The sequence below is a fragment of the Rana temporaria genome, chromosome 13, assembly GCF_905171775.1.
Source record: "Rana temporaria chromosome 13, aRanTem1.1, whole genome shotgun sequence".
Lineage (NCBI taxonomy): Eukaryota > Metazoa > Chordata > Amphibia > Anura > Ranidae > Rana > Rana temporaria.
Window position 1 is genome coordinate 76,522,652 of NC_053501.1, and position 237,832 is coordinate 76,760,483.

Below are 237,832 nucleotides of genomic sequence, written 5' to 3' on the forward strand. Positions count from 1 at the left end.
TCTTCCTCACTCGCGTCTGACAGACGATAGTAGAGGAGAGCCGATCGGCGGCTCTCCTGACAGGGGGGGTTCGCGCTGATTGTTTATCAGCGCAGCCCCCCCTCGGATCGCCACACTGGACCACCAGGGAAGCCCACCCTGGACCACCAGGGTGGGCAAAAAAAAAAAAAAAAAAAGCATTCAAAAAAAGAAAAAAAGAGGCCAATCAGTGCCCACAAATGGGCACTGACTGGCAACCTGGCAAAATCAGTGCTGCCCCACAGTGTCCATCAGTGCCACCCCAGTGTCCATCAGTGCCACCCCACAGTGCCCATCCGTGCCCAGTGCCCACCTATCAGTGCCACCCATAAGTGACGCCCATAAGTGCCCATCTGTGCCGCCTATGAGTGCCGCCCATGAGTGTCCATCAGTGCCGCCTATGTGTGCCCATCAGTGTCGCATACCAGCGCCGCCAATCAGTGCCCGTCAGTACTACCTCATCGATGTCCATCAGTGCCATCTCATCGGTGCCCATTAGTGCCGCCATATCAGTGCCCGTAATTGAAAGAGAAAACTTATTTACAAAAAAAATAACAGAAAAAAATAAAAACGCAATTTTTTCCCCCAAATTTTCAGCATTTTTTTAGTTGTTGCGCAAAAAAAAAAAAAAAAAAAAAAAAAAAAAAAAAAAAAAAATCGCAGAGGTGATCAAATACAACCAAAAGAAAGCTCTATTTGTGGGGGAAAAAAGAACGCCAATTTTGTTTGGGTACAGTGTAGCATGACCGCGCAATTGCCATTCAAAGCGCGACAGTGCTGAAAGCTGAAAATTGGCTTGGGCGGGAAGCTGCGTAAGTGCCTGGTATGGAAGTGGTTAAAGAGGTCATGGTGGTCTGGCAAGTAGGCCTGTCACTCACTGGCTGACATATGTGAAGTCTTTTCCATTGGTGACGAGGCACAGATTGAAGTCGAATTACAATCAATATATGGACTTTTTTTTTAATGAAATATTCACTTCATGTCTATTTATGCACTTTTATTTGAATTGTACATGCATTAAATTAACATTATGCACTTTAGTACTGTACAATTTGCACTTTTTTTTTTATGCGCTGCATATGATCAATTAGCTCTTTGCACTTTATTATTTTTGTAGGTAAAGCAGATTAGAATCATAGCGCCCCCATATTCACACATTCTACTAGTTCAAGACAGCACTTAACTTTTCAGGGGAGCAGATTACACCATTTATTTAAATTATTCCATAGCGCAAGGTTCTTTTTCTTTTATGTTAACCAGGAAGGGCGCCATTGGGGTTACTGGCTCCAAGGGAGCATATACGATCATACTGAGAGTGTCGCATCAGGATAAAGGCGGATTCTATGGATGTTTATTTACAAGAAGGCACTATTGTGAATACAGACAATGTGCCACGTGAATTTTCTTCTGTGCAAAGAGGTTATGCAAATAGACACAAGGCAAAGTGACGCATCCTCTTCAATGCGACACACTACGATGTAAGGTAACAGCGTGTATATTGTATATCATTGAAGATCGTGATGTCACTTCCGGTGCCTGTCTGTCCTGACGCATATTATCACAGTCACGTGACTTCATCAGGAGACCGTGCAAAGCTTGCCTCTCGTGGTGTATAGATTTTAACCACTTAAGGACCCCTTCACGCCGATATACGTCGGCAGAATGGCACATCAACGTATATGTACGTTGTCCTTTAAGCCCAGCCGTGGGGATCGCAGGCGAGCGCCTGCGGCACGCTCCCGCGGTCCGAAACTCCATGACCCGATCGCCGCTGGAGTCCCGCAATTGGTCCCCGGAGCTGAAGAACGGGGAGAGCCGCGTGTAGACACGACTTCACTGTGGCGGCAGCATCGATCGTGCAATTCCTTTTATAGGGGGACACAATTGATGACGTCACACCTACAGCCACACCCCCCTACAGTTGTACACACACTTCAGGTCACACATAACCCCATCAGCGCCCCCTTGTGGTTAACTCCCAAACTGCAACTGTCATTTCCACAGTAAACAATGCATTTTTTGCTGTGAAAATGACAATGGTCCCAAAAATGTGTCAAAATTTCCCGAAGTGTCCGCCATAAGGTCGCAGTCACAAAAAAAAAAAAAAAATAACAAATAAAAAAAAAATCGCTGATCGCCGCCATTAGTAGTAAAACAAATAAAAAAATTAATAAAAATTAAATAAAACTATCCCCTATTTTGTAAACGCTATAAATTTTGCGCAAACCAACCGATTATTGCGATTTTTTTAACCAAAAATAGGTAGAAGAATACGTATCGGCCTAAACTGAGGAAAAACAAAAAATTTTTATATATTTTTGGGGGATATTCATTATAGCAAAAAGTAAAAAAAAAATTATTTTTTTCAAAATTGTCGCTCTATTTTTGTTTATAGCGCAAAAAATAAAAACCGCAGAGGTGATCAAATACCACCAAAAGAAAGCTCTATTTGTGGGGGAAAAAAGGACGCCAATTTTGTTTGGTAGCCACGTCACACGACGCAATTGTCAGTTAAAGCGACGCAGTGCCGAATCGCAAAAAGGGGCAAGGTCCTTTAGCTGCATTTTGGTCCAGGTCTTAAGTGGTTAATCTACTCTGAGATGCGAGTACCTGAAGCCGTTTTTAAATAATAAAGTGTTCAAATCATACTACACTATCTGGACTCCCCCTTTCTTCTTTCCTAGACACCTCACATACACTAACCAGGAGAGGGATGCCATTGCCTTAACTGGCTCCAAGGGAGCAGATACACACTGTCATAAAGAGTCTGTCACATCAGGATAAAGACGATTCTCTGGATGTTGATTTATGAGAAGGCACTATTGTGAATACCCACGATCTTCAATGATAAATATACACACGATGTCACCTTACATCGTAGTGTGTCGCACAGAAGAGGAGAAGTCACTTTGCACTGTGTCTTTGCACAGAAGACAATTTACGAGGCACATTGCGTTTACTTGCACGTACAGAAGAGGACAAGTCACTTTATATCTTTAACACAGCTGCCTTCTCTTGGTCATCTGTAACCACCTTCCTTTCCTTATCCTTTATAAAACCTATGCGTTCCATCCTTGCCTTTTTACTATGAATATATTTTTAAAATTTCTTGGGATTATTCTTACACCTCACATTCCTTGTATTGTTTGAATGCTAGCACTGACCCCTCCGCTTTGGACTTTTTAATGGCCATTTTGTTTGTCTTTTATATGATGTTTTACATTTTGGTTCAGCCACCCAAGTTTTACCTTTGTTCTTCTATATTTATTACCCATTGGAATGAACTCTGCGATACATTTAATATACAATTATAAAAAAAAAAAAAAAAGCTTGTAAAACAATTGACACGGTATGTTCATTCTGGTCATCTAAATTAATGAATATGCACATTTGGATTAAAAAAAAATAAATAAAATAAAATAAAATAAAAAAGGGGGGGAGGAGGAGTAATTATACTAAAGATGCACCCAATAGACAGACATTTGTGTCAAAACCAAAAATGCAGGATCCACTTGGCCAAAAAACAAAAATTACAGTTTAATATATATATAATTGTATTATATTTGACTTCTTAACCACTTCCTTACTGGGCACTTAAACCCCCTTCCTGCCCAGAGGACTTTTTGCGATTCGGCACTGCGTCGCTTTAACTGACAATTGCGCGGTCGTGCGACGTGGCTCCCAAACAAAATTTACGTCCTTTTTTTCCCACAAATAGAGCTTTCTTTTGGTGGTATTTGATCACCTCTGCGGTTTTTATTTTTTGCGCTATAAACAAAAATAGAGCGACAATTTTGAAAAAAAAATGTAATTGTTGCTGTAATAAATGGCTCAATTTTGAAAAAAAAAAAACATTTTTTATCCTCAGTCTAGGCCGATACGTATTCTACATATTTTTAGTAAAAAAAAAAAAAAAAATCGCAATAAGCGACTGGTTTGCGCAAAAGTTATAGCGCCTACAAAATAAGGGACAGAATTATTATTTTTTTATTATTATTTTTTTTACTAGTTATGGCGGCGATCTGCGACATTTATTGCGACTGCGACATTATGGCGGACACATCGGACACATTTTTGGCACCATTCACATTTATACTGCAATCAGTGCTATAAATATGCACTAATTACTGTATAAATGTGACTGGCAGGGAAGGGGTTAACACTAGGGGGTGAGGAAGGGGTTAAATGTGTGTTCCCTAATTAGTGTTCTAACTGTGGGGGAAGGGGGGTGACTGGGGGGGTGACCGATCTGTGTCTCTATGTACAAGAGACACAGATCCGTCTCCTCTCTCCCCTGACAGCACCGCTGTCTGCGAGAGCCGGGAATGAGAGATGATCTCATATGTAAACATATGAGATCATCTCTCATTGGCCGCACAGATCGCCTAGGAAACGGCCGCTCCGATTAGCTGTTCACGGCGATCTGTGACTGGCTGTGTCCAAGGGACACGGCCAGTACAGAAGTTCCCCGCCGCGCGCTCGGGAGCGCACGGGGGGAACGCGGAAATGAGCTGCCGTCAATTGACGGCGGCTCAGAGATTTAGAACCACCCTGCGGCCGTCAATAGTCGTACGGCCGTAGGGAAGTGGTTAATTATCATGAATTTAAATAGATTTGAATTTATTGTCGGCCACTGGCACTTTTAGCACAAGAAAAATGCATTACATTAAAATTCTAGGTAGGTCTTCACGCTGGCCCGTTGCGCTTCAATTGTGGTGTTAAAAGTCTTGCTTGTTGCATTTTTGGGCAGAAAAAACAAAAAACAAACAAACACACACAGCGCCAAAAACGCACCCTCCCATTGAAAATGCAGCAAGAATGCATCAATAATTCACCAGTGCTACATTTTTGATGCATTTGAGTCACATGACCTATGAAAAACACACCACATGGTAAAAGTGCAGTAAAATCACGTGCGTTTTTCGGCAGCTTTTTCTCTTATCGACAAAATGCCGATAACACCATTTTCAGCCAATATGTTCCGGTCAATCTCTAAAATGATACCTCTACATTTACCACCACTTCATATAAATGAAATTAAAAACCAGTGTTCCAGATTTAGTATCATTGATTAGCACCTCCTTAGGAAGCATGCAAGTGGAACATATCTTAACCACTTCCATACAGGGCATTTTCACCCCCTTCCTGCCCACACCAATTTTTAGTTTTCAGCGCTGTTGCACTTTGAATGACAATTGCGCGGTCATGCAACACTGTACCAAATTATTATTATACAGGATTTATATAGCGCCAACAGTTTGCGCAGCGCTTTACATCAGGGAAGACAGTACAGTCACAATACAATTCAATAGAGAAGGGATAAGAGGGCCCTGCTCGTTAGAGCTTACAGTCTAGAAGATGAAATCTTTATGTTTTTTTCCCCTCACAAATAGAGCTTTCGTTTTGTGGTATTTGATCATCTCTGCGGTTTTTATTTTTTGCGCTATAAACAAAAGAAGAGCGACAATTTTGAAGAAAAAAAAAAAAAAAAACACAATTTTTTTAACTTTTTGATTTAACCCTTTTGCGCCGAGCGTATGCATATATGCGTCCTCGGTTTCGGGGGTTATACAGGGATGATGACCGCAGCTGCAGGCATCATCCCGGTACCGTTGTTTAGAGCCGGCGATTGGCTATCCAGGCATAACAACCGATGCGGCTAAAAGCTGCTCGGTTGTTATGCCGGAGGAGCGGGAGGGGACATCCCGCCGCTCTGACCGGGCCTCCCGTCCCACCGGGAGACCCGATCCTCGATCCGGCACCTCCGGTGTCCAGGCACAGAGTGAAACGAAGCCGTAAACGGCTTTGATTCAGTCTCCGCAATGTAAACACGGAAGCGTCGTCATGACATCACTTCCGAGTTTCTCGGCTGCCAATGGCGTTGGATTTAAAAAAGTACACAGTATTCAGAATCACCGTTTTCGGTGATCTGAATACTTTGAAGTGCAAAGGAGGGATTGGGGGTCTTTTAGACCCCCGATCCCTCCATAAAGAGTACCTGTCACCACCTATTACTGTCACAAGGGATCAAAATGTAAAGAAAAAAAAAAACGCAATTTTAATATTATAAAAAAAAAAAAAAGAATTTTTATTTATTTTAACGCGCCTCTCTCCCCCCCCCCCCCCCCCCCCCCCCCCGCGCGAGCTCGCGCAACAAAGAAAACGCATACGGAAGTCGCGCCCGCATATGAAAACTGTGTTCAAATCACACATGTGAGGTATCGCCGCGATCGTCAGAGCGAGAGCAATAATTCTATTGCTAGACCTCCTCTGTAACTCTAACCTGGTAACCATAAAAAAAAAGTTTAAATCGTCGCCTATGGAGATTTTTAGGTACCTTAGTTTGTCACCATTCCACGAGTGCGTGCAATTATAAAGCGTGACATGTTTGGTATCTATTTACTCGGCGTAACATTATCTTTCACATTACACAAAAAAATTGGGCTAACTTGACTTTTTCATTTTTTTTTTTTAATTCATGAAAGTTAATTTTTCCCAAAAAGTTGCGTTTAAAACACCGCCACACAAATACCGTCCGACAAAATATTGCAACAATCGCCATTTTATTCTCTGAGAGATATAGATTATATATATATATATATATATATATATATATATATAATGTTTAGGGGTTCCAAGTAATTTTCTAGCAAAAACAAAAAATATGGATCTTACAGTAGGTGAACCCGATTTTGTGTCAATCTCGCTCTCTTTCTCAGCGAGATTGAGCACCTACGAGCCCCATCGCGGGAGCCAGCGCCGAGCTGGCTTGCCGCGATGGATACAGAGCCGTCATAGAAGCGACGGGAGATCCGACTTGGATTCCCGCCAATTCTACACGTGTGCGGCGTTTGTTATGAATCCTGAAGGGGAAGTCCCCGCCGGATTTTAAATAAAAATCCGGCATGGGTCCCCCCTCAGGAGCATACCGGGCCCTTAGGTCTGTTATGGGTTGTAAGGAGAGCCCCCCTACGCCGGAAAAAAACGGCGTAGGGGGTCCCCCTACAATCCATACCAGACCCGTATCCAAAGCACGCTACCCGGCCAGCCAGGAAGGGAGTGGGGACGAGCGAGCGCCCCCCCCCCTCCTGAGCCGTACCAGGCTGCATGCCCTCAACATGGGGGGGTTGGGTGCTCTGGGGCAGGGGGGCGCACTGCGGCCCCCCCCACCTCAGAGCACCCTGTCCCCATGTTGATGAGGACAGGGCCCCTTCCCGACAACCCTGGCCGTTGGTTGTCGGGGTATGCGGGCGGGAGGCTTATCGGAATCTGGGAGCCCCCTTTAATAAGGGGGCCCCCAGATACCGGCCCCCCACCCTAAGTGAATGAGTATGGGGTACATCGTACCCCTACCCATTCACCTGCAAGAAAAGTGGTAAAAACACAAATAAACCACACAGTGTATTAAAATATTTTATTTTTCTGCTCCGGAGGCCGCCCCCTGTCTTCTTTATTAGCTCTTTTACCAGGGGGGGCTTCTTCTTTGACGTCTTCGGGTGGGTGGGGGCCGCCGTCTGGTTCTCTTCCACCGCCGGGGGGGGTGGCTTTTAAAAAAGCCCCCACCCCCCCGGCGGGTTTCCTCCGGCGTCTTCGGCAGGGCTCTTCTTCTTCCGCTATCCCGACGGGTCTTCTCAACTCTCCGGGGTTCTCCTTCTGTCTTCGCCGCTCTCCGTTGTTGACTCGGCGCACCCCGGTTCTTCGTCTCGCTGTCCGGTGTCTTCTTCCGTGATGTACGTCTTCTCCTTCCGTGCTGTGATGAGTTCTTCTTCCGTGCTGTGACGTCATGTTCTTCACTTCTCTCCTTCTCCCGATGTTGCCACGCCGGTCCTCCTCGCTGAAATGACGGATGCGCGCCTTGCATCGGACCTATATAGGCCTCACAGTCCCATCATGCTCTGTACCTACCCATGTGATACCTACCACGTGGTAGGTATCACATGGGTAGGTACAGAGCATGATGGGACTGTGAGGCCTATATAGGTCCGATGCAAGGCGCGCATCCGTCATTTCAGCGAGGAGGACCGGTGTGGCAACATCGGGAGAAGGAGAGAAGTGAAGAACATGACGTCACAGCACGGAAGAAGAACTCATCACAGCACGGAAGGAGAAGACGTACATCACGGAAGAAGACACCGGACAGCGAAACGAAGAACCGGGGTGCGCCGAGTCAACAACGGAGAGCGGCGAAGACAGAAGGAGAACCCCGGAGAGTTGAGAAGACCCGTCGGGATAGCGGAAGAAGAAGAGCCCCGCCGAAGATGCCGGAGGAAACCCGCCGGGGGGGTGGGGGCTTTTTTAAAAGCCACCCCCCCCCGGCGGTGGAAGAGAACCAGACGGCGGCCCCCACCCACCCGAAGACGTCAAAGAAGAAGCCCCCCCTGGTAAAAGAGCTAATAAAGAAGACAGGGGGCGGCCTCCGGAGCAGAAAAATAAAATATTTTAATACACTGTGTGGTTTATTTGTGTTTTTACCACTTTTCTTGCAGGTGAATGGGTAGGGGTACGATGTACCCCATACTCATTCACTTAGGGTGGGGGGCCGGTATCTGGGGGCCCCCTTATTAAAGGGGGCTCCCAGATTCCGATAAGCCTCCCGCCCGCATACCCCGACAACCAACGGCCAGGGTTGTCGGGAAGGGGCCCTGTCCTCATCAACATGGGGACAGGGTGCTCTGAGGTGGGGGGGGCCGCAGTGCGCCCCCCTGCCCCAGAGCACCCAACCCCCCCATGTTGAGGGCATGCAGCCTGGTACGGCTCAGGAGGGGGGGGGGGCGCTCGCTCGTCCCCACTCCCTTCCTGGCTGGCCGGGTAGCGTGCTTTGGATACGGGTCTGGTATGGATTGTAGGGGGACCCCCTACGCCGTTTTTTTCGGCGTAGGGGGGCTCTCCTTACAACCCATAACAGACCTAAGGGCCCGGTATGCTCCTGAGGGGGGGACCCATGCCGGATTTTTATTTAAAATCCGGCGGGGACTTCCCCCTCAGGATTCATAACAAACGCCGTACACGTGTAGAATTGGCGGGAATCCAAGTCGGATCTCCCGTCGCTTCTATGACGCGCTTGCTGGGATGTGCTGTCACTATTCCAGTGAGTGTGAGATGTCGGCGAGATCTCGGCACCCTGTCGCCGAGTATCAGCGCGACGCTGTCGTGCTAAAAGCACAATATCACAAACACCTACTGTAACTTGTAAACACCAAATGTCAGAAATAGGCTTAGGCATGAAAGGGTTAATAAATATCACAATAAAAAAAATAAAAAATAAAAATTCCTCAGTTTAGACCGATACATATTCTTCTACGCATTTTTGTTAAAAAAAATAAATAAAAAAAATAATCGCAATAAGCGTATATCGATTGGTTTTCGCAAAAATTATAGCGTCTACAAAATATGGGATAGATTTATGGCGGCGATCTGCAATTTTTATTGTGACCGTGACATTGCAGGGGACATATCGGACACTTGAGAAGTTTTTGGGACCATTCACATTTATACAGTGATTAGTGCTATAAAACTGCACTGATTACGGTATAAATGTGACTGGCACTAGAGGGCGCTGAAGGGGTTAATATGTTCCCTGGGAGTGATTCTTACTGTAGGGAGGAGGGGACTCACAAGGGGAGGAGACCGATGTGTGTTCCTCTGTACTGGGAACACACATCGGTCTCCTCACCTCTGACAGGAGGTGGATCTGTGTGTTTACACACACAGATCTACACTCCTGCCATGATCGCCGGCAATCGCGGGTGCCCGGCGGACATTGCGGCCACCGGGAACGTGCACCAGGTCACGAGCGGTGCCGCAGGCTCTAGATGGCCGGGAAGAAAAGAGGGAGGGTTCCTGCCGGCGTCATATTATTATTAGAGGTTGTTCACGCTGGTTTTTTTTTTCTTTTTATAAAAATCCACAGCTACAAATTCTGTAGCTGCTGACTTTTAATAAAAGAACGCTTACCGGTCCAGGGATCCAGCACTGTCCTCATCTGGGCTAGTTCACTAGTTTTTGAATACCCGTCACCAGCATCATAATTGTGGGCAGCTACTTTACAGCCAGCTGCCCACTGGGCATGTGTGAGCCGTTCTGCGCTTTGTGAATGGCCTGCAATCCTCTGGGACCTGTAAAGTATCCCAGAAAGTTGCAGGAGGAAGGGGGAGAGGAGGACTTGCACTTGAATCATTCTAGGCTAACTGAGCAGTGGGACCGGGTACCTGTCAAAGCTAGTTACACGCTCCCCCAAAAAAAAATTGAATGCCAAATGTGGCTGGGGGAGGAGGACTTAAAGGGGTTGTAAAGGTTCGTTTTTTATTTTCTAAATAGGTTACTTTAAGCTAGTGCATAGTTGGTTCACTTACATTTTCCTTCAATTTCCCTTCTAAATGTTTTTTTTTTCCTTTGTCTGAATTTCTCACTTCCTGTTCCTCCTCAGTAAGCTGTTCTAAATTACTTTCGACCACTCAGTTGATGGTGGAAAGCTTACTGAGGAGAAACAGGAAGTGAGAAATTTAAACAAAGAAAAAAAACATTTAGAAGGGAAATGGAAGAAAAAGGTAAGTGAACCAACAATGCACTAGCTTAAAGGAACCAATTTAGAAAATAAAAGAGAACCTTTACAACCCCTTTAAAGCAGAACTTCCCCTTTTGAGTGGAGTTCTGTTTTAAGCCATAGATATCCAAGGTCTGGTGTTTGCTTTGCTACTAAAATGCATAGTGTCATTATGCCAGGTCACAATTATTCCAAAGCCCTCAAATATTTTTGGATGGCTACAAATCTGACAAGGGTATTACATTTTTTTTTTTAACTACAACTGCTAGCCCATCATGTTCAGCCCAAGAACCCCAAAAGTATCAGTACACGATATGTGGGTATTGTAGCTCTTGCAATAGGATGTCAAAATATGCATGCAGCTATAATAAATAAGGGACTGCAAAAACCTGACCTACATGGGAGGCGTGCGTGAAAAAGCCTTTACATTCCTAAAATATTACATCCAGACTAGTTTGCCAATGAAAATAAAAAAGGCACCAACTGTAGCTTTAAATGACTCCCCAAAAAGATACAGCAAGTGAGTTGCAAAGTGCACCGAAAGTGAACTTGGAAATGCAGTCTCTGTAAATCTGAGGGGAAGATCTGAAATGAGGGGGCTCCCAGATTCCAATAAGCCCCCCGTCCGCAGACCAACGGCCAGGGTTGTCAGGAAGAGGCCCTTGTCCTCATCAACATGGGGACAAGGTGCTTTGGGGTGGCGGGCGCAGGGCCCCCCTGCCCCCACCCCTCCGATGTTGAGGGCATGCGGCCTGGTATGGTTCAGGAGGGTGGGCGCTCGCTCGTCCCCACCTCCTTACCTGATCGTCCGGGCTGCATGCTCAGATAAGGGTTTGGTATGGATTTTGGGGGACCCCCACATCGTTTTTTGGGTAGGGGTTCCCCTTAAAACCCATACCAGACCGAAGGGCCTGGTATGCTCTTAGAGGGGGAACCCATGTCTTTTTTTTTACTTTGGGGTGGAGTTCCCCTTCAAGATCATCAGAGCACAAGTCGCATACCAAATTCTGATCAGGCAAGACGGCGATCCAACTTTGATCCGACTTCAGTGATATTCAATGGCCTTAAGTAGGATTAAAGTTGGACCAAAGTAGTACAGGGAGCATTTTTAAAAGTCGGACCAGTTAAGACGGCTCTCATAGGTAAACATTGATTTTCACAGGTCATGCGACATGAGCTCCCAATGTCGGTCCGTTTGTCGTACCAGTGTGAACCCGGCCTAAAGGGTGTGCATCCCGTTATGTGCAGCTAGCCACTTCAGCTAAAATGTTTTTCTGCTGTGCCTACAGAATTCATACTACTACTACACTCCCACAATGCATCATGTTATATAATTAGAGAAAGAGCAGAGGAATGACAGGATCTGCCTGTTCACAGAACACAATGCATTGTGGGAGTGCAGTAATAGCAGCTCTGTGAATGGTAGAGAGCAGTGTAACTTCTCACTGGTAGTCAGTCATGTTAACATCTACAACACTGAAGACAGACACTTAGGGCAACAACTGGTGGCTCCCAAGAGGTACAGCAGATTTTTAGCAGAAGCAGCAATCTGCAAGTAATGGAATACATGCAATTATACTTAAAACAGAAGTTCACCTTTCTCAAGATGTTACGCTCATATTTAGGGTGGAGCATCCACCACCTCACCCGCTGATCCTCCCCCTCCCTGTGACAGTGGGCAGGGGACTTTCTCCACGCACCAGCTGTCACAATTTGAATACCGCACAGCCGTGCGGGGCTCTCTCCACAGAGTTACGTTATTCAATCACAGAGTTCTGTGAATGAATAAACTACCGCCGACAGCTTGTAGTTCTCAATGAACTGAGAGGGTGCTGGTAAGGGGTCTTGTAGTCCACTGTAATTCCTGGACCTTAGCAACTGCCTGCATCGGAGGTACAGGCCGACAGCTATACTGACAGTCTGCAAGAGCCTGGCATTACATCCGCGATCTTCTTCTAAGAAAACAAAATAAATGCAAAAAATAAATAAAACATTTTATTTAAAAAAGGCGAACTTAAAGCGGGGGTTCACCCAAAAAAAAATAAAAAAAAAATTAATATTACATCTAGCAGAGCCAGCATAGTAAGGGCATTTACTTACTAATTTTCGGCTGTTTTTTTTTTTCTCCGTACATACCTTTATATTCTGTTTTTGTCCAGGGCTTCCGAGTTCCGATGACTGCGGGACTGGGCGTTCCTATCCTTCCGTTCGATGATTGACAGATTGTGAAACAGGTGACCTGTCACACAACGCGCGTCACCAGATTTCCAGGAATAGGCGAGCTGCGAGTCAGCACCATACGGCACCTGCGCCCGCCGTGTAGAGCCGACTGCCCAGGCGCCGTATAGTGCCGACTCGCAGCTCGGCTATTTCCGGAAATCTGGTGACACGCGTTGTGCGACAGGTCACCTGTTTCACAAGCCGTCAATCATCGAACGGAAGGATAGGAACGCCCAGTCCCACAGTCAGCGGAACCCTGAGGCAGGGATAGGAACGCCCAGTCCCGGAGTCATCAGAACGCGGAAGCCCTGGACCAAATCAGAATATAAAAAGGTAAGTACGGAGAAAAAAAAAAAAAAAAACTGCCGAAAGTATATGCCCTTACTATGCTGGCTCTAATGTTAAACATTTGTTTTTAGGGTGAACCTCCACTTTAACCTTTACTTGGATTTGTCTACATTTACCTTACTACCCAATATTGTAAACTGCTTGAGGTAAGGGAATGTGAATGTACAAAATACGTAAGGCACCATGTAATTTGTCTGGGCTATATAAATAATAATAATAATAATAATAATAATAATAATAATAATATAGCAACACCAGTTTATAAAAAAATCCAGTAAAAGTTATTCTATTTTTTGGGTGTCACAGGAGGACGGACCCATAGTGGGCATGTCTTTGTAGCCTACACTTGGGTATCCCTTGGGGTTTAGTGATAAAAGGCATTACCACCCAACAAAGGTTATAGTAAATGTTGTTAGTGATAGGTGCAAGTTCTATAACCAATAGCTGACTATTCTTGGACATGTCATCCCAATCCACAGCTGTAATATGAGACAACATTGATTACCATGGGTACCACACTAATACCATGGGTACCACACTAATACCATGGGTACCACACTAATACCATGGGTACCACACTAATACATCCATCAGCCTCATTAACTCTTTCTCTGCCCTTTGCATTAATGAAATCTCTGGTTAATAAACAGTTTCTATGTCACAAATAGGGTTGCCACCTCATCCCATTAAACAGAACACATTAAAAACACAGGTTCTGGGGCTAATGTCAGTCACAGAACATGTGTAATGAAGGGATGAAGCGGTGACCATAATCACATATGGCGCTGTCAGTTCTAGATGGGCTCCTAACCAACTCCTAGAGGAGGAAACACACACACAGGAACACTACTACTCAATCACCAGCGGTATTACCTGGGGATACAACTGTGACTGGAGCCGTCTATCTCCCAGGTGGCAAACAAGTTCATGGGCACTGGCCTGTTCAGTGCCCCGGGGAAACTCAGCCTTCCCTTATCTGCCATGGCGCCCTCCTCCTTCTGCCAATGAGCAGAATTGATATTCGTCTGCCGAGGAGCCGAGGACACAGACATGGACCTCTGGTCACATTTCTCTCCAATCTCTGGACTCCCTGCCCTCCTTCTGCGCGCTCTCGCCGACCCAGTGAGCGCGCCCCGGCGATTCTGCAGCTTTGGCTTTGAATAACAAATGCTTTATTAGCAAAACCCCTTTCACTCCGCACAGTGTACTGATCACACGATAAACCCCCCTCCACCACATCACGGGAGCGCGTGCCTGACTCCAATGTTGCCTGCCCATTCGCCAGCCGGCTGGCCTATCACCGAGCTCCTGCTTGATTCGCCGTTATTATTATACGAGCGTGCAGAGCTGAGAGAAACAGCCGGCCGGATGTGACATTGGAGCGCGAGATGAGGACGTTGTTGTGGTGCATTGTGGAATTAATGATTTATGAGAAGTCTATGCGACTGTAGATCGGGTTGTTAGACGCTAAAGACCTTCATATCGTATCACCTGATGTCCAAGGCATTATCATCGCATTAAAGTGGAGTTTCACCCAAAAGGAGACTTCCGCTTTAATCGCTCCTCGCCCCCTTACATGCTACATTTGGCATGTAATATTTTTTTTGGGGGGGGGAGTGGGGGCTTCGTTAGGAGTGGGATGCCCTGTCCTACTTCCACCTACGAGCCGCCTAGGAGACTCCTCCTCTGTCCCTAGGCGGCTCGTCCCTTTCCCAAGTGGTCTCCTGGGACACGTGACAGGTCCCAGAAGATCGCCTGTCCATTCCGGGAGCACAGCGCGACTCGCACATGCGTAGTGTGTCACGGCCGGGTGCCCATAATAGCAATGGAGAAGAGGAGCGATGCTCTGGGTGGCAGCATCGCTGGACCGTAGAACAGGTAAGTGTCTGTTTATTAAAAGTCAGCAGATACACTTTTTGTAGCTGCTGACTTTTAATAAACCAAAAAAGTCTGGAACTCCACTTCCCGCCCGCCCGACGGGTTTTTACGGCCACAATGTGGCTCTTAATTGCCGGGAGGCTGTCTATATACGGCCTCCAGCCACTGGGGGGCACGCGCACACGCCCGCCTCGTCAGTCAGGTGCAGATGCGCGTGCCTGGTGGCCGCGGTGTGTAAACACAGAGATCCACGTCCTGTCAGGGAGAGGAGACCGATGGTGTGTCCCTTGTACATAGGGACAACCATTGGTCAGTCCCCTCCCCCCACAGTAAGAATCACCTAGCAGGGCACACATTAACCCCTTCCCTGCCCCCTATGCCTCGTACACACGGGCAAACATGTACGATGAAAACGGTCCGCCGGACCGTTTTCAGCGGACATGCCCGCCCGGAGATTTCTGTACACCATCATACAGAAATGAGAGACAATCCGCGCGGACAGACAGCGCGGTGATGTGTTCGCGCCGTGACGATGATGGCGGCGATGTGCGCGACGCTGAAAGGTCAATGCTTCCACGCATGCGTCAAAGTCATTCCACGCATGCGAGGGATGGCGGCCGCTTGGACATGTACGGTAAGTCTGTACAGACGACCGAACATGTCCGACGGACAGGATTCCAGCGGGCATGTTTCTAAGCAAGTTTAGAAACATTTGTCCGCTCAAAAACGGTCTGGCGGGCAAATGTACGCTGGAATCCTGTCCGATCGGCCGTACACACGACCGAACATGTCTGCTGAAACTGGTCCGCGGACCAGTTTCAGCAGACATGTTCGGTCGTGTGTACGGGGCCTTAGTGTTAACACCTTCACTGCCAGTCACATTTACACAGTAATCAGTGCATATTTATAGCACTGTTCGCTGTATAAATGTGAATGGTCCCCAAAAGTGTGTCCGCCTTAAAGGGGAGGTTCACCCTAAAAACGACTTTCCCTTATTACACTGCCCCCCCACATTACAATACGATTATGCCTATTACTTTTTTTTTGATGCTGTACATACCTTCGTTCAGCTATTCACCCGTGGCTTCCGAGTTGCGAGTCCCGCGCGAGTGGGCGTTCCTAACATGGTGGTGATTGACGTTTTGACAAAAAACGAGCTCCCCCCGTCGCGTAAGCCGCGTCACGATTGGCGAGAGGAGCCGAACGGCGAGTCGGCGCTATACTGCGCCTGCGTATCGCCGTTCGGCTCCTTTCGCCAATCGTGACGCGGCTTACATGACGAGGGGGAAGCTCGTTTTTTGTCAAAACGTCAATCACCACCATGTTAGAAACGCCCACTCCCGCGGGACTCGCAACCCAGAAGCCACGGGTGAATAGCTGTACCAAGGTATGTACAGCATCAAAAAAAAAGTAATAGGCATAATCGTATTGTAATGTGGGGGGGCAGTGTAATAAGGGAAAGTCGTGTTTTGGGTGAACCACCCCTTTAATATCGCAGTCCTGACAAAAATCACCACCATTATTATTAAAAAAAATGTCATAATTCTATCCCCTATTTTGTAGATAGAACGTTTGCACAAACCAATCACTTATTGCGATTTTTATTTTTACCAAAAATATGTAGAAGAATACGTATCGGACTAAACTGAGAAAATATATATATATATATATTTTTTTTATTGGATATTTATTATAGCAAAAAGTAAAAAATGGTGTTTTTTTTTTTTCAAAATTGTCGCTTTATTTTTGTTTATATCACAAAAAATAAAAACCGCAGAGATGATCAAACACCACCAAAAGAAAGCTCTATTTGTGGGGAAAAAAGGACGCCAATTTTGTTTGGGAGCCACGTCGCATGACCGCGCAATTGTCATTTAAAGCGTGACAGTGCTGAAAGCTGAAATTTCGCCTGGGCAGGAAGGGGGTATATGTGCCCAGTAAGCAAGTGGTTAAAGAGGAAGTAAACCCTGATAGGTGTTACTTCCTCTTTGTTTCCCTGCAAAGGTAAAGCATAATGGGCTACTATGCATTGCATAGTAGCCTATTATGTGTCACTTACCTTAAACCAAAGCCTGCAATGTCACCGCTGTCCCCTGTTTCACGAAGCGTCTATCTTCCTTCCGGGTATGGCGGCTCCGGCACTGTGGCCACGATGACGTCACTCCCGCGCATGCAGTTTACAACCACTTTAAAGCGGAGGTCCGCCCACCGCTGCAAAATTTAACCACTTAAGCCCCGGACCATATTGCTGGTCAAAGACCATGCCACTTTTTGCGATTCGGCACTGCGTCGCTTTAACTGACAATTGCGCGGTCGTGCAAGGTGGCTCCCAAACAAAATTGGCGTCCTTTTTTTCCCACAAATAGAGCTTTTTTTTGGTGGTATTTGATCACCTCTGCGGTTTTTATTTTTTGCGATATAAACAAAAATAAAGCGACAATTTTGAAAAAAATGAATATTTTTTATTTCTTGCTATAATAAATATCCCCCAAAAATTAGGCCAATACGTATTCTTCTACATATTTTTCGCAAAAAAATCGCAATAAGCGTTTATTGATTGGTTTGCGCAAAAGTTATAGCGTTTACAAAATAGGAGGTAGTTTTATGGCATTTTTATTAATATATTTTTTTTACTAGTAATGGAGGCGATCAGCGATTTTTATCGGTACTGCGACATTATGGCGGACACTTTTGACACATTTTTGGGACCATTGGCATTTTTATAGCGATCAGTTCTCTAAGAATGCATTGATTACTATAACAATGCCACTGGCAGGGAAGGGGTTAACACTAGGGGGCGAGGAAGGGGTTAAGTATGTTCCCTGGGTGTGTTCTAACTGAAGGGGGGGTGGACTGACTTGGGGAAATGACTGATCGCTGTTCATACATTGTATGAACAGACAATCAGGCATTTCTCCCCCTGATAGGACCGGGAGCTGTGTGTTTACACACACAGCTCCCGGTTCTCCCTCTGTAACGAACAATCGCGGGTGCCGGCGGTGATCGCGACCGCCGGGCACGTGCACGCCCCTATTGGCTGCTCGGCGAGATGACGTAGATCTACGTGATCTCGCCCAGCAGAGCCGACCTGCCGCCGTATAACTGCGGTGGCTGATTGGCAAGCGGTTAAAAGCCAGCAGCTACAATTACTGCAGCTGCTGGCTTTTAACCACTTCGGTCCCTGGAAGATTTTACCCTCTTCCTGACCAGAGCACTTTTTACAATTTGGCACGGTGACGCTTTAACTGACAATTGCGCGCTCGTTGGACACTGTACCCAAATGAAGTTTGCGTCCTTTTTTTCCCCACAAATAGAGCTTTCCTTTGGTGATATTTGATCACCTCTGCGGTTTTTATTTTTTGCACTATAAACAAAAAAAGAGTGACAATTTTGAATAAAAACTAAGTTTTTTACTTTTTGTTATAATATATATCCCCCCCATTTAAAAAAATAAATGAATTCTTCATCAGTTTTAGGCCAATATATATTCTACATATTTTTGGTAAAAAAAAAAAAAAATCACAAAAAGCGTATATTTATTGGTTTGTGCTAAAGTTATAGCGTCTGCAAACTATGGGAAAGATTTATGGCATTTTTTTTTCTACTAGTAATGGCGGTGATCTGCTATGGTGCTGGAGCCCTTTCTGCGCACGATTAGGGGAAATAGGAAGATTAAGGGGATTTGTATTGGATCAACAGAACATAAGATCTCAGCTTACGCAGATGATCTACTGTTGTACCTCTCTTCTCCTCTTTGACGGAACTGATGTTAGAAATAGACAGGTTTGGCCTTCTATCTAATTTTCAAAGAAATATTGAGAAATCAGTGTTGATGCCGAGCCATGTGCCTCTGAGGATGAGGACCACCTTGCAACAATCTTTCCCCTTTGTTTGGCACCTTGATTCTATATTGTATTTAGGGATTTATATCTCTTCAGATACAAAGCGCCTATATGATCTAAACTATGGACCCTTGATGGTATCCATAATAAAAGACCTGCAAAAGTGGAGAAGTGACATGGTTTGGCAGGGTAAATGCGAATTTGTGTAATTCCCAGACTTATTTACGTTTTACCGTACCCATAACATTCCCACAGATATTCTTTAAACAAATACGAATGGCTTTTATGACCTTTGTGTGGAGAGATAAACATCCCAGGTTGGCACACAAGATTTTAAGGAGACCAAAACCCGAGGGTGGGACACCCGGATATAGCGTTTTATTACAGAGCCATGGCCCTGGTTCGTATAATGAACTGGTGCCATGACTCTGCTAGTAAAATTTGGGTGCTCTTGGAGAAAACTTTAGCAGGTAGGACCTTGGCCATAGCCCCCTGGATTCTGGTTTCTTATAGGGGGTTGTCAGAATATGCATCACCATTGACGAAGACAATACTATCCATTTGGGATAGAATGAACAGTACGGTAAGGTTTACCCCCCAATATCCCCTTTAACATCATTGGAATGGTTTCCCTGGGGGAAGAGAAAGTGGGTTTAGATTGCTGGAGAATGGACAGGAAGGGTAATTGCGCTGGCGTGGCCCCACAGGGTAAATTGCTTCTATTGGTGGATTTGGTTCGAATACTGGGGGAAGTACCAATGGCTGTATGAAAATACCGTCAACTGACAGATTTGTTTAATAAGTGGAAGCTTATTAGCAGATCAGGCCAGCGAACCTGCTTACTACGTTTGAGGAATGGTGTATTAACTTATCAGAGCCGGGTCATATGTTGTCTCGAATGTATAGGCAGGTTCTGAGCGCCCAAAATATGACAACTCGAGAATGGCAAAGAGAACTGGGCTATAATTTTACATCAGAGCAAATGAAAAGGCTCATAGGAGCGACACATCATACTTCAATAAGTTCCCATATACAGAAGATGTATTATGCCCCGTACACACGATCGGAATTTCCGATGGAAAAATACTTTTCCATCGAAAATTCTGAACGTGTATAAGCCCCATCTGAGTTTTTTACCATTGGATATTCCGAAGAATTCTATCAGAGTTTAGATAGAGAACATGTTCTCTTTTACTCCGATGGAATCCCGTCGGAATTCAGATGTGAGTTTGGCTGGGCAAAAGCCGATCGTTTGTACAGGGCATTACAAGTTCCTGACAAGATGGCATCGTACACCGGCTAGATTGGCTCAGATATATCCATCGGCGGATGCTGGAGGGGATTTAACTAAAGGGGTTCATTTCTGCATTTATAGTGGCATTGTGCAAAGATTAATGTTTTTTGGGAGGAGATAACCCATTGGATTAAGAAAATGACACTTAGGCCCCGTACAGACGACCGAACATGTCTGCTGAAACTGGTCCGCGGACCAGTTTCAGCAGACATGTTCGGTCGTGTGTAGGCCCGAGCGGGCAGGATTCCAGCAAACATTTGCCCGCCGGGCCTTTTCCCAGCGGGCAAATATTTCCGGACTTGTTTTAAAACAGCCCGCTGGAATCCTGTCCCCTCGGACATGTTCGGTCGTCTGTACAGACCTACCGAACATGTCCGAGCGCCCGCCATCCCTCGCATGCGTCGAATGACTTCGACGCATGCATGGAAGCATTTAACTGGCAGGGCCGCCCACGTCGCCGCGTCATCGTCGCGGCGACGGCGCGGACACGCCCCGCGTATTGTTTACGCGCGGATTTTTGTATGATGGTGAGTACAGCCACCATACAGAAATCCCCGGGCTTACATGTACGGTGAAAACGGTCCGGCGGACCGGTTTCATCGTACATGTATGCTCGTCTGTACGCGACATTAGACCTATAGAATTCTCTCCATTACATTTTCTTTTTCATGGGATGCCATTATCTGCTAGGTTTTATAAGAGAAGCGTTACTCCCCATTTGCTTAATGCAGACAAAATATTGATACCTAGATTTTGGAAACAGTCTGGATGTCCCACTATTATGGATTGGAAAAGGGAGGTAGAAAAAATAATGGAAGCAGAGAGATGGATACATAAGGTTAAAGACCAACAGAATACATTTAAAGATACATGGGCATGGTGGCTGTATTGCTCCTCAGAAATAGGGGTGGATTAAAATCTTTTGCGGGCAATGCTGCGTTATGAATCGGAAAGTCTGTGGGATGCATCTGGTGAGGGGGAATTGGGAGAAGGTGGGGGTTTTTTTTTGTGTGTTTTTTTTTTTTGTCTCCTTTTTTCCTCCTCTGGGAGGCACAGTGGAGAGATGATTGATGTCATTAAAGGTAGAGGATAAGTTATAATAGTAAATTAGACATGGGATGGGCAACACGCAATGGAATAACATAAAGAAGGGTAGATTGAAATGAAAGGTGGAGAGGTATAAACATAAAACACACGTATTAGGGCGCTGCAAAGCCCCCTTCTTAATTATATGTTGAATAATGTTTTGCACAAATTGACTTTTGTTTATGGGTGGGTAAGTGGGTGGGCTTTTTCCTTTCTCACTTCTGAAGAGGACATGATCAAGGATCAGGTGTGTTTTCTCAGGGTTGGGGGTTTAGTGTGGTGTATGAAAATGAAAGGATTTATATAGATATTTTGTGCTATGTGTATTTGTATGTGTATGTGTATGTTGGAATTTGTCCTAATAAAGAAAAAGTGATTATAAAAAAAAAAAGAACAGCTCTCGGGCGCCCTACCCAAAAGTGACTCCCGTCACAGTACAGTAAATCCTTGGATTGTGAGCATAATTTGTTCCAGAAACATGATTGTAATCCAAAGCATTTGTATATCAAAGCACATTTCCCCATAGGAAATAATGGAAACTCAAATGATTTGTTCCACAATAATTTATTCATAGGTCCTTCAGTTTATAGTCCATATAAAAATATTATAGAAATGTGACCAGGTTGTGTAACCATAAAATGTCCATCCACAAGGGATTTAAAAGCAAAATTAACCACTTAAGCCCCGGACCTTTAGGCAGCTAAATGCCCAGGCCAGGTTTTGCGATTCGGCACTGCGTCGCTTTAACAGACAATTGCGCGGTCGTGCGACGTGGCTCCCAAACAAAATTGGCGTCCTTTTTTCCCCACAAATAGAGCTTTCTTTTGGTGGTATTTGATCACCTCTGCGGTTTTTATTTTTTGTGCTATAAACAAAAATAGAGCGACAATTTTGAAAAAAATGCAATATTTTTTACTTTTTGCTATAATTAATCTCCCCCAAAAACATATATAAAAAAAAAATTTCCCTCAGTTTAGGCCGATACGTATTCTTCTACCTATTTTTGGTAAAAAAAATCGCAATAAGCGTTTATCGATTGCTTTGCGCACAATTTATAGCGTTTACAAAATAGGGGATAGTTTTATTGCATTTTTATAATTTTTTTTTTTACTACTATTGGCGGCGATCAGCGATTTTTTTTCGTGACTGCGACATTATGGCGGACACTTCGGACAATTTTGACACATTTTTGGGACCATTGTCATTTTCACAGCAAAAAATGCATTTAAATTGCATTGTTTATTGTGAAAATGACAGTTGCAGTTTGGGAGTTAACCACAGGGGGCGCTGTAGGAGTTAGGGTTCACCTAGTGTGTGTTTACAACTGTAGGGGGGTGTGGCTGTAGGACTGACGTCATCGATCGAGTCTCCCTTATAAAAAGGATCACTCGATCGATACGCCGCCACAGTGAAGCACGGGCAAGCCGTGTTTACATACGGCTCTCCCCGTTCTTCAGCTCCGGGGAGCGATCGCGACGGAGCAGCTATAAACGAATAGCCGCGCCGTCGTCCCGGATCGCTCCCCGAGGGAATCCGCACGCAGCGGAGGGGGTCCCGATCGGACCCCCCCAACCGCTAGAAGGCAAGGACGTATATATACGTCCTTCTGCCTGTACGTGCCATTCTGTGGATGTAAATAGTTGTGCGGCGGGCGTTAAGGGGTTAAGCAGGAGCTACAGAGTATAAAAGAGAAGAGAGGCGCCTCTAAGTGTAGCAATATGTTGCTAAATGTTGTACCTTCATTAAATGTAACCATATTGCTACACTTAGAGGCTCCTCTCTTCTCTTTTATACTCAGTTGTGACATGACACTACTCTTATATCAAGACATCGCTTGTATATCGAGGCAACATTTATTAAAACATTTTGCTTGTCTTGCAAAACGCTCTCTAACCAAAGTTTTACTGTATGTATTTTACATAGGAGGTGTTGTGCTGTTCATCTATATCAGTGGTTCTCAACCTGGGGGTCGGGACCCCTTTGGGGGTCAAATGAGGATTTGCCAGGGGTCCCCAAAACCTGGGCTGTTTCTGAAGCCTGCGGCCACCCCCTCAGCCCCTTCAGTTCACGGCATAGCTGGGGGGCAGGGACTAGAGGTCAGCTGACTGGTGAGGAATGTGAAGTGGAAGGGGCTGGAGGAGACCCTATCTGCTGATTTCAGCATAGGTGTCACTGCTACAAGACACCACAAAGTCGGTGACACAGTGAGTAACACTACCTGTGATTAGAGTTGCCCTTAAAAGTCCCCACTACAGTTCTCAGATCAGCAGATGACCTTGATCAAGAGCACCTAAGTTGGCTGATCCCAACTCCCCGCCAGCACTGCCACTGATCCCAACTCCCCACCTGGGAGTAAGAGAAGGAATAAAAATAGAGACTACATGGAAGGGAGAGGAAAAGAGGGGGAGGAACAAAGAAAAAGGGAGAGAAAGAATAAGAGAAAGAACAAGAAAAAGAGAGAGTGGTACATCCTAAAATGTACTATAAGGGGTTCTAATACTGAGTGGAAGGGACTCAGGGAGTGCTAAATGTCCGTGGGTTAGGTCTTGTCTTGGTTTCCCGACAACCCACTATAGGAAAATAATTTTACCGTTAGGGGTCCCCAAAACTTGGGACATTTATCAAGGGGTCACGGCACTAGACAGGTTGAGAACCACTGATCTATATGCTTAATGTACATTATTGGCTGAGAAGATGTGCTCCGTCTTTAGATGCAAATTACATTTAATAAGATTTTACTTATATGTGCCTATTTACTCAGTTTTTAATAAACAGGTTTAGGCATCAGCAATCATACGGACACCCTGTCTACTTGCTACTTGTGTGTCCAACCAATCACCCATGTTTTTCCTGCTTTTGATGAAGGCCAAAACGCGTCGGATTTTTGGATGATGTTACTGCTGTAATGCTTCAATAAATATTATGAGAAGCCGTTGAGTTGCCAGCCAGTACTTTCTATGGATTATTTGTGAGCTTAACCACTTGCGCCTGGTCAATAACAAATTGATGTCCGGGAAGTGGTTCTGTTATCCTGACTGGGCATCATATAACGTCCAGCAGGATAACATGGGGGGGGCGCATCGATCGCGAGTGCAGCGCGTCAGTCTGACACGCGGCATTGCCGATCGTGATAAGGATCCTCTGTCAGAGGCTTCTTACCATGTGATCAGCTGTGGCCAATCACAGCTAATCATCGTGTGAACCAGGAAGTGCTGGTAAACGGCATTCCTCGGTTTGCGCTGACAAGGAGAGCCGATCAGCGGCTATGTAATTACAGGTCTGATGTGTAAACTAGACTTCGTCCTGTCTCTTTGAATTACAGGTTCGAAATCCGGCCTGATCAATTTTAGACCTATAACACAATAATACGACACTATATATATATATATATATATATATATATATATATATATATATATATAAAGAGGTTAGCTCGGTAGCGGGGGGGGTGTGACCCCCTGGATGGGTTCACTACACACGGAACGATATAGAGAAACAGCCGAAGACGGTTGAAAACAAAGAATTTGGTTTATTCTTCCATCTTGCTGGAAACAAGTGCAAGCATCCAAACAGCATAAACAAAATCAAACATAAAATAAACCCTGGCTACTTGGGGCGTCTACCTTCACCACACAGGAACCTATCTATGGAGTCTGGCACAGCCTACTGCTGGGCCGACACTGCTGGTCCTACAGCAGAAAAACAAATAGTCTTTTTGATTTTTATCACACAGAAAAATCAACAGCACCTCACCTCTTCAGAAGTATTTCTGTTTACTGCTCTCCTTCACTCAAAAAGCCTCAGGATGAAGCAATCAGTAGTAATCCTCTGGATTACTTATAGAGGCCTTAATTGCCTCATTCTGAACAGCTGAAGTTTTTCAACGCCCTTAAATCTTTCTGGCTGCTTCTGCAGCCGACACCTGATAATAATTGGTATATTGTCTAAACAAGGCAGAAATGTATCTCCCGTCTGTGACAACACCCACACATTTACCTGACTTCCTGTCACATACCCCCCCCCCCCTCTTGTTTCAACCCTAGGGTTGGGCCACAGGTTGCCAGGCAGGCATGTACTCGGGACAACCCATCTATTTATTCTCCTATTGGTCTCTTTGTTCTGTGCCATCCTCTTTAATGGGGCATGATCCGTCACCAGTTCAAACTGTCTGAAGAATATTTTTGGACAGACTCACAAGTTGTCCTAGGATACATAAACAACGAAGCTCGAAGATTCCATGCCTTTGTCGCCAACAGAGTTCAGAAAATTCGAGAAATTACAAATCCGGAACATTGGCATCAAATTGATACAAAGCATAACCTGGCAGATCATGCTTCAAGAGGTCTGAATGTAACAGAATTGAAAAATTCAAATTGGTTCACCGGTCTAGAGTTCCTTTGGGTAAAGGAGATCATATACAATGAAGGTTACACAGAATTGTCTGGGTGATCCAGAAGTAAAGGTTGTACAAACATTGAGCACTGCTGCCAAGTGTCAAGATGACATACTTGAAAGACTAGCCAGATGTTCAAAATGGAATACAGTCATAAACGTAGGAGACTCAAAACTTAACAAAAAGGGAAAACGTCTCACTACTCCACTCAGGTTGGAACGTCCTATACAGAAGTTAGTTGTTCTAATTGAGAGTGATAAAAGACACTTGGAAGTTGAGAACCTGATGGAAAATTCCCTAAATTCATGTTCACATCCTACTATAGAGAACAAAATGTATAGGTAATTTTGGTGGGAGTGTAGCTGGCCAGCTAGAATCTGTCCTAGGTCGCTAATATAACCTACATGTATATACAGCTAAACCCGCTAATAACCTAAATGTAGTGCATATGTTTATATGTGAGAGACAAAAGCAGAGTTATTCACTGTGATTTTATGCTTGGATGTCATATAACAGTTGTATGTTGTGTTCACAGAAGCAAAAGAAAAAATTGGCCTTTAAGAATCATTTATTTATATGACAGTAAAGGTAAGCTAGAAGTAGAATTCATACCAGAAAGTATAGAGTTAAGCTTTTGTGACTCATTAGGAGCATTGACTAATCACAGCCAGTTTCACACTTAGCAAGAGTCTTGACCTATCACAGCCAGCTTTGCATCCTTTCTGTCTGGGAAGTTCCCCAGCACATGGGCTGGAAAATTCATTCCACCACAGACAGAGAACAGAACAGACACACAGAATCAGAGTTCAGTTCATGGAAGCAAGGGGCCAAATAGTTCCATCAAACTAATTCACAAACTAAATCAACCTCGCCTAACCAAACCAAGTTGCAAACCACAGAGTTATACCTTTCAGAGAAATTAGAGAATGCTTTAATAACTTACAGAGAGAGTATAAATACTGAAGAAAGAAATACATTCACCATCTTATGTTAAATGACAAGATTGAATATTTGAACCGCCATTTTCTGTTATACTTTATTAATCACGTGTTTTTGTACGTGGACGGTCTGCTGCAAAGCAGCAGTGTTATGTATGAAGTTAATAAAGAAGTTATTTTAAGCATTTGGTGTGCTCTTTAAACCTACTGCTTCCATAGAACGGCGCTAGAGGAATTTCAGAGTAATAGACAGTCTTGTTGGACTGAAAAGTCAGAGATATCACAATTCTTCTAATGCCACATCGCATGAGGCACTTTATAGTGCTTCGCCTGCCACAGGAAGCACAATGTCCTCATTCAGGTGAAAAGCCGAAACCACCTTCGGCAGAAAGGAAGGCTGCAGGCGTAGCACCGCTTTATCCTTATGGAGGATCAAGTAGGGGGACTTGCAGGGCAAGGCCACCAACTAAGAAACTCTCCTGACTGATGTAATGGCCACCAGAAAGGCAACCTCCTGAGAGTGTGTCAAAAGAGGAATCTCTGATGTTCTTAAAAGGAGGTTTCTGAAATACCGAGAGCACCAGATTCAAATCCCATGGAGGTAGTGGTGGTCGGACCCCTTGTACAAACGTACTCACCAGTGAGTGAGTCGCCAAGGGTCGTTGAACGAAAACAGCCAAAGCTGAAATCTTCCCCTTAATGGTGCTTAATTCATGCCTAAGCCTATTTATGACATTTGGTGTATACAAGTTAAAATCCGTATTTTTGGCTAGAAAACTACTTAGAACCCCCAAACATTATATATATTTTTTTAGCAGAGAATCTAGAGAATAAAATGGCGATTGTTGCAATATTTTATGTCACACGGTATTTGTGCGGCGGTGTTTTAAACGCAATATTTTGGGAAAAATTAACTTTCATGAATAAAAAAAAAATGAAAAAGTAAAGTTAGCTCAATTTTTTTGCATAATGTGAAAGATGATGTTACACCGAGTAAATAGATACCAAGCATGTCACGCTTTATAATTGCACGCACTCGTAGAATGGCGACAAACTACGGTACCTAAAAATCTCCATAGGCGACGCTTTAAACTTTTTTTACGGTTACCAGGTTAGAGTTACAGAGGAGGTCTAGTGCTAGAATTATTGCTCTCGCTCTGACGATCGCGGCGATACCTCACATGTGTGATTTGAACACCGTTTTCATATGCGGGCGCGACTTCCATATGCGTTTTCTTTGTTGCGCAAGCTCGCGGGGAGGGGGGCACTTTAAAAAAAATATATATATTTTTTCTTATTTATTTGTATAATATTAAATTGTGTTTTTTTTCTTTACATTTTGTTTACTTTTATTGCTGTCACAAGGAATGTAAACATCCCTTGTGACAGTAATAGGTGGTGACAGGTACTCTTTATGGAGGGATCGGGGGTCTAAAAGACCCCCGATCCCTCCTTTGCACTTCAAAGTATTCAGATCGCCGAAAACGCAGAGAAACCCGGAAGTGATGTCATGACGTTGCTTCCGTGTTTTCAATGCGGAGACTGAATCAAAGCCGTTTACGGCTTAGTTTCAGTCTACGCCTGGACACAGAAGTCGCCGGACGGAGGATCGGGTCTCCCGGTGGGAGGCCCGGTCAGAGTGGAGAGAGGCGGCGGGAGGGGGGGTGTCCCCTCCCGCTCCTCCGGCATAACAACCGAGCGGCTTTTAGCCGCATCGGTTGTTATGTCTGGATAGCCGATCGCCGGCTCTAAACAACGGTACCGCGATGATGCCTGATACCATCATCCCGGTATAATCCCCAAAAGCCGAGGACGCATATATGCGTTCGCTCGGCGTGAAAGGGTTAAGGCAAGTTTTTGATCCACTCCACGTTGCAGAAACAGCAGGATCCTGGAAACCGAATATGCTCGTGGGCGCAACCCCATCTCCCCACACAGAGATGTAGGCCTTCCACGTGCGATGATAGATCTTCCGAGAAGATGACTTCCTTGCCCTCAGCATGGCAGAAATTACTGAGTCTGACAGGCCTCGGTCCCTCAGAACCTGGCTATCAACAGCCATGCCGTTAAAGCCAGCGACTGTAAAGCAGGATGAAGTATAGTACTTTTGCATCGGCAGTCGCCAAGGTGCATCCGCCACAAAGCACACTAGGTCAACGTACCAGGGACGCCAAGGCCAATCTGGGGCAATTAGAATCACCAGAATCCCCTCAGTCTCCACTCTGCAGAGCAGACGAGGAAGAAGTTTCAGAGGGGGAAAAGCATAAATTAGCCAATACTGACCCCACAGGGCCACTAACACATCTGTCTGCTTCAGCCCAGGGATCTTTTGACCTGGCCACAAACCTCAATACCTTCCGATTGAGCCGAGAAGCCAGGAGATCCACATCTGGCGTGCCCCACTTCAGGCAAAGGAGACGAAACACGTCCGGGTGTAACGACCATTCTCCTTAGTCCAGCATCTGGCGACTTGCCAGTTTTCTACGCCTGGGATGTATACGGCCGAAAGAGCCGGGACGCTCCGCTCTGCCCACCGCAGGATGTGAGCGACCTTCCATGCTGCAGCCGAGCTTCTTGTTCCTCCTTGATGGTTGACATACGCCACCCGCCGTGTTGTTGTCCGACTGGATCCTGACTGGACGCCCTTGTAGCCTCTGTGACCATGCCTGATCGCCTGAAGTTCCAGTACACTGATCGGCAGGCGGGATTCTTCCTGTGTCCAGCGTCCTTGTGTCGACTGAACACCCTAAACTCCCCCCAACCAGTCCGGCTGGCGTCCGTCGTGATCACCGTCCAGTGAGAGGGAAGGAACGAAGTTCTGACTAGTTGGCTCACCCGGATTTGACAATCCAGGGACCACGGAGACTTGTCCCACTTGGACAGGATTTCCTTCTGCAAGGCTCGAGTGTGGAATTGAGCATACGGTACTGCCTTGAAGGAGGCTACCATGAGACCCAGGACTCGCATGCAAAAGCGCAGTGACGACCTTCTGCGGGATGCCAACAGCTTCACCGCCGTCTGAAGAGTCTGCAATTTTTCCAACGGGAGAAAAACTCTTGCCTCTGAGGTGTCCAGAATCAAGCCCAGGTACTCTAGACGCTGAGTCGGCACCAATACCGACTTCTGGAGATTCAGTACCCAACCAAATTCTTGAAGGGTCTGACTGGCAATCGCCACATCCTCCTCTAATTCTGAGTCTGAAGCAGCTCTCAGAAGGAGGTCGTCCAGATAGCCCACTATAGCGATTCCTTGCTGTCTCAGCAAGGCCAGCTGAGCACCTTGGTGAAAACCCTTGGTGCCAATGCCAGGCCAAAAGGGAGAGCCACAAATTGATAGTAGTCATCCCCAACTGCAAAACGCAGGAATCTTTGATGCCCAACATATATGGGGACATGCAAGTTTGCGTCCTTGATGTTCAAGGACGGCAGAAAATCCCCCGGATGGAGTGCAGCGACCACAGAGCGAATTGATTCCATCCTGAACCTTTGCATTTTTACAAAGGAGTTGAGGGCCTTGAGGTCCAGGATTGGACGAACCCCGTCCTTCTTTGGGACTCCAAACAGATTGGAGTAGAAACCCTGAAACCTTTCCAGCAGTGGCACTGGTACTATTACCCCGCGTCTCAGCAGGTCCTGTACCAATAGGGCGCCCCGTCGAGCTGGAAGAACATGAAGGTTTGAGGGAAAAAATCTGTTTGGTGGACAAGAAAGAAATTCTATCTTGTACCCTGGTGAAACCACTTCGCAAACCCACTGGTTGGAAAGCAGGGAGGTCCACCGAGCTGCAAACTCGTGAAGGCGACCCCCCACCCGAGAGTCGGGCGGGGGAAAATCTTCATGCAGTCACAGATTTGTTTCGCAGGCTTGTTTGACTTGCGAACCCAGTGATGCTTCTGTCCCTCAGTCGGCCTGGGAACGCTTACCTGCGGGCCCAGATTGGCGAAAAAAACTGTTCTGAGCGGAAAAGGAGGGCCCTGACCTACAGCGTGGCTCCTTACCCTGTCTGGATTGTGGGAGCAGCGTGCTCTTACTCCCAGCGGCATTCTTAGTAATGTCATCCAGCGAGGCTCCAAATAGCCTCTCACCCTTGAAGGGCAAATCCGCCACAGCTTTCTTGGAAGTCTGGTCCGCGGACCAACACTTAAGCCAAATCAGTTGACGTAGTACCACAGTAGATACTGATGCTCTGGAAAGCAAGGGAACTGTATCCAAGGCTGCATCGCAGACATACTTAAGGCCATGCACCAACTGGTCGGCCAGTTCCACACAGACCGGGAAGCCTGTTGCTTCTCCAACTCACGGTGCAGCAATTTTGCTCATTCTGTAAGAGTCTGTGACACCAGGGCCGCGGCCAATACTGGTCTCAAGGCTGACCCCAGCATGGTGAACATGGACCGGGTCACAGCTTCAGACCTCCTATCTGTAGGGTCCTTAAAAGCAGGGGTCCCCTCTACCGGAATTGTGGTGAACTTGTTTAACCTGGATACCGGGGGGTCCATCACCGGAGGAGATGCCCATTCTTTGTTAATAAACTTATCAAAATAAGATACATAAGGAAACATCTTAGTAGTGCGGGTCCTGTTCCGCATATTCTGACACTTCAGAAGAGGGGTCCTGTGTCACAGCCAGGCCGAGTCTAAGTCAGAACTTTCCCCAGAGGATGGTGGGGGGAAGGGGCGTATTTTACCCCCCTTTCGCCCCCACACACCACTTCCACCCTGGCAACAAATTACTCCAGGACTGCCGACAGAGCGTCCACAGGCACCAGTTGCTACCATCGGAATGTCTGGGAAAGAAAGCCAGCTCCTGACGCCAAGCCGACCCACACACCTGACAGCCACTTAGGGACTAGGTCAAGGTACAAAAAATGCCCACCCTCCTAGCTGCACAGACTGAGGGGTATTCCCAGAGGACTCACCACCCTGAACCAGGCACTGCTCAGCGCTGCAGTCCGCTCTAACACATGCTTAGTGTGTGTCTGAGGTGTCTCTCAAGGAGATCTGCCGTTCACGCCATTCAGTAGTGAAAAGGAATCGCTAGAGGCCAAACCATGTGAAAAAACCCCAAGAAGATGGCCGCCAGTTACCCCAGGAAAACAGAGCGCGGCTACAAGAAAATGGCCGACTGCTGTATAGGCCATAAAAACAGCGCAGCTACAAGAAAATGGGTGCCACTATATTAGCAATAGGAAACAGCGCAGCCACAAGAAAATGGCACAGACGCTTCCAAAATGGCGCCGAACGATCCTGAGGTAAAAAATAAAAGGCCAAACAACACTGGGCACACAAACAGAGACCCCCAAAAAGGCAGACCACCTACAGTCCCCAGCCAGGAACCGGAGCCCCCCCTCAGGTACCCCCCGGTGAGATACACAGCAGGCCCAGTCCAGCCTGGGGAGGAGGGATGGACGGTGAGAGAGGAAAGGGAGGACTAGAGACCCTCTAACGTCCACCCCAGGAAAGCCCAGCTGTTCTATCCTGCCAAGACAGGAGGAACTGTACTTATCCGTCCCTGCAAGGACTGCTGGACGCGTTCCTGACAGACCCAAACCGAGCAGTACAGAGTGGCTGCCAGCCACCGCCCACTGTGAGTGGACAGCAGTAGCCCAGTCATATGTGGGCCCCCGGAGCATATAGCTCACCAGCCACCCCTGGAGCAAAACGGGGTATGTCGTGGCTGACCCAGCGCGTAGCTGGGGCCTGCTCATGCTCGATGGCCGGACTGGGGAGACTACAAGGATCTATATTATCCAGCCTGTCACCCAGCTGACAGTTGATAGTAGATCCCAGGATCCAATAGTAAAAAGAAATAACAAAAAAATAAAAGTAAAAAGTTCTCCAGGACCATGGGCCCTTAGGGAGCCAGGTCCTTCTACACTAGGCAGAAAAAAACTGAGCTGATGTGTGCAGAGTGAGGGGTTATGACCAGAGGGACTGCCCCCTGGGCAGGGCTGTTCAGCTTTGGTATCGTTACATGTTTCTAAGTATCTAACATGTCTGCCTAGTCTTCTCCTAATAGATGAAACATAACCCAAATGTCAAGATTTAAGGAAACTGTGTCCGTCCATGGACAAAAGAGAAATAAGACAAATCTATAGCCGGCGAAATCTAGCACCTATACAGCTTAGATGAGAAATTTCCAGTTAGAAGGTTAAAGTGGTTGTAAACCCACTTTTTTTACTTTTGCCTACAGGTAAGCCTATAATAAGGCTTACCTGTAGGTATAAAGAATATCTCCTAAACCTGTACGGTTTAGGAGATATTCCCCTCGCAATGCGCCGCTGATTGCAGTGGCGCATGCGCAGGGGGATCCTCGGCTGAAGGACCGGCCCTGCCGACCCATGCCGGATTGAAATCTCCCGCGCGCATGCGCGGGAGTGACGTCATCGCCGCTCCAGCCAATCACAGCGCTGGAGCGGCGATACCCGGAAGACACGCTCGGCTCGGCGTGGACCAGGTAAGTTCCCTACCTCGTTCCGAGGTAAGTATTTCATAATGAGCTAATATGCGGTGCATACTAGCTCATTATGGCTTTTGCCTTGCAGGGTTAAAAAAAATGTATATGCGGGTTTACAACCGCTTTAACTGAAGAAATCAGATATACTAGTTGTCAAACCTTACAGGTCCAGAGAAGGGTTAAATGTGGGTAGCTGATAGGGGGTTCTACAAGCATCTCAGTGTGTCTAACCGCAATCAAACCTGATGATGCAACTAATACATGAAAAAAACAGGCTGCATTAGAGGTTTAAAACCAAAATCCAGACCTTGAATATAAGATCTGAAGGAAGAGTACGTACACCAAAAATCCCCATCCAACCTGAGTTAGAGCAACTGCAGGAACAAGATATTTCAAGCTAGGCGGAGATCTACACTAAAATATGTGGTGCTTTAACCAACAGAGGTTTTACCAAGTGAATGAATGAATTCAAAATATTTTGTACCTTCTACATGTTGGTCATGCTGTGTAAAATAAATGATTCAATCCCATTTTAATTCCAGTTTGTAACATTCAGAATGAGAAAATGTCAATGGAGATGAATGCCTATGAGAATATAGTTATTTCTGAAAGGATATCCTTTCACAACACATATTAAAGATTTTTCATATATCCCATTTAATGGGTTGATAAAAACGCAAGCACAATGACTGTTTTCAGAGGATGATAACCACTTGCCGACCGGGCCATAGCCGAATGACAGCTACAGTGTGTTCAGATAACTCTGGGAGGGCGTACTATGTCATTGGCCCTTTACCGTGTGATCGTCTCTGTCAAAATGACGAAACGATCAGTTGTAAACAAGCCAACCCAGGCCTTCTTCAGCTCTTCCCTTCTCTGTACCGATCGGTACAGTAGGAGAGAAGAGGGGAGAGATCGGGTGCAGAAGAGGGGAGAGATGAGGGCTGGATCTGTAGTGCCCACAGCATTAATCTCTGCCCATTCCTGCACTCATTCCCAAACATGCTCACCACCCATCCCTATTCATATTTACCCATCCCCATTCATGGCTCATTTATGCCCCATTCATGTCACATCAGTTCTCATCCATGCTACTACAGTGCCTCATAAAAGTGTAATAGGTAGTCAAATTAGATTAGAAATGTATGCCCCTAGAACACCTGATGGGTGCTTCCAGCATGTTAGGGCTCTGTACTGTATGTGGCTTGGCTGTGTAAAAGTCCCACACATGTGGTATCGCTATACTCAGGAGGAATAGTAGAATGTATTTTGGGGTGTAATTTGTGGTATACATACGTGGTGTGTGAGGAAAAAAAACAGTTAATATGACAATAAAAAAAAAAAAAAGGAAGACGATAAAAAAAAAAACTTTATTTTGCAAAGGATTGAAGAAAACTAAAAAAAAAACTCACCATGCCTCTTACTAAATACATTGACATGTCTAGTTTCCAAAAAGGGGTCATTTGGGGGGTATTTGTACTTTCCTGGCTTGTTAGTGTCTCAACAAATGATAGGCCGCCAGTACATCGCCATAGCTTGTAGATTAACTTTCAAAACGAATAATATACACTTAATTTGGGTTATTTTTACATTTTATTATTTGTTAAATTTTTTATTTTACAAGGCATTTCCCTGTTCTGCCTAGTGACATGACAGGGATCTTCTTTTTCCCATCATCGGGAACAGTGATCTCTCATTTCAGTGGTAGCGCAATTCCCCCTACACTTAGAACATGCTGAGGGAACACACTTAACCACTTGATCGCCCCCTAATGTTTAACCCCTTCCCTGACAGTGACATTTATACAGTAATCAGTGGCTATTTTTAGCTCTGATTGGTCAATGGTCCCAAAATAGTGTCAAAAGTGTATGATCTGTCCGCCGCGATGTCTCAGTCTTGATAAAAACTGCAGATCACTGCCATTTCCAATTAAAAAAATAAATTTATGATAAAAATGCCAAAAATCTATCCCCTATTTTGTAGACTCTATAAAACTTTTGCGCAAACCAATCAATATACACTTATTGCCATTTTTACCACAAATATGTAAAAGTATACATATCGGCCTAAACTGAGGAAGAAAACATTTTTAGTTTTTTTTGGGGACATTTATTATAGCAAAAAAGTAAAATGTTGCCTTTTTTTTTTTAATTGTCGTATTTTTTGTTTATAGCACAAAATAAAATAAAAAACGCAGGGGTGATTAAATACCACCAAAAGAAAGCTCTATTTGTGAGAAGAAAAAAAAAAAGGATGTCAATTTTGTTTGGGTACATCGTTCCACGACTTGCGCAATTGTCAGTTAAAGCGACGTAGTGTCGTATAGAAAAAAATGCTCTGGTCTCTAAAGGGGTAAAATCTCCTGGGGCCGAAGTGTTTAAATACCACCAAAAGAAAGCTCTATTTGTGTGAAAAAAAGGACACATTTCATATGGGTACAGTGTTATATGACTAATTGTCATTCTAAATGTGAGCACTGAAATCTGGTTAAAAAGAGGGTTTAAAGCGGGGGTTCACCCATCAATTTAACAGTTTGAAAAAGCAGTTACATTCCTGGCATGCCGGGAATGCTTACTGTCACATTGGTTGTGCTCTCAACCAAACTGTCAAACCATCCAATGGCTGGTGTCATAACTGATCACATGTGCAGCATCATGGCAGTTGAAGATTAAACAGAGGCCAAGACGCGCCTTAGCAACTCCTCTTCGCTTAGAAACGCCCATTCCCCGCAGGATTCCCCGCTCGGAGCCGGAAAACAAGGGCTCATATAACGATAAGTACAAGAAAAAAAAAAAAAAAAACAGTATACTGCAGATGTTAGCAGTATGCTACAGCTAATGTCAAAAAGTGGATTTTTGGGTGAACCTCTGCTTTAAGTGCCCAGTGGGCAAGTGGTTAAAGCGACACTAAACAATATCCTTTTTTTCAATACCTGTAACCATTTTTTTCACAAAATTTTCCAACAGTGTTTTTCAGCCTTATTGCAATGTTCTCCAAGCTCCCAAACCTCTCCTTTCCCCAGTCACTTGTGTTTGTTAGGAATGTACAGTGCACATTAGTTGTGGTCATGTGTACTGTGTTCTACTGTATGTACACTACAGATCCCATAGTTCATAGTAAATATCAGGAGTAAGGAGAGGGTAGCTATGTTCCTACACACAGTGGGACCGTGAAGAACGGATATAGCCACCCTCTGATAAGAAATCAGATCACAGCAATAGAAACAAAGGGAATTTAAAGCATTAGAAGGTACATTTTGAGGTAGAAAATACCATTTTCTTCTTCATACTTACCTGTAAAATCCTTTTCTTTGAGTACATCATGGGACACAGTCAGGCTAAATATTTATTACCTGCTGGTTTATACTCCATCACCAGGTGAATGGACACTGGTAGACCAAAAGTCTTTAGACAGGAAGTGATTAACTATATGACCCTTCCCCATACAGGAAGCACTTGTTTTCTAGCAAGCACTGAATCCTCAAAAAAGAGGGGAGGGGTCTCTGTGTCCCATGATGTACTCAAAGAAAAGGATTTTACAGGTAAGTATGACAAGGAAAAAAATCATATTTTCTTTTTCATACATCATGGGACAGGACACAGTCAGGCTAATTAATATTCATTACCTGCTGGGACATCCCAGTGCAATAGCCTTGAGAGGAGGGAGACACCCTGCCAAACAATAGCCATCAGAACTTATACGCCAGCCCGCAGAACACTGCGGCCGAAATCCTCGGCTGATCAAACAACCACTTGATAAAAAATTTTGAACGTATGCACTAAAGACCAGGTAGCAGCCTTACAAATCTGAGCCACAGATACCCGATGGCAAAAAGCCCAGGAGGTTCCTACACCCATGGTAGAATGAGCTCTCATCCTAAAGGGAGGAGCTTTACGTTTCAGACTATAGGCCTGAATTGACAGACCCAATTGGCAATGAAAGCCCTGGAAGCTGCCTGTCCCTTCTTGGGTCCTTTTGGTAAAAAAAAAAAGTCTGATCCTCAGATCTCTGCAAATCTAGACAAATAAACCTTGACTGCCTGGACAACGTCAAAAAGAATACAGTCCTCTCTCTTCCGCTGAACGAGGCCGAGAGGAAAAAAGGCAAAATAATGTCCCGATTTAAATAAAAAGGCCGACACCACTTTTGGCAAAAAGGATGGAACAGGTCGTAACACAACCCTGTCGTGGTGAAGGATCAAGTACGGTTCCCTGCATGAAAGAGCCACCAACTTCGACACGCTTCTAGCCGAGGTGATATCCATCAGGAAGGCTAGCTTGCGTAACAGCAAGTCTAATGGAATTTCCTTGATAGGTTCAAATGGTTGCTTTTGTAACACAGACAGCACCAAGTTTAAGTCCTAAGGACACATAGGTGACCTAATGGGGGGAAACAAACGAGTTGCCCCCTGCATAAATGTTCGGATCAGTGAATGGGAGGCTAAAGACCTTTGGAAGAATACTGATGGGGCCGAAACTTGACCTCCGATTGTACTTAAAGCCAATTTGTAGAGAATTCTCCCAATCATGCATTTCCGTGGATGCCATCTTTTGGCTTCACACCAAGCAACATAAATCTTCCAGACTTTATGATAGATCTTCCCAGTGACAGCATTTCTAGCATTCACTAGGGTAGACACCACTGGTCTCGAGATGCCACAGTCTTTCAACACCCTGGCTTCAAATAGCCATGCCGTCAAATTTAGACTGTAAATTGGGGTGGAATATAGGACTTTGAGACATTAAATCGAGGCGACGTGGAAGCATTCATTGCCTGGGCCAGGCTGGTGCCACCAGAATGAATAAAACCCCTCTCTTCAAATCTTGCGCAACAAATGTGGAAGGAGAGGGATCGGAGGGAAAACATAAACCAGGGCGTATTGGCTACATGGAACTACCTATCTGCTTCGATTGCCAGAGGATCTCTTGTTCAAGACACAAACTGCTGTAGCTTGTTGAACCTGTATGTCAGTAGGTTGACCTCTGGTCATCCCAACCGTTGGCAAATTTCCTGGAACACCCCTGGGTGTAGGGACCACTCCCACGGGCAGATCTGCTGGCAGCTGAGATAATTTGCCTTCAAGTACTCAACTCCCAGGATATGGACTGCCGATATGACTGCTACATGTCCCTCTGCCCAGGCTAGAATGTGGTTCACCTCCTTCAGAGCTCAACGACTCCTGGTACTGCCTTGGTGATTAATATAGGCCACTGCAGTGGCATTGTCGGGCTGAACCCTGATAGGGCAGTCCTGAAAGCGGATGTGCCATGGGAAAAACATATTAAAAGCCAGCAGCTACAAATACTGCAGCTGCTGACTTTTAATATTAGGACACTTACCTGTCCTGGAGTCCAGCGCCAATCGCAGCAGAGGACGAGCGATCGCACATTGGATAATCTCCTGTTCTAAGCCAACAAGATGTCTTGTTGTAGAGGCCTGGAATGGAACTGGGCATAGGGCACTGCTTTGAAAGAGGATACCATCCTCCCTACCTAGAAGACTCAGAGTCGAATTGAGGGTTGTCTGGTGCCCCTTATCTGACACAACTGATTCTTTAGTGCACAGATCCTTACAAGTGGCAATAATACTCTTCCTTGAACCGTATCTAGGATCAGACCTAAATACTTTAGACTTTGAGCTGGTTTAAAAGCTGACTTTTCAGTATTTATGATCCAGCCTAAGCTTTTCAAATACTGTACTGTGCATGGTATGTTCTGTTCTAGAGCCTGTAATGGAGTGATCTCTGAGCAGGAGGTCATCCAAATAACCAAGCACCAGGATCCCTTGGGCCCTTAAAAGACCAAGTACTGGTGATAGGACCTTTATGAACACCCGGGGAGCTGTAGTAAGCCTGAAGGGTAGAGCTACAAACAGAAAATGGCATTCCTCTACTGCAAATCGCAGTAAGCTCTGATGAGGCCAAGATAGGTACGCATTAATATGCATCCTTTATATCGATGGAGGCTAAAAAGTCTCCCATCTGGAGCGAGGCTACAACTGAGCGGACAAACTGCATCCGAAAAGACTGGATTAGTAGATAATGGTTCAGGGATCTTAGGTCCAAAAATGGGCCTTGTGACCCAGTTTGGGTTTTAAACCGTAAAACAGCTTTCGGATACAGGAACCTGTACAAATCACTCCTTGATGCACTAGATTATGTAGTGCCTGAAACAATACATTTTTTGGAGGATCCAAGGGAATGCTGGACCCTAAAAACCTCTGTGGGGGAACCCCCCGCAACTCCAGCTTGTAACTGCGGAATATAATTGAGGTGACCCACTCGTCCTGAATTATTGTTCACCAAATGTCCGTAAAGTTTAGCAGCCTTCCCCCCCACTCGATGGATTGGGGCATCTCCTCAAAAGGAGGGCTTGGTGCTGGGTTTAAAAGAATTTCAGACCCAGGACTTTTCTGGCCCTGCGGCTTGCCCTTTGGCCCTAGTGCCCTGTTGGCGGCAGAACCGCCCTGACGCTGAGACCTTTAAAGAAGCAGTCCCTGAGGTTTTAAACGAGGGACGTCTGGTGCTTTTCTTCACAGGAAGTAGAGAACTCTTCCCTCTGGAAATCCTTTGGATATATTCATCCAAAATGATCACCAATAAAACGTTTCCCATGAAAAGGGAAACCTGACAATAACTTTTCACAAGGAAGCTCGGCTGACCAGTTCTTAAGCCACAAAAGTCTGTGCATATGTACAGACAAGAGAGCCAAACGAGAAACCTGCTGTATTGAATCCTTTTTAAGGTGTCAACAGCAAAACACAGCGGTCGAGGGATAGTCGTGCTCATAAATTTACATACTCTGGCAGAATTTGATTTCCTGGCTATTTTTCAGAGAATATGAATGATACACAAACTTTTTTCACTCATTGTTAGTATTTGGCTAAAGCCATTTATTATCAATCAACTGTGTTCACTCTTTTAAAACATAATGGCAACAAACTACCCAAATCACCCTGATAAAAAGTTTACATACCCCAGTCCTCAATACCGTGTATTGCCCCCTTTAACATCAATGACAGCTTGAAGTGTTTTGTGGTATTTGTGGATGAGGCTCTTTACCGTCTCAGATGGTAAAGCTGCCCATTCCTCCTGGCAAAAAGCCTCCAGTTCCTGTAAATTCGTGGGCTGTCTTGCATGAACTGCACGTTTGAGATCTCCCCAGAGTGGCTCAATGATATTGAGGTCAGGATACTAAGATGGCCACTCCAGAACCTTCACTTTATTCTGCTGTAGCCAATGACAGGTCGACTTGGCCTTCTGTTTTGGATCATTGTCATGTTGGAATGTCCAAGTACGTCCCACGCGCAGCTTCCTGGCTGATGAATGCAAATGTTCCTTCAGTATTTTTTGATGACATACCGCATTCATCTTGCCAATTTTGACCAAATTTCCTCTCTCTTTGTAGCGCACACATCCCCAAGACATCAGCGATCCACCTCTGTGTTTCACAGTAGGAATGGTGTACCTTTCATCATAGGGCTTATTGACTCCTCTCCAAATGTAGCGTTTATGGTTGTGGCCAAGAAGCACAATTTTGGTCTCATCACTCCAAATGACTTTGTGCCACAAAAGGTTTGAGGCTTGTCTGTGCCGTTTGGTGTATTGTAAGCAGAATACTTTGTGGCATTTGCATAGTAATGGCTTTCTTCTGGCGACTCGACCATGCAGCCCATCTTTCTTCAAGTGCATCTTGATACAGCCACACCACATGTTTTCAGAGTCCTGTGATTCACCCAAAGTTATTTGTGGGTTTTTCTTTGCATCCCAAACAATTTTGCTGGCAGTTGTGGCTGAAATTTTAGTTGGTCTACCCAGGGCCATCTTAATGGCATCATGGGCCCCTGGGCAAAGTAATGCTATGGGGCCCCTATAAGCCCCAATTTATGCACCTACTTTACAGCGTGTCACTTGTGTCAGCCTGTCACTTCCCACTGTCACCTGCCTCCAGATTCAGCATGTCACTTGCCTCCAGATTCAGCGTGTCACTTGCCACTGTCACCTGCCTCCAAAATCAGTGTGTCACTTGCCACTGTCACCTGCCTCCAGATTCAGCATGTCACTTGCCTCCAGATTCAGCGTGTCACTTGCCACCTGCCTCCAGATTCAGCGTGTCACTTGCCACTGGCCTCCAGATTCAGCATGTCACTTGCCTCCAGATTCAGCGTGTCACTTGCCACTGTCACCTGCCTCCAGATTCAGCATGTCACTTGTGTCCAGATTCAGCGTGTCACTTGCCACTGTCACCTGCCCCCAGATTCAGCGTGTCACCTGCCACCAGATTCAGCGTGTCACTTGCCACTGTCACCTGCCACCAGATTCAGCATGTCACTTGCCATCGTCACCTGTCTTCAGATTCAGCATATCAATTGGCACCTGTCCCCTGCCACAAGATTCAGCGTGTCACTTGCCACCCGTCCCTTGCAACCAGATTCAGTGTGTCACTTGCCACCCGTCCCCTGCCACCATATTCAGTGTGTCACTTTCCATCCATCCCCGGTCTGAGAGGCAGAGGAGGGGGGGGGGGCTAAGAGGCAGAGGAGGGGGGGTCTGAGAGGCAGAGGAGGGGGGGGTCTGAGAGGCAGAGGAGAGGGGGGTCTGAGAGGCAGAGGGAGGTCTGAGAGGCAGAGGAGGGGGGGGTCTGAGAGGCAGAGGAGGGGGGGGGTCTGAGAGGCAGAGGAGGGGGGGTCTGAGAGGCAGAGGAGGGGGGGGGTCTGAGAGGCAGAGGAGGGGGGGGGTCTGAGAGGCAGAGGAGGGGGGGTCTGAGAGGCAGAGGAGAGGGGGGTCTGAGAGGCAGAGGAGAGGGGGGTCTGAGAGGCAGAGGAGGGGGGGTCTGAGAGGCAGAGGAGGGGGGGTCTGAGAGGCAGAGGAGAGGGGGTCTGAGAGGCAGAGGAGAGGGGGTCTGAGAGGCAGAGGAGACAGGGTCTGAGAGGCAGAGGAGAGGGGGTCCGAGAGGCAGAGGAGAGGGGGTCTGAGAGGCAGAGAAGGGGGGGGGCTGAGAGGCAGAGGAGGGGGGGCTGAGAGGCAGGGGGGGCTGAGAGGCAGAGTAGAGGGGTCTGAGAGGCAGAGGAGGGGGGCGGAGACAGACAACATAGCACTGTCCCTTCCTGCAGTCCCTCCTCTGCCCCTCTACTCACCCCAGTGTGCTGGCATGTATGTACAGGATGCCAGGTACCTAATGGCCAGCAGTGACAGCGTTGAATCTCCCTCTAGATCCGGGGGGGTGCTCGCTGCTCTGCTCCTTCCAGTGGCTCCTTGGCAGCCTCCGCCTCCCGCATGTTCCTTTCTTCCAGGCTCCCAGCCAGCCTGTCCTCCGGCCCGGGAGCAGAGGAGGTGGAGGAATCCAAGTTCTGGTAGCGGAACGCACCGGCGGGGGGTGGGGTTTGTGTGCAATCGCTCTTCGCTCCTATTCATCTCTTCGGTGGTCAGGGAGGGGGTGGACATGTTCTCCCTCCTTGGCTTTTACAACTCCCCTCCTCGCTGGCCACCTTACCCGAGTCCCAATGTCTGCATCATATCAGCACAGAGAGCGGCGGATTAAACAATTATCAGAGCTAAGAGTCGAAGCCGCGCGGGAGGGAGTCAGGCGCTGCTTGAAATGTCTGGCCCTGATTGGGCCCCAGGCGAATGTGGGGCCCCCAGGCTGTGTCCAGGGGTGCCCGCTCAGTAAGACGGCCCTGGGTCTACCCGACCATGGTTTGTTTCAACAGAACTCCTAATTTTCCACTTCTTGATTAGAGTTTCAACACTGCTGATTGACAGTCTCAATTCCTTAGATATCTTTATATCCCTTTCCTGTTTTATGCAGTTCAACTACCTTTTCCCACAGATCCTTTGACAATTCTTTTGCTTTCTCTATGACTCAGAATCCAGAAACATCAGTGCAACACTGGATGAAAGATGCAAGGGTCTGTCAGAAGTCCAGAAACTCATTGACCTTTTTTATATATATATTTATTTTTATATATTTATAATTTATTGTTGTCTTATTTTTTAATTAAAAAACGTGATTTTTTTCCAAAAAAAACGTGATTTTTTTCCAAAAAAAACGTGATTTTTTTCCAAAAAAAACGTGATTTTTTTCCAAAAAAAACGTGATTTTTTTCCAAAAAAAACGTGATTTTTTTCCAAAAAAAACGTGATTTTTTTCCAAAAAAAACGTGATTTTTTTCCAAAAAAAACGTGATTTTTTTCCAAAAAAAACGTGATTTTTTTCCAAAAAAAACGTGATTTTTTTCCAAAAAAAACGTGATTTTTTTCCAAAAAAAACGTGATTTTTTTCCAAAAAAAACGTGATTTTTTTCCAAAAAAAACGTGATTTTTTTCCAAAAAAAACGTGATTTTTTTCCAAAAAAACGTGACTTTTTTCCAAAAAAAACGTGATTTTTTTTCCAAAAAAAACGTGATTTTTTTCCAAAAAAAATGTGATTTTTTTCCAAAAAAAACGTGATTTTTTTCCAAAAAAAACGTGATGGATCCTCCTTCCTGCCCTACATCCTCTTGTGTTGGGTTTCTTAGTTGGGGGTGCTGGGTTTGTTCTCTGGTCCAATAGGTTTGTGGTTGTTGTGGTCTCCATTCTTGTTCTCTGTATTGTTGTGGTGGGTACTGTTGAGGCCTCCCCCTGGGATGTGGGTAACCTCTCCCTCTCCTCTGCGACCCTCCTCCCCTCCCTAAAAAATCACTTTTTTTTTGGAAAAAAATCACTTTGGAAAAAAATCACGTTTTTTTTTGGAAAAAAATCACGTTTTTTTTGGAAAAAAATCACGTTTTTTTTGGAAAAAAATCACGTTTTTTCCAAAAAAACGTGATTTTTTTCCAAAAAAAACGGGATTTTTTTCCAAAAAAAACGGGATTTTTTTCCAAAAAAAACGGGATTTTTTTCCAAAAAAAACGGGATTTTTTTCCAAAAAAAACGGGATTTTTTTCCAAAAAAAACGCGATTTTTTTCCAAAAAAAAACGCGATTTTTTTCCAAAAAAAACGCGATTTTTTTCCAAAAAAAAAACGCGATTTTTTTCCAAAAAAAACTCGATTTTTTTCCAAAAAAAACGCGATTTTTTTCCAAAAAAAACGTGATTTTTTTCCAAAAAAACGCGATTTTTTTCCAAAAAAACGCGATTTTTTTCCAAAAAAAAACGCGATTTTTTTCCAAAAAAACGTGATTTTTTTCCAAAAAAAAACGTGATTTTTTTCCAAAAAAAACGTGATTTTTTTCCAAAAAAAACGTGATTTTTTTTCCAAAAAAAACGTGATTTTTTTCCAAAAAAAATGTGATTTTTTTCCAAAGTGATTTTTTTCCAAAAAAAAAGTGATTTTTTTCCAAAAAAAAGTGCACTTGTAAGATTGCAGATGCAGCTTCTTTCAGGCGCTTTTTTTTTAACGCTAAGACCACTATCACACTGCGGTGTTTTTCAGGCGCTTTAGTGTGAAAGCACTCGAGCTTTCACATTGGGATTGCAGATGCAGCTTCTTTCAGGCGTTTTACAGGCGCTTTTTTTAACGCTAAAGCGCTTGAAAAATGCCCCAGTGTGAAAGGGCCCTTAGTTAGGATGAAAGCCTCTGTGACTGAGAAGCAGACATCAACTGCTTTTGTCCAGATTGCTCGAAAGCAGACTTATCTGCTGGGCACTCTACTGAATCCTGAGCTTTAAGCTCATCCCCATCCTCAACCCATTCCTGCTCCAAACTAGGAGGCTCCAGGGAAGGGAATCTGTCACGCTTCCTGCCACCCTGCTGGATGGAGGCAATCATGCCAGCAATCCTGTGCATTAACCCGGCTAAGGACAGTTCATCCTTAGCGATAAGCCTCGTACATACAGGCAAGAATCTCATCAGGGACAAAAAGTCATTTGTCCCCCCATGCAGCTGGGGCCCCTGGGCAGTGCCCAGGTGTGCCCTCATTGAGACAGCCCTGAGCAGCATACTCTTACCCCCTGTGGCATATTTAATAAAGTCATCCAGGGATGCTCCAAAAAGTCTGTCGCCCTTAAAGGGCAAATCCATCAGGGCCTTCTTGGAAGATTGGTCCGCAGACCAACACTTTAGCCAGAGCAGATGGTGCAACACCACCGCATAGCTTAAGGCTAGCAGAGGAATAGTGTCCAAGGCTGATTCGCAGACAAATTTTAGGCCCTGTACCAACTGGTCGGCTAGCGCTACCTCGTCCGTAATGCAAGGCTTTCTTCCTGGTGTGGAGAAAGCCTCTTGAGGGGGGAGGGGGCGAGCAGGAGTGTCAGGGCACCCACTAACACACAGCTCCTTTCTCTATCTGCAAAGTAGAGTGTCCTGACTTGCCTGCTCGCCCCTCCCCCCTCAAGAGGCTTTCTCCACACCAGGGAGAAAGCCTTGCAGGAAGTGAGCATTTCTCAGAAGAAATAAGGATATTTAAAAGCAAAATCGAAGGATGAGGTAAGTGAAGGAGGACTTCACTAAGGTAAAGGAAGCTATTTAGGGAAAAAAATGATTTCCTTTACAACCCCTTTAACCCATTGTGCAGCATCTTTGCCCATTCAGTGATGGTCTGAGACACCAGGGCCCCAACTATCGTTTGGCGCACAGCCGAGCCCACCATCGTGTATAGGTTGCGGGAGACCGCCTCAGGTTTGTCTGCAGGGTCCTTGAAAGCAGGAGACTCTTCTACCGGAATCGTGGTTACCTTGTTTAGTCTGGACACAGGAGGGTCCACTATCGGAGGAGAGGTCCATTTTTTCAGGAAAAACTCCCCAAGAGGGTAAAACACCGCCAATTTTTTTTTAGGGACAGAGAAAACCTTCTGTGGTTTGACCCATTCCTTATATAAAAGTTTGTCTAAAATAAGGCACACAAGGAAACCCTCCTCCCCTCCCTTTTTTAGGGAGGGGAGGAGGGTCGCAGAGGAGAGGGAGAGGTTACCCACATCCCAGGGGGAGGCCTCAACAGTACCCACCACAACAATACAGAGAACAAGAATGGAGACCACAACAACCACAAACCTATTGGACCAGAGAACAAACCCAGCACCCCCAACTAAGAAACCCAACACAAGAGGATGTAGGGCAGGAAGGAGGATCCAGGAAAAGAAGTCGACACCAGTAGCAGATGGGATCTTCAATCTGAGCAAAGTGGAATTGACGCACAAAGAGTTAAATATTTTGAATATGGGGCTCAAATGTGGTAAGAAAAAACCGATAAATAAGTTTGACGTGTACATAGATGTACATAAATATATTAGGAAACTAAATATAAAAAAATATTTTGTGGGCTTAAACACACAGAGAGCACCCATTAATAACCATCAAGGAGTGATTAATAGTGGCTTAAAAAACAAATCTCTGTTTAACCCACCGAACAACCCCAACCATCAAATTGAGGTATTTAAAGGATTAGTTCTGCGAGATCTGAATCAATTGAAGCCCAAAAAGAATGTGAGTGCTCAACACATAAATGATGGTATTAAACTGTTAGAGAAAAGGAAAGATATAGTAGTGAGATCTGCTGACAAAAGGAGGAGGAGTCGTGATACTATCCAAAGAGTATTATCAAAATCAGATTGAGGACATGCTATCAGACCAAAACACATACGGTTTGTTAGAACATGATCCAACACAATCATATAGAAACCAATTAGAAATATTAATACAAATTGGCTCATCTTCAGGAGTATTGTCGACGAAAGAAAAAATGTATCTATTACCAGCGAGTAGCAAAATACCGACGATCTACACCCTGCCAAAGATACATAAGGACCCGGTTAATCCACCAGCACGCCCAATTGTGAACAGCATAGACTCTATATCGTCCAGAATGGGCCAATATCTTGACAAATTTTTGCAGAAGAGTGTGAAATCGACAAGATCCTATTTGAAAGATACAAAGGATTTTCTAAATTGTTTGCACAACGTCACTTTAATTGAAAATCAGCAAGTGCTATTAGTAACAGCAGATGTGTCCTCACTATATTCCATAATTCAACATGATGATGCCACTTTAGCCCTCAATTGGGCTCTAAGTCAAAGGGATGATCTTCCACATAATCAAAAAGTCTTTATAGGCCACGCATTAAATTTTTGTTTATCACATAATTATTTTTGGTTTGGGAACAAATTCTACACTCAAAAACGCGGTGTCGCAATGGGAGCAAAGTTCGCCCCGAGCATTGCGAATTTGTTCATGGCCGAGTGGGAAGATAAATCCATTTTTAAAGAAAGAAAAGCCGAGTTAATTTTTTATAAACGTTTTATCGACGATCTGTTTTTTATTTGGGCGGGAACAGAAGAATCTTTAAATATGTTTTTAAGTATTTTAAATAATAATAACAACAACATCAGGCTTACATCGGAATGGCATCATGACACAATCAATTTTTTAGATGTAACTATTTATCGGAAAAATAACAAATTGGAAACTATGGTCTATTTTAAACAAACGGACAGAAACAGTTACCTGCCAACAACCAGTGGACACCACCCAAGATGGTTAAAAAACATCCCAAAGGGGCAGATAATGCGGGTCAGACGGAACTGCTCAGAAACCAACAACTTCCTCAACCAATCAAGAATCCTCACAGAAAGATTTAAAGCTAAGGGATATAACCCTCATTTTTTAGACACAATCGTGGAGGAGGTGGGAATGATACCGAGAAATAAATGTCTAGAAGAAAAGAATGTTGGAAATATACAGGAAGTTCAAGAGTCAAATCCCAATGAATGGGGATTTATTTCCCAATTCCACAGTCAATATAAAGAGGTGGAATCCATTTTCACGAAGCATTGGCACATTCTGTCGTTAGATAAGAAAATAGGACCTGTAATACCACAGAAACCCCAATTTATTTATAGAAAGGCATCTGCATATGGTGACACCATAGTGAAGAAAATCTTAGATCTCCCAGAAAAACCTCAAAGTTTTTGGAATAAGAACGTTTTTTTTTCGTGCAGAAAATGCAAGCCTTGCAAAGAGGTGAGAAAATTACAGAGGAATTTAGATCATTTCACATCACCGTCGAACCAGCAAGATTTTGAAATAAAACATTTTATCACCTGCAATAGTACTCATGTGGTATATGCATTAAGGTGCCCATGCGGTTTACTCTACATTGGTCGCACAAAAAGGAAACTAAAAATTAGGATAGGGGAACACATAAAGAACATCTACCTGGGAAATGTGGATCATAATGTATCCCTCCATTTCAAAATCAAACATAATCAAGACCCATCGGGCCTGGAATTCTGGGGCATTGAACAAGTGGAAGCACATTGGAGGGGCTCCCACAGAGTACGCGAGTTGTCCAAGAGAGAAACTCATTGGATTTTCCTGACTGACGTCTTGGTGCCTAAAGGACTCAATGTGGAACTCGATATCAATTGTTTCATCAGTGACACCTAACAATGACCATCTGAACCAGGGCCTGAATGCCAGCCTAAGTAATAGGATGAAAGTGGTTACACAATATAAATGCCATCAAGAAAAGATTAGTGTAAATATTATCCACACCCATCTAACAAATAACGAAATATGACCACTATTGTACAAGGGTGGGTGTTCAATCATCAACCAGAAATGGCCCCTGGGGGGTAAAGAAAACCAAGCCCATCATACTATTATGGGAGACAATACACGGTGGAGTGATACCAAACACATGGGATAATAGGTCTCTTCCCCCAGCAACGTATGTGATCAGGGTTGGGATGTGGTTTTTGATATTTGCACAACACACCTTATCTAATCTGCATAAATATATCTGTGTATAATGCATAGAATAATTTTAGCCATGTCTCTGTGACGACATAGGAATATGTATTTATATATTTATATTTCTATTTATATTTTTTTCTACATTTCTATATAATGTGTTTTTTAATCTGTGCTGTAATAATGTTTATATATTTTTATAGTAAGATTTTTTTATATTCTTATTTTAATATGAATGGATTTTATAGTTATCCATAGGTGTGTAGTTAGGGTAGTTTTATACACGTGTGATGTGTACATATATTTATTTATGTATGTACACATAGTGTCTTAAATCTATTTATATTTAACACCCGATTCTTATACATTTTCTGTTTTTTCCTAATGGACTTTGGCTCTGCTGAGTATGTAAGAACCAATGTCTATGAATGAGCTAGTCAGCCACTCATGTATAGTCCCATTAAAATTGCAGCACATTGTGTTGTGACACAAAGGGTATATTGATCCTATTGTAGCACAATGTACGGGCTACAATGTGTGTTTATTAATAGTATACTAGTATAAGAAGTAACACTTCAGAACACTGGGCTATATACATATTTCACAGCTTTCACAGGTACAGAGCCCAAATATGAAATAAATAGTGCATGTATGGCCGCACGCGGAAACCCATCTGACAGCCCTATGGTGGCAACAGTGTATGTCAGCGAGCGGAGTACAACAACAAAACAAGCCCGAGTGACCTCCTCCTCTCCGGGGGGCGTGACTTAGCGCGGCGCTCGGAGTGAGGATTAAGTGATGCATGGATGGAGGGCCACTCCCATCTATAGTATCGTCACAGGTGGGCGTGTAGCACCACACAATATAACTCCGGCGGGTGCAGAGGAATAGCACGCTCTTGGAAAAAGTCCGAACGGACGAAACGTCAGAGCGTTGCTATCCAGCACCCGACCGGAAGTGACGTATGCGTTCCACTGTGGGAGAAACCAGGAAGTGACAGCCACAGGAAAGCCTATAGAACGGTCTTCAGGGGTCTACACCTAACAGTGAGAAATGCTAAAGAAACCTTTATATGCCTGATTTAATGTATTTTTTGGTACGCACGTTTTTATGAGGGGACCATTGTATATCTGTTTTTGGGGTAACATTAAATATTCAAAAACGATATTGCACCATATGGTTTTTTCATTTCCTCATACATCTGCGGACACTACACCCGGAAAGTGAATACAATAACGGTGATCAAGATAGGAGAGGGGTATGCAGTTTCCAAACATCTGAAGGTGATACGTGAGGTGATTTATATGGAAATGCGAGTATAAAGAAACCATCTGGTGAGTGTTTCCCCCGAAGGGGACCCCATATCCCCCCACGTGGTGAATGCCTTTTGGTGATTGGAGCACATACCTAAACTACATCTGATCGAGTCATCCCACACAGCTTTTATCTTTTTCCAAACCAGGGGTTTGCAGCGCTGCTGCAGGACTATTTACATGCTCTGTGCGGGCTGTTTTTATTTTTCTGCTTTTAAACACAAGGAAACACCTTCGCAGTGCGGGTCGGCTTACAGAACCCAAAAGGGACCGCAGCCTCTGTTGCTTCCACAGACTCTATTTTTAGAGTATCTCGCACTGCGGTGATCAGATCACCTACCAGAGCCTTTTTGCGTGCTGACCAGGATCCGGAGTCATCCTCACTGTCCGGTCGATCTTGGTCCGCATCCTTAGATACATCAGAGCCAGGGTCACAAGCCGTAGCTGGACCCAGCTCTGCATCAGAGTTGTCCCCAGAAGATGGCGGGGGAGGGGGCTGTTTTTACCCCCCCCCCCCCCCCCGTGTTCCCACTCGCCGCTTCCACCTTGGCAACAAAAGCATCTGGGATTGCCGACATAGCGTCCGATACATCGGGTGCAGGGGCATCAATTGCTAGCTCAGGTGTTTCAGGGGAAACCCTGCTTCGTCTGCTTCTGACCCACGCACCTGACACTCCAAGGCCACCCTCCTAGCTGCGAGAGAGACGAGGGGTTCCCCCCCCAGAGGACTCACCACCATTGAACAGTATAGTACGGCTGCCATACGCTTCCTACTCGAGCTGCCATGCACTTCCTACTCGAGCTGCTTCCTTGTCAGCTGTCTGACCATGTGCTGCTTAAATAATGTGATACGGCGTGGACCGCAAGAAAATGTCACTGAGTGGCAGATAGAGGCCAAACAACGCCACAAGAACATGGCTGCCAAGTGGCAGGTAGAGGCAAAAACACAGCGTGGACCACAGGAAAAATGGCCACCGATTAGCAGATAGAAGCCAAACACAGCGTGGAGCACAGGCAAAATGGCCGCCGACAGCATGGAGGGGAACACACAGGTAAGCACATTTTTCATGGCAGCTCATAGCATTTGTAAGCAGACGTACAGCGCAGTTCCCTCACAGGTGGAGCGCCCCCAGCAGCCAGCCTAGCTCAGGGAGCCCAGGGAGGAAATGGAAGGATGGGACCCACTACTCAACCTCCCCGGGAATGTCCAGCTATGTCCTCCTGCCGAAGCAGGGGGTTACTACTTTCCCTTCCTGCGTGGATTGTGCTGGAAGCATCCCAGATAGACCATCTTCCGCACGGTTACGGAGGTGACTGTCGGCCCGGCAGCTGCGACTCGGCCCTATAGACCGGTCATATGCTTGCCATGGAGCGTGTAGCTCACTGGCCACCCGTAGAGTGACGGGCATGTCGTGGACGACCCAGCGCATAGCTACGGTCGGCACGCGCTCGATAGCCAAAACTGGGGAGACTACAAGGATCTGAGATCCAGCCTGTCACACAGTCGGCGGTTGATCGTAGATCACAGGAACAAAAACAAAAAAATTCTATTTGGAATAGATCTTCAGGCCTATGGGCCCGAAGGGAGCCATGTCTGCTCCTTAGCCAGGCAGAAAAAAAAAACTGATCTGCGAGATGCAGAGAGAGGGGTTATACCCAGAGGAACCGCCTCCCGGGCGGTACTTTGTATACGTTTCTGCCTAGTCACTCCTGAATGAAGGCTAATATCCACTTTGTCAAGATTAAGGCTGTGTCCATCCATGAACCATGTTGCAAACATCCACAGCTAACCCAAAACACCCCCGTATGGTCACCACACAGGTGTCTATTCTTTAGCTAACTTGACTGATTGTAACAATCACTGGGACACCCAAAATTTTTTTAGAGAGGTTTCACTTAGCTGTCCAGGCGCAGGGCCACTTAGAAACCAAGGGCCCAGTCTTCACCCTTCACGGCGAGTTCCCATCCCTTAAGTACCTTCAAGGACTGGGTACCCTTTTCATGTTTAGGGTCCACGCCCTTGGATCTGTACAGCACCCTGCAGGAATGCCTTAGCGCTGTAGTGTCCAGGATTTCACTTTGCAGGGTCCAGCGCCCAGAGGCCGCATTACAGGCAAAACCTTACAGGATCTTGAGTCTTATTTGCGAGGCTCTGGTACCATTTATCCAAGCTTATAAAGCCTGTGTCAAATGCATCCGATTGGTCAATCCCTTGATTCATCTTTGAACCGTTTGTGGGACTAGAGGCCTGGCGCTCAGAGAGCTCAAACAAACCGTGCCATCCACTTTGCAGACACTGGTAAAAAAACGAAGTGCTCCCTGTATGGGAGGGGTTATATATAGAGGATCACTTCCTGTCTAAAAGACCTTTGGTCTACCAAATGTCTATTCACCTGGAGAGGGATAAATATTAGCCCGACTCCATGTCCCATAATGTATGAAAAATAAATGCATGCTTGAATAGATTGGTTGGAAAAGGAAATGTTTTTTTTTTAGTGGAGGCCATTAGCGAGGGCACATTTTGACAGAACTGCCGAGGTTCAGTCATCAAGTATATGCAATGCTCCCTGATTAGGATCCAAGTCCAGTGCCTCACATTCACCATTTCTTGGAGCGATGTATCAATGGAAGCCATGCCAGAAAGGAAGCAGCTGGAAAGTATGCTACAAGTCGCAGCTCTGGTGCACACAAACAAACCTTATTTTCGTCACAAGGATTCCGATTCAAGGAAAGACTATAAAATGTTTACTTGTTTTTTAAATATGTAAGCTCTGTGAGTCCCCTTGGCTTGAATTTCAAATGAATTACTGGAGTTCAGACTTGAAAGTAAACCTCTCAAAAGTGCATTAAGAGAACTGCCGCCGTCGAAAAATGCTGAGGCTTTCAGCTTTAAGTTGGCCATAGATGGATCAAATTTTGTCAGGTTCAGCAGGAACTGGCCAAGATTCGATCCATGTATGGGCGGGCTGTTTGTACTAAAGTCAATCACTGGATCAAATTCCGTACAAACGGCCTGAGTTTTTTCACAATGTGATTATTAACTTAAAGGGTCACTAAAGGAAGAAAATGTTTTTGCTGAAATGACTGTTTATAGGGTATAGAGACATAAAAGTTAACTGATTCCTTTTAAAAATGATTAAAAATAGATAAAAATCAATCATATAATGTGCCTCTAGTTTCACTTTCATTTTTAAACTGGTTTCATGTTTCTGTGAAGTAGAGAGAGACACAGAACAAAATCAAACAAATCCAGGGCAGTGTTTTGTTTTTAAAATTAATCTGATTGGTTCTGAGGAGTTTTAGACACACAGCTTGGACCACAGTGAAAAGCTGCCATGAGATTTTCATAAGGAGCCAGACAAGCAGGAAGTGTGGAGATCAGAGCAGAATTACAGCAACTTCAAAGCAAAAACGAACAATGAGGCCATGTAACCAGGACTGCAGTAAGGTAAAGGAAGCTATTTAGCGAAAAAAATATTTTCCTTTAGTGATCCTTTAAGTCTAGTACACACGGGCCGAATGTCAGGCTTCATCGTCCGGTTCAATAAAGACTGCCCGACATTTGGCCGTGTGTATGGCAGCCGGTCTAACAGAACAACTGTTTGGCCAGCTTCTGTTGGATGAGCATGCTGGGAAATCCAGCAGCCAACCGGCTCGAGCACTGACCGGAGTGTTTTGGCGGGGGGGAGGGGGATGACGTCGACGTCCCCATCAGAACACAATAGAACAGCAGGGGAGATCGCTGTAGTAACATTGGAATTTGAATACAGAGTCCCCTGGTGTGTACCAGTCTTTACCTGGAACAAGCAGATGCACATATTTTTTCAAGACATCCAATATGCAAACAATTGTTCTGGGTCAGCAATTCACTTAAATTACTAAAGAAACAATGAGACCTCATGCAAACAGGACGTTAAAAAAAATAATAAAAAAAAAAAAAAAAAAAAAACACACAACAGGTGTTTGACTTTTTACAGCCTCTAAATGCCCATCTATGTTAGCTTGTGTGTCAACATACATGTTTACAGGGATATTAGAAGGAGATTTTAGAAGTTGTGGGGAAAAAAAACCAAACGCACATCACTTGGGCATTCAAGAGAGAAGCGTTTCAGAAAGAATGTTTGACGTGCCTATTCTATTCTGGCCAATAAAATGAACGAACACCCAAACACTTTGGCAAAACATGTATTTTTTAAAGCCGCTTTTCTCTTTCCAGAAGAGAAGTAATTTAGAGGAGCTAGGCAATTGTGCAGTGTGCATGAGGCCTAAGAATTATAGCATTAAATTATGCTTGCTTTATGTTTGTTTTGAAAAGTGATTCACTAGGCGCTGAATAGAAGTCAGTTCTGGAGATTCCACTTTTAAATACATGTTGGCTACCTGAGTCAACATAATATCTGCCACATATGTTCATACGAATCCTTTATTGAGTTATCTCCTTACAGTTGTGGTTTTTATTTACAACCTGTGAGAACTTATACAGTCAGCCATCTGACCGTACGGCAGAAAAACAAAAAAACTAAAATATTATGCTCATCACAGGTATATCGAAATGCCGCATTGTCCTTCAAGCCAACGATATAAGAAAGTATGTTTATCATACAAAAAATGCCTCTGAATGTTTTTTTCACGTACAAAGATTTAATAACGTAGCGCCCACACAGCCTCTTATCCATACGCTGCAGAGCCTCAGAATCCCTTGTAATACTGTGCACGGAGATCAGGCTTAAGAGTGGGGAGGCAAACAAAAATAATGCAAAAACCACATATCCACAGTGAGGGTAGAGAATTGATGTGGTTTACTTCCTTTAAAAGTCAGTAGGTTTATTTTACAGGTTAATCCAATTTCCAAGTCTATGCTTAACTTTGTTGCTGCTCCAACCCAAGGAGGACAAACTGATGAAGGTTGAAACACAATGGAGCATGCAAGGTCAGAAGCAGAAGGCTGGTGGTCCAGGTTAAATAAGTCCTCTTCTTTTCTTGTAGTCCTCCAGATTTAAAGATCTCCGTGGCGCACCATCCTTGGCAGGGGGTGCCTTTGCAGAAATAGAAAGGGACTTGGATTCTGAAAATCAAATATAATAGGTTTCATAAATACTGTGAAAGTAAAACTACAAGAGTGACAATTTTCACAACATTTAAATGTTGGGGTACCTATAGCCTATCAGATTAGAACGAAGAATGGAAAGAGGCAATTGTGAACTTTTTCATGGTACCGTACATAAGGTTAAACATACACAAAATAAATAAAAATATGAATTTTATTACAACACTGTATTAAAAACACAAACATTTTAAAATGGGCACCAACTTGTGCCCTAAATATTCTGCTCTAGAAAAACCACAGATGGCGTGACCTCAGGACAAACCATTGTCAACTTTAACAAATGCCATCTGTGTATTAAACGCTCAACAAGTTTTGCGGTGAGGACCACCGCTTCTTCAGGAGCTTATTATATGGAATTATAGAGCAGTCATTACATTCAATACTATAATAGATGGTGGAGAGAGAATAACTAATTAGATCAGGGCTTGACAAATTTGCTTAGAATCTAGGAGCCAACTGAAAAAGTTAGGAGCCAGTTTTTTAAATCAGCTGCCCAGCACTGCATGTCTGGGCTGTTGGGAAATAAGAACCCACCCCACCCCGTGCCGGCCACCCAAGCCCCCCCCCCCCCCCTTCACTAGCCATTCTACATTATTTCTCTTATAGGCAGTATCAGTGGGGAATGTGCTAGAGATTTCACCCAGGGCACAGAATTTGTTTGGCGCCCCCCCCCCCATTATGGGACAAGTATAGGCAGGAAAGGGAGAAACTCCCCAGGCCATAGCTGTTGATTCAGCTGTCTGTCCCCTCCCCCATGCTCCTCTGTCTTCCCCCTGTACTCCTTTCCCCCGTGCTCCTCTGGTCCCCCCCCCCCCCTATGCTCAGCCATCCAGGCTTCTCTGGTCCCCCATATGCTCATCCCCCCTCCCATGCTGCTCTGGTCATCCATATGCTCACCCCCCCCATGCTGCTCTGGTCCCCCATTTGCTCACCCCCCCCCCCATGCTGCTCTCGTCCTCCATATGCTCACCCCCCCATGCTGCTCTCGTCCTCCATATGCTCACCCCCCCCATGCTGCTCTCGTCCTCCATATGCTCACCCCCCCCATGCTGCTCTCGTCCTCCATATGCTCACCCCCCCCATGCTGCTCTCGTCCTCCATATGCTCACCCCCCCCATGCTGCTCTCGTCATCCATATGCTCACCCCCCCCATGCTGCTCTCGTCATCCATATGCTCCCCCCCCCCCCCATGCTGCTCTCGTCCTCCATATGCTCACCCCCCCCCCCATGCTGCTCTCGTCCTCCATATGCTCACCCCCCCCATGCTGCTCTCGTCCTCCATATGCTTCCTCCATATGCTTCCCCCCCCCATGCTGCTCTCGTCCTCCATATACTCACCCCCCCATGCTGCTCTCGTCCTCCATATGCTTTCCCCCCCCCATGCTGCTCTCGTCCTCCATATGCTCCCCCCCATGCTGCTCTCGTCCTCCATATGCCCCCCCCCATGCTGCTCTCGTCCTCCATATCCTCCCCCCCCCATGCTGCTCTCGTCCTCCATACCCCCCCCCCCCCATGCTGCTCTCGTCCTCCATATCCCCCCCCCCCCATGCTGCTCTCGTCCTCCATATCCTCCCCCCCCATGCTGCTCTCGTCCTCCATATGCTCACCCACCCCTCCATGCTGCTCTCTTCATCCATATGCTTCCCCCCCCCCATGCTGCTCTGGTCCCCTCTCACCTCTCCCTGGCTTTACTTAGTGAAGCAGCGCGACTGAATGACATGCTCCTCGGGAGTCGGCACTGAAAAGCTCATACGATCCGGAAGGAGGGCTCAGGGCAGCCGCACACAGCTGTGATATAAGCTTCCTCATCACCCGTCCTTCTGCTATTTCCTTCCCCCGCTGTCCATCTAGAACTCTTCGCGGCAGCAGACAGGATGGAGAGCAGGGGAAGGAAATAGCAGAAGAACGGGTGACGAGGAAGCTTATATCACAGCTGTGTGCGGCTGCCCTGAGCCCTCCTTCCGGATCATACGAGCTTCTCAGTGCCGACTCCCGAGGAGCATGTCACTCAGTAGCGCTGCTTCACTAAGCCAGGGAGAGGTGAGCGCTGGGGGGGGGGGGGGGGGACGGACGGACAGAGGAGCGGAGGTGACCAGAGCAGCAGGGGGGGGGGGGGGGGGTTGCGCTGCTTAACTAAGACAGGGAGAGGTGGGGGGGAGGGACAGAGGAGCGGAGGGGACCAGTACATGCCTGCCCAGCTGTCAAACTGGGAAGATGATGTCGGAAGTTGGCAGGCAGCCAGAGCAAGCTGATCATCACAGGACCATCTACCAGAGGGCGCTGATTCGTAAAAAACAACGGTCTGAATTTTGGCTAGCACAGGCTGAAGTCCGAATACCTACAGTGGGCCACGTCGCAGCTGCTGCCGTGTAGCCCAGGTACCAGGACTCAATTTCCAGTCGCCATGGCGACCTGGCGCCTGGGTTTTGTCGAGCCCTGAATTAGATCAACATTTAGATACAGGCTTACAATATACTATGCATATACAGAGAGAGATCCCATGAGTGTAAACCGGACCAATAGGGAGGGTGAGGGTCACTAATGGAGGCACTGACAGGTGTTCTAATGCCACACCACTCTAAACTAAAAAAAATAAAAATACATTTTATTACCACACTGTATTAAAACATTAAAAAATTTCAACCACTTGCCGACCAGCCACCGTCATATAGCTGCAGGTCGGCTCGTTCGCACAAATCGCGGTACTGGTACATCGGCTCCTTAAGGGCCATAGCAGGCGCACACATGTCCGCTGCGTGGTGGGGGACCCAATGCGCGTGGCAGGTGGACGTGGGAAAGAGCCAGAACGGGGATCGTTCTGACGGGAGGAGAGAGATCCGCTGTTCCCCGTGATTAGTAACGGCAATCTCTCTCCTCCTCCAGTCAGTCCCACCCCCCCCAGTTATAAACGCCTACCAGAGGACACATTTAACCCCTTCCCTGACAGTGACATTTACACAGTAATCAATGCATTTTTTATATTACAATCTTTATTAATAAATGTTTCATTTTACACAAAGACAATACAGATATTACAATTTCTAACATAACCCATTACCCACCCATTTCATATTATAATATACAGTCAGGTCCATAAATATTGGGACATTGACACAATTATAATGTTTTTGGCGCTATACACCACCACAATGGATTTGAAATGAAACAAACAAGATGTGCTTTAACTGCAAACTTTCAGCTTTAATTTGAGGGTATTTACTAGGGTTGTCCCAATACCAGTATTGGTATCGGGACCGATACCGAGTATTTGCGGGAGTACTTGTACTCCCGCAAATACCCCCGATACCCAAATAGAATACTTCCCCCGCCGCCGTATATCGTTAAGCACCGTGCGGCGAACATTACAGGCACCTTTAGTTTGAATAGCTGTTTTGCCCGCCGCGCCGTGTATAGACACCCCCCCTTGGATGGATCTGTCCAATCCCGAGCAAGGGGGAGTGTCCTTTACACGGCGTTGCAGGGAAAACAGCTATTGAAACGAAAGCTGCCTGTAATGTTCGCCGCACAATGATTAACGCGGCGGCGGGTGGGGGGGGGGATTTGCGGCATCGGCGTCATGATCAGGTATGTCAGTTTTCTTTAGACCAGAGCAGTTGCAAATATACATTTGTGGCAATCCTAAGCTCACCTTTTACAAGAGTCTTACATTTCATGGATGGCTGTTTGTTATGTTTCCAAGTTGTATTCTCTTACTTTCAGAACAAAATTGTGTCCAAATGTAAGGTCCCCACTAACACAAACCATAGGCAGTGCAAAATCTTCATGATTCCCCTATCATGTGCCGACAGTATGGGGGACATGGCTGCATATGTTTGGGGACATGGCTGCATATACTGTATGGGGGACATGGCTGCATATACTGTGGGGGGGACATGGCTGCATTTATGGGGGGGGGGGGACATGGCTGCATTTATGTGGGGGGGACATGGCTGCATTTATGTGGGGGGGGGACATGGCTGCATTTATGTGGGGGGGGGACATGGCTGCATTTATGTGGGGGGGGGACATGGCTGCATTTATGTGGGGGGGGGACATGGCTGCATTTATGTGGGGGGGGGACATGGCTGCATTTATGTGGGGGGGGACATGGCTGCATTTATGTGGGGGGGGACATGGCTGCATTTATGTGGGGGGGGACATGGCTGCATTTATGTGGGGGGGACATGGCTGCATTTATGTGGGGGGGACATGGCTGCATTTGGGGACACATTTTAAAAAAGTATCGGTATTCGGTATCGGCGAGTACATTAAAAAAAAAGTATCGGTACTTGTACTCGATCCCAAAAAAGTGGTATCGGGACAACCCTAGTATTTACATCCAAATCAGGTGAATGGTGTAGGAATTACAACAGTTTGTATATGTGCCTCCCACTTTTTAAAGGGACCAAAAGTAATGGGACAGATTAACAATCATAAATCAAAAAACTTTCACTTTTTAATACTTGGTTGCAAATCCTTTGCAGTCAATTACAGCCTGAAGTCTGGAACGCATAGACATCACCAAACGCTGGGTTTCATCCCTGGTGATGCTCTGACAGGCCTCTACTGCAACTGTCTTCAGTTCCTGCTTGTTCTTGGGGCATTTTGCCTTCAGTTTTGTCTTCAGCAAGTGAAATGCATGCTCAATCGTATTCAGGTGATCGACTTGGCTATTGCATAACATTCCACTTCTTTCCCTTAAAAAACTTTGGTTGCTTTCGCAGTATGCTTTGGGTCATTGTCCATCTGCACTGTGAGGCGCCGTCCAATGAGTTCTGAAGCATTTGGCTGAATATGAGCAGATAATATTGCCCGAAACACTTCAGAATTCATCCTGCTGCTTGCCAGCAGTTACATCAGCAATAAATACAAGAGAACCAGTTCCATTGGCAGCCATACATGCCCACGCCATGACACTACCACCACCATGCTTCACTGATGAGGTGGTATGCTTTGGATCATGAGCAGTTCCTTTCCTTCTCCATACTCTTCTCTTCCCATCACTCTGGTACAAGTTGATCCTGGTCTCATCTGTTCATAGGATGTTTGGCAAACTAATCTGGCCTTCCTGTTTTTGAGGCTCACCAATGGTTTACATCTTGTGGTGAACCCTCTGTATTCACTCTGGTGGTCTTCTCTCGATTGTTGACTTTGACACACATACACCTACCTCCTGGAGCGTGTTCTTGATCTGGCCAACTTGCTGTGAATGGCGTTTTCTTCAGCAGGGAAAGAATTCTTCGGTCATCCACCATAGTTGTTTTCCGTGGCCTTTTAGTGTTGCTGAGCTCACCGGTGTGTTCTTTCTTTTTAAGGATGTTCCAAACAGTCGATTTGGCCACACCTAATGTTTTTGCCATCTCTCTGATGGGCTTGTTTTGTTTTTTCAGCCCAATGATGGCTCGCTTCACTGATAGTGACAGCTCTTTGGATCTCATATTGAGTTGACTGGAGCAACAGATTCCAAATGCAAATAGCACACTGGAAATGAACTCTGGACCTTTTATCTGCTCCTTGTAAATGGGATAATGAGGCAATAACACACCTGGCCATGGAACAGCTGAGCAGCCAATTGTCCCATTACTTTTGGTCCCTTAAAAAGTGGGAGACACATATACAAACTGTTGTAATTCCTACACCATTCACCTGATTTGGATGTAAATAACCTCAAATTAAAGCTGAAAGTCTGCAGTTAAAGCACATCATGTTTGTTTCAAATCCATTGTGGTGGTGTACAGAGCCAAAAACATTAGAATTGTGTTGATGTCCCAATATTTATGGACCTGACTGTATACGCACACACATCTGTTGTCGTCCGATTACACAAACATACATTACATAATTCTTCTTATATTCTTATATACCAGTACTTTCCTGCTCTCATACTTCCCTATTGCTTAATGTAGTATCTACACAACGCTAAAAAAAAAAAAGGAAAACAGGAAAAAGGGGGGGGGGGGGGGTGAGAGAGAAGGCAAGGGTACAGAGGGGGGGAGTGGGAAATTCCATGACATGTTGATATTAGTGTGGAGGCTCTAAGCTCTACCCATTGCTGCCATGTCCTTAAAGTTTGTTCTTTAAGGCCCGCTTCTGCTTCTATCGTCATCTCCAGAGTATGCATCTGGCCCATTTCGCATATCCATTCTCCAATTGAGAGCATGCCTGTTTTCTTCCAATTCCAGGCTATAACTGTGCGTGCTGCTACCAACATGCATCTTAGAATGCCCCTTTTATAGTTTTTATGGACCCAGGAATCAGACAAAAGAGAAGCCAATATATCTGATTGAATATTTATCCCCGTGATTTTATGATGTATATTGTATATCTTAGTCCAGAATATAAAACACTTCCGGGCAAAAGTACCATATATGAGACATTGTACCTTTTGCCTTGAAATCTCCAACATGTCTCAAAATTGTCACTATTAATTTAATGCACATCTACTGGGCATCTATACCATCTTGTTAAAATTCTGTAATTTCTTTCCCAATATCGACTGGATATTGATAGTTTATGTGCTATTAGGAAAGCCCTTTCCCAGTCCGATCTGAGAATGATCGTTCCCAGTTCTTCCGCCTATCTATATATGTTAGTAGCTCTTCTAACTGTACTGAGGTGGAGCCGGAGCCCTCTAACCTCCTGATATTTTTTGGGAGGAGGTATTGGTATATTTGTGGTTGAACTGGATGGACTTGTGTCTTTTTTCAACCTGACTTACTGTATAATTACAGATAATACATTTGTTGGTCTTTGCCCCTGTATTAGTAACTGCTCAAAGTCTGTAGCCGGTCTAATATCGGATTTTTTATTAATGATTGAGTACATGTTCGAAGTTGTTGATATTGTATCCACATACTCCTGCACTCCAAACCGAGGGGTAAGGATGAGCTCTGGCGTGCTCACATGCTACACATGCAGAGCCCGCCAGGAAGTGTGCACGGTGCTGCGCTAATCACAGCCAGGGAGACATTTCCCGATCTCTGCAACCGAGCATCGGGACAATGTCTCCCTGGCTGTGATTAGCGCAGCACCGTGCACACTTCCTGGCGGGCTCTGCACGTGTAGCATGCGAACACGCCAGAGCTCATCCTTACCGAGGGAGTCTATCGGGGGAATTTTACCCTCAATCAGGATCTGGACCATTCTTGTATCCTCATTTCTATACCATTTTAGAAACGTCGGGGCGTTCAATGCTGGTGGAAACGCATGGTTTCCAAACAAAGGTGTCATTGGCCCAATCTGTGCGGACCAGTTTTTTTTAACATTGCCTCCCATGCCTTGAATGTGGAGGATACCAACTTTGGCATTTCTCTCATGGAGGGTCGTAGATTACGATTTATTCATGGTAGTGATTTTAAGTTTTATGTAGGTGATATCCTCCTCTAGTTTCACCCATTGTTTTGTTTTTGCACTATGAAACTAGTCCACTACTCTCCCCATAAATACCGCCCGCAGGTTTAGTGAAAAGTTTAGGAGTGCTAGACCTTTTTTTTTTCTGGCCCTAACCAGTATGTTCCCTCTGATTTGAGGTGTTTGAGCCCATATAAATGCCTCTATCACTCTTTGGAGTTGAATGTATTACATTAGTTGAACAATATATTGGGATTGTCTGAAATATATATAAAAGTTTCGGAAGTATATCCATTTTTAAAATGTTGATCCTTCCAATCCAGGAGAAAAACGTTCCATCATATTTTTTAAGTGTCTTAATTATTTTTTGTATTGGTAGATAATTCAGTTCTTGAAGTTTCGTTAAGACTTTAGGAATATACGTTCCCATGAACTAAACAGCTACCGTCTGCCATTTAAAGGAGACAATTTTTTTTTTTAAGTTGTCCATATCTTTGCTTAGGAGTGTAATGTTTAAGGCTTCTGTCTTATCATAGTTTGCGTTAAAGTTACTCATCTTACCGAAACGGTTAAACTCTTGGATTAAGTTTGGTATGGATATTGTTGGATTAGTTACCGCATTTATCAGCGTATAACACGCACAGGCGTATAACACGCACCCCAAATTTAAGGGGGAAGTTTCAAGAAAAAAAACTTTCCACAGCCCCCTGCGTATAACACGTAGGCACAGTTTACCCTCTATTTTCAGGGTAAAAATGTGAGTGTTATATGCCAATAAATACAGTATATATAGCAAAAAATCATCTGCATATACAGACATTTTATATTCTATTCCTTTAACTTTTACCCCTTGTATGTCTGGATTTTTTCGTATAGCTGTAGTCAAATGCTCCATCACTAGTACATATAATAATGGGGATAGGGGCATCCCTGTCGTGTTCCGTTCGATATTTTCACAGATTCCGAGAGGTTTCCATTTGTTCGAATTCTAGCTGTTGGATTTTGATAGAGGGCCATTATTTCCCCCTCTAAGCAAATTTCCCTCTTTCGCTGTGTCATTGTGTTTGTTTTTTGTTTGTTGTTTCAATGGGCCTATTCCCCACTGATCTAGGGTTTCTTCTATAAAACTCCATCCCACCCTGTCAAATGCTTTTTCAGCATCTACCGCCAATAGACAGGCTGGGATGGAGTTCCGCTGGGCATATTCCACTAATGTCAAAGTTTTCAATGTATTGTCTCTAGCCTCTCTCCCCCTTACAAACCCTGCTTGATCCAAATGCACATATGTTGGTAAAATTGGAGTGATTCTGTTAGCCATCATCTTGGAATATAATCAAGATCTATGCTGGTTAAATATATCGGGTGATAGCTCCCACATAGCGTATGGTCTTTTTCTGGCTTTGGGATGATTGATATATATGCTTCCATCCCTTGTGGAGCAAAGGTTCAAGAGGCTGAGACCACATTGAAAGTTCTGATCATAATTGGGATCAGCTGCTCCTTGAATGTTCTATAAATACGTGGTGTAAGGCCATCTGGTCCGGAACTTTTGCCCGATACCAGTGAGTCGATTGCCTTTTGCAGCTCTATTATCGAGAATTATTTTTCCAACTCCTCTTTCGGTCGGGCATATTGATGGAATGGCTGTATCCTGTATATATTGTCTTACTTCCTGTCGAAAGATTTCGGGATCCCCTCCTATCTGTTTAGGTATATTATTAAGTTTAGAATACAATGAGTGAAAGGATTTAGAGATTTCTTTGGGATGTTGTGTTATATCTCCTGTTGCGGTTTTCATTTTGATTAAAAGGGTTGCGGATGTCCTTAGAGTCAGTGCTCTAGCTAGGAGTCGACCTGGTTTATTACCATGTTGATAGAACAGTGTGCGACTCTTATCTCTAAGGTGTAAAATTTGTTCATCGAGTAGCCTCTCCGTTTTTCTGTTAATTCTATTAAATTCCCTGGGATTGAATTTTGCTTATGCCTCTTTTCCAGCTTAGGGATTTCTTTTAGTAGGGAAGATATATTACTTTCTCTTGCTTTTTTCAGTCTAGCACCATGCTTTATAAAAAGACCCCGCAAGACACATTTTAGCGCCTCCCATTGAGTCTGTTCTGAAGTACCGTATTTGCCGGGGTATAAGGCGACTGGGCGTATAAGACGACCCCCTAATTTTCCAGCTAAAATTCTTTTGTTTTGGGATATCCTCGCCGTATAAGATGACCCCCTTCCTACTAGTCTGTCTGGAAGCTGTGGGGTAGCCGGAACAACCGCTGACCGGAATCTCACTGTGCCACTGCATGCCTCACTGTGCCACTGCATGCCTCGACAAACCCATACCTTATCCCTGTATGCAGAGTCAGTTAGACTGCGGGCATCCATTATTTTAAAAGCCGCGCCTCCTCCTCGTGCTGTTCCGTGATAGGCGGAACACTCAGTTTCTCAGCAGAGCCTGTGTTCGGTGTTCCGCCTATCACGGATGTCCTCTCGTCCAAGGCCGAGGATGAGAAGACATCCGTGATAGGCAGAACACTGAACAGAGGCTTTGCTGGGAAACTGAGTGTTCCGCCTATTACGGATGTCCTCTCGTCCAAGGCCGAGGATGAGAAGACATCCGTGATAGGCAGAACACTGAACAGAGGCTCTGCTGGGAAACTGAGTGTTCCGCCTATTACGGAACACCACGAGGAGGCGGCGCGGCTTTTGAATAATGGACGCCTGCAGTCTGACTGAGACAGGTATTAGTGTATAAGACGACCCCCGAGTTTTGAGGCAAGTTTTTAAGTACAAAAGGTCATTTTATACGCCGGAAAATACGGTAGTATCTTTTATATGATCTAATACAAAGTTATTGTTAATTTAAATTTCTGCTATACAGACCTCGTCTTTTAACAAATTGTCATTTAATCTCCATAACCATCTAGATATAGCCCCTTTTGGTATGGCCATCTCCAAAAATATTGGAGCATAGTCCGACCGACCTATATCAGCTGAAGATATCGCTGCCATTCCTATTTGATTGGAAAGAAATCAAGTCTATAAGTACCATGTACTTTCGAGTGAAATTAATAATCCCTATCCGGTGGGTGAAGTACCCTCCATATATCTATTAGGTGGAAAGAATCTAGTGTAGTTTTAAATCTACCCGTTTGATTAGTTGCCTGGAAGTATTCGAGAGGCAGTGGTATCCAGGTCCCGACTGAGTACAAAATTGAAATACCCTCCCACTAGAGTCACCTCCTCTGATTTTTTCCATGAGATCTGTCAGCTTCTGTGTACCTATCTTAATCTGATCTTGATTCGGTAGGTATAGATTGATAAGTATATTTCTTTCCAGAAGAAAGAAAAGACAAAGGATTTTTTTTTTTTTTTAGCTTACTACTCTACGTCTAACCCTACACTAATGGACTATTGAGTCTGAACTTTTTAAGTCCTCTATATTGGGACTATGGAGGGACCTCCCTAAATGGGTCCCACCTGCCCAGGTAAATTTTATTACACATAATTACATAGCTCTTAGCCTCCATTCTTACCTCCCCCATCCTCCCTCCAACTATAGGAGGGACCCACAACACTGAAAAAATGGGAAGAGCAGAATAAGCCATACTTAAAAGAAAAGAAAGGGGAGATTAGAACATAAAAAAGGGGGAGGGGGGTGGTCCCGGAAGGGCAAAGAGGCAGGGATAAAAAAAAATAAAAAATAAAATAAATAAAATCGGACACTTGACACTTTTATGGGACCAGTGACATTTATACAGCGATCAGAGCTAAAAATAGCCACTGATTACTGTGTAAATGTCATTGGCAGGGTAGGGGTTAACACTAGGGGGTAATCAAGGAGTTAACCGTGTTCCCTAGGTGTGTTATAACTAGGGGGGGGGGGACTGACTAGGGGAGGAGACCGAATAGTGTTCCTGCTTAGTAGGAGCACACGATCTGTCTCCTCTACCTTGAGAACCGGGATTTGTGTGTTTACACACACACACACACACACACACACACACACACCCCGTTTCTCGCTCTGTCACATGCGGGCACGTGCGCCTGCTAAAGCGCCTTAAAGAGCAAACACGTACAGCTACGATGGCTCGCGCCACAGTATAACTGCGGTGGCTGGTCTGAAAGCGCTTAAAAATGTGTAGTGCTCATGACGAGGAATGACAAAAACGCAAGTGTGTATTGCAGGTCAATGTAATCTAATGCTGGTTTGACTTTGTGCGAGGCATATGTTAGTAGCAGAGGGAAAGCTTACAGGTTACATGTGCCTAGTATTCTTTTCAAAGATCATTCGGGTATAACTTAATTTAATGAGAATTAAAGTGGAGGTTCACCCTATAAAAAAATTCTAACACTACATCCAGCACCGTGCTGCATACAAAATGTCACTGACCTTTATTTTTTCCCGTAGATATTGTTTAGCCGTGGAATTCACCGCGGCTTCCCTACCCGGAAGCCGCGGTGAATTCCACGGCTAAACAATATCTACGGGAAAAAATAAATAAAGGTCAGTGACATTTTATATGCAGCACGGTAATGGATGTAGTGTTAGAATTTTTATTATAGGGTGAACCTCCACTTTAAAGTCATTCTAACAAGATCCTGCCAATCTCATCTTGGCTTGTTCAAAATGTATTGGATTTTCATTATTCCCAATGGTTTTTTTTTTGCAAAACATTACCTGAACTGGGAACTTGGAGGTCAATTTTTACATCAAAGTCATGCACTTTAAACAGGTCCTCTGAGAGGTCACTTGTGGGTTTGATGTTGCCATCTTTATCCTTGTTTTGATTCTATAAAAGGAATAGCATAAGGTAAGGCAAAATTAGAATTCTACTCGTTATCAAGGCAAGTGTTTCTTACATAAGTTTTATAATAGATTTCATAAAAAAGCTGCAAAAAAACAAACACTTTGGAAGCCAAAATATTCAAGTCTTCTGTACAAGTAAAAAAGCAGATTTCACTGTAGGGGTTACTCCACTATAGGGGTAGAATGTTTATGAACAGTTCATATTGATCAGAAATTCAGGAAGATACCATAGGAGCCAGGTAGACCTGAATACATAATCACGATCATGAAGAGGAATAGTGGGATCTCCCATTTCACAAATGAAGTTTAATCTCTACACCAGTCTTGGACAGTAAAACTGTACGAGGTTTCCAAAATGTGCGAGTGATCATTCTAGCAGCAATAATTAAGTGTACAAGTAAGCATTTATTTTTTACATGTCTGCGTTATTCATGTGCAAAAGGAGAAAGACAGGGTAATCCTCTGTCCTGAGGTCATGAAAACAGCTCCAGCCTGTTGGCAATAGGCCAAGGGTCTTCTGTAAAAAGTTTAAGGATGTCTGTGTGCTAGGTTCTTCTCACTCAGTTTGGTCCTGGAAGACACACTGTTGCCCTTTCCTACTCTATTAATGTGGTGGTGGCCAAGAGAAAATGCTCAGTGGAGGGAAGGCATAGGTATCCCTGCCAGATGATATACAAGGCCAGAGATGGAGGATTTGTGGATCCAGAAAGCAGGAAGGGTAGCTTGTTTTAGCTGGAGACTAGTATGCTCACATTCAGATTCTAGGTTTTGGTATATTAGATTTGACACACATTTTCCTTGGCCCACACAGTGGTGGTGTGGGCCAAAGGAAATGTGTGTCAAATTTAATCCCACACTTGGGATGTGAGAATTTGCTGGACAGCGAGTTCCTGTCCATGAAAGAAAATGGGTTTGCACCATTCAAGGCAGCTAAGCTCCATTTGCTGGTTGGTATATGCTACTGTGGTGGCATTGTCAGACTGCACCCTATATGAGTCTCTTTGGAAGGGGAGGGTCCAGTGCTGTAAAGATATCCTGAGGTGTTGTTGGAAAGTTTGGCCACCTCCCATGACCACGTTCCTTGGACTCATGGATTGGAAGACTGCTCGCCAGCCTGACCAATCTTTCCTTCGTTGTGAGGATCTGCCAATTTTAAAATGTTCCCACTGTGAAGCCCTGTACACACGGCCGGGACAGCTTTGGCCCGGGAATCCTGGCCGCGTGTACATGGCTTATGCTCCCTCGGCACTGCCTAGCAGTGTTTTCCATTGGCAAGTGTAGTAAATCTGGTGGGAAAAAAACGCCGGGAATCCCGGCGGGAAAATAGAGAGCAGGTTCTCTATTTTTCCCGCCGGGATTCCTGACAGTTTCCCTGCGAGGGAGCATACACACGCCCGGTTTTCATGGCAAAAAGCTCTCCCAGCATTTTTCTTGCCGGGAAAACCAGTCGTGTGTACGAGGCTTGATGTGATTATCCCCTGAATAAGTAATTGAGGCATCGATAAATGCACGACTATATACGTCCTTAGTTTGAGGACATCTCGGTAACAGCAGCAGCTGTTGCCATGACGAGGTATCCATCTCTTCAGGTGGCGGTCCCGTAAACGATAATGGTGGTCTCTGTGGCTAATTTGCCGCAAGATCACCGTCATCGGTGGCGGGAGAGGGGCCCCCTTCCGCCGCTTACCGGAGCCGGCGGCAGCGGTCGAGGCGATCGGGTCCTTTCTCGTGCTGGGCATGGATACGAGTGAGGGCAAGATGGCCCCTACCCGTATTTTTTTTAAAAAAAAGTGTAAAAGTAAATACAATTTTGTAAAAACTAATGAATAAAAATAAATTAATTATTTTTTAAAGCACTCTGTCGAGCTCAATCGCAGAAGCAAACGCATAAGTGAGTAGCGCCCGCATATGAAAACGGTGTTCAAACCACACATGTGAGGTATCGCCGCGATTGGTAGAGCGAGAGCAATAATTCTAGCCCTAGACCTCCTCTAACTCAAAACATGCAACCTGTAAAATCTTTTAAACGTCGCCTATGGAGATTAAGGGTAAAAGTTTGATGCCATTCCACGAGTGGGCGCAATTTTGAACCGTGACATGTTGGGTATCAATTTACTTAACGTTAATGCGTAACATTATCTTTCACAATAGAAAAAAATTGGGCTAACTTTACTTTAAAAAAAGTGCGCTTTTAACCTCTTGACCACCGCCCCATGTCAAAAAGACGTCCTCCTTTTTAAAGTTGAATATCTCGATAACGGCAGCAGCTGCTGCCACAACCGAGACATTCATCTTTTCAGGGGGCGGTGGTGTACACGATAACGGTGGTCTCCGCGGCGGATTCGCCGCGAGATCGCAGTTATCATTGGCGGGAGAGGGGCCCCCCCCCTCCCGCCGCTCTCCCGCGCCCTCCGCCGCTTACCGGAGCCGTCGGTAGCGGCGGAGGGGATCGGATGTGTCCGGCAGCTGAGCGGGGACGGGACTGAAGGAGAAATCTCCTTCACCCGTCCTCATAGCTCTGCTGGGCGGAAGTGACGTCAAAACGTCAGTCCCGCCCAGCCTCTTAAAGAAACATTCTTTTTTTTGTCATTTGAAAAAATGACATTTTTTTTTTTTTTTTTTTGCATTTAAGTCTAATTATGAGATCTGAGGTCTTTTTGACCCCAGATCTCATATTTAAGAGGACCTGTCATGCTTTTTTCTATTACAAGGGATGTTTACATTCCTTGTAATAGGAATAAAAGTGATCAATTTTTTTTTTTTTTTTTTTTTCAGTGTAAAAAATTATAAAACGAAATAAAAATAAATAAGAAAACCCAAAAAAATTTTTTTAAAGCGCCCCGTCCCGACGAGCTCGCGCGCAGAAGCATACGCGAGTAGCGCCCGCATATGAAAACGGTATTCAAACCACACTAGTGAGGTATCGCCGCGATCGTTAGAGTGAGAGCAATAATTCTAGCCCTAGACCTACTCTGCAACTCAAAAAATGCAACCTGTAGAATTTTTTAAACGTCGCCTATCGAGATTTTTAAGGGTAAAAGTTTGACGCCATGCCACGAGCGGGCGCAATTTTTAAGCGTGACATGTTGGGTATCATTTTACTCGGCGTAACATTATCTTTCACAATATATAAAAAAATTGGGCAAAATGTATTGTCTTATTTTTTAATTCAAAAAAGTGATTTTTATCCAAAAAAAGTGCGCTTGTAAGACCGCTGCGCAAATACGGTGTGACAAAAAGTATTGCAATGACTGCCATTTTATTCCCTAGGATGTCTGCTAAAAAAAAATATATAATGTTTGGGGGTTCTGATTAATTTTCTAGCAAAAAAATTGTGATTTTCACATGAAGGAGAGAAGTGCCAGAATTTACCTGGTGGGCAAGTGGTTAAGACCGCTGCGCAAATACGGTGTGACAAAAAGTATTGCAATGACCACCATTTTATTCACTAGGGTGTTAGAAAAAAAATTATAATGTTTGGGGGGGTTCTACCAAAAAAAAAAAAACTGTGTTTTTAACGTGTAAACACCGAGTCTGAAAAACAGGCCCGGGCTTAAGTGGTTAAAGAGCTCTTAGTGAGATTAGACAAATGACAGACTCTAAAGAGGAATCCCTTTTATAGAGAGCTCTCATGGCAAATCTCACTGCGGGATTTCTGTTGAATCGCAGTAGTCGAGCATTAGCCTTAAAGAAGGGACTTTTTGGAAGAAAGATTTAAAACAATGAAAATGGTACTGCTCAAATGCCCCACCACCCACAAACCAGTTGGGTCAGCATGTGAAAAGATTGGTGCAAAAATCAGCTTGTCGGGCTCTAAAGTAGACTACAAAAAAATGGTGGCTATCTGCACACAGACATCAACAGGAAGTTGCATAAATGAGATGTGTAAAAGATGGCTTCAGCTCCTGTTCTACGATTAAATCCAAAAAGGGCAAAACGCATCTGAGAAGTATTCAAGGTGGAGAACAGGAGCTGAAGCCATCTTTTACCCATCTCCTTTACATTCATGCAACAAGGAGAGACTGTCTTTGTGCAGATGGCCTCTATTTTGTTGAAGTAGAATAGATACAGATACTAAAGGCAAATGGAAGACACTAGAGAACATCTTGGGAGGACGTCAATGTATGCCCTCCCAGAGTTAGAGCCGTGCTGTAACGGTCGTTCGGCTATAGCACGGTCAGCAAGCGGTATAGCGCCAGCACCCAAGAGCCAATTCAAGAATGGGTTTGAGTAAAGACACTGCCGGATGCCTGGACAGGTAGGTGTCCTAAAAGTCAGCAGCTACAGTACTTAACTTTTGGAGGAGGGGCCAGAACATCTCTTTAAATTTAACAGACTGTGCCGTTTATATTGGATTACTCGGAACAAAGCTGTCCCCTGGAGAGGGACAAAAATCACAAACGTAGGTATTCGCGACAGAATAGTCTGCTGAGCATACACTGCATGTCGTAGCAGTGATACCCTCATTTGAGACTCAACTGAATGCTCAACATTTTCCAACGCTTGTCCAGTTTATGCCCTAAAGCCTTTCAAACTGCAAGCTCTTAGCAATGCAGTAATAAATTAAAGTCCATATAGGTATGAGCATTGGCGTGACTGAGCATGTGCTATGGTTCTTAACACGTGACAATGTTGTCATTCTTTAATGGTGAGTGGTGGAGGCCATTTTGGGTCTTCTATTTATGAATTTGATATTTAAATTGTGGTATTATTAACAATTTGAGGGTGAGACTGCTGTTTAGTCCTATTGTGGAACTACTATACACTGTGGATCCTATAGTCCCAGTTTGTTATTTTGTACGGGTAAAAAGCAAGCACGTAAAATGTGAAACTACTGTCAAAGATTAAACGCTGTAATAGTAACTCAAAATATATGCAGACGGAAGACTGAAGAATTAGGCCCCTTGAACACGGGTGTCAATTTACTGATGTTTAATCAGGAAATGTGACGCCCGTGTGCAATAAGCCAAAAACGTTATGTAAAGACCCGAGTAATGAGCAGTATAGGCAAGTAAAAAGGTATGCAAGCCTATAGACAAGTAAAATTCTTCATTGCCAGTACTGTAATATACTCGCATAAACATTACTGTGAGTGAATTACTGCACTCAATTGAAGAATCTTCTAGTTTGATTTTACTGCTCTGTACTCAACACTATTACTGATCTTTACTCGGGGCCATAGACAATAATGCATCTCATTTCAGATCAGTAAAAAAGCATTTTTTGCTCCTGTGTGCAATAGGCCTTAATCTGTTGAAAAATTGCAAAAAGTTCATGCGCAGACAGAGCTACTTACCATGGCCTTGTCTTTTGTCGAATCCAGAAAACCAGCTGTTCCATACTTTGCATTCAGTTGGGCCCTAACAGCTGCCTGGACGGCAGGATCTCTGGACTGTAATAAGTAAACTATACGTTAGAATTTCTTCACACATTTGCAGCGGTTAAAGTACAGAAAATATGCAACATTCAGAGGCAAGCAGCATTTGACTTTGCTGTAAATGGGCAATACACCAAACAGGAAAAAAAATATTTGAAAGCACCATCATCGGCATTCACATGTATAAAGTATTGTGTTATTTATGTTCAAGAGATGGATTTTTTATACATTAATGCCATGTTTGACAAAAGGTTGTGCTATAACAAAAAAAAAAAAAAAAAAATTTTTTACAAGAGCTGCCTAAAAAACCATCACTGCCATTACAGATTTATGGTAAGTCTTCGGTTTCAAAAATCACTTTCCTTCACTACGGTTCTTCTACATAAACCAGCTTGCAATTCAAGGTTATGCAATCAGGTCACCAGTAGCAGGGATGTGCAAGTCTAATTGCCCGACGCCCGGGACATGCAGACCGGGCCCTGGGCATGTGTTTTTTTGTTTACATTTAGCCCTGCTGCGGGCAAGCAGCAGGGTTAGCCAGCAACTCGCACATCTGTATCTATATTTTGGCCTTAAGATGACACGAAGGTGCTGCTGAAGATCCAAACTCTGCACCATCCGAGGCTCCTGTGCTTGCCTGACGCGTTAGTCTGGCCTCTATCTCGATTCCCAAGGGCAAAAAGTCCCAACACACTTTCTGGCGAGCGGGGTGGGCTGGAATCCCGTCCTTAACTCGGCACAACAGTCTCCCACGATGGTGATGACTCCATCTGCTGGCTTCTCCAGGCAAAAACAGCATGGGGCCTCAGCACCTCACTCTAGCCATGCAGCAGAAGACCAGGTGGCTCATCTCCCATCCCTATTTCTGCACTTTGAAGTGATCTTCCCTCACAATCTCAGAGTCCACTATGGCCTCAATCCCTGTCACCTGGACTGATGAAGGGGATTCTCTGACATCTTCCACTCCCTCCCCTCTGCATGACATGGCCAGCAGTTGGGACCCTTACTTCTTATATGGTGTTACCGTTATGCCGATTTTTCCCTGGAGGTAACATTGACATTTGTCTGTCCTGGCTCTCCAATGCCATCTCCCTGATCTTTCTTTCCTCTAGCTCCCCTCCTTTTACCCATCTCCCCATAACCATACCTGCCCCCTTGTCCCTTTCCTTTGCCCCCTAACTTTTTATCCCTTTCTCATCCATCAGTGTGGTCATTATGTTTGCACTCTTGGCTTTGCTGGGGTTGGGTAAAGACGTGGGGAGGGGCTTCCTTCCTCTGCAGTGTATAGCATTTAATGCTGGCTATGCCTGATATTCTAAGACAACCTTCATCCCCTGCCGCTCAGTCCCAGTACAGCCTCTGGGTGCTGCATTCTAGGCAACTACAGTGTGGGTGCTAAACGTTGTACCTTCATTAACTGTAACCATATTGCTACATTTAGAGGCTCCTCTCCTTTTTTTATACTCTGTTGTGACATGACGCTACTTTTATATCAAGACATGGCTTGTATATCAAGGCAAAATGTATTAAAACATTTTGCTTGTCTTGCAAAACGCTCTCAAACCAAGGTATATATATATATATATATATATATATATATATATATATATATATATATATATATATATATATATATATATCACACATATACATACACACTGCTCCTGTCCAATCCAATCAAAAGCAGGACCATCCTACATCCAAAATTAATCTTCTCTCCCTAAAATATATCTGTAATATTCAAATTAGACCATTCCTCATTTTCAGGTTAAAATAATCCCATGAAAGAAATTGTATATTTAAAAACAAACGTTTCCTTCTGTTAAAAAACAAATGTACAGTATACGTACAATAATACGTGGGGAAATCTAGTGGTCAAAAATGGGCAAGATATTCAATGGAAACCCTGTGGTGGCTAGACAGATTTTACGAAGACCATCCACTATATAAGTGAATGGAATAGAGCCATCTTGTAGTGATAATACCAAATGAACTCACATATAGCCAAAATAGGAGTTTTTTTTAAGGATATCATTGTCTTATTTGTGTTAGCAATGGATTGATCCAATCAAATTGGAACATTTTATTATATTTTGGCTATACAGAGTTCATTCTGTATTTTTATATATCACCAGAAGATGGCTCAATACCATTTATATATATTGTATGGTCTTAATAAAAATTGTCTAGGCACCATGGGTTTCCATTGAATGTCTTACCGATTTTTGACCACTAGATGTCCCCACTTATACTTATCCATATGCATAAGCATTAGTTTTAAAATTATTATTTTTCTTTTTTTTTAAAACACACATGGCTTTGGTTATAAAATGTAGAAAATACAGTGGAACCTCGGATGACGAGCGATAGCCGTTCCAGGAGAGTGCTCGCAATCCAAAGTACTCGCATATCAAAGCGAGTATCCTCATTGAAGTCAATGGAAACTAAAATAATTTGTTGCACATTGACTTCAATGGCATGTAATACCGCATGCGGCCAGAGGTAGGGGGGGTGCCGGAGAGCCTCAGAAACGGCTGAAAAGGCCCAAGGACACCTCGGCTGACCTTGGCAAACTTCGGAAATTGAGCATCCGTTTGTCTTTTCCGAGCATTTCCAAACGGCACCGTTCGGCTCCGGCACCCCCCCCCCCCCCCCAACCTCAGGCCAAACGCAGTACTGCACACCACTTTGGCCTGAATCCTGCTCGTTTTGCGAGACAATACTCAAACAGTTAGGATTTTTTTCAAATACAGTGCTCGCATTGCGAAACGCTCGTTAACCGCGTTACTCGCAATCCGAGGTTCCACTGTAAATAATATTTTTTTGAAATTTAGGTCAAAATTTATTTTAATACACTCCATTGGTAAAACGAACCCAAATCAGTGTATATTTAGTCTGTGTGAAAGTTAGAGTCAACAAACTATAGTATATAATATATCTTTGCAAATTGATTTATCCCGATGTACTGACTCCAAGACACACCAAAACAAGGCCACAGTGCTGGATCTCTGTGGCCAATAGTGGATAAAAGATGTCCCAACTGTCCTGCTGTCACAAGCTACAATTGTTAACTGCCACACCAGTTGGTATGAGTAATCAGGAATACTGACTTTACATCCTGTAACCAGAGCAGTGCAGTATTACCATAGTGACACTGTACTACTCTGGGGAGGTGATCAGGATTATTATTCCCCCCGATTGTTTAGAACAGTGATGATTGCTGTAATGCATCTAACAGTGGTGATCATAAAACTTACAGTGAATGGCATCCATTCACTTACAGGGTGTACTATTGTGAGGGCTGTGATTGGCCTTTATGGTACAGATGAACCGTGATCGGCCGTCTGTACCATGTGATCACTGTGACCAATCACGGATAATAGTAGACAATGTTTGAAAATCATCAAGTACAATGGTCATTGCTGTGACTGGCTCAGTGTCCTGTGAACACAGCAGGTAAAAGATTGCGCCGCAATACTACATGGTCTTGTCTGTGTTACAAGTCTATAAACATGAACATATTTGCAAGAAAACACTTACATTAGACACCATAGTTGGTTTACACTGTCTCCTAGTGAAGGGATCCATTTGCTGTTGCTTCATGCTCTGACTTTCAGCCTAGAAGGGAACAACACTTTAGGTAAGGCAAAGTTACAGGACTCATTTTATTACTTTTACTGCCAAGGTGTACAAATGGGTATATCCTCAGATGCATTTCAGAGTCGTTATTACAGTAAACTTGAAACTGGCCAAAGATGAACGTTGCCCAACTGTTAAATCTGGAAACCCAGTCTAAACTCAGTTTGACTTTGGGTAAGTGGTGTTGTAAGTCTTCTAGCTAGAGTGGCTTACATATGTTCTTCTATGCAGAGTTCAGATCTGTATGACCAACAGCACAATTCTATAGCCAACTTAACTAGTATTGGTTGCCATAGTATATACAAAAAAGGTACCAATTATTCACATAGGGGTCATCACATCCCAGCCAAAAATGCCTGCTGTAAATGAATAACTCCTGTCTCTAGATCCCCACAGTGGTGTAATGGCGCTGGCCCACTGGCGTGTGGATGTGAAGCCAGAAGTGGAGACACAGTGGGGTTCCGCTCTCAGTTGCCGCCTGCTTTGTTTAACAGGTGGCGTTTGTATGTGGCTTTGGGCAAAGGTGGTATTCCATCTGTCACAGCAATACCCAGAACTCTGTCCTAGCCACGGTGTCCCCACTTCCGCCTTCACATCCGTGCACGAGAGTCATGACGCTTTCCTTCATTATACTTACCCGTTTGTTGAAGACTCCTGTACTGTGAAGATACCCCCTGGCGGGCTCCATTTGGTCCTAGTGGCCACTGTTGGCGGGTGCCTTGACACCTAAATTGGGGCTCCTCCTTGGCCTTGGTGAGAAACCGTACCCAGAAATAATTGGAACACTGATGTGGTTTCGGTGATATATACAAGGCATTTGGCTTGAATTGTCAGTGCTTTAAACCAAGGCCGTCTTAATAGCATCATGGGCCTCTGGGCAAAGTAATGCTCTGGGGCCCCTACAATGGAGACAGTGCAGGTAAACAGACATCAAGTAGGTAGGAGGCAGACTGAGCTTCCCCTTTTGGGTGGAGCTCCTCGTTAACTACATGAACAATCATTCTGTATAGCAAAGAAACCGTGGGAAAATACTACATACAGATATCCCCCCAGCACTCGGCCCCCTCTACACCCCAGATATCCCTCCAGCACTCTGACCCCTCTACACCCAATTTATCCCCCCCCCCCCAGCACTCCGACCCCTCTACACCCAATATATCCCCCCCCCCAGCACTCCGACCCCTCTACACCCAATATATCCCCCCCCCCCAGCACTGCGACCCCTCTACACCCAATATATCCCCCCCTCCCCCAGCACTCCGACCCCTCTACACCCAATATATCCCCCCTCCCAGCACTGCGACCCCTCTGCACCCAATATATCCCCCCCCCCAGCACTGCGACCCCTCTACACCCAATATATCCCCCCCCCTCCGACCCCTCTACACCCAATATATCCCCCCCCCAGCACTCCGACCCCCCTACACCCAATATATCCCCCCCCCCCCAGCACTCCGACCCCTCTACACCCAATATATCCCCCCCCCCAGCACTCCGACCCCTCTACACCCAATATATCCCCCCCCCAGCACTGCGACCCCTCTACACCCAATATATCCCCCCAGCACTCCGACCCCTCTACACCCAATATATCCCCCCAGCACTCCGACCCCTCTACACCCAATATATCCCCCCCCCCAGCACTCCGACCCCTCTACACCCAATATATCCCCCCCCCCCCCCAGCACTGCGACCCCTCTACACCCAATATATCCCCCCCTCCCAGCACTGCGACCCCTCTGCACCCAATATATCCCCCCCCCCCAGCACTGCGACCCCTCTACACCCAATATATCCCCCCCTCCGACCCCTCTACACCCAATATATCCCCCCCCCCCCCCAGCACTCCGACCCCCCTACACCCAATATACCCCCCCCCCCCCAGCACTCCGACCCCTCTACACCCAATATATCCCCCCCCCCCCAGCACTCCGACCCCTCTACACCCAATATATCCCCCCCCCAGCACTCTGACCCCTCTACACCCAATATATCCCCCCAGCACTGTTACCGTATACCATAAGATACCCCTTGTATTGTGACCCCACTACATCCCTGATACCCCCCTACACTGTGGCCTCTCATTGCTACCCTCTATACACCCCAGATCCCCCTTAGCATTGTTTTCCCCATACACCCTTGATATCCCCCAGCACCATTATTCCATCCATGTAGTACCCCTTTTTCAGTGGAGATACAGAGCATGTAAAAAAAAAAAAAAAAAATTATGAAAAATTTAAATAAAAATGCGTTATTGCAAAAAAAGGTTGAAAAACTCACTGCAAAGCTACTGGCATCGTTATAACGTTATTTTAACATCCAGTGTGCATGAGGCCTGGAAGGCCAAGTTCAGCTTTTGGAACAATCTTCTCCCCACAACCACTATCATAATTTAAAAAAACAGTGCAGTCACATCATCCATAGTACCCTATGAATAAATCAACTACAACTACTGCCAGCCATAGCAGCTGATGGCTTGTACTGAATAAACAGCAAGGGCATTGCACTATTGATTCACTTGATCACAGGTGCAATACTTCCCAAGCACCTGCAGGAAAAAAAAGTGCATATTTTCCTGAAAGGTGAATGTATACTTTAAGCTGGCTGTATACAGATTGTAAATTGTTCAGTCAAGCAGGGATTGGCTGAATTTTGATTAGTGTGTGGGCTCTCCAGAAACATGCTGGACAATTTTTCATTGATCAGCGGCTGCAGCCAATCATCTGACACCACTGAATTCCGACAGGTGCGTCTGCTCTTGCCAGGACACATTGACCTGGCAGGGGTATTCCTTAATCTACTTTGTTTATGGAAGAATCTGTTAAACAGTCTATGGCTTGCTTTAGTACATTGCCCTGATAGAACACTTATTTTAATCACATCTGCTGAATTCTTGCAATATGACTTCAATCTACAACCATTCCAGCATGCTATAAAAAGTGAAGGAGAAACATGAAAAATTCACTCACCACTAAAGCCTTCTCAGATTCCACTATGTTCCATTCTCTGTTTCTCTGATTTATATAACTAAAAAAAAAAAAAAAAAAAAAAACACAATTATTGACAAAAGCATATTACAAAAATCAAACCTCAAATATTACCACCATAAATACCTGATGGCAGAAATATTCTTGGTACGCTGACGGTCCAGAGCTTCAGCTCTCTCCTCCAATTCATTCAGCTGATCTTGAATCTGTTTTGCCCTGTCGGGTTCTCCAGCTTCCTCTGCCATGGCCTACAATAAACATTAGTTAGCATCAGTAACTTTCTCCAAGTATGCAGATGTATCATGGATTTTCATGTTTGAGTCTACTCATTTCCTTACATGCTTATACTTGAGTTTATTTATTGAAGCTAGACTAAAGCTGGCCATTGGGTACAACCAGCCTGTCAGATTTTTCTTGCCCTTCTTGCCAGTGGCTATAGCCACTAGCAATAATTACTGTTCTCCCAGATGGGACAGCTACCTCCACTGGGAGAACAGAAAAGCTCTGTGACGGACTGTGTTGACACAGGTTACAGGAAAAAAAATTGCTCCATCTATGGCCGGCTTAAGGGCTTGTTCACATGTGTGTTGATTATGAAGAACAAAGCAATGCTTATTAACGTGTGGCATTTATGAAACGTTGAAAAGGCCCACGAAAGCATTGCTTTCCTAGTGGGAAGTGCTTAGAGGAGAAGGGAGCTAGAGAAATGATTTACTTTGATATGGGATCTATTACAATAATTGTATAGAATAAAAAGCAGCAGCCATGTAATCACTCATTGCTCTTCTGTTCCCTGGAGGATAGTTTTTACCCATTTAAGGTTATCACCAGCTTGGTAACTTATTTATTACAGTGCTTAGAATAAATTAGTACACCCCTTTTGAAAGTAAGCTTTGAATCAATATCTCAATGAATACAAGAATAATTGTTTTATGGAACAAATGTTTAGCTCATTACAAGTTATTAATATAACTTAGAATACAAAAAAAAAAAATCAGTTTTACTTAAATTAGCTGATGCAAAAAATGAATACACCGCACAACAAAAACTACTACATCTAGTATTTTGTATGACCTCCATGATTTGTAAGGACAGCACCAAGTTTTCTAGGCATGGAATGAATAAGTTGGTGACATATTGCAACATCTATCTTTTTCCATTCTTCAAGAATGACCTCTTTTAGAGCCTGGATGGAGAGCGATTCTCAACTTGTCTTCAGAATTCCCCATAGGCGTTCGATTGGGTTCAGATCAGGAGACACACTTGGCCACTGAATCACTTTCACCCTGTTCTTCAGAAATGCAACAGTGGCCTTAGATGTGTGTTTTAAATCATTGTCATGTTGGAAAAGTGCACAGCGACAAAGGCCATGGGGTGAAGATAGCATCTTCTCTTGCAATATAGAGCAGTACATATGTGACTTCATGATACCATCAATGAAATGCAGCTGCCCGACAAGAGCAGCACTTTATCTTGGTCTCATCAATCCAGAGGACAGAATCCCAGTAGCCATATTTTTCAGCATGGGCCCTGGCAAATTCTAAGCAGGCTTTAGGGGAGGCTTCCTTCATGGACGACACCCATGCACGCCATTCCTCAGTAGTGTATGCCATATTGTGTCACAGGAATCAATCACCCTAGTTTGGCTTTCTACTTCTTTTGCTAACTAGAGTGACCTTGCATGGCGATTTTCTTCAACCCTTCTCATCAGAAGACAGTGTTAACTTCCCTGGATGGTCTGGAGGTCTGAGATGGTTGCAGTTCAATCTTTGTTACATTTTGCATCACTTTTGCTACAGTATTCTGACTGATAAGTAAAGCTTTGCTGATCTTGTAGCCTTCACCTTTCTTGTGTAAAGAAATTTTCTTAGGCCTTGTTAAGTTTTCTCTTCCATGTGGTGCCATTACTGACAGCATGAAATGGCAAGAGGTTTTATTTGTCAAGTAATGCCCTTTATAACTGTCTGCTGGACACCTCTTTAACCACTTAAGGCCCGCTTCTGCACATATATGTTGGCAGAATGGCACGGCTGGGCACAAGCACGTACCTGTACGTCCTCTTTAAGAGCCCAGCCATGGGGTCGCGAGTGCGCCCGGTCCAAAGCTCCGTGACCGCAGGACCTAATCGCCGCCGGTGTCCCGCGATCGGTCACAGGAGCAGAAGAACGGGGAGAGGTGTGTGTAAACACACCTTCCCTGTTCTTCACAGCGGCACCGTCATTGATCGTCTGTTCCCTGATATAGGGAAAGACAACCAATGACGTCACACATCCATCCCGCCCCCCTACAGTTAGAAACAAATATGAGGTCACACTTAACCCCTATAGCGCCCCCTAGTGGTTAACTCCTAAACTGCAATTGTAATTTTCACAGTAATTAATGCATTTGTATAGCACTTTTTGCTGTGAAAACAACAATGGTCCCAAAAATATGTCAAAATTGTCCGATGTGTCCGCCATGTCGCAGTCACGAAAAAAAATGGCTGATCGCTGCCATTAGTAGTAAAAAAAATAAAAATTATAAAAATGCCATAAAACTATCCTCTATTTTGTAAACACTATACATTTTGCACAAACCAACCGATAAACGCTTATTGCAATTTTTTTTTTACCAAAAATAGGTAGAAGAATACGTATCGGCCTAAACTGAGGGGAAAAAAAATGTTTTATATCTTTTTTGGGGATATAGCAAAAAGTTAAAAATATTGCATTTTTTTTTCAAAATTGTCGCTCTATTTTTGTTTATAGCGCAAAAAATAAAAACGCAGAGGTGATCAAATACCACCAAAAGAAAGCTTTATTTGTGGGGAAAAAAACGGACGTAAATTTTGTTTGGGAGCCACGTTGCACGACCGCGCAATTGTCAGTTAAAGCGACGCAGTGCCGAATTGCAAAAAGGGGCAAGGTCCTTAGTGGTTAATGAATAATCAGACTCACCTGTAGTTGAATTCTTGTTATTTAGGATTTTGTTATCTAAAATTTAGCTTTTCTCTTAAGGTGTTCATTGGGGTATATTTATTTTTTCAACATGGTCTTGAATGAATGCTTTAGGAAAAATACTTTTTTGCGTCTGCAAATTAACACATTTTAGTTGTAATCAATGTGCCGTATTTGTGGGAGTATTTTGTAGTATAGTGTTCCATAGAAAAAGTCGATTCTGAAAGCATAGTAAAAAATTTCTGACAAATGTGTTGGGGTGCACTCATTTATGCCAAACACTGTAAATGGCGCAAAAATTGTGTGAACCAATAAATCATGTCAATCAAGTGCCATTACTTGAATAAAAATAAATAAATTAAAACTATAAAATCACCGAAAACTACAGTGAAAGTCCACAAATATAGGAGTTCAACATAAAGGAAAAAAAAAAAAAAAAGGTGTCCATTGTATCTTTCAGACCCAATATGTGACCAGTGCATGCACCATGGCTAAACACACAGCCTCTTACCATAGAGTAAAGCTGCATAGGTCTTGCTTGATGGATCCATTAGCATAGGAACACATGCAGCATACCAATAACCACATGCCAACTGCCGCACGCAGATATACGTCGGGAGAATGGCACGGGCGTACCTGTACGTCCCCTTTAAAAAAGCAGCATTGTGGACGTGCGCGCCGCAAGCTCCCTGACTCCGACTGCGAGTCCCGCGATTGTGTCACGGTGAGGAAGGGGGATATGCTTAAACAAGCATTTCCCCAGACTTCCTAGTGACAGGACACTGATCACCGCTCCCTGTAATTGGAAGCTGTGATCACTGTCGTGTCACACATAGCCCATCCCCCTACAGTTGGAACACATCCCTAGGCACACTCACCCCCTTCAGCGCCACCTAGTGGTTAACCTCATTCACTGCCAGTGCCATTTTCACAGTAATCAGTGTATTTTTATAGCACTGGTCGCTGTAAAAATTACAAAAATTTAATTTTTTTTTATTAAAACAAGACATAAAACTAGCCCCTATTTTGTAGACGCTATAATATTTGCGCAAACCAAACGCTTATTGCGTTTTTTTTTTTTTTCAAAAATATATAGAAGAGTACGTATCAGCCTAAACTGAGGGGGGGGGGGGGGGGAAAACACGTTTTTATATATTTTTGGGGGATATTCATACTATCAAAAATATTTTTTTTTTCAAAATTGCCGCTCTATTTTTGTTTATAGCGCAAAAAATAAAAACTGCAGAGGTGATCAAATACCACCAAAAGAAAGCTATTTGTGGGCTTTAAAATCCATGCATTTTAAATCTTCAAACAAGTTTTATCAAACGCATTCTTTAATACAGAAAATATGGTTGAATGTACATTCATCGCAAAGCGTTACATGCGACACAGAATATAGTCCACTCTGGCACAACTCTGGGTATGAGGGACTGTCAAAGCTGCTATGTGCGGGATTGTAGAAGCCCTGGGGTATAATTTACCTACAGCAGGTCTTCCGTAGTGGCAGGCTTTGTTCTTTCGAGGACCTTAGGACTTTAAAAAAATATTTTCCAGCACAGAGTAAGCCCTAGTACGTTTGATCGGATATGGGGTGATCGGTTGGCAGTCCCGGGCCTTGCTCCTACTAAATTGGTAAAAGAATCTTGGGCCGATTTGCATTTCATTGTATTTTAGAAGTATTCTATATCCTGCTCAATGAGATTTCTTTATTTTCTATGCCTAGCTTATAGACGTACCTACTGTACATGATTGTTCTATGTATGTGCTCTCTATAACTTACCATGTACTATTCTTGCCTGGAATACGTTTGAGGGCAATATTTTCTGGTTGTATCGGTCATGTATACTTGTTTAAAGAGTCACTAAAGGAATTTTTTTTTTTTAGCTAAATAGCTTCCTTTACCTTACTGCAGTCCTGGTTTCATGTCCTCATTGTTCGTTTTTGCTTTCATGTTGCTGTAAATCCTCTCTGTTCTGGACACTTCCTGGTTGCCTGTTTCCTGATAACCACAGTACTGGGAGATTTCCCACGGTGGTCACTAATCATGGAGGTGTGATTACTGTGTGTAAAACGAAACTGGATTGGTGCTGAGGAGTTTTAGACAAAGTATCACTGCTCTCTATTGGCTGACTGCCCTCTAGTGGCTCTCTGTACATCAGAGAACCAGCAAACAACAGCAAAAACGAAACTACACTGCAGGCACATTATATGATTGTTTTTTTTATCTATTTTTAATCATTTTTAAAAGGAATCAGTTAACTATTATGTCTCTATGCCCTGTAAACAGTCATTTCAGCTAAAAAAAGTTTTTCCTTTAGTGACCCTTTAAGTTTAATAAACAAAATTTCTAATTAAAAAAAAAAAAGTGACTGAATGTGGCATGGTTGTTGGTGCCAGACTAGCTGGTCTGAGTATTGTGAAAACTGCTGATCTACGGGGATTTTCACACACACACACACACACACACACACACACGTTGCCTGGTCTGTGTCTCGATTTCAGCTGCAACATTCAAATGGTAGGTTAAGAATTGGCCGTAAACATGAATCCATCCTGCCTTGCATCAACGGTTTTGTAACCTTAACATTTTAACCTCTGCAGTTTTCCACTCAAGACTGGTTGAATTTACATTTCTATGTATAATTGTTGTTACTTATAAATAATCAAACCCCGATTGGTGCTTCTCTAAAAACATAGCCCAGACTTTATTTAGATCAGGGGTCTCAAACTCAAATTACCTGAGGGCCACAAGACAAGTTTTCATATGCCATGGGGGGCCGCATGCAAACTTTCAAACTTCAAAAACAACAGTACTGGTGTCAGCGAACACATTATTAACCCCCAGCACTGGTGTCAGCGAGCACATTATTACCACCAGCACTGGTGTCAGCGAGCACATTATTACCACCAGCACTGGTGTCAGCGAGCGCATTATTACCACCAGCACTGGTGTAAGTCAGGGTTTGACAAATTTGCTTGGAATCTAGGAGCCAGCTAAAAAAGTTAGGAGCCAGAAAACGCACCCCGTCCTGACGAGCTTGTGCGCAGAAGCGAACACATACGCGAGCAGCGCCCGCATATGTAAACGGTGTTCAAACCACACATGTGAGGTATCGCCGCGATTGGTAGAGCGAGAGCAATAATTCTAGCCCTAGACATCCTCTGTAACTTAAAACATGCAACCTGTAGATTTTTTAAACGTCGCCTATGAAAATTTTAAAGGGTAAAAAAGTTTGTCGGCATTCCACAAGCTGGCGCAATTTTGAAGCGTGACATGTTGGGTATGAATTTACTCGGCGTAACATTATCTTTCATAATATTTAAAAAAATGGGGATAACTTTACTGTTGTCTTATTTTTTAATTAAAAAAAGTGTAATTTTTTCCAAAAAAAAGTACGCTTGTAAGACCACTGCGCAAATACGGCGTAACAGAAAGTATTGCAACGATCGCCATTTTATTCTCTAAGGTGTTGGGATAAAAAATATATATAATGTTTGGGGGTTCTAATTAGAGGGAAGAAGATGGCAGTGAAAATAGTGAAAAACAACATTAGAATTGCTGTTTAACTTGTAATGCTCAACTTGTAATACCAACGTCCACCACCGGATGGCGCCAGCTCACATCTGGTGGTAATAACTTGTAATACCAACGGCTCACCACCAGCCAGCTCACAAAAAAAAAAAAAAAAAAAAAAAAAAAAAAAAAAAATTTTTTTTTTTTTTTCCCCCCACTTCTGCCCTGCCTGCGGGCCATTTATAACTGGTCCGCGGGCCGCAAATGGCCCGCGGGCCGGTACTTTGAGACCACTGATTTAGATCATGTGATCCCTTAACTGCACACACCAATTAGATCAATTCTTAATTCAGATACTTAGGAATTTCAAAACAGAGGATTTTTTTTTTTAAATGTACTTATATAGCGCCATCAATTTACACAGCGCTTTCTATATATATTGTACATTTACATCAGACCCTGTCCTTATATGAAAAAGGTCCCCAACTCGCATACACACACATATTAGGGCCAATTTAAACAGGAGCCAATTTGACCTACGAGCATGTCTTTGGAGTGTGGGAAGAAACCATAGGCACAGGGAGAACATGCAAACTTAATGCAGGTAGTGCATGATTGGGATTCAAACTGACAACCCTAATGCTAACAGGCAGGGGTGCTAACCCGTATAGAAAACTAGGCAGATACTTTTGAAGCTTCTGGAATAACTCATGTAGATCTACGACTAAAAAAAAAAAACCTTAAATCAATACGAGTTATGTCCATTGGATTGAGATGGTCTCGGGTGGGCTGGGGCAGGAACTGCACATCCAGGCGTTTTTTTTACCTTAATGCGTTACGGGAAAAAAAACAAAAACAAAAAAAAACAAACAAACACACACCTTCTCCCTTTAGAACCACTTTAAGGCTCCATTCACACCTAGGCGTAGGGCGTACAGGCGTTTTTACAGGCGATTTTTACCGACGTTTTTGTCGCGCGTATATGCGCGTTTGCGAGCGTATGCGCGCGTTTTCGCACAGTGGCGTTCGACGTTTTTGTACTTTGTCTTTTTCCATATTAGCCAATAAGAAAAATGATCATCCCTGACATCACTTGTTGCTCTCCTAGGAATTTTTTATTCCTTTTCCTGGGTGAATATACCTCTTCCGGATTTCAGCAACACAGGCGTCAAAACGCTTGTACAAGCGCGTGTTTACGCGCAATACGCGCGTATCAGGCGTTTTACATTGACTTCAATGTAAAAAAAACCCGCGCATATCGCGCGCTAGGAGCGACAAAAAAGGGTCCGGAACTTTTTGGAGCTACAGGCTACAGGCTACAGGCGTTTAGGCGTTCAGATGTGAACCATCCCCATTGCCTTTCATTACTTTTCGTCCCTCTGGCGTTTGTGCGCGTCGCGCTACAGGCGTAAAAACGCCTAGGTGTGAATGGAGCCTAAAGGTGCAACACGTAACATTTTAAACAAACCTATCCCCACATTCCCCCCCTTTCGCATGACAGCGGTCAGGGGATCAAAATAGCAAGGTGTGGGGGGGCTCCACCCATAAGGCAGCCTCATTCACACAGTCCTGTGAATGAATGACTACAAATCATGTCTGCCATTATACAGCTTGTAGTTCTCAATGAACTGCAAGGGTGCCGGCAAGCTCATTGATCTACCTGCTTTTCAGTAGTCGTCTGCCTTTACGGGAAGACAGCTGTACCGAGAGTCTGCAGGAGGCGGACACCGCACCCACAATTTAATGATCATAGATGCAATTACTCTGCAGGCTCCCAAGAAAATAAAAAATACCTCCAAAAAAAATAAATGTGCATTTACTTCTCCTTTAACCTCCTACAAGTTGACATTCAAGGATTGAATATCTTTTAGAATTCCCTCTGTGTGACTGGATTTTTACCTTATCTTTCATAAGCTGTGTCTTCTTCATGGCATAATTCGATGGAGCTTTTCGGAAGCGTCCCTTCTCTTTAACAATCTACGTTGGGGGAAAAAAAAAAAAAAAGTTAAAGAAAATATTGTAACACATGACAAGAAAGTTCCAGTGAATGGGGAAACCCAAACCTGGCTACACACGTGACATTTCAATCTGCAGTCAACCACTCACTTCCCAGGTCACAGCTACACTGCAGTACGCCATGCATACTGGCATGGTCCCTAGACTATGAAAAGATTAAAGTGGTTGTAAACCCAACCACACATCTTGCACCTATAGGTAAGCCTAGATTAACCAGTTCCCTACCGAGCCATAGTAATATGAGGTCGGCAGGAACAGTCTCTCCCTCCGGGTGGACATCATATGTAGTCCTTTATATAGCGGGCGATAGGCGGCATGCGCCCGCGGCAACGCTCACGACCCGGTGCGTGTGCCCGGCGGCCGCGATGTGCGCCGGGCACCCGCGATTGCTGCCAATCACAGGTGGAGTGTGGATCTGTGTGTGTAAATGCACAGATCCACCTCCTGTCAGCGGCGAGGAGACCAATGTGTGTTCCCAGTACAGAGGAACACAGATGGGTCTCCTCCCCTTGTGAGTCCCCCTACAGTTAGAATCACTCCCAGGGAACGCATTAACCCCTTCAGCGCCCCCTAGTGTTAAACCCTTCCCTGCCAGTCACATTTACACAGTAATAAGTGCAGTTTTATAGCACTAATCGCTGTATAAATGTGAATGGTCCCAAAAACGTGTCAAAAGTGTCCGATATGTCCGCCGCAATGTCACGGTCACAATAAAAAAAATATAGCAGATCGCCGCTATTACTAGTAAAAAAATAAAAATGCCATAAATCTATCACCTATTTTGTAGACGCTTAACTTTTGATCAAAGCAATCAATACATGCTTATTGCAATTTTTTTTTACCAAAAATATGTAGAAGAATATGTATAAACTAAACTTTTTAAAAAAAAATTGATATTTATTAAATCAAAAAGGAAAAAATATGGTGTTTTTTTTTCAAAATTGTCACTCTTCTTTGTTTATAGCGCAAAAAATAAAAACCGCAGAGATGATCAAATACCACCAAACTAAAGCTCTATTTGTGGGGGAAAAACAAAGATTTCATTTGGGTACAGTGTTGCATGACCGCACAATTGTCATTCAAAGTGCAACAGCGCTGAAAACTAAAAATTGGTCTGGGCAGGAAGGGGGTGAAAAATGTCCTGTATGGAAGTGGTTAAGGCTTACCTGTAGGTGCAAGAAATATCTCCTAAACCTGCACAGTTTAGGAGATATTTACTAAAATGACAGGCGCCAATGTCTACAGCGCATGCGCACTGAGAGTACCACTTTTGCTAATGGCATTATTTGGGTTAATGCCTTACTTCCGCGCATGCGCTGGGACCTCATAGCCGCTCCAGCCAATCACAGCACCGAAGCGGCGATAACAGGAAGAAGATGCAAGGGCACATGGCGGCGGGGGTGAGGAGGACTTCGGGGGCTGCGATCTCAGGTAAGTGCCACATAATGAGCTAGTATGCTATGCATACTAGCTCATTATGCTTTTCTCTTCCAGGTTATTTACTTCCTCTTTAAAGCGGGGTTCCAACCACAATTTGCATTTTTTAAATGTATGTCCTTTCATCCTGCGTTTTTATAATATAAATCCGTTCACTTACTATTTTACAATCCGCTGTCGCTCCGCATAGTTATTCAAAAAAGATAGTTTATAAAACGATTGGGGCATTGTGAAGCCCACAAGCACTTACTTCCTGAAAGTCTTGGATGGGGAGTGATAATTGGGTAGCGCACTGCATCCTGGGAAATGATGACACACATTTCCCAGGAGCATTAGAGGGAGATGTCAGAATCCTAGGTGATTCCAAAAGCAGATTTCGTGGAACTGCATAGCAACAGGCATTTCCAGATGAGTAAAAACAAAATGTTTTTTCTCTTTTTTAGGTCTAATGAGCACAATAATGAAAAAAAAAATTGGGATGAAAACTCCACTTTAACAGCCCTCAAGTAACCCATAAAAGACACTGCGTTAAGGACCTCATGTTTTCCGAGTTCTTGGAGCTTGGTATGTATAATATATATAATCTATCGTTACTGTAAACAATGTTTAATACATTGTACATATAGTTTATTATATGGGTAAAAAGTTACCATAAAAATGAAACTCTTCTAGGGCAGGGCTTGACAAATGCTTTGAATCTAGGAGCCAGCTAAAAAAGTTAGGAGACAGTTTTTTTTTTTAACCACTTGCCTACTGGTTACTTTAAGCTCCTTCCTACCCAGGCCAGTTTTCAGCTTTCATCGCTGTCACGCTTTGAATGACAATTACACAGTCACGCAACACTGTACCCATATGAATTTTTTATAATTTTTTTTTTTGCACACAAATAGTTTTCTTTTGGCGCTATTTAATCATCAATGTGGGGTTTCTTTTTTGCAAAAAATAAATATTTTTTCTTATTCACTGATGAGAGGGCATTGATGACACTGCACCGATTAGAGGTCGACTGATATTTGTTTTTCTCTGGCCGATGCCGATATTTAGAAAATCGGGGGGATATACGATAACTATTTTTGCGGCCAATATTTTAGGGCGATTTTTTTATTTTGGCAGGTGGCACTGGCAGGCACTGACAGGTGGCACTGACAGGTAGCACTGCCAGATGACACCAATTGGCACTGGTTAACATTGGCAGGTGGCACTGGTTGGCATTGGCAGATGGCACTGGCAGGCGGCATTGGGAGATGGCACTTGTTGGCATTGGCAGGTTTCACAGCAGATAGTGTAACTGTGAAACTGTCTGAATGCTCTCTGCAGCGCCGTGGTGTGTGAAACTGTATAGAGACAAATTCAGCGTGATGTCGGAGGTGGGCGGGACCCAGCAGCTATCCAGCCAATGATTGGACCATTTGAGAAAGGAGTGGGCTGCATACACCTAGTGGCCCACCCAGATCCCATTGGCAGGTGTTGGAAAGCTAGGTCCCGCTAATTAAAGGGCTTACAATTGACTATTTTGCTGCGTTTCCCACACTGCACGTATGTGAACAGAGTCTAAAGAATATTTACAGCGCCGCCGCCGCCGAACACAGACCCAGCCAGGCCAGCTCTGTGATGCACATGAGGAGATGCCCGCCGTACAGCCCGCCATATGTGCCTGGATAGGAAGATCGGATTCGGCAGGGAGGGCGCATATAGAGGAATTGAGCTTCCTATATCCCTCCATACAGCCGCTGAATTTTTGCAGGAGGGGGTGCAGCTGCCCCCGTTTCTCCTCCTATCCACCTTCTTTTGCTGGCCCCCTCCCAGTTCTAATTTTGGCTCCCCCCAGTGCTCTCCTCCCCCACCACACTCTCCAGCCCCCCCCCCCTCAGTTCTTTCCACCCCTGTTCTCCAGCTCTCCCCATCCTTCTCCAGCCACCATCCCAGTGCTCTCCACTCCCCCCACCCAGTGCTCTCCACCCTTGTTCACTCCCCCCCCCCCCAGTGCTCTCCACTCCTGTTCTTCCCCCCCCCCCCCGCCCCCAGTGCTCTCCAGCTCTCCCCATCACTCCCCAGCCCCCACCCCAGTTGGTCTCCAACCTCCCCCGCCCCCCGTGCTCCACCCCCGTTCTTTTTGGCCCCCCAGTGCTCTTACGCTCCACCCATCCCTCTCCAGCCCACCAGTGCTCTTCGCCCCCCTGTGCTCTCCACCCATTTTTTGGCTCCGCCTCCAGTGCTCTCAAGCTCCCCCCCCCAGTACACTCCACACCCCACCATTGTTCTCTTTACTCCCCCCTTCATTTTGCCCCCACCTATGTGCTCTCCAACCCTGCCAGTGCTCTCTCTGCTCCCCCTCCACTACGCCCCCACCCATGTGCTCTCCAACCCCACCAGTGCTTTTCACCCCTACCCCTGCATTTTGCCCCCACCCATGTGCTCTACAAACCCCACCAGTGCTCTCGGCTCTCCTTAGTGCTCTCCAGCCCCTGTAATTTCCACCCCTGGTGCTCTCAAGCTCCCCCCCCATTGCTCTCCCCCCCCCCCCCAGTGCGATCCACTCCCCCCTGTGCTCTTCACCCCTGTTCTTTCTGCCCCCCAGTGCTTTCAAGATCCCCCCCGTGCTCTTTACCCCCCACACGCTTAGCCCCCTCAGTGCTCTCCAGCCCCTCCCTCTCAACCTCCCGTGCTCTCCACTGTTTTTTGGCTCCCCCCAGCGCTCTCCGCTCCCCACCCCTGTGATCTCCACTCCCCCCTGCTCTTTGCTCCCACCCATGTGCTCTACAACCCTGCCAGGGTTCTCCGCTCCCCCTTCTCTCCAGCTCCCACCCAGTGCTCTCACTTCCCCAGGACCAAAGGACAGGCTGACTGAGAGCAGAAAATTAGGACTGAACGTGCAGGTGGCCCAGGGACCACGCCATCTCACAGCAAACCGATCCTCTGGAAAGAGCACTGTCCTCATCCAAAACGAGAACAGACCCTGCCTGCTGATGGCGATCATGGATATCCTGCTGGCATGGAAAATACTGTACTGAGAATGAACAACACACCTTTCCACAGACAGGGACTGCAGACTGGCACATGGGGCATAGGAGGGGCTGCAATGATGGGCACAGTGAGACTGCATTCACGGCCACAGTGAGGCTGCACTGGTGAGGCTGCATTGAGCTCTTGTATCATGTCTGCAGCCTCTGAGGGAGTCTGGAGAGGAGTCAAGAGTGGGAGCACCAACGGGATGGGGGTCATGGGAGAAGTCAGATGTGTGTGGACTGTGGAGAGGAGACTATATAGGATAAAACCAAAGCCACCGAGCTGGAGCAGACTGACTGAGCCCTGCACGGTGCATCTGAGAGGAGGTCAGTGACAGCACCGCTAGGCCAGTCTGAGGGGGGGTCACTGATGTAAGGAACCCAGGATGACAAGGAGTAAATAGTTGCTAAAAAAAATATCAGTTTTATTGGTACTTTTTTTTTTTACCAATAAAACTGATATTTTTTTTAGCAACTATTTACTCCTTGTTGTCATCCTGGGTTCAGTTCTTATCCACACTATCCCCTTGGTTCATCTCTTTTCTACAATATTTATTTAGGATGTATTTGGAACTACCAGGATGAGTCCATAAAATAGATTCATCTTAAAACTTTTTCCCTTCGCGTATTCTTTCTGCGGAAGGTGGTCCCTCCCCCACGTTCCGAGTTCCTGGGGTCCCCCTTGATGATTGACCACATATATAAATTAAAAAAAAAGAAATCTCTCTCCAAAATGTATGGTTTTCACTTTCATGAACAAGAAAATAAATGACGTTATGATGTTGCGCTGGGGCTGGTATGAAATTTTTTCCAGGGCTGGATTTTATTCCCAGTCCAGTCCCATGTTTACGCAGCAAAAAGCACATTATCCACAGTAACTTTAATGCTGCGTACACACGATCATTTTTCGGCATTAAAAAAAACGTTTTTCGGATTCTGAAAAACGACAACATTTTTTTCGAACATGCTGCATTTTTAACGACGTTTTAAACAATGTCGTTTTTCGGGTTGTAAAAAATGATCGTGTGTGGGCTAAAATGATGTTAAAAACCTGCGCATGCTCAGAAGTTATGAGACGGGATCCCTCGTTCTGGTAAAACTACCATTTATAATGGAGTAAGCACATTCATCACGCTGTAACTGACAGAAAAGCGCGAATCGTCTTTTACTAACAGGAATTCAGATAAAGTAGCCCAATGGTGGCGTCATTTGCATGGAATTTCCCCTTTATAGCGCCGTCGTAGCTAGAGCATTTTTTTAAAACTATGGTGTGTGGGCAACGTCATTTTAATGATGAAGTTGGAAAACCGTAGTTTTTTCTTAATGCCGAAAAATTATTGTGCGTACGCAGCATCAGAACCACCCACAAACTCCCTGAACTGGTGCACGTTACTCCTACAGTCCACCCTGAAACTACAGAGGTTCAAAGGATAATGGGAGATGTAGCATCAGGGCTGGCCAAAAAAGAAAGCAGAAAGTCAGATCACATTGAAATTCAGCTGAAAGGAGTGAAATAACAGACACGGCATATAGCTGTATACAGCCAAGGGAGTCAAGTTGCATACATTCCAACTAGGGTTGCCAACCCATCCCTTTAAAACAGAACACATATTAATTACACAGGTTCTGTGGCTGATTAAGGAGGTAATTAAACTCACTTGGTACCTTATTTGCATTAAATTAGCCTCAGAACCTGTGTAATTAATATGTGTTCTGTTTTAAAGGGATGAGTTGGCAACCCTAATCCCAACAGTGTGCCTGTTAACATACATAATAAACCTATTGTCTTGGGAAGGAAAACCTGAAGATCATAAGTATTCTTAAAATTGTTCCTTCCCATCTACTTGTCATGCCTTTGCTCCGGTTGGGGTATTCTGCAGCTCTGTGTAAGGAAGTGCTTAATGGCTGTGAATTCTGAGCGCCGTAACATCACCCATAAGCCAAGCCATTGCTTGAAATCTCATGCAGCAGATACTGACACAGGGGAGCCAGAAGCATATCCAGTGACTGGATTAGAGTAGATTTAAAAAAATAGATAAGTACACACATTTTTTTATACAGGTTAGGCAGGATATGCAGAAAGGAAAAGCTTTATAAATAATATTTAGGCTTTTTTGCCCCCCCCCACATTAAACCTTAGTATTTGCCAAATTGAAAAAAAATGTGTTCCCACTTACGTCCTCAATGTCCTGGTCATTGAATTTATAATTCATTGCCTCTTTAATTGACAGCTCTTTTTTGTTGACCTCATCCAATGTTGGAAGCTGCATGCCAGCTGAAAACATCTACAAAGTTAAACAAATATTTAGATTCATCAACCTTACAGAGTGTGAAGTTTCTTGAAGAGACTTAAATAAAAGCTCCCTTAGGAGAGAGCCATTACTGAACATGATCAGAGAAACATTTGAGGTTTCTGGGGTATTATCTATAAATGCATACTATAGGAAAAACATTAGTTATGGCTCAATAAAGACCAAACCGATAACCATATGCAAGACATGAATGTATTAAACCAGTGGGTAACTAAACCAATGGACAAGCAAGACTTGGGATAACACACGCTTGATAACGTTTTAATTAAGAAGCCGACAAAGCGGAAAATAGAGAGAGGGCGCTCAAGAGAATTTATTCACAGGGACCATATACTAAAGGACATTTTTGCAATATAGCCCATTAACATCCATTTCACAAGTAATACGTCACAGAAAAGAGATCTATGTGCTTGTTTACACGTTGCTTTGCATTTTGAAGACAGACGCTGCATGCCCTCCTCACCACCTGAGCATGGCAGGAGGTATATCCACTTAAAGAGGAAGTAAACCCTGGTGGGCTTTTGTTCTCTCCTTCCCTGCAAAGTAAAGGCATGATGTGTTCGATAATGTGCTAATATGCGATGCATACTAACACCTGCAAACAAAGCCTGCATTGTCCCCGCTGCAGGCAGCATCCATCTTTGCCCATCTTCCTTACGGGGCTGCAGACTCCGACTCTGTAAATGGCCAGAGACGCGAGACCTCACTCCCATGCAAGCGCGCAGGAGCACCCGGTCACGTTAGCATGAAAAACAAGACACAGGCCGGTCACATCTCCTGAATGGCGCACTTTATGATATATTTACCTATAGGTAAGCCTTATTCTTGGTTTACCTATAGGTACAACTTCCCTATGGAGGTTTACAACCTCTTTAAAGTAGGGGTGTAACGGATCAAAAAACTCACGGATCGGATCGATCCTCGGATCAGGAGTCACGGATCGGATCATTTTCGGATCAGCGCAAAAAAAAAAAAAATGTGTGTGTGTGTGTAATATATATATATATATATATACACACACACATACATTTCACGGGTGGATTAAAGAGGAAGCAGGTGAGGCTGTTTGGGACTTGTTAAAAGTACAATCTTGATGTTTTTACAGCTATATATATATATATATATATATATATATATATATATATATATATATACATACATACATACATATACATATATATATACATATATATATATAATTATATATAGCTGTAAAAACATCAAGATTGTACTTTTAACAAGTCCCAAACAGCCTCACCTGCTTCCTCTTTAATCCACCCCCCCCTCCTCCTCTCACACTAGTGCTTCTCTGCTACTATTCCCTCTCCATGTCGGCTTGCCAGAGCCCAGTGCACAGCGTGACACGCCTCCCCGGGGAGGCGGGGAGGCGTGTCACGCTGGGCTCTGGCAAGCAGACTGGGTGGAGCAAGATCGCTCCGGAGCTAGGCCGAAGCCGGGGACTTTCCTAGGCCTAGGCTCCGGAGCGCTCCGCGGATCGCGGGGTGTGCCGATCCGAACGGGGTGGCCCGTTCGGATCACGGATCGGTGACGATCCGTTACACCCCTACTTTAAAGTGGTTGTAAATTTAGAAGTTTTTCTATGCAGCAGCCCCCCTGATATTTACCTGAGCCCATCTCGATCCATCGATGTTGCAGGAGTGTTTCGGCTGCCTGAGACTCTCCCTCATTGGCTGAGACGGCAGCAGGGCGCCATTGGCTCCCGCTGTCAAAGTTAGAGAGACAATGAGGGGAGAGAAGAGCCATTTAATTCTGGATAAAATGAGAATCGATTTTTTTGCTTAGAATAAAGATCACGATTCTCAAAGTAAAAATCTTCTTTCACATTTACTGAAGCGTATTTGTTCCCAAAAAAATGCTTTTGAAAGACCGCTACGCAAATGCCGTGTGACATTAAATATTGCAATGAGTGCCATTTTATTCTCTAGGGTCTCTGCTTTAAAAAAAAGATAGATAGAGGGATAGAGATTATATAATCTCTATCTATTCTTTTTTAAAGCCGAGACCCTAGAGAATAAAATGGCACTCATTGCAATATTAAAGCGGAAGTAAACCCATCCATAAAACAGTTTATTTTCTGTCATGTGCCGGAAATGTAACATTCCCATTGGTTGTACTCTCAACCAAACTGTCAAACCATCAAATGGCTTGTATCATAACTGATCACATGTGTAGCACCATGGCAGTTGTAGATTAAACAGAGGCAAAGATGTCAGCTTCCTTGGCTGAAAATTATGGGAGGGTTTACTTACACTTTAAATATCACACGGCATTTGCGCAGCGGCCTTTCAAAAGCATTTTTTTTTTAAACAAATACACTTCAATTAAAAAAAAAAAAACAAAAAAAAAAACTCAATCACACACATACACACAATAACTTCTTCTGGGAAGCCCCCTCTCCCGGCCCTCAGAACCATTCACCTATGCCCAAACCTGGCCCTGCTCAAAAAAAAAAAAAGGTTACTTTTCAGAGATAAGATCTCAGCGTTTCCGAGCTCGGAAAATCAATCCAGGGTGACCACAGTTCCACAAACTTCTAGTAGTTTCCCTCAATGCTTGCAGTTATTTCCTCCATTCTCTTTTTGATTGAGTTCAGCAACCTACACCTTAATAGTTGGGGTAACGCTTGTATTCCAATGTCTGGGGATAATTATTTGTGCAGCGGAGATTATATAAAGGAAGCAATCCCCTTGTGACCTCTCGCGTAGACCCTGGATATATCGGGATATATGGGGATTTCTGTAACAAGGGTGTATATTTGAAATACCGATTGCCAGAATTCTTTACTCTGTGGACAATTCCACCAAATATGGATCATTGTGTCTACTTCTCCACATCGCCAGCACACCTCAGGGTACATCTGAAAGATTCTATGTAGCCTCTCTGGACATCTGTACCATCCAATTAAGATCTTTCTTACATTCATCATTCATATCGGATGCCATGCATTTTGGCTGACAGCCTTTTTCGAATGGATCCGATTGAAGTCCATGATTCCTAATAGTACCGTCCAATCTTCCAAGTATGCTCCAAAAGCACATTTAATCCGTGACCATCACCTTGAAGACACTGGTGAAAAAAAACTGATGTGCTTCCTGTAAAGGAGGGGTTATATAAGAGGGGAACTTCCTGTCTTTTGGTGTGCCAGCGTCCATTCACCTATAGGTGGCATATAACCCACATATTAATTAGTATGGCTGCTCTGTGTCCCGTGATGTACGATAAAGAAATATGACTGGCGTTTGATGCCTCAGGTACCAGACATTTAGCCTCCCTTTTAATTCAAAATGACCTCATTATTCCCTTTGCTCACATAGGCTTTTAATTTTTTCTCATATTTCCATCTTGGGTTAGGATTCAGCCATTTACAGAAGTTTCTCTAGAAATGTTATAGTCCTAGCATCAGATGTCTCTTCTGGTCCGTATTCATCATCTGCCTGCCATCTGTATACTTGCTGGTTCTTGTAGTCCAAAACATCTCTCCAAAATATTTTTTGTTCAAGTTGAATCTCCTTATGATATTTCTGAACCCCTTCTTGAATGTTTTTTTTTTTTTCTTAATACTCCTTGGTGTATTAATTTATCCTTCATTTACTGGACAAGATTTTCTGTTTTATTTAAGTTTCCTCCTTTTAACAATCTCCAGGAGCTCAGTTTCTTTCTGGTTGAAAAATTTGTACCAATCCTTCATAAGACTTTTTTTCAGATACTGTCATTGGGGAGATATATTCCACCTCAACTTCCTAGCTGTTATTTTTTTCTGAGATATACATCTCAAGGGTGGTAATATCTCAGACTCTTAATTGTTTCTCCATGTTATGTTTTAACCCTTTCGCTGCCAAGCCCTGTGCTCCATTTTGTACACTCTGGTGGCCAGACCATTTTTGCACTTATCCAATGCTTTTTAATTTTTCACTTACAGTATTCAGAGTTTGTGAAAGACCAACAAAACCATATATTTTCTGAAAGCACATAATCAGTAGAATAAAAAGAAGCTGCTACTGATTTTTTAGACCCTGCGGTATTTGCGCAAATGTTTATCAAAGCAATATATTTGCAAAAAAATATACACTAAAACCATTATTAGCAGATAAAAAAAACCACAACAAATTATTACTACTAAATATAAAAGCATAACCTGTTTTGAGTTAATAACAAATATTTGTAATATTTAAATTGCACCATTTTTGCGAAATGGTGAAAAATCGAACGTACACAAAAAAATAAATATCCAAAAAAACAAAAAAAAAAAAAAACTGAGGGTTTTCATTTTTCCCTTACAGCTTTCAGAATTTGTGAAAGACCCCCAAAACCATATCTTTTCTGAAACCATATCTTTTCTGAAAGCATATGACCTCTAGAATAAGGGGTGCTATAATTTTTTTATGGTGGTCTCTTCCTCAGACTCAGGAACGTGATGACCTCGGAATTGCATCTCCAGTGGGATGTGGCATTCCTGGAGCATTATGTCAAAGAAGACATGGTTCCCAGGGGTCTAAGGTGGGATGTACACCCCCAACAGGGGGACCCAGACTTTGATTCCTGGTTCCAATTTTTTAATTCAAAGGGTATTTCCCTTTTGAAATTTTTAATAGAAAAGAAGAAAACTAGGATGACCGCTCTAGATAGAGAAATAAAGGAAATTAAGGAGAAACTCCTATCTTCCAAATCTACTACAGAATATATTACATTATCAACCAACTTGAGGAATCACTTAGAGAAGGAAGAAAAAGACCAAAAGAACAAAAAACAGAAGAAGTATACAAGGGATTTTGCTGATTATAAGGCCGGGTCAGTATTCAGCTGGCAGGCCAAAATAAGCACTGATCCCAATGTCAATGCTTCCAATTTTGAAATGGAGGTATCACAGCCCTCCACTAGTGAGGCCAAAGTTCTTTCCTTTTCACAACCATCTATGACTCAGGTCTCTATGCCTAAAGACATGAGACAAAACACCACTGGAACAGGGCCTAGAACTCCCAACTATTCCAATGGTGGTCCCCCACCCCCAAATAGGGGAAGGGGTAAAGGTATGAAAGGGAAACCACAAGGTCATAAAGAAAGATCAAGAGATAGATCCTACCATGATCGATCACCTTACAGGAGAGAGGATTATTTTGCTTACCCCCCTAGATCATACGGTACACCAGGTGGACCACGTACACCTCGATATGACTATCCATCTAGGACCCACGAGTCCCATTATGGTTATATGGGAAGGGATGACGACCACTTTGATCGACCGCCCTATAATTATAATCAAAATCTGCCCAAATCCACCCATCCGGGGGATTTTCACAGGGGACCAGAGAACTTCCCCAGGGGGGACGAACGAAACGGGGGACGAGAGGGGGGAGGAGGGCCAGGAAGAAAAAGGAGAAGAGTATAACATTGGCGGGAATTTTTAACTTAAGTTCAGCTGAATTTACCAATGCAGAGAAAGTGGTTTTAGACAAGGGCTTAAAATTTGCTCCATCCAGAACTCTCAATAAATTTAATACTTTTATTGATGTACAAAAGTTCGTGAGAAAAATGAATATCCAAAGGTATTTTATTTCCAATCCCTGTAGACCGAGTCTCCCAGAGGTTACTACAGAGATTATACATACGGGGCTTTCTAACCCTTCCCTCTTTAACCCTTCATGTCCAATAGCACCTAGTGTCAAAGTGTTCAGAGATTTAGTCATCAAAGATTTGGAAGAACTTCCTGTCAAAAGGAATTATTCTGACCCTAATATTAAACTTGGATTAAAGACATTATGTGAAAGGAGGGATCTGGTGATCCGTCCTGCGGACAAGGGAGGAGGGATAGTGGTTCTTGACAAAACTGCTTATAACGAAGAGATGTATAATATTCTGGGGGACAGTTCCACATATATTAAATTACCCTCGAACCCCACTTCTAAATTTAAGGTTTCTTTGAACAAACTTATTGATATGGGGGCTAGAAAGGGAATATTGGACAATAAAGAGAAGAGTTACCTTGTGCCTAAGGTTCCGCGTATACCAGTCATGTACTACTTGCCCAAAGTACACAAAAATAGTACCCGTCCACCAGGGCGGCCTATTGTAAGTGGTATTAATTCAATAACATCCAGAGTAGGGAAATACATAGACTACCATCTCCAACCTATTGTGAAAAGTATACCCTCCTACTTGAAGGACACCAGACACACTATCGCCAAATTACAAGAGGTACCCTATACGGAGGACCTTTTATTAGTCACAGCTGATGTGGCCTCGTTATACACCAGTATTGCCCATCATTTAGGCTTTCAAGCTGTTGACCGCTTTCTGGATAGAGTAGAAACTATTCCTGTGATACAGAAGTTATTCATCATGGACCTGTTGAGGTTCGCAACTTCTCACAACTATTTCTGGTACGGAGGTGACTTTTATCTACAAGAGAAAGGTGTAGCCATGGGGGCCAAGTTTGCCCCCAGTTTGGCTAATATTTTTATGGCCAAATGGGAGGAGGATGTCGTCTATGCTCTAGAGCGACCTGAGATCGCTCTGTGGGCTCGATATATAGACGACATCCTCCTCCTATGGAAAGGGGATCGTACCTCCCTTGATACCTTCATGACTATCTTGAATGACAATCAAGTTGGGATTTGTCTCTCTTATGAGGCGAGTCCCTTAAGTATACATTTCCTTGACCTTGAAATCTTTATTGAAAACCATCAACTTAAAACTAGGACATACTTTAAAAGCACGGACCGCAACGGGTTCATCCCACAGGACAGTTGCCATCACCCGTCCTGGCTAGGCTCGGTGCCCCGTAGCCAGATGCTTAGACTAAGACGGAACTGCTCTAACTTAAATGATTTCAAGGTCCAGGCACAAACTTTGAAAGAAAGGTTTGTGGAAAAGGGATACTGTAATCTGGCCATAGAAGAAGAAATTAAGAAAATCTCTGCAGTAGATAGGTCCACATTGACTGTGGAAAGGGTCAAAATAGCACAAGATAACAAATTTAAACACTCGTTCTTCACCACTTTTTCCACCCAATACAGACAAATTAAAAGTATCATTCAAAAACACTGGGCAGTTTTGAAAAATGATCCCTTGTTGGGACCGGTTCTTCCTGCACAAGCAGGTGTGATTTATAGAGGGGCTGTCCCTCTAAGAAATCAACTTGCGCCAAATATACCAGACCCTCCAGGTAAAATTTCCTTTTTCCCTTTATCCAAAGGCTATCACCCTTGTAGAAAGTGTAAGGTATGCTTACATAATTCTAATAAGAGAAAAACAGTTAGCTTTACATCATCAGTAACCGGCCTTGTATTCCCCATGAAAATATTTTCCACGTGTGCCACCAAACACGTGGTGTATCTCATTACCTGTCATTGTGGGAAACAATATGTGGGCCGCACCATTAGAAGTTTCACCATAAGGGTAGGGGAACACATAGCCAAAATCAAGAAGGGGTGCACAAAACACACTGTACCCAGGCACTTTCTTGAACAGCATAATAAAAGAATTGAGGGGACGACCTTTCAGGTTATTGACCACTTCGTTCCTCACTGGAGAGGTGAGCCCAGTGTTCGGGGTGTATCAAAGCTTGAGGTCTTCTGGATCTACCAATTGAAGAGTTACGTCCCCCACGGCCTCAATGTGGAGTGGGACGTTAACTCCTTCATCAACCAGTCCTGATTTATATGACCAGTATTAATATATTGGAATTTTATAAGTCATTGTGTATTTTTTCTATATATATTTTTTCTGTTTTTTGAAGAATCTTTCCATTTTTCTACTTACTCCCAGGACACCATCTACAATCCAAAAAGTAATTTATAATTTTCATAGATTATTAATAGCTTAATAATATGGGACGATTTAAATGGTCATTATTTTCATCATTTTCGTTTTTGACCACTAGATGGCGCCTACATATGAGAGTTGTGTTATGTAGCAGCCCATGAATATAGGTGGTATGGTGATTTCATTTACCAATTCCCACCACCAGGAGGCCCTCCATACATGTCTCTATGTTCTAGCCATTCTTTATGTTCCCTTTTCCTCTGATATTTTCCCTGTCACATCTCTACTGATCGCCCTGTGATCCATTATAGATCAATGAACCTCCTTGACGCACTAATTTGCAGGTGCAGTTGTGTTTACACACTGGCACAACGTCTGCATATCTCCTTACTATGGAGCTGTGTCATGAGGGGGCGGGGCTAGCGTCGGCCTATGATGCGCTCCGCCTCACTAGACTCACACATGCTGGGACTGGTGCTGATTGGCCCATCCTCCTGGAAGGGAGGGGAGCTGAGGGGAGATCATGTTGATGGGCTGATACACAGGAGATGTCATTTCCGGGCGCCTGGAGCGCTTGTAACATACACAGGGAAGATAGGTGTTTTTTAACCATTGGATTGAATAGATGTCATTTCCGGGCGCCTGGAGCACACGCCCACCGGAAATGTCAGCAATTGGAACGCACGCCATTAACGATGAGTGCTGGTCCCATGGGGGTAAGTAGAGATGGTATTTAAAGCGCAGGAGGATAAGATGATTCAGATATGCACCCCAGTAGAAGTATTTTGATACGAAACCGGTCGGGCATCTGATCATATCCATCCTACACTGCGCACAGCTACTTTTATCCTTCTCTGAAGTGTGTGTGCCTTGATGCTAAGATTGCTTTTGCAGTGCTGCTTTCTTTTTTGGTGTGATAATGGTTTATTGAGAATCCCTTATTTGAGACTTTTGGGAGCTTATCCTTATTTTTGAAATTTTTAATAAATTTTTTATGCGATGAGGAGGTGTTTTTTCTTTTCTTTTTAATTTATACTGGTACACTGGATCCCCTGAGAACTCCAACTACCTCCAGGAATATCATCATTACTGTCACCAGTTCCAGATCCCTGGTTTAATCAGAGTGGAAAGGTCCCACCGGAAAAGAGCTTTAGGAGTGCCTGGAAAGTTACCCCTGTAAGGCAATCGGCCTACGCAAGCCTTGAAGACCCCCCACCGTATGGTGAGATGTGGGTCTACTCCATCCGGTAAGGGCACAACTTATTTATTTCTACTGCTGATTTTGTCTGGAGATAATACATCGTTTACCATAAAGATTGATGTTCCCTGGGACTGTATAAATTTTATGCATACAAATCATTTATATGCACTAAATGGGACTTCATGGTTCATGACAACCATTGTTCTTTTCTACTTTGACACTTTATGAACATCACAGTTACTTGTTTTCATTCATGTGCACAGTTTTTTACATTGTGGATTTCACTTCCCTGTTGATTGGGAATGGGGTTTGAGTCGATACACTCATTATTCACGATTTATTGATCCAGGTACTCACCTGATTGTGGGGGAGTCCCTTTGATCTCTTCATATGTACTCACTGTTCAAGTCTTATCGATTTTGTTGAGTCTGATATTGCCTTACAGGGCATTTGTGTTTTTATTGGCGCCACATTTTTTCTTTATATAATTTTTTTTTAGACCCAGAGTTATTTACGCAAATGTTTATCAAATCAATATATTGGCAAAAAAATACACATACCATTATTAGCAGATAAAAACACAGCCAATTTCACGAAATTCCTGCTAAATCCCTACTAAATATAAAAGCTTAACCTGTATGGAGTTAAAGGTTCATGTTTTTTCACCTTAATGCATTCTATGCATTAAGGTGAACAAACATCTGATGTTTGCCTGCCCCCCAGCCCCCGTTATCTTACCTGAGCCCTCGAAAGTCCCACGTTGTGAACGAGCAGGCTTCTCGACTGGGCTTTTCGTTTTTTTTCGGCTCACTCATTGGATGATTGTTAGCAGCGCAGCCACTGGCTCCCGCTACTGTCAATCAAACCAATGACGTGCCGGGGCCGATTGATACAGCCAGCGTCTATAGCCGCCGTTTGAATCACGGGAGCGCGCCTGCAAGCCTTGAAAGAGCTTCCCATGAAGGGGGTTAGCTGATGCGGGGAGGAGCCAAGACAGCCGCCGAGGGACCCCAGAAGAACAGGATCGGGGCCACTCTGTGCAAAACGAGCTGCACAGTGAAGGCAAACAAAACATGTTTGTTAGTTATTTGAAAAAAAAAAAAAAAAAAAAAAAAAAGATCCTTTACAACCCCTTTAATAAATAAAACGTTTACATTTTTTGCAAAAATTGTGAAAAACAAAAAAACGAACCCAAAAATTGCTCTAAAAATCTGGGAGGTTTTCATTTTTCACTTACAGCTTTTAGAATTTGAAAATACCCCTCAAACTAGACATTTTCTAAAAGCAGATGACCTGTAGAATAAAAAAAAAAAAAAAAGTGCTACAGATTTTTTGGGCCCCGCAATAACTGCACAAGTGTACATCATATGGTCATTTTCACTAAAATCAACAATAATATAGCACAAATACAATGTAACTTACAATATTCCTGCTAATTAGTACTAAAGCATCGTTCACATATGGCATACTAAAGTGTACGCACATGGAGGGCCATGTTTACCCCCACAGGGATGCACAGGTGTTCCATGCGTCCCATACAGGCAGTCCCATTTATGTCAATTGGGATGCAACGATTGCACAGGCATAGCTGCTGTTCCCAATCTGACATCTGTGTGGGTACATGACCCTGAACGCAGACAGTGTGAGCTCAGGGACATGCATGCGGACCTACATGGATGTAAAATTGGGAGCAATGGCTCTGTTGGTGCAGGTGCTACATCCCAAACGACATCAATGGGACGGCCCACACAGAGATGCATGGAACACCTGTGCATCCCTGTAAAGGAACGCTGTGTATGCCCTGTGTGAACAAGGCCTTGGGCCCCTTTCACGCAAGCACACCTATTGGGTCTGCCTGTCCATTTTTCAGGGGGGCCAAATCGGACCACCCATTGTCATCTATAGAGAGACTGATGTAAATGGACATTTGTCTGTTTACACCCGCCTGCATGCGATCCAGTCCACTGAAAAAAAAAAAAGGACGGATGGAAATTATATTCCCCATCTATCTAGCAGATCGGATGACATCCGATGGAAATGGACAAGCGCCCTATCTGACCGCCCCATAGAGAACATTGGGCTGTGTCCATAGTGTTTGAAACATTTTTACATTTAATCATTTTACAATTCGTTTTTTTTTGGGGGGGGGGGGGGGGGGGTCTTTGGTGAGATATTAGAGGTGTAAAACAGACCCACGTCTCTTTTTTTGAAGTCAGCTTACCAGAGCAGAAGTTGCAGGCTGCGGAAGGGGAGGGAGATATCCCACCGGAGCAGGGAAGGATCAGGGGGTCGGCATTGTGGGGACACACACACACACACACACACACACACACACACACACACATCTGCCCCCCCCCCCCCAAGCAGCACCTGGAGCGGCAGAGGAGGGATACCGTCTTATGATGGTGGCAAATTTGGGGGGGGGGGGGGGCTAGTCGGACATTTAGCGGCGGAGGTGGAGAGGCAGGCTGCTGAAGAATTCTGATATAAGCTTATGGTTGTCGAAGTGATCATAAACTTATAGGAGAGGGAGAAAGGAGGTTCCTACGCTATACTGACCTGGCCATCTGCAGGTCCGTACGGACTTGCCAGTGAAATGGTTAATTGTTTGAACAAGCTTTCCATATCTGTTAACCATCCATTGTTAGTCTACTAAAGTCTAAATTTTTGTCGACAAAAACTAATTTTATTCATCTAAAATCGAATGGGTACAGTTAGCCGCCTGACAAGTCGCGCTCCATTCTGTACTATGGAACCGTTCTAATAGGAGCGACTCAAGTCGCTCCGATTTAGAAAAAGGTTCCTGTACTACTTTGGGACGACTTCAGGGCGACTCACAAGGACTTCAAATACAGAACTCATTTTGCAAGTCACCTTTGAAGTCGTGTGCAGATCGCCTTGCTGATTCGCTCGGCAAGTCATGCTGCCCCAGTGTGAACCGGTTCTCAAATTGTATTGTTTTAGTCAACTAAATCAACGCCGATTCTGAGCACTCAGCCGACGTGTCAGCTCCCTTCTTTCTTCAGCTCAGAGCTGAAGTGTGTGGGGCCAAGTCGTCGAGTTGAGAGAGACACAGACACAATCAGCTGAGCAGCTTTATTTTTTACATTACGCAGGGACAGATGTTCTAGTGCTACAGAGGAGATGAGAAGATTTAGTATCAGATACAAGAGTTTTTTTTAGGGTATACAGGGGGCCAAATGACAGCACAAGCGCTGTGCTGTATAAAAACATGCTTTAAAAAGGAACAGGTTCAGGTTTTCTTTTTTTGGGTTAACAAACGCGTTAACCGTTTTATATCAAATCTATTATCCATTTACCTTTTTAATAATATTTTGTATATAGATCGGCGTATAATGCGCACCCACGATTTCCCCCTGATTTTAAGGGGGAAAAAGTGCGCGTTATACGCCGATAAATACGGTACATAGTTCTCTTTACAATAGTCATTATACTATCGATTTTATGCAGACTTCATTTCCAATAGCTCTCAAATTTCTAATTTTTCATATAGCGTTAACCTCTTGACCACCGCCCCATGTCCAAAAGACGTCCTGTTTTTAAAGATGGATATCTCGGTAACGGCAGCAGCTGCTGCCACAACCGGGGTATCCATATTTTCAGTGGGCGGTGGTGTACACGATAACGGCGGTCTCCGCGGCGGATTCGCCGCGAGATCGCCGTTATCAGTGGCGGGAGAGGGGCCCCCCCCTCCCGCCGCTCTCCCGCACCCTCCGCTGCTTACCGGAGCCGTCGGTAGCGGCGGAGGCGATCGGGACTGTTCGGCAAGTGACTGGGGTTGCGAGTGAAGGAAACATTTCCTTCACCCGTCCCCATAGCTCTGCTGGGTGGAAGTGACGTCAAAACGTCAGTCCCGCCCAGCGTCTTAAAGCAACATTTTTTTTTTTGTCATTTGAAAAAAATGACAGTTTCAATTTTTTTTTTCTTTTTTTGCATTTTAGTCTTTTTGACCCCAAATCTTATATTTAAGAGGACCTGTCATGCTTTTTTCTTTTACAAGGGATGTTTACATTTCTTGTAATAGGAATAAAAGTGATCAATTTTTTTTTTTTTTCAGTGTAAAAAAATAACTAAATGAAAATAAATAAGAAAACAAAAAAAAAATGTTTTTTAAAGCAACCCGTCCCGACGAGCTCGGGCACAGAAGCGAACGCATATGCGAGTAGCGCCCACATATGAAAACGGTGGTCAAACCACACAAGTGAGGTATCGCCGCGATCGTTAGAGCGAGAGCAATAATTCTAGCCCTAGACCTACTCTGTAACTCAAAGAATGCAACCTGTAGAATTTTTTAAACGTCGCCTATCGAGATTTTTAAGGGTAAAAGTTTGACGTCATGCCACGAGCGGGCGCAATTTTTAAGCGTGACATGTTGGGTATCATTTTACTCGGCGTAACATTATCTTGCACAATATGAAAAAAAAATTGGGCCAAATTTATTGTTGTCTTTTTTTAATTAAAAAAAGTGATTTTTTTCCAAAAAAAGTGCGCTTGTAAGACCGCTGCGCAAATACGGTGTGACAAAAAGTATTGCAATGACTGCAATTTTATTCTCTAGGGTGTTAGAAAAAATATATATATAATGTTTGGGGGTTTCAAGTAATTTTCTAGCAAAAAAAAAAAAAAAAAAAAAACTGTTTTAGTCTCGTAAACACCGAATCTGAAAAACAAGCCCGGTGGTAAAGAGGTTAATATATGTTGAATTAAAGCCCTGATCTCCCTTTTATACTAGCCCTTATTCTTTGTATTAACATTTTGAGCGCTAGAGGTCTTTTTAACCAATTTACATAATATGAGATTGTACCAACATCATTATAAAATGTGTTGGCTTTCTTATAGTCCCCATTTGTTTTTTGTTTTGTTTTTTTAAATAGTATGGCAACATATTTTATTAAATAGATTTGATTATTTGGCTAACAAAAAATAAGATTTTGTCCCCATTACGTTTTTTAATTAAACATTCATCTCATACTGTATATAAAAAAAAAATATATATATATATATATATATATATATATATATATATATATATATATATATATATATATATATATATATATATACATATACACACATATACACACATACATACATACATATACACACACACACACACACACACACACACACACACACATATACATACATACATACATATACACACACACACACACACAATGTAATTTTTTCCCATTGCCCATTTTGTGTCTCTCATTCCATCTTGAGGTCCAATATCTGTATACAGAGAATTAACATCAGTCATGGCCAATATGCAAGGTCCTTATATCTGTATTTCTTCTAATAGTTGGATCAGATGCTTTACATCCCTCAAACATGCTTTCGTTTTTTGAGCTACAGGCAGCAAATAAGGCCCATCCTGGCTTCGACTGATTGGATCCCATTTACAGTGGGATGTCCTGGTGGGTTATGATCTTTATGCATTTTGGTGTCCAGAACAAGGTGTCTTCCCTCTTTACCATTTAAAATTTCTCTTAATCAATTTTTCCAGATGTATCTTGTGTGTTCTTGTGGTATTGCTCCTCAGTTGCAAGTATGTTTCTGTACAGTCTATCCAAATCAGCTTTATAAGCCTCTTGTTTGGAAAACAATCCCTCTCTTTGTCAGCAAGTCAGATTTTTCTGTTTTCCAGACGCTTGATTCCATTTAAATATGCTTCTTTTGCTTCATTAATTCTATTTTTTGTATATCTTGCGTAAAAAGTCTTTTAAATACTTCTATATTGACTGGCTGTCAAGTGGCAAAACACTGTTAATCTGGTAAGCACCTTATGGATTTGAGACTGTAATGTGCACAACAAATTTTAGAGCAAAATTCAAGTGGACTTTTTTGGGACTTTGCACATTTTATTCACTTTTTTCTTATCCATTGCATTTGCACTTTTATTTTGCTATTAATTGTGTATGATTTTTATCTATTTGTATGTTCCTATATAGTAAATTTTTGGGCAGCACTAACACATAATTGATTTACTTTTCGATATAGCAGTTCCCCAAGCCCCCCCTTGACCCAGCACTGCACTTGTCTGCAGCAAATCATCTCCTCTCTCTCCTCACAGGAGAAAAGCTGTCCGACTGAGCAGGGCCAAGCGACACTGTGTGCGTCTATGGACACACGTGCAACCCCATAGCAAGTGGCCATATACAAAAAACACCTGTTGTCTTCCCATAGCAAGTGCCTTGCTATAGTGGCAAAGAGAATACTAGAGCCCCGGGAAGGGGACCCCAGAAGAGGTACAGGGGCGCTCTGTGCAAAACTATTGCACAAAGCAGGCAAGTATAACATGTTTTTTTTTAAGAGAAAACAAAAAAAAAGAAGCTTTACAACAGCTTTAAAATAAAGGAAGAACCATATGTTCTAGACTAGCCTTTCGCAACCTCAGGGAATCCATGCTAATTGCATTATTTACAGCTCACAGTACATTAGTGTTATGGTTAGTGGAAAGATCCCCCTCACAGATAGCCAAAATCATCATTGGTATTTGTGGTTGCTCATCTAAGAAAAAATTACTTATTGCTCAAGGAACCCCTACAACCTCTGTTGAAATACTAGGGTTCCATAGCACCCTGGTTGAGAAACCCTGGTCCAGACAATAGACTGGAATGACGACTTGTCTAATCCACCCAGCAAGCAGAAGTGTGAACTTAAGGGTACAACACTCTCTCTGCGCTTAGTGTAACAATTAGGTTGTAGGCGTGATATAAACCTGGAAAGACACACAATGTGGTCAAGGAAAAAAAAATAAAGCAACAGAAAGAAGACAGAAGTGATTTTCTTCAATTTACTGTCCAGAAAGCGCAGCAAATAACATACATCGCTAACAGCTAGCGATACCATGTTTATATATAATGCGCCGTCTAAATGATCCAGGAAATGGAACTTGTTACCATTCAAAAATCTGCATGGAAATGTGTGATCACATCTAATAAGTCAAGCATGTTACATTCTAAACAGATTACACAAAAGGTACAGCAATTATCAAGACTCCACATCTCAAAAATGCAAGACAAGCATTGTCAAAACCACCACCAAAAAAATGCAAGTGGGAATGCAAGTGTTTGGGCACTGAAAAGGAAGACTGATGTGGATGCTTTATTACTTTATCAAAAATATACTTACAGCTTCTTTCCATTTCATGAACTCGCTCTCTGTAAATTCTTGATTTGAGACAAACTCCAAGCGAAACACCCTCTGGTCACTACCATGTCTGCAGAAAAAAAAACAACTGCATGTTATTGTGCATCAACAAAGCCTTATATAGAAAAAGTAATTATCTGCGGAACATTACGCAAGACAATGTTAAAAACAAAATAAATAAATGGTAAAAACAAGCTGCAGGTTACCTTAACTGAAGGCCTTTATTTGTTCTTGAACTACCCAGTTGATACACTTTTCCTGTTTCTACAACACCAGTGATCTCTGCTACCTGCAAAAGGAGAAAGTCATGAACATTTTAACAGATCCATAGTAAAGCAGACAAAAATATATAAAAATGTATCTTCTGATAAAACTGCATGAAATGCAGATCAAGCATCTGACCTCCGGAAAGGTTTTATCCCCTTCATGAACAGACCATTTTTTGCTATTCAGCACAAAATTTGTGCTTAATTTATCATTTTTTTCCCCACACAAATAGAGATTACTTTTGGTGATATCACCATTTTTATATTATATATATATATATATATATATATATATATATATATATATATATATATATATATATATATATATATATATATATATATATATATATATATATATATATATATATATATATATATATATATATATATATATATATATATATATATACACACACACACACACACACATATATACATACATACACACACACACACACACATTATAATATATGTGTGTGTATTATACTGGAATCTATGCAGCTTTTAACCACTATTCAGCACAAAATTTGTGCTTAACCGCTTGGGATCTGCGCTATAGTCAAATGACGGCTACAGCCAATTACAGATCGCCGCGAACGGCCAGAGTGGGCCGATCTGTGCAGCCAACATACGAGATCATCTCTCATTGCCGTTTTACACAGAGACAGCGTCTTGTCTCTGGAGAGGAGACCGATCTGTGTCCCTTGTAGATAGGGACACAGATCGGTCACCCCCCCCCCCAGTCACCCCCCCTCCCCCTACAGTTAGAACACAAAGCAGGGAATACATTTAACCCCTTCCTCACCCCCTAGTGTTAACCCCTTCAATGCCAGTCACATTTATACTGTAATTAGTGCATATTTATAGCACTGATCGCAGTATAAATGTGAATGGCGCCAAAAATGTGTCAAAAGTGTCCGCCATAACGTCGCAGTCCAAATAAAAATCGCAGATCGCCGCCATTTCTATTAAAAAAATAATAATAATTCTGTCCAGTATTTTGTAGGCGCTATAACTTTTGCGCAAACCAGTCGCTTATTGCGATTTTTTTTTTTTTTTTTACCAAAAATATGTAGAAGAATACGTATCGGCCTAAACTGAGAAAAAAAAAATTGTTTTTGTTTTTTTAAATTGGGAAATTTATTATAGCAACAAGTACAAAATATTGTATTTTTTTCAAAATTGTCACCCTTTTTTGTTTATAGCGCAAAAAATAAAAACCGCACAGGCGATCAAATACCACCAAAAGAAAGCTCTATTTGTGAGGGAAAAAAGGACGTCAATTTTGTTTGGGAGCCACGTCGCACGACCGCGCAATTGTTAAAGCAACGCAGTGCCGAAAGCGGAAATTTCACCTGGGCAGGAGGGGGGTATATGTGCCCAGTAAGGAAGTGGTTAATTTATCTTTTTTTTCCCCACACAAATAGAGATTACTTTTGGTGATTATATATATCTATCTATCTCTATATCTATTTGTATTATATACACACACACACACAATATATAATATGTGTGTGTGTGTGTGTGTGTGTGTGTATGTGTGTATTAAACTGGAATCTATGCAGCTTTTAACCACTTGCAGCCCACAGTACATTTAATACAAGGCCTCAAAGCGGCTCTCTAGTTCTGGGATTGGCATGCCTGAACATCCTCCCATTTGCACGCATTGGGAGATCTCTGATCGCCGTGTGCCTTGGACACAGTGAATTATGGATCACAGTAAAGGGCAAATCTCAGCTGTCACAATGTAAATACACACAAAGACCATGTGTAAGGAAAGGAGACAATATGTGCTGTATCCTAGTCTGTTTAGACACAAAAATTCTAACAGTGTCACACGCCAGTGCAGCCACACCAGTGCCCAGATGAGCCACGCCAGTGCCTCGTGATCAGTGCAGCCACACCAGTGCATCATCATAAGTGTCCTGATCAAGCACTTTGTGTAAAAAAAAAAAAAAAAAAAAATTGGATTTTTATAACAGCTCAATTGTAAAAAAAAATTATTTGTGTACATCACGGGACACAGAGCTATAGTAATAACTATATGGGTATGCAGGCCACTTTCAGGTGATGGACACGCACACCCAAGACAGGAAGTCCCCTATGTGGGATGTCCCAAAGCAATGCCATACGAGGGGAGGGAGACACCAAATAAACAGGGCGCCATCAGACATGAGGACCTACACTGCGCCCAAAGGCGATATCATCATGCCTTCTTACATCCACCTGAGAGAATTTAGTGAATGTATGGACTGAAGTTGCAGGCCTTGCAGAACTGATTCATAAAGGCTTGGTGATGCACCGCCCATGACGTACTAACTGATCTGGTAGAGTGCACTCTAATTTGAATAAGTAGAACTGTCCCTTTCAAACCATAAGCCTGAATATTAACTTGCCGAATCCACTTGGAAATAGTAGATTTTGATGCTGCCTGCCCCTTCCTGGGGCCCTCTGGCAGTACAAACAAAACATCTGTTTTTCAAATAGGCTTTAACTGCTCCAACTACATCAAAAGAATGTAACGATTTCTCTTCCACAGAACAAGGTTCTGGGAAAAAAAGAAGGGAGAACAACATCTTGATTCAAATGAGAACTGGACACTTCCTTAGGTAGAAAGGTTGGATGAGGACGCAACACCACCTTGTCCTTGTGAATAATCAAATATGGCTCTTTACAAGAGCAGCACATTCTGATACCCTTGTAGCAGAGGATATAGCAACCAGAAAAATAAATTTCCTTGTCAGAAGGACTAAAGGAATATGGCATAAGAACTCAAAGGGCTGCTTTTGCAATGCCAACAAAACCAAATTCAAGTCCCATGGACACAAAGGTGATTTAACAGGCGGATTGATCCACGTTACCCCCTGTACAAAGGCCCAGACCAAAGAATGCGTAGCAAGCGGTATTTGAAACAGTGCCGACAAGGCCGAGACCTGACCTTTGATAGAAATGAAGCCTTAATTACTACACCCAATTGGAGAAAGGCAAGAAATCTGCCCATGACATACTTTCGAGGATGCCAACCCTTGGATTCGCACCAAGACACATATGCCTTCCAGACTCTATAATATACGATTCTGGAAGCCGGCTTTCTTGCATTAATCAAGGTAGATACCACCCAGAAAGCCCCCGTAACTTTAGTGTGGGTTTCAGTAGCCAAATTTAGAGTTTGCCAGGGTGGAACACTGGTCCCTGCGAGAGCGGGTCTGGACGAGGTGGAAGGGGCCATGGGTCCCCCACTGCCATCCTTACAATGTCCACATACCAGGATCTTCTGGGCCATGACGAGGCTATAAGAACCACTGGCTTTCCTTCCACCCTGATCCTGTGAAGAAGCCTTGGTAGCACCTGATCTAGGGGAAATGCATAAATAAGTGAAAACTGATCAAGGGTTTACCAACGCATCAGTCCCGTATGCGACTGGATCCCTTGTTCTCGACACAAACTTGTCCACCTTCATGTTGAACCTGGACGCCGACAGATCTACGCCTGGGGTGCCCCATCTTTGGCATATAGCCAGGAAGATGTCAGGGTGAAGAGACCATTCCAGGGACAACTGTTGGCGTCTCAAGAAATCCGCCTGACAATTCTCTATTCCTGGAATAAAGACTGCCGATTTATGCAAGGTACATGCCTCTCTGCCCAAGCCAGGATATGGTTCACCTCCCTCTGGGCTGCGTAACTCCTGATGCACCTTTGGCGATTGATATAAGCCACTGCTGTGGCATTCTGGGATTGAATCCTGACAGGACAATCCAGCAACCTGAACGTTCAGGCCCACAGAGCCAGACGAGCCGCCCGAATTTAAAGGATGTTGATGGGCAAGGTCTTCTTGGTTTCGGACCACTGCCCCGATCAGTCATGTCTCCCGGGACTGCTCCCCAACTTGAAAGGCTGGCATCTGTAGTTACCACCTTCCAGGTGGCAGGAATGAAGGACTTCCCCCTTCTGTAGATTTCTGGACACCAACCACCAACTAAGGGTCTTACGCACCCTTGGAGGTCAGACACATTGGGAAGTCTAGAGCTTGGATTTTTTTTGTTCTAAGCAGAGAGGATACCGTTTTGTAACAGTCTTGAATGAAATTGGGCATAGGGAATGGCTTCCAATGAGGCCACCATCTTCCCTAACAACCTCATACAATGGCAAACGGAGGGATTTTTCTTCGTCTTGATCACTTGGACCAGATGTCTTAAAGCGTTGACTTTTGCCTGGGGCAAAAGTACTCTCCTCTGGTCTGCACCTATGACCAGGCCCAAGTACTCCATTCTTTTCACTGTCTGCAGGGAAGATTTCTCTAGATTGAGAAACCAACCCAAACTTTCCAGAAATTTGACTGTGCTGACCACACTATGGTTTAAGCAGGCTACCGACTGATCTATCAGCAGCAGATCGTCCAGGTATGCCATTACTGTTATACCCTGAGCCCTCAGCCTGGCCAGGAGTGGGGCCAGAACCTTTGTAAACACCTTGGGTGCAGTAGCTAGACCAAAGGGCAAGGCTACAAATTGATAATGGTGCTGCTCCACTTCAAACCGCAGAAATTTCTGGTGAGCGGGAAAAATAGGCACATGCAGATATGCATCTTTGATGTCGATTGACACTAGAAGTTCTCCTCCACGAAGGGTGGAAACTACTGACCGAATTGACTCCATGCGAAAGGAATATATTTTTAGGAATTGATTTTAGACCCTTGAGATCTAGGACGGGTCCGACATCTCCATTCCGCTTTGGCACCGTGAAGAGATCAACCAGTCTAGCGCCAGGAACAGAGACCTTTTTACTGGATCTCTGGGAGCGCTCGATCTCAGAAAACGAGGCGGTGGAAACTCTCATAACTCTAGTTTGTAACCTAGAGATACAGTGGAAATTACCCATCTGTCCTGGATCTCTTCCCACCAAGATCCTGAGAACTGCAGAAGCCTTCCCCCCCACTCGATCGAGAGGGGGCGCCCCTTCATATGGAGGCCTTGTGACTGTTTAGTAGGTTTCCGCCCCCAGTCTTTACTTTGAGCTTTCCCTCTAGAACCTGACGGTGGAGGCCGTCGTGACTGCCCAGAGACTGATGTCCCTAGCGAGAAATCCTATTTAAAAAGAAGGATGCCTACTCCTCCTTTTTACTGGCAAAAGAGTACTTTTTCCACACAAAATCCTTTGGATGTGTTTGTCCAACACATCCCTGACCAACCGTTCACCATGGAATGGAAAACCAGCGAAAAGCTTCTTGCATGGCGCCCGGCTGACCAATTCTTCAACCACAGGATTCAACGCATATGCACCAACAAAAGTGTAAGGCCTGATGAATAGAAACCTTAATCGTTTCAACTGCAAAATATAATGCCCATGGCAGCTTGGCTAAGTCTCGGATTTGTCAATCCCTAAAAGATAAAGCGAGAACCTGCTTCAGTTGATATTTTAGGGATTGACAAATGCCTATCGCTGCTACTGCAGGCTGAGCTACAGCACCTGCCATAGAAAAAGAGGTCTTTCGTAAATCTTCCAGTCTCTTATCCGATTGATCTCTAAACATCTGAACATTGTCTACTGGACAAGTTAGACTGTTATTCACACAGGAGATAGCAACGTCAACGGTTGGCACACTCCACTTCCTGGTGAACTTCTCTTCCATGGGATTAAAGGACAAAGTATTTACGATGTACTCCATACTCATTCACATAGGGTGGGGGGGCCAGGATCTGCCCCCCCCCCCCTTGTTAAATCTGGGATCTGTGAATTTTTAGGAGAAAAATGCTTTTCTGCATAAACCCAATCCTCATATATAAGCTTTTCCAATAAAGGATGGACAGGAAAGGCATGCAGAGCCTGCGGGGCCTTTAAAGAACCCATAGAAGAAACGGGCCTGCCAGCAGATTCAGTTAAGTGCAGCCTAAACGCTAAAAACGGTCCATTTCTGTAAGGGATTGCACTGGCAATTTTTCAGATTTCGAGGCAGAAAAGGGTTCCTCTACAGTGGATTCCTCAGGAAAGGAATCACTGGTCTCATGTGACCCGGGTAAGCAGAAGTGAACCGCTGCAAGTGTCTGCTCTCACAGCTGCCTACTGGAAGCACCGCATGCTTGTCAAACACAGCTTAAAAAAAAGCTGGGTGTGCGCTGGAACGTTCTATGCGCGCAAAAGCACATGGCCCTGACGAATGGGCATGGCTGTATTTGCGTACAATGCAAATCTGCGCCCAACCAAAGGCTGCTGCGCATGTGCGCCATGGCCGCCAAACTGCTAAGTCCAGCTGCATTTTTGCATGCGTCACGGCCACCGAACAGCAACTGCTGAGCACAGCGGCATTCTTGCTAACGCATGTGCGCCATAGCTGCCAAACAACTGCTGCGCACAGCGGAGCCCAATGAAGAAGTGGATACCGGGGTTATTCCACGTCAAAGTACTGTCGTATAATGAAGGCGGCGCAGTCCGTAAGTGGTTATGAGACCCTAGAGAATAAAATGATGGGTGTTGCAATTTTTTTTTATATCACATGCCATCCGCGCAGTTTTTTTGCAATTTTTTTTAAAATACAGTATAATTTAAATGCACAAAAAACACAATATATTACCGAATTGATTGATAAAATAAATTATGTTATGCCAAGTAAATAGATACCCAACATGTCACGCTTTAAAATTGCACATACCCATGGAATGGCAAACTACAGTACTTACAGCATCTCCAAAGGTGACGCTTTAAAAGTCTTTACAGGTTACCAGTTTAAGGTTACACAAAAGAACTGGTGCTAGAATTATTGCTTTCGTCCAAAGAATGCTCTCCTGTATTCGAATGATATGCTTCAAGGATTATTGGGTCTGCTCTTCATAACAAGGGTTAGAATTTAGCGCCAATGTGCCTTGCTGCCCCCTCAATGGGTATATACACTGCAAAACAAAGAAGGGGTGCACCGACCTTGTAAATTACCATAGTAAAATTTATTGAAAGCAAAAAAAAAAAAAAAAAAAAAATTATATTTTACAAACACAAACACAGTAAAGCATGTTACAAAAAGCAAAAGAGATCCCCTTCAGGTTCATAGTATCAGCCGATGACATGGAAAAATCCAAAAGCGTCTGAATTGGCCAACGCATTTTGAGGGAGAGCCCTCTTCATCTAAATATAGCTTCCCCAAACTTTATGCCCAGTACTTTATGTGTACACACACACAGAGTTGTAAATATGTATAAGTGAATAGAATTGGCCAGAAACATTTGAAATTGTAAAATAACTAACTATAATAATAAAAAAAAGCAATCAATCTCTGAGCACTTGTCACACAGCTGAAATGTGTTGCAACATATATAGTTCAGACGTAGGAGGTATTCGTTTCACTTTACTGCCCAATTCCACCACAGAACAATTGGATGTTCCTTTATATTAAAACAAATTGAATTAAAAATTCAACCTGTTGTAATACAGGGCGATTTAGTAATTGTCCTTCAGTCTAAACTAGAATATCATCAGTGCGCCGATTACAATAAAGCGCCACCAATCAGTGCCCACCAGTGATGACAATCAGTGCAGGCCCTCAGTGCCCATCACTGCTGCCCATCCGTGCCGCCTAGTGCCACCTTTCAGTGCCCATAAGCATGGCATATTAGTGCCTCCTCATCAGCGCACATCAGTGAAGGAGAAAAATTACTTTTTTACAAAATGTACAAAGTAAGTAAAACCTTTTTTTTTTGGTGGTGGGGTGAAAGTGCCCTGTAGGCAGGTGATTAAGCATTGCCGTTGTGTTTTCATACTATTTTGTTCCATGTGACACGTGGTTCATGTGACTTGGAAATTGTGATGTCCTGTCAACCTGGGTCCCACCCCCCAATTACCTAGGGGGAGGAGATTAGAAGTATGAGTATAACATTGTGTATTAATAAAAGTGTGTTTGGTCGTTCATTTATTTGGCTCTGATGAAGTGGGTTCTCCCATGAAATGTTGCAAATACAGACGCTGTTGGGTCTTCCCATATCACTGGCTGATTGCAGTGGGATCTCTTTTGCTTTTTAGGACATGCTTACCTGTGTCATGTGTTTGAGTAGAACAATTGTTTTTTTATCTTTCAATACATTTTTACTATGGTAATGTGCTAGCTCGGCTCACCCTCTCTTTGCTAGAATTATAGTTCTCGCTCCAACGTTTGCGGCGATACCTCACATCTGTCATGGATAGGACGCTTTAAAAATGTTTTAATTATCAATTTATAATAATTTTTTTATCTTGAGATCACTTTTATTGCTATCACAAGGGATGAAAAACATTCCTTGTGATAGCACAGGTAAGGACAGGTTCTCTTACTGAAACACCTACCCTTAAAACCAAGAACGGTTTGCTCAGATGCGTTTACAAACCAGCAATAGCATGTTTAAATCTGAAAACCGGAAGTGACAAAATCCTCATCGCTGCTGGTTTCTTAGACCATAGAAATGTTCCATGAAGCTACAGTCCTTGGTCATCTCCAAGGTAACCTGGCGACCTCCAGTCCTCGGTCATCTCTATGATAAGCGGGCGCAACTGCCAGCTTCAACCCCGGGCTCTCAGCATCGGGGGACTTATCGATCCCCACCAGCTAACGTGCTCTCAGCATGCTAACTTGTAAACACAGGGTCGCATATACAGTACGCAGCCGTTCAGGGTCAATATGGCAGGCGCCAAGGGGTTAATGGACCTAACTGACACACAAACACATAGTAGAGCCAATTTGGACAGACACCAATTAACCCATTAGCATGTCTTTGGGATGTGAGAGGAAACCTACACAGACACAAGCAGAACATGCAAACTCCAGGCAGGTAGCGTCATGGTTGGGATTTGAACAGACGACCTCAGTGATACCAGGCAGAAGTGTTAACTACTTTGCTGCCCATGGTTTGTAAAACAGTTGTACAAGATTTACAAAAACTTCCAGAAGATTGAATAACTGCAGTGTTCATTTGGGTCATGTGTACTTACCCTGTACACAGGTTTGCTGTTATGGTTACCAATTCCTATCCTTACAAAGCAACCAGACACTGTCTTAGCAAAGAATGGCATGTGACACCATCGCTCCAGCTTATGTCGTGATAACCTGACTTTATTAAGTTCTTCAGGCAAAGAAACAGGCAAAGACTTAGGCGGAATTTCTTCTTTTCTGGAGAAATAAAACATACAGAAACATAAAAAGTAACTTTAAAAATAAAGTGAAGACAACTAAGAATATAGTACCCACTACTGGACTTAATCCAAAACACCCCTGCCCCCCACAAAAAGAATACAAATTGTGTTAATTTCCGTTTTGCATACTTTCTTTGAAAAATACTAACAATTATCAAAAGAGAAAAGGTGTACATTCAAACTCTCAAGTTAATGTAGCCTAAAGCCATCCATACTTGGATTGAAATTCAGGTGGTCCAGGAGGGACTTCTGTACAACAGTTCCATCAAATTTTCCACTCAATCAGTGCTGCAGGCTATAGCTGGTGCAAACAGAATGACCATATGTGGAGCGCTGAAATATAGGTAAAATAAATATGGGAATCAATATAGAGGCAATAGGTAATGGGTAAAAATGTCATCACGCCCAGGAAGCCTCGGCTGACACGGGAGCACACATAGACTGTGCATCGGGGATCTACTGATGGACGCATTGGGCTGTTATCAGCTCTATCCCGTCACCTCTTCACCTCCATTTGGATGAGCTTCTCCCCCCTTTCCATCGTGAGCAGAGCATAGTGATCCCACGAGAGTTTCATCCTTTGTAGCACGCCCCCCCGTCATCTGGCATCCTGCACGCCGCTCAAGGTATCATCCACTGTTAGGCTATTTGACGGTTATCTTTCCATCCAGACTACGGAGGAATGCTGGCTGACTGTTATTCTTCCATCCAGACTACAGAGGAATGTTTTGTTATTTTTAAATGTTTCTATGGCAATAAAATTGACATTTTTACCCATTACCTATATATTGATGCCCATATTTATTTGACCTATATTTCAGCGCTCCACATATGGTCATTCTGTTTGCACATGTTTTTATCACATCACTCCTGATGTGTTTTCCATATAGCTGCCGATTGTGGTTGGGTAGGACTTCCTATACTCTGTAGTCGTTTTCCATTTACTACATACATCCCTGTTATTTGGCGCCAGACTTTTTTTGTTGTTAGGCTATAGCTGGTAGTGCTGATCGGTGTATTCTCCCCCCCGCTGTTGAGACACAATAGCTCAGTGGGAGGACATAGGAAGCAGCATGTGATAGAGAAATAAAGTCAGTGTTTTCCGTTCAACTCAGTGGTAAATGAAAAAAAAAAAAAAAAAGTTATTCACTTGAAGGCTGCCTTAATGTCCCCAACTGCCAGACTTTAAAATGCCTTGCTGTGCATCCAACTTGACAATTCTCCTCCTAAATGATTTCTTGATCTGCTAAGCTTTGCTCTTCTGGTTGTACACTATCCAATTTACAGAACTCAATTGTTTGATACTCTATACAAAAAATCATTGTTATCTTGACATGTAAAAAAAATGCCAATAAATGATAGTACTATGGAAATAATCTACTTACTCCTCCTCCTCATCATCATCAGATGAGGAAGATGATCTGGATGATCGATCACTCTTCTCACTAGACTTTTCATCTTCCTCTTCCTCCTCGTCGTCAGAATATACTTCACTAGTCTTCAATGGCTGCTTTCGTGCTATTAGCTCAGCTATATAGACATTTAAAGAAAATCTTAGAAAATGCATTTAAATATAATTTCCACATCATAATTGATAAAGTCATCAATGTGCATAATAAAAACAGATACAAATGTTGTATACAAATATTACAAACTCAAATACATTCAGGGCCAGTTCACACCCATATTGAACAGGAATGTAGGCCTCATTCATACCAAAACATGTACAAGTACAGAACATATTAGTGTCCTAGTAAAGATCACAATCCTTCAACTACATTACATCTCAACTCCTGCAGCTGTGGGTTAAACACCACTCCTTTGTTATATAACCAGATTTTCGCTCACTGGAAAGCCAAGCATATAGCAATATAGGTTCTTACACTGGTTTACAGATACAGTTGTGCTCATAAGTTTACATAAGCTTTACCCAGGCAGAATTTATGATTTCTTGGCCATTTTTCATAGTATGAAAGAGAACACATACTTTTCTTTCACTCATGGTTAGTTTGGCTAAAGCCATTATCAACAGTGTTAACCCTTTTTAAACCATAAATCGCACACACTACCCAAATTACCCTGATCAAAAGTTTACATACCCTGGCGATTTCGGCCTGATAACATGCACACAAGTTGCCACAAAGGGGTTTAAATGGCTATTATAACTAGGAGAGATGACAATTTGTGGTTTCATTGTAAAAACACATGCTCTGTCATCTCTCCTCTGACAGCATGGGGATTTGTGTGTACACACACACACACACACCCCCTGTGCTGCCGCTCGTGCACAAGATCGTGTGTGGCCGCCCATGCGCAGCGGGTTCCCCCAATGTGCAGGGGGCGTGCACGTCCTCTGGGTGAAGAGAGATATATATATATATATAGATATATATATAGATATATATATATATATATATATATATATATATATACACACACACACACACACACACACACAGGATTTCGCTCAGAAGAGCTATTCTGCCGCAGTATATCTGCGTGAGCTGGTCGCAAACCAGTTAACATGTAAGCAACAAGTGTCAGAAGAAGGCTTAGTCTAAGTGTATAAACTGACCTCATTTGGAGACCGAAGTTCATCCCTTCGACCTTAAAGAACCAAATGATACGTTTTTTTTTTTTTTTTTTTAACAGCGATGAGCAGAGAACGGCTCAATTGTTATATGAATTGTGTGTATGTGGGGGGGTGTTGTATGAATCGAGATTGCAATTTACCAATTAATCTGCAGCTCTACTTGGCAGCCCCGGGTCTCGGTGGAGGGAATTGTGTCCCATTGTTTGCATCAGTGGGAGGAATAATTACATAGTAGGCGAGTTGAAAAAAGACACAAGTCCAACCTACCGTATTTGCCGGCGTATAAGACGACCCCCTAATTTTCAAGGAAAATTTTGGGTTTTGGGATATACTCGCCATATAAGACTACCCCCTTCCTACTAGTCTTTATGGAAGCTGAGGGGTAGCCAGAACCGCTGACAGAAACAGGCTTTTTCAAATCGCACTGTGCCATTACATTACATGCCTCACTGTGCCATTACATGCCCCCACTGTGCCATTACATTACTTGCCCCCTCACTGTCCCCATACTTGCCCCCTCACTGTGCGAACAGTGCCATCACTCACGTTTTGCCGATTTGACTTCCAGGCCGTGACAGTCTCCGTCTGCTGCAAGCGTCAATGATTTAAAAGCCGCTCCTTCTCCTCAGAGTGTCCTGTGATAGGCGGAACACAAATTTTCCCAGCAGCGCCTCTGTTCTGTGTTCCGCCTATCACGGACGTCTTCTCATCTCATCCGAGGATGAGGATGAGAAGGCATCTGTGATATGACAGAACAGAGGCGCTGCTGTGAAGATTTGTGTTCCGCCTATCACAGGACACTCTGAGGAGAAGGAGCGGCTTTTAAATCATTGACGCTTGCAGCAGACGGAGACTGTCACCGGCGTATAAGATGACCCCCGACTTTGGATGCATTTTTTTGCATCCAAAAAGTCGTCTTATACGCCGGAAAATACGGTATGTGTGTGATTATATGTCAGTATTACCCTGTATGTTGTGGTCGTTCAGGTGCTTGGCTAATAGTTTTTTGAAACCATCGATGCTCCCCGCTGATACCACCGACTGTGGAAGGAAATTCCACATTCTTGCTGCTCTTACAGTAAAGAACCCTCTACGTAGTTTAAGGTTAAACGTGCCTTGCTAAACTCACTTCGGCAAAAAAGTTTTATCCCTATTGTGGGGTTACCAGTACAGGATTTGTAAATTGAAATCATATCCCAGAAGCGTCTCTTCTCCAGAGAGGAGTTCAGTGCTCGCAACCTTTCCTCATAACCAATAGCCTCCAGACCCTTTATTAGCATGGTTTCCCTTTTTTGCACCCTCTCCATTTCCAGTACATCCTTCCTAAGGACTGGTGCCCAGAACTGGACAGCACACTCTAGGTGCAGCCGGAGTCTTGTAGAGTGGGAGAATTATCGATTTCTGGAGTTGATCCCCTTTTTAATGCATGCCAATATTCTGTTTGCTTTAACAGCAGCTTGACATTGTATGCCATTGCTGAGCCCATCATCTACTAGGACCCCCAATAGTGTTCCAGCATTTAGATCAGTTGGAATAATGTTCCTGGCTGTCAGTGGGAGGAATGGTGCCTCACTGATATCAGTAGGAGCAAGAGTGCCCCAAGGGCCAGATAAATGCAAGCAAAGGGCTGCTGGTCTAAAACAAAATAAAGGAAAAAAACAAAAAACAGATACATTGCAAGAGAATTATGGCTTTTAAAAAAAATATTTATTCTTTAAAAATATACAAATAAATAAAAAAAACTTTTACTATACCAGTCTTGTTCTTCCTCTTCTCTCTCTCTGCTCGTAACTCTTCCATTGCCTGGGATTTCTTGTCCAATTTTTCATCTCTCTTTGACCGTCTCTCTTTGTTATGTGATGTGACCTAGAAAAAATAATAAAAGTAGAAAATGTCAGCATACTTTTCCCAAGTTTGTTTTTGTTCACTCAACTTTCTAAATGAAGTGCTACAGTAATGTATAGAATAAAATATACACCATGCATTTTTTTTTTTTTTCCTTAGAAGCTATATTTGAAAACCTCAAATTATATACAACAGGCAATAAGGCAATTAATGCAGCAAACACTGAGGCAAGTTTTTCTTGTGTTCTTTAAAAAAGTGTGATTAAAGATCAAATGTTTGCCCATTTAAAAATCACATCAGTTGTTGTCCTGTACGCCATATTATGAAATTTACAGGCAAGTCAAAATTCCTCTCATCTTTATTGTACAGTACAGGACACAGGCCGAGAATTCATAGACTCTGGGACATACCCAAGCAAGGAATAAGGATTGGCAACAATTACGCAAGCAGAACTGTGCCAATAAACCCAACAACAAGAATTAAAACCACAAGATGCCATAAGAACTTTGCGACCGAAAATTCAAGTTAGACTTACTGGAAACTTGTTTTCCATAAGTCTTTCAGGACAGCACCTGGGAGATCATGACTCCTCCCACCAGACAACAGGAAAAACCTTCTTCCTCCAGATATTTAAAGGGAGGCACCTCCCTACCACACATCAGTTGTAGAAGAGAACCTCCGGCCCCCGGCTGTAACACACATATACCAGTCACAGCATAGGATATAAAAACTAATAGGGCGGGTCTTTGCTGTCCTGAAAGACTTATGAAAAACAAGTTACTGGCAAGTCTAACTTGAATTTTCCAAAAGCGTCTTTCAGGACAGCACCTGAGAGGATAAAACACTTGCCCCCTTAGAGCGGGACAACAGCCTGCAGGACCTTTCTGCCAAACACCTGATCGTTGGCAGATGTAAGGTCCAGCCTGTAATGTCACGCAAAGGTGCGAAAACTTGACAACATTGCCGCCTTGCAAATTTTTTCAAGGGCGACACCAGCTCTCTGCCCAGGTGCCCGTAAGTGCTCTGGTTGAGGGTGTACAAATTCCAGTTGGCAGCATGCGAGTATACTTCCAGGATGGATATTTTCAAGTGGCCGCCTTGCAAACCTGCACAACTGACGCCTGGTGGCGAAAGGCCCAAAAAGCACTGAGGCGCTTTGCAGGCGATATAACGCTAAAAATAGCGCCTGCAAAGCGCCCTGAAAGAGTTGCTTTTTTCACTCCAGTGTACACTGGAGCGGTGCGCTGGCCGGCCGCTCAAAAAAGTCCCGCTAGCCGCATCTTGAAGGCGCTGTAGGAGCAGTGAATACACCTCTCCTAAAGCGCCTCTGCCCATTGAAATCATTGGGCAGCGCCTCCAACCCTTTTTTAGGCGCTAGCGGGGGTTAAAAGCGTCGCAAAAACTATGGCAAAGCGTCGCTTTTACCGCCAACGCCCCAGTGCGAAAGTAGCCTAAGCGCCCAAGTGGAGTGCGCTGTTGCATGGAAAGGAACCTGAGTCATCGTCTGTCTGATCCATCTGGAAATGGTCGCAGAAGTTGCCAGTCCTTTTTAGCCCGTCCGTGATGACAAACAGTAAGCCTGACCTCCGAATAGACTCAATGGGGGTTATTTACTAAAGGTAAATCCACTTTGCACTACAAGTGCACTGCAAGTGCAATTGAAAGTGCACTTGGAATTGCAGTCACTGTAGATCGGAGGGGGGTCATGCAAGGAAAATAAAAAAGCAGCATTTTAGCTTGCACATGATTGAATAAAATCAGCAGAGCATCCCCTCATTTCAGATCTTCCCCTCAGATCTACAGCGACTGCACTTCCAAGTGCAGTTTTAATGTACTTTCAAGTGCACTTGTAGTGCAGCGTGGATTTGCCTTCAGTAAATCAACCCCTATGGCTGCAAAATACACCCGAACCACATTCAGGGCATACAAAGCAAATTCCTAAAGATGTTTGGGCCTGGGACACAGGGAGGGCAATCCACTTTGCACTAAAAGAGCACTTGGAAGTGCAGTCGCTGTAGATCTGAGGGGGGACATGCAAGGACAATAAAAAAAAAAAAACAGCATTTTAGCTTGCACATGATTGGATGATAAAAGCAGCAGAGCATCCCCTCGTTTCAGATCTACCCCTCAGATTTACACAACTGTTCTTCCAAGTGCACTTTGTAGTGCAAAGTGGATTTGCCTTTCGTAAATTACCCCCAATGTCTTCATTCAAATTGAAATCAGAGACTACATTTAGGAGGAATGACGGACATGGGAAAAGAACCATCTCATCTTTGTGGACCACCAAGTACGACAAGATAACGCCACCAGTTCGGACACCCTGCGAGCAGAAGTACTAGCCACCAAAAAGGCCACCCTTTGGGACAGCGTAAGCAGGGAAATCTCCATAAAGTTTTCTAAGGGATGGAAGATAGGCCCTTGGGACAGTAGAGTCTCCCTGAAAGGCAGTATTAAAAAGGAACCAAAGCAACCAGGTTGGCGTACCAGGACTGGTGAGGCCAGTCTGGGGCCACGAAAATGACAGGAATCCATCTCTGCCTTGATGGTGCGCAAAAGCCTCGGCAGTAGCTCAAGAGGAAAAAAAAGGCCTAGTTAGACTTACCGGTGACGGTATTTCTAAGAGCCTTTCAGGACAACCTTGGAGAGAGCGCAGCTCCGCCTCTTCTGTAGGAAACGCCCACAGGCTTTAAATCCCTCCTCTTCCACCATGGCTTCAGTTATTGTGTGGCCTCCGGCACTGGAAAACAAAGCACAGAGAACCACAACACCATGATAGATACATACTTTACTTTTTTATATACATTTTAGGGAGGGAAATAGCGGTTGTCCTGAAAGGCTCTTAGAAATACCGTCACCGGTAAGTCTAACTAGGCCTTTCTCAAATCGCCTTTCAGGACAACCTTGGAGAGGATAACCAAGTAACTTACCCTAGGGTGGGACTACTGCCTGCAGTACCTTCCTGCCGAAGGCTTGATCTGCGGCCGACAGCAAGTCCAACCTGTAGTGCCGAATAAAAGTTGAAAAACTGGACCAAGTAGCAGCCTTACAGATCTGATCAGGCGTAGCACCGGCCCTTTCGGCCCAGGAAACTGCGGATCACCTTGTAGAGTGAGCAGCGATCCCAGAAGGAGGAACTTCTCCTTTTGCTTGATAGGCTTCAGAAATTGCTTGTCTAAGCCACCTACCGAGCGTACTCTTAGAAGCTTTTTCCCCTTTTCGGGAACCGGAGAATACCACAAAAAGAGCATTTGATTTCCTGAACTCCTTGGTGACGGAAAGGAACTGTAACAGACATCTCCTTACATCCAGTGTATGGAAAGCTTCTTCTCCTGCATTAGCCGGAACTGAGGAAAATGTTGGTAGAATTATTTCTTGCGACCGGTGGAAAGTTGAGGCCACTTTCGGTAGGAAGGCTGGATCTGTTTGAAGGACCACTCGGTCTGGCAAAACTCTAAGGAAGGGTTCCTTGATTGCTAGAGCTTGGAGCTCACTGATTCTCCTTGCTGATGTAATGGCAACTAAAAAAATTGTTTTGAGAACTAAACTTTTTAATGATGCACTCTGTAAAGGTTCAAAACGGAGCTCCCGTGAGACCTTGCAAAACAATAGATAAGTCCCAACAAGGGAAAACTTTGAGGGCTATCGGTCTATTTCGAGCCAGAGCCCTAAAAAATCTAGAAATTAAAGTCTCTTTGGATAAAGATCTTTCAAGATAAACTGAGAGAGCCGCTACCTGTGTTTTCAGGGTGCTGGCGGCTAGACCTTTCTCCATTCCTTCATGGAGAAATTCCAGAACTGAAATAGTACTCTTGATTTCGAAATTTTTGGAAGAACACCAAGAGTTACATTTCTTCCATACTTTGAGGTAGATGGACCTAGTTACCTCTTTTCTACTTGATAGTAGAGTTTTAACTACTTTATCAGAAAGTCCTTTAGATTTTAGAAGGTCTTCTTCAGAAACCAAGCACTTAGATGTAGCCTGCTTGCTTCCGGATGGCACACAGAGCCCTGTGTCAATAGATCCTTCCTGTATGGTAATCTCCAGGGAGGTTTTGAGGCCAGGTTCAAAAGTGTTGCAAACCAAGGCCTTTTTGGCCAAAAAGGAGCAGGTTGGTGTTTTCCTCCCTGAATTTCCTTAGGACCAGAGGAATTAGTGGAAAAGGGGGAAAGGCGTAACACAGCCGGTAATTCCATGGGTGTGCTAGGGCGTCTATCCCCACTGCCTGATCCATTCTGTGAATAGAAAAGAATTCCTGGACCTTCGTATTTAGCTGACTTGAAAACAGGTCCACTTGGGGATGTCCCCATTCCTCTGATATCATATCGAACACCTCCTGGTTCAGACTCCATTCTGCTTCCACCACTCTTTTTCTGCTTAGCAGATCTGCTAGGAGATTTTGTGATCCCTTCAGATGGACTGCCGATAGGGAGGCCACATTTATTTCCGCCCATGACAGAAGTTGATTGGCTAAGTCCATGAGCCCTTTGCTCCTGGTTCCCCCTTGTTTCAACACATAGATCACTGCTGTCGTATTGTCTGACAGAATCTGTACATGATGTCCTTTGACCTCCTGTTGAAAAGCTATCAGACCCAAATGAATGGCTTTCAATTCTCGCCAATTTGACGATTTTTTTGCCTCTATTTTTGACCACGTGCCTTGAGCGGTTTGACCCTCCAGATGGGCTCCCCAACCCCAGGAGCTTGCGTCGGTTGTTAGACGCTTGTCCAGGGGAAAAATCCATGGGAGACCCTTCGTTAGATTGGAAGGGTCCCTCCACCACCATAGTGCTCGTTTCACTTTCGCAGATAGTTTGAAACGTTTTTCGAACGGCACCTGGTGTGACCAGACCTGCAAGATGTTTTTCTGGAGTGGTCTGGAGTGCAGTCTTGCCCACTGGACTGCTGGAATTGTAGCTGTAAGAAGGCCCAGAACTGACATAACTGTTCTGACTGGTACTGAAAGGTTCGTCTGGATCTGACCCACTGCTGAAAAGATTTTGTCTATCTTTTCCTGAGGCAGGAACACTTTTTGCACTACTGAGTTTAGGGTGTAGCCCAGAAACCTCATCTCCTGAGAGGGATCTAGATGCGATTTTTCTAAATTCAAGATCCAACCTAGATTTTTGAGATGAGTCTGTGACGTTTGGAGGTTCGTCACAAGCTGATCCCTGGAATCTGCGAAAAATAATAGGTCGTCCAGGTATGGCACGACCGAGATCCCTCTCAGTTTTAGGGGCTCCAGGGCTTCCGCCATAATCTTTGTGAAAACTCTGGGGGAAGATGACAGGCCAAATGGTAGGGCCCTGAATTGGAGGTGCCATATTGATGCTCCCAGATTGATGGCCAGGCGAAGGAATTTTTGGGAAGCTGGTGCTATTGGCACATGTAAATAGGCATCCCTTAGGTCCAGGGATGCCATGAAGCAGCCTGGAGACAGCAGTTTTGTGATGGAGTAAATTGTGTCCATACGGAAGTGTTTGTACCGTATTGATCTGTTCAGGATCTTTAGATTCAGAATCAACCGGTATTTGCCTGAAGGTTTTTTTACAAGAAATATATGGGAATAAAACCCCCGACCCTCCTGCTGTTTCGGGACCTGGACAATGACTTCTTGTTGAATCAGATCCTGTAAAAGGTTCGTCATGGCAGAAGCCTTTTCCTGGTCTCTTGGAAGGGCTGTAATGTAAAACCTGCTTGGCGGACACTCCAAGAATTCCAGCTTGTAACCTTGTAAAATGATGTTCTTTACGAAAGGGCTTGTGGATATTTGACTCCACTGAGGGAGAAAGGATGACAATCTTCCCCCTACTGGAGTAGTTTTGTCATTTGTCTTTAGGGGTTTGATCTGGAGGAGATCTGAAGAGAACCCCACCTCTTCCCCTACCCTTTTGAGGAATCCAACGTTTTTTGTTGACATCTTCTCTATTTTTGTAGGGTTGTTGAACAGCACGAAAATTCTTTTTAAACGTCTGTTTCTTCTTGGCTGGGAAAGCCTTCTTTTTATCGGCCGTTCTATCTAAGACTGTTTCCAGGTCTGGCCCAAAAAGAAAATCGCCTGAAAAAGGGATGCCACAAAGTTTAATCTTTGAGGCTGTATCCCCTGACCACGTTTTTAGCCAGACTGCACGCCTAGCTGAATTGACAAGTGCTGAGGATCTGGCTGCCATTTTAATTGATTCGGCTGATGCATCAGCCATGTACTTAATTGCATTAAGGATTAGAGGAAAGGAGTCTAAAAGGTCTTTCCTATGGGTGCCCGCTTCAATGTGGCCCTTCAGTTTCTCTACCCAGCATTCCAGGTTTCTTGCTACCACCGTGGAAGCCATGGCTGGTTTAAGGCTGGCGGATGCGGAGTCCCAAGCTTTTTTAAGGAGAGCATCTGCTCTTTTGTCCATCGCATCTTTCAAGACCCACATGTCTTCAAAGGCCAGATCTGTCCTTCTAGAAACCTGTGAAAAGGCAGCATCCACTCTGGGCTTCTTATTCCAAACCTCGGTTTCTTTATTTTCAAAGGGAAATCTTCTCTTAAGAGATTTAGGTAGGAAGGGACCCTTTTCCGGATCTTTCCATTCTTTCTTAACTGTGTCAGTTAACACTTTATGAACAGGAAAGACTCTATGTTTGGAGTCATCCATACCCTGGTACATTTTATCATGGACTGATAGTTGTACTCTTTCCTCCTGAATATCAAGGGTAGTGTAGATTGCACCTAAAAGTTCATCTACATCCTCCAGGGATAATTTATATTTAGAGGTTCTGCTTGTATCCTCTTCTTCCTCTTCCTCAGAGTCTACAAGTGAGGGAAGAGTACTTGTCCCTTCATCCCCAGAGTCCACCACTACTGGCCTGGAGGTGGAAGCTCGTGGGCTTGCTGGTGGTTGCTGGGGCTCAGTATGGACCGAACTCTGTACTAGCATGGATTTAACTGAACTAAGTGAGTCCGAAAGTTCCCTGACTGATGAAAATAATTCTTTAATTTGTTGAGAAGATTCCTCTTCAACAAGTTCTTTAATACACGATCTACACATGGCTTTCTGCCAAGAGTCTCTCAGAGGGTTTTTACAGGAAGGACATTTCCTTTGGCTTGGTGGATTTGCTGGTTTAGTTTTACTAGCAGTTTTCTCCTGAAACGAGAAATTAAACTAATTTAAATCAAAGCTCTATTAGCTAAGCAAGGGAAACCGCCACCGTGCTAATACCACCACCAGAGTGAAAAATGTCCCCTTTAAGAAGAAAGATAAAACATAGCAACCACCAGAGTTTCTGCTAGATGGCCCAGCACAAGCTTCCATCATAGCAGAGCAGGCTCCCATAGGAAGGAACAACAAACACAACAATAGTAAGCCCATAAGGATCAGAATAAAGGCACCATTGTACCCCTCTTACCTGGGCCTGACCGGTGCTGACGGCGCCTGCATCCGCCATCGCTGTAACTCTTTCCTCCATTGCAGAGAGACAGCTGTAGAGGAAAACGCTGGGTTTTTGAGTTTCCCGGGCTCCGCGTCATCAATAGGAGCCGGAAACGGAAGCGCCGGTCAGAGAACCCGCCCTCTAGTCCCTGCGTTCCAGGCGCCAGGAGCCACAAGCGCCACGCCTCCACAGGAAACGCCGCGTCGCCGGCGTGACGTCACCCGCCAGACCGGGACCCGGAACCGACATGCAGGACATGTTTCTTTGAAAGAAACGGTACCTGCCCGACCACCGGGGCCAAAACCTGCGGACTCCGGGCACCAGACGCAGCATCCCCCATGGATCCCAAAGCTCCCGTGAGCAGGCAAGACCAGAGGTACAGTGGGGGAGCTGGGATGGTTCAGTCACAGCCTTAAAACAAGGAAAAACAATGAGGGAAAAGCCTGTCTCCAGCCTTGGAGAGAACGCAGCTCCCTGGCTCCAACCTGATGCTTCCACCATGGCGGAGGAAACACAATAACTGAAGCCATGGTGGAAGAGGAGGGATTTAAAGCCTGTGGGTGTTTCCTACAGAAAAGGCGGAGCTGCGCTCTCTCCAAGGTTGTCCTGAAAGGCGATTTGAGAAAAAAAGAATCGCAGCTCAGACGATACCAGCCCCATAGGGCCACCAGGATGTCTAGCGTCCGCCAGAGGATCCCGTGATCTTTCCACAAACCTCGGTACCTTTCTGTGGAGCCATATGTTTCTGGGAAGGGTGTAAGGGACTGTCAACATCCTAATATATAAAGAATAGCATGTGCATAGCACTGGAATAATCCCCTTGGACTTTAAAGGCGGATATTGGAGCAACAATATAGAATGTTTAAAAGGCAATTATGACACTTTAATATATAGCATATACAGCGTGGGCAACCAAGCCCTATAATAAAAACATAACATACATGTACATTAAATATTTTGCACAGTAAGATTTTACAATCAAACCCAAGTTGGTACTTATTGGATACCAGCAAAAAGCGAAGGCGCTGGGAGTGTCTGGCAGTATATATGTGCAATGTCACTGCAGTTTTTTTGTCAGCATCTAATCCAGTGGTTCTCAACCTTTCTAGTGCCTGTCTTTCTTGTTCTCTCTCATTCTTTCTCTCCCTTTTTTTGTTCCTCCCCCTCTTTTCCTCTCCCTTCCATGTATTCTCTATTTTTATTCCTTCTCTTACTCCTTGGTGGGGGGGTTGGGGGAATGGGATGAGTGGATTAGGTGCTTTTGATCCAGGTCATTTGCTGATCTGAGAACTGTAATGGGGACTTTTAATGGCAACTATAATCACAGGTAGTGTTACTCACAGTGTCTCCGGGTTCACTGTGTCTCCGACTTTGTGGTGTCTTGCAATAGTGACACCTATGCCAAAATCAAGAGATAGGGTCTCCTCCAGCCCCTCCCACTTCACATTCCTCACTAGTCAGCTGACCTCTAGTCTACCCCCCAGCCATGCCATGAACTCAAGGGGCAATTGCTAAGAGGATGAGATGAGTTGGCGGTCGCAGGGTCCAGGAACAGCCCTGCTCCAGGGAGCTTCAAGAACAGCCCATGATCCGGTGACCCCTGGCAAATCATCATTCGACCCCTGAGGGGGTCCCGACCCCCAGGTTGAGAACCACTGGTCTAATCACTAAGGTAGTTACATATACCCCAATTGTAATGTGCCCTGTACTGTACAAGAAACAGTTCATACAATTTCCTATTGTAAACCTACATATATAAAAGTATTCATACCCCTTGACATTTTCCACATTTTGTCATGTTACAACCAAAAACGTTAATTTATTTTTTGGGGATTTTATGTGATAGACCAACAGAGTGGCACATAATTGTGAAGTGGAAAAAAAACAAAAAAAAAACACGATAAATGGTTTTCCATATTTATTACAAATAAATATCTTAAAAGTGTGGCGTGCATTTGTATTCACCCCAATTTACTTTGACACCCCTAACTAAAATCTAGTGGAACCAACTGTCTTCAGAAGTCGCCTAATTAGTAATTCGAGTCCGCCTGTGTGTAATTTAATCTCAGTATAAATTCAGCTGTTCTGTGAAGCCTTCAGAGGTTTGTTGGAGAACTTTAGTGATTAAACAGCATCATGTAAGCCAAAGAAGACACCAGACCATTCAGGGATAAGGTTGGAGAAGTTTAAAGAAGGGTTAGGTTATATATAAAAAAAAAACAAAAAAAAAAACACAAGCTTTAAAACATCTCTCTGTTCAATCCATCATCCGAAAATGAAGAGTATGGCACAACTGCAAACCTACCAAGACATGGCCGTCCACCTAAACTGACAGGCCAGGCAAGGAGAGCATTAATCAGAGAATCAGCCAAGAGGCCAATGGTACCTCTGGAGGAGCTGCAGAGATCCACAGCTCAGGTGGAAGAATCTGTCCACAGGACACCTATTAGTCGTGCTCTCCACAAATCTGGCCATTATGGAAGAGTAGCAAGAAGAAAGTCATTGTTGAAAGAAAGCCATAAGAAGTCACATTTTCAGTTTGGGAGAAACCATGTGAGGGACACAGAAAACATGTGGAAGAAGGTGCTCTGGTCAGATAAGCCCAAAATTAAACTTTTTGGCCTAAAAGCAAATGCTATGCGTGTCAGAAAACACTGCACATCACCCTGAACACACCATCCCCACCGCAAACCATGGTGGAGGCAGAATGTTGTAGGGATGCTTTTCTTCAGCAGGGGCAAAGAAAATGGTCAGAGTTGATGGGAAGATGGCTAAGGCCAAATATAGGGCAATCTTAGAAGAAAATCAGTTAGAGCAGGGGGTGGGCAACCTCAGCACTCCAGCTGTGGTGAAACTACAAATCCCTTCTTGCCTCTAGGAGTCATGCCTGGGTTTTTGTCAGGGTTTTACAAGGTCTCATGGGACTTATAGTTTCACCACAGCCAAAGGGCTGAGGATGCCTACCGCTGTGCTAGAGTCTGCAAAAGACCTGAGACCCGGTTGGAGGTTCACCATCCAGCAGGACAATGACCCTAAACATACATCCAGAGCTACAATGGAATGGTTTAGATCAAAGCATATTCATGTGTTAGAATGGAAGTCCAGACCTAAATCCAATTGAGAATCTGTGGCAAGACTTGAAAATTGCTGTTCAGACGCTCTCCATCCAATCTGACAGAGCTTGAGCTATTTTGCAAAGAAGAATGGGCAAGAATGTATCCCTTTAGATGTGCCAAGCCGTTTTAGACATACTCAAAAAAGACTTGCAGCTGTAATTGCAGTGAAAGGTGGCTCTACAAAGTATTGACTTAGGGGGGCTGAATACAAATGCATGCCACACTTTTCAGATATTCGTAAAAAATAAAATAAAAACCATTTATCATTTTTCTTCCACTTCACAATTATGTGCCACTTTGTGTTGGTCCATCACATGAAATCCCCAATAAAATAAAATTTACCTTTCTGGTTGTAACATGTCAAAATGTGGGAAATTTCAAGGGGTATGGAAACTTTCAGGGCACTGTATTGGCTGAAAAGGGCGTTAATGGCATTTTGTCGATCAGAGAAAAAAAAAAAGAAAGATGCCAATAAGGGCACCAAAAACAAACACAATTTTACTGTGCTTATGTCGTGTTTTTGATAGGTCATGTGACTCAAACCAGATGCGTTATTGATGCATTTTCTTTCAACTGACCAAAAATGCAGCAAGCAGGATTTTTAAGATCACAACGGAAGCACAACAGATCATTGTGAAAACATACATACAATTTAAAAGGGATACATTTTTCTTCATCTTATCTTGTGCTAAAAAAAAGGTGCCAATAAAATTCATATGCATTTAAATTCATGATATTAATAAAAAAGTAGAATACAGCTATATATAAAAATTGTATATACCCGTATTTATCGGCGTATAACACGCACCCTAACTTTAAGGGCCCTTTCACACTGGTGCGTTTTTCGCGGTAAAAATAGCGATATTAAAACGCCCATATAACGCTCCCCTTGCCCCCTCCATTGAAATGAATTAAAAAACGCTGTTTTTACCGCGTTTTTAATTCATTTCAATGGAGAGGGGCATGGGGAGCGTTTTAATAGCGCTATTTTTACCGCGAAAACGTGGCAAAAACGCACCAGTGGGAAAGGCCCCTAAGAGGGAAGTTTCAGGAAAAAAAACTTTCCACAGCCCCCTGCGTATAACACGCAGGCACAGTTTACACTCCATTTTCATGGTAAAAAAGTGAGTGTTATACGCCAATAGATACAGTAGTTTTTGTTTAACATTTTCAGTACCAAAATTTCCTATTCGGTGCACCTCTACCAAGTATTAAAAACGGAAGAGCAAATGTTCCCGCTGAAGTCTATAGATTGTCTTCACATGCCAAGAAAAAGTACAGAACTGGATGCTAATCACCTACAAGCTATAGACAGGGTACCAATTTAACTAAACACTGAAAATTTAGGTGTAAAAACACCTACATTTCTGACAATCTCCTGAAAGCATTTACCTGTGCCTGAGATTCCACAACTTGTGTTTGCTTTTTCTTTTCCTGCTCATCATCAATTTTTCTCTTCTTTGATTTCTTTTCTTTCTTCTTTGCAGATTTAAGTTTTTGCTTTATCTCAAAACTAAAAGGGATTAAAAAATAAAATAATAATTATCTAAAAAACATGTTTGTTATACATACAAGTACGCGGTGAACAAACAAAATGTATGGATCAATCAAAACAAGGGTGTAATAATTGAAGGGCCACAGTGCATTAAAGAGATTTCAGTAACATATAGACACGTTTACTTAAAAGGGAATCTACCTAGCACCAAATACTCACCTTTCTTTTGCCCCTGCTTACAAAAGTCTGTTAGACCCTGCCTCAAGTGAAAACATTGGCGCTAGGTGACTGGCCTACTGATGTCACACATGCTTTTCACACCCGTAAATGGCATTTTTTTAGCATTCAGTGTAGAATGGTATGGTACAGTAACATTGGGGTTAATGAAAAGCAAAAGTATGCTTTAAGCTGTTGGATCGCACCAGCACAGGATTTCTTTATCACAAAAGGCTTCCACTGCAACGGTTATATTTTAAACCGTAAAAAATTCACAAAAAGGGAATAAAAAGGTGAACAGAGTCCTTTACATGCAAGAAACCTGCGACTTGGCTCACCAACATATAAAGATGTATAAAAAAAAAAATAATTAAAGTTTAACTCACAAATCAATCTTCACAAAGTATATTTTTATATGGCCCTGCTATACAATTTTTTTTTTTTTTTTTATCAGTTGTATGACATGACAACAAGGCTAAGCGACTCAACTCTGGAGTGTAGAAAAACGGCAGCTAGTGCTCTGGATTGACAAGTCAAAATGTAAAATATCTGGCTGTTGCAATAGGCATTTTTTTTGCAAAGGGCTGAAGAGTGGTACAATAAGGAGTGTCTGCAGGCAACAGTGAAGCATCTGCATTTCTGCAAATAGAGTTGCAGATCTGGTCAAGATCAATGATGCCCCCAATGCTGAGAAATACAGGCAGATACTTAACCATCATTCCATACGGCGTGTGATTGGCCCCACATTTCTTCTACAGCAGGACAATGAACCCCAAACATACAGCCAATGTCAAGAACAATCTTTAGCATAAACAAAGGGAAGCAATGTTTTGGCTCCCACAAAGCCCTGATCAACATTGAGTCTGACTGGAATTACATGAGGAGACAGAAGATCTGTGGTTAGTTCTGCAAACTGGAACAACCTACCTGCCGAGTTGCTTAAAAAACTGTGTGCAATTGATACTAGAAGAATTTATGCTCTAATATTGCCCACTATTATAAAGCTGCCCAGATCGCTCAACTACATGTGGGTATTTTGGCTCCTCTATGGACCCTTATTGACGTCCTGTACGCCGATTCTACCCCCTCTTTCTTCCATACCATGGATTACACCCGCACACCGTGTCAAGTCTCTGAACCCATTTGTGGCTCACTCTCGGTCTGGGACTCCATTAAATACTCAGCCCGCTTGATATTCCCCCATCTCCCTCTTTCACGTCTGCTTAACTGTTCTCTGTTGCCTCCTGAGATGGAGAATCCTCAAAGCTTTCAATGGTGGAGACAAAAGGGCCTCACCACCGTCCGTTCTCGGCTCACAACCGAAGAGTCTGTTCACACCAATACTTATTTTGCCATAAATATATGAGCGGTTTAGAGTACGTTCCCGATGGGTAGCATCTGCGATAGGTTTATGTAAAAGTGCCTTTCATGGGTCTCTCCGCAGATTCACATGGATAAAAGGCATTGACCATCATGTACACCCCAATCCATAACCTCCTGACTTTAGGACATGTCCACCATATTTGTTTCATATCGCCCAAGTCTGGGTATTCTCACGAGATCCCCATATTGGATAATTTTCGTATATATACACAAATCTGCCACTTTGGGGAGTCTCTTACAAAGTCTCATGAACACCCATTATTGTAAACTGCTTTTGAGACCAGATGCAGAACCAACCCTACCACTCAGGGCCTCATCTCCTTGCTATACTCCTACATGTTGAATAATAACGGAGAAAACCCCCCCCGTGTACTGTGACAAATTGATAAAACATTTAGGTTCTGATCCACAGCAAGGCCACTGGTGTAAAATGCGGGGGACCCCGTTTAAGTCTTCTTGCAATGGTCTCGCTCTTGAAAACTCTTTTAAAAAGTTATGTCTCGATGGTACTTTACCCCAGCTAGGATTGTGAAATGCCTGCCATCATAGCCATCAAATGGCTTGAGGATTTCCCAGACTTGGGCTATATGAAACACATATGGTGGAATGACCTAAAGTCAGGAGGTTATGAATTAGGGTCGATAATGTTTTCCAAGTGAATCTACGGAGAGACCCATGAGAGGCACTTTTACATAAACCCATCGCAGATGCTACCTGTCGGGAACGTACTCTAAATCACTCATATATTTATGGCAACAAAACCAACTATAGCATGGTCCTAGAAGACACCGCCACTTAGCGTTGAAGAGGTTAAGAACCGGGTGCATGGTACGCCTGCCACTGAAAGGTTAATGGCAATCCTTGGACAAGTATGACAAATTCTGACGTATTTGGCAGCCCTGGATAGACCACTTCCCCACTCTCTCAATTGACCTCCCCATTTCTAGACATGTAAAAAGGTATGCTGTTGGGTAAAACAAACAGGAAGCAGAAAGAAGCCTGTGGAGACGTTGTGACTTTGCTGGTGTTTCAGATCATTGTGCTGCTGCACAACCCAAGTGTGCTCGAGCTTGAGGTCACAAACTGATAACCGGACATTCTCCTTCAGGATTTTCTTGCAGAGCCCCAGATCAACCACCATGTTTGACTGCTGTAAATTTTTTTATGAAATTCTGCAGATTGGCATTCCCGAGTCAACAAAATTGAAGCAATGGAAAGGACCATCCATCAGGCTAAGGACATGAACAACAAGTTCAGACATACATGGGCCTGTTGGATACACTACAGGGAATCTGTGGGACCCGTGTTTCCTTCAGCCCCTCCTGTGCCCCCTGTGGCGCCAGATGTGGTCAATGTGACTTGACTCAGATGGAAACTCCGCCATGTCCTATTCCTCCTGCCCCCCCCCCTCCTAGTCTTGAACATCCCTGCATTACACTTGCACGAGTGCGCTTCCTGACACGCTGGATGTTGGACTTCTGGACCGCACACCCTGACACATGGTTCCCCAGGAGACCGAACCTATGGCTGACTGATCACTAGTGCCCAGAACCCCTCGCTTTTCAGGTACGCCTTGTCCTCACCAAAATCGTCATGATCCCTTTTCTTGTAGGACCAATTATGCCCTTCTACACTGTTGGGTTACTTAAGGTCCCCTCCTGCTCACAGTGTGTTCCCTTTCGGGGTGAACGGATACTGGGTTGACCCTTGCTGGTCCGGTACTTACTAGTTTGCATTTCTGAGTCTCAGGACTCCCCCCCCCCCCCCCCTATGTCGGTTTGATAACTTGGTTAAGTTTTATCTTCTCACAGTATGCGATTAGTCACATGTATGAAAGATTGTCAATATAGTCATCCTTTTAAGTCTATTGTATCTCACATATGTTTGCCTTGTTTACATTGTGAAGATGTTCTTTATGATGTTCTATGCAACGCTTCTGTATTTGTTGAAAATCAATAAAATATTTAAAAAAAAAACTTTTTTTTAATGAAATTCTGTATTCGTTTTACGGCAGATGTAATGGGATGCATACCTTCCAAAAAGTAAAAAATGTCTGTCTCACCAGTCCACAGAATATTTGCCCAAAGTCTTGGGGATAGTTCTTGAATGGACCTCCTGGATGAGTCTTCCTGCTCTTGGGAGCAATTTTAGTAGGCCAGCTACTCCTGGAAAGGTTCACCACTGTTTAAAGTTTTCTCCATTTGTGGATAATGACTCTCACTGTGGTTCACTGGAGTTCCAAAGCCTTAGAAATGGCTTTGTAACCCCTTCAAGACTGATACATGTCAATTACTTGTTTATCTGTTCTTGAATTTTCTTTGATTGTGGCATGATGACTTTGTCAGACAGCTTCCTTTTAAGTTATTTCTTGATGCAATAATCAGACCTGGGTGTGGCAAGTGAAATGTAACCCTGCTTTCCATAAAATGTGGTTATTTAGAGTTAAATGATGATTTATCAAGGGAGGGGGCAAATACTTTTTCACACAGCGCCAAGAAGGTAAGGACAGCCCCCCACCAATAACTCAGGTTATCTTTGTGTAAAAATGTAAATTTGTTTAAGGAGCTGAATCATTTAACACTTTTAACGATGTCCGCGATCGGCCGTTACACAGACAAGGACGTGGATCTGTGTGTGCCTGGTCGGTCTCCTCCCCTAGTCAGTCCCCTTCCCCCACAGTTAGAATCACTAGTAGGGAACACATTAACCCCTCCCTAGTGACCCTAGCAACCCCTTCCCTGCCAGTCACATTTATACAGTAATCAGTGCATATTTATAGCACTGATCGCTGTATAAATGTGAATGGTCCCAAAAATGTGTCCACCATAATGTTGCAGTCCCAATAAACATTGCATATCGCCGACATTACTAGTAAAAAAAAAAAAAAAAAAAAAATATCATAATTGTGTCCCCTATTTTGTAGGCGCTATAACTTTTGTGCAAACCGATCATACGCTTATTGCGATTTTTTTTTTTTTTTACCAAAAAAATGTAGAAGAATACATATCGCCCTAAACCGAGGACATTTTTTTTCTTTTCTTTTAAAAAAAAAAAAACAATTGGGATATTTATTATAGCACAAAGTAAAAGTGTTTTTTTTAAAAATTTTCACTGTTTTGTTTATAGCGCAAAAAATAAAAAAAAACTGCAGTGGTGATCAAATACCACCAAAAGAAAGCTCTATTTGTGGGGAAAAAAGGACGTCAATTTTGTTTGGGAGCCACGTCGCACGACCGCGCAATTGTCAGTAAAAATGACGCAGTGCTGAAAGACTAAATGTTTCCTGGGCAGGAAGGGGGTATATGTGCCCAGTAAGCAAGTGGTTAAAATGTGACAAATATGAAAAAAACACTTTCACATTACTGTAAGTAATCAATTTATTATTTATAACAGCTATTGGGAAGCCCATATGTTTGAGAAAGGGTACCATTACATAGTTTGAGTTTAGGGAATGCACAGGTCTGGGAGCAAGGCGTCTGTTAGCCAACATGAAACCTGGTTTGTCTTTTTTTTTTTTTTTTTTTATCTGGAAAAACAACCTTAGGCTCTGATATTTTCAGAGGAATTCATGCTGTATTACAAGAGCTTTTCAGACATCCTAGTACCGGGATTTCTTTAGGCTTTCAATTCACCATCTACCAAAATGTGCAAATCGTAGCGGTTGCTGAAGGCTTACATCTCTGTGATCCCCAAAGAAGGGAAGGTTCCCAGAAATGTTGCCAGCTACCGTCAGATTTCGCTCCATAATGTGGACGTTAAGCTCTTCTAAAAAAGGTTAGCAACCCGTCTATCCAAACATTTACCTTTTTGGATTGGCCTGGACCAAGTGGGGTTTGTCCCTGGCAGGGAGGCCAGGAACAGTACTATCAAAGCGTTGAACCTACACCACTGGCTCACGTCTACCCAGCAGGAGGGCTTTTTTCTGGCGGGGAATGCGGAGAAGGCATTCGACAGGGTGGCATGGGACTATATGGAGGCGGTCCTGAAATCCCTAGGACTCCGACCGTGCATGAGATCCTTTATTATGTCCCTATATGCTAACCCGAACGCGAAAGTCAAAGTTAATGGCTGCCTGTCGAGTGCCTTCTCCATCCATAACAGTACCAGACAGGGCTGTCCCTTCTCCCCACTGCTGTATATTCTTACACTTGAACCCCTCCTCCGATGTATCCAAACAAATACAGATATAAGAGGCATTCAAGTGCAGGGTCGGGAGCACAAGATGTCGGCATTTGCGGACGATGTTCTTTTTCTCTCTTCGCCGCTAACAACTTTACACAACCTCTTACAGGTCTTGGAACATTTCAAAATTCTGTCTAATCTAAAAATGAACTACTCAAAGTCTTTCGCTATGAAAATTTCTTTACCTGCGAACCTGGTATGGCAATGCCAACAACAGCTTCCCTTTCAGTGGAAAACAGAGGCAATTACGTACCTTGGTATTCAACTTCCTGCCAAACTATTGGAGCTCGATGGGAGAAATTTTCTGACTAAATTACAAACGCTACGGCAGGATCTCCAGAGATGGGACAATTCCAATATCTCCTGGTTCGGACGTGCAGCTATAATTAAGATAATGATTGTTCCACGCTTGTTATATAAAATTCAAAACACTACCGATTCATTTGCCCCCTACGTTTTTCACGCCATTTCAGTCAGTCGCGCGTACATATGGGGTAACAAACCCGCTTGGATCCGCTGGGCGAATTCAACTTTACTATTGGGCAGTCCATCTAGCTCGAATAGTAGACTGTAATGTTCATGCACGCTGCAAAGGGTGGGTGACCCTGGAGAACTCGATCTCGAATTGCAACCTACAATATGCCCTGTGGTTAGCCAGAGACCATTTGCCTCTGCACATTTTGACCCATCCCCTCATTAGTGCCACCCTCCACGTGTTTGACAGGGTTTGTATTGCCTATTCAGTCTCAGACAAACCGTGCTCCATTACCCAAGTTAGAGGCAACCCGGATTTCCCCCCAGGCCTATCTGAAGCGTTTGCACGAGCGGAGTGGCCTTATGAGGAGATGTTGGCTAAACACTTTTTCGCAGAGGCCACTTTCTAAGACAAACGGAGCTTGCAGAAATTTCAAACACAGGAGCATTCCCATTCTGGTCCTATATGCAACTTAAACATTTTCTTGATTCCCCGGCTTGTAGAGAGAAGTTCACCAAACCTGCTACGACATTGGAGTCACTCTGTTCCCGCACAACCCCTCAGGGCCACGTCATCTCGTGTGTATATATGCTTCCCTGTTCGAGAATTCCTCTGCACTCCTAAACACTGATCGCGCTTATTGGAACTCCGCTCTGGGAATTGAGATAGGCGAAGATGGCTGGGACCGCATAAATCTTTATATTCACAAGGGGTCTCTGAACGTATTCACGCAAGAGAATAGCTATAAAATACAAACGCGTTGGTATAGAACCCCAGATTTAATACACAAATACTCCCCCCTCAGTCTCTGATCGGTGCTGGCGATGTTGAAAGGAAAAGGGCACATTCCTCCATATTTGGTGGAATTGCTCTGCACTTCAGCCGTACTGGCTTAAGGTACATGAAGTCACAACAAAAGTATCATCTCTCCCGCTGGATTTCTCGCCAGCACAATATCTATTACACATGTCAAAAATACCTAAAAAAGGATATTGCAAATCAATTGTAATGCATATGGTCAATGCTGCAAGGATGTGTGTGTGCCAGTGCACTGGCGGTCGACATCTGAACCTTCTGTTACAGAATGGATTCAGCGAATCAACCGTATTGCGGAGATGGAGGAGCTGATCCACATCGCTTCAGATAAAATCTCGACCTTCATTGCTATCTGGGAGCCTTGGACAGCCTTCAAAGATACTAAATTTTTTCAAGGAGCTTACACCAGACGCAACATGAGTCATCTAACAATAACTAACTTTTGGCCTTTTAAGACCAATCTTGTATCACAGTGTTGGCGATACTCTGACATACTTCCTGTTGGAATTTCAGACAAAGGAGAGGGCAGTTGGTGATGTCCTCACCTCCTCTCCCTTATATGCTCTTATGTTAGCTTTGACCTCCCCTTTTACCCGTTCTACCTCTCCTCCCTACCCCCCCTTTTCTATTTTTTTTTTTCTCTTTCATGGCCCTCTTCTTTTCTGTTTCGGTGTCGACCCCAACCGAACAACCAGGCCCATAAGGAGTGTGCACGATTTATCATAGCTTAGGGAGGGACACGTTATTAGTTAAAATGGTTCACTGCGGCAACATAACTTGTGATATTCCGCTTTACCAGGGCTTTGGGTATTATTATTTACCCCTTTTTTTTCTCCCTTTTGACCCTTTAATGGGTCGGGTTTGCTTTTTGGGGGAACCCAGTCAGAGCCTGTTTTTATATGCGAGTATGACAATGTGAATTATATTTTCCTGTTACCCCACCCTCTTTCTTCTGTACCCTCATAAAATTTCAATAAAATGTTTATGTATCCAAAAAAAAAAAAAACACCTTACGATTTCCCCAACAAAGACTTTTCTGCATATATTCAGCATAATTTAAGCATATATTCAGTTCAATACGGGCTTGTTCCAACTTAGAAAAAGGTAGCTGAGGTAGCGTTTGTTGTCAGACAACAGTGTTATAGTCTTTGGTTTTGGCGTCAATAAGTTAATTGTGGGCTTTTTTCAATATAAAAGAAAGTTAAATCAAACAAATCAACATACCAAAGCCTTGTGGGCTGCCCAATTTATAGCTTAAAAGAAGAAGAACACACCGCTCCAGGCTGACCACAGGTACAAATAGAAACCAGGTACAGACCTCGGCTCACCATTGTCCACAGCAATAGAATGAAAATGAAATGGTCGCACACTGGAGTCTTGAATTGGTTGAAATTCTTCAGTCTACTTTTCACACTGAGGCATTGCGCCGTCCGCGGTAAAGCGCTGCATTACCGTCGTTTTTGCAGCGCTATTTGCTAAAGCACCTCAAAGATGCGGCTGGCAGGACTTTTTGGAGCGTCCTGCCAGCGCACCGCTCCAGTGTGAAAGAAGAGGCTCTTTCAGGGCGCTTTACCGGAGCTATTTTTATTGCTATAGTGCCTGCAAAGCGCCTCAGTGTGAAAGTAGCCTTATTGTCAAAGCAGGACAAATAACAGGGAATGCAGCCAACGTGTTTCACAAGAATGCGTCTTCCTTGATCACTGGCTTTGACAAAGAATTTATCAAGCAATTCAAGACTCCAATGTGTGACCATTTCGTTTTGTTTCTATTGCCCAATTTATAGAAGGTGTAGCGTCTTCTGCTTTATTCAATTCAAAAGAGGTTTTAACGACTTAAGGACCGCCGCACGACTATATACATCCTAAATTTTGAAGAGGGTTATCTCGGTAATGGCAGCAGCTGCTGCTAATCCCACCCCTATGCTTCAAGTTAAAAATAAACAATATTTTTTATTTATTTTTTACAAAAGTAGTGAATATAGGTGAAGTTCTGCTTTAAAAATGCCTACAAACATGTATAAAAACATACCGTCTCTTGAGAACTTCTCTTTTCTCTATTCGGTTAAAAAGCTCTTGTTCTCTCTCTTTTTCAGTCATCTGTTCAAGTCGAGCCCTGTCTTCCTCATCTCCCATAAGATCTTCGCCATATCCATCAAAAAACTCTTCCTCTTCCGATGAGGAGTCTGAATCGGAGCTGGATGAGGAACTATTGCTGTCAGAGTCTGAAACTTCACCTGAAAGCCAAGACACTGTAGTTGTCAAGATGGTCAAAGCTTCAAGACATTGATTCATAATCATACGTAATAAAAATAAAAAATAAATTTATAGGAGAAACAGCGTGCTTGTAGTATTCCGTCACAACTTCTCCTCATGTACTTTGGAGATCGCCAATCCTACTGGGAGGATACCTACTATTGCAGGGAAAGCTCTTTGACCAGGAGGCAATGCTCATCACATTACGCCCCCGAATAAGAAAAAAAAAAAATAAAAAAAAATTCTCCCACATCTAAAGGTGGTTCATTTTTGTCTACTTCATAGACACCAAGCACTGGGTTTATATGAATATTTGGTACATGTGTGAATGATGTCATTTTAGAGTACTTTAGAAATGCGTATACTTGAGATTTATGCACATATGCTGTGAGTTTCTATTTTGATTATAGATGAACATTTCCTTAAACCGGCATCACAAATTTGTTTTTTGCGGGAGTAAATATTTACAAAATATTTAAAGGAATAGCACACCACTAAATTCACAGACAGTTCTTGGTATCAAAGCGATACACTGTTCTGAGTGGTTGCAGCAGTTCTATACTTGTTCACTTATACGGCTTTATCTTATTTTTACTTACCTCAGTGATACCAGTGTATGAGTTTTTGATTACATTTATGACTGGAAGGGGATTGCTGTACTTTTTTTGCTGGCGCCCAATCATTTGATGGTGGCAGCCTAACGCTATCTTAATTGATATAAAAGATACTCTGTGTCCTGAGATGTACAATGAAGAAATTCAGTTTGTAAATGGATAGGAAACTGCCTAAAAGACAGAATTCACAGAGTAATAATTAATACTATGAAGGGTGTCAAGTTATTAGTGGTGTACACAAGGTTCAGTGTTGGGACAACACAACCAAATTTAAAAAGACATGACTAAAGCCGGCATTACATGACTATAGATGGGTGGGAATAAATAAAAAAATACATGACAAGGGAAATATTAATGGTGCCTGTTCACATCAATGTGATTGAGCATGATGTACATGGTTTTGGAAAGGGTTCCTGTTCTACATTTAGTGCAACTTGGCCAAGTAGAATATGAAAAATTACAATCAAGTCAAAGCAAAGCTGCACTATATAATCACACTAAAAAACATTTCAAAATAGTATTGCATTAGTGTGAACTGAAGTCAACCAAATTTCAGGAAAATAACCGTTTTCCTTACCTTCTTCGGGTGCTGAACTCTCAGCAGAACTATCCTTTCCAGAGCTGCCAGAAGAGGCTCCCTTGCTGGTAGGCTTCTTTGTTCCCCCTTTCTTATCCAAACCCTTGCCAGACTTGAGTTTTCTCTTGTTTTTTGCTCCCCCAACAGTCCACTGAAAGACAATAAAAGTTGAAGACATCCAAAACTATCATTCTATAAAAAGAATAGAACATATGTTAAGCATATTTCTATATATTGAACAATTGTTTTGGTCAGTAACAAGGACAGCAGTGCAGAGAGTATGACATGGGGAATTATGTGCAGGGGAAGAGTTCAGACAGTATGGTGGCATGTAGTATGTGCAGAAGAACAGTGTAGAGGCTATAGAGGTTAGCGGTATGATGGTGGACAGTAAACCCAGCTATAGACTGTTTAAATCTTTGTCGGTTCAGCAAGGACCAGCGGAGATTAAAACCATCTATAGGCAGGCTGATTGTACCAAAGTCTAGGGCCGAAACAACTAATCGATTATGAAATTAATCGATTACAATTTTCAGAATCGATTTATCGGCCACTAACATAATGGGGTTAAAAAAAACTAAAATTAGCCCTTTATAGTACAAAAAAGCAAATCACTACTGTAAATGTTACTTTCACTGTCCCACAGTAAAAAATAAACCCCTTACAGTAGCGATTTTTTGCTCTTTTTGTACTTATTTTTGTTTTTTTAACCCCATTATGTTACTAAACATCTCAGGCCGGGGTCACACCATTTTGGTGCTTTTTGCAGAAACACTACAGTTCATTTACATGTTTTCCTATGGACACGTTCACATCCATGCTTTTTTTTTTCAGCTGCTGCGTATTTGGAAAGGGGCGGGGACTTTTTAACACAAAACGGTGCAATTTTTTTTTTTTTTTTCAACATACTTTAATGGAGAAGCTGCAGAAAAGCATGTAATGTGTTGTTGCGGCAATTTGTGCTTTGCAATCTGCCCAACAAATTGTCCCAAAAAAAATGCAAACATTTTTTTTTCTAAGGCCATAATCCAATTAAATCGAAACAATAATCGGCCAACTAATCGATTATGAAAATAATCGTTAGTTGCAGCCCTAAGTCCATCCAGTGATCGACTTGGGTGCAATCAGCATGTCAGATTTTCCATGCCATTATTGCCAGCGGCTATAGCAAATAACAATAATCAATAGGTTCTCCTGGCAAGAACAATCCCCATGTGCCCCCACCCCAAGGAGAACACAATTGCTCAGTGGGAGGGATCCCCCTCCCCCATCACAGTCAACCACCATGCATTTCTTCTAGAAGTGCCACAATTGGGGGGGGGGGGGGGGGGGCATCAGGCTGGCTGGCTGACCCGCCCTCTTCTGGCCCTGGGACAGCACTGACAGAATACTTTAAAGTTTAAGAAAAAAACATTACTATATCCTATGTTGTAGCATGGTTTCTGACCTCTGATGATGGACATTTTTTCCAACAGACTTATATTCATCATAATTATCTGCTTAGTTAAAAATCACATTTTACCAATTGTTTGAGGTATTGACAAAGTACCCCACAGCAAGTTTTACATGGGAGACCCGGGGGAGGGGATTCCACCCACTGCAACGCCTAAGTCAACGTTTCCATGCAAATGCCCTTTTATCAATACCTTTGTTAATCGGTTTAATTATTCTATTATTGTCTTGATTGAAGTTGACTTTCTGTATCCCAGGTCACCATATGTTGCTATGCTCTCTGTACTGAAAACTATTTTTGAAAGTAAAAAAAATATAAAATACACACCTCATCCCCGCTATCGGAGGTTTCAGAATCAGAAGATGCTGCTGGTTTGCTCACTGGTAGTTCCTTCTCCTCTGAACTACCCCTTTTACGCTTGGCAAGTGTAAGCAGCTCCTATATACAGGGAGGGGAAAAAAATAAAAAATAAAAAACACCAGTTTAGTAAGATGTGAATACATGTTGAATGTTATCCCTACACATCCAATTTAAGACACTGCAGTCTATTTTTAATTTAATTGTTCATTATAAAGTGTTAGTAAACCCAGTAATATGAAAATGGTTCATACATCTTTCTACATTAAAATACTGCCACTGGTCAATGATAAACTGCAGTTTCTCCATTGCTGAGAGTTAAGGAAGGTGGAGATTTACACTGCGGGATGTATACACACACCCACATGTGACCTGGCTAGCTCTGATTAACAAGTATTCTCTCCAGCATAAGAGACACAACTAAACCTGTGCAGGTTGGCTACTCTGCCTGTGCTAGCTAGCTTTTCCCAGATAGACAGTGCAGGAGGGGTGGATCTGTATATAGGATAAAAACAACCCTTTTACACAATGCAGAGGATTAACCTTAAAGTGGTTGTAAACCCACTATTTGGACTTTTACCTACAGGTAAGCCTATAATAAGGCTTACCTGTAGGTAAGGAGAATATCTCCTAAACCTGCACGGTTTAGGAGATATTCCCCCCGCAATGCGGGCGGCGCATGCGCAGGGGGGAATCCACGGCTGAAGGACCGGCATCCGCCGGACCCTGCCGATTTTAAATCTCCCGCGCGGGAGTGACGTCATCGCCGCTCCAGCGAATCACAGCGCTGGAGCGGCGATACCCGGAAGACACGCCGGAGCAAGATGACATCCTGCTCGGCGTGAACCAGGTAAGTGGTACACACCTCGTTCCGAGGTAAGTATTTCATAATAGGCTAGTATGCGGTGCATACTAGCCCATTATGCCTTTTGCATTGCAGGTTTGGGAAAAAAAAAAAAAAAAAAAAAAAAAGTTTATGCGGTTTACAACCGCTTTAAGTGCAACAGTGAGTATAACCAGCATGCTATGCTGCATATACAGACAGATTTTACGGTTGTGGGTTGAGTAACACTTTAACCACTTGCTGACCAGCCGCCATCATTATATGGCAGTAGGTGACGGTCGGCACGATCCCATGAACTGCCATAGGTGCAAGTCAGTCCCTTTAAGCGTGATAGAAGGCTCGCACGCCCGCTGCATCGCTCATGACCGGCAGCCACGAACGATCGCGGCCACGAGAGGCAGAAAGTGTGTAAACACACAAATCCCTGTTCTGTGAGGAAAGACAGATTGTGAGTTCCGAATAGCTAGGAACTAGGGTTGTCCCGATACCGATACTGGTATTGGTACTGATCTTTCATTACTTTCAGGTAATGTAATAGGGTTTGTCTCACATCCAGATTGTGAAATTGACCTTCCTTTTCCCCTGAAGGGTTTGAGCAAAAGATTGGCAGGATGATTTCTTGAGACCGGTTCTGAACTGTTGCCAATTTAAAAAACAAACAAAAAAAAAAAAAAACCTGGATCTGTTTTAAGAACAATCCTATCTGGATAAATGGACAAGAATGGTTATTTAACCGATAGCACGTGCAGTAAACCGATTCTTCTTGCAGATGTGATTGCAACTAGAAATACAGTTTTGAAAGTCAAATTCTTCAAAGACTTTTTGTTGTGGTTCAAACGGTTCTTTTGTGAAGGCTTGCAAAATCACCGAGATCCCATTTGGGAAAATGTTTGGCTGGAGCTGGTCTAGATCTGGTAAGTGCCTTGAAAAATCTTGTGACCAAAGTTCCTAAAAAAAATTGGTCTCTCCGGTAAACCCCCAATGTGGCCACTTGCACTTTAAGAGTGCCGACTGCACAATTTTGTAAGAATTTGAATACTAAGACAATGGGGGTTCGTTACGAAAAGGCAAATCCACTTTGCACTACAAGTGCACTATGAAAGTGCACTTGGAAGTGCAGTCACTGTAGATCCGAGGGGGGACATGCAAGGAGAATAAAATACAGCATTTTAGCTTGAATATGATTGGATAAAATCAGTAGAGCTTCCCCTCATTTCAGATCTATCCCTTAGATTTACAGCGACTGCACTTCCAAGTGTACCTTGCACTTTTCGTGCAAAGTGGATTTACCTTCCGTAAATAACCCCCAGTGTCTTCCATAGCTCTATTTGCTGAACACCAATTGTAGACCTTCCACACCTTGGCATAAAAAGCTCTAGCTACTTTCTTCCTACTGCAAAGTAAAGTGGTTAAGGGTTCTGACAAACAGCTGTTCTTCAGATACCAGGCAGTGAGGCTTAACCTGGCTCTACATCCAGGTAATGCACTGGGCAAATCCTGTCCGAGAGGAAGCTGCCAAAATGGTTTGACTGCCATTTGCAGAATGGTGGAAAACCAAGCTCTCTTTGGCCAGAATAGAGTAATCAGGATTACCGACACGCTTTCCTTCTGTATTTTTCTCAATACTGATAGAATCAGCTGGAATGGGGGAAAGGCGTACCCCAGGTGAAAATTCAAAGGGTGTGCCAAGGCGTCTATCCCCTGAGAACCGTCGTCTTCGAAGGGAAAAGAATTGTGGGAGCTGTGCATTTTGCTTTGATCCAAACAGGTCCACTTGTGGATGGCCCCAGGTCCTGGTGATCAATGCAAAAACCTCTGGATTCAGGCTCCATCCTGCCTCTTGAATTTTCTGCCTGCTCCAAAAAATCTGCCACTTGGTTTACTGTCCTTCTCTGCAGTCCATCTCAAAAGGCACACTAAATGGCTTTCCGCCCACTCCAGAATTCCTGCTGACAGCAGTTTAAGAATGTTGCTTCTCATGCCTCCCTGCTTGGTCCGGTAGGCTACGGTAGTGGCGTTGTACCATAGAATCCTAAGAAGTTTGGAGAGAAGGCAGCCGCTTTTAGCTCCCTCCAATTTGAGGATTTTACTGCTTCGGTCTAGGACCATACTCAATGCCAAATCCTGATCCAGGTGATCCTGATCACCCCCCCCCCCCCCCCCAATCGGCACATACTGACATCTGTCGTTACAATTTTTTGGATCAGGAAGGACCAGAGTAGGCCTTTTGACAAAATTGACCGATTTCTCCACCACCAAAGTGTTGGCTTGATGCTGGTGGGGATCTTTACCCTTGTGTCTGGAGTCTCCATCCTGTGGTTCCATACCTTTAGAAGGAAACTCTGGAGTGGCCTGAAATGTAGCCTTGCCAATTGGATGGCTGGCATAGTCAAGGTTGACATAACCTTTCTGACCGACATCTCCTGATTTGTTTGTAGCATAGTTACTACATTCTGGATCTTGATGTTTTTTTTCCCCCTCTTCCGGAAGGAAAATGTTTTGTTCCACTGAATTTATTAGAAATTGTACTTGCTGAGCCGGATTGAAGAAGTTTGATTTTTGAGCGTTCAATCCAACCCAAAAATAAATGTGTGTGTGTGTGTGTATCTCCATCCATGAGCAATGCACAAGTGAATGTTGGAGCAATTTGAATTTCCAAATAAAATGGTAAAAAGAGTATATAAATGAAACACACGTGTTTCAAGTACACAGTGAAAGAAATACAAAAATATTGAAACAAAACAAAAAAAAAATCTTAAATTTAGCAAGTCCACAGTGAGAAAAAAAAAAAACATATATAATTGTCCCATAAAGTGACTCCAACAATGATCCAAATAATATTAACTGAGACAACACACACACACACATTAAAGGAATTAAGGAACAGCAAATCCCGGAAGTACCTGTTCAGCGGCGTGCGTTTCAGCCTGGAGCGCACACGGCTCTCGGCGTCAGGAAGTGACGTTGAGAGCCGTGTGCGCTCCAGGCTGAAACGCACGCCGCCAAACAGGTACTTCCGGGATTCGCTGTTCCCGCAGTGCTCTGCCTCGCTTCTTTCCTGGACAGCAACCAACAATATCTTCACCAGAGAAGCCACCATCATCAGCTGACTATCCACAGTGACTACACTTCCCTTCTTATGAGCGCATTTTGTACTACTTTTTAGTGAGTAGCCATTTGGCTGTTTTAATGAATTAATAAATTCCATATTATCAGACATACTTGCACTTAGTAGGCGCATTTTTTCCTTTTTGTAACCCAAAGATGGTATTAGAGGTCGCCCGATATGGGTTTTTCTCTGGCCGATGCCGATATTTAGAATATATATATATATATATATATAATGTCAGTCGCGGTGCTGAAGTTTAAATCGGCTTTTTTAAAGCACAAATCGGCCGATGATTTAAAAAAGGCCAAATATCAGCCGACCTCTAGATGGTATCCTCAATTTAAAATACAAAACATTTCTATATTTAAACGATGGTGCATTCATCTGGCCTCTTGTATTTTAAATTGAGGATACCAACTTTGGATTACACCTGGGGGAGCCTGCAAATCTTGTTACTCAGAGCCAAGAGGTGGTTCAGCTGCTATTGTGGACCAAACTTAAATTGTGTGGTCACACAATTGGGAGTCGAGCACAGTCAAACGGGGGGGGGGGGGGGGGGGGGGGGAGCATGTGTGTGAAGTCACTGTTATTTGGATCATCATCATTTATGGGACATTATATATTTTTCTTTTTTTCCCCCCCCCATCACTGTGGACTGAAAATAAGTCCACTGAGAATAGATTTTCTCAGTGGACTTGCTAAAACTAAGAATTTGATATTTACTTAAATATTTTTGCATTTCTTTCACTGTGCACTTGCTTGATAAGTCATTTTTTCCCTTGCTGGAGGCGAAAACTCATCTCCATCATCACAAGCACCTAGTGATAAAGAGGCTGAGTCTTCCAGTATAAACGGTCTTATTGATTTCAGCGATAACTTTGTAACGTTTATTCTTTTATGTTTTTTTTTTCTTCTTTTGTACACTTAGTTCAATGTTAGAAATTTCACTAGTTTGTCATAAAAGTGATCAATGTGTGCAACCCCTAAATATTATCCAATCTTCTTGAAATTTGGCATATATATCTTTTACATCACTGAGACTCGGAACGTAAGCAAATTCATATGAAAATCACATCTTTGGAAAAATGTGACATTATATACACACACATCTCTCAATACTGATAAAATGACACTTTGCTACAGTGTGTACAGCGTGTAGAAGTGCTAGTTCACACCAGACGCAGTTCCGTGTGTTTATTTTTTTTTGCACAAAATGCATGGTGCACGATTCTGGGAAAAATGAAACGTGATTCTCAAAAAAAATGTATTGAAAAATATTTTCAACACAAAATGGATCTTATGTGCTTAAATACAGAATATGTAAATCTGACGGACTGTTTACATTTTGAAAAGCTGCAGCAAACCTGCTGACCTCACATGCTTGCTAATGTGAAAGAACACCTCTGATTTCCTCACTGTAACTAAATGTGAAAATCAGAGGTGTTCTGTCACATCAGCAAGCATGTAAGGTTTGCTGCTTCTTTTAAAATTTAACATGTAAACAGTCTGTCAGATTTACATATACTGTATTTAAGCACCGTTTTGTGTTGAAAATAACGGTAAAAACTAAAACTATGTTGGGTGTAACAAGATGTCCGCTTGCCCCCTTCTCACTAACATTACTGTGCAGGAGCGTGGGGTGGAGCAAGATGACAGCAGCCACCAAGTGTACCAAGATGGCCGCCGCTCCGGAGCTAGGCCGAAGTTGGGGACTTTCCTATGGCCGCACCCGAGTAGTGGTACCGCTCGATCCGAAAATCGCAGGTCATCCAGCCTGGAGATCGCGGCGGTGGGTGAATCGAGACTGCGATCTTTTCGCGATTAATCATGCAGCTTTAATGCACAGTGTTTTCCATGTATTCCAATGGCTCAAGTTTACACCAAGCAGTGAACTAGCACCAACAGTGTAATTTTGCTGTCCCTGCAAAATTACTCACACAGCCATCAATGTCTAAACCGCTGGGAACAAAAGTGAGTACACCCATAAGTTACAATGTCTAAATTGGGCCCAATTAGCCATTTTCCCTCCCCAGTGTCATGTGACTCAGTGGTACAAGGTCTCAAGTGTGAATGGGAAGCAGGTGTGAAATTTGGGGGGTTATTTACGAAAGGCAAATTCACTTTGAACTACAAGTGAAAAGTGCCCTTGGAAGTGCAGTCGCTGTAAATTTGAGGGATAGATCTGAAATGAGGGGAAGCTCTGTGCATTTTATCATCCAATCATGTGCAAGCTAAAATGCCGTTTATTTCCCCAGCATGTCCCCCTCGGATCTACAGCGACTGCACTTCCAAGGCCACTTTTCACTTGTAGTGCAAAGTGGATTTGCCTTTAGTAAATAAGCCCCTCGGTGTCATCGCTGTCACACTCTCATACTGGTCACTGGAAATCCAACATGGCACATCATGGCAAAGAGCTCTGAGGATCTAAAAAAAAAAAATAAAAAAAAAAATAAAAATTGTTGCTCTACATAAAGATGGCCTAGGCCAGTGATGGCGAACCATGGCACCCCAGATGTTTTGGAACTACATTTGACATGATGCTCAACTACACTGCGGAGTGCAGGAGCATCATGGGAAATGTAGTTCAAAAACATCCGGGGTGCCAAGGTTCGCCATCACTGGTCTAGGCTATAAGAAAATTGCCAAGACTCTGAAACTGAGCGGCAGCCGGTGGCCAAGACCATACAGCAGTTTAACAGGACAGGTTCCACTCAGAACAGGCCTTGTCGTGGTTTAGACATTGATGGCTGTGTGTTGAGCTATTTTGAGGAGACAGCAAATTTACACTCTTATACAAGCTGCACACTCACTACTTTACAATATAGAAGAGTGTAATTTCTTCAGTGTTGTCACATGAAAAGAAATAAAATATTTACATAAATGTGAGCTAGAGTGCATACTGTACACACACACTTAGATTGCAACCAGAATTTGTTCCGTAAACCTGCTTGTAATCCAAGGAACTTGTATATCAAAGCAAATTTCCCCATAAGAAATAATGGAAACTTCGATGATTCGGTCCACAGCCATTTATTCATAGGTCTTTCAGTTTATAGTCCATATAAAAAGGATTAAAGAAATGTGACAAGTAGTTTAACCTTAAAATGTCCATCCACAAATGGCGGCCTCCACAATCGAAATTAGAAGCAAAATCCAGGAGGAGCAACAGAGTATAAAGAGAAGAGACACCACTAAGTGTACAATATGGTTACATTTAACCACTTCAATACCAGGCACTTACCCCCCTTTCCTGCCCAAGCCAAGTTTAAATGAAAATTGCAGTCATGCTACACTGTACCCAAAAAAGCTTTGTTTATCATTGTGATCAAACAAATAGAGCTTTATTTTGGTGGTATTTGATCACCTCTGCAATTTTTATTTTTTGCTAAATAAAAAAAAAAAAAAAAAAAAAAGATTTTTGAAAAAGTTTTTCCTTCTGTTTCTGTTATAAAATTTTGTAAATAAGTACGTTTTCTCCTTCACTGATGGGCACGGATAAGGCGGCACCAATAGGTGGAATTGGCATCACTGATAGTGCCCAGGCAGATGGCGATGCCTGCCAGTGCCAATTGCCATCTCCCTGGTGGTCCAGGGTGGCATAACTTTTCGGGTTCCTTTGTGGGCATCCCTACTAGTCTGGCGGCATCCCTGTTGGTCCTGCGCTAACAATCAGCACAGACCCCCTGTCAGGAGAGCCTCCTCTACTCGTGTGTCAGCTGCGAGTAAGGAAAAGCCGATCAACGGCTCTTCCTGTTTAAATCGTGATCTGCTGTCATTGGACACGGCCAATCATGTGGTAAAGAGACTCTTTGCCAAGATTAGTGATGTCATGACGCCGAGTCAAGATAACTGAACCACCGCCCGGTCATCATTTTGCTATAGGTCAGGCAGGAAGTGGTTAAGAATTAAAGCGGTGTTCCAACCACAATTACATTTTTTTTTTTTTAAAGTCAGCAGCTACAAACACTGTAGCTGCTGACTTTTAATAAGGACACCTACCTGTCCTGGGCACCCGCAATGTCGGCCCCCTGAGGCTGATCCGTCCTTTGGATCGTGTGCCAGCACCACCATCCTCACTAAGGGAAATGGGCAGTGGAGCCTTGCGGCTTCACTGCCCGTTTCCTCCTGCACATGCGTGCGGCGCTCTGTTATTGGGTGGCTGTCTTTTGGGATCTGTGTTTGTCCCAGAAGACAGCACGCCCCATTCCCCAGAAGACAAAGCGAAGAGGACAAGGAAGAAGAATTTATTTAAAATAAAATGTAAAGAGCATGTTTATGTAAAAAAGATTTCCAGAGGTTACAACATATCATTACCACTTACTGACTGGTTGCTAGAGCAGTGTTTCTCAACTCCAGTCCTCAAGGCGCACCAACAGGTCTTGTTTTCAGGCTTTCCATTATTTTGCACAGGTGATTTTATCAGTTTCACTGCCTTAGTAATTACCACAGCAGTTTCATCTGAGGGAAATCCTGAAAACATGACCTGTTGGTGCGCCCTGAGGACTGGATTTGAGAAACACTATGCTAGAGGTTACAGCACATGATTTTTGCTTGTTTATTGCTTGCTAGAGATTACTGTACAGTAATACTGATCAGTTGCTAGAGTTTACAGCACATCATCTCCTCACTGCAGAGGGGCATGATATACAGTGGGGATCGAACGTTTGGGCACCCCAGGTAAAAATTTGTATTAATGTGCATAACGCAGGCAAGGAAAGATGGAAAAATCTCCAAAAGGCATCAAATTACAGATTAGACATTCTTATAATATGTCAAAAAAAGTTAGATTTTATTCCCATCACTTACACTTTCAAAATTACAGAAAACAAAAAAATGGCGTCTGCAAAAGTTTGGGCACCCTGCAGAGTTAATATCTTGTACTGCCCCCTTTGGCAAGTATCACAGCTTGTAAACACTTTTTGTAGCCAGCCAAGAGTCTTTCAATTCTTGTTTGAGGTATATTTGCCCATTCTTCCTTACAAAAGTCTTCCAGTTCTTTGAGATTTCTGGGCTGTCTGTCACGCACTGCTCTTTTAAGGTCTATCCATAGATTTTCAATTATGTTGAGGTCAGAAGATTGTGAAGGCCATGGCAAAACCTTCAGTTTATGCCTCTTGATGTAATCCCCAGTGGATTTTGAGGTGTGTTTAGGATCATTATCATTTGTAGAAGCCATCCTCTCTTTAACTTCAGCTTTTTCACAGATGGCATCAAGTTACCATCCAAAATTTGCTGAAATATTATTGAATCCATTTTTCCTTCTACTCGTGAAATGTTCCCTGTGCCACTGGCTGCAATACAACCCCAAAGCATGATTGATCCACCCCCATGCTTAACAGTTGGACAGAGGTTCTTTTCATTCAATTCTGTGCCCTTTCTTCTCCAAACGTACCTTTGCTCATTCCGGCCAAAAAGTTCTATTTTAACCTCATCGGTCCACAGAACTTGTTTCCAAAATGCATCAGGCTTGTCTATATGTTCATTTGCAAAGTTCAAACGCTGATTTTTGTGGTGAGGACCTAGAAGAGGTTTTCTTCTGATGACTCTTCCATGAAGACCATATTTGTACAAGTATCTCTTTATAGTGGAATAGTGTACCACAACTCCAGTGTCTGCCAGATCTTTCTGGAGGGATCGTGCAGTCAAACGTGGGTTTTAAATTGCTTTTCTCACAATCCTGCGAGTTGTTCTGTCTGATATTTTTCTTGGTCTTCCAGATCTTGCTTTAACTTCCACTGTTCCTGATGACTGCCATTTCTTAATTACATTCCGAACAGAGGATATTGACATCTGAAAATGCTTTGCTATCCTCTTATAGCTTTCTCCAGCTTTGTGAGCGTCAACTATTTTCACTTTCAGTTTTCTAGACAACTGCTTAGAAGAACCCATGGTGCTGATTGTTGGGGCAAGGTCAGATGAGTCTGGGCATTTAAAACCTTTGAGATTGATATCACCTGGTCTTCCCAGACGATGATTGAGAACAATCCATGACACACTGGCAGGTCTCAGCTTTGCAAAGGGGGCAGTGCATGCTATAAATTCTGCAGGGTGCCCAAACATTTGCAGACGGCATTTTTTCGTTTTCTGTCATTTTGAAAGTGTAAATGATGGAAATAAAATCTAACTTTTATAAGAATGTCTAATCTGTAATTTGATGCCTTTTGGAGATTTTTCCATCTTTCCTTGGCTTCGTTATGCACATCAATACAAATTTTTACCTGGGGTGCCCAAACTTTCGATCCCCACTGTACTTATAAATGCTCCTGTTATTTGCACGTTTTTTTTTACATGTAAACACAGGGTCTGCAGGTGAATCGTCGACTCACAATAGGGCAGAGTTGGGCAGCATTAGTAGCAGCACTGCACACTGAGATATCAGGATGCAGCTCAGAACTAAATCTTCAAGGGACTGTAAACCAGGATAGTTGGCAAGCTGCTTTGGGCCCCACAACGATGGGGCCCAGGGCAGCTTCCCCTTTCGCCCTGCCTTAAAGCAAAGGTCCACACAAAAATGGAACCTCCGCTGTCCGATCCCCCCCCCCCCCCTCCAGTGTCACATTTGGCACCTTTCAGGGGGGAGGGGGAGCAGATACCTGTCTAAGACCAGTATTTGCACCCCCTTCCAGGCATAGACCCCCGCATTATAAAAACCTCCGCTGTCCGGATTCCTCCCCCCCCTCCGGTGTCACATTTGGCACCTTTCAGGGGGGTGGGGGGGGGAGCAGATACCTTTAAGACAGGTATTTGCACCCCCACACACACACGTCCCAGAAGACAGCAGGGATCAGTGGCATTGCGCAGCGCAAGTTGCTCATGTGCAATAGGGAACCAGGAAGTGAAGCCGCAAGGCTTCACTTCCCGATTCCCTTACTGAAAATGGCGGTGGCCTCAGACAGAGATCGGCTTTGGGTGCCGACATCGCGAGCGCGCTGGACAAGTAAGTGTCCTTATTTTAAAAGTCAGCAGCTGCAGCATTTAAAATAAAAATAGTCAGACCGCCGCTTTATAGACGGCCCTGAGTTTATAGCACATATCCAGCGGCCTTACATGTTAGTGAGGGACAGAGAGTTTGTTTAGGTATTAGGTTAGTTTCTGTAGCATTGGATATTACATGTGGCCCTTTGGTGATGTCAGGGGCCACACTTGGGTCCCCTTTACCAAGCTGGGGACCATCACCAGTGTAGGATCCATAGCAGGTTGTTTGCACGGAGGCTTCTCAATGAAAGTGTATTGGAATCCTTCACAAGCCAGCAACGCTGTACGTGAGAGGACAGAGGGAATTCCCTCGGTGGGCCCGAGCAGCGCCCGGTGTAGTACAAGGTAACAACACAGGCATGGACTGTTGTGTTGTGGGCATTAGGTGTGAATGAGTGCCCAGGCCCGGGGAACAACATACAGTCATTCTAGCTGTACGCATGCTGTACGTAAAAGGGATTTCTCACCTGATCTAGGTTCGAATCGCTGCCGCTGTCTCCGGTATCCGAATCGATAACGATTCGCCTCGTTCGTTTCTTCACCATGTTTGCAGCAGACAGGCCCTACCACCGGAACCACAGCTCTCGCAGAAAAACACAGTGCCTATGCGCAGCTCCCTAGACCTCAGAGCCCTTCCCCTCGGCGCCCTGACGCTTGAGGGCGTGTCCGTGACGAAAAAAAACACAATGAATGAGATTAGCGCTTGAGATAAGACATAGGCTTCCTATTAACTGACGTCATTTACTAAAGTGAATTCTGTCGCTCTTCGGGTCCCTTAAATGGGACGAACCTATTGTTTAAAGTCGGTGCAAAAACGTCCGCGGTTTCGCTTCTAATAAGTCGCGATTAAATGACGTATTGTGGGTGGAGTCGCCTGACTGACGTCCTAGCTTGCACGCTGGTGTTTGGTCAGATTAGGCGACCCGTCAGAATTTGTAACGGAAGTGCTGTTTGGTCCTTCAGGGTTACACGCAGGATTGAAGCAAGTCTATGGGAGGACAGGTCGGTGACTGAATGAGCTGATAGTAGGGGAAATTCGGTTTCGCCAATTTGTTTATAAAGATACGTGTTTTAGGGCTGTTACCTCTGATAATTCCCCCTCTATGGAAATGGGACGATAGTGTGCAGTCTGCATCCAGAAGGAAGTAGACTGTGGCAAGTGCTTGGTTTCTTTCTGGACCTTTCGTTTTTGAAGTGTGTCCTTCCAATGCATATGTGTGACTGTGTGTATATCTGTGCATCGTTTATTTTGAGGCACATTTATCAAGCAAATGAATTGCATGATTTGGACTCGCTCACAGCAATAGTTAAAGTGGTTGTAAACCCAAAAACACATTTAAAAAAATATATATATAACATGCAAGACAAAGGCATAATGAGCTAGTATGACTAGCATACTAGCTCATTATGAATTACTTACCTTAGATCGAAGCCCCCGCAGCAACCCTCGTCCTTTTCCGCTGCCGCCATGATACCCAGAGTGATTTCCGGGTATCGCCGCTCCGGCGCTGTGACTGGCCGGAGCGGCGATGACGTCACTCCCACGCATGTGCGTGGAACCGGCACAATCCCTGCGCATTCGCGAGTTTCCGGCACTTTCCCATTTAAGCTTGAGCACGCTCAGTGCGCCGTTGTCGTGCCGTAGACATCGGTGCCCGATTTTCTGCAAATATCTCTTTACCCACTTGTTTACTGAGCACATATACCCCCTTCCTGACCAGAAGACTTTTTTGCGATTCGGCACTGCGTCGCTTTAACTGACAATTGTGCGACGTGGCTCCCAAACAAAATTTACGTCCTTTTTTTCCCCCCACAAATAGAGCTTTCTTTTGGTGGTATTTGCTCACCTCTGCGTTTTTTTTTTTTTTGCGCTATAAACAAAAATAGAGCGACAATTTTGAAAAAAATAATATTTTTTACTTGTTGCTATAATAAATAGCTCATTATTATTATTATTATTATTATTATTATTATTATGATTTTTTTTTTTTTTTTTCAGTCTAGGCCGATACGTATTCTACATATTTTTGGTTAAAAAAAAAAAAAATCGCAATAAGCAACATAATTATTGTTGTGTGTTTTTTTTTTTTTTTTTTTTTTTTTTTTTTTTTTTTTTTTTTTACTAGTAATGGCGGCGATCTGCGATTTTTATCGGTACTGCGACATTATGGTGGACACTTTTGACACATTTTTGGCGCCATTCACATTTATACAGCGATCAGTGCTATAAATATGCACTAATTCCTCTATGTGACTGGCATTGAAGGGGTTAACACTAGGGGGTGAGGGAGGGGTTAAATGTGTACCCTGCCTAGTGTTACTAACTGTGGGGGGAGGGGACTGACTGGGGGAGGTGACCGATCTGTGTCCCTATGTACAAGGGACACAGATCGGTCTCCTCTCTCCCTGACAGGACGTGGATCTGTGTGTTTACACACACAGATCCACGTCCATGTCTCTGGATATTGCGGACGCCAGGCACGCGCATCGGTATCCCAGTGATGCGGCGGGGCACATGCACTCGCGCGCCCCCCAGTGGCCAGGAGGAGCGGAGGCCGTAAAAAGATGGCGACTCAGAGAATTAGAACCACCCTGCGGCCGTATAAAGTCGTACGGCCGTCAGGAAGTGGTTAACCATGTGGGTTAAGGAGATATTGCAAGCACCTACAGGTAAGCCTTAAAGGAGTTGTAAATAAAACATTTTTTTTTGCTGAAATGACCGTTTACAGGGTAATGAGACATAATAGTTAACTGATTCCTTTTAAAAAAGATTAAAAATAGATAATCAATCATATAATGTACCTCTAGTTTCGTTTTTGCATGTTGTTTCCTGCTTCTGCTGTACAGAGCCAATACAGGGCAGTGATGGTTTGGAAAACGAAACTGATTGTTGCTGAGGGGTTTTAGACACACCGTAATCACACCTCCCTGATTAGTGACCACAGAGAGAAAGCTCCCAGTACTGTGGTTATCATGAAACAGACAACCAGGAAGTGTGGAGATCAGAGAAGAATTACAGCAACTTGAGAGCAAAAACGAACAATGAGGACATGAAAACAGCACTGCATTAAGGTAAAGGAAGCTATTAAGATAAAAAAAAAAAAATTCCTTTACAAACCCTTTAATGTAGGCTTACCTGTAGGTGCAAGTAGTTTAAGAGGGTTTACAACCACTTTAAAGCTGTTGTAAACCCAATTAAAAAAAATAAATATAAAATAAAAACCTGCAAGACCAAGGCATAATGAGCTAGTATGACTAGCGTACTAGCTCATTATGCATTACTTACCTTAGATCGAAGCCGTCCTCGTATTCCCCTCCAGCCGCAGACATATCTCCCAGAGGTTACTTCTGGGTATCGCCGCTCCGGCGCTGTGACTGGCCAGAGCGGCCATGACGTCACTCTGCGCATGTGCGCAGGAGCCGTCAAAGCCGGCATTGTTCATTCAGAAAACCGACATTCTCAGTGCGCCTGCGCCGTTGTCTACGGCGCGCATGCGTCGTAGACAACGGTGCATTATTTTTGGCAAATATCTCCTAAACCGTGCAAGTTTAGGAGCTATTGCAAACACCTACAGGTAAGCCTTAAAGGGGTTGTAAAGGAAACTTTTTTTTTTTTTTTTTTTTTTTCATAATAAGCATCCTTTACCTGCAGACATTCCTCCTTTTCACTTCCTTATTGTTCGTTTTTGCTCAGAAGTTGCTCTATTTCTTCTCTGTTCACTTCCTGCTTGTCCGATTTGTTACTCACCACCGTGATAGGAGGCTTTACTGCGGTGGTCAGTGACGTGCTCACCCCCTCCTGGGAACTACATCTGTGCGGCAGGACGCTCTCTACGTGTTAGAGACTTCAAGGAGGTGTGAATTACTGGGTGTGCCGCAATTCATACTGGGAAATGTAGTTCTTACATGAACGAGCGCCGCAAACCAGGAAGTGAATGAGAGAACAGAAACTAGAACGCCGTAGGTGATATAGATGAAGGAATTTAATAGGTATTTACTCGTTTTTTAACAGAATCATTACACTATTCTGTCTGTCTACCTTGCAGATATTAATTTTAGGCAAAAAAATGTTTTTCCTTTACAATCTAGGCTTACCTGTAGGTGAAAGTTGTAATGGAGGGTTTACTTCCATTTTAAAGTGACACTTAGACCCCTTTCACACTGAGGTGCTTTTCAGGCGCTTTCACGCTAAAAAAAGCCCCTGAAAAGCTAACGAAAACCTATTTCCATTAAAATCAATGAATGCTTTCACACTGGGGCAGTGCGCTGGCAGGGCAGTGAAAAAACGCCCCTCTCCATTGAAATGAATGGAAAGCTCTTCAAAAGCGCTCCGTGTTTTACTAGCAGTTTAGAGGCGCCTCAGGCCCCTTTCACACAGAGGCGGCGTCGGTGGAAAAGCGGCACTATTTTTTTCGGCGCTTTACCGTCAATATTGCGGTGCTATTCGGCCGCTAGCGGGGCGCTTTTACCCCCGCTAGCGGGCCAAGAAAGAGTTAAAACCACCGCAAAGCGCCTTTCCAGAGCCATGGTGCCCAATTGATTCCTTCACCGCTCCAAAAGATGCTGCTAGCAGGACTTTTTTTTACCATCCTACTAGCGCACCACTCCAGTGTGCCCTTGGGGCTTTTACACTGGAGAGACAGCAGTGGCTGTTTCAGGTCGCTCCAGAGGTCGTTTCAGAGACCCAGTGTGAAAGGGGTCTAAAGGTTCATTTTTTTTTAAAATAACAAACATGTTGGAACCTCGGATTACGAGCATAATCCGTCTAAAAAGAGAATGCTCGTAATCCAAAGTCCTTGCATATCAAAGCAAGTTTCCCCATTGAAGTCAATGGAAACGAAAATAATTAGTTCCACATTGACTTCAGTAGCATGCAATACCGCATGCGACCAGAGGCGGGGGGCGCTGGAGAGCCTCTGAAACGGCCAGAAATGCCCTAGGACAGTTCGGCTGACCTTGTCAAACCTCTGAAAGACTCGGTTCCCGAGGTTTGCCAAGGTCAGTCAAACTGTCCTCGGGCCTTTCTGTGCATTTCCGAACGGCGCAGATCGGCTCTGGCGCCCCCCACTTCAGGACAAACGCGGTATTGCACACCGCATAGGATGCATTAAGGTGAAAAAAATGGAAGGTTTACAGCCCCTTTAACTATAGACAGTTGAGCCATGGCCAATCCTGACACTTCTCTCATACATGTAAAAATCTGTATTTTTATTTTATTTTTAGTTTGAAAGTAGCTTAGAACCCCCGAACATATTTTTTATTTTTTGGAAAACTATGTAGAAGAATACGTATCGGCCTAAACTGAGGGAAAAAAAATAGTTTTTTTATATATTTTTGGGGGATGTTTATTATGGTAAAAAGTTAAAAAATATTAATTTTTTTCAAAATTTACGCTCTACTAAAAGCCGCAGAGGTGATCAAATACCACCAAAAGAAAGCTCTACTTGTGGGGAAAAAAAGGACGCCAATTTTGTTTGGGAGCCACGTCGCACGACCGCACACGCAGTGCCGAATCGCAAAAAGTGCTCTGGTCTTTGACCAGCAATATGGTCCGGGGGTTAAGTGGTTTAAGTAGATGTAAACCCGATTCATGAAATTTGAGCTGGGCGTGTATGTGTGTGTGTGTGTGTGTGTGTGTGTGTGTATGTATGTATATATATATATATATATATATATATATATATATATATATATATATATATATATATATATATATATATATATAATCTGCAGTGTTTTATTTTTATTTTTTATTATCTCTCTTCAAAGCACTATGTTCCGTAGCTTTGTCCTGCTCCGTTCCTCTGTTATCCGCATGATAACGTTTGGCAAGCTCTTTGAGATGGGAGCCTGAAGTGTGTGTCAGGGAGGTTGTTATAAATAGATTAGCACAAAGCTATTCACAGGCAACCTCTGCATGTTTGGGGAGGAGGTGTGTGCCTTAGCTGTCTAAAGCCTCATACACATGATCGGATTTCCATCTGACAAATTTGTGGAATTTTGTGCAAAGGGCGTTGGCCGTGAACTTGTTCTGCATACAGATGGCAGAACTTTTTCAGCCAACATACACAACTAGGTTTTTTTTCTCTTTAGCGCCACCCTTTGGGCAACTTCTGCTAATGTCTTATGGTTAGCATTGGTTCGGAGCATGCGTGTTTGTACTTTGGATTTTAGTCCGACGGACTTGTGTACACACGATCGGACAATCCGACGGAACACATTTGTGGTCGGAAAACTTGAGAGCATGTATCCCACATTTGTTGTCCGGAAATTCCGAACAGAATTGTCCGATGGAGCATACAAATGAACAGATTATCCAACAAAAACCTTGCCATCACACAATTGTTGTCGGAAAATCTGATCGTGTGTATGGGCCTTTACAGTGTCTAGCGACAATCCACACCTACAGGGATATCGGGAAGAGAAAATTATAAGCGGATATGCACTTTCTAAACAGTATATAAAGGTGAAGAGAGCAGATATACATATGAAACTTATGTAGGAAGATTTATTTAATCTCTGTGCATCATCTTAGGCTGTTCACTTCACTGGGTATATGTGAGGGTTTACATCTTTTTTAATACGGATTTGCATAAATGGCAATTTAAACAGAATTAAACACACAGCAGGCAAGTTAAAGAGGCTTGTGGGTTTTGCTTCCTCTTTGTTTCCCTGCAAAGGTAAAGCATAAGGGGCTATTATGCATCGCATTGTGTTTCACTTACCTGAAACTGAAGCCTGCGATGTCCCCGATTTCCTCGCCTCCACAAAGCGTCTATCTTTCACCCTCTTCCTTCCCTGTATCGCGGCTCCGGCGCTGTGATTGGTCGGAGCAGCGATGGCGGCGCACCCAGTTTGTACCCGTCTTTTTGGAGGGCATAGTCCTAAGCACAAAAGCAGAGGTACTAATAAACATGCATCTATTGCTGAGCTATAGTCCAGCAAACAAATGCTGCAATCAACGTTCAGCCTGGTGCTCAGCAAAATGTGTCCCTGGGGATGCCTGCATACACCAGCTTACATGCCTCCAACAAACACTGTTGTGTCCCTCCATCAGCCAGATGCTGTCTTGAAAGCAAGGCTTTTCGATCTGAGCCTCCCTGTTTGCCGTATACACCATGTGATGCTGAGTCACGCCCCTATTCCCCCCTCCTCGATCGCCCTTTATTTAAAACCACCGATTCCCGCGCGCACTCTAGCGCCGCTTGGGGACCGGCGTAGGGGGACAGGGAAGGGAGAGAGAGCCATCCATGACCCCTCTAGGGGGAGGACCGGAGCTGCACGATGCCTGCCCTCCTGAGGGGGGGGGGGACCACATGGCATGCTCTGTGATACTGTGGGGATACCCCAGCAACCCGCCCTCCTCAATATTATCCCAGTGGCTGCGATCCTTCTGGAGGGAGCCAGCAACACAGCCTGCTAACACAGCGCGATATACAGAGGAGGCATGGATAAAGTATGTTTTAACACCCTCTAGTGGCGATTTGTTTTTATTTTTATTTTATTTTTTAGGCATGACATGGTACAGGAGGTGGTCAGAGACTGGGGACATGGTACAGGAGGTGGTCAGAGACTGGGGACATGATACAAGAGATCAATGGAGCCTCAACAGTGCCCGTCAAATGCAGCCTGCCTGTGTCCCCAGTGCAGCCTACCTTTGCAGGGGTAGAGAGAGGAGAGCCGCCGCCTGGTTGATTAGAGCGGCGAGAACATAACGGCTTTCATATCAATAGCTGTGTGTTCCCCGCCGCGTGTCGTCACATACAGCCCCTCCCCCCTTGTTCAGGAAACTTTTATAGACCGATCACCCGTCCCAGGATTGGACGGATGATCTGTCTATCAAAGTGCCCGGACAAAGAGGAGGGGCTGTGATGCGACGGCGCGCGGCGAGGAACACACAGCTATTGAAATGAAAGCTGGTATGTTCCCGGCGGCGGCTCTCCTCTCTCTTTTGCGCTATACGACACCCCCGTAATGGGCGGAGCCCAGGCCCGTCCCATTTCCGGCTCCATTATCGGCCTTTTTGGCAATTTGCCGAAAGAGGAAAAAAGGCAAGTTTCGACGGATATGTTTCAGCGCATCCCTACTTAGGAGTCTTCACTTGCCTCTCCCGCCACAGGATTCTGCTGGTAACCAGACAGACCCAATCTTCACCCATCAAAGACCTTCAAGGACCGGGTCCCTTTTTAATAGGGGTTCCACTCCCCTGGACCTGTATAACACCCTGCCAGAAAAAACTTTGGTATGTGATGGAAAACCAAAGAACTGTGTCCCAGTGTCCAGTCCTTCAAGAGAGCCCTCCATTACAGGCAAAACCTCTGTCTCCTTTTTCGAGGCCCAGGTACCATCCACTTTGGCCTCAGTGGCACTTTGAATGGATCCGATTGCATAGCTTGCTTGATCAAGGAAGGATCCTCTTCATAGTGGCAACCCCCTATACGTTTAGTTTTCCTGCCTAGAACTAGTGTACCTATTGGAAAATTACTATTCTATATTACTGTTCTGGGGGCAACACAAAATGTGGGATTTTCTTTTACTTTCACTTTTGATGATAATGGTAAACAGGACAAATAGGGTGAATCTCCCTAATACAGGCGTGCTTAAAGTAGACAAAAGCAGCCTGAATCTTTTGTCAGAGGAGGTTGCTAAAATAGAGTAGCAGAGAGCAGCTCTTATTACAAAACAGCTCTGAGAGTCTCTGCCTATGATTACAGGGGGTGTGTGTGCCTTTCCTCCAATCAGCAATGTTAGCTATCTTGGCTGTATGCCCAGACATCACACTCTGTGTTGACCAGGAAGAGAAAATCTCCTAACACAATCTGAACATTCTAATCAGTATATAAATGTGAAGACAGCAGATCTACATATAAAACCAATGTAGGGAGATTTGGTTAATCTCTGTGTATCATTTGAGGCTGTTCACTGGGTGTATGGAGGGTTTACATCCACTTTAACATTTTGAAGAGTGGGGGCCACTTAAGTGACCAGTCGCGGGCCACAATAAAAATGAAATGGTTCCGAAAGTAGATTTTGTATTTTATTTTGAAAAGCATAATGAACTTTTTCCTTCTGCAGCTGATAAATGCCGGCGGCAGGAAGAGCAGAAGTAAGCTCTTAAAGGTTGAGCACCTCTGCCCTAACTGGAGCAATGCCCGCAATTAAAACATCACAAGTGTTCTAATCCCTCTTCACTCTGTTCAAACCTTAACCGCTTGCCGACCGCCCACCGCAGTTTTACTACGGCAGATCGGCTCAGCTGCGCAAAATCACGTAATATAACATGATGTTGCTATGCGCCCCCTGCTCGCCCCTGGTGCTGATGCGAGTGCCCGGCGGGCGCGATCACCGCCGGGCACCCGCGATCGCTCGTCACAGAGCGAGAACCGGCAGCTGTGTGTAAACACACAGCTGCCGGTTCTTTCAGGGGGAGAAATGGCTGATCGTGTGTTCATACAATGTATGAACAGCGATCGGTCATTCCCCCTTCAGTTAGAACACACTTTAGGGAACATAGTTAACCCCTTCCCTGTCAAATCGTTTTTTTTATATATTTTGGGGGGGATATTTATTATAGCAAAAAGTAAAAAATATTGCATTTCTTTTTCAAAATTGTCTCTCTGTTTTTGTTTATAGTGCAAAAAATTAAAAACGCAGAGGAGATCAAATGCCACCAAAAGAAAGCTCTATTTGTGGGAAAAAAAGGATGTCAATTTTGTTTTGGAGCCACGTCGTACGACTGCTCAATTGTCAGTTAAAGCGACGCAGCGCCGAATCGCAAAAAGTGGCCCGGTCATTGACCAGCAAACGCATTCCTGTGCACATCACATGCCATGTGTGTGCGGTGCGAATACAACCTTACAGTTTTGCAACAAAATGGCACAGGACCCTTTTTTTATTTATTTTTATTTTTTTTTCGCACTGGAAAAAGAATGCATGGGTGTTCAGACTGTCCAGACTATTTTCGAGTATTTCCGACCGTCTCCGAGTGTCACCGGCGCCCCCACACCTCTGGCCAAAGCTTGAATCCCACTTGTTTTGCGAGACAAAACTCGAATTGCGAAGCGCTCATTAACCATGTTACTCACAATCCGAGGTTCCACTGTACAAGCCTTTCATTGTAAATATCTGAGTCAAAGTAAAAAAATATATATTATACAGACACACACGCAGTTTAACCCTTTCGCTGCTAGGCCCTGTGCTCTATTTTGTACACTCAGGTGGCCAGACCATTTTTGCAATTTTTTGCTTTTTTTATTTATCACTTATAGCTTTCAGAGTTTGTAAAATACCACCAAAACCATATATTTTCTGAAAGCATTTGACCTCAAGAATAAAAAGAAGGTGCCCCATGGTATTTGCACAAATGTTTATCAAACAATATTTTTGCTAAAAATACACTAAAACCATTATTACCAGATAAAAACACAGCTAATTCTACAAAATTCCTGCAAAATTTTAATATAAAAGCTTTACCTGTATGGAGTTAATATTTTAAATTTTTACTTTGTGCCTTTTTGCAAAATGGTTCAAATCGAACGTACGCAAAAATGTAAAAAAAAAAAAAAAAATCTGAAGGTTCTAATTTTTCTCTTACAGTATTCAGAATTTGTGAAAGACACCCCCCCCCCCCCACACACACACACCTGTAAAAATTCTGGAGGTTTTCTTTTTCACTTACAGCTTTCAGAATTTGTAAAAGACCCCCCCCCCCCCCCCCCAAAAACAATCCTTTTCTGAAAGCACATGGCCAGTAAAACAAAAAGAAGGTGCTACTGATTTTTAAGGCAGCACAATATTTGCACAAATGTTTATAAAAACAATATTTTCGCTAAAAGTACACTAAAATAATACATACTGCACATAAACATAACTTACAAAATGCCTCCTAAATTGCAACCTAAAGCACATTCACACTGAAGCGTAGGGGCATCGGCGGTAAAGCTTACGTTTTAGCGGCGCCGTAGCGTCATTTTAGAGGCACTTTTAGGCCACTAGTAGGGGGCTTTTAACCCCCGCTAGCGGCCGAATAAAGGGTTAAAAGCGCCCGCAAATCCCTGCTGCCGCAACGCTTTGCAGGTGCTTTGCGCTGGCCATTGATTTCTGGTGAGATTTTATATATACTGGTGAGATATTGGAGGTCTAAAGGGACCCCCATATCTCTATTTTTGAGACAAAGTCTTTGCAGCACTTTACTTGAATGAATAAGGAATCTATATAGAGATTCCTCATTCATAAAATGACAGCCTGATACATAGTGACAATCGCGGTTACTATATATCAGCTATTGGTGTCAGTGGGGGGTCTAGGAGCAATCTGTAGTGATCGGTGCCTGCACCCTCTCTACTACAGGGGGGCTTGGTAAACATCTGTTTACCAAGCCCCAACTTCACCCCCACCTGCACCGCTATCCCCGCCACACTCCCCAGCCTAACAGATCACGGAGATCAATGCAGGGAGAAGCTGCAGGTGGCTGGAGGGGAAAGATGAATGTCCCTCGGATCAGCCATGGATCGGGGCTGCGGGGGCAGTATGGGAGGTGATCTGAGTGATGGGGGGGGGAATATCTGGACCCCCCCCCCCCAAGCCCCATGCAGCACCTGAAGCTGGCGGGAATGGAAGAGGAGGGATTCTGGCTAATGATGGTAGCTGCATGGGAAGAGGTTTGCGGGGGTTGGATCAGGTGTGGGGGAGGTAATCGGTGCTGGGGGGAAGAAGGTGAATGAAGGGGATAGGAAAAGAGAGTGGGAGGAGCACTTTTAGATGCAAGTTAGTGTCAGAAGGTGGAGAGGCAGGGGATGGAAGCGGCAGCATGGAGGGGGGGCAGTCACATTAGGGGTAATAACGCTGATCAGGGGGTTGTAATTCGCTTGCTCGCAGAGTCTTCTGAACAATTCTGCTGTACGTTTTTGGTCATTAAAGTCACCATGAGCTTCATAACAGAGGGAGAAATGAGGTCCGTATGGAGTTGGCCACCTGCTGGCACTCCTTTCCGGGAGTGAAAGGGTTAAAACCAAACTCAAAGCATATATAAAAGACACCAATCATTAATAATGGTGATGGAATTTTAACTTGGTATCAGCCTCTTGCAGTCCCTGAACATCGGGCTTCAAGTGGATAGGAGATGCAACCTAAGAAGCCAATCGGGTGTGTTGCAATAAAAGGAGCATGGTGATAGAAGGGTGAGCTCATCAGTGGGCTGCTTCTACTTTCACTGTCCACTCATGGGGTTGGGATGGGGCAAAGACCTGTCAATGAAGGTGAAACTGTGCCTTCTAAAGATCAGGTTCCCTTTCCAGTACATAGTTACATAGTTACATAGTTAGTCAGGTTGAAAAAAGACACAAGTCCATCCAGTTCAACCACAAAAAAAATAAACAAACAAAATAAAAAACACAATACAATCCCATACACCCAACTCCATACCCACAGTTGATCCAGCGGAAGGCAAAAAACCCCAGCAGAGCATGATCCAATTTGCTACAGCAGGGGAAAAAATTCCTTCCTGATCCCCCGAGAGGCAATCGGATTTACCCTGGATCAACTTTACCTACAAATCTTAGTACTCAGTTATTTTATGTACATTTAGGAAAGAATCCAGGCCTTTCTTAAAGCAATCTACTGAGCTGGCCAGAACCACCTCTGGAGGGAGTCTGTTCCACATTTTCACAGCTCTTACTGTGAAAAAACCTTTCCGTATTTGGAGGTGAAATCTCTTTTCCTCTAGACGTAAAGAGTGCCCCCTTGTCCTCAGTGTTGACCGTAAAGTGAATAACTCAACACCAAGTACACTGTATGGACCTCTTATATATTTGTACATGTTGATCATATCCCCCCTAATTCTCCTCTTCTCAAGAGTGAATAGATTTAGTTCTTCTAATCTTTCCTCATAGCTGAGCTCCTCCATGCCTCTTATCAGTTTGGTTGCTCTTCTCTGCACTTTCTCCAGTTCTCCGATATCCTTTTTGAGAACTGGTGCCCAAAACTGAACTGCATATTCCAGATGAGGTCTTACTAATGATTTGTACAGGGGCAAAATTATATCTCTGTCTCTGGAGTCCATACCTCTCTTATACAAGAATGGACTTTGCTCGCTTTGGAAACTGCAGCTTGGCATTGCATGCCATTATTGAGCTTATGATCAACTAAAACCCCCAGATCCTTCTCCACTACAGATCCCCCCAGTTGTACTCCCCCTAGTATGTATGATGCATGCATATTCTTAGCCCCCAAGTGCATAACTTTACATTTATCAACATTAAACCTCATCTGCCACTCAGTCGCCCAATTAGACAGAGCATTGAGGTCGGCTTGTAAATTGGCGACATCCTGCAAGGACGTTATTCCACTGCATAGCTTGGTGTCATCTGCAAAGACAGAAATGTTACTTTTGATCCCAGACCCAATATCATTTATAAATATATTGAAAAGTAAGGGTCCCAGCACTGAACCTTGGGGTACACCACTGATAACCTTGGACCATTCAGAGTAAGAATCATTAACCACGACTCTCTGAATTCTGTCTTTCAGCCAATTTTCTATCCATTTACAAACTGATATATCCAATCCTGTAGACCTTACCTTACACATGAGCCGTGTGTGCGGAACTGTATCGAACGCTTTTGCAAACAGGACTTTTGCACTAAATAGGCTCTTATATATGTATTTTATCTGTGTATTTAGCAGTTTGCATGTAGTTTAGCTTTAAGGCAATTGTAAATAATATTTTCGTGAAATGTATACCTTAATTGATAAACTTCCCTTTTTTTTTCCCTCTCTCTGTAGGAGTACATTTCAAAGATTCCTCAACCGTGCACATGGAGGTGTTGAACTTTTGATGTTAACCTTTAGTGATTACTTATACTTATAGAACTTGTAGCCAAAATGATCTTTACACACAAAATAATGCAGAGATTCAACTTTTCTCATGCATACCGACAAACAAAGGCATTTTGTCCTTTGTTGTATTCTTCTTTTCACCATCCTATCCTAAATTCACATGCTAGAAGTTACAGGAGGCCAGGCACTTCTCCTGATCATATACCTTTTTGGAAAAAAAATGATTTCACCCTCAAAAATACAGCTGAAAGTCTAAAGAGAAATTTTTATCTTCTGTTTAAAGAGATGGGAGACCATCTTAGAGGTCCAGGAGGACAACCTCTAAAGGAGAGCCTTATCGAACAGACAACTGTGGTGTGGGATTTTAGAAGCCCTGAAGATCTGCAGAAATGGACAGCGTCATCTGACATGGAAATTGGTGGGAAAAGCCAGGCTTTCCTGAAGCTTGGAAGGAATGATCAAACTGCACTTTTTTATGGAGTGCTTAATTCTGAAGTACCTCGTGATGGAGAAACAACTTCCAGTGGATATTGCACTTTGAGGTCAAGGCCTCCTAAGGTCTGTCTAACTGTAAAAGCCCTATGATGTACTGTATCTGCAAGTATATTTAATTTTTTTTTACAGTATAGGATTAGTGTACAAAGATTTCCTCGATTTCACATCTTCGCGTTTCCTGTGTCACATTTTCACGGGAATGGGCTGGTGTACTTGCATTTTCGACAGGAATATAGTCCTTGGCCTTTTTTAAAACTGTTTTCACACACCTGAAAACATGCCACATTTTCTGATGTGTGAGGGTTACATTAAGAATTGCAATTTACACGCTGTCCTGCACCCACAACATAGTGTACCTAGCATAAGAACTATTTTACTTTTTGTGTTTTGTTTTTTGTGCGTATTTTGTTTTTCCAAATCGTCTTTCAGAAGAGCACCTGGAGGGAGTGTAGCTCCACCCACTTTCCCACAAAACACTGCGGTCACGATCTTTAAAACCAGATACTTTCACCATGGCCTCAGTTATAGTGTTTCCTCCGCCATGGTGGAAGCATTGAGAGGGACATGGGTGGGCTACACTTTCTCCAGGTGGGGAATGATGCCTAGCATCCACTTTTTTTTTTTTTTTTTTTTTTTTTTTTTTTTTTTCCTTTTCTGTGGGTTCATTCCAGCACCCCCCTGATGGGAGGGGGTTGTTTCTGGGCTCCTTCCTTCTTCCCAACCTGGCAAGGGCTATGACCAGTTGTGAAGCTCCTGCCTTAGACCTGGTGGTTTGGGGGCTGGGGCAGATGTCTCAGCTCTCAGAGACCACCACTTGCACAGGTGACATCACATCTGGATTGGGCGGGACATGAGCGGCTTTCGGTTCCAGCTGCTGGAGCGCTCCTGTGGAAGGGGCAGGACCCGGCTTATGATTGTTTCCAGGCCTTGTAATGACGAGAAGCCCGGTAATTTTTAAAAGGACACCTGATTTGGCCTGCTGCGCCCCCTCTGTGATTATGGAACCAGTGGCAGGAGGCACAAACACCAGCCAGGCCCAGGTAAGCAGCTCTTGTGTTTTTTTTTTTTTTTTTGCCTATGGGCTGTATTGTTCTCTCTGCTCTTCCCTTCCCCTGGGGGTCGGGGTTAGGAGCCTGCATTGCACTCCCCAAGGTTATGACTTTCTTCTGTGCCTTGGACTGTTGGAGGGTGGTTTTTGTTTGTTTGTCACACACCTGCTTATGTCTTTTTGTCTGTGCTTGTGTTTTAGCAGGCTAAAGCTACAGAGAAAACCAAGCACTCTCCACCTCTTCCTAACAGAAAAGGCCCATCCTGTTAAGCCACCTTTAGGGATTCCTGGCCCAAGCCTTTAAGTAGGGCAGGGGTCAGCAACCTTTTTCCACTTAAGGGCCGGATTTAATGTATGTGAATGCATGGAGGGCCGCATTCACCTGCTAATAAATGATGATCATCTGGACCCCTTTTACATTACACAGCCCGCACCTCTGGACCCCTTTACATTGCACAGCCTCCCTTGCACATCACATCACCCAGCCCCCCATGTTATGCTTTAAAATTGCACACGCTCATGGAATAGCAACAAACAGTACTTAAAAATCTCCATGGGTGACGCTTTAAACATTTCTACAGGTTACCGGTTTAGAATTAAAGGAGGTTTTGTGCTAGAATTATTGCTCTCATGCAAACGATTGCAGCGATACCACAGCAGTATCACATGTGGGGTTTGAACACTGTTTACATTTGCGGTCACGACTTGCGTGTGTGTTCGCTTCTGTGCGTGACCACGGATGGATTGGGTGCCTTTTTTTTTCTGATCACTTTTTTCTGTCAGAAGGAATGTAAACATCCCTTGTGACAGTATTAGGCAGTGACAGGTACTCTTTATGGAGGGATCTGATGGCTAAGACCACAGATCCCTCCTTTGCACTTAAAAGCATTCAAAACACTATGTTTGGCTGTTTTTCAAAGCTGTAATTTAAATAAATATATATATATTATTTTATTTAGCCAAAAATTGCATTATACATACCAAGACAGTAATGATGCAAAAGACAAATATCTAGGGATGCTGGTGACCACATCGGAGCCACACAAGCAGCTCAACAGATTGGATCATTTACACGACAACAAGTTCTAAGTTGGGCAGCAATAGAATATATATATATATATATATATATATATATATATATATATATATATATATATATATATAGAAAATAGGTGCACTAATTAATAAATTCACAGTGCAAAAATTGGGACATAAAAGTCCACTCGTACAGATGGAAGTATAAGATTTGATAAAAAATATCACTGAATTTAAAAATAAAAAGTATATAAAGCAATGTGTATTTGATTTAGTCCAACAACTATGTTAATAAGTGTCCAACTGGAAGACCCTTATAAAAAAGGAGTAATTAGGTGAACCAGAGAAAAACTTCAGTGTTCTTCAAAACACAAATACCAAGAGTATACCATCACCACATAAATTCACTTATTACCTGACGGCAAAGATATCAAGCGCTGGATAGTACTCCCAACAAACACCAACAGGCTAAGCAATTCATCAATGGACTCAGGAACCTCTATCTGTAGAAGGGCAGATGGTGAGGGTAAAGATATCAAGCACTGGATAATAATCCCAACAAACTCAAACAGGCTGGGCTTTGGCAGCAAATTTTATTTATCAATGGCCCCAGAAGCCTCTGTGTCGATGGAAGAGCTGATATCAAATCTAAATGCTCCAGGATACAATCCCAGAGCATATATGGGAAGAGGAAAGCCTCGTAGTGCAGTATGTTCCAACAAAGGGTTTATTAAAACAGCACACTAAACGCTAACATCAAGGCAACCAGAAATCGGCAAAAAAAAAAGCTGATTTCTGGCACACAAAACAGAGTGGCGGTTTGCAACAGCCTGCTCAAACGGATAGAAGTCTCACAATGGGCTCCACCCCTTCTTCTTTTTTTTTGGTTGCCTTGACGTAAGTGTTTAGTGTGCTGTTTTAATAAACCCTTTGTATGAGTGGACTTTTATGCACCAATTTTTGCACTGTAAATGTTTTGATTAGTGCACCTATTTTCTAATTATGTACGTTTGTGTCAGGGGTTCGGACCTTTTTGGGTTGCAGCTTTTCTCCACTTATATATTTACTTTTTATGTGTACTTATTAGTCAATAGTTTATTTGCCTCTTCCAGGAGGGTGGGATAAGGGCAGGATTTTTACCCATTTTTGATAGCAATAGACATAACTGCTAGAGCACAGTGAAAAACCACTCTAATGTCGCGCACACACGATCGGAAAATCCGACAAGAAAACCGTGGATTTTTTTTTCCGATGGAATCTTGGCTCAAACTTGTCTTGCATACACACGGTCACACCAAATTCTGACGGTCAAAAACGCGGTGACGTAGAACGCGACGACGAGCCAAGAAAAATTCAGTTCAATGTTTCCAAACATGCGTTGTTTTGGGTGCGTCAGCATTGCATACAGACGATCGGAATTTCCTCCAAGAAGTTTTCTTGTCGGAAAATTTGAGAACCAGCTCTCAAATTTTTCTTGGTGTAAATTCCGACAAAAAAATTCCAATAGAGCCTACACACGGTCGTGTGTACGCAGCATAAGAATCTCAACCTAAATAGAGGAGCCCCAGCTTAGTAATGCAACCTTATGGGATATAGAAAGTAAAAATATATGGGTCATAAAAGATCCCCGGTGGCCAGTATAACCCAAAAAGGGTATAGTCTTAAAACTTCAATATCAAATATATTATAGCAGTAAAAAGAAAACAGCAGGAGTAAATTTCCAAACTGAATGGTGTGACCTATAAAGAGAAACAGTAGAAAGGGAAGAACTGGGAAAAAGGAACAAGAAATGGAGGGGGGGGGGGGACACAGATGTCAGAAAATGAAAAAAGGGACGCGGGCCCAAAGTACAAAAAATTGAAGGCTGTAATTTCTTTAAATTTGGCGTCTTTAAGTCTTCTTTAAACTGGAAGTGATGTCATGACATTGCTTCTGGGTTACTAGATCCGAGACCCAATCAAAGCCGATTCTGGTTTTGTTTGGATCTCCGGCCAGTCGAGGGATGTGCTGGCTGGTCGCTCGGCCCTCCGGGTAGGATAGCAGAGCCCGGGCGAGCAGCAGGAGGGGGGGGTGAAACCCCCTCCCGCTGCTTGGGAGAACAGCCGAGCGGCTTCTTGGCTGCATCGGTTGTTATCCCAAGAAAGCCAATGGAGTTAAACTGTCCGTGAATTCATCACGTGCACTGACGGGCCAGACATTTAGTTTCAGTGGACTGGGTGCGGACCATAGGTTATTGACCCCTGATGTAAGGCTTGTACAGTGTAGTGCTTCTCACTAGAATGGCTCACCTCTTTTCAGATATAACTTGCGTCCTGTACTACAAAAGTCAGACAAACGGCGTAATGTGCCAGCCAGTCCTCTGCCATTGACCTCTTGTCCAAGGAAGGTTAGCGACTCAGAGGACGAGAGAGGCAGCGTGGCTAACTCCCCAAAAGAAGACAAACTATCCCTGGAGGAGGTGGACGATATGTTTAAAGCAATCCATACCACCATGAACATTCAAGAGGACAAGGTCCAATTATCTCTTCACGACAAAATGTACCAGGGCCTGGGGAAGGTCAAGCACTGTTTTCGGTACACAAAGTCCTTTCAGAGGCTGTGAGAAGAGAATGGAGTGGTCCAGAAAGAGCTTTTTTTTTTTTTCCTCTAAATCACTTAAAAGAAGATTATTTTTTGATAAGGACAAACCTTTGGAATAAAAGGCACATATTAGAATAATGATCTGGCGTTTGAGGCTATGGGCATCTTTAAAAATGCCATAGATAAGATTCCTTTCTAAAATAAAAAAGGCACGGGACTCAACTTTAGCTAATCTCAAGCCAGCTGTGAATTCAATTGTGTTGGCCAGAAACTTGGAACACATTGAAGCCAGAACTTCCCGGGAGGATCTCTTAAGATTACCATGCATTTAACAGAGATCTTTTGTTTGGCGCTGACTTGTAGACCATCTTTGACAGAACGGCAGCCAAAAATAAGGCGCCTATAGTTGAAAATAATTTTTGTGCCTTTCAGAAAACCCAGGGTCCTAAAGAATTGGGTCACTAGAGACAATATTCAAAGTGGTCAAGGCAAATCAGGGGTTTTCTAGCAAAGAACCAGTGATGGCTTTCCAGATGTGGGAGGGAGACTGCAGTCCTTCCTCCCACAGTGGAAGACGGTGACAACCAGTCTCTCTGCCTGTCTGTCCTTAACATTCCAGCTCAGGGTTACAGGCTGGAGTTTTCGGAAATGCCTCCAAGTCGTTTTTGTGACTCAAGTTCACAGAATTCAGGAGAAGTCCCTGGCAATGATGTCTTTTTTAGAAGGTTAATTAATATAGCAGGGAGTGATCATTCTAGTTGTCCAGGAAGAGGAAGGACGAGGGTTCTATTCTCTTATTTTTTACTAGTCAAAAAAACTTCAGGGTAAGTTTGGTTAATTCTAAAGCTAAATTGATAGGCGAGGCTTTGCGCATAGAACTGTAGGACGTGCATTCCCATAGCTCCCAGACCTTCCGGCTTCTCCTGGGCTTTCAATTCTGCCTACATTACCTAAATGGGGAAACATCAACCCAAGGACACCAGCAACATTCAAGAATATGAGCACTATGTTTATCACAAGTAAAGGGCACTTTACAATGCTGGAAATAATTTTTAAACCGCCACAATAATGGCAGCTGCAATATCCACGCTGAAAAATTCTCAATTTTTAAGTAGCAGGTTCTAAGTTAAAACTATAAAACTGCTAGAACATTATAGTGCAGGATATGTTAATTAAAAGAAGAAATTCTAATATTCAGGAAAAAGCATAAAAAGAAGAGGAAAACAAAGAAATCGGAGGGGAGGGAAAAAAATGGTGGGGGGGTGGTCTCAAGGTGGGTCCTCCTGGGTATTCCATAATTCCCAAACACGATTGTGAACCTCCCTCTGTCCTGTATTATAGCAGTCAGTTTCTCCATCAACTCCACATTTTTAATCCTAGCATACAAGGCATCTGAGGAAGTAGGGAGCGTTTTTTCTAATTTAGAGCTATAAGACAGCGTGCAGCCCTAAGCATATGGCGCAGCAGCTTCTTGTAGGGTTTAGAAATATTCAAAGGGGATAGGCCCAACAGGAAAAATGCAGGTGTTCATAGGATAGATACCTCAAAGAGGTGACCCAGTAGTTGTACTAAGTACCAAAAAGCGGACAACTCCAATAAATATGGAAGAGGGTACCCCTATCTCAGTGGCAACACCAACAATAGTCAAAACTAGTAGGATAGATAGTGTGGAGTACATTTTGGAATCAGGTACCAAAAGTTGAGAATTTTATATGCGTTTTCCTTATAGAGAGTACACAGGGAGCTCTTGGCAGCCTGAGACCAGATAACCTGTCATGCCTCCAAAGGGATTTCCTCATCCATTAGGATATCTTTTTTTTTTTTTCTAATGACACTCCTGTTATGCTCTTTCCAGATCTTTCTCGCCAGACCCTGGCCATGCGCTGGGCCCTGAAGCCACTTGCGCAGCTCCTGCAGGAATGCAAAATTAAAGATTAGTGGCACTTTCCTTTCCACCTTCTTTTATTTTTTTTATTTATACATACAAAAAACGGGTATGAAAACATTCAAAGGTTTAGATAAAACATATATCGCATCCGAAAAATGTATCAATACATTTACAATGCCACCAATATAACAAAAGTCAAGATTTTAGCTATATAGGTCAGGGTAAATAAGAGGGGGGGGGACAAAAATAGGACAAAAGAACAATATGCAAACAAACATTGGGCATTTCAAAACCGCATATTTAAATCATGGATAAGCAAAGTGTTACTCATTGGGTCAGATGTTGAGGAAACCCCCAGGGCGCCCAACCAGAGAACGAAGGCACCCCATAGAAGTCCCACCTAGTAATAAGAAAGGGGTGTTGGGGAGAAAGGGGCACCATGGAATTGTCAAGGATTTAGGCTAACAAACCATTGAATAAAAACGTTGGGAAACGTGGTCAAGTGTCACATCAGGAGTTAAGGAACTAATACCAGGGTTAAGGTCAGAATGGTACCATAAATCCCAGATCTTTGAAAATTGGGGAAGAGTGTTGTGTACTATTGCAGTGAGGCGTTCCATTCTACAGATCTGTTTCAATGTTTGCAAGACCTGTGGGAGAGTAGGCGGGGATGGAGACAGCGAGAAGAATAAAGGTGGCCAATTTTTGGGCATATCTGGAGATGCCAGGGATCGGCAGGCCTAACAGAGTGGACTGGATCCAGTTGGAGGATGATATTAAACAAATCCTGTATAAACGTCTGAATGGACAGCCAAAATGAGCGGATCAGGGGACCGTCCCAAAAATTTTGAAAGTGAGAGCCAATGTCACCCTGGCATTTCCAACACACCCGGGGAGTCTTGGGATCGAATTTATGAAAAACTTTCGGGGGATCTGTACCAGAAATATAATATTTTATAAGCCGTCTCCTTTTGTTCTACACATTGTGATGATTTGGAAACAGCCTCCCAAATTTTCTGCCATTTGAGGGAGAGGGATGGTGCGATTTACTAACACGGACCATTTTTGCATATAGGAATGGGATGTATCAGTAATCAAGGTAGCGTTGTGTAAAAACCTGTAGATCTCAGAAACGAGATGGGTCTGGTATGGTCCCTGAGCACATAGGAGTTCAAACGGGTAGGTTTTATCTAGGGCCAGAGTAGAGGATTTAGAGGTAAAATGGTGTTTTATCTGAAGATACGAATAGAATAGTTGTTTAGGGATCTGATGTTTCTTTTGCAGTTCATCAAAGGGTAGAAGTGTACGGGTGAGGGGGGTGTACAATGTTTTGAAGCTGGAAAATGCAAGCCTGCGTCAATGGAAGCATTCAAGTGTAAGATAGGCTGTCAGGGATATCAGTATTGAACAGCACATTTAGCAGTGGAGGACATGGGGATTCGAGAGAGAATTGACAGGAACATTTCTTCCATATGGAAAGGGAGAATAACATTGGGCCTAGGCATATGTTTCCAAGTTGGCTTATGGAGGAGGCCAAAGCTGCCCAAATCATGGCACAGGGATGTACCGGTCTAGTGACGCTCATTTCAATCTCTGCCCACACACTGGACGCCATTCTGGAGGACCAAGTGATGATTGTTTTAAGATGTGTGGCAAAATAATATTCAATAAGATCTGGGGCTCCCATCCCACCCCGTGTCTTGGGCGCTAACATTACCGAACTCGTGATCCTGTGTGCTTTATAATTCCAAATAAAATTAGGAAATGTTTTCTGCGTGGCTTTAAGTTGTAACATGGAAATCGGGAGAGTGTCAAATAGGTAAAGGAGTCTTGGCATATTGGGCATCTTCAAGACATTGATGTGGCCCAAGAGAGAAATGGGATAAGCATCCCATTGTCTCAAGAGCTGGTCAATGTCTCGAAAGAGCGGGGGGTAGTTAGCCTGATGCAAAGTTGAGTATGAGGAGGTTGGGTTTACTCCTAAATATTTAAGGGAGTCTGGGCACCAATGGAAGGAGTAGTTTTGTTTGAGAAAAGTGAGATCTGAGGTTGGGATGTGTCCTTTCCAGCTCTGAGTCCGCCACAAAGGCAAAACTGCATCATTTAGCACCTTCTGGGACTTGCCAAAGTTTCTCAGTATGCTGAATGACTGAACTATTCCTGTGGGGCCCTTTACTTGTCTCCTTTCCTCAGGAGTCATCCATACCCCTTCTCTTTTTTTTTTTTTAGGGACTTGCTCATCTTGCCCTTGGAGATAGTTTGATATAACGCCCAGGTCATATATATATATATATATATATAATGTGTATGTGTATGTGTGTGTGTGTGTGTGTGTGTGTATATATATATATATATTAGTGTGTGTGTGTGTGTGTTTGTGTTATATTCTACGATCCAAGGTATTATGATGTTTATTTCTTTCCATGGTTCTATTCTCTTAGGATTTATTTACATGTTACGCTCTCACAGAATATTTCTGTGTAATTAACTTTTTTCTATTGCCCTGCCCCACGTCTCGCGTGTCCCCACTTAGGCCTATCAGTGGCAGAACATGCACTGTCTGTTGGTTTGTCATTTTTTTTTTTTTTTTCATTCTTAGTTATGCATTTCTTCATGGTGTTATGGAGCCACATAGTGGTCTTTTTATTTATTTTCCTCCTTTTTTTTTTCTGTCTCCGTTTTTGGCTCTCTTTTGCTGTGTCTTATTTGTTCAATTTCTTAGAGGCCTGAAGACATGTTGGTCTTCATTTACATTGTCTATTTCTTTCTCTCTTCTGATCCTCCTCCTTTATTTTTTTTCTTATTTCTCTGCCTTCTCCTGTCTACCTGGGATCTGTGGGTTAAAGAGAGGTTCACATTTCCTTATCTCCCTCTCCCCCCTCCCTTTGAACTATGTTACTTATTATGGCAGTCAGATGTCTGGTAAATTTGTCATCTTTTAACTGTCAAGGGTATAACACGCCAGAGAAGCAGAACCAAATTTTGTAACCAATCCATAAGATTCACTCCGGTCATACGCAACCACTATTATCCAACTTGGTTCCATAGTACTAATCCGTAATCCAAATCTAAGACTGTCTCCATTGCTTTCCACAAATCTTTTGCTCCTGAGGTCCTTGTCTCGTAGATGATGCTGACCGTAACATATTTCTTAAATTGAAATATCAAAATGTTATCTTTACATTTGCTAACATTTACATTCCTAGCCAGGACCATGCACATTTTTTCTCCTCAGTCCTCACCAGATTGACTTCTTTCGGTGGTCCATGTTTCACTGTGGGCAGTGATCTCAATGTTGCTCTTTTCTCTTCTGCGGACACCTCTGGTAAGTCATTAGTTCCTACTTCCAAATTGGCACACATTAAAACCCTTCTACACTACTCCACCCACTTGGTGGATGTCTGGCATGTTCAGCACCCCATGGAAAGGGACTACAGACATGAATCTGTCACTTACAACACCTATAGCAGACTGGACTATTTCCTACTCTCCCAATCCCTACTGGATACTTTTTTTCAGGCTTCTATGGGCCATCTTCTCTGGTCTGACCATGCTCCTGTACACTTGACGATAAAACACCCACCAACTTCCCGCAGAGGTGCTTCCTGGTGCCTTAATGACAATCTACTTAAGGATTCTCTTTGTGTGGCAGAGGTTACCAAGGCCACCCAGAACTTTGTGTCTGACCATTCCTCTGATCCCACTTTCACTCTTATACAATGTGGAGCTCTTGAATGTGTTGTCTGTGGCATCCTTGTCCAACACGGCTCGCACCTGAAAAAGATTACAGCGCTAGAAATTTTTGGATTCATTTCCACCATAGCTTATTTTGAATCCCTTCATAGATGTAATTTGTAACCCTCCACTTGCGTCACCCTATCTAATGCCAGGATTTGCTTCAGCTGCTAGACTCTCATTCTCTTGTAGCTCGCAACACGGCTCGTAACTACCACTACCCAATAGCTAATAAATGTGGCCAACACCTGGCAAGAATTCTACACCCATGGTCATCAACCCTGTCCTCAGGGCCCACTAACAGGCCAGATTTTATGTATTAGCTTGGGGAGATGCAGACTAGAATACTGAAATCACTGAGCAGCAAATTGTATCACCTGTGATGTATTTCAGTTATCTTGCCAACCTGGTCTTTTAGTGGGCCCTGAGGACAGGGTTGATGACCACTGCTCTAGAGCATTAATGGAGCACTCTAGAGCACTGATGGGATCATTAATGTTTACCGCAATGATCAAAATAACTGGCCGCTTAGTTCCTGTAGTTTGTTAGGGAGATCACGTAGCTCCAAGGCGCTGTGCCTGTGGAAGCTGTGCGGGCAGCCGTTAGAACACCGCTAAGATGGTGGACCACATGTTGGCGCGCAGGGCCATGCTGATGCTGTCAATGCATTTTGCACACGTGACAGTATGATTCGTCAGGACATTCCTTCCCTTTTAAAGGGGCTGGTGCCCATCATATTCATTGCAAGGAACATCCAATTAAGGTAATCTAGTGGTTAATTATCAAAAAATTTAATTGGAAATGGAACAGTTTGTTCTTAAAGTATCATACAGTCTCATGCATTCATGTACCCGGGTTTCTTTGGCGTGATGGACTATTACTGTCCGTTAATCGCTAGCCTTATCACTCACTTTTTTGAATCACCACTGCATATATTCGTCCCTAGGCCGTCTCGATCTCTGTGGAGCATTTTATACGCAGAGGAGAACTTTTTTATTTTTATAAATTCTTTATTTTAATTTTTCCTTCACAAAGATAATAGTACAACATTTCATGAAGTACATCTATACAATATTTCTGTTATTTTACTCATAACATCTTTTCTCTATTTACGTTACTAATTCTTCACCAACCATCAAAATAACATCAGATGAGAGTGAGAGAGAGAGAGAGAGGGAAAAAGTAAAAAGAAGAAAAAATAATAAATATATATATATATATATATATATATATATATATATATATACACAAGTGGAAAATGACATTCCCTCCCCCTGATTGCTCTCTCTCCTCTCTCCTCATTTATCCTCTTAACCAAAAGTTTTATCCTGTTCTGCTTTATTACTACAGTACATTTTTATTAACCTGGGACCCCCCCTGGTTATCCCCCTGCCCTTTGAAAGCTTGCCCTAGAGATTCAGACTTGGAACAGAACTGTAGAAAAAATGTGAAAGATAGAGAGAGACAGCAACAAAAAAAAGAGGAGCAACATCTACCAATCTCCTCCTCTCCCCGACCTCCCTCCACGCCCTCCCCCACTATCCTAACTGCTCCCTGTAAGTAAAATAGGGAGCCTAAGTTTGACGATATTTGTCCTCCCGCTCCCTAATAATCATGGTAAGATTTTCCATTTGTTGAATTTCTGTTACTTAAGTGAACCATTGTGATCTAGTTGAAGAGACCGTGATTTCCATAAAACTGGAATACATGCTTTCGCTGTTGTAAGCAGATGTCTCACCAACGATTTTTTTGTAATTTTTTGATTGAGAGGGGAATGTCAAACAGAAATGTAGCCAAATTCTCTCCCAGAGACGCATCCGTAATTTCTTTAATCGTTTTAGATCCCATTTTCCCAAAATCTTTTACTCCTGGGCATTCCCAAAATATGTGTATCAGAGTGCCCACTGCTCCTTGACATCGCCAGCAAAGGTTCGACACCTGTGGATATATTCGGTTTAACACTACTGGGGTTCTATACCACCTGGTTAGGATCTTGTACCCCACTTCTTGATAACTAGTTGCTAATGAAGCCTTATGTGTAAACCTATATATCTTATTTCTCTGCGTCTCAGAGAATATAACCCCCAGATCTCTTTCCCAGGCCTGTATAAAGCCCAGTTCTTGTGGGGATTTTAATTCGGTCAATAAGGCATACAACAGAGACAACGAATGTCTCACTGAATCCCGCTTTAGGCATAGCTTCTCAAACTTAGAAAGAATAGATACTTCTGTCATTCGCGTTGAAATTAATCGGAGGAAAGCATTCAGCTGCATTTGCCTAAATGGGTCCAGTTCCTCTGAGAACTCGCGCTCAATCTCCTATCTGGACATCACTCGGTTGTCCTTCAGGACGTGCGCAAGTCTACCTTTGCCCTGTCGTTTTAGGTTCATAAAACCTTGGTCTTTTAGGCCTGGTTCGAATGCCAGATTACACACAATTGGGGTCATTAGGCTCAAATGTGTCGACATATTTTGTTTTTTTTAAATGTATTTTTCACGGATATAAGTGTAGCAGCCACCGTAGGGTGTCGTTTGGCCGCCTGTGGTATCACCTACTCATTGAGCCAAACTAGGTCTTCCAATGATACCACGGACATTGCCTGTTCCATGTGTATCCATGGCTTTTCTTTTTGAGATCCACACCAGTCCATAGCCCTTGTTAGATGTATAACCTCATGGTACCCCACTGGGTCCAGAAATCCCACCTCTCCTTTTTTCTTTTGGTAGAGTCAGAATGTCTCTACGGATTCTTGCTGATTTTCCTGCCCAAATAAACCCCGCAAACCTAGTTCTCAGGTCTCTCAGAAATCCTAGAGATAATTTGATGGGTAGGGTCTGTAGCAGATCTAATAGTCTCAGCATTATGTTCATTTTTACTAAGGGGTCTGTAGCAGATCTAATAGTCTCAGCATTATGTTCATTTTTACTAAGGGGGCAAAATTAAAGCGGAGCTCCACCCTAAAGTGGAACTCATGCTGATTAGAACCCTCCCCCCCTCCGAAGTCACGTTTGACACCTTTCAGGGGGGAGGGGGTGCAGATACCTGTCTAAAGACAGGTATTTGCACCCACTTCCGGCCCCAACAGTCTCAGGCAGACTGCGGGCATTACGTCACCTCCCGCCGCCCCCCCGTTGTGTGCTGGGAACATTCGGCTCCCAGTACACAGCGGGAGCCAATCGGCAGGTGCATCGTGACTTGCGCATGTGCTGTAGGGAACCAGGCAGTGAAGTCAGAGCGCTTCACTTCCTGGTTCCCTCAGCGTGGATGGCGGCGGAAGCAGCAGAGTGACGAGCGATCGCTCGTCCTCTGCTGCGGACGGCGCTGGACTCCAGGACAGGTAAGTGTCCTAATATTAAGAGTCGGCAGCTGCAGTATTTGTAGCTGCTGGCTTTTAATATTTTTTTTTCCATGGCACATCCGCTTTAAGTTCAAATATTCTATTTAGTCTACTCAGTATTTTAGTCCCCAGGTATCATATATGGGAGTCTGTCCATCTAAATGCAAAAAAAGTAGATAACTGATGTTGTAAAGATATATCCACCTCCACCCCCATTGCTTCTGATTTTTTGTAATTTACCTTGAAGTTGGACAGTCTCCCATATATTCTCCGATTAGTAGTGGTGGGAGGGACAATGCAGTAGTGGTGGGAGGTTATGAAAAACAAAAGGTCATCCGCATATGCGGCCAGTTTGTTCCTTCTCTTTTAATGGTCAACCCCTGATATCTGGCTTAGCCCTTATTGTTCTTAAGAATGGTTCTAGCGTCAAAATAAATACAATGGGCGATAAAGAACAGCCCTGCCGTGTTCCATTACAAATGTAAAAAGGTTCCGAAAGTATATCCTTTATATTCACCCTAGCTTTGGGTGTGGAATACAAACTCATGATCCAATTTTGCATCCCCTTCCTCCGTCCTATATGTTGCATAGTGGCTCTCAGAAAAGTCCAGTCTACCCTATCAAATGCTTTTTCTACATCTGTAGATATCAACACTAAGGGTTTTTGTTGGTTTTGCACAAAATGTATGGCACTTATGATTAGTGTATTTCCCCTACCTTCTCTCTCAGGTGTAAACCCCACTTGATCGGGGTGTATTAAGGCAGGGATATACGGCAATAATCTGTTTGACAGCATTTTCGTCAAGAGCTTTAAGTCCACAGAGATTGGACGATAACTCGCGCGTTGCGATGGATCTTTCCCCTCCTTAGGGATTACTGTTGTATGAGCCATTAATGTCTGTACCGGTATCGCTTGCCCTTCTCGTACTGAGTTAAAAGCCTCCAAAAATCTTGATGTAAATTTTTCCATGAAGGTCTTATATTATAACAAAGTAAACCCATCCGGGCCGGATGCCTTGCCTGGTTTTAATGTTTTAAGGGCCCCTATAAGTTCTCCTGCAGTAATTTGGGCCATCTATCTCTTCTGCTCCCTTTTCTGATAAACCCGACATACCCGAGGCCTCTATATACTCCTTCGCCCCTCCTCTGTTGGGCATCTTAGAGGCCCGTTGTTGGTCCCCTATCTGATAAAGACCTATATAATAGTCTCTAAATGTTTTAGCGATTTCCTGTGAAGAGCTAATCAGTACATCTCCCTGCGTTTTGATGCGTTCAATGTGATTTTGTGCCCTAGTCTCTTTGAGCGCATTAGCTAGCATCCTGCTCGGTTTGTTGCCGTACTCATAGAAAGCTTGTTTGCATCTGGTTATTATAGCTTTGGCTTTATCCGTTAATAAAAGATTTAATTCCTCACGCAAACAAACAAATTCTTCCTCTGTCTGTAATGCTTGTGATTTCTTATGCGCCTATTCCAGTCTACACATCTCCCCGAGCAAGGATTCTAGCTTGGCCCCCAAGGAACGTTTACTATGTGCTACTAAAGATATGAGAATTCCTCTGATATAACACTTATGTGTTTCCCATACACACATTGGGGTTACTTCTCCTGACTCATTGATTGAGAAAAACGACTATTTGTGTTTCACATTCTGGCTCTTTCAGAAGAGTCTCATTGATCTTCCAGTGCCATTCTCGGGAGCTGGCTCTCCCCATTCCACTTTGCAATTAGTTGGTGCATGGTCTGATAATGTAAATGAACCAATGGAGGTTTCCACTATGCACTGCAGGGTGCTTTAGAGAGTGTTTGTTTTATTTTTTGCAGAGTAAAAGGTATAGTCTCTGTCGTGCACATGGAGAGTTGTAGTTCCTGAAGAAGTGTTTTTGCTTTACGCAGTTTAACGTAGGATAAGTGGGAGGTGCCCTTTGATACATCCAGGGTCGGTTCTAGTGCCATATTTAGGTCTCCTCCCATTAACAGAGTCCCCTCCTTATTTTGTTGTACTAAATTTAGATATGTCTCTAAAGGCTCGTACACACGGTCGGACATCCAACAAAATTTCCCTTGGATTTTTGACTTAATTGATTTGTCCGATCACACCCATAGCATACACACGCTCGGACTTTTCTGCAAACTTTTCTAACACTTTCCCAACATCACGTGGTTTTACTTGCTCTTTACCGCCACCCTTTGGTTAACTTCTGCTATTGTTGGTTGAGTTTAACATTGGTTCTGAGCATGCGCATTTGTACTTTGTCCAAAAGTCCGATGGTTTTCTGTACACACGGTCGCACTTTGCACAATCGGACTTTTCGGAACAGAAAGTTGGTCCGTTCACAGACCCAACTTTTTGTCCGATTGAAGCCAAAAAAGTTGGTCCGATGGAACGTACACACGGTCGGAGAAATTTGAAAAGTGCCGGATTTTGAAGTTGGTTGGCCGAAAATCCGACCGTGTGTACGGGGCTTTAGGCTGTGACTTGTCCCTCGTTGGGCAGATATAGGTTTACCAAGGTGACCCTTTGGTCCTACAAAAATCCCCTTTCCTATAAAAAGGGAGGATAACTTTTAATGGTTCAATGAAGACTTTCAAACTCCTCCATTATAAAACTCAAAAGAAAGGGAAAGTGGCGCTGTTCTATAGAGGTGATCCCTAGATCTAGTGACTACTGCTCCGGTGGTAAACAACTCTGTGATCCACCCTAATGGTGACCAATTAAAAAGTGTGATTGGAACATACTGATGAAATTAGCTATATGAAAAGGCTCTATAAAGTGCTGGTAATTATGGGGAAAAAAAACAAGCTCCTTTTTAAAAGTGAATGTGCTGAGCTATGTAAAAATAACTCTATAAAGTGCCAGTGTGCATGAAAACTGTGAATAAGCTCATTTGAAGTGATATATGCAAGCGTAAAGCAGAAAAAAAGTTTACACATGTATGCAATACGTATATCAACTATAAACTAATAAAAGTTCGCAATCATGAAGACTCCAAAAGTGACACGTGCTAGATCCAAATGGTGACAGTCTATAAAAGTGATCCCGTGCTATACAAAAATAGGTGACTTCTCTATGCTCCCCTCCTGTGTGCCCACTCACCAGAGCACTTCACCCCTGTGGGGGTAAAAAGCGGTTTGTAGAAGGCTCTAATGCCGCGTACACGCGACCATTTTTCATGATGAGAAAAATGCAATTTTTTTAAATTGGTCGTAAAAACGGTCGTGTATAGGCTCGGAAGCATTGAACTTAACTTTCTTGGCTCGTCGTAGTGTTTTACGTCAACGCGTTCTTGACGGTCGAAAGTTCAGAGAACTTTTGTGTGACCGTGTGTATGCAAGCCAAGTTTGAGCGGAGTTCCGACGGAAAATCCAATCGTGTGTACGCAGCATTAGAGTAATCTCACTTTCTTTCAGGGAAAAGGTTTCTTTCCATGCAGGAGATGCTTTGCATGCCAAAATACTAATAGGAATGGAACAAAATGTGGAAGTTTTGTCTCCACATCCACAGGGAAAGAATAATCCATTTGAAATTTCATGCATATATATGTATTCCAATGTATTTTGTTTGTCATTTCCGTTTTTAGCATGTTTAAATATTACAATTGCAAATTGCTTTAGCTCTTTGGAGGTGTTTATAATTCAGTACAAATATAAGCGTTTTCTTATACTGTATATGCAGATATACTTTGCACTTTAGAGTAATTTGTGATAACCTTTTGCTTTTGCGTGTGTATATTGACATCAGAATACGTTTTCTGGTATATTTCACATCTAAAGAATCAGTGCACAATTTCTTATATATATTGTTGGTATTAGAGTGATTGAGTACACTTTTCAGGTGGTTGTAGCGGTTCAGATTTGGGTTCATTTTTTTTTTTTTTTTTTTATAAGCTATGGATATTTTTTAATTTGTTGAAAATGGGAATATGAATTGATCCTATTAGAACGGTCATTGGTTATGTTGCCTTACTTCTCACAGGGAGCTTTTGGACGTAAATTCAACTATGACTGGTCCAACTTCAATACACTGCACCTGAGAATTCGAGGAGATGGACGGCCTTGGATGGTGAATATACAGTCTGAAACCTATTTTTCACTACAGTGGGATGATTTATATCATTATTTCCTCTACACACGTGGAGGTCCATACTGGCAGGATGTTAAGGTAAACATGATAATTTAAAATAAAATAAAAATGTAATGTTTTGTGATTGTAGCTTTTTTAAAGGAGAAGCTTGTTAGGCTGGGCTTCTCCTAAGGGTCACATGAGTGCAATTTATTTTTGCACTTCTGTGACCCGTTTTCAGCAGAGAGTGGTCTGAAGTCCACTCTCTGCTGATGTCACATAGATCAGTCCAGGCATCGGGTCATCCTGTCTCTGGGAGTCTGGATCCGCCAGGTGCCTGGACCAATGGCCGTCTCAGCCTCTCAACGAGCCGCTGAGACGGCCGCTCCCCACCCCTCCACAGCTCAGCTCTCCAGTGAGTGTGGAGGAGCACAGCTGATTGACAGTTAGCAGCTCTCCGCTCAGGGAGCTGTGAGAACCGAGCCTTCAGCGGTGTTTAATGGCTCGGTTCTCAGTGCAGGGACAGATGCAGCAACAGTCCGATGCTGCATCCACCTAGGTAAGTAAGTATACTTCTCTTTTAAACACTTTTGTTTACAGGGATATTTTTACTTTTTTTTTTTTTTAATTGGTCACAATCTTTTCTACCTTTCAAAAAAATCTAAATCTACAGTATTTCTTGCAGATGCATATCTCAGCAATTTTTAGCACAGTTTCTGGACTAATATAATTATGTCTAAAGCTTAAAATCTTTGGGCCAAATCCTCAAAAAGCTGTGCAAATTTAGTTTTACCTAACTTATGTCATTTAAGTTACGGCGCCCTAAGTTGGTGTCGTAAGTGCCGTATCCACAGCGCATTTGCGCACAAAATTGCACTTACGTAACTTAAATTCCGAGGCGTAAGGCGGGGTTTTTGCAAGTGGGAAGGAAGTGGGCGTGCTTCATTGTAATGAGCCGTGACCCCATGCAAATGAAGGGCCGGCTGTACTGCGCATGCGCGCACGAATCTGCTTCTCACTGGGCATGTGCAGAACTGACCTCAGCGCAATCAGTGAGATAGGTAAAAGGCCAAGCGTACTTAGTTTGAGGATCGCCCTGTGTGTAAATAGCCCCAGTCAAACACACTTCCCTTGCAAAAGTATTTCCCTGTGTTCCCTTCCTTGAGCAAGTTGCTTCTGTTCAGAATGTTTGTCAGTGTTTGTTGGTGAGTTGTGTTTGTGAGAAAAGTTGTTGCGGAGTTGTAGAGTATATTTGGTGTTTGTTTTTGATAAGTGTTTTTGTTTTTTGTCTTTGTTTTTTTTTGGTTTCCCTTTTTTGCCTGTTTGTTTTTTAATTTATAGTAGCTGTCTGCTTGTGTTTTTTTTATTTTTTTTTTGCAGTGAGTTTGTTTGTTTGTTGTGTGTGTATTGTTGCTTTTTTTTTGGGGTGAGTTTCTTGTTGCTGGGTGGTGTCTGTGATGGCCCCCAAGCGCAGGAAGCTGAATTTTACCCTGGGAGAGAAGTGAATTCTTGCTCAGGGCATCATCAAATATGGGCGTTTTCTCCATGGCCCTGAGAGCCAGAACACCACCCCGGCCAGGAGGAAGGAGATCATTAAAAAGATCACCGATCAGATCAATGCGGCAGGGGGGGGGGGGGAGAACAGGACCATCGCTGGCATACAAAATAAAAAATGATTTGAAGAGCGTGGCCCGGAACAAGCTGGCAACGCAGCATGCTCATAGGAGGGGCACTGGAGGAGGGGGACCCTGCCCAGTCAGGCTGACTGAGGAGGAATGGGCAGTGGCCCAGTGTTTCCACCCACAGCAGGTGGTGAGCCTGCCTGGCTTTGACTCTGATGCTCCTGTGAGGACAGGTACGTTTTTGGTTTTTCTATCTGTTGATTAGCATGTGTGGGTGGGGGAAGGGAAGATGTGCCAAGTGTGTGGATACACCAACCTGTGATTGTTTTGTGTCCTCCACAGATGGCCAGGAGATTGCAGCCCCATCAGCCCAGGAGGTTGCTGGGTCATCAGCCCAGGAGGTTGCTGGGTCATCAGCCCAGGAGGTGGCAGCCCCATCAGGGCAGGAGGTGGCAGCCCCATCAGGGCAGGAGGTGGCAGCCCCATCAGGGCAGGAGGTGGCAGCCCCATCAGGGCAGGAGGTTGCTGGCCCATCAGGGCAGGCTGCTGCACCACCCCCAAGACAGGCTGATGTGGAGTCCCAAGAAGGGCAGGATTCCCCATGGGAGGGGAGTGTCCACACCTCCCCTCATGAGGAGGTTCAGTGGGAGGGGGAGGAGGATGACCATTTTATGATTGGCCGGGAAATCATGTTGGGCCAAGATAGGACCTTTGAGTCTTCCCCTGAGGCTACCCCAGAGGCTGGCACCAGTCAGGCCACCATCAGGGGTGGCCCCTCCCACTCCTCCCCCAACATGCAGCAAACCCCATGGGTCACTCTCTCCCCTCCTCCCAGGCCCCAAGCCTCAGGGGCAAGCAGGAGGCCGACCCAGGAGACCAGGGGGGGGGGGTTTGAGCGTCTGCCGGTCAGTCTGCTGAGGGACAATACCCGGCAGACCTGCAGTCTGGGTGAGATGAAAAAAACTTTGAACAAGATGGAGCACAGCCTGGATGTAATGAGGGAGTCACTGGGTGATGTGGCCACCAACTCAGTGGGGGTCATCACATGTTTGTGGGACCTGAAGAACGCCACAACAGGCGTGGGCCAGGAGGTGACTGCCCTGACCCGGGCTGTGCAGGACAATACCCGGGCTGTGGAGGACAATACCCGGGCTGGCCAGGCTAATACGGCTGCCATCACTGGCTGTCTGACAAGGATAGCCGTGGCCTTGGAGGGCAGGCCAGCAGGAGGACAGACACCAGGGGAGGCTCCTTCTTCCCCTGCTCACCCACCCCCCCCATGAAGATCCTCCTTGCCCTGCTCACACCTCCCCCCATGAAGATACTCCTTCCCCTGCTAACACCCCCCCCGTGAAGATCCTCCAGGTGGCCGTGCCCGGGCCCGTGGGCAGCCCAGAAGGTGTATGAATGCACAGTGACATAATTGGAGCCGTGGCGTGGCGTTACTGCTCCCAAGTACCAAAGGGGGGGGGGGTACTTGGATCTAATCCAATTCGATGTGCATGTGATGTGTCTGTGCTAGGGACCACAGTGGTGTGCATTCATGCATTCTCATTGTGAGATAATTAATGTGCGTTTTCTGTGAAAAAATACATTCTCATTGTGATATAATTAATGTGCATTTACTGATCAAAGATACATTCTCTTTGTGACATTATTCATGTGCATTTACTGTGCAAACATACATTTTCATTGTGACATGATTTCTGTGCGTTTTTGGTGAATCAAAAAAATTTCATTGTGACATGATTTATGTGCATTTACTGTGAAAAGATGCCTTCTGCAAGGCGTCTCCTGGCTGCTGTGCCCTCAGCAGACCGGGTAGAGTGGGTTAGGGGGGGATTGCCTGGGTGGGGGGTCAGGTCAGCACATAAGTCAATATGCAGTCCCCTTCTCATGGCAAAGTTGTGGAGTATACAACATGCCCCAATTATTTGGCACACAAAGTCTGGGGAATACAACAATGTACCCCCAGTCTTGTCCAGGCATCTGAAGCGGGACTTTAGAAGCCCAAATGTGCGTTCCACAACTGCCCGGGTGCGAATGTGCGCCTGGTTGTAGCGTTGCTCTCATGGGGTTTGGGGGTTCCTGAAGGGGGTCATCAGGTGGGGTCCCAGGGCATATCCAGAGTCACCTGTAAGGGAAAAGACAGGAGGATGTTAGTCATGCATGTGCTCCTTGTGATGTCTGCATCATGGGGGGGGGGGGACATACCTGACACCAATGTCACTCACCAATCAGCCAGCTGTCTCCATACACGTTCATCTCCAAATCTCGGGAGATGTTGGTCTGCCGGAAAATAAAACTGTCATGGCACGAACCAGGAAATTTAGCACAAACGTGCCAGATGAGGCCATGGGCATCTACAATCACCTGCACATTTATAGAATGCCAGCCTTTTCGATTCCGGAACAGGTGCTCAGTGTCATGGGGGGGCTGTAGTGCCACATGTGTACAGTCTATCGCCCCGATGGTCCGTGGGAACCCATCAATTTCATTAAAGTCCGTCATGGTTTGCAGACGCTGGTCCTCCTGGGTGGGCTTTTGGAACTGATTGGCCATGCGCCGCAGTATTGCAGGGACCACTTGATGGACACACCTGCTCATAGAGGACTGGACCATCCCAGACAGACCTCCAGATGCGCGCTGGAAAGACCCAGTGGCCAGAAAATGTAATGTTGCCATTACTTTTTGGAGAGGTGGCAGGGCATGGGATCGTTGGGTTGGGGTGGTGAGATCATCCTTCAGGATTTCTGTGAGCTCCAGGATGGCTTCCCTGTTAAATCTGTAGTTTCCATACACCTCTGAAGCAGGCATGGCAAACAGATCTCGCAGTGGGCGGTAAACCCTCTCCTGTGCCCTCCTCCTCTGTGCCCTCCTCCTTCTTTGTGCCTGTAAAGTGGCGAGTGCCGTTACAACCATTGATGGCCCGGGCATTTTGGCAGTCAGATTGTTGTCCTGCAGAGATGTGTTGTCAGCTCTACCTCTATTCAGTTGCTTGAGCAGACCCTTACACGTCATGTGTAAAATTAGGTCTGCTTTTATAAAGTGTAAATTTGCGCAGGGAAACTAACAGGTGCGCACAGGGCGTAATCTATGGCGCACACACTTAATTTTGAGGATCGCCCTATCTCCCTCATTTGCATCTTTGCAAAAAACAGCGGCGTGACTAGCGTAATTTGCATCCGGGGATGTGCAGGTGTAATTATTTTAGGTAGGACGGAAAACCCGGATTTTAAGGCGTAACTCGTTATGAGGATCGGGCGCAAAGATACGCGCCGTGTAAATTTAGAAAACTCTGGTTAAGTCGGCGCATCTGCTTTGAGGATTTGGCCCTTTGTTTTTGATTAGTTGGGAAAGGTTGAAAACCCCCTATATTTCTTGTGTGTGCGCTATTGAAGACCTTTCTCTTTATTTTTGTCCAGAGGACATAACAGGAAGTGAGGGGAAATCACCTTTTAGACGGTTGGCAGCAGATCAATTGTGCACAGTTAAGATTTTCTTCTCATCTACTGCTGTGGTGACAAACCTTAAAGTGGTTGTAAAGGCAGACTTTTTTTTTTTTTATAGCTTAATGCATTTTATGCATTAATGTAAAAAGCCTTCTGTGTGCAGCAGCCCCTCTAATACTTACCTGAGTCTCATCTTGATCCAGCGATGTTGCACGAGAGACTCGGCTGTCCGGGACTCTCCCTCCTTATTGGAAAAAAGGGGAGGTAAATTCTGCGCTAATCAGACTAGAAAAAATTGATAGGCTATAGTGAGAAGTCAAAGCTGCAACATAAACACGTGATAATCATGTGAACAACAATATAGAAAACAATATAGTTGCGCTAAGTAAACAAATAGTCATAGTGAAATTAACATTTAAACGATGAGTAATAGGGGAGTATCTCTATAGGCATACACTTATATCTATCACCCTAAATGAAAATGACTCAAATAAAACCGGTGAGCAATAAATGATAAAATATGGTGTCCTTAATCAGGACAAACGTGAATGTCCCATGAAATTAAATAAGCAAAATGAGTGAACCCAAACAAAAAGCAGTTCCAATTGTTGAAACGTGAAAAACGGTCTGGTGTAAAGAGAAGAAACGTCCAAGTTCCATACAGTAGGGGATAGTTGTGTGAGGGCAAAGATGAAGCCGTTAAACACCACCACGTATTAACTTTCTCCAGTGCCAGACAGAATATTAGGGAGGGACCCTTACCAGATTCGTTGGACCTCAGAGTATAAGGTCTGATGCGCTTTTGCAGATGCAAACCTCTGCAAAGGTTATGGGTGAACTGGATCCTCCAGACTACAACCTTCTCAGGATCTCCTCCTCTGGAATCAATATGGGGATGGTGTCATCGTGCTCTTTGGGTGGAATGTCTAATCTTTTATTGAGGACACAGACAGCCAGGAATCTGAGTTCTTCAATCTTGACAAAGCAATGCTAATATTATTATTATTATTATTATTATAGAAGCCAATAAAGCAGGGGCGGTTGTATTACTGAATTAGCATTACCACCAGGGGGCCATTTGGCAACTGTCAGACTCTCAAACACACAAACATCTGACAACAGATCCCACTCCACAATATAAAAAACAATTGGAGTGCATTATGGAAGAAGCTGCAGTCCTTGGCATCTTAAACTCGAATGAAGTCAGAAAGTTAATGCCCTCCTGCCCAGTTATTCCAATCTTTGCAGTAATTGATTTGAATAATAAATTCAGACACAGGAAGTTAGATCACAGCAGCAAAAACAGTTTGGAGAAGGCTGAGAGCAATAGAAGGTACTTTTTAAGTTCGGAATACTTACGGTACTTGAATAATTTTTCAAACCTTAGTTTAGTGTCACGTTTAATCACTTCAAAACCTCCTTTCTGCCCAGGCCATTTTTCAGTTTTCAGTGCTGTGACAATTTGAGTGACAATTACTCAGTCATACAACACTGCACCCAATTAATTTGATATAATTTCTTGAGACAAATGGAGCTTTCTTTTGATCCTATTTAATCACTACTGTTTTGTTTTAGTTTTTTTTGCTATATAAAGAAAAAGATGGAACATTTAAAAAAAATTTAATTAATTTTTTAGTTTTCCTTTTATAGAATTTTGCAAATGGATAATCATTCTTCATAAATTTAGGCCAAAATTTATTCTGCTACAGTTCTTTTGTAAAGATAACCCAACTCTGTGTATAATATTTAGTCTGGGTGAAAGTTATAGAATCTACAAACTAGTATGGTATAATAAAAATGGAAACTGTATCAGTCTTGATATACTGACTACCTATGTCAGTCTCGAGGCCCTAAAATGCCAGGACAGCACAAATAACCCCCAATTGACCCCTTTTTGTAAAGTAAATGGTTCAAGGTATTAAAGTAGATGTAAACCCTCAATACACCCAGTGAAGTGAACAGCCTCAGGTGATACACAGATTAACCAAATCTCCCTACATAGGTTTTATATGCAACTAGCTGAATACCCGGCGTTGCCCGGTCTTCCTATCTTAACCTTTTGGGGAGGAAAATCATAGTAATATAAACATACCCATCTTTTATATAAGGGTGTAGGTAAGGGTTAATTTAACTGTCATATATTTTTATTTGGCATATAAGTAATATGTGTACCAGGTATTATTGAAATATCTCCAGGCGTACAGAAGTTATGTGGGAACATACATTTCCCATTGATTTGCATGGGACTTTAAACGAAAACCCCGACCCTCACAAATGGGGGTAGTTAAGGGATAAATTAACTATATTATAGTTTAAGTGGACATATAAGTAACATGTGACCAAGTGTTATCGAAATATCTACAGCCGTTTGGAAGTTATGAAGTAACATGTATTTCCCATAGAGTTGAATGGGACTTTAAAGAAAAACCCCGACCATGGCAAATGGGGGTGGGTAAGGGTTAAACCACCTATCCTATGTTTGTTGCTGACATATAAGTAACATGTGTGCCAAGTTTCATGTTAATATCTTTAGCCGTTTGGACGTGATGCTGGAACATACATATATATATATACACACACACACACACACACGTTGAGTTTTATATATATAGATATGTGCCCAGCTCGAATTTCATGAATCGGTTTTACATCCACTTTAACCATTTCAATACAGGGCACTTGCGCACCTTCCTGCCCAAGTCAATTTTCAGCTTTAAGCGCTGTCGAAATTTAATTGACAATTGTGCGGTCATGCTACACTGTACCCAAACAGCTTTTTTATCATTTTGTTCCCACAAATACAGCTTTCTTTTGGTGATATTTGACCAGCACTGCGATTTTTATTTTTTGTGCAACGTATGAAAAAAAGACAGAACATTTTGAAGAAAAATGTTTTTATTTGTTTCTGTTAATTTGTTTTGTAAATAAATAAATTTTCTTCTTCAATGACGGGCACTGATAAGGCGGCACCGATGAGGTAGCACTGATAAGCACTGATGATGGGCACTGATAGGCGGCACTGGTATGTGGCACTGATGGGCACTCATAGGCGGCACTGATGGGTGGCACTGATAGGTGGCACAGATGGACACTGATAGGTGGGCACTGAGGGACACTGATGAGTGGCACTGATTACTATGGTGGTGGTATTGCTGGGCATAATTTTTTTTATGTACTATCATGGTGCCAGTCAGTGCCCATTTGTTGGGCATCTTTTGAAACATGTGGATGGCCATGGGGGATGTACCTGGCCATCCACATGTTGAAGGCTTCCCTGGTGGTCCTGGCGACTCCCCGGTGTGGGCATCCGAGGGTGGGCTGCGCTGATGAACAATCAGCGCGAACCCCCCCTGTCAGGAGAGACGCCGATTGGCTCTCCTCTACTTGCGTCTGTCAGACATGAGTGAGGAAGAGCCGATCAACGGCTCTTCCTGTTTAACATCGTGATCAGCCGTGATTGGACACGGCTGATCACGTGGTAAAGAGCCTCCGCCGGAGGCTCTTTACCAAGATCGGAGATGCAGGGTCCCCATGTTATCCTGCTGGATGTCAATAGACATCCAGTCAGGATAACGGAACCATTTCCCGGATGTTAATTGTCTATTGACCGGGCGGGAAGTGGCCAAGTGGCATAATGAGTGTTTTTAAGTTGTAATTTGTATGTCAAATTTTGTTTGGAAAATTAAAAAAATATATATATATTATTTTTTTCACAAAGTTGTCATTTTAACAATTTCTTTCTCACACACAGCATAGGCATACATACAATTGCACCCCATAACACTTTCTGCTATACCTCCCGAATATGGGGATACCACATGTGAGACTTTTTCCTAAAGAAGATCAAAATCCTAGGAGCAACTTTGGGCTTTCAAGGACCATAACTTTACATGTCTAATTTCCTGACTATCATATCTCTTGAGTGCCAGGACAAGAGAAACTCCCACAAATTGATGACATCTTAAAAAGCATACACTCCCATATTTTCTGAAAGGCATAGTTTCTTGAAAAAGTTTTTTTTTTTTGCCTCAAGTTTTTGAAAAATGTAGTAAAGAAAATATATATATATATATATATTTTTTTTTTTACAAAAAGTTGTAAATTAAAAGGTATTTCATCTAATAAGAATTACACCCCAAAACACATTCTGATACTCCTTGCAAGTATACCACTTGTGTGAGACTTATTCACAACCTAACCATATAGAGGAGCCCAAACTGCAGGGAGCCCCTTCAGGCTCTTTAGGGGCATAAATTACGTGTTTAATTTCCTGACTATCTATCATGTTTTTGAAAGCCCTGGAGCACCAGGACAGTGCAAAAATCCCCAAAATGACCACATTTTGGGGAGTGAATACCCTAAGGATTTTTTTAAAAAGACTTTTAAAGACTTAATATTTTTGACACAAGTTTATGGAAATTGCAGAAAGAAAATGAAAATTACCTTTTTTTTCCCCCACAAAGTTGTCAGTTTAACCAGTTTCGGACTGCCCCATGTACATATACTGCAGCAGAGCGGCCTGGCTGCGCAAAATCACGTACGTAATTTGCGCACATGCACCTGCTGTCCCCGCCGCGATCGGATTTGATTCAGAACCGATCAGTCATCGGGTCCAGGCCAATGATTTATGGCCTGGACCTGCTGATCAGTTATGATCAATGGAAGAATGTCCTGTGCCTGTATAATGTAAACACAGGCACAGGAAATTATGCAATCTCCTCTCCTGGAGCCCTTTCGGTTCCAGCGAGCGAGGAGAGCGCATCAGTCAGTGAGTAAACAAGCACTACACTGACATAAGTACACATAGGCACATATTTCACCCTCTGATTCCCCCCCCATTAACCTTTTCACTCGCTGTCAGTGTTACCAAGTACAGTGTACAGATTTTTTTTTTACTGATCACTGTATTTGTGTCACTTGTGACGCTAAGCAGCGTTGGGGGCAGTTAGCGTTAGTCTCAGGTTCAGGGTACCCCCCGTATATGCCCTAATAAAGGTTTAACCTCTTGATAACCCCCTTTCACTCTGTCAGTGTCATTAGTACAGTATACAGATTTTTTTTCTCATCACTGTATAAGTGTCACGGGTGACATTAACATCAGCATCAATCCAAGACGGCGTCAGATTTGAACCCTTTCATTGGCAGTAACACTAACACACACACTAAATACCGCCATTACTAGATTAGTGTCTGAACGGAACAATATCTTTGATCTGAACTATACTAGCATCCCCAATAGTATAGCATTCCCAAAAATGCAACGTTGGCAGGATCAGCCCTGACACCTGCGCTTAGCCCTTCCACCCAGCCCACTCAAACAAGTGCAGGATCAGTAAATCACTGTCACTTCCTATACACAGTACACAAAACCACAGCATTAGCAGAGTCAGGCCTGATCTCTGATAGCACTAGCAGTTAATTTTTTTTTGTAGCAGTTCAAACAGTCTTCGACAGCCATGTGCTTTTTTACCTGCGAGTCACAGTACCTGTAAATTTATTGCCCAAAATGTCAAATGGAAGGTTCGCTAGTGAAGAGGCCTACATGATACTGAGCATGACAGATCAGAGAGTGCAGGGGAGTGCTCACGGTCAGATTCAGGGTCAGCATTCAAACCTGTAGAAAGCAGCGACACCCTTACCGATGGCTCTGAAGACGGAGTAGTGGTCCCTGCTAAGGTCAGGTGTACCCGACCCAGTTCTTCTGTTGCTGAGGTGCTGTAGCCACATGATTCTCGTATGCAGCAGAGTGTCGATACTAGTGCTGCCCTGCCTTCTGGTGAACTGGCTAGCACCAGCAGCCTAGTACACCCTGGTCATAGACAAACCAGCACTGCAGTAACACTTGGTGATGTGGTAGTGTCCCACAGCCACCAAGAATTTGAACGCAGGTCTGTAGAGCCCATACTGCCATTCCTGATGTGCTTGCAAATCCGGGATTGGCAGCCCACAGATTCTGCAGCGCCCATACTTCCCTCATTCACCAGCCAACCCTGAATTCAGGTAGAAACAGCTGATTTTACACCCCTTACATTTTTTCTAGCTTTTTTTCACGGAAGATCTGTATGGATATATTGTGGACCAATGCATATTAAATGTTGGTTAATTTATCACTGCAAACCCAAATTTGACACTTGCCAGACAATTTGGCTGGAAGCCTATAACTGTTTTAAGACCTGAATTTAAGACCTTTCTGGGCCTATTCCTCAACATCAGCATTACTAAAAAGAATTAGTTGGTTATATTGGTCCACTGACCCAGTTCATATGCTTGTGTTCTCTCCTGCCATGGCCAGGGCTAGATACAAGCAAATATTGCAATTCATGCATTTCAATGACAATGAACTGTTGTCCTCGAGGTGACCCTGAATATGATCGGCTCCACAAAATTCGGCCCCTCGTAAACCACTTCAACCAAAAATTTGCATCCCTGAACATTGATGAGTCCCTGATTAGATTTTCTGGCCACCTTGTTTTCAGTTTCTCCCCAGCAAGCGTGCAAGATATGGGGTCAAAATATATACATTTTGCGATAGGGCAACAAGCTATACATGGAGCTTCCTGGTTTACGAGGGAAAAGATAGCAGCTTGGAGCCCCCCAACTGCCCATATTAAATAGGGAAACAGGTATATATGTGCAGCGCTAAGGCCCCTTTCACACTGAGGCGCTTCTAAACTGCCAGTAAAACACTGAGCGCTTTTGAAGAGCTTTTCAGGTGCATTTGAAGAGCTTTCCATTCATTTCAATCAATGGAGAGGGGCGTTTTTTCACCACCCTGCCAGCGCACTGCCCCAGTGTGAAAGCATTCATTGATTTTAATGGAAATTGGTTTTCGTGAGCTTTTCGGGTGCTTTTTTAGCGTGAAAGCGCCTGAAAGGGGTTTAATGAAAAGTCTCTAAATGAACAGAAACAGGAAAGTGTATGGAATTATAAATGCACAATTTAAGTGAACTGAAAGGTCTACACGAAAATTATTGCAAATAGTAATATTAGTGTTAATATTAATCCAAAAAACATGACATGGGTAGATGAAACAGTCAAGGAAGGCGTTTCACCAAACAATATATTGGTGAAAGTGTCCAAAATGTGATTCAAATAATCAAAAATGGGCTGAACATCCATGTATATTGAGAAAAAGGATTTCCCCCTGTCAGATCAGTGTGTTGTCGCCACATCCCGGTGTATATAGAAGAAAATAAAGGGACCCCCTAATGGGACTTTATAGGCAACAATCCACACATCAAATAGATAGACAAAAAGTATTTATTATGAATGTATAAAATCACTTAATCATTCAGGAGTGATAGTTTAAAAAGACATATCACAAAACGGATACAAAAACAGAAAAATAAGACAGAGAACATGACAGATTACATAATTTAGTATGACATAATATAAAAATACCGTATTTGCCGGCGTATAAGACGACTGGGCGTATAAGACGACCCCTAATTTTCCAGATAAAATGCTGGTTTTGGGATATACTCACTGTATAAGACGACCCCTCACTGTGCCAGTATGCCTGCCTCACTGTGCCAGTATGCCTGCCTCGACGATCTTCCTACCTTCTCCTGTTTGCAGAGTTTCTCAGGCTGCGGGCGTCTATTATTCAAAATCCGTGCCTCCTCAGGCTGTTCCGTGATAGGCGGAATGCTAATTTTCCCAGCAGAGCCTCTGTTCAGTGTTCCGCCTATCACGGATGTCCTCTCGTCCGAGGATCAGCGGAACACTGAACAGAGGCTCTGCTGGGAAAATTAGTCTTCCGCCTATCACGGAACAGTCTGAGGAGGAGGCGCGGTTTTTGAATAATGGATGGCCGCCATCTAACTGACAGGTACCCGGCGTATAAGACGACCCCCGACTTTTGGGGCATGATTTTAGATACAAAAAGTCGTCTTGTACGTCGGAAAATACGGTACTCTCCGGTATTGTAGTAATATCTCTGGTACGTGTTTCTGGTTCAAGCACCTTCGTCAGGGATATTGGCAAGAGTATATGCAGTCATAAATTTGTCTGGCTACAAAATAAATGGGGAAAAAACAAGTCATGGCAATAAAATATGAATACTGACAACCATAGGACTCTTGTGGATGACAGTTAAAATATATGACACCTACCACATAAAATGTTCTAGTGTGCAACCTTGAGAGATAAGGTGTTGCCAGTGGTAGTGCCGACAGATGCCTACCAATAGCATCCAATTTCCTGCGATATATTTCACATACCGGAGCTATTTATTTTCGTGTTGTATATTTCATTTTTTGTAAGCTGAGTAATCTCCCCAAGATATCCTAAATAGTCAAGGAGTTGTAGTATACTGGGTAAAAAGAGGTAACAAAAATAAGAAAGCAGAAAAAGAAAAGAAACAACGAAAAAGAGGGGACAGGGGGAGGAAAGAAGGAAACGGGGGGGGGGGGGGGGGGGGGAGACAGAGAAAAGGTGGGGGGCAAAGGAAAGGAGAAGTATCGGTATGGTAGGGAAAAGGAAACAAAAAGAGAGAAACTGACAGCAAAGGAGAAAAAAGTCTACAATAAGAGTCCATTCACACCTGAGCGACAGGCGCGTTCGGCGGTAGCGGCGTATTTTGCCGCGATTATGAAACTTTCATTTTTTTTTTTCTTTCAAAAGTCTTCCCATTGCTGTCAATGGGAAAACGCCACTGTCGCCTGAAAAAAAGGGTCCGGGACTTTTTTTCAGGCGACAGGCGTTCGGCGTCTATGAGATGTGAACCATCTCCATAGACAGCAATGGGAATTCTCCCCTCTAGCGGCAGAAGCGTCCGGCGTCGGGCGTTTTGTCGCTCAGGTGTGAATGCAGCCTAAGTGACCAGGTGCGTAAATAAAGGCAATATTCAAACAGACAGACTGATATGTGTGTTTTGAATTTCAAAAAGGAAAAAATATTTACCAAAATCTACAGACTGATGAGTAAAACTACCTGAAGCCTCAATATGGCCTCTTATCCAAATGTAGTATGCTCAAAGTCCATTGGAGTAAAACACTTCCTATAACACAATCACAGTAGGGAATAACTAACTAATATGTCCATCTCACTGGCTATGCCTACATCATATCATATCAAATACCACAAAAAAAAGCTCTATTTGTGAGAAAAAAGGGACATCAATTTTGTTTGGGTGCAACATCGCACGACATTGCAATAGTCCGTTAAAGCGATGCAGTGCAGAATTGCAAAAAATGGCCCAGTCATTGGGCAGCCAAATCCCCAGGCTGAATTGGTTAAACATCCTTTCAATTGATGGGATAAGAGGGGTGTCCAAAATCTCAATATAAACTTGTGCATTTATTGATGATTTAACCGGTTCCCGACTGGCTCCTGTAGATATATGTTGGCAGAATGGCACGGCTGGGCAAAGTGACGTGTATATATATATATACATACAGTGCCTTGCGAAAGTATTCGGCCCCCTTGAACTTTGCGACCTTTTGCCACATTTCAGGCTTCAAACATAAAGATATAAAACTGTAATTGTTTTTGAAGAATCAACAACAAGTGGGACACGATCATGAAGTGGAACGAAATTTATAGGATCTTTCAAACTTTTTTAACAAATAAAAAACTGAAAAATTGGGTGTGCAAAATTATTCAGTCCCTTTACTTTCAGTGCAGCAAACTCTCTCCAGAAGTTCAGTAAGGATCTCTGAATGATCCAATGTTGACCTAAATGACTAATGATGATAAATAGAATCCACCTGTGTGTAATAAAGTCTCCGTATAAATGCACCTGCACTGTGATAGTCTCAGAGGTCCGTTTAAAGCGCAGAGAGCATCATGAAGAACAAGGAACACACCAGGCAGGTCCGAGATACTGTTGTGGAGAAGATTAAAGCCGGATTTGGATACAAAAAGATTTCCCAAGCTTTAAACATCCCAAGGAGCACTGTGCAAGCGATAATATTGAAATCGGAGTATCAGACCACTGCAAATCTACGAAGACCTGGCCGTCCCTCTAAACAGAGATGCAGCCAAGAGGCCCATGATCACTCTGGATGAACTGCAGAGATCTACAGCTGAGGTGGGAGACTCTGTCCATAGGACAACAATCAGTCGTATACTGCACAAATCTGGCTTTTATGGAAGAGTGGCAAGAAGAAAGCCATTTCTTAAAAGACATCCATAAAAAGTGTTGATTAAAGTTTGCCACGAGCCACCTGGGAGACGCACCAAACATGTGGAAGAAGGTGCTCTGGTCAGATGAAACCAAAATCGAACTTTTTGGCAACAATGCAAAACGTTATGTTTGGCGTAAAAGCAACACAGCTCATCACCCTGAACACACCATCCCCACTGTCAAACATGGTGGTGGCAGCATCATGGTTTGGGCCTGCTTTTCTTCAGCAGGGACAGGGAAGATGGTTAAAATTGATGGGAAGATGGATGGAGCCAAATACAGGACCATTCTGGAAGAAAACCTGATGGAGTCGGCAAAAGACCTGAGACTGGGATGGAGATTTGTCTTCCAACAAGACAATGATCCAAAACATAAAGCAAAATCTACAATGGAATGGTTTACAAATAAACATATCCAGGTGTTAAAATGGCCAAGTCAAAGTCCAGACCTGAATCCAATCGAGAATCTGTGGAAAGAACTAAAAACTGCTGTTCACAAACGCTCTCCATCCAACCTCACTGAGCTTGAGCTGTTTTGCAAGGAGGAATGGGAAAAATGTCAGTCTCTCGATGTGCAAAACTAATAGAGACATACCCCAAGTGACTTACAGCTGTAATCGCAGCAAAAGGTGGCGCTACAAAGTATTAACTTAACTTAAAGCGGTGGTTCACCCTGCAGAACAACATTTCAGCATAAAATCCGGCATAGTAGCGCAAGCTACACTATGCCGGTCTTAATTTTTTTATCCCCGTACTCACTGTTATATCGTACATAGACGATTCCGTCTGCCGCGGGGAATGGGCGTTCCTAGCAAGAGGGAGGGTGATTGACGGCCGGCTCTGGCACGTCACGCTCCCCGAAGACAGCCGGAGTAGGTCTCGGCTCTTCACGGCGCCTGCGCAAGGCTATGCACAGGCGCCGTGAAGAGCCAAGCCTATTTCGGCTATTTCCGGAGAAGCGTGACGTGCCAGGGCCGGCCGTCAATCACCTTCCCTCTCCATAGGAACGCCCATTCCCCGGAATCTTCTATGTACGATATAACTGTGAGTACGGGGATAAAAAAATACAGACAGGCATACTGTAGCTCGCGCTACTATGCCGAATTTAATGCTAGAGGGGAAAAAAAATATTTTTTTTTTATATAGGGTGAACCCCCGCTTTTAAGGGGGCTGAATAATTTTACACGCCCAATTTTTCAGTTTTTTTTATTTGTTAAAGTTTGAAATATCCAATAAATTTCGTTCCACTTCATGATTGTGTCCCACTTGTTGTTTCTTCAAAAAAAATTACACTTTTATATCTTTATGTTTGAAGCCTGAAATGTGGCAAAAGGTCGCAAAGTTCAAGGGGGCCAAATACTTTCGCAAGGCACTGTATATGTCACTTTTAAATTCCCTCCCACCATGTGGGCGTGCGCCACTGCCGCAAGCTTCGTGACCGTGCCCGCGGACTCGATGTCTGCCGGTGTTCCGTGATCGGGTCACAGAGCTGCAGAACAGTGAGAGGCAAGTGTAAACATGCCTCTCCCCTTTCTGCCTAGTGACACTGTGATCGGGAACAGCAATCGGTGACATGTCACATGTAGCCACGCCCTTTAACAGTAAGAATCACTCCCTAGATCACACCTAACCCCTTCAGCACCATCTAGTGGTTAACCCCTTCACTGCCAGTGTAATTTTCACAGTAGTCAGTGCATATTTATAGCACCGATCGCTGTAAAAATGACGATGGTCCCAAAAATGTGTCCGATATGTCCGCCATAATGTCGCAGTCACGATAAAAAATCGCTGATCGCCGCCATTGCTAGTAAAATAAAAATATTAATAAAAATAAGAAAACTATATATTTTTTTTTTTTATCGGCCTACAATATATATATATATATATATATATATATATATATATAAATTTTTTTTTTTTACCAAAAATATGTAAAAGAATACATATCGGCCTACAATATATATATATATATATATATATATATATATATATATATATTTCTTGGGGATATTTATTATAGCAAAAAGTAAAAAATATAGATTTTTTTTTCAAAATTGGGGCTCTATTTTTGTTTATTAGTGCAAAAAATAAAACCCGCAGAGGTGATCAAATACCACCAAAAGAAAGCTCTATTTGTGGGGAAAAAAGGGCATCAATTTTGTTTGGGAGCCACGTCGCAGAAAGTGGCAAGTATCAGTTAAAGCAACGCAGTGCTGAATCGCAAAAAATGCTCTGGTCTTTGGCCAGCGAAATGGTCCGGGGCTGAAGTGGTTAATGACTTATCTCCCCTGTACCTTTTACCTGACATACAACCCCATATCATCAATGATTGTGGAAATTTGCATGTTTTTTTTCAGGCAGTTGTCTTCATACATCTCATTGGAACGGCACCAAGCATGTCCAGATTCGTGATTTCACTGAATATAATTTTCATCCAGTCATCCACAGTCCATGATACAAAAGTAAAGGGCGCAATAGGAATATGTGCTAAATTCAATATTAACCACTTCCATACAGGACATTTTCACCCCCCTTCCTGCCCAGACCAATTTTTAGTTTTCAGCGCTGTTGCACTTTGAATGAAAATTGCGCAGTCATGCAACACTGTACCCAAATTAAATCTTTGTTGTTTCTGCTCCCACAAATAGAACTTTCTTTTGGTGGTATTTGATCATCTCTACGGTTCTTATTTTTTTGCGCTATGAACAAAAGAAGAGCGACAATTTTGAAAAAAACACAATGGCCCAGATTCACAAAGGACTTACGACGGCGTATCTCCACATACGTCGTCGTAAGTCCGAATGTGCGCCGTCGTATCTACGCGCCTGATTCTTGGAATCATTTGCGCTTGAATTCGGCCAAGATACGAGCGGCATAAGTCTCCTACGCCATCGTATCTTGGGTGCATATTTCTGCTGGCCACTAGGTGGCGCTTCCGTTGATTTCCGCGTTGAATATGCAAATGAGCTAGATACGCCGATTCACAAACATACTTGCGCCCGGCGTATTAAAATACGCTGTTTACGTAAGGCGTCCGACCGGCGTAACTTTACCCCTCATAAAGCAGGGGAAAGTCATGTTAGGTATGGACGTCGGAACAGCGTCGTATTTTACGTCGTTTGCGTGAGTCGTACGTGAATGGGGATGGGCGTAGGTTACGTTCACGTCGACTAAGCATTGAGCCGGCGTAATTTACGGAGAAAATTTGACGCGATACTGAGCATGAGCGCGCATGCGTCGTTCGTTAGGTGCGTCATTTACGTGGGGTCACGATTCATTACCATACAACACGCCCCCTACCAGCCTACTTTGAATTAGGCGGGCTTACGCCGGCCCATTTACGTTACGCCGCTGTAAGTTCTTTGTGAATACGGTACTCGCCTCTCTAAATTACAGCGGCGTAGCGTATATGAGATACGCTACGCCCGCCTAAACTTAAGCCAATCTTTGTGAATCTGGGCCAATATTTTTTACTTTTTTGATTTAATAAATATGCCAATTTTTTTTTAAAAAAAAAAACTTTTTTTTTCCCTCAGTTTAGACCGATACATATTCTTCTACATATATTTGGTAAAAAAAAATCGCAATAGGCGCATGTTGATTGGTTTGCGCAAAAGTTATAGTAGCGTCTACAAAATAGGGGATAGATTTATGGCTTTTTTTTTTTTTTACTAGTAATGGCAGCAATCAGCGATTTTTTTTTTTTTTTTTTTTTTATTGTGACCGTGACATTATGGCGAACACATGGGACACTTTTGACACGTTTTTGGGACCAGTCGCATTTATACAGTGATTAGTGCTATGAAACTGCACTGATTACTGCGTAAATGTGACTGGCAGGGAATGGGTTAACACTAGGGGGCGCTGAAGGGGTTAATATGTTCCCTAATGTGTGATTCTAACTGTAGGGGGAGGGGACTCGCAAGGGGAGGAGACCGATGTGTGTTCCTCTGTACTGGTCCACACACACAGATCCACACTCCTGCCATGATCGCCGGCAATCGCGGGTGCCCGACTGACATCGTGGTCGCCGGGCGTGCGCCCCCTAGAGGGCCGGGAATAAAGGACGTCATATGAGAAGGGAGGGCGGGTTCCTCCCGGCATTATTTTATTATGGCCTGGTATGGAAGGGGTTAAAGTGCTTAGTGTCAAAACAAAAATGATCAAATGTCCATGAGAAATACCAAGAAAAACATCTATCTATGATAAACTCCAACACCGTGCTTCCTAAAGTGCAATGTGCTTCAATAAAAGTGACATACAGTTGTGCTCACCAGATATGTTCGGCCACAAAGTGACCACCAGGCATGTAAAAAATCTTTCCTCCTTCAAGGATATTAGCAGGACTTCACACTCGTGCACGCGTCATCAGCACGGTGTTGGAGTTTATATAAGAAGACCCGAATTATTATATATTGTTTCATATATATATTAGATGTTTTTCTTGGTATTTCTCATGGCCATTTGATCATTTTTGTTTTAACACTAAGCACTTTAATATTTGGAGCGGCACTAAAATATTTTAGAATTTTTTGACGCCGCCTCTCGTTTTTTTTTTCTTATTATTCACAGTCCATAATTGTTTTTCTTTAGCCCACTGTAACCTTGTTTTTTTTTTTTTCTGATTAGGTGTTAATGATGGTTTTCAATTGGCTTTTCTGTATTGAAATCCCATTTCCTTTAACCACTTCCTTACTAGGCACATATACCCCTTCCTGACCAGGTGAAATTTCAGCTTGTGGCACTGCGTCACTTTAACTGACAATTGCGCGGTCGTGCGACGTGGCTCCCAAACAAAATTGACGTCCTTTTTTCCCCACAAATAGAGCTTTCTTTTGGTGGTATTTGATCGCCTCTGCGGTTTTTATTTTTTGCGCTATAAACAAAAATAGAGCGACAATTTTGAAAAAAAAACTATTTTTTACTTGTTGCTATAATAAATAGTCCAATTTTTTTTAAAAAACATTTTTTTTTCTCAGTCTAGCCGATACGTATTCTTCTACATATTTTTGGGGGAAAAAAATAAAAAAAATCGCAAGAAGCGTCTGGTTTGCGCAAAAGTTATTGCGCTTACAAAATAGGGGACAGAATTATTATTATTTTTTATTTTACTACTAATGGCGGCGATCAGCATTTTTTTCGTGACTGCGACGTTATGGCGGACACATCGGACACTTTTGACACATTTTTGGCACCATTCACATTTATACAGCGATCAGTGCTATAAATATGCACTAATTACTTTATAAATGTGACTGGCATTGAAGGGGTTAACACTATGGGGTGAGGAAGGGGTTAAATTGTACCCTAAATTGTGTTCTAACTGTAGGTGGAGGGGGGGTGACTGATCTATGTCCCTATGTACAAGGGACACAGATCGGTCTCCTCTCTCCCCTGACAGGACGTGGAGCTCTGTGTTTACACACAGAGCTCCACATCTTGTCCCTGTAGCTGCCGATCGCGAATCCCTGGCGGACATCACGGCCGCCAGGCACTCGCATCGGCATCTCAGCGATGCGGCGAGCACGCGCACGCCACCGTCGGACGCGCGCCCGCAGGCCGTGTTTTTACGGCCTGTTAGAGATTGAGAACCACCCCGCGGCCGTATAAAGTCGTACGGCCGTCGGGTAGTGGTTAAGCAATGTCTTACAGTTCGGTCACAGACATTGATTGACTCCTGTTTCTGACCATTTGTTTCTCATTTGTTTTGTTGTGCATTTTCTGTTTTCAGGGCATATTGCTTTAAGTTTTCTATGTTGACATTTTGATATCCTTCTTAGTCTACTGATTTGTACTTGGTCCAGATTTTAGCCACAGCTGACTGGGAACAACCAATATCTTTTGCAACATTCCGTGATGATTTACCTTTTTAAATACGTTTTTTATAATCCTCTACTTTGTTTGAACTGACATCTCTCGTGTTGGCACTTTTAACTGCAGACTAATTAGCAGATGTAACCCGATGCAGATGTTTGTTTTAGAAATGCAAAGTACATGGTGATTCCATAATATTTTCCTCAGAATTTAGTGATTTCATATTTGTTTCCTCTGCAAGTTGCAATTGACAAAAAAAAAAACTAAAGTGTTTTTTTAAAGCCAGAAGGTTGGAATGTTAAATGAAAATAGTTTTGAGGCACGTCTGATTTTTTGATTTTTTTTTCTACACAATTAAATGAACATTTTCCAAGAGTGATGATTCAATACTTTTTACCAGGGGTTGTAGCAGTGATCAACAACGCTCGCCGACTACACTGGTCTGGTGACTGGGATTGCTAACCCCTTTAGCTGCACGGGCAGCAGCTGGGGGTGTACAATGATTTGTTTTGCAGCTATGACAAGAATTTGTACCCCCTGTGCTCCCGCTAATAGTGGTCATTTCGAGTGAACGAGGGTCTTTGTGCAGTGTCCAGGGGGTTAAAGCCGGTAGTGTGGAGGTGATACAGTGCCTCCTCACTGCCGATCAAATGCTCTGAAAAGAGCATCTTCAAAAAGCATTGTACATGTGAAAGTCCTTATGGTGACACTGAGACTTGCGTGACACTGAGACTTGCGTGGCAGTGATCAGGGACACTGGGACTGGTGTAACTCTCCTTCTTTTTTGTTACCAGAGCAGTGCAGTGACATCATAGTGGCATTGGCCCTGTACCCTGATCTTTGACCTGCTATGACCGAGGGGCAGCTACATCCTCCCAGATTGATGCTTGTCCAGCCCAGTCCTGGCCATTTAGTTAGTGGCCGGGCATGAAGTAGTTGGGGGGGGGGGGGAAGAGGGTCTTTTTCTTTGTAAATAGGCTTTGTGTCCCTACAGCATCTTTCTAATTCTTTTGTCAATTCTGCTCATTTATTTTAACTCAGATTCCTTTGTCAAAGTTCTTCATGAGCAGTCGTGGCAGAGTCCAGGATGGCCAGTATCCTCTATGGCCAGACAAGGTATGTAACCCTAGAAGGCCTACCAACACCTAAAATGTTAAAACGGTATCTGAGACATGTTTTGATTAGTGGTCACTAACACTTCTGGACACTCTGGCCCAGATTCTCAAAGGGCTTACGACGGCGCAACGCCATTTGCTCCGTCGTAAGTCCTAATCTGGGCCGTCGTATCTATGCGACTGATTCTTAGAAACAGTTACGCATAGATATCCCTTAGATCTGACAGGCGTAAGGCTCTTACGCTGTCAGATCTTAAATGCAATTTTTTTTCCCGCCGCTATGTGTCGCTTCGTCGTTTTTCCCATCGTCTATGCAAATTGGCTATTTACGCGAGATTCCCGAACGTACGCGCGGACGACGCAGTGAATTTACGACGTTTACGTAAGCGTAAACTTACCCCTGCTATATGAGGGGTAAGTTTACGTAGGTCCGTCGTATGCCATGTTAAGTATGGCGTCGGGTCAGCGTCGTCTTTTTCCGTCGTTTATGTAGTTTTCCTAAGTCGTCCGCGAATACGACTTTACGTCAATGACGCTCACGTCGGCGTCATTGATGTTTTCCGTCGTGAGCTGGAGCATGCGCACTGGGCTATTTTTCCGCCTGGCGCATGCGCAGTTCAATCGGCGCGGGGACGCGCTTAATTTAAATACAAGCCGCCCCCTTTGAATTACGCGGCCTTACGCCGGGCCATTTACACTACGCCGACGCAAATTTCGGAGCAAGTGCTTGGAGAATACGGCACTTGCTCCAGTAATTTGCGGCGGCGTAGTGTAAATGGCTTACACTACGCAAACGCAGATTCTATGAGAATATGGCCCTCTGTTGTGATACTGTTTTTTACGTGTTGTTTTTTTTGTTTTTTTTTCCTCTTTTCTTTCCATAATAAATATATATAATGGATTAATAGTGGGATTACATTCTGAACCCTTGAGGTCCATATACCACTGCAAAAAATTAAAAGCCAGTAGCTACACATGCTGCAGCTGCTGACTTTTAATAATCGGACACTTACCTGTCCTGAAGTCCAGCGATGTCGGCACCACAGCTGATGTTTCCATCAGCTGTCGCCATAGCCAGCAAGGGAACCAGACAGGTATCTGCTCCCTCCCCCAGAAGGTGCCAAATATGGCACCGGGGGTGCGGGGGAGGAGACAAATGAGCCGAAGTTGCACTTTTGGGTGGAACTCCGCTTTAATACCATATACTCCTATTCACTCTGGTTTACTGATTTAAGTATGTCTAACAATATATGTGACACGTGTTTATATTCATTTTTACCAGGTCATTGTTATTTTGTGTTTTAAAAAAAAAAAAATACAATAAATAAAGTTAAAGAAAGAGACACAAAAGGGGAATTTATAAAAACTGGAGCAGTCAGAATATAGGGCAGTTGTGCATTACAACCATTTAGCTTTTATATTCATTTTCAAAGCCCAACTGAACAAGCTGAGGATAGAATGTGATTAGTTGTCATACACGGCTGCTTCCGTTGTGATAAATTCTTCTTGTGTCCTTGCAAAAGGAAATATTAAAAGGAGAAGTCCAGCCAAAACAAATTGCACTCCTGTGACCCCTTTTCAGCAGAGAGCGGACTGATGAGAGCCCGAGATGGCCCCTCCACAGCCCAGCACTCCGGTGAGTAAGGAGGGAGAACAGAGAGCTGTGACTGACAGTCTACAGCTCTCTACTCACGAAGCTCCGAAAACCAAGCCATTGGCGGTGTTTGATCGCTCAGTTCGCAGTGCAGAGGAACCATGCTGCATTCACCAAGGTAAGTATGAATCTGAAGGAAAAAAATCCCATACTTCTTTTAACCACTTAAGGACCAGGCCTATTTTTCAAACTTGTTGTTTACAAGTTAAAATAATATTTTTTTGCTAGAAAATTACTTGGAACCCCCAAACATTATAATTATATATTGTTGGAGATTAGCTGGTGGAGATCACCTTTTCTGGAAAATAAGGTCAGCATGTAGGTAGTTTCTTTAAAGTCTGGTGGGTTGCCAGCTTTATTTAGCAGAGGTTTGCAAAATCATGAAAACCAACAAAAAAAAAGGAAACGAAATCCTTGCCGCTCGGCGCTAAACTATACAAGCAGTCTTCTTCACTATACAGTGTGGGGCTGGTCCCCATCACCCACAAAACATGTGATAAAGCAAACCTCTTTTTTAAGTCCAAAACTGAGCTCCTCTCTCCGATTCCCTTCTAAGTCTCAGGCCAGAGCTCTCCTGTGCTCTATTCCTGCTCATTTAACCACTTAAAGGGTCACTAAAGGAAATTTTTTTTTTAGCTGAAATGACTGTTTACAGGGCATAGAGACATAATAGTTAACTGATTCCTTTTAAAAATGATTAAAAATTGATAAAAAAAACAATCATATAATGTGCCTGCAGTGTAGTTTCGTTTTTGCTGTTGTTTGCTGGTTCTCTGATGTACAGAGAGCCACTAGAGGGCAGTCAGCCAATAGAAAGCAGTGATACTTTGTCTAAAACTCCTCAGCACCAATCCAGTTTCGTTTTACACACAGTAATCACACCTCCTTGATTAGTGACCACCGTGAGAAATCTCCCAGTACTGTGGTTATCAGGAAACAGGCAACCAGGAAGTGTCCAAAACAGAGAGGATTTACAGCAACATCAGAGCAAAAACGAACAATGAGGACATGAAACCAGGACTGCAGCAAGGTAAAGGAAGCTATTTAGCTAAAAAAAAAAAATTCCTTTAGTGACCCTTTAAGACCCGGACCTTTAGGCAGGTAAAGGACCTGGCCAGTTTTTGCGATTCGGCACTGCGTCGCTTTAACTGACAATTGCCAGTCGTGCAACTTGGCTCCCAAACAAAACTGGCGTCCTTTTTTTCCCACAAATAGAGCTTTCTTTTGGTGGTATTTGATCACCTCTGCGGTTTTTATTTTTTGCGCTATAAACAAAAATAGAGCAACAATTTTGAAAAAAATTCAATATTTTTTACTTTTTGCTATAATAAATATCCCCCAAAAATATATATAAAAAAAAAAATGTCCTCACTTTAGGCCGATACGTATTCTTCTACCTATTTCTTTGTAAAAAAAAAAACACAATAAGCGTTTATCGATTGGTTTGCGCAAAATTTATAGCGTTTTCAAATTAGGGGATAAATGTATTGCATTTTTGCGGCGGTCAGCGATTTTTTTTTTTCGTGACTGCGACATTATGGCGGACACGTCGGACAATTTTGACAAATTTTTGGGACCATTGTCATTTTTACTGTGAAAATCACAATTGCAGTTTGGGAGTTAACCACTAGGGGGCGCTGAAGGGGTTAAGTGTGATGTCATCTGTGTTTCTAACTGTAGGGGGGGCGGGGCTGGATGTGTGACGTCATTGATCGTGTTTCCCTATAACAGGGAACACACGACCAATGACCGCGCCACAGTGAAGAACGGGGAAGCTGTGTTTACATACAGCTCTCCCCGTTCTTCAGCTCCGGGGACCAATCGCGGGACTCCAGCGGCGACCGGTTCAGCGGTCACGGAGCTTCGGACCGGGCACTTAAAGAGGACGTACCTGTACTTGCTTGTGCCCAGCCATGCCATTCTGCCGACGTATATCTGCAGGAGGCGGTCTTTAAGTGGTTAAAATGCACCTAAGCATGGACTCAAGTGTACCACAACCTCCACAACTTTCCACAGAGGCTGGAAAAATCCATCCGGATTCTGGTTCAGGCTATTACTACAGAATGTATGTGAGGTGAAATATACCGATTATCCACTACCTCACCTCACATACTGTCACATATCCTCCCCTTCTGGTCAAGCCCCTGTGAGAATGCGGGAGAGGGCATCTGTGTTGTTTTGGAGCTTGCCCAGCATATGCTCTACTGTAAACTGCTGTAGAGCCAGGAACACTCTTGTTACATGGCTATTTTTTTCCCTGGGAAAAAAAAGAAAAAAAGAAGGGGAAAAAACGCGCTGTCTACAAATAACAAACAATAGCAGCCAGCACAACAAAGGATCAATCTGTGTGTGAATAAACAAAGTGGTAAAGTGTAGCGCTAAATATGATAAACGTGAACACCTGCTACTCAAACATATATTGATAGCAGAGTCACTGTGGCCCATACAACAAATATACAATATAAATCAAATATTGTCATTCAATAAAATATATAGTGAACAGTGACACATTTACAAAATTGATGAAAAGTGCTAGTGCATAATTTTTATATACAGTGGGGATCGAAAGTTTGGGCACCCCAGGTAAAAATTTGTATTAATGTGCATAACGACGCCAAGGTAAGATGGAAAAATCTCCAAAAGGCATCAAATTACAGATTAGACATTCTTAAAATATATCAAAAAAAGTTAGATTTTATTTCCATCATTTACACTTTCAAAATTACAGAAAACCAAAAAATGTTGTCTGCAAAAGTTTGGGCACCCTGCAGAGTTAATATCTTGTAGTGCCCCCTTTGGCAAGTATCACAGCTTGTAAACACTTTTTGTAGCCAGCCAAGAGTCTTTCAATTCTTGTTTGAGGTATCTTTGCCCATTCTTCCTTACAAAAGTCTTCCAGTTCTTTGAGATTTCTGGGCTGGCTGTCACGCACTGCTCTTTTAAGGTCTATCCATAGGTTTTCAATTATTTTGAGGTCAGGAGATTGTGAAGGCCATGGCAAAACCTTCAGTTTACGCCTCTTGGATTTTGAGGTGTGTTTAGGATCATTATCCATTTGTAGAAGCCATCCTCTCTAACTTCAGCATTTTCACAGATGGCATCAAGTTACCATCCAAAATTTGCTGAAATTTTATTAAATCCATTTTTCCTTCTACTCATAAAATGTTCCCTGTGCCACTGGCTGCAATACAACCCCAAAGCATGATTGATCCACCCCCATGCTTAACAGTTGGACAGAGGTTCTTTTCATTCAATTCTGTGCCCTTTCTTCTCCAAACGTACCTTTGCTCATTCCGGCCAAAAAGTTCTATTTTAACCTCATCGGTTCACAGAACTTGTTTCCAAAATGCATCAGGCTTGTCTATATGTTCATTTGCAAAGTTCAAACGCTGATTTTTGTGGTGAAGACGTAGAAGAGGTTTTCTTCTGATGACTCTTCCATGAAGACCATATTTGTACAAGTATCTCTTTATAGTGGAATAGTGTACCACAACTCCAGTGTCTGCCAGATCTTTCTGGAGGGATCGTGCAGTCAAACGTGGGTTTTAAATTGCTTTTCTCACAATCCTGCGAGCTGTTCTGTCTGATATTTTTCTTGGTCTTCCAGATCTTGCTTTAACTTCCACTGTTCCTGATGACTGCCATTTCTTAATTACATTCCGAACAGAGGATATTGACATCTAAAAAAGCTTTGCTATCTTCTTCTAGCCTTCTCCAGCTTTGTGAGCGTCAACTATTTTCAGTTTCAGATTTCTAGACAACTGCTTAGAAGAACCCATGGTGCTGATTGTTGGGGCAAGGTCAGATGAGTCTGGGCATTTAAAACCTTTGAGATTGACATCACCTGGTCTTCCCAGACGATGATTGAGAACAATCCATGACGCTGGCAGGTCTCAGCTTTGCAAAGGGGGCAGTGCATGCTATAAATTCTGCAGGGTGCCCAAACTTTTGCAGACGCCAATTTTGAAAGTGTAAATAATGGAAATAAAATCTAACTTTTTTTGACATATTATAAGAATGTCTAATCTGTAATTTGATGCATTTGAGATTTTTCCATCTTTCCTAGGCTTTGTTATGCACATTAATACAAATTTTTACCTGGGGTGCCCAAACTTTCGATCCCCACTGTAGTCCATAAAGTGTTTCCAGTGGATCAAGTGACTCTCCAAGGTGAGTACTAATAAAACAGTTGTCTGTAGGTATTCCACCACCGATAAAAAAGAGAGGCTTACCAGATATGTTGAACCTAACTAGGCATACGCCCAATGAGTCAACAGAGCTTGTGGTGTAGCACACCCAGGGGAGGAAAGTATATCAGCATACACAGCTTCCAATGTAGACATATGAGGCGGAAGACCGTCTCACTATTGCTGCCAGTAGGGTTTAACCACTTCAGCCCCGGACCATTTTGCTGGTCAATGACTGGGCCACTTTTTGCGATTTGGCACTGCATCACTTTAACTGACAATTGCACGGTCGTGCGACGTGGCTCCCAAACAAAATTGGCGTCCTTTTTTCCCCACAAATAGAGCTTTCTTTTGGTGGTATTTGATCGCCTCTGCGGTTTTTATTTTTTGCGCTATTAACAAAAATAGAGCGACAATTTTGAAAAAAAATGAATATTTTTTACTTTTTGCTATAATAATAAATATCCTCCAAAAATATATATAAAAATTTTTTTTTTCTCAGTTTAGGCTGATACGTATTCTAATACATATTTTACGTCAACAAAAATCATAATAAGCATTTATGGATTGGTTTGCGCAAAAGTTATAGCATCTACAAAATAGGGGATAGTTTTATGGCATTTTTATTATTTTTCTTTTTTTTTTTACTAGTAATGGCGGGCGATCAGGGATTTTTATCGGTACTGCGACCTTATGGCGGACATTTTTGACAAATTTTTGGAACCATTGGCATTTTTATAGCGATCAGTGCTATAAAAATGCATTGATTACTATAAAAATGCCACTGGCAGGGAAGGGGTTAACACTAGGGCGCGAGGAAGGGGTTAATTATGTTCCCTAGGTGTGTTCTAACTGAAGGAGGGGTGGGACTGACTAGGGGAAATGACAGATCGCTGTTCATTCATTGTATGAACAGACGAACAGTGATTTCTCCCCCTGACAGGACCGGGAGCTGTGTGTTTACACACACAGCTCCCGGTTCTCGCTCTGTAACGAGCGATCGCGGGTGCCCGGCGGTGATCACCAGGGGCGTGCAGGGGGCACGCACGCGCCCCTAGTGGCTGAAATGCAAAATCACGTAATATTACATGATTTTGCACAGCCGACCTGCCGCTGTAAAACTGCGGCAACTGGTCGGCAAGCGGTTAACCAAGGATGCAGTGACACAAACTCAAAGGCAATTCATCCAAATAATAAATCTGTAAAAGGAGAGAAAATAGGCCACGTAGTGTGATACCATTTCAACAAGAAACATTTATTGTATATGTAAAAAATGGACACCCACATTTGAGAAGATATTAAAAGCATGTAGATAAAATCAAATGACGCAGTGGCATCAGCAGAGCCCGTCCCGACATTTCGTCCTAAAAAGGCATCCTCTGGGGTGCTGGTCCACTGTGGCCACTGTGTATTTGTAATAAGAGGGTCACCCTAATGAGAGCCAGCTTCATGATCACCGCAATCACATGCTGATATACTTTCCTCCCCTGGGTGTGCTACACCACAAGCTCTGTTGACTCATTGGGCGTATGCCTAGTTGTGTTCAACATATCTGGTAAGCCTCTCTTTTTTTATCGGTGGTGGATACCTACAGACAACTGTTTTATTATTACTCACCTTGGAGAGTCAGTTCATCCACTGGAAACACTTTATGGACTATATAAAAACTCTGCACTAGCACTTTTCGTTCATATGTTCACTATATATATATTATTGAATGACAATATTTGATTTATATTGTATATTTGTTGTATGCACCAAAGTGACTTCTCTGCTATCAATACATGTTTGAGTAGCAGGTGTTCACGTTTATCATATTTAGCGCTGCACTTTACCACTTTGTTTATTCACACGCATTGATCCTAAAGATGTGAATGAGTTGGTGGCCCTCGTGGAGCGGCACTTGTGTACTGAGGACTTTCTTCAGGGTGTAGTACCCAAAGAATCATTCTCCAAGAGACGGATGACACAGAGAACCACCTCCTGGAGATAGACCTCCCAGATCTGCACACAACCCGGGAAAAGTTTTGCATGGCCCAGCTTAGGGACCCCACTTTAGCCAGGGCAAGGGGACAGGTAAAAGTGTTTAATGGGGTACCCCAAGAGCAAGGGTTTTTTTCCTATGAAAAATGACCTGTTATACACAGTGGATGAGATACGGGCAGAGAGAATGCAACAATTGCTAGTACCACAACCTCATTGGCGCATGCTACTAGACTTGGCACATTCTCATATTCTTGGGGGACATCTGGGGTGGATAAAACTAAAGAAAAAGCATTGCAGCGGTTTTATTGGCCAGGTTTACACAAAGATGTAAAATTGTACTCTGAATCGTGCCCAGTTGGTCAGCTCACTGTTCCGGCCTCACGTTTCCAGAGTCCACTGGTACCTTTACCCACCATTGAGGTGCCCTTTAACAGGATTGCCATGGATATCGTCGGTCCCTTGGTTGAGTCCGCTAGGGGGCACCAGTATATCCTAGTTGTCTTGGACTATGCCACCCGGTACCCAGAGGCAATCCTGTTAAGGAACCCCTCAGCTAAGGGTATTGCTGTTATATTTTCACATGTGGGTATTCCTCAGGAGCTGTTATATGACCAGGGCACGCCCTTCATGTCGAAGATTACAAAAGAATTGTTTCAAATCAATCACTTGCACACTTCTGTGTACCACCCACAAATGGAATGGTCTAGTGGAAAGGTTCAACAAAACTCTTAAAGGAATGTTAACGTGAGTGGTATTGAAGGATGGTAGAGACTGGGACTGCCTCTTGCCCTACCTCATGTTTTCTGTGCGGAAGGTAACCTAAGCCTCCACTGGCTTTTCCCCTTTTGAGTTGCTGTATGGCTAAAATCCAAGGGGCCTATTAGATATAACAAAAGAGGCCTGGGAACAAGAGGCAACCCCACTCAAAAGTGTAGAGGAGCATATTGCTCAAATGCAGGTCTGGATTGGAAAAGTGATGCCCATTGTTAAATCACACGTGCAATAGGCTTAGCAGGCTCAGACAAGAGTGTATAACCGTTCAGCCAAGATCCAAACCTTTAACACTGGTGACAGAGTTCTCGTGCTGGTACCGATGGTGGAAAGCAAATGTCTGGTGAAAATGGCAAGAACCATCAGAGGTTTTAGAACGCGTGGGAGAAGTTAACTATAAAGTACATCAGCCTAGCAAAAGAAAGCCCTACCAAATCTACCATGTCAATTTATTGAAGCCCTGGATAGAGAGAGAATCCCCTTATGGTCCAAGCATCCATGACTACAGCGGATTCATCTATGGTACCTTGGGTAGAAATCGCTGAGGCGTAGTCGGTAAGCCAAAAACGAGACCAAAGAATTTCTGCTAAGAAATAAGGAGTTCTTTTCCGATTTTTCCAGGGGTAACTTAAATGATAAAGCATGATATTGTGACTGAGCTAGGGGTGAAAGTGAACCTTAAAACCCTATTGCATCCCAAAAGCTTGGCGTAAAGTCTTCAAGGAAATAAGGTGGTTGTTGGATCAGGATGTAATAGAAGAACCACATAGTAAGTGTTGTAGTCCTATTTTCCTTATTCCCAAGCCAGATTGCAGCATCCAATTTTGTAATGATTGATAGCTAAATAAATAAGGTATCAAAATGTGACGCCTATCCAATGCCCAGGGTAGATGAACTAATTGAGCTTCTAGGACATGCTCGATATATCCCAACACTGGACCTCACAAAGGGGTATTGGCAAATGCCACTTACAGATCGTGCTAAAGTGAAGACACCCATTTCTACTCCTTAGGGGCAATGGCAGTAGAAGAGGATGCCATTTAGCCTACATGGGGCTCCGGCCACTTTTCAGCAGATGATGGATTGCATCCTTAAACCCCACCAAGCCTATGCATCTGCACATTTTAGATGACTTGGTCATTTTTAGCTAATAAATATGTGAAGTTGCGCTAAAATCAATCAACTAATTATAAATAACAAATGATAAAATCCAACTAATTATCATGTGATAAAATCAAAACGATCACATAAAAATTGTTAATAAACGAATATGTGAGCGAAATCTAATAGAGAATCAAAGAAAATATAAAAGAACGTCCACAAGCTGGTGTAGATGAGCTTGCCTGATAAGTAATCACTGCAAAAGATACCTGCTGCTTAGATGCAATCCTATTCAGAGACCAATTAGTAGAGGCTTTAGGTGCTTTCACATTTGTTCCTATTCCAGGATTGCCTCATGCAGCATGGCTCTCAAACCAGAGAGAATAAAACAGCGCAATAAGCTGATGCTGATTTCTATGCCTGAAGTGTACAAAATAACTTGCATTCAGTCAATGCGACCAGATACAATGTAGAGCTCCTCAGTCTATGTCTCCTGGGTATTGGTGCAGACTGGGAGAGCCACTTACCTGATGTGCATGGCTGTTATTAATGCCCTCCGAGGTGAGGGTCTAACCGACAATCCTAAAACGTGTGCTGTGGGATTAGAGGAGGCCTGATATTTGGGATACATTATTGGCTGGGGATAGTAAATCCCCCCAGGTCACAAAAATCCATGCCATCCAAAGTTGGCCAAGACCCCTTAAGAAAAAACAGGTGGGGGGGGGGGAGTCCTCAGTGGTAACTTGGACCCCAGATGCTGAGAAAGATTTCCCAGACCTAAAGATTGCCCTGTGTAATAGCACTGCCTTAATTACCCAGGATCTTACATAGGAATTTGTAGTGCAGACAGATGGGTCATAAGTGGGATTAGGTGCAGTGTTGTCCCAAGTGGTGAATAGGGAGGAACATCCCATAGCATTCCTAAACAGAAAATGTACCCCTGCTGAAAAAAGATGCGCTATTGTAGAATGGGAATGTCTAGCCATCAAATGGTTTCTGGAGAGTTCAAAATATGATAGTTGTTGGAGTAACAGTTTTTAGGCTCTTAAAGGGGCTGTAAAGGTAAAAAAAAAAAAAAAAAAAAATCCCTAAATAGCTTCTTTTACCTTTAGTGCAATCCTCCTTCACTTAACTCATCCTTTCATTTTGCTTTTAAATGTCCTTATTTCTGAGAAATCCTCACTTCCTGTTCGTCTGTCTGTAACTACACACCGTAATGCGAGGCTTTCTCCTTGGTGTGGTGAAACAGGTTCATATGGCAGGAAATGTGATTGATAGAATATAATGTTCCCCTCGCGAATTATTAGATTTGCAATCTAAGGTATTACCAGCAAAGACTTCATGGTAAAGAAAAATGGTTCTTTACCCTGTATTGGTAAAGTCTGTTCCGGGGCTTGTCTTACTGGGAGTCTAATAGATATCTAGGTGGGACAGATTCCCAATTCCTTTCTAGGTCTTGATTAAGGCAGCTGGACCTAGCTCTGAGTGTGTGTATGCCTCCATGTGAAGAGGCATATAGGATCATTGCTGCATATCACTGAACTTGGATACAATTGTTTGCTTTATATAGGACAATTGACTTAAACCAAGGACTTTGTCGGACTATGGACACAGTAACACTGTAGGACTTGTTAACTATTTATGAATATGATTTAGATTTAATATGACACTTGTGTTTAAATAAACTCCTATAGTATGTGAGTAATGTTTTTTCTGCAATTAAATCTAATTTTGCAATCACAATTTTTTTTGCTATAGTGGGAAACTTTGTGGCGACCTTTTGTGTTCCAGTAGTTGAGCGGTCACCGCTATGACATGATCATCATAGCGATTTTTGGCCTTGCAAGTTTATATTTTATAAAAAAAACTATATAAAACATACTAGATATAATTTTCTTGTATGACACATACAAGTGCTTATATTGTAGATCTAACCACTGTGATATATCCCTCAATAAAGATTTGTGTCAAGAATTGAAACTCATTGGGTTCTTCACATACATTGTTTATGCATATGTGTATATGTGTCTCATGGTGGTAACAGACCAATTTTTGTTATGTTTTAATATGATGCTGTAAACGTTGAAGTTTTTATATTCTTTTATTTTTTTCAAATAATAAAAGTAGTTTTATTGCCTAAAAAAAAAAAAATGCATTTCTCCTCTATCGTAATTAATCTTATTTATGGGATGTCGCACTTGTTACTTTAACTAGAATGTATAATCTAAGTGCAATATCAAATGTTTTAAATGGTCCTAAAAATATGTATAAACTAAAATCTTTTTTTTTTTTTCACCGCCCCTCCAGCCTATATCGCTAACCGGCAGTGATCGTTGTATTATGATGGCTGGGAAACCTGCGGCCAGAATACAATAGCGCAGGGGGATCAACACCGACTGTTGATGGGGGAATGGAGCAATTTTCTTTCCTTCAACACATTGCTGAAGGAAAGAAAATGTACTAATTTTATGGGTTACTTTACAATTACAGGGAGGTTATGCCTCCAACATTCAACACGGAATATCTTTCCCCTTTTGTGTTTAGCGGGCATGATGATGGAGGAGAAGGAAAGCAAAGAAAGTGGTTCGTCCTTTATCCAGAGTGTATACACTCACATGTGACTCTATACTCACTTGGGCTGCACAGATGAGAAACATGAGGAAATAAACAGCTTAAGAGAACTGAAAAATGATCAGTAGCTGTGGCAAAGACAGGTCTACACAACCTCATGCTGCAGCAAGCACACAGACAAAGAGGGAGGGACAGTAAATGGCAGGATCAACCATTTTTTTTTTTTGTAGAATACAGAATAACTAATCCCGAAGTGACACAGTGTGAATATCATGTACTTTTAGTCATTAATGATGCAAGTTTATTGACAAGTCAATATTTTTTTTTTCTTTTTCTTTCATGCTCTAGATAACCACTCTTGGATTCACAATTGCCGACAGGGCAGATGGACCTTTTCAACTTGAAATAGATTTTATAGGGCTGTGTAATGATCACGCACATCAAGAAGAGTTTGCATATGAGTTATACAAGGATACACCTTTATAAAAAAAAAAAAAAAAAAAAATGGAACTGTGGTTCAATATAGTACATTTTAAACCAAACCTGTGTCCTTTCAAGTGGCTTTTCTGTGGGGAGTATGGAGTTTATATACATTTACAGTTTGTAGGCAATATATGGTACCGTTCACTATTCATTAACTTATGCAGAAAATGTGCTATCAATGCTTATGAAACATGGGGTACATTTTAAAAGAAACAAATCATGAGACAAATGGAGGCGTTATTGCTAAATGCTCGTTCTGATGCTTGTTAGGCCGACTCTCTAATACTTGAGTCACTGACACCAAACAAATATGCAGATGAAGATTGTTAACCTTACTCTGGACTTGCCTAGAGACATCTTCTGGGTCAGTAAGAGCTGCTTCACGTGTTATGACAGAACTGTCCTGCACCCAACTTGGGTGCCTCTGTCACCCAAACTTTTTTCTAGGAACCAGGTATTTTATCTGAGCATCCAAGACTAGACAACAATATCTTATAAGCAAACTGTAAATCTTTATTGAAAACTCACACAGAATTCATATCACACAATTTCAGGTAGGCCTGATCACATTTACCCCAACAATACAAACTGTAAACAGCAAATCTAATTAACATAACTAAGGAACAGCCAACATACATACAATGCTAATTCACATCTAGAGAGAAATAAGAAATATCCTAAATTGCTACTAAGGACTGTAGGGTTATGTATTATTGGATGTAGCTGTGAGGGTAAACAATCCATGGTTGATAATGATCAAACTCAGTGCAGCTGGTACAACACTGGAATAATGTGGAACACAAAGCGCCTGCGTGCGAAACATGTATGTCGCAGCAACAGCACAGATTGCATTCCACAAGCTGACCACAGACGTCCCTTCCTCTGTATCTGGCGCAGCACTGACATCATTCCAGGCACGTCGGTCACATCCAGGCAACCTCACACCTTTCCAGTCCTGACATACACGGCCCTCTATCCTCCCGCTCCTAGCAGCTTTATCCATCTTGGACCCGGCTCTATCACAATCTTCTACAGTCTCTGGACTCCTTGGGACCAGATTTCCATCCTTTTCAACATGGGCATTGGTGCCCCCCATGGATGTCTGTTCACCCCTCTTCCCCATCTGAGGTCACCTATGGTAACGTTGAATAACTTTTATCTGTCCATTGAATCATTGTTTTTATACCCCTTTCCCAGCTGATTTTTAGACTTTGCATCCGCTCATCATATCTATGATGGCATAAACATTGTTGGATCATCATTCCATGGTAACAAGTGCATGTTTTTATCAATACTACACTTTCGATCTTACTCATAGAGCGATTCTGTTTTGTTTAATAAACATCTAGCAACTACAGGTGATACTCAAAAAATTTGAATATTGTGCAAAAGTTTATTATTTCACTAATGTAACTTAATAGGTGAAACTAATATATGAGATGGACTCATTACATGCAAAGCAAGATAGTTCAAGCCGTGATTTGTCATAATTGCGATGATTACTACAAATCCACAATTTCAGAAAATTTTAATATTACATGCAATCAATAAAACAAGGATTGTACATAGAACAATATCGGATGTCTGAAAAGTAGAAGCATGCATATGTACTCAGTACTTTGTTTGGGCCCCTTTTGTAGAAATTACTGCCTCAATGTGGTGTGGCTTGGAAGCGATCAGCCTGTGGCACTGCTGAGGTGTTATGGAAGACCAGGATGCTTCAATAGCGGCCTTCAGCTCTTCTGCATTGTTGGGTCTCATGTCTCTAATCTTTCACTTGGCAATGCCTCATGGATTCTCTATGGGGTTCAGGTCAGGTGAGTTTGTTGGCCAATCAAGCACAGTAATCCCACGGTCATTGAACCAGGTTTTGGTGATTTTGGCAGTTTGGGCAGGTGCCAAGTCCTGCTGTAAAATGAAGTCAGCATCCCCATAGAGCTCATCTGCAGAAGGAAGCATGAAGTGCTCCAAAATCTCCTGGTAGATGGCTGCGGTGACCCTGGACTTTAATGAAGCACAGTGGACCAACACCAGCAGCCAAAACAGCTCCCCAAATCAACACAGACTGTGAAAACTTCACACTGGATTTCAAGCATTTTGCAGTGTGTGCCTCTCCCTTCTTCCTCCATACTATTGAGGCCCCAACTAGGAATGATGCTCTGTTGGACCTGGCAATCTCAAACCATGCAGAGCGTATTACTAATGTTCAGATAAAAGAACACCTGGGTAGCAGTGACCATAACATGATTTAATTTGATGTTAGCTGTAAACAAAGACCACATACGGGAAAGATAAAAACACTTAATTTCAAGAGAGCAAATTTTCCAAGGATGAGGGCTGCTCTCCAGGACTTGGACTGGGAGAGAATATTGGCACCAGTGGGCACAGAACAGACATGGGAATTCCTCAAAAAGACTGTTTGTGAACTCACTGCAAAGTATATTCCCATGGGCAATAAGTTTAAAAGGCTAAAAATAAAACCTATGTGGCTCACGGCCAAAGTTAAAAAAGCTATAAACTATAAGAAAAGAGCTTTTAAAAAAAATATAAAAATGAAGGAACACTAGTGTCGTATAAATGTTACAAAGAATATAACAGGATATGTAAAAAGGAAATCAAGGATGCAACTCAAAATGAACGACAGATTGCAAAAGATAGGACAAACCCAAGAAATTCTTCAAATATATTAACCACTTAAGCCCCGAGCCTGTTTTTCAGATTCGGCATTTACAAGACTAAAACATTTTTTTTTGCTAGAAAATTACTTAAAACCCCCAAAAATTATATATATATTTTTTCTAACACCCTAGAGAATAAAATGGCGGTCATCGCAATACTTTGTCACACCGTATTTGCGCAGCGGTCTTACAAGCGCACTTTTTTTGGAAAAAATTCACTTTTTTTAATTAAAAAATAAGACAACAATAAATTTGGCCCAATTTTTTTATATATTGTGAAAGATAATGTTACGCCGAGTAAAATGATACCCAACATGTCACGCTTTAAAATTGCGCTCGCTCGTGGCATTGCGTCAAACTTTTACCCTTAAAAATCTCGATAGGCGACGTTTAAAAAATTCTATAGGTTGCATTTTTTGAGCTACAGAGTAGCTCTAGGGCTATAATTATTGCTCTCGCTCTAACGATCGTGGCGATACCTCACTTGTGTGGTTTGAATACCGTTTTCATATGCGGGCACTACTCGCGTATGCGTTCGCTTCTGCGCGCGAGCTCGTCGGGACGGGGCGCTTTAAAAAAAAAAATTTTTTCTTATTTATTTTTATTAATTTTATTCTTTTTTACACTGAAATAAAAAAAAAAAATGATCACTTTTATTCCTATTACAAGGAATGTAAACATCCCTTGTAATAGAAAAAAGCACGACAGGTCCTCTTAAATATGAGATCTGGGGTCAAAAAGACCTCACATCTCATATTTAGACTTCAATGCAAGAAGAAAAAAAAAAAAAGGAAAATTTGTCATTTAAAAAAATGACAACAAAAAAATTGTCTCTTTAAGAGGCTGGGCGGGACTGACGTTTTGACGTCACTTCCGCCCAGCAGAGCTATGAGGACGGGTGGGGGCCATCTTGCCCTCACTCAAGTCCTCACACACCAGACGGCAGCATCCGATCTCCTCTGCCGCTACCGACGGCTCCGGTAAGCGGCGGAGGGCGCGGAAGAGCGGCGGGAGGGGGGGGCCCTCTCCCGCCACCGATAACGGCGATCTCGCGGAGACCGCCATTATCGTTTACACGGCCGCCCACTGTAAAGCTGGATACCTCGGTTGTGGCAGCAGCTGCTGCCGTTACCGAGATATTCAGCTTTAAAAACAGGACGTACATATACAGTGGGCGGTCGGTAAGTGGTTAATAGCAAAAAGGTCAAGTCTGAGCATGTAGGCCCTTTGCAAAATAATCTAGAGTGGGTGACTGGGGACAAAGAGAATGCTAATTTATTAAATACTTTCTTCAGCTCTGTGTATACAAAGGAGCATGGGGGAGTTCATGTCCATAATAGGGGTGGTAGTGACAAATCCCCAAATGATACACAACGACTCAAAAGTGATATTTTCCAGAGCTATTTAGACAGAATAAAGGTGGATAAAGCACCTGGGCCTGATGGCATCCGTCCATGGATCCTAAAAAAATTAAGCTCTGTCATTTCAAAGCCATTATATTTAATATTTAGGGACTCATTAATGACAGCAATAGTACCACTGGATTGGTGCAGGGCCAATGTAGTGCCTATATTTAAAAAGGGAACAAAGTCTTTACCAAGTAACTATAGACCTGTTAGTTTAACTTCTATAGTTGGGAAGATACTGGAGAGTTTAATAAAAGACCACATGGATGAGTTCTTGCTGGAAAAAAAACTATTTAAAGCGGGGGTTCACCCTTAGAGGGCACTTTTCCCCCTTAGATTCCTGCTCGTTATTACTAGGGGAATCGGCTATTTATTTAAAAATAGGTGCAGTACTTACCCGTTTACGAGACGCATCCTCTCCGTCGCTTCCGGGTATGGGCTTCGGGAATGGGCGTTCCTTCTTGATTGACAGGTTTCCGAGAGGCTTCCGACGGTCGCATCCATCGTGTCACGATTTTCCGAAAGAAGCCGAACGTCGGTGCGCAGGCGCAGTATAGAGCCGCACCGACGTTCGGCTTCTTTCGGCTACGAGTGACGCGATGGATGCGACCGTCGGAAGCCTCTCGGAAGGCTGTCACTCAAGAAGGAACGCCCGCTCCCGAAGACCATACCCGGAAGCGACGGAAGAAGATGCATCTCGAAAACGGGTAAGTACTGCACCTATTTTAATACAAATAGCCGATTCCCCTAGACCGAACGAGCAGGAATCTAGGGGAAGAAAAAAATTTTTTTTAGAAATGGGTGAACTCCCGCTTTAAGCAGCAGACAACATGGATTCATGAAAGACAGAAGTTGTCAGACAAACCTGATTTCTTTTTATGAAGAGGTAAGTAAAACCTTGGACAGAGGCGTGGACGTGGTATACCTGGATTTTGCAAAAGCATTCGATACAGTTCCCCACACACAGCTCATGTGTAAGGTAAAGTCTACAGGAATGGATATATCAGTTTGTAAATGGATAGAAAGCTGGCTAAAAGTCAGTTTAATGACTCTGAATGGTCAAAGGTTGTCAGTGGTGTACCAAGGTTCAGTGTTGGGACCCTTACTTTAATATCTTTACAAATGATATTGGGTCTGAGATCAAAAGTACAATTTCTGTCTTTACAGATGACACCAAGCTATGCAGTGGAATAACGTCTTTACAGGATGTTGCCAATTTACAAGCCAACCTCAATGCTCTGTCTAATTGGGCGACTAAGTGGCAGATGAGGTTTAATGTTGATAAATGTAAAGTTATGCACTTGGGAGCTAAGAATATGCATGCATCATACATACTAGGGGGAATACAACTGGAGGGATCTGTAGTGGAGAAGGATCTGGGGGTTTTGGTAGATCATAAGCTCAATAATGGCATGCCATGCCAAGCTGCGGTTTACAAAGCGAGCAAGTCCTTTCTTGTATTAAGAGAGGTATGGACTCCAGAGAGAGAGAGAGATATAATTTCTCCCCTGTACAAATCATTAGTAAAACCTCATCTGGAATATGCAGTTCAGTTTTGGGCTCCAGTTCTCAAAAAGGTATTTAGGGGAACTGGAGAAAGTGCAGAGAAGGGCAACCAAACTCATAAGAGGCATGGAGGAGCTCAGCTATGAGGAAAGATTATAAGAACTTAATTTATTCACTCTGGAGAATAAGGGGGGATATGATCCACATGTACAAATATATAAGGGGTCCATATAGTGAACTTGGTGTTGAGTTATTCACTTTACGGTCAACACTGAGGACAAGGGGGCACTCTTTACTAGGGATGCACTGTTATATTGGCGGCCGAAAATAGCCGTTTTGGGGAAATGCCGAAACAACTTAAATTGCCGATAATGACTAGTGGTGCAACTCGGGATTGCAGAGCGGTAACACACCGCTCCGCCTGCTCCTAACCACGCTGTGATAGACAGAATGCGGGTCTAATGCTGAGATGTGTTCTGTCTATCACAGCATGGGGTTAGGACAGTGTTTCTCAATTCCAGTCCTCCGGCCCCCCCAACAGGTCAGGTTTTCAGGATTTCCATTATTTTGCACAGGTGATTTGATCAGTTTCACTGCCTTAATAATCACCACAGCCTTTTCATCTGAGGGAAATCCTGAAAACCTGACCTGTTGGGGGGGCCTGAGGACTGGAATTGAGAAACACTGGGTTAGGAGGAGGCAGGGCTGTGTGCGAGCAGCGTGGAGACAGTTTCAACATATGGGCGGTGAGTTGCTTGCTTTCCTTCCTTTCAAGCAGAACATGTTTGCAGCCATCCGTCCTCCCCTCTCCCCCCACATACATCCCTCGGCTGGCTATCTTCGGGACTCTGTCCCCCCTCCTCCCTCTGGCTGCCTAGTCTGGCTCCTGACAGATGAGGTGACAGGATTAATAAAGAGAACCTGTCACCTCCAATTGCTATCACACAGGGAATTATTTTCTCCTGTGTGATAGCAATAAAGTTGAGTTTAAAAAAAAAGAAATAATAATTAAATTAATAAAATAAGTAATTAAAACGTAAAGAATAAGAAAAATATTAAAAATAAGAAAAGTAAAAAATGACAAGCTACAAAAAAAAGAAAGAAAAAGAAACAAGAGGTGGCAATTGTGGGACAGTGATAGGATGCTCCATACATTTTTGCACTCCGACTGTACTGTTTTAACATACATGACTTTTTTATTTCGGTTTCGGTTCTGAGGAAAAAAGATTTAATCTCCAAATATGGAAAGGTTTCCTCACAGAAAGAGCTGTGACAATGTGGAACAGACTCCCTCCAGAGGTGGTTCTGGTCAGCTCAGTAGATTTCTTTAAGAAAGGCCTGGATACTTAAATGTACATAATATAACAAAGTACTAAGATTTGTAGGTAAAGTTGATCCAGGGTAAATGCGATTGCCTCCTGGGGGATCAGGAAGGTATTTTCTCCCCTGCTGTAGCAAATTGCATCATGCTCTGCTGGTTTTTTTTTGCCTTCCTCTGGATCAACTGTGGGTATGGAGTTAGGTGTATGGGCTTGTACTATTGTTTTTTATTTTGTTTGTTTATTTTTTTTGTGGTTGAACTGGATGGACTTGTGTCTTTTTTCAGCCTGACTAGCTATGCAACTATTTAACAAACGTAAACCCTACCAGATTTACCACGTCAACTTGATCAAACCATGGAAAGATTGACTATCAAAACCTGTCTATCTGAAGGCCCTGGAAGATCCCAACGCTCAGGTTAAGAAGGTGGGGATTGCAGAGGCTCTCTCTCCTGGGAGTTTTTGCAGAGGAATCAAGAAATGTTTTCAAACCTGCCAGGCCTTACCTCAGCAATTGAACATAATGTCATCACAGACCCTGGCATTCGAGTAAACCTCAAACCCTACCACATACTCGAAGCTCGCCGGAATATTGTCTCGGCCGAACTCAAGAGTATGTTGGACCTTGGGATCATTGAGGAGTCTTCAAGTAGCTGGTCCAGCCCTATTGTCCTTGTGCCCAAACCGAATGGAACCTGGCGGTTCTGCAATGACTTTCGCAAGTTAAATGAAGTCTCCAAGCCAGGTGCGTATCCCGTGCCCTGGGTGCATAAGTTGATCGAGAGGTTAGGACTGACCCAGTACATCACCACTCTTGACTTGACCAAGGGATACTGACAGATCTTGCTTTCCCCAGAGGCTAAAGAAAAAAATGCATTTTCCACAGTGGGGTTAAGGCAGTGTTTCTCAATTCCAGTCTTCAAGGCACACCAACAGGTCATGTTTTCGGGCTTTCCATTATTTTGCACAGGTGATTTGATCGATTTCATTGTGTTAGTAATTACCACAGCCGTTTCATCTGAGGGAAATCCTGAAAACATGGCCTATTGGTGCGCCTTGAGGACTGGAATTGAGACACTCTGGGTTAAGGCAATATGCCCGAATGCCATTTGGGTTACATGGGGCCCCAGCCACTTTCTAGAGGGCAATGGACTTTGTTCTAAAACCTCATAAGGAATTCTCAGCAGCCTACCTTGATGACATTGTCATCTTTAGTCAGGACTGGGAGAGTCACTTACTGAAGGTTCAGTCAGTCTTGGATGCGCTCCGAAAGGCGGGTTTACAGTGAATCCGGAAAAGAGCAAGGTCCCTGTGGGTGCAGGGACTGAACTTTTTACATACGTGCACCTGTTAGAAGCAGCGACAGGCTTGTCTTGCAATGTTTTGTTTTGCTGAATAAAGCCATTTTTGTTTTACTGGACTGTCTGAGCCGGCCGTTCATCCCCCATAGATCACAAAAGAGCGAGGGACAGAGCCAGTGGCAGGCATGACCCCCTGTATGATTACAAGTGGAAATAGGGATACACAAGAGTTATTATATATAAATATCCAGGGTTTATTGGGGGTAGTAGCTTCATCTCCCCGTAGTACAAAGTGTAACGATGCAATTGTCCAAGGAAAACGCATCAGCTCTATATATCCCTGATCATGTGCAGCCTCAATCTCCCATGCAGTATCCAGGCTTCTCCCTAATATAATTAAGGCAATTCCATCAAGGTAGCCTTGCCCTAGGGCCTCATTTACCTCTGTATGGTCAGCTCTGCTTCTCACTGACTGGCTGCTAGACCTCCACTGGAGAAGACCAGCGGGTCTGAACCATGTCATGGTGACATAATTTATTAATTGTCTCTAGAAAAGCACCATTAAGCTGGTTTCTACAGAGATTCGTTTTACAATAATAATCACTTATCTATATGACATCTTATAGAGGCGACTATTAACCTTTACAGTACATGGTATTCTATACAGTGTTGATTAATTTTTGTGTTACACAGTTTGCAATGTTGGGTAAATAATCCATCCAGACATTGAAGAGGTCTGACATGTGGTATCCCCATGCTCGGGAGAAGTAGCAGAGTGAATTTTGGAGTGTAATTTTAAGTATGTTCATGCGGTTTGTTAGAAATACATTTTTCCCCCTTTACACATTTTCCAAAAATGTGTGGGGAAAAATTAGCACGTTCAGAAGACTCTTTCCTTTATAGAAAATACATTGTAGTGTTTGCTTTCCAAATTGTGGCCATTTTGTGGGCGTTTCCTGGTGCTTCGAAAATGTGATAGGTTGTCAGGAGTAGCAGAATGTGTTTTGGGGTGTAATTGCAAGTATGCCTACGACGTGTGCGAGAAAACTTAATGACAATTTTGTTAAAAAAAATTCTTAATTTTTCAAAAGAAACATAGAAAGAAAGAAAAAAAAACTTGCAATGCCCCTCTACTAAATACATTGCACGGTCCACTTTCCAAAAAGGGATCATTTGGAGGGTATTTATAATGTCATGGCATTTTAGAGCCATGAGAAATGAGGCAGTCAGTACATCAAGACTGCTCAATTTTCAATGATAGCTACCGTATGTTCACATAAACTAAATATACTGTATTCTGTTTTCGGGTTATTTTTACCAAAGAGCAGTATAACATTTGGCCTATATTTATGAAGAAACATTACTTTGCAAAATTTTATAAAAGAGACCAACTATAAAGAAGAAAAACACATTAAAAAGTTTTTTTTTTTTTTGCTTATATCACAAAAAAAAAAGTGATAATTAAATACCACCAAAAGAAAGCTCCCCATCTCAAAAAAAAAAAAATGTTATTTGGGTACAGCATGGCATGACTAATTAAAAAACAAAAAACATGTTTTGTTGTCTTATGAAGTTTAAAAATGTGAATCAAAATTAATAAAATACATCATAAAAATATATTATACAAAATATATTATACAAAATATATAATAAATCAAAAATGAATATGAAACACCAAAGTCCATAAAGTGATAATGTGCAAGGTCCTTGAATTCAGTGCAACACCCGATCCAATTCTGTCTTTTCACCTCACACGTGCACATCATCTCTCAGATCATGTCTCTATGCAATGTCACCAGACATATTAGAATTTTCACCCTTGATTAATATGGTTGTAGAGTGCTCATGAGGTGCTTTGGTGAGCTTGCTTCTTCCTTGGGTTCAGATATGATAGACTTGCCTTGCAGTTCCTGACTTGCAACACTGCTTATTTAGAACAATTTATACATGTGCTATGCATTTGCGCTTGATGAGTAGCAACTGACCACAAAAGCCATCAGGCTGGGCTCACACTGGATCCCTGCCAATATCAGGCACTGTTTGATATGAATCTTGAGGGGGAACTCCACACCATATTTTAAGCAAAAAAAATGGCGTGGGGTCCCCCCCAAAATCCATACCAGACCCGTATCCGAGCAGCAGCCTGGCCGGTCAGGAAAGGGGGTGGGGCCAACCCCCCCCCCTCAACCGTGTCAGGCCGCATGCCCTCAACATGGGGAGGTAGGTGCTATGGGGCAGGGGGGGCGCACTGCGGCCCCCCCACCCCGCAGCACCCTTCCCCATGTTGATGAGGACAGGGCCTCTTCCCGACAACCCTAGCCGTTGGTTGTCGGGGTCTGCGGGTGGGGGGGCTTATCGGAATCTGGGAGCCCCCTTTAATAAGGGGGCCCTCAGATACCAGCCCCCCACCCTAGGTGAATGAGTATGGGGTACATCGTACCCCGACCCATTCACCAAGAAGTGTTAAAAAAAAAAACCCACTACACTACGGTTTTTAAAATATTTTATTAGTCAGCTCCAGGGCGCCCCCTCTCTTCTTTAGCTCTTTTACGAGGGGGTGCTTGCTTCTTCCGACGTCTTCTGGGGGGGAGTCCCAGTCTTCACCGCCATCTGGTTCTCTTCTGTCGGGTGGGGGCCGCTTTCTTCTTTAGCTCTTTTACAGTGGCCCCTTCCCAGGCTTCCTCAGACGTCTTCGGGGGGGGGGGAGCCCGGGCTTCTGTCGCCTTCTCCTTCGCTGTTGACACGTCGCTTCCTCCCACTGTAATGCCGTGTGCGTGGCTCGCACCGACTTATAAAGGTCTCTTATGACGTCACAGTCCCATCATGCTCCGTGCACCCGGAGCATGATGGGACTGTGACGTCATAAGAGACCTATATAAGTCGGTGCGAGCCACACACACGGCATTACGGCGGGAGGAAGGGTTGTGTCAACAGCAAAGGAGAAGGC

The 237,832-nt window shown here is 43.4% G+C and overlaps 3 protein-coding genes across 8 annotated transcripts in view; 1 reads left to right on the forward strand and 2 right to left on the reverse strand.

Moving 5' to 3' along the window:
* Positions 1-14,369, reverse strand: part of PACS2 (phosphofurin acidic cluster sorting protein 2) — a 406,668-nt gene extending 392,299 nt beyond the window's left edge. For 2 of the 5 annotated variants that reach the window (XM_040333364.1, XM_040333363.1), the window contains exon 1: positions 14,003-14,369. In XM_040333364.1, the coding sequence (XP_040189298.1) occupies positions 14,003-14,181 (179 nt within the window). In that variant the 5' untranslated portion in view covers positions 14,182-14,369. The remainder of the gene's footprint in view (positions 1-14,002) is intronic. The other 3 variants (XM_040333367.1, XM_040333366.1, XM_040333368.1) reach the window with 2 other exon arrangements.
* A 40,030-nt stretch (positions 14,370-54,399) lies between these two features.
* Positions 54,400-160,584, reverse strand: RTF1 (RTF1 homolog, Paf1/RNA polymerase II complex component). Its single transcript, XM_040332122.1, has 18 exons — positions 160,243-160,584; positions 148,818-148,928; positions 147,038-147,188; positions 145,623-145,827; positions 136,420-136,540; positions 124,407-124,518; positions 121,445-121,589; positions 119,859-120,036; positions 110,850-110,932; positions 110,626-110,713; positions 94,350-94,457; positions 87,614-87,691; positions 79,388-79,509; positions 79,244-79,301; positions 76,176-76,253; positions 72,555-72,650; positions 67,130-67,241; positions 54,400-55,059 (listed from the first exon to the last, which is right to left on the reverse strand). Exons 1-18 carry the CDS (start codon positions 160,318-160,320, stop codon positions 54,953-54,955), a joined length of 2,031 nt encoding a protein of 676 aa, XP_040188056.1. The 5' UTR covers positions 160,321-160,584; the 3' UTR covers positions 54,400-54,952.
* An 83-nt stretch (positions 160,585-160,667) lies between these two features.
* On the forward strand, positions 160,668-228,243 carry NDUFAF1 (NADH:ubiquinone oxidoreductase complex assembly factor 1). Of its 2 annotated transcripts, XM_040332123.1 has the most exons (5): positions 160,674-160,777; positions 173,558-174,169; positions 191,705-191,890; positions 213,849-213,923; positions 226,541-228,054. In XM_040332123.1, exons 2-5 carry the CDS (start codon positions 173,657-173,659, stop codon positions 226,676-226,678), a joined length of 912 nt encoding a protein of 303 aa, XP_040188057.1. In that variant the 5' UTR covers positions 160,674-160,777; positions 173,558-173,656; the 3' UTR covers positions 226,679-228,054. The 2 variants fall into 2 exon arrangements, with proteins under 2 accessions (XP_040188058.1, XP_040188057.1); XM_040332124.1 differs by lacking the exon at positions 213,849-213,923 and having other exon boundaries at positions 160,668-160,777; positions 226,541-228,243.
* The last annotated feature ends 9,589 nt before the right edge of the window (positions 228,244-237,832 follow it).

Coding starts and splice junctions, on each gene's coding strand:
- RTF1 (XM_040332122.1), bottom strand. CDS start 160,320: ATGGTGAAGAAACGAACGAGGCGAATCGTTATCGATTCGGATACCGGA. Junction 121,590..124,406: donor GAAGAGGAAGAACAAGACTG/GTATAGTAAAAG, acceptor ATGTCTATATAG/CTGAGCTAATAGCACGAAAG. Junction 76,254..79,243: donor AATCTGAGAAGGCTTTAGTG/GTGAGTGAATTT, acceptor GTTCCCTTCTAG/GCTGAAAGTCAGAGCATGAA.
- NDUFAF1 (XM_040332123.1), top strand. CDS start 173,657: ATGATCTTTACACACAAAATAATGCAGAGATTCAACTTTTCTCATGCA. Junction 191,891..213,848: donor CATACTGGCAGGATGTTAAG/GTAAACATGATA, acceptor ATTTTAACTCAG/ATTCCTTTGTCAAAGTTCTT. Junction 213,924..226,540: donor ATCCTCTATGGCCAGACAAG/GTATGTAACCCT, acceptor TTCATGCTCTAG/ATAACCACTCTTGGATTCAC.